The sequence below is a fragment of the Ursus americanus genome, chromosome 26, assembly GCF_024610735.1.
Source record: "Ursus americanus isolate L20-20 chromosome 26, mUrsAme1.1.p, whole genome shotgun sequence".
Lineage (NCBI taxonomy): Eukaryota > Metazoa > Chordata > Mammalia > Carnivora > Ursidae > Ursus > Ursus americanus.
In genome coordinates, this window is record NC_142152.1 from 20,810,156 (window position 1) to 21,098,513 (window position 288,358).

Sequence of the window (288,358 nt, forward strand, 5' to 3'; positions counted from 1 at the left end):
CTTCTCCCTCTCTCTCTCCCTCTCCCTCGCTCCCTCTCGCTCCTCTCCCTCTCTCACACACACATGCACACACACTGCTTTCTCTATTTCTCTCTGCTGAAATTTTATACCTCCCTCCCATGACGTCTCTGGCCCGGGTGGGGGAGGGAGGGACCAGCGCACGCAGCCTCTTTTGCTGCACGATTTTAATGTTTTAAACAGGCACAGGAAAAGCCGAGCCCATTTGAAAAATACTTTGCGAGTCCTCTCGTTCGACGTGGTAACTGAACTTTTTTTCCCCTCTTGGAGTCACTCCTGCTACACGTTGACTGTTTTTCTGGAAAGTTACTCCGACGAATCCCTTCCCTCCTTCTCCCCCAGCTCCTTCGCCCTCTCGCCAGCTGTCAGTCCGTCCTCTCTCCTCGGCCGGTCTCTCGTTCCTGCCTCGTCCCCCTCATCCCCCCACCCCACCCCCGGCCCGGGCCGCCCTCCAGCCCGGCGGCACACCGGGCAGGGGCGCGGGGCAGGGGGCAGGGGCGCGCGCTGGGCCGGCGCCGGGGCGGCCGTGCCCACCCTCGGGGTGCGGGGGCGACGCCCGGCCGGGGAGCGGGGTCGGAGGTGGGCACCGCTCCGCGGCAATCCTGGCCCCGATTCTTCACTGACAAGCCTGGAGCCGGGCGGCGGGCTGAAACTTGGAGATGCTCCAGGGCCATTGAAAATGGTGGCGTTTTCCGGCAGATCGAGGGTGCCCTCTGGCGAGGCGAGGGCGCCAGTGATGGAGCGCGGCGGGCCGGGGCCGGGACGCCGGGGAGGGCTGGGGGTGGGGCTGGGGGCCGGAGCAGAGGGGCCGCGGGAGAGGGCGAGCGAAGCGACTCCGGAGCCCGGGGGCACGGCCTCCCTCTCGGCCCGACGTGCGCACAAGTGCACCTCTCTCTTCCCGGGGCCCCGCTCGGCAGCCGCTCTCGCAGAAATGTCCTCCAGATGTTCGCAGCCTCCCTCCCCGCCGAGGGTTCCGCAGGGAGCTGCGCCAGCGAGCGCAAAGTCAGCAGTTGGCCCCAGCCCATTTCCCAGATGGGTGAGGGGAAGTTTTCTCTCCGCTCTTTCTCGTTACTCTACTCCGCCTAAGCTTCTAGGTCTTTTCCCACGAGAAGCTCAGAGAGGGCAAGGCACATTGCTTCCCGGCAACACAGGACTTGCCTCTGAATTCATCACTTCCCTGGGAATCCGTGCTGCTCCCCGCCACCCCACCCCACCTCACCCGGTCTTCCTGGACCCTTCCTGTGAGGTCGGCTTCCTGCTCCTGGCTCCTAGGCCGCTGGGATGTTCACTGAATCCCCAGAACAGTGGTTGATCAGTTTACAGTTGAGGAAACTGAGGCACAGCGCGATTTTATTTTATTTTATTTTATTTTATTTTATTTTATTTTATTTTTTTAAGGCCATCCTGCTTATGGGTGGTGAAGGCGATATTTAACGCAGGCTCTCTAGTTTGGGTAGGCATTGCTGTCATTTGAATAACATGAGGAAATCTAGGTGTAGAAAGCTTAAAAGTAACTTACCTAGATTATATAGCCAGTAGGTCGCAACACAGATTTGGACCCAGGAACTCTCTGCCAGAGTCTACACATTTTCCTATGCAATACTGCCTCTGAAATTCAGCCATCATTTGAGAAATAGTTTGACGTTCACTGTATGCCAGGCACTGTTCTGGGCTCTGTGGATGCAACCCTGAGCAGAACAAACTAATAAACAAAACCCTTGCCCTTAAGGGAGCTTACATTGGGGGTGAGGTTTGGGGAGGGGCATGGAAACAGCAATTAACCAAATAATTAGGGATTATGATAAAAGATAAGCACCATGGTGGAAAATAAAGCAGGAAAGTAGATTAGGGAGTGCCTAGGTTGGGACTGTTGGAACTTAAAATAGGGTGACAGAGAAGATCTTACTGAGGTCTTTAAGCAAACTCTTGCGAGATGGGAGGAAAATTACTCAAGTTATATCCTTCTGGACTCCACCTCTGCCAAATCAGTCCAGGGATGCGGCCCTGGCACATGTATTTTTAACAAACCCCACGGGTGAGTCAGGTGCTCAGCAAGGTCTGGAAGCCACTGCTCTAGGGCTTCTTTCTGCTCAGACTGAGCACTGTGCACCTTTTGCTTTCAGGAAATCAGGGGAGAAGTGCGAATTAAGGTTTGAAACCTGGCAGTAAGGTGGTGGTGGTGTAGCTATGAGCTCACACAAAATGGAAAAATCCAAAGATGAATTTCTTCTTCCTCATTTGGTGCCAAGGAAGAAGAAAACAAAGGATTCATGGGAGGCTATATTTCATCTGTCTTGGATTTTAGCAACGAATGCTTCTTCAGATGAAAATCTAACCAGGTATTCTCAGTGAGAATCAGATCTTAGGGGTAATCTCTAAGAGCAAATACATGGGAGGAGACTGAGGTCCAGAGAGGGCTCTGCCTGGTCACACAGGTAGTTGTCAGCAGAGCTAGGATGAGACCTCAACTCTTCTGATATCCAAGCAGTGCTGTTGCTGTCACAGACATGCTAACCCATGGCCCCACCCAGTAAACGTGTGGATGACCGGTTGAACTGAGTAATTTATTGGGTATTTAAGAAATGCTTGCAATCCAGTTTTAGGGGGGTGCTACTCCCACTTTCAAGTCCTTGCTTTTTAGCAGTGGTCATCTAGGCCTTACCCCCAGCATGATATTGGGGATATTGCTTATTTTTCAGGACCACGAAGCCATCTTCAGGGGGCCCTAGCTGACCAGTACCAGGGACCTGGCCAGTGGTGTTGACTTGGGGATCTTACATGGAGAGTCAGTGAAGACTCAACTCGCTTGACCCAATTGGCTGGGAATTTGAGGGACATCTTCCTCTGCTGGCCTAGGAGTATGGCTGGCACCCAGTAATATGTGCAGGAGAAAAATACTCTTATAAGATCTAGTATCAAAAAGGCTTCAGACCCGGCTGCTCGGCACTCAGATGATTTCCCTCAAGCCACCTCTTTGCACCTTAGGGTCCTCAATTTTTGAATAGAGATATCACTGATGCTCACTTTGTGGGGGTTGTTGGAGGGATTACTTGACTTTTGAATGTTGTCACTACTTAGGTATTTAACGTCTTAGTTCAGCTTCTCTTTAAACTTCTTGAAGACAGAGATTATGTATATTGCATGTTCCATTAGAAACTATTTATTTGCACCTGACTGCACTCTCCCCTCCTAGGAGCCTGTTTTCTTATCTGTCCGATGGAGATAATAGACTTACCTTGTTTTTCACTTAAGGTTATTATACCCTTCCCATGAGCTGGTAACTGTGAAAGTCCTTTGTTCATTTTAAAGCGCATAGGAGGGATCAATTTAATCACTACCATTAGTAGTAGTGCTTTGTACTTAATAACATCTATTTAAACAGAGCTACACACGTAGACAGTTCTTAAAGACTAATATTTTTTTTCACTGTCCCATAGGAGCGGCCTTAGAGGGATTCAATAGCTGGGGGTTTCTTCCAGAAGTCAGGCAAGGCAGTTTAGGAAAGTTTTGGTTTAAATTCAAAGGTGGCTCATAGAATCCAGGAATAATACCGCGGATCCTTTAAATATTGAGATGAAAGGGCGGAGCCGTCGTCAGGGACGCGACTGGGCCGCTTGGTTTCCAGGAAATGACATCAGAGGGCTGCGGAGATGGAGGACGTGCTGGATTTAGGCGAGGATCGGCGCCGCGGCTCGGCCACCTCCGTGAGGACCGACCTGGGGGCTTGGGGTTAGGATTTGGCGGGTGGAGAGGAGAGACCTAGCCAGCCCGGCTTCCCGGAGGCGCCTTGGCCTGGTCCGTCCCAAGTGGCCCGAGCGGGCGGGCGCGGAGCCGCGCGGGGGTGAGGCCGGGGAAGAGGCGGCCTCCGCCGCCCCGCCCCGCCCCGCCCCCGGGGCCGCGGTGGGCTCCGCCGCCACCGGCCTGAGGTTTGCTTTCTTTAAAATTCTTTGAAAGCAGAAAAAACCGATCCTGCCCCTGCCAGCCTCCGGGACCGGTGGGAAATTTCCCAGCCAGGCTCCGCTTTCTGGAGCTCCGAGTGCTAACTCCCCTAGAGCGGGCATATCTGAGAGTGACTGGAGAAGCCCTGGGCTGGGGTCGCACTTGCACCCATCTCAGGGCTTTCTCCTTGAGACTTCTCATGCCAGAAGTTCATGTAAAAACGTCAGTGTTTTATGCATGGAAGGCAGGCTGGCAGGCCTTCTTTTGCCCGGAGTTCCCACGGGGAGGTGGGCGTTACCTCAGTTTTATGATTTAGGGTTTATAATGTGGAGGAGTGGCTAGGTGCTGGGGGCCCGGAGGTCGAATGGAGTATGAAGGTGCTCACTGGGTTAAAAAAAAAAAAGAAAAGAAAAGTTAGCATTGTGTGTCAGCTATAGTCAAATCTAAAAAATGAAAATCCCTCCCCAACCTCGGTTTCCTTATCTCTAGAATGGAGATGTTGGTATCTACTTCAGAGGCTACATTGAAGATGAAATGGAGTAATGTCTGGGAAGCACTGAACACAGTGCCTGTCATATGCTAAGTTACTAGAAGAAGTTAGCTGCTGTGGCTTCTGAGGCTGTGATTTACCCAGTTATGTCTATAGTCAGTAAATCACCGATCTAGATTCAAGACCCAAGTTCAGTGTTGTTTATTAACTCCATCACAGTCCCATCAAGCCTTTTTACCTTTAAAATTAGTCAAGATCACAGTTACTAGACGATTGGGGCACACAGCAGGTCTTTAGTTTCTGCTATGGAATCTCTGTTTTTGAAAGGCCCTGATAGCATTAGATGTCCTCCAAGGTGGCAGAGAGGAGCACCTCTCAGGGGACAAGAACAATTGTTCTACCCTGAAGCAGGTTCCTTGACTGACCAAAGAGAATATTAGGTCACTGGGTCTTTCTGATATGTGAACTTGTTTAGTCCCTGGGAATGTAAATGTAGTTATGCATTCATTCTTTCAACAAATATTTATTGAGCCCCCACTGTGTATCAGGCAGTGTTAGGTGCTGGAGATACAGCAGTGAAAAACAGCAACACCAGCAACACAGGGGCGCCTGGCTGGCTCAGTTGGTGAAGCATGGAACTCTTGGTCTCAGGCCCCACGTTGGGTGTAGAGATTACTTTAAAAAATAAAATCTTAAAAAACAACAGCCACAACAAGCAAAGTCCTTGTCCTCATTGGGCTTACAGTCCAGCGGGGGAAGATGGACAATAAACAGGCTGTATGTTAAAAATATGTACATTTAAATATAGTAATTTTTCTACCAGTCATTCCTGTGGATTTATACAGAGTCTTCAAAAAGCTTAAAACCTAAAAATACTTAACAGTTATTAGAGAAACCACCCGGAAACCGCATTTAGAGGCAAGATTATTGAATTTTTGTTTTAGCACGACCACTGCACATAGTACGCCATGTTCAGATACCAAATGGGAAAGGGCAGTGATAGGCAGAGGGGCGGAATTATCTGCCTTGGGAAGAAAATGAGCAGCTGATCAGAAATATTGTTTCCATCATCCCTGAAACCTATATTATTGATTAGAATTTGAAATATAAACAGCTCATAGAGGTTTTTATGCAACTCCCATGTAACCCCTCTCAATTTATTGGTGCAGGCAGTTGTTAGAACATCTGAAAACTGAAACTCCAGCATGGGATAGTGGAAAGAGCTGAGGATCTGTAGACAGAAGCTTTTGCTCTTTGATTTACGTCTGCCACTTACTGGCCTTCCTGGGCCTCACTTTCCACACTTGTGAAATGACATCAGTCCTAGTCCCTGTAACTGTGAGAATTCGGTGAAGCCACATCAAATGAGATCTGAAAGTGCTTATATTAATGCTGGTTTTAGAAAAGCCAGCAAATGAAAATATAAATATTTCAACATCCGCTAGTCTGCCTGAATAAAGTTTTGTTTCTGTGCTGGGAAGCATTTAAGACACAGAGCCTCCACCCCAGGAAGGCTTTGGGAAACTCCTGCAGATGCTTCATTGGATGACTCAGAATTTAAAGTGTTCTGATTTCCGAAGCTGATGCCTCAAAATTCTTGTAAGAGATTTCCTTCGCTATCTGGAAGCACAAATCCAATTAGTATATATGTCAAAGTAAATGCTGTCTGTGTTTCTCTGGTGCTAGTTGCCATGGAATTTAGGAATTCTTTCCCCCAAAAGCCTTTTTGATAACAATTTCATGCCAAGCTGCAGCTCTGAAATGAGGTCTTTCTAGAATCCTGCATAGGAACATGAGAGCCTTTACCACCTTCTTCCCTGAACTTCGGCGTGAGGTCTCTGTTCATTCTAGAGGAATCTCTGCGTGCATTTCTTCGGGTAGGAAAGATCTATGGCAGTTAAAGGAAAAACCTGTAGAGATGATTTTTCAGGAGTTTGTTATTTTCCCATCAAATAGAAATGGTATCAGGTGCTTTGTTTTAAGGGGGGGGTGGAGCGTTTTTGAAAAATATATTCAAGTTACTCAAATCCCATCCTCCACAATGTCATCACAAATCCTGTCCTTGCTTACCTTCCCAGAATTCTCGTCCTCATAGTGGCTCAAAGATGTTTGGGTCAGCAGCGCTCCTCATGTCTCCTTACAGGGGCCCAAGATGGGTCGCCGAGCTCAACAGGAGTCTGCTCAAGTCGAGAATCCTCTCAGTAGCAAGAACTCCTCTTCAATTCTGACTGGAGAGGTGGGTGTTAAAAAAAAATGCTTTCTAAGAGTTGTAATTACTTAATGAGCAAGGATTTGGTATTTCGTATTTTTTCTCTATAATGCCAGCCCTTCCTCCTCTTGATTTGGGAATTCCCTTCTTGGCATTTGTCCTCTTAGCAAGAAATGAAAGAGGAACATTTTTTTCTTTGATGCCAGAGTAGTTTCTGTGCATTGCTTTATATTCTCAGTGAAGAACATTCTCGAGTTCGCTGAAGCAGGGGACCAGGAAGTTTCAAAATCCAGTGGAAATCCAGGTTTTTATTTCTGCCGAATCAGTGCCAGTGAGGCATGCTGGTGACGTAAGGTTGGATTACACAACTGGACGTCGTTTGCTCCCAATGGTGACCTGTGCTTGCTACAGTTTTCAGGCAGGAAGGGGATTAGTGCTCGCCTTACTTTCCTGGAAACTTTTCTGAGTGGCCTGGAATTGTGGGACTCGATCCAGCTGCTCCATGGAGGGTGGGTAATCCTGATGAACAACACTTTTAATGCCAGGGCTCTATTTTTGGCAGTTTACTCAGAGCCCCTTTGCATCTTCCTCTGTGCATTTGAATAAACTTTGCTCTTTTCAAGAATCAGTTGCAGGATAATCGCTCTGTCAGCTCTTCCTAACTTTCCCAGGCCAGCTTAGGGCTCCTTCTTCTCCGTGCCCGTAGTACCCATTATAGGACAGCTGTATGTTCTTGCATTGTATGCTAATTTTTTTTTAATGTATCTGTCTGCCCCACTAGACAGTGAGTTCGCACACAGCAGGAAAGCTGGCTTCTCAGTTATCTAGTTCATTGGCCGTAGCAGGTTTAAAATCGATGAGGGGATCTATACTGAGAAGCCCGATGAGCTAGGCAGGTGCATGAGCAAAGCATGCTGGGAAAAGACCCAGGTACACTTACTTACATCATCACGTATGTAGGAGTAGTCTTCACTTTCATAGGAAGGAAGTTCTCCGGCATTTCTGTAAGCAGTCCACATGGCCCTTTCTATGTATCTTTTACTTTCGTACTTATTCTAGAAATGTGGGTACAGAGCATCAGTACTCTGAGGTAACAGTCATGCCAGTACAGAGGAGCTGGTGGCTGGCCCTTGGCCTCATTGCCTGGAGACAGTAGGGACAGGGTGGGAGACGGGTTGTGGGAAGCAGAGGCCACATGCCCCCTGTAAAGAGGTAACCACTGCCTAGCTAAAGCTGACTGACTCTGTGGGGAATACGGGCCCAGTATTGCCAGATCCTCTGATTCTCTGAGAGATGCTGGCAGTCTAAAATTTTGTGAGAAAGCAACACATTTTTGTAGGTTAGCAACAAATTATTATAATAATTAAATCATGATATGGGCTGGATGAGGCCTGAGGGTGGTCAGTTTGTGACTTTGGCCACAGCACCTACATTATAGTGCTTATTGCATTGGATTCTAATTGTTTCCATGACTGGCCCCCTCATAAGATGTGAGCTTCTGGAAGGCCGTCTGTCACTCATAGTGCCCAGCACAGGCATGAGGTTGACAGTGCAGGGTCGGGGCGTGAGGTACACCATGGGCGATGAGGGCCGTCACAGGCTGAGGGAGAGTGTTGCCGGGTGGGGGATGGGTACATAGTGGTGCACTGGAGGCCCGGGTAAGGGGGATGGTGGTATAACGTAGGAAGATGGTGAAAGAACACGTATCGTAGCCAACCCTGGGTCTGAGGGAGCTTGAACTGCGGCAGTGTTTGTCGGCCAAGAGAAAACAGGCAAGCTGGGCTAATGGAGTCTCTTCTTGACCTCTGGCCACTTTAGACTGTGGGTCTAAGAAGATCTATCCCAATAGCAAATCATTTATTCATTTCTTCAGCAAATAGTTACTGAAGTTTGCCATGTGCTGGGTACCGTTGCAGAGGGTTGGCATATTTCGGTGAACAAAAGAGACAAACTCTCCTGCCACCATGGAACTTACACTCCTTATACTCCTGGAACTAAACTCCAGGAACTTATACTCCTGTGATCGCTGGCAGCCAGAAAGACTAATCACACGTCTACTTAATTGTGAAGGAGGTTCTAGCCACCTGTAGTGGTTAGGTGATGGGCCTGTGGTGGGCCAGGATATCCTGGAATGACCTGACGGCCTTGAGGCTCCGTGTAACCCCCAGACCAAATCAGCTTCTAGGCTGGGGTCAGTAGGCATCATTCACCTACCCATCGCCTTCCCCTTGGCTCCCAGCTGAGAGTCAGGACTGTGAGCGGCTAACTTCAAAGGCACAGACTGTGATGAACTTTTCAGGGTTTCGGCCTTTCTGGAAGACTTACTTATTTCCCCAGGGACATTTACCTCTGGGCCTTAGCATTTTTCTGGGAGAACATGATGAAAAGTCATTCTGTTCTTCGCCCACCTGGTGCTCCTGACAGTGACATGCCGGTCAGAATTCCAGGATTCTTTTTCTCTCTGGGTTAACTGAGGTTTAAAGCAGTGTGGGCAGCCTCCCCCGGGGCCAGATGCTCCCTATGTTGTGTGGGATTTTTTGGCTGTTTCTTTCTAAAATTAGATCCCAAGACTTTTGTGTGTGCCCATTTACGTTCCAGTTCTGAGTGTATGACCTGATGTATTTATTTTTGTCCCTTCGCTGACTAGATTCTAGGATGAAGCTATCCCTGAAAACGTAAACATGGCACCTGGGGGCTGTCAGACATCCTGGAGCGACTGTAGAGTAGGAATGTTTGTTCTGAGGCGAGGTGGCGGAGTTGGGCGCTCCGGTGGAGGAAGCAGGGAGGCAGTCTGCTCGAGTAGAGAGAACACGGGACCTGGCAGCACAAAACCAGGGCTGGAGACCCAGCTCTGCTAATTGCTCGGATCTTGAACAAGTCCGCTAATCTCTCTAATCCTCCATTTCACTGTCTGTCAAGTAGTGGTAACAACGCCACCAGGTTGCTGTGGGGATTAAGAGAGAGGTGCATTTGACAGCACCACATACACGTGCGTTCCTTCAGTAAACTCGCGAGTAGGTGAGGATTGGACAGTGCTGTGCTGTTTTTATTAAAGGGCAGCCACGTAGGAGGACGTGAGAGCCTGGGTCTCCTGTCAAACAGACTTGGCAGTCTCTTCGAGAGCTCTGACTCATTTATCCGCAGGTAGACTAGTAGTGATTCAAAACAGTGTTTGGGCTTCCGGGGTGCAGGGGACATTCTTTGGAAGAGTGGATAAGAGCACAAGCCTTGGGGGGCGCCTGGGTGGCACAGCGGTTAAGCGTCTGCCTTCGGCTCAGGGCGTGATCCCGGCGATCTGGGATCGAGCCCCACATCAGGCTCTTCTGCTATGAGCCTGCTTCTTCCTCTCCCACTCCCCCTGCTTGTGTTCCCTCTCTCGCTGCCTGTCTCTATCTCTGTCAAATAAATAAATAAAATCTTTAAAAAAAAAAAAAAAAAGAGCACAAGCCTTGGATCCTACAGGCCTGGGTTGAAATCCTGGCTCTGCCACACATGAACCCTAGGACTCCGCAAGTTATTTAACCTCTTTCATCCCCCGTCTTATTATTATTTTTTTAAAAGATTTTATTTATTTGAGAGACAGAGCTTATGTGAGTGAGCGGGAGCAGGGCGGGGGCAGAGGGAGAGAGAGACTGTCAAGCAGACTCCCTGCTGAGTGTGGAGCCCAATTTGGTCGATCTTATGACCCTGAGATCACGACCTGAGCCCAAACCAAGAGTTCTGGTCAGCTGAACTGACTATGCCACCAGGTGCCCCAGGTTTCAGCCTCAGTTTCCTCATGGGGAAGGCAGGGATAATAATATCGCATACTCCATAAAGTGGCTAAAGAGAAAAAGTGAGATGATCGCTGTAAAGCCCTGCACGCAGCCTAGCGCACAGCGCCCGATATGTTGCCGATGGTTATTATTTCGGTAGAACTCAGATGTTCTTTTTGTTTTGCCTTAACGCTCTCTACTGACGTTGCGAACCAGAGGCCTTCAGCTTGAGTGTTGCCTATAGTGCTGTCTTGTTTGATCTGTACAATTAAAACTTTGTCAGTTCGGTCGTTATTTATATATTAGGAAACTTGACGTGACAATCCCAATTTTGGGCTTCTCTTTATTTTTATTTTATTTTTTTAAAGTTTTTTTTAAATTTTTATTTATTTGGCAGCTAGCCAGTGAGAGAGGGAACACAAGCAGGGGGAGTGGGAGAGGAAGAAGCAGGCTCCCAGTGGAGAAGGGAGCCCGATGCGGGGCTCGATCCCAGGACTCCGGGATCACGCCCTGAGCCAAAGGCAGACACTTAACGACTAAGCCACCCAGGCGCCCCATGGGCTTCTCTTTAAAATCAGAAGTTCTGGCACAGTGGGAATGCTGGGCTGGCACCCCCCTCCCCAGGTGGCAGTGGGCCGAGCTGGCTGGAGCTGATAATGGTGCTTGTCGACATGTGGCCTGCCTGGTGCAGTTTGCCACTCCTTCCTTTCATACCCCTGTCAGATTTACTCACATTTGATCTGCCTTCTCCTAAGTTTAGAACTCCTGGTCTTTGAGGATGGATTGATTTTTCAGGTATCCTCGTGTATCTGTTAGTATCGAATTTGGCCACGTGCATCAGAAACTTGATCCCAGGTTGTGAATCAAGCAGGCATGATTTTTTAAAAAAGATTTATTTATTTATTTTGAAGAGAGTGAGCGAGCGAGCAGGGGGGAGGGACAGAGAAGGGAGAGAGGGGAGAGAGAGAATCCCAAGCAGACCGTGCTGAGTGTGGAGCCCGATGCCAGGCTTGATCCCAGGACTCTGAGATCATGACCTGAGCCGAAGGCAGATGCTTAACCGACTGAGCCCCCCAGGCCCCCCAGGCATGATTTTCCTGACAGCAAGAAGTCCAGGGGAGGGCAGAGCGGGCAGGGCAGGTGCAGTCACGGGGCAATACTGTGCATTCCCCTGGCCCCTTCTAGCTTCCTCCTGTGCCATCTGGAGCTTGTGACTTGCTCCCATAGTTGGAAGATGGCTGGTTTCCCCCCAGGGATCAGGTCTGCATGCTAGGAAGGGAGAGGGGCAATAGTTGAAGAGTTCAAGGTTTGTTTTTTATGAGGAAAACAGTAGCCAGAGACCTCACCAAGGAGACTTCTAGTTCTATTGCATTGATCAGAACTGGCTCTTAAAACAGCCTTAAGTTTCAAGGGACTTCTCAGTGAGGCGTGTTGCCGCAGCCGTAACACTGGGGTTTTGGGCGATGGAGACGGCCGTTGAGCAGGCTGTTTGCAACCGACGCGTCATCATTTTTTTTAAGAAATAGAATTCATCAGAGGTTTTTTTTTTTTTCATAGATTTGTATATGACAGGAAAGAATTATTTTTAGTCATAACAACAACAGCACCAATCCACATTCCTCTCCACAGTTCTAATTTAAAGTTGTGTAGATATCAGTGAAAAATTATATGCCCTGAAATTCCAGGCTACCTGATTGAGTTGCCTTTGTCAACTCTTCTGAATCTTTTCCTTCTGCCCATTTTCTCTGTAGCCTCTTGGGGCTTTTCTGCCTCTACCTGTGGCTCAGTCCAGGTGGTTAAACGCTTCCTCCCTCTCTGAGAGGCGAGGGAATGTCTCTTTTATTTGCCTGGTCATTCTGTAAATCTCAAATAATTTGGAAGCACTCCAGCTGTCTGATTGTACTGAGTAACCTGAAAGACGAGCTCTTCATATAGTTTCACTTGCTCAGAGTTGATTTGCTTGTACGTGTTTCTTTACGGCTGTCGTAAAGAAATGAGGTCATACAGATGAAGTGCTTAGCACAGTCTCCCGCTTACAGGAATCTCTCAAATAATGGCAAGCATCAAGAAAGTTTATGGCTGCACTCTTGTGTTTTGGGGCTTAGGGGCCACCTGTCGCCAATCAGGCTTGGATTACGAGATGCTAGTTCGGCTGCCAGTTTAGGTTGGTATTGTGGTTCCTGAGATGGTTCCATGACATGTGTCTGCATGTCTGCAGTATGTAACTTTCTCTGGTCAGGGCAGCTCTGAGAATTAAACTGGATTTCTCTGCTTGAGCGTTCACCTTCTGATGATTCAAATGATCCTGCTCTCACGCAGCTCCCCCAAGACCAGGACACTTTGTACCATAAAGTTATACTGCCATATAACGTCTAGGTCTGGCCTAGCTTTTGAATGAACACTTCTCACTTGGGTCTAGACAGGCTCGTTGGGGCTTAACTTTTAGTTTGTAGATTGGCCTTTTAATAATAATTTTGGCTTACATTGGAACGATTGCTCTGTCTCTTAACTGCACGTGGGGTCCCAGTTAAGCCTCATGGTGGCTCTTGAAGCGGGCGCTCCTCTTATCTCATGTTAGCTGTGAAGGCACTGAGACTTTGAGAGGTCGGATGACTGGTCCAGAGTCACTCGGTCCATCTCTGCCTCTAGTCTCTGTGATTCCTGCTGATAGGTAGATGTGCAGACCTCCCAGCAGAGAAGCTTTTGGGTTGCTCCCTTGCAATCCTTCTGGAGCAGGAGTAAGTTCTCACTTGATGACCCTTATCCGTCCACTTGTCTGGAGAAATGTTTGAGTCACAGCTGTTCCCTTTCTCTCCACCCCCCATCCCTTCCGTGTTCCTCCTAGGACGCAGAACTGAAAGTTAGCCAGATTCTCTCGCAGGAATCTGAGCAATGCTGTTGGGCTCATGTTCCCAAATTAGGCCAATTTCCTCATCCCTCAGCAGCTTCACTCAGCTGGAGCTCCCTCGGCGCTTTGCATGACGTCTCTCGCCCTCTGCCTGTTCCCTGACTGCTCTGCCAACCAGGCAGCTATTTTCAGCCCTATAGGGTTATCTGCTGACCCTTTTTGGTGACATTTTTCTTCTTTCTCACAAAAATAACTTTCCTGATTGGTCACATTTTTCAGCCTTTTTCGTAGGCGCTCTCCGATGGGCCGGGTTGAGTGATGCTCCTGATAACGTCGTCGAGGAGGGATGCGGGGAATTTGATGTAGGACTGTTCGTGAGGAATGCGTTTTCCACACTTCATATTTATGTCATGCTTCGCATGCTTCAGTTTTGAACTCTCTCTCTCAGGGTGGGCGATGCACATCGCTCGCCATCCCTGGGGCCGCCGCTGTGTGGGAGGGAATGTCTACTGAGGGTAGAGCTTTGCCCTTAGAAATAGCCTCTTTAGGTTCTCTCCCAGCCCCGGCTCGAGCTCTCTCCTCGTCCCAGCACGGCGCCCGCACGGGAACAACTGGTGACTCATTTCGCTCTCTGCAAAGGCTGGGAGAGTCCCTCTTGCTGCCTTCCTGCGGGTCCCAGGTTGAAAGGTGGTGCTTGAACAGCCCTTGAAGGTTCTCTTTGGCCCCCGTGGGAGGGCTGAGTGAGAAATCTGTGTGAAGAGTTTAGGCCAGGGCCCCACACTAGCTACACAACCTGAGGAGTAGACAGCGTTATTATTTTGTCTTGAATTCCCGCTCTGCCAGTTACTAGGTGTATATCCTGGGCGAGTTCTTTACCCGCCCAAAGCCCAGTTCCTCATCGCCACAGATCATGTGGAGATAACAGGAGTAGCTATCTATGAGCGTTGTTGGAAGATTAAATAAGAGAATGCAGAACGCTCTTCCGATAGTGCCTGGTATGTGCTAACTATTGCTGTCGTCTGGGTCACATGAGAATTAGAAAGTATTATCCAGTTAGCTATGATTGCTGTTCTGTTCAAGATATGGAGATATTCATATTTCTTCGAACTAACTGGCCCTTAGGACCAGAAACACTTGGATGAGGAGCCCTTTTGGGGAGAATTCTTGGTGCCACTTGAGAGCTATTTTGTTTCTCTCCTCTAGGCCTTTCTGCCTATGCAACAGACCAGTTATCTGCTAGTCTCTACCTATCTTCTTTTCAAAACCCAACCCTCTGTCGAGCGGTTGGCAGTCTTTCCAAAGAATAATCTGTAATTCCTGGCTTATATCATTCTGTCATTCTGGGGAAATATGGGTAGAAAATGAGGAGGGCAAGAGTGACCTTGTGACTTCAGTGACCTTGGGGTAGAAGGTAATATCTATTCATTTATTCATTCATTCTCTTGTGAAACTGGGTTGAGAATTTTCTATGTGCCAGGCATCGTGCTTGGAGCTGGCAATGTAGTGATAAACCAGACCTACTCCCTGTCCTCTCAGAACTTTGATCTGGGGGCTGCGGAGAAGTAAGTGCGGGTAGGGGTGAACACAGAAAAATATGGGGAAACCTGCATTGAGCCCCTTTTCTCCTGGGGGGCATCCAAAGAAGTTGTCTAGGAAAAAATCATGCTTGAGCTGAGACTTTAAGGATGAGTAGATGTGAGCGCAGGGAAGGGGCAGAGGAGAATATTCTCCACGTGGACAGATGAGCGTGTGCCAAGTCATGGAGGTAAGGGAGAGAGCATGGCATGCTGGGTTTGTCAGTGGAGCAATTGACCCTACCAGCGATGGAGTGGTGGTTGGAAGTTATTTTTGCAAGCAATGAGATCGTTTTCGAATATTCCAGAACCAGCCACCTTGTCTTTTTTGACAAATGAACCATATGAGGCCAGTGTTTCTTATATGATGCTGAAATAATTGGTGATATTATCATAATTAATGTATATATATATAGACCTTTCTCTGTTTCTTTAGCCTTTCATTGATGACTCTTTCGTGCAGCCATTACACTCCACTATATGTGTTTGTGTTTGCTGGTCAAGAAAATCCTAAGGTGTGCTCAACTACAGTATCGCTGACTTGTGACTTTCCTGGCTTATCCTTTATAAGGAGGTACTTAGTAGACCAGTAGTTTACAGTGTTCACACTTCATTTATGCCCTGAAAATTCTTAGCTTCCTCTGAGTATTCCTCTGAGCATAGATGGTTCTCGTATAAATGATAGATTCTAGTAACCCTGGAGAGAAATCTGCCCATTATGGAAGGAACGTTGAATTAGTCATGATCTGACAGGATTTAAAAATGTCCTCTAATTTCACAAAATAAGAGACTAAGTATTCCAAATCCTACTATTACCAGTATATGCTAGATGCTTAATAAAAGTATGTGTCCGTGAATCACTGATACAAGCCAAGTTGGTGCCTGTGACAGATTACTATTGCATTGCCTCAAGGAGAGTGAGAACCCTCAGGTCAGCATTCCTAATTGGTATTAAAAGAACGTACATATGATTTAACAACACAGGTCATACCCACTTATCACGACCCAGCTCAAAAGACTTCAGATTCTGTGGTAACATTAGAATTTGACGTGACTTCTGTTCGGAATAAGTAGAGTACTGGCCTGTGTTCAGAGATCTTTTTTTTTTTTTTTCTGGTATGTGAAGATTTTCATGATAATGATACTTTTGTTGTAATGAAAATTGACTTATATTCAGGCAAGGTTCCCAGAGCAAAGGTTTCTCGAAATCTATGGGTATAAATACCATCCTGTTAGGAAAAAAATTATCAAGAATGAGTGAAATGGTTTAAGCCCTCTTAACTTACCTGAACTGTGGCAGTTGCTTCTAACTGGACTCTTCTTTTGTGCTTCTGCCCTCCTGCCGCTCAGGAGGTCCGATAAAAATGTGTGTCATTCATTTCATACTCAAAACCCTTTAGTAGATACCCACTGCACTAGGATTAAAAAAAAAAAAAAATCCTAGGGGCGCCTGACTGGCTCAGTCAGTAAAGCATGCGACTCTCAATCTTGGGGATCATGAGTTCGAGCCCCACATTGGGTGGAGGAGATCACTCACCGAAAAAAAAAAATCCTAAATCTTTACCTCGGAGCTATGTGATTTGGTGCTTGCCTGCATCTCCAGCCTCATTTCACACCTGCCACCCTGCTGTAGTCACGTGGAGTCTTTACTTATGTGGCTCCCCATTTATTCTGGTTCCCTAGAATACTTGAATTCAATGGAATGCACTGGACTGGAGTGGATCCCTAGAATACTCATCCCTAGTCTTCGCTGGGCTGACTCCTACTTCTCTTCTCCACTGGGTTCAGCACGAATAGCACTCCTTTTTAAATAAGAATATTACCCTTTTCATTACCTCTCCTTATTATATTCTTTAGCTTTTTTTTTTTTTTACTTTTTCTATCATTTCATCTGCAGTTGGTAATTATGTTGGTGTAATTAGTGAGGTCCTTGTCCCTCACTAATTACAAGCTCCAGAAGTGTCTGTTCTGCTCTGCCTGAGCGTGTCACTTTGTAGATCCTCAGTAAGGTACTTGTCCAATGAATGAGGAACAGGTTGCGGGGGGGATGATGTGTTCAATTTAGGGACAGGGTAGCTTGAGATGCCTACGAGACCCCTACCTGGAGACGTCCGGGAAGCTGGAGCTAGAGATTTGGCAGTCATTAGTATTCAGGTGGTAAATGGAAGCCCAGCTGTGTAAGGGAGAGTTGGTAGTGAGGAACATCCATGTTTAAGGAACACACAGCCAAAGGATGTCTCACCAAAAGAGGTTGAGGAGGACTGGCCAGAATGGGGAAGGGAAATGCAGGCACCTATGGCATCCAGAAGCGAAGCCAAGAGTGTCAGGAAGGAGGGAGGGGTCAAGAGTGTTCGATGTCACTAAGAGGGCCCGAGCAGGGTCTGTTGGATTTAGCAATAGGGTGGTCTCTGAGGTTTCACATTAAAATGCATGGCTGGACTGGAGGGTATTATGCTGAGCAAAATAAGTCAATCAGAGAAAAACAATTATCATGTAGTTTCACTCACATGTGGGATTTAAGAAACAAAACAGGATCATAGGGAAAGGGAGGGAAAAATAAAGTCAGAGAGGGAGGCAAACCATAAGAGACTCTTAACTCTAGGAAACAAACTGAGGGTTGCTGGAGGGGAGGGGGGGATGGGGTAACTGGGTGATGGGCCTTAAGGAGGGCATGTGATGTCATGAGCACTGAGTGTTATATAAGACTGATGAATCACTAAACTCTACAGCTGAAACTAATAATAACTATATGTTAATTGAATTTAAATAAAATAAGAAAAAATTAAATGCATGGCTGTTTTTAAAAGGCATGTCCACGTACCACCTGTGGTTGTCTTGCTTACAGAGGCGTATGTACGTTACTTCAGGAAACAATGAACTCAAACCTGGCAAAGGGTGTGAAGAGAAGAGGTCAGTGCCCAGAGACGTTTTTAAAAGAAGATAGATAGGATGTGGTAGCAGGTTGGCTGTTGGAGGTAGGAGGAAGGACAGTCTGGAATTCACCCCACACGTAGCTAACATGACTGAATAGATACTGATATTTTCGAGACTGAGGATTTAAGAGTCTCAGCAGTGGGGGAGCAAGAAGGGATCATTATTTCAGTTCAGGGCATTTTGAATTTGAGTTGCCTTCAGGATTTTCAAAGAGGTCTGTTAAGTAAACAGTTGAAAATGTGGTCTGGAGTTTAAGAGAGAAAGTTGAAAACTAATGATAACAGATGTGGGAGTCATCAGGACTAGGGGATTTAAGAAGAAATAGGAAAAACTTCTCATTCCTTTGGGTAGCTCACAGACCTTTCATGATCTCCGGGTGCAAATGTGTGAGTTTTAAACAGAGAAGAGCTACGACCAAATTTGCTTTTTATTGTCGTTGTTATCATTAGAGAGAGAGAGCACGCACGCACACATGTGAGCAGGGGATGAGGGAGCAGAGGGAGAGACAGAAGCCCAAGCAGGCTCCGTGCCTAGTGTGGACAATGGGGCTCAGTGTCACAACCCTGAGATCAGAACCTGAGCCGAAATCAAGAGTTGGGACGCTTAGTCGACTGAGCTATCCAGGTGCCCATATTATTATTTTTTTAAATTTACATTTTAGAAGGAGCACTTTGGCAAGCATTGGTCATGGACAGATCCAGGTTTTGTGAGCCCTGAGACTTACATAGTTTGGAGGCCACCTTCAAGAAAAATAATTCAAAATTATGAGTTCAAAATGAACTATGAGGGGCGCCTGGGTGGCTCATTCGTTAAGCGCCTGCCTTCGGCTCAGGTCATGATCCCAGGGTCCTGGGATCGAGCCTCACATCGGGCTCCCTGCTCAGCGGGAAGCCTACTTCTCCCTCTCCCACTCCCCCTGCTTGTGTTCCTCTCTCACTGTGTCTCTCTCTGTCAAATAAATAAAATCTTAAAAAAAAAAAAACTGTGAAAGTAAATACTTATTTATAATGAGAAAAGAAATCATAACTAAGTTATGAGAGCCCTGGATATTCAGATGCCTTTCCTTGGAGAACTTCTTAGGCAGTGTACCAGAAATGGTTACGTAGAAAATGCTTCCTGATTGAGACCTAGCATCCCTTCCCTATCTAGAACTCTCTGTAACTCCCAGGGGCCCATGCAGGTATGGAGTATAGATTTGGGGAAAGTGAGGCCGAAGCTGGGAGACCAGTAGGATCCAGCTGAAAGAAGGCCTTAATTTGCGTGGTTGTGCAGGTTCCCAACCCCGCTCAGCAGGTGGGTCTTGACAGAGTGGAGGCATATGGGTGACTTGATCCCGATTTGGGTAGTTCTAGGGGAAATGTGGTAAAAAGGCAGAGGAGTGAAGCATAGTGCGATGGATCTTGGGAGTGAGCTGGGTTCATGGAGAAGGAAGGGAACCAAGAGAGAAGTTCTTGGATGAGGAGAGAAGGAGGGGACTAGATCCTTCAGGGATCGAGCAGTTCCGGGTTGTGACACGTAGGAAAAAGTAGCAAGGTCATTGGTGTTTGAAGAGTCAGGGAACTCTTGGGCTGAGCCCTGGATGGACTGTTGATGTGTGCATCGACTTTGCTTAGAGTGCTGGGGCGGGTTGTGGAGCAGTAGTACCCGAATTTTGGATCAGTCTGTGCTCCCTGCGGTTGTTGTGACGGACGTGAAGAAGGAAGGAGAGGCAAGGTAGCTGGACAAGATGAGTTTCAAGAGAAGTGTTCCAGAATAATTTGGAAGAATAATGGTCTCAGGGAACTATGAGGAGTGCGCCTCAGCTGGGGCCCGGGTTTGTGGGGGTTTAAAATGAACAGGCTCTACTTGGAAGAACTGCCAGAGAAGAGACATCCAGGGGGGAATGCCAGGATTTAGGAGCAGTGGGGAGATGGAAGGGGTGTGCTGTGAATAGAGAGTATCCAGTCAGTCAGGAACCAGAAGATGGTGATCAGAAAGCCTCATTGAAATCATTAGCCAGGCTAGATTTCTTCTCATTATGTAGCGTGTCAATAATTACTGAGAAGGAGCAGAATGATAGTAAAATATCCTTTTGATAATGATATTTTACAGGAAAAGGGTACTGACTGATGTTGAATGTCACTGGTGATAGACCGAAACATTTCTGGTCACATGCCTTTACCCAGTGTAATAGAGAATTATGTCAGCCTGTTTAGCCAATTGCTTTATATTCCATTTTCATCTCTCCATTGGCTTTTTAGGTATAGTTTTTTATCCTTTATTTTAGCGGTTGTGCCAGGGATTGGAATATACATCTTTAACTCATCCCTGGCTACGTGGAGTTCCTGTCATACCCCTTCAGGTAAAATGTGAGAGCCTTGCAGCCGTAGAAGTCCATTTGACCCGCCTTACCCTTTGTGCTGGTAATGTCACATATTTAAACCTACATACTTCAGAAACTCCACACTGCCATTTGTCGCTTCACTTTAATTTAGAGACATTAAGAGAAACAAATAGTTTTTTTTATATCCATCCACATGTTTACCATTTCTCTTGTTCTTCATTTCTTCCTGGTAGATCTAGGTTTCCACCTGGCAGCATTTTTCTTTAGCTTGAAGACTTCCCTTAGCATTTCTCGCAGGATGGATTTGCTAAGAAGCGCTTCCTATGTGCTTGCTCGGAAAATCTTTTTATTTCACTCTCATTTCTGAAGGATATTTTCTGTCCATATAGAGTTCTGAATTGAGATTTTTTTTTTTCCTTTCAGTGCTTTAAAGATCCTCATTCCTTTGTCCTCTGGTCTTCATTGTTTCTGAGGATTATTCTCCTTTATGTAAATCTTTTCTCTCTCTTGCTGTTTTAGAGATTTCCTTTTTGTCTTCTTTGGTTTTCAGCAGTGTGACTGTGATGTAGATTTCCTTGGGATTTGCTGAGGTTCTTAGATCAGTAAGTCAGTGTTTTTCACCAAATTTGGGAAATTTTAGGCCATTATTTCTTCAAATATATCTTTGCCCCATTTTCTCTCTCCTTGTTCCTGGGACTCCAACTGCATATGTGTTAAACTGCTTGGTATTGTCACTTTGGTTTGTCCTGTGTTTTTTTCTCCCTAAAGCATTGTTAATTTTTTCCCCACCTTTTATCTTTTTTTTCCCCTTCAAACTGGATATTTTCTGTTTTGTGTCTTCAGGTTCAGGAATTATTTCTTCTGCTGTCGTGAAACTAAAACTTCTTAATGCAGATACTGAACTTTTAAGTTCTAACTTTCCCTTTGTTTTTCTTTCTTTTTTTTTTTTTACTTAGCTTCTAGTAGGTTCCCCATTTGTGCATTCATTATGATCATCTTTTCTTTAAAGTCCTTGAACGTATTTATATAACAGCTGCTTTAATACCCTTATCTGTGGGCGCCTGGATGGCTCAGTCGTTAAGCGTCTGCCTTTGGCTCAGGGCGTGATCCTGGGGTCCTGGGATCGAGCCCCACATCAGGCTCCTCCACTGGGAGCCTGCTTCTTCCTCTCCCACTCCCCCTGCTTGTGTTCCCTCTCTCGCTGGCTGTCTCTCTCTCTGTCAAATAAATAAATAAAATCTTCAAAAAAAAAAAAAAACCCCTTATCTGTTAATTCCGATATCTGGGTCATCTTGGGATCAGTTTTTGGTGGTTTTTCTTTTGATCATAGGTCACATGTTCATGTTTCTTCACATGTCCATTCATTTTTGTTTGTACACAGGACGTTGTGGATAATACATTGTGGAAACTAGATTATGTTATCGTCCTCTGAGAAGTGTTGATTTTTGGTTTAGTAGGCAGTTTAATTATTTGCAGAGCACCTTGAACTTATGAAGACTTGGTTTTAGGCTTTGTTAGGTCAGGTCTATTTTGGTTTTGCCTTTACTCCCAGAATAAATCCCGTAGTCCTGGGACATGGTCTTTACCTAAGGCGTGATTCACTCGAGATTTTGGTGGAAAACCTGAGGTATGTACCAAGTACCTTGAACTTGGTGGAACTCAAACCCGTTTCTCTCCCCTGCAGGGAGCAGCAGCTGAGGTCTCATCTCCACTCAGCATCTTTGTGTGTGTGTGTGTGTGTGTGTGTGTGTGTGTGTGTGTGTGTGTGCTTTTTGTTTTTCTTTTTATCTCTTCAGCAGTTGCTTTTCATTGGGTTCCTTGGTGTAGTACAGGCATGGCCTAAAGGATTTTAGGGGAGTAAAAATGCAGATCTGGGGCTCCTTTCTTCCCAGGATTTCTCCCTTTCTATTTTTACTGACCCTGGCCGCCCCCAAATTTGCCCTCAAGCCAATAAAACTGCAGCTTTCTGCCTGAGTTCTAGCTGCTCGGTTGCTGTGCAGACTGGAGAGTGCATTCAAGGGGAAAATCCACTTAAACATGGATTTTTACCCAGTACAGTTTTTTCTTTCAAGGGTCAAGTCCCCTCCAGTTTCTGCCTGCTTTTGTTTGCCCTCCAGTGCCTTCGAATAGTTGTTTTATATATTTCGTCCAGAGTTTATAGTTGTTATCTGCGTGAACATTAGTCGAATACAAACTACTCTCCCATTACTGAGTCCAGAACCTGCCAATTGCTTTTGGTTTGTTTCAGCATCTACGGTGGTTTTTTCAAGTGGTACTGTTGGCAAGAAAAGAATGAGAGTGGTTGTTGCAGAAACAGATTGTGTCGGTTTCCTCTTAGGATAACTAACGGGAGCATTCAGTACGTTAGCTATTGAGACAGAAAGTGTTCTGACGTCAGTGGTGCACTTGGAAGTAATGGTCAAAAACATGGGTGTGAAAGAGGCCCAGAGACCTGTGATACAGTCACCAGGCTGGCAGTGCCCATTCGTGCACATGCTGTGCTGAGCGCTCTGAAAAGTTAATCTAGAAAGGCCTCTGGAGTTGGAGAGGTTGGCCGTGGACTATCTGAAGGATAGGAGGTCTTCCTTCACAACTTCAAACTGAGTAGCAAACTGTATAGATTAAGTGACTACCTAGGTCATGCCTGTTGTATTAGGACATCGTCACCTACGAGGAGTAGAGTGGCTGGCCTTCAGCCTTTCTTGTTCCCGAAAGGGTGGGATGAGAGCCTGAGAAATCCCCGTTGGGCTTGGACTGATGAGCTGAAAAAGGGATAGAAGCATGTTTTAACCCTGGCCTACGAGGAAGTTTTTACCAACATGAGAAAACCAAGAACAATGTAGTAAGTTTTTCATACACTAAATTTGATCAAATGAAAGGAACATTCTTTATCCTGGTTTGTGTCCTTCCTATTGGGGAGATTGAAAAGGTCCCTTCTTTAGTAAAATGATCATGAGAGGAAATGGTGGTTTTTTAAAAAAGATTCTTAACAAAACTAAAAACTGTTAACTCTGTACTTGCCAACCACCTCTTACTCCCCACAAACTTTGTTTCTTGAAATATCAATAGTCCATGAAATTAAGAAGTTTGGGAAACACAGTCCTAGAATTTTTTTTTTAATTTTGTGATTCCTGAATTACTTGAAGTGAGGGGTAGAATAAAGTGGGCGCTAACTTGCCAGCCATAACCTTGCTGTATGCTAGCACCTTCTCGTCTTGCTTCCACAAGCGAGGCAGGATAAAGAAGAGCGGCTGCATGAGGCTGTGGTGTCCGGTGTCTCACCATGGGGACGGGCGGGGAGTGGAGATGGGCATTGCTCTTTCTAGGTGTTAAGTGATGGGGGCTGCCAGCCCGTGGTTTAAGACTTCTTTCAAGCTCCCTCTGTTTCTTTTCCATCATCGTCCTTGAGGAGTCTTGTGAGAGATCAGGTTTCTTGAAACGTCAAGGTTACTGCGTGCTCTTCCGCTCTCAGCTTCCTCCGAGTTCTTCCATGCTGGATCTGGTTGAGGTAGCAAGTCTAGACTGTGCTTATACAAAGTCACAGGTGCCAGGAGGGGTGGCCTCTTGGAGTTCCGGGAATTTCCGCCCTCGACATGGTGCACATTTCTGGCTCCACACATGCCGGATGGATTTTAGCAAACTGAAAGGAGTTAAGAGAATGACAGAAACGTATTGGTTTTGATTTATGATGGAAGTTGAAAGGAATGTTTATTTTGGCTGAACTGCCAAAAGTATGGGGGAACCAGGGCATTGCTTTATAAGTGTCTGGAAGGTATAGGCCCAAGAAGGGAGAGCTGCTTTGGGATGACCCAGGGGGGTAGAATTGAGATGAAGAGGATGCCGTCCAAGGTAGAAAAGTCTAGGGTGAATTTTTAGAATGATTTGGGGGGCTGAAGTCTGTTCTCTTTGGATCAGCCGCTTTGGCAAACTGCTGGCAGCCCCATCCCATGAGTCATTTGAAGTGGGCAGTTTGGTGACTGCGGACTGAGATATGGGATACAGGTCTTTTATTATAGGGTACGTGGGAATATTTGGTGACGTGTGACACCAGCAGAGTAATTGCCAGACCTGGTGGTTGTCCTGAGCATTGCATTTATTTCTCAGTGAGCAGGAGAACTCTGGCTTCCTCTTCTTGGTTGAGGCAACTTTAAAGGATTTCTCTGTCTTCAGGGAAGCTGGAATAGATAAGAGTTGGATCCCCGGAATGAAATTTATGCAAGGCAGCCCCAGATGGAGGTCCCTGCCGTGTTTGCCTGTCAGAAACTTCCTCTTGTCTCAACTGCAGGCATTCGAGATTCTTGGCTCCCAAGTGTGCATTTTATTACTATTATGAATTCTGATAAACAGTATAGCAGCCACTATGACCACCATGTACTGTGTGCTCTGTGCCAGAGATGGTCTCCAGTGTTAACAATGGATCTGTAAGGGACTCAGGACCATTGTTGTGTTTCACACGAGGAAAAGGAGGCTTAGTGAAGCCATGACTAGCCCAAGGCTACCCAGCTAGAAAATGACGACTCTGGAATTTGAACCCAGGATTCTCCCTCCTTTCCCCTCAACCTGTCCCTCCACGCCTCTTTTAAAACTATGGCTTTTCTCCTTTCCTTCTTTTTGGCAAACTCCCTTCTCCCTGCAATTAGTCCCTCATTCTTCCAACTACTGCTCTGTTGGTATGCGAAGCCTATCCTGTGACAGGCAGTAAAGACGGCCACTTTCCAAGTACAAAGATTTATACTGAATTCATCTTAATACAGGTTGGCACAGTGCTCAGTGACAGCAGAGTTTATTTTCGGCATCACTGTTTAATCCTGACTTTACCCTTAACCCAGCTGCAGTGACCGCACCAAAGAGGTAAGGGTTGGGCCAGGCTGCTTTCTGGTCCTCCCATCCCGTTGCACACCCTTCTATCATGAGCAGCTACCACTTACTGTCTCCCCCAGAAAGTAAAGGAAGGAGATGGTCCTTTTGGGTTTGTCTTCCCAAGCTTTACCCTTGTCATTTTCGTCTCTTTTGTTATTGGCCACTTTGTTTCAACCCAGACAGAGTCTTTTCTGTAGTTCCTCTTGTCTTTTCAAGGCTGTTCTAGCTGGCTCGCATCTAATGTCTAGGAATTCACGTAGTACCTGGTTCCGTGCAGAGCTTTGGTGTCAGGGTCTTAGACTCGAGTCCTCGCTCTGTGACTAACCAACAGGATGATTTTAGGTGAGTTAACCTCTAAGTGTCTGTTTCTTCATGGGTAAACTTGGCATGTGGTCATCCACTGGGGCATGAGGATTCTGCAGAGCGATCCTGCTAACGCTTTGGCATCTTGCAAACCCTTAAGGGATATTGACTAATATTATCATGGATTAGTGAGTATAATCTTTGTCGTTGCCTAGATTGGTTATTCACCATTGATCGCATCCTTTTGCTTATTCTCATTTTTTCTCTGGGCCTTGTCTTCTCTTTCTCTCTTTGTCTCCATCTCCTTCCTTTCAGCTCAAACCGATGATAAATGTTCTGTCATCGTTTACATCTTTTAGCCTATATGCTCCCTCCCTGCATTGAAAATACTGTAATTCATGGACTCCTAGAATCACCAAAATTGTAGCACTTAGAGGAATCCCTTCTAGCTTGAGTGAAAATCAAGAGTCATAGAAGTAGTTAGTGGTAGAATCAGGACACCTGCATGACTTGCTGTCCAGTCTCATGTTCTTTCCACCACATTTTTTTTCTTACCCAAATTTCATATTTCCATATATACCCACAGCTAGACTATAATCCACGGTAAACTGAAGCAGGGGAGGGTGTACGGAGGCACTTCGTATAAAAAGCTCACTCTCCTGTCACTTGTAGTTCTGGCAGGAATCTCAAGACCAGAGATTTTGGGTGTAGAGTTGTTTTCTGGTCCTCAGGGTGTTGGTATTAAGAATTGGCAGCCATGAAGGGAAGAATGTCTGTCCCTATTCAGCCTGGTTCTTCCCTGAGCAGACAGATTCATGAACAACTCTCATATCGGTGCCCCTCTTCCTCATCAGCCCTGCCTTTTGTCTCCTTTGTTAACCTAAACTTTATGTATCTGGTTTCTTTCTTTTTTTGACTTTACATTGAAATCAGAAACATCCAGAAAAGTAGACACAATAAACACAATAGTACAATGAACAACACAGACCCACCGCGTGGCTTCAGCTGTTACTAACAATAACTATATTTGCTTGAATGGTAATCTGTAAACCATTTTAAGATATGTGTGTGTTTTATATATATATTTTTTGCTGCATTATTTCAGGGAAAACATCACAACATGTCACTTTAATGCTTCAGCATGCATCTCTAAAAAAAAATGGGGGTGTTTTCCTAGAAATCCACAATTCCACACCTCACAGTGTTCACAGTTCCCTAACATCATCTATTACCCGGCCCATATTCATTTTCCCCAGTTGTCATCAAATGTCTTTTATAGCTGTTTTTTAAATCAGGATCCAATCAAGAACCACTCCATTCCATGTCTCTTGAGTCTCTCTTAATTGAGAATAGTCTGGGATTGACTTTTGGACCAGTTGTCCTATAGAGATTCCCCCCATGCTGGATTTGTCTGATTCTTCCTGTTCTCGTTCTTCCTCTGGCAATAAGCCGGAAGTCACATTGGAGGGCTTGATGACCATTAGCAGCAGGAATTTTTCCCGGGTGGGGCTGTGAGCCTCTCGGGACAGCACCTCGTCTCCCCCTGGTAACGCTGTGAAGTTTGATCAGTGAGTGAGGGTCATGATAGGTATCTCTGTTGTGAAGGAACATTTTCTCCCTTGTGACTGCATGTGATATATGGGGCGATTCTTTGGCACCTCGAGAATGTCTGGTTCCCCATCAATCAATCTTTCACCTAATGGCTTTAACATGTACTGACACTCAAGTTTCTTTCTTATACTTAAAACAGATTTTGCGTTTTGTTACGTCCATTTCATCTTGAAAGAGCGATGCTTCCTCACAGGGGTTCAGTTTTAAGCTTGGATGGTCCATTACCTTCCATGACCTTAAATCCATGAGGGAGAAACTGAGGCCTGTGATAAATTAGTTGTCACAGCCAGAGGCTGGAGGAAGACGTTGGCAGAGATGGAAATGGGCACGGAGGACAGATCTGAGGAATGAGCACCAGCCCCTGCGTGGTACTCGTGTCTTAATCGGTGTTAGGCTTGTCCCTCATCCAGCATAGAAGAACACCTTTCTTGGATCTGCGGTCGGATTGCTAGAGGAAGGAAGGGAAGTTTGCTGTTAGCCCACAGGTAAGGGTTGAACATGGGAGCTGTGTTGCCCATAGCAGCTGGGAGATAGATGGCTGGGTGTGAAGTTTGCAACGGATCTTTGCCTAACTGAATGTCTCTGCTGTTGGGAATTCATGCGTGTGTTTGCACTGCATTTTTGAAGCAGGTTGCCGTTTGGATTTGGGACTGATTCATATCGTGGGGTTTCTCCAGGACTTTCGAGAGTGTGTGAGAAGTTTCTGAACCCAAAAGGCTCCTTTTTTGGCACTGCAGCATCTTTTCTATTTCGGCATCTTAAGAATCTGGGGGAACCATATAAAGATCAGAAGCAAGTCTGGCCCTCAAGGCTCCCTGTGACAGAGTAATTCCAGTTCGTTGAATCCTGGCCCATTCGGATGAGACCATATAAAGAGGCCGTTTCCTGAATCGCGCGCTCCCTGCCTCTCACAGGCTCCTTTTTGTAGAATGCTGGTATTTCAGGACCGCAGCCGCCAGTCACGTGCTTCCAACTCTTTACTCTCAGTCTCTCCTGCCCCCTGTTTATTTTTGGAGAGAGCACATTTTTGCTTCCCTTCAGGAGCTATGCGGGGTCCTGCCCCCTCCGTCCGTCAGGCGGCAGCCCCAGCAGGCGGTGCTTATTTCCCACACTCGGAGACGTGACTCCAGCTTTCAAGAGAGAACACGTGGGGTGCACTGCCTGTGGGCTTCCGTCCCCCGTTCCTGTTTCTGGCCCTCGTGGTGTTGCACGTTTTAAGGCCCCGTTCTTCTTAAAGCAAGTTTGGATACTGTTACCTGGCAGTAAACCTGCCCAAACTGGAAATGGTTTTCCCAGCAGATGTCTTGGGGCTATGCCGCTGAATTTCAGGAGAGCAACGTAAAGGAGAAAGCAGGACTTTTGAGTTCTAGAAACAGGTCTTCTTTCAGGCTTTTCAGATCGCTTGAGCTGTCCCTTCCTCACCCATGCAGGGTGGGGGGGGTTGTTTGTTTTGTTTTATTTGTTTTTCCCTCCTCCTAACACAAGGATTAACAAACAGACTTCTTCCGAAGTCATGACTCAAACGGATTGGTAATGTCTCCCCACATGCTTGGGTAAGGGGGCATTCCGGAGTCTTTGTGCTCCATGAAGGAGAAAAATGCCATGACTGACTGTCTTAGGCTGCCAAAAGAGTAAGTTTCTAGTTTAGAGGATGGAGCAAGAGTAAATTCCTTTTCCTTTAAATGTCCGGGTCATTACACAGAGAGCTCAGACACAAAATATATGAGAGCACATCAGTCATATGTTCATGTCCTCTTGTCCTGCCCAGACCTGATGGGCAGGAGAGGGAAGGACCCCTGACCCCAAACGAAGGGCCCGTAACTAAAGGGTTACAACCTTTCACCACCCCAGGCAGGGACCGGAGCTCTGACAGTGCAGTTGGGGGGCGCATGCAGGCCCCTGCAGTCCCCCCACATCCCATCTGTCGCCTTGGGAAAGGGGCAGCAGAGTTCTGGCAGCTGGTCCTAAAAGGGGCAACGGGAGTGGCGTGGCCTCTGAGTATGTCCTGTGTTTCAGATCACCTGGGAGAAAGCTGTGGCCCTCTTTTTGAAACAGGGCTTACTGGGTATTTAGATGTCATCATAGCTCTTCGGAAGGGCAGCCAGGCACTCACGGGCTGGACTGTCCCTGCAAAGGACCTGTCAGACCTTTTACATTCTATTGCTAAAAGCCAGTCATCTCCTTACCTTTCTGACAGATCATTTGTCATAATGTATAATGTATGATGTCATAATGACATCATAATGTCGAACCACTGCATTGTGCTCAAGCTGCATCAGCTTCTACTTGCGGCCTGAGTTGAAAGGAATAGGTGCCAAGCTGCTCAGACCACCCCCCACCCCGAGAGTTTTCCCAGGGACTCCTACCAACATGAGGATCAATTAATAGCATTTGCGGCTGCCTGCGTGTTCCTTCAGAAATCTGTTTCTATTTCACATCCATAAAGCTTCCTCGCCCTCACCTTGTCCTCGGCACTTCCGGGCCTGGCACAGTTCTGACTCATCTTCGGTGTGTCCTGAGTTCTGTCTTCATGAGGCAGGAGGAAGTGTTCCAGTAAAACCACCAGAGGTGGCAAGAAAACTGCAGAATTTCAGTGGAACTATCCCATGGTGGAGGGATTCCTCCTCAGCTTCACCTTCGTCCCTGGAGTGACCCCCACCTCCATCCCTGACCCTTGCTTCCCACCTCCCCTGCGGCCTCTTAAATTTCCCACTGAGCCTGACGTGCCGTCACATAGAGTTCGTCCTCACCCGATGTACACCGAATTTGGCCTCTTCTGTGCCTCGCTGAACAGGGGTAACATTTGAGGACAGAAGTGACATCTGCTTGTCCTCTCTCACCCGGTGCACATAGGACAGTGCCAGCTCCCCACATGGGGAGCGAGGTTGCGTTCTGGGGAAGAGCCGTGGTAACTTCATAGTGCTTAGTTAAGTCTGTTTCTTCTAGATAGCGTATCCGTGTGTAGCCGTAACAAGACTCGTAGTAGGGAGTATTAAAAAAAACCTATTTTGCCCTAGGACCCAGAGTACTAGACTGAGCATTCCCCATGAGGAAGGAGACAGCTCCGGCTTCATGCCCAAGCCCTAGCTCGCAGAGAGAATGTTCTGCCTGCCCCTCTGGTCTCCCATCTGCTTCTGTGCTCTCTCCTGAGGTTGGCCGAGACCCCCCAGTGGGGAGCGGAGAGAACAGTCGTAGCCTCGGCCCCACTTTGCACAGAGAATTTCTTGGCATCTCAGGGAAGAGTAGCTTACGTAGTTTTTACAGCATCATGTCAACTCTTGAAGTCTTTGGTCACTCGTGAAAAAACCCTGTGATTTTGGAACCAGTTTTTCAGTCCCATCGGATGTGAAGCTGGGGCTCTTATGTGGTGATCTTTTTGCTTTGAAGCTGCCGTCCTCGTGAAGCAGCTGGTACCATTTTGTAACGGGAGGAGCATGAGAGAAAGTGTGTCTTTGTGCTTCCTCTGGCCCGAAGGGATTTGTACTCATCCCCGCAATAGCCATGGCTTCCTGGGATTTGTGGTTAAAGGAGATCAAGCTGGTCATTTTGGGTTTTCGAGTCTTAGGGAGCTTTATTAACCACACAATGTCCCTTAGTAGTCAGAGTGACAGCTCCGGCCGGGCTCAAAGGAGTCTTTTTTTTTTCTTTTTCTTTTTTCCAAATGGTAGTATATTTTATGACCCACAGTCTAACCTTTCCTATATGGACATTAGTAATAATGATGACGACGGCGATGGTAACAGGGATGATGGAGTACTGACGTGCCCGGCACTGCTCTGAGCACTTACCGTGAAGCCACTGATTTAGTCCCCCAGTGTAGCGGGTACTCAAAGGCGTGCCTTTTGACAGAAGTGTCTGTTGCTTGTGCCCCTTCTCCATGCTGTGTCATCTCTCACAGCCCCTTCCCAGTTTAGTCTCTGCGCCTCCCGTCACCGTGGGCACCCACACCCCACAGTAGAAAACTGCCAGGATCAGGAGACAAGTAGCGGAGCCCCGCCAGTGCCACACAGGTCCCCGGCCTTCTTGCGGACTCTCAGCATCTCACAGCACTGGGAAGGCGCCAGGCCGACTCGGATACCCCGACCTTGTGGCACCTTGGGTTTGACTTGGTTCCTTCTGTGCTTCCCAACATCCAGAGCCAAGAGAAGAAAGCCCAACTCTGAGATGGTAGCTCAGGGATCACATGCCCAGGTGCCTGCGGGGTGGGCAGGGGCTGGGCAGGTAGCCCCAGGGAGTGATGTGGGGCCAGGGGTAAGACACAGATACTCCCTCAGTGTGTGCACTGAAGTCGTAAGGTAAGCTCACGCTTCCAACCAAGAAATATGCTCTTGCCCATTTTTCTCAACGCCTGACCTAGGTTCCCGAATCCCACTTCCGCTAGGCACAGGAACCCAGGATTCTGCCCTGGAAGAGAAACAGCAGCACAAGAGCAATAGTAATCGGTGGCAACTGGCATTGACTTTAGCAGGAAGGAGGCAGAGAGGGAGAGTGGGGACCGGGGCCACCTGGAGTGCACAGGTCCTGTCTACAGGCGCAGCTGCGACTCAGCCCCAATGTTATTGGCTCTTAGAGTTTTTCAAGAGAAGCCGGAGAATGACATTTTATGTGGGAATATTCCAATTTTTACGAGGGTAGCTTAAATTTAACAATAAAAACAGAGAAACTACTGTCTGGGCAGACACAATGTGTGGCAACAGGTCTGCAGCCTCCAAATTCAGGAGTATTTATTATCACAAGATGGTCCTATCCTTGGGTAAAGAAATATGGGATGTTACCTGTAGAAGCACAGGGAAGATAGCCTGTAGGCCAGATTGCTTGAAAACATCCTCAAGGGGGCCCCATGTGGTTCCGTTCAGTTCTCGTTAACCCCTCAAGTCTCCCCAGCACAGGGCCTTACACACACTAGGAGCTCAACAAGACAGGGTGGTCGGTTTCTGCTTCTATACAGCTTGGGTTTGTGGTACTTTGGGTTTATTCTGATTCCTGCTGGCCCTTAGAGTTCCAGTGCTCATGCTGTCCAAACAGCTTAACCTCTGAGCTTCAATTCTGGATTCCTGGGACAGAGATGACCAGTTGGTTCCAGCTGAGTGAGACTGGTGCACCCTGGTGCAGTCAAGGTCTAAGGGCAGTGGGGGTCTTGGACTAGAAGGCTTCCCCTTGTGGCCTGGGGATGGGTGAGTGTGGGTGGCACGTACACCAGATAAGGATGTGTGGACTGGGCAGCAGTGGTGAGCATCTCGTGGTCTGTCTTCTTTGGTTATCCTTCTGGTAGAGACAAACAATAGCTTGTTTTCCACTTCTGCACTTTTGTCATTTCTAACAGAGTCCCCCAGATAGCTCCATTACCTGCCTATAGCATAGAAAACTCTACGGTGCTACTCAGCATTTCCTGGGAGCTGAGTTGGATACAGGCATTCTGGGGCTTGGTTTCTTCTCAGTTGGCCATCTCCAGCAGGTTCTGGCTCTCCCTGAGGAAAGGCCCGTTATCTAGATAGAACACGTCCTTGGCAGGCTGGGGTGCTACTAGAGAAGCCAGGAAGGAAATGCATCTTGGTGCAAAATAAAATATCGAAAGTATAAAGGTATTCTGGCATGTTGGGAGGATGTTTTCTTAAAAAGTTACAAACTGGGCTTTAAGTAATGAATTTAAAGGATGTTGCAATGACACATTTTAGTCCAAGGTTCTGCAAACCACATCCTTCCTGCTAAATTGGCCCCCTGCTTGTTTTTATAAAGTTTTATTGGAACACAGAGACACCTGTTTGTTTACTTATGGTCCGTAGCTGTTTATTGCCTTACAGTATCAGAATTGATTGGGAACAGAGATTGAAAAATACTGGCTGCCTAGCCCTTCATAGAAAAAGTTGGCCAGGGGCGCTTGGGTGGCGCAGTCGTTAGGCGTCTGCCTTCGGCTCAGGGAGTGATCCCGGCGTTCCGGGATCGAGTCCCACATCGGGCTCCTCTGCTGGGAGCCTGCTTCTTCCTCTCCCACTCCCCTGCTGTGTTCCCTCTCTCGCTGGCTGTCTCTCTGTCGAATAAATAAATAAAATCTTAAAAAAAAAAAAAAGAAAGAAAAAGTTGGCCAACCCATGTTTTAGTCCATCAAAGTATCTCCTTAGACTGAGAATGACAGTAATAATTATGTGCCATTGTTAGAAAAAGAAAGTTGATATTTCAAAAAACAGTCTTAGGGGAATGCTGGGGAGTGGAAAATAGGAAGTGTTCTTTGCTCTTTTCTCCAACTTGACTGACTCGGTGGATTGCTTGACGTTCCCTTGGTATTTCCAGTTGAGATATGCTGGACCAGAATGCCAGCACTTGGGCTCCTGAAGGCGTCTTTGGCAGGTGAATCCTTCTTCCCCAAATAATCTGAGTAGATTTTTAACCCACTCATTTAGTTTATGTCTGTTAAGCAAACCTTTCTCTTACATCTGTTTTTTATTACCTTTCAGTTTATAAAAGTAATGTGATTGTAAAAAAAAAAAATTAGACCATGCACAACAACACAAAGAAGGGAATTAAAAATTGACCACAGTTCTGTCATTGGAGTCCCCTCTCATTCATGTAATTAACACTAGATATTATGTATTAAAAATCTTTTTACCAAATTGGAGGCATATACCTACTGTTTTACAACATGTTTTTTTTTAAAGTTACTATATACCGAACATTCTCATTTCATTAAGTATTCTTTTTTACCATTGTCCTTTGTTATTACCTACTATTTTCACGTATGTATTCCATGAATTTACTTAATTTCTTATTGCTGTCTATTGTGGTTTTGAATTTTTTACCATTCAAAAATGGCCCTTATGTTTCTCTCTGATTCTTTTTAGGGATAAATCCTTGGATTAGAATTGCTGACTTAAAAAGTCAGAAGCGTTTCTGAGGCTTTCAGCAGACTTTGCCCTACAGATCTTGCCCTACAGATCTCGCTTTTATACACCCACCAGAAGGGCTCGAAAGCACCCAGATTTTGAAAGTAAATTAGAAAGGCTCCTGTATTTTTACTGGAAAGATTTTGATGGAATCTTGGTTGGGGTGGCCTCAGCCTCATCCCCTGCATGCATGAATGCCAATGATGAGTGACTGTGATTTTGGCTTCTCGTCCCCTTTTAGGCTCCCCCTCCCAAACCGCCCCGCAGACAAGGAGGCTGGGCAGATGAGTCCATGAAGGCTTCAAAGTAAGTGCCTAGCAGCTCGAGAGGGTGGAGGGGGGCACTTGGCTCTTGGGTTGTTTTTCCTTAATTTTTTTGGAACAACTTTCTTGAGGTAGAATTCTTATTCCTTGAAATTCACCCATTTGAAATGTACAGTTTGGTCGTTCTTGGCGCCTTAACAGAGTTGTGCTACCAACACGACAGTCGGTTTTAGAACATTTTTATCACCCTCCCCTCAAAGAAACCCGATACCCGTTCACAGTTATTGCCCACGTCCCATGGTCTCCCCAACCCTAGACAGCCACTGTTCTGCTTTCTGTCTCTATGGCTGGGCTGTTCGGGACTTTTCACACACATGGAATCCTACTTTATGTGGTCCTCTGTGACTGACTGACTGCTTTCACTTGGCCTGATGTTTTCAAAGTTCATCCATATTGTAGCATTCGGTGTTCTTTTTTAAAAAATTGAGGCACAATTGACATATGACATTACATTGGTTTCAGGTATACAACATAATGATTCCGTATCTGTATATTTTGCCAGTGACCACCGCAATGTGCAGTTAACATTTGTCACCATACATAGTTCTAAAAACATTTTTCCTTGTGCTGAGAACCTTTAAGATCTACCCTCTTAGCAACTTTCAAATACGCAACAGTATTATTAACTGTAGTCACCATGCTGGACATGACATCGCCATGACTGACTTACTGGATAACTGGAAGTTTGCACCTTTTGACCGTCATTCTGTGTTCTTAAACTAACTTTCTAAACAGAGTGGAATTGCCTGTTAGTCATTGTAGGATTACAAACCACTTGGGTCTTTAATCCCTCACACGAAGTCTTAGATGAAAAGTAAACCAGAAAAAAATATTTACTACACCAGCAGAGGATGGCCAACTACCAAGCTGAACTATTTAAGGGAGACTTGGGAAGGGAATTTCTTTTTCTTGAAACATAGACATTACTCTTGTCTGGAATTTCCTTCAGCACTTGTTGCCCTCAAAATACATATATTTTTCTAATTCTTTCCTCCCTTCCTTTCCGCCTCTGTCTCACACACACATATTTTTCCCCCGACTTGAATCATTTGAAAACAAGTTGCAAAAGTCATGATATTTCACCTCTAAATACTTCAGCATGCATCTCTCAAGATTAAGGACATTCTCCAGATGATCACAGTATGATTATCACATCCAAGTAATTTCATAATGATGTAATATTTAATAGTAGTTTATATTTAAATTTACCCAGTTGTCCCAAAGTGTGTTTTGTAGCCCCAGGATCCAGTCAGAGTTCACACATTGTGTTGGGTAGTTCTGCCTCTTTAACTAAAATCATTTTTATTTAAACTTATCTAGATAAATTTATTTAGATAAAGGTAAATTTATCTTATCTAAAATATCTCTCTTGATCTAAAATAATTCCAGTTCTTCCCCTGCTCTTCCACACATTGACTTTTTTGAGGAGTGCAGACCAGTTGTCTTACAGAATGCCGTAAATTCTGGTTTTCTCTGACTGATTCCTCATGATCAGGTTCAAGTTGTAGGTTTGGGGCAAGAACAGGTGATTTTGTGTACTTCTTATCATATCAAAATAGTATAGAAACACACACTCAGAGATGTCTCGCTCCCATCCTTATTCCCTCTACCTCATTCCCATCCATCCCCTATGGGTAACCTCTCTGTTAGTTTCTGGTCTACCCTACCTACACTTTTTTTTTTTTTTTTGCAGAATTAAACATGAACATGTACAATTTTAATTTACTCCTTTGTTTCTGTATATCAGGATTCAGCAAACTTTGACCCACAAGCTAGCTGTCAGGGTTTATGATCATGTTTTATTGTAACACGATCATACTCTTTCATTTTAAAAATTTAGATCTCTGATCCATTCGGAATTAATTCTATTGTATGATATAAGGTATGGATCAATTTTATCTGTTTCCGAATGGCTGTGGTCCCACCACCATCTATTTAAAAATCCAACTTTCTCTGCTACATTTTCCTGTATCATAATTCTACATCTTTGTATGCACCTGAGTCTACTTTTAGATCTGTTATTCTGTTCCAGCGGTCTTTCCATCTGTTCATAGGCCAGCAAATACACACTCTTTCCTTTATAGAACGTAACACTACTTTTTAGTGCTAACAAAGAGCAAGAAGGTAACTTTGAAAGGTAGGTCTCGTATACCAGAGAGAGTCTTCCAGAGTGGCCCCATTTTCCTAAGGTATTAGGGGATTTTAGTGCTTATCATATCTGTAATTTACTTTGAAATATAGATGAGACAAACCCTGTATCTGCTGCTTAGAGAACAAAAGGAAATCTCAAAAATGAATATATTAAATGAATATATCAATGAATATATTAAAGATTTTCCCAGATCAAATCAGTTTGCTCTTAGAAAAAGGTGCTTTTCCACTTCGTATGTTACTTTTCAAGGTATTGTCTTCTGTGGCTCCTCAGTCTGTGGCCTAGTCTCGACCTCTCTCCAAGTTGGGGGACCCAGGGCCCATCCTCGAACCTCCTCTCTCCATCGTCAACACACACGCTTGCACAGTCTCAACCCAGTCTTGGGAGTTTGACTATCCCCTTCACAGCGACGACTCCAAAATATATATCCCTCCAGTCCCTTCCCCGAACATCCTGTTGTCCACATGATGTTTCCACTTGGATACACAACTCAGTCATAGCATATCTGAATCAGTCCTCTTCCTTGTCACCCCTCCTGTCCCGTCCCCTAACCCGCACCTCCCAAAGTCTCCCTCAGGTCTCCGTAAATGGTGACTCTGTCTTCCCCGTTACTTCAGACCGTAAGCTTTGAAATCCTCCTGGATCCCTCTCTCTATCTCAGCCCATGTTCAGTCTGTCAGCAGAGCAGGTGAAGTCTACAGATGAAATACGTCTGTGGTCTGCACTGCCGATGCTCGGCTGCAGCCACTGTCATTTCTGGTATTGACTCGACTGAGAACGTCCTGACTCGTCTCCCCCTGCATCCTTTCTGCCTCTGTCTTATCTCCACAGAGCCAGAGTGACCTTTTTAAAACATAAGTGAGATCATTTCCCTTGTCTCCTCAGAGCCCTCCTGTGGCATTCCCCATAGTCCAGGTAAATCCCAGAGTTCTTACCATGGCTTACAAGGCTTTGCCCGATGACCTCACTTTATAAGTAGCACCCCTCATCACTCTGTGTTTCCAGCTCTTACTTTATGTATCAGCACATGACATATATGTATACATACATGCGCGTGTTTGTGGTGTGCATGTACGTATAGTCTTTTTCTCTGTCCTATAACGTAAGCTCCTTGAGAGGAGACACACTCTTATTTACATATGCCCAGTACCTCGAATAGTGCCAGTCTGTAACAAGTGCTCAGTGACTGTTGATTGAACAAATGAAGGATCTCATCGGTGTTTTTGTTATCAGATCAGGTTACTTTGCTATCAGTGTAGGAAGTGGGGATCTGGAAGGTTGGAAGCACTGTTGGGAAGGTAATACTCTGTTTGAAGGATGATAAGAGGTTGACGAGGGTAGTGGTGTGAGCGTGGACAGGAGAGGAGCTTTGGGGACATTTTGGAGCTGGAGTTCACAGAAGTGCCATTGGTTGGACACAGGGCAAAGGAGGAGGGAGTGGAAGGTCCTGCAAGGTGCCTCGCTTCGATGACTGGTTGGGGGGCGGTGCCATCGGGTAGGGAACGTAGAAAGAGAGACCTAATTTGTAGGCTGGTGGTGGTCCACGGAAGTAATTTTCCTCCGTTTGGGAGTCTGGAAGAGAGGCCAAAAGAGAGGTACAACTTGGGTCATCTACACAAATAGAAGTCAAGGACGGAGCCTTGTATTTGGCTGTTTGGAGATTACTAGGGGCCTTTGATCAAGTGGTTACGGTGAATTGCACGGGGGCAGAAGCCAGATTAGGGGCTGAAAAGGAACTGAGATGAGGAAATGGTGATCTAGGCCCCTTCCCTGAGAAAGAAAGGAAAGAATGGGACAGTATTTGGAAGGAGAGGTTTGTGTGGAGAACCACGTGTGTCATACGTGGGGACAGTGATTGCAGGTGAAAAAGGAGGGATGGGAGGAGCACTATCCTTGGAAGGATAAAACTGTCCAAAAGAGATGAATTAACCTTGGACGGAAGGAGGCAGGGACATATTTCCTCCAAGATAGGAGGGAGCTTGGAAAGGCTGGGTAAGCTACCAAGAAAAATTGAGGGAATAGGGAATTGGGGGAATTTCGTTTTGGATTGGCCCCTTGGTTTTCTTCTTTTTTCAAAGTAGAAAGGCAAACTGTTGAGCTTGTTGGAGCCAAGGAGAGCTGGCCTCTGGAGGCAAAGTAGAACAGATGTGAGACAGAAAGAGGAGGGGGCAGCTGGCTAGGGGTAGGAGAGGCCATGGTTGGGCCACCTTGAGGACCCACCCATTCGGGCTGGAAAGCATGAGGTCCCGCTCCTCGCAGGGCACCCCAGAGGGTACAGTGTCGATGTGCCTCCTGGCCTGCAAAAGCTTGGATTTGAATTGGGAAGATCAGGCATTTTTGTTCACAAAAATCAGGAACAGCGGAAGGAGCACATTGCAAGTGAGAACCAAATGGACTGGCTCACGCTGGTGAGGGGACATCAGAAGAGTGAGGGATCACAGTGACCAGGGGTCCCTTGCAGAGGACATGGGGGTCAGGCTGGGTGGACTGTCATGTACAGAGGATCGTGAGGAGAGCATTGGTGTACATGGAAGTGTAGGGGGATAGTAACCTTATTGTCACTCTGCTTAGAGCAGAGAATTCACGCTGGAAAATCATGCGCTCGACTTGAATTCTTTTGAAGTGATAATAATGGCACTGGCTTAGTTCAGGCCGCTAGAACAGAATGCCATTGACTGGGTGGCTGAGACAACAAACATTTATTTGTCACGTTGATTGCTAGTTCTGGAAGCCAGAAGTCCAAGATCACGGTGCCAGCATGGTCTGATTCTTGTTGAGGGCCCTCTTCCTGGTTATGCCCTCACATGGCCTTCCTCGGTGTATGCCTGCAGAGAGAGGGAGATCTTGTTTCTCTTCCTCATTTTATAAGGGCACCAATCCCATCGTGGGGGCTCTACCCTCAGGACCTCCTCTAACTCTGATTAGCTCCCAAAGGCCCCACCTCCGAGTGCTATCACGTTAGGGATTAGGGTTTCAGCTTATGAATTTGGGGGGGGGCACATAAACATTCAGTCCACAGCTACACCTTAGAGGTGCATTATACCAACTCTGTTGGGTAGGTTCCGTTCTCTAAAGTAGGTTCCCCTCTACAGGGGAGGTAGGAGGAAAGGGAGGCTTACAGAGGTCTACAGCTATGTTGTTGCCAGTGGGAGGTAGAAGGGATAATTCCAGATATGAACCAGGAGCTCATAGCCAAGGGATATAATTTCTGGGATTTATTTTATTTGCACGACACTGCCCAAGATGGAGAGCAGAGCGTGTATCAACCACCACACTAGCTAGAGACTCTGGGTGCCAGGATTCACGTACTCACCCCTGAGCCACAGGAAAGGGCTGTATTCAGGAATATCCTGGGGCCTGGGATCACTACCTTTCCCTTCTCCGGGCACCAAAGTCATAGCTCTGCCGAAGATTCCATCTGGGGCCCTCATAGCCTGTGGGTCGCTGACTTGGCCATGGAGAACAGAGCTGAACAAGAGGCAAGCAGACCCGGTAAAGAGAGGGAGGAAAGGTAGTCTGATTAAGTTTTGTCTCAAAGTGTCTGTTTTTGGGTTTGTCCCTGCATTGATCTGCAAGGGAATGAGGCAAGTAATGGCCCCTCAGGGACTTTCAGGACTTTGCTCTCAATGTCAGCCGTCATTTTCAATCACCCTCTCCCTCCCAGCCATTAATTTTGGCCCAGGATCATGGGGACTTGTCCATCTATCACTCCTAATTGACACTAAATGATCTGTCAGTTTATTGATGAACGGCAGGAGTGGAATTGTCACAATATATTTTACTTTCTAACAACTCCTCCTGACAATTTTACCTTGTCCATCTCACTCTCCTCACATAAATCTCCATTGGCCGCTCATTCCTTCTCCTGGGTTGTTCCGGCGCCAGCCCTTCCACACCATCTGCACGCGTCAAGGACATCAAGATGGCGGGAGAGCAGCCGAGTGCCAGGCCCGAGGTTGCCCCCTTCCCTCCTCCTTCTCTCTCTCTCTCTCTTTTTAATGGCATAGATGTTCCAAGAATACTAAAGGGCTTCTGTCCTCTCTCTCTCTGTGTCATTGCCATACCAGAGTCTCTTTACCTTCTTGTTAGCCGTGAGTAGTTCATTCTTAGTAGGCTACAAAAGTGTGAAAGGCAAAAACAGAGCCGCCGGGCTCCTCAGTCTATAAACACTGTTGCAAACACGTGTTGTCCTCTTGCACCAGCATTGTGACAGGCTTTCCCTCCCCACAGAAGTTAGTTTCTTAGCACGGAGGGGAGCTTAGCTGGGATTTCACCACTCATGTGCCCTGTGCTGCACCGTGGGGACAGGTGTGCTGAGATGTGTGTGCTCGGCCGCTGGGCCAGGCCCAGAGTTACCAAGACCCCTAGGCTGTAACCAGAGGCAGTCTTGTCTGTCACCCTAGTTTTCCATTAAAATGATAGTTTTAGGGGCGCCTGGGTGGCCCAGCGGTTGAGCGTCTGCCTTCAGCTCAGGGCGTGATCCCCGCGTTCTGGGATCGAGCCCTCTTCTGCTATGAGCCTGCTTCTTCCTCTCCCACTCCCCCTGCTTGTGTTCCCTCTCTCGCTGGCTGTCTCTATCTCTGTTGAATAAATAAATAAAATCTTTAAAAAAAAATGATAGTTTTAAGCGTTTTGTGTTTTGAAAAAGATGAAGGAAGGACTGGATATATCTATAGAGATCTATCTATCTATCTATCTATCTATCTATCTATCTATCTATCTATATGAAAGCTAAGTTAAGAAAGTATAATATAGCTGTGAGAAATCCTTTATCCTTTATGAATCCAAGGATGAATGGAGAAGTTTGACAGTATAGAAAGAATGTCAGTCATGGTTCCCCTCCCTCCTTCCTCTCCTGCTGAAGATAATTTTTATTAACTGATAAGGACTGTTTTTTTTATTAACTGATAAGGACTGTTTTGTTTATTAACCATCATTCCATTATCCTATCAAAATTAAAAATGATTCCTTAATGTCATCTGATATCTAGCCATATTCACCGTTGTCTCAAAGATGTCTTTACAGTTGGGTTGTAAAAAGGGCAAATCAAGGTCTACACCTTATATTTAGTTGTTAGATGTCTTTAGTCTCCCTTTTGTTCGCAACCCCCCTGCTTCCCTTTTTCTCCATGCCGTTGATTTTTTTTTCTTTTCATTCTCTCTCTCTCTCTCTTTTTTTTTTTTTATGAGAAACTAGTCTTACAGAGTGTCCCATATTCTGGATTTGGCTCGTGCTTCCTGATCGTGGTGTTTACCTTGTTCCTCTGTCCTTCGTGTTCCTTGTGAAGCTGGTAGTTAGATCTAGATTAATCTAGCAAGTTAGATTCCGGCTCACTGTTTTGGCAGGACTACTTTTTTTTTTTTTTTAAAGATTTTTGTTTATTTATTCGACAGAGATAGAGACAGCCAGCGAGAGAGGGAACACAAGCAGGGGGAGTGGGAGAGGAAGAAGCAGGCTCATAGCAGAGGAGCCTGATGTGGGGCTCGATCCCATAACGCAGGGTTCACGCCCTGAGCCGATGGCAGACGCTTAACCGCTGTGCCACCCAGGCGCCCCTTGGCAGGACTACTTTGAGGGTGGTGCTGTGCCCATCCTGCTGCGTCACATCCGAAGGCACAGGCAGGTGTGAGGGGCACAGGTGTGCGGGGGATCCACGTGACGCGAGGCGGTAATCGATGAGTGGGGCCAGGAATGTGCCGTCCATTCTGTTCTCCACCAGGCTCCCACCTAGAGGTCATAGTGTCCATGGAGAATTGTTGCCTAGAGCGTGATTTCAACTGAAGGGTGTCAGATGGTGATTTTCCAATTTTCCCTTAACAAAAATTCTTTTGTCAACTATTTGGTTGCCTGAAATACAGTTCATATCTATAATCCTGCCTTTGGCTCCCCCCTCCAGTTTTCATTTCAAAAAGTTTCAAACCTGTAGGAGAGTGGAAAGTCTGGTACAACAAACACCCTTCCAGGTAATGTTTTACCACCTGTGGCTCTTTCTTGTTCTCTATTTGTTTTTATTTTTTCTTTCCTACTGAACTGAGAGCTGCGGCTCCCTCTGTATTGGCATGACTCGTAACTAGTCAGCAGTGACTTTACAAGAGATCTTGGTCTATATTTTTTGCTTCTGAGTCTGCAGTGCCTGGCACATTGAGGGGCTCAGTTTATACTTGATCAGGGCGTGAGTTTGGTCATTTCTTACAGAGCTCCAGTAATTAAAAAGGGACCAAGTATCCCCGGGTCCGTACTTCAAAGCATAAAATCTTAATCCTTGACTTTCAGATTTTCATCAATAAACATAATTTTGTTTATTTAGTTTTCAAAAAAAACCAAAACAAATTAGAAATATTGAGAATTTATTTTCCACATGCCGCCCACCGTCACAAGGAACCCAGGATCGGCATGGTGGGACGGGGCGTCCCGGGCACCGTGAGTGAACAGTTACTTGGTTCTCAGTGAGGTCGGCCATGAGAGATGAGTGTCCAAGATCAGGGGAAATCAGGGAAGCGGTTGCATATGAGGAGGTGAGAGGGGAAAGTCCTTGGTAGCTAGTTTTGCCCCCATTTCCAGTCGCTGTGCTCAGAGCTTGGGCGCCGTGTCCCTGTTTCTGTGGCTTTTGGAGATGCCCACAAGAGCCCCCTGCGTAGACCTCTGTCTCAACTTTCTATCATGTGCTTTCTTATGCATCTATGCATTTCCTCCATGTGGCCTCCAAGACACGGCAGATTCAGAAAAGGTAACCTCGGGGCTCAGCAACAACAGATCTCTTAAATGTACACCTTACATTTGTTCTGCGTGGGCTCCCCAAGGAGTGACTTCTGGTTTTGCTTTCCACTTATGTTCAGAGCCTGGACAGAAAGTTGGTAAAGGAAGGTCTAGATCACTTTCTATTTAATTGAACTTGGAGAATACACAGTTTGTTTTTTTAAATTAGAATGTTTGTATGTATTTATTTACTTATTAAAGATTTTATTTATTTGACAGAGAGAGACACAGCGAGAGAGGGAACACAAGCAGGGGGAGTGGGAGAGGGAGAAGCAGGCTTCCCGCTGAGCAGGGAGCCTGACGCGGGGCTCGATCCCAGGACCCTGGGATCATGACCTGAGCCGAAGGCAGACGCTTAACAACTGAGCCACCCAGGCGCCCCTTAAATTAGAATTTAATTGCATTGTTTATTGCTGGAAATTATATGTGTTCAGTAGGATCTGAAGATGAAATAAATAATGCCTAGACTATATACACTGAAATAACTCATGAAAAAAGAAGTCTTCTTACTGAAGTAGTGGGAGGTGTGAAGTGTGCCCAGCTCCTTCTATCCTTAGGCCTTTCCTGTCTCAACACACTTGTACCATTTTGGTAGATTTCATCGGCTTTGGTAGCTGGTTTGTGGGAAGGAGTGAGAATAATGGACAGATAACGACAGGACTTAGCAGGGCTGTCCTTTCCCACTCGGCCCCACAGTGCACAGCAATGAGGCCTTTAGTCAAAGTCACACTTCAAACAAACTCCTGCGTCTGAGTCACTGTATAACTTCATGTCATCTTTTGAGACATTAGAACTATTAGTGAATCTGAATTTTATTTATTTATTTTTATATACATTAGGAATATACATAGCAGAAAATTCAAAGGGTAAGGAAGGATGATATAAAGCTAAAGCCCTCCTTCCCTGCTCCCCAAGGCACTCAGTTTTCCTTCCCAGAGGCAACCACTGTTCACCAATATCCTTCCAAAGAGACTCCATGCATTTACAAAAAATACAGGTTAATATATTCTTTTATCCCCTCGCATAAATGGTAACATACCTATTCTCTATTTTTCTTTTATCTTTTAGCAGTATTTCTTTTTTTTTCTTTTTTTAAAAGATTTTATTTATTTATTTATTTGAGAGAGAGAGAGAGCACAAGCAGGGGGAGCAGCAGAGGGAGAGGGAGAAGCAGACTCGCTGCCGAGCAGGGAGCCTGATGTGGGGCTCAGTCCCACGACCCTGAGATCATGACCTGAGCTGAAGGCAGATGCTTAACTGACTGAGCCACCCAGGCGCCCCCATAGAACAGTATTTCTTGGTGGTCTTTCTGAATCACAGAGTAGAACTGTCTCATTTTTAAGGGCTACATTGTACTCCAAAATTTCCTATCTCAGTAAAAGTAATCATAAGCCCATAATAGAGGTGGTATTTTCCCAGATTGAGAAAGCAGACTTCCCGTGTTTATTCACATACTAACCATAACATGACCCTTTGGAAAGTATCATAAAGTTTTCAGATAAGGTACATATAGACCCCTTAGGCTAAGGAAAAGATATGAAGCATGCATCAGCCTTTTTTCTCTTTGAGGCTCCAGTGAAGGGCATTTTCACACACTTCCACGTACATTGATACAGTGATGTTCAGAGCAAGCAGAGATGGTCTATGTTATAGACATTGCAGGTTAGAGCCCTGGATGGCTTGTCTAGTGTCACAAAACCAATTTACTTATGCAAATGACTAAATACGAAATAATTGGAATCTTGCACTTCTGTCAAGTGCCTCCCGATTGAAGGTGATAGCAGTCTGTTCCCGGAAGCCCCATGTGGAGTAGCATTTGGATACTTCACTTCCCGCTCTGAAGAGTGGAGCAGTCTCCCTGACAAGTGGCCCTAGTCAGTCCCCTCCCTGGAGCAGAGGGGAGTACCTGATGCCCAAGGAGGAGGGGAGGAGCTCGTGCGGTGTTGAGGTGAACTTGTTGTCTACGCCTGTGTACCAGGAAGGGACAGCTGAGGCCCCGAGGCCACATGGCATCCAATGGCTGTGTTTCTAAGGGCCTGCTTCCCAGTTGCCCGTGGGGAGGCCTGTGTGGTGGCCTGTGGGGAGGCCTGCTGAAAGACTAAGGGGTCCAGACCCTGACGCCCACCTCCCCCTGAGCCTGCTCTCAACTTCCTTTCAGGCCTTCAGCTTTTCTTCACAAGTTAAGCTACTCTTGCATTTCATTTTTTTTTAGGTTGATTAACTTATTAGAGAGAGAGAGAGTAGGGGGAGGAGCAGAGGGGGAGGGAGGGAAAGAATCTCAAGCAGACTCCCCACTGTGCGTAGAGCTCAATCCCACAACCCTGAGATCGTGACCTGAGCCAAAACCAAGAGTCAGGTGCTTAACCGACTGAGGCGCCCCTTGAATTTCATGTTTGTAGTTGAAAGCCAGGCGTGGTTCTAGAGTGAGTGCTCAGTGTGTCCTGTGAAGGCTTTGACTTGTGGCCCTTTGCAGTTTCTCATTTTGCAGAAGTGCACATTCTCCTGCGACTAGAGCTGCTCGTTTCGTGGAGCCAGGGGTAGGACTGTAAAGTAAGAGGGTCTCTGAGGGTCAGGAAAGAAAGGATAGGCCCGCGGAAGTAGCCCTTACATAACAGCCGCAAAGCCCAGTGTCCTGTGGAGTATTCCTTTCTCTCTCTGCATTATCACACAGTGTGGAGGTTTTGAAACCAGAAGGTTAGAACCAGTTTCGTCCAATCTCCTGTCAAATTCTAGTGTCTCTAGCAGTGCTGATCTCAGGTCTGCTCGAATCCCTCCATTGCTGGGGAACTCGGTGGGAGTATACTTTTTTATGAAGACTTTTTTAGTTGTGCAAGGAAGCCAAGAGCACTTTAATGATGGAAAAACTCGAACAAGACAGATAAAGCTGAATTTGCTGAAACCACCCTCTGGTCCAAGCCTAGCCATCTCTAGAAGTAACTACTGGTAACAGTTCTTTGGTTATCTTTTATCGACCATAGATATTCAATATGTGATTTTACACAATAGGTATACTTACTGAGATCTATATTTTTTTTACATGAATAGGATCATATTAAGGGTGTTCTTAATTTTTTTCATTTTTCTTTTAGCGGCACATCTGGAGATCTTTTAGTGCAGAAAGATTTACTTCATGTTTCTGACCGCTGCATCCTGTTGCCGTGGTATAGATGCGCCGTTCACTCTCTTCATGGGCACTGAGGTTGTTTCTAATTTTTTAAAAGATTTTATTTATTAGAGAGAGAGAGCATGAGCAGGGCGGGAGAGGGAGAAGCAGGCTCCTTGCTGAGCAGGGAGCCTGATGGGCTCCATCCCAGGACCCCGAGATCATGACCTGAGCTGAAGGCAGACACTTATCCGACTGAGCCACCCGGGCACCCCAGTTATTTCTAATTTTTATGCCATTATCAACCCCCTGATTTCTTGTAAGTGTGTCTTTAGGAACTTGCAGCTTCACCCTCTGATGAAGAGTCTTTCTTCTGGGCTCCACTGCAGAACCCGAGTGTGGACAGCCCACATATCTTGCCCGCCCCCTTGGTGCATGGGTGAGAACACACACACACACACACACACACACACACACACGTACGTCACTTATTGTGGCTTTTGTGCTGGGCACAGCTAAGCACAGTTGTCTCACTTTATCCTTAAAACAACACCGAGAGATAGGTACTGTTAGTGTCCTAGCTTACAGATGAGGAAGTAGAAGTTCCGGAAGGTTAAGTAACTTGCTCAAAGTCCCACAGCCAGTCAGGATTTGAACCTGGGTGCGTCGGGCTGCAGGTCATGCTCTTGTTCTCCATGTCTGGCTCCCTTCCGTTTTTGTGCCCTTGGCTCCTGATGGAGTACCTTTGTCCTGGGTAGGCCCTCGGCAGATGTTCCCCGAGGGCTGCTTGGACGTGGCTGCAGCACGTTCAGCCTGTGGGCAGAATAACAGGGAGTGAGCGCTTGACCTTCACCTCCTCTGGGCCACCTGTCTGCAGAGCTGTGCGTCAGCCAGCCGCCGGGCCCCGGGAAGGTGAGTGCAGAGGATACAGCCTGCACTTAGGGGCCCGAGCCAAGGCCATGCCAGTGCTGCCATTAAAAGGCCTAATTAGGCTAGTCATTAAGTTCAATTAGGCATTGGAAATGATCGTTCCTTCTAACCCTGCGGTGCCCTCCAAGAACTGGATCCATTCCCGGGCAGCCAGCTCAAGAGCCGGGTCTAGTTACTGGTGTCTCCGCAGCCCCACTTCCGGTTTCGGGTCTCTGACTCCTTTTCAAGGCTGAGGGCAGAGTAATCCAGGATCAGCCGAGAGCGGGCTGCTCCGAGTACAGGTGCAATACAGGCAGGTGTATTCCATTTCCTGAGCTCGTTTCTGGCCACCCTCCTTTCTTAGGGCCACTCACCCTTTCCCCAGGCACCTGTTAGGAGTTGGACTTCTGCCTGTGTTCTAGTCCCCTTCTGCCACTCACACACCGTGTCACTTCAGGGCAAGTCGTGTGGACTCGTGGGGTGGAGGCTCCCTCAGGGGTCCAGACTAGATGATCTCAGAGTTCCCTTTGCAGCACTAAATTTGATCCTGGGAAATCCCAAATACATAAGCTTTGGACTATATGGGATTTCTTCTCAGTGGGTACTGAGTGGGGGGAGAGAGGAGGAGAGGTCCAGTGTCAGCCCGTGCCACCAGCTCAGCACCCTCGCGCTCTGTCTCTTCAGCGTGAAAACAAAGTGGTCTCACAGGTCCTCCAGAACTCAGAAGGGACGTTTGAACTTCTGAAATATGCTTTCTAGATGGTTACTTGAAACATTTCAGTTTAGGAATCATTGCCTTGAAATGAAACAGCTGACAGACACTGAGGCCAGGCAGGCCTTCCAGGCACAGAGGCTGGTGTATGCGGCCTGAATGTGCCACAGGGAGTTTGGAATGAACAGAGCTCGGTGACTAAAGGCCAGGGTTTGCCTAGACAAGGGGATGGAAATAGGTAAGGTAGAAATGGGCTTGAGTGTAGGACCTTGAACTCCAGACACATGGTTTATTATTTAGAGAATGGGGAGCCACTGAAGTGCGGACAGGTTTGTGACCAGTGGTGTGAGGGACACATTATCACACCTCTTCTGAATGCCTTTTTTTTTTAAGATTTTATTTATTTATTTATTTATTTGAGAGAGAGGGAGAGGGGGAGAGCACAAAGGGAGAGTGAGAGGGAGACCAGACTCCCCGCCAAGCAGAGAGCCCAATGTGGGACTCGATCCCAGGAGCCTGAGATCATGACCTGAGCCAAAAGCAGACACTTAACTGGCTGAGGCGCCTCTGAAAGCCTTTTAGATGTGGCATGGTTGGGGTATTTGCAGGAGTAAAAAGACCCATTTCTCCTCATGTGGGATCATCTTAAAGGTGGTCTCATCTCCATTCTTGATAGCAGAGCATTCTCTTTTTAGACCAGACAAAGCTGCGGAGAGAGTCTGCTCACCTTTTCTCCCTAAGTTGGATACCGTTTTTTTCCCAGCAGATGTCAGTGGTGTTGCTCATTCCTATCCTGAGACTGCGCTGTTCCCGTATCTGATTCAAATGCTTGCTTTCTCTTAAGAGACCATGTGCTTAACTAGATATGACCGTGTGAAGTTCATTTTTCCATGGGATCCGTGTTCCTTCTCAATTAGGATGACCTCTCACTTGCCACTGGATGTGCTGTATTAGTTGAGGTTGCATTTATATCTGCAAGCAACAGGGAACCCCACTAGCAGAGGCTTAAACAGAAAGAGATTTGTCTCAGAAAACAAGAGGTCCAGGCTCCACAGTCTAAGGCAGCTTCGTGGTGATGACAGGGATGGAACTCTTTCCATCCTTCTTCAAACCATCCTTCACATGTGGACCTTCGTCATCATGTTCATGCCTCATAGTTATGATGGCTGCTGTACCTCCAGGCCTCACCTCTGTTTTCCAGTTTCAAAGAAGGGAGAATGACATGGAGGTTAAGGCGTAGGTCTGTTTCTTAGCAGGAATTTGTCTTTTGGAGGAGACAGAATGGGGGGCTATAATTTCCAAGGACTGCCACATCTTCCTCATTGGTCAGAAATGTGGTGTATGCCCACCCCTCAATGTGAAAGAGATGGGGAATTGATTATTTTCGGTTGGGCTTGTTGCCACCCCAAACAAAATTAGGGTTTGAATCCAGAGGAAGGGCAAAGGACTTTGGGGTAGGCACCAAGTTGTTTTCTGTGGTCAACCCCATCAGGCAGATCTGTAGAAGTCACTGCTTGAGACTGTCCTATCATAAAGACTGTGTTGTGTGATACAGAGGGTCAGGTGTGCTGAGGAGCATAGAAACAATTTCACCGAATTCTAGAAGCTTCTCAGCAGTAGGGATTCTTGCAAAAGGATTTGAAAGCCAGAACAAGTTGCCTTTTAGACAGGGATAAACAGAAGTGGCTGAAATGAAGGAAGGGAGCCAAGAGGCAGAGAAAGTAAAGCAGGAGATGGGAAACAGGAGCAGGGTGCCTGTTGAGAAACCTGGAGGTTAACGCTGGAGGTGAAGTTAATGCTGTTGTCGGAAGCAGGCTCCAGCTGGTGGAGAGGCCCTGGGACCCAGGCAAAGTGTTTCTTGTGTGAGGATGGGAAGCACCAGGCCAGGCGGTGAGGGTGGGCTGCTGGGCATGTCTACTGAGGGCTCCAGGCAAGTTCAGCAAGGGGCAGCAGGAATGTGGGAAGCAGGGAAGGGGGGCACGAAGGGTCTAGAAGCAAAAAGTATGAAGCAACTCAGCTGGGCAGACCTAGCCAGCACCCACCTCGGGGCTGGGGTTCAGTTGCAGGACTGAGGAGGAGAAAGCACGTCTAGCCTGGGCAATGATTAGCAGCATAGGAAAGTAGAGACTGGGGTGAGAATAATAATATAGTAATAATAAGACTGTCGGCAGCAGCCAGTGTTCACTGAGCACTTCCTGTGTGCCATGTGCTACGCTAAATGCTTTGCATGAATTCACTCATTTGACCCTGGGAAGCAGAATGTGGTGGCAACGCCGATTTTGCAGTGTTTAGTGGCTTCCCTGAGAGCACACAGCTAGTGAATGGTGAAACTCCACTTTGAACCCTCTGACTCCAGAACCCCACTCGGGCACTGGTTTTACGCCAGTTGTTCAAATTAGGGCCCAAGATCAGAGCTCAGCACCCACACATAGGCTGGCCGGATCCCAAGTAGTTGAGCCCAGGGCTCTGAGTCCTCTGGGACCCAGAGAACAAAGGGTTGCTTTCTGGGGACCCCGATTTGGAGGTTTGGAGGGTTCTGCATGACCAGGCAGACACCCTCTTTCCAGCTACTCAGAGGGAAAGGAAGTAGAGAGGAGTCCTATAAGCAGGAAGGAAACACCAGGAATGTTAAGATTGGGTTAACTGTTCAGGAGAGGAGGGTAAAGGAAAAATAAATTTACCTGTGCAGTTGGGAAAGTAGTGGCTGGTTTTGACAACCTCTAAGGAAAGTGGCTGGTTTTGACAACCGAGATGGAAAATGTGCTAAATTTCTGATGTAGGAAGGGAGATTGTGTTTATTGTCTCTAAAAATGATTGAACAGGGGTGCCTGGGTGGCTTAATCCATTAAGTGGCCAATTCTTGGTTTCGGCCCAGGTCATGATCTCAGGGTGTGAGATTGAGGCCCACGACCGGCCCCACGCTCAGTGCTGAGTCTGCTTCAGATTCTCTCTCTCTCCCTCTGCCCTCCCCCTACTCATTCTCTCTCTCTCTCTCTCTCAAATAAATATTTTTTAAAAAGACTGAATAAAGGAAAGAGGGATTCCTTCCTCCCTTTCTCCCTTCTTCCCTTCCTTTTTTATTTTTTGTTGCCTTGTTGACTTTGGGCTCTCCAGCACATCCCAGTAATTGAAATTTTGGGGCTGGATAAGCCAGTTCCAAGGAAGGGGCTGCTGGGGGGAAGGTGGTCAGACTAGGGAATAGTGTAAATGGGGAACAGCTGGGGCAGGGGCAGTGTCATTCGCAGAGCTGGGGAGAGACTTGGGAGTCATGGAGTGCGGGGCCCCTTCAGTTTAGAGAGGGAGAAAGTGAGGCGTTGGGCGCTTAAGGGACTCAGGTATAAAATCTTAGAGTTAGAAAAGCCCTTGAATGTCACCTTGGCCTGCTGCCCAAGGTCACACAGCTAATTAGTATAACAGAAAATGCCTCTCATTCTACAGCCATGCCCATCTGCAAACCTCACATGCACGCATTTATCAAGTTCACGGAAAGGCCATGCACTATGCTGTTTGTGCAATAGCGAGTCTGTTAGCATGAAATTGTCTTTACTGCAGTCCTCCGAGACCCTTCCAGAAATGCAGTGTTGATCATATGAAACAATCTTATTGAACAGAAAAACTTTGAGAGGAAGAAGTGATGTGTCCTGAGCCCACTGGCCTGTTGAAGGGACACGCTCTGTGGCCTGAGCAGCTCCATGCCAAGAGGGGCTTACTAGGGATTCCCCTGACAGAAATGATGTCCTCGTCCTCCCTTTGATGGACTCAGCCTCTCAAAAATCAAGTGCATGTGCAAGAGTAGTTTAATGCAGAAGCAGCCGCCCGGGCATCTGTCGGCACGCTATACACATGGAGTACAGCCCCTCGCGTAATCTGGGTTTTCTCTGATCTGTGGCTCTGCCAGGGGTTTTACTTTTTGACCCGTGCTTCTCTCACCACAGCTGGTCACGGGTGGCTAGACGGGGCCCTCCTGGTTTCACAGTGGTCATCGTATGAGAAGCCAGGTTTAGAAGTGCCAGCGTGTCCTTGGCCTTGTTCAGACTCATCTATAGGAGGGAGTCACCAGGGTGGGTCCTGAGCCCTCGAGGAGGCTGCCCCGCACTGGGGCCTTCTGCCCACCGACAGCTAGCGGGCAGAGGGTCTCCTGTAATGGCGTGTGTCACCTTCTCTTTGAGTACCTCATCACTTGGCTGGGTCTGAATGTGTTCATGGGCCTTTGGGGGACCACAGGATGTAGAAGAGGGGTAGAGAAAACTGAGTAAGGGATTGGAAGGAAATCTTTACAGGTCTCTCCATTACACAGCAGAAACTTCTCTCTAGGAGAAGCAAACGACCCAACCCATTCAGTGATTAAAACTGGACTGAAATTCAGGTTTCCAGAAACAGTAATAAATGTTTGCCTCTGACTTGCAGACCCATGATTTCCTCGTTTCACACTCTGTCCTCATGGCCACACTTCCCAGAGACAGGCGCTGAGCCTCACAGTTCCTGTCTTTTCCACTGGCCTTCCATCCCTCAGCTCACGTCAGCGGGAACGTCTCTGTTGGCACACTTCTAAACGTGCTCTTAACAAGGAAGGAGCTGTAGGTCAGACTTCGGGCAAACAGCAATACCTAGCTATGATAAAGTAAGTTCTGTGATTTTTAAAAATGATCGTTTTTCACGGTTAACCTTCTATATGACTGGTAATGCTAGCTTTCCATTGAGGAGCTGAAGTTTTCCTTTAAATAAATCTATTGAAGTGAAAGTAAAACATGAAGGAGGTGTGGAAAGTGCACAGCCGTAGCAAAATTCTTGAGGGTGGCATTTGAAAATGACAGCCAGTTGGGAAAGAGTGCCCTGGAGCGCTGCTTCCCGCCTGCTTTTCCTCCCCAGCCTCTCCCCCAGCGGGAGGGCTGACAGAACCTCTGTCATTCAGCCCCTTCCTGCTGCTTTGATACCCAGCGAGGGGCACAGTGTTCACTGCCACCTCTGTTACACTTGTGGACTTAAGTCACTTGAAGGGCAAAAAGGGAACCCAGGGAAAATTCATTTTGAGTCGCATGGTTCCTTCCGTCCTGATCCCTGACTATTGTCAGTGTATGTATTTATAGCGTTTTGATACCAACGTGTGACAGCACCTCTTCTGCATTTCAGCCACACTGGGTCCCCTGCTGGCTTCTGAACACCCCTGGCCCTTTCTGCCTCCTACCTCTACTCAGGTTGTTTCCTCCAGCAGGAAGAGCCTTTCTAGAGCTTTTCTGCCTCTCCAAGCCTGCTCGTCTTTCAGTCTTCTAGAAAGTCCCCTCCGACGGTGGGAACGGGCATGGCTTGTCCCCTCTTTTGCACTACCATGCCATTTTGCTTCCATCTCCCTCACTTGTCCTGGGAAGTTGGGACCAGCAGTCGATGAGGAGCGGGAACCTTGGTTTCTAGCTCCAGCTCTGTGTCCATCTAGCCTCGGGGCTGTAATTAAGTCGCTTTCTGGTCTCTGTTTCTCAGGTAGAAGATGCACAGGGAGGGCGGCAGTAGTATTCTTTCAGGCACTGCCGTATGTGTCTTCTGGAGGAATTACTGGTATTTCTAGAATGTTCTCTTCTCCAGCCAGACTGTAAAATCCTGGGCAAAAGATCCTTAAATCTCAACACCTAGTCGTGCCAAATAGATAATTAGTTACCCAGTGAAGTGTCTGAATAAAATTATGTTCATTTGAGACACCAAAGATCTAGAGTTCTCAACTCTTCCACTTTTTTACTTATTGATAGCAGGCATATACATACATTTTTGTGTGTGCCCATAATTGTTTTTAGGTATTAAAACTTTCAACCTTTTTTCCCCTCCTGGTAGATAACTTTATGCTCCTTTAGAATTTGAATCAGAACAGAGATGTTATTTTGAATCTGACCAGCAGGGGGCTACCTTCACCCAGGAATTTTCTTATAATTCACTATACCTTCAACTTGATAGGGCTTGGTAGTCTTTGTGGCCATCGGTTTTCATCTTTCTACTGGGCACCTTGTTGATGATACCGGCAGAAACTAAATATGATCTAAAATGACCTAAAACCCCAAAATGCCAATGTTTGAGTGCTTTGGAGTTCTTGCTTTTCTTTAAAAGAAGGGAGAAATACACATACCTACAAATACATGCTGGACTTCGAACCCATGAGTGGCAAGAGCTAAGAGCCAAGGGGAGAACAGTGGGAGCTGCAACTTGCAGGAGAGATTTCAGTGAAGGAAAATCTCTTGGCCAAATGAAACTTCATGACAAATATCTGACTTTTAATCGGTATTATAGGTGTGAGGACGTCTTAGAGCGGATTACTCAGTCTGTGGCCTGCTGCTGAATAGACATGGTAGCCAAGATTACAGTAGCAACGTCTCCTTTGCTCAGATTCAGATTTTCACTGTGAAGGCTCTTTTCGTGGGGCGCGCAATTTATAAAATAGAGCCTTGGTTTTTGATGTGCTAGTGAGGCGTTACATGATCTGGGACACATTACCTGCTTTCTCTCGTGCCACGGTAACATTTTCCTCACTGAGGTTTGGAGACACCTGTGAGATTTTTGTTGGGCATTTAAAAATTATGAGGGCAGAAAACCTCATAAGAAAATGGTATTTTGACTTCTTTTCCTCCAGAGGAGTGATATACTTTGAAAATGTAAGGTAGCTTTGGCTCCTTTCAGCTGGTGCCTCATTCTTGCTCTTCCGCTTGCCAAGTGCTTCTGACTGTGGCCCCCTGGCTGCGGTTTCCTCTTTTTGTCACAGGAGCCCTGGGAGCTACACACTGTGGCTCTAGCTTTTTTCTCCCAGGCAACAAGTTGCACTAGTAACCCTTCATCCAGGGCCTTCACATCTGGACCAGAGGCCGTGGCCCATGGGGGCTGGGCGAGCAGAGGGCCTTCTCCTGGGGCAGTCGGGCCTCTAGAAGCCTGGCACTTCGGTCTATTTTAAGCCTGTTCTGTCTTGCAGCAAGAAGGTGAGTCTAGGGTCCAATATGTGCTGTGGATATTAAGAGACTTCAAGGACACTTCTCCCCATTTATCCCAGTTATGTCCCCTGCTAAAATAGGTTAACGGTGTCTAATTAACCACTGAACATTGTCATGCTGCATAAAGATAGCATCCGGGCTGTTCTCTGAGCCGTGGTACTTTATCTCCATTTAGATCTCTGCAGTATTCCATTAAACTCGAGAGAAACATTTTAACTGAGATGATGTCTACATTAGAGCTGCCTTTCACCCTTCAGCACGTAACCCGTGTAAGCAGCAGCTGAGGCCTTGTATCTGATACAGCCGGGAGGACAGAGGAGACAGGCTCCTCGGGTGGGAGGGTCTGTACATCACAGCCTTTCTTCCCCCACCGAGCGCCAGAACGACCCCGAGGATCCGGGATTCGGTAGTGGTCCCGTGTGGCTGCGATCACAGGGCATACCAGTGCCACCACGCTGGTCCTCAGCTGACCAAGTCATGCCCATCGAATGGCAGGGTGGCCTCTGAATGCCAAGAGAAAGGAATTGTATTTGAACAAAAGAACTTAGAAAAGGAGAGTGTGTGGAGGGAAAGGTGACTTCACTACATGGGATCTCCTTTGTTGCCACATGCGAGCTGTCATGTTGTAAATAAAACGTATGTAATAAATCCCACAGAACAATTAAACCACCATTAACTGACGAATTTTCAGGCCTGACAAAGTACCGTACTACTGTGGTGGAAAGTGCATCCCCGTCACGGAAAATATTAACTGGATCTGAAGCAGAGTCTATGGAATGAGCATCTCCCATCGTAAACTACCTACGTGCTTCTGTGGTCTGGGGATTCAGAGCTGGGCTTTGGTGTCAGGCAGCCCAGAGCTTGTATTCGGGCCCTACGGCTTCCTAGCTGGGTGACCTTAGGCAACCTACCCTACTTCTCTGAGCCTGTCTCCTTGTTTGCAAAATGGAGCAAATCAAGAAAGATAACGTGATAATGAAGTAAAATAAAGTACAACGCTATATATCAATAAAATATATATCGTATCATATAACAGTAACCTACGTAAAGAAGATAATATAGGAACAGTGCTAGCCACCCAACAAGCTCCGTAAATGTTCACTGCTGATGCCATCAGTCATCAGCCTTCCTGTGACAGGCTTGTGGGGCGGGGCCCGGGAATGGGCCTCCCTCTGAGGAGCGAAGGGGGCTGTGGGAAGCCAAGCGGAAGAAACCCAGCATGGGTCAGAGAGAAGCGGGGGTGAAAACCGGGAGGGACTGGTTGAGGGTTGGGCTGAATGAGGCTTTCCATGGAGGTAGGGATAGTGAGACAACGCCCGTGCCAAGTCACCGACGTGGTCTGTGTGTCACTCGCTGGAAAGCAGGAAGCCCATGTGTCCTTACTCCTGTTAGCCCCCCAAGGTGGGAGGTGAAGGAGAACATTCCTGTCACTGTCCAGAGCTAAAGCTTCATTCTGCAAAATGGCCAAAGCAGTCAGCAAGTGATGGAGTAGCTCTTAAAAAGAAACCTGGCATTTAATTAACTTTTCCAAGTGCTGGTTCAGCAACCTCTATGTTTTACATTTTGAATATTGGACAAGCATGTCTAATCCGATCGGAACCGCTTCTGGGCCTGCCAGCCGGAAGAGCACCTGCTGCGGTTACGAACACCATGGAGTCTTGTCTGAATTTCGGGGAAGCCAACTCCGAATTACTCAGGAATGGAAGCTACAGTCTGTGAAGCCTTTTCTTCCCTCCCCTCAAGTCAGAGTTCATTAACGCTTTGGTTAGAAGAAAGTGGGCAACTCGGCAGGATGGGGCGGCAAGGTTTCCGTTTTGCCGCCTGGTACCCGTGGCTCAGCTTACTCTCTGCAGTGGGGTGGAGGGCATTGATTCTCACGTGTGACTGGGTCCCATTTCTAGAGATTACTACCTCGGAGGGCCTGGGGTGAGGCTCAGCACATAGACACTGAAAAAAACAAAACACCTCAGTGACGCTGTTGTGCACCACTGGTTAAGAACTTGTGGTTTAAAGGATTCTCTCCAGCTTTCAGTTCGCTGTACGTTCTATTGCCTTCCGTAAGTGTGGGGAGTCAGGAGTGGGCTGTCTGCGCGGTAAATCCAAACAGCTGTCTGGGTGCCCTGGGGACATCTGAAAATCAGCGGGTAGCTGCTTTTGAAAAGGCTTGGGGCCATGTGTTTGGAATCCGGAGTGGAAGTCGGGAGATGGGGCTTGCTGCAGCCTCGTTACTCACTAGCTCCGTGATTCGGATGGAGCACACCTCGCAGTGCCCCATGTCCCTGTCAGTCACATAGTGTCTCTGAAACCTGTTTTGCTTCTTTTGCAAAGCTGCACTGAGCTCGTGGCAGTGTTGGCAGACAGGAAGGGGAAGAAACAGGAAGTGTGCTCCACCTGCATAAGGAGGTGTCCCCCATGTTGTTGGGATTGTCAGGTTCGCAGCCCCCCCCCACCCCCCGTAGCCACTTCCAAGGAAGAAGGCACGTGGGCGGGGGGTGTAGTAAGAGACCAGAAGCCCGGGGCCCAGCTGACTGCAGCCATGTGGACAGCCTGCCCTGGGCCTGGACCAGGTCACACCGTGTCCTCAGAAGTATGTCTGTACGGAGGCGATGAGCCAGAACCCACAATCCTCTACCTCACAGTCTGTGGGAGGCAGGACCTCAGCCCAAACCCTTCTTCAGTTACCCACCCTGTTGAGCTATCATAGACCACTGTATTTTGTTTTTGTTTTGTTTTTAACCTGTCACCAACAATTTAAAAATATACTTTATGTCGTGACTGTATATAAAATGGGGGGAAAGTTTATGTGATATGTATCCTTACTATTTGCAGGACACTCTCTTTTCTATTCTATTCTATGCTACTAAAAAAGAAAAATTGAGGGGCGCCTGGCTGGCTCAGTCAGTTAAGCATCTGACTCTTGATTTCGGCTCTGGTCATTATCTCAGGGTTGTGAGATTGGGCCCCGCGTTGGGCTCCACGCTCGGCGGGGTATCTGCTTGAGATTCTCTCTCTTTCTCTCTCCCCCCACTCTGCTCTCTCACTCTCTCTCTTTGAAGATAAATAAAGAGAAAGGAAAAGACTAGAAAGGCTGGTGGTGATCCACTAAATTGATTCCATGACTCACCGTGGGTCATGACCTATAGTTTGAAAATCATTGTGCCGGGTTCTGTGTCCTTGTGCTGGGCTCTGGCATTGTGTGACTTGAGGTACCTTTGGGGACCAGGCAGGTACAGTACCTCTGTGAAGTGGGGCTTTATTTCAGAATAACACCTTCAGTTATGCTACAGAGATGCACATACAGATGAGATAGTTGCGTTTTCACGTTTCTCTAAAGACACGTACTCTGCCAATTCTCCTCAGACATGCTTCCCACTTAGCCTTCCTTTTGCTTCTCTTGCTTTTGGTAGCTACAAAGCTACGGGAAATCTGCACTCGCCTCTTAATTTCCACTGTAAGAGAGCCAGCAGTGCAGAGTGAAGGATGAAGGGCTTCTGCAGGCCCCCCAGTGTCGGGGAGGGCTGGGAGCCCAGGCTCATCACAGCCATACTCCACTTCTCCAGGCTTTTCTGTGTGGGAATGCAGGTCCAGTTTACAGGCTTTATGTTTGAAGAATCCAAAAGTCTGGATTTTTGTATAGAATCTCCCAGTTGTGGTAACAAATTCATATTAAAACCAAAACATAAATAAACAGCAGTGTGGTCCCGACAAACGGACATGCTCGCTAGATAAGACTGGAAAACAATCAGCTTCACCCAAGGCAGGGCGTTCCATGGCCAGTTCTCTGGGGCCTTGCCCAAGTTCTCACTGAACTTTCCATCTCCTGAGCAGAAGGCTTGCCCGGAATCTGCTATTTCTGGCAGAGAGAGTGAGAAAAAGGGAGAGAATTAGAGAGCATGCCAACTGACGGCATCCCCACCCTCTGACCTTGAGGGCTCCATTTTGATCTTGCTTCTTCTCATGGGGTGAAATGAAATTTGGGAGGGTCCTTGGGCTCCCCCTGGAGCAAGAGAGAGTAGAATGTGAGCTCAGCAGCAATTATGTTGAATGTGAAACTCATCCCCGTTTTGGATGTCGAGTGGATAAACGGCAGTTAATCAGCCTTCCCCGAAAGATTAGCGTTACCATTGTTTCCTTCAGACAAAAGCACCGCTACTTTGGCCATGGCCCATTGCTTAGGAAGGAGCGATGCAGTCACAACTCCTAAGGGCGATCAGAGATGCTATGTCTCTTATGTACCAAATGCAGGTACCTTAATCACCTTGTTCTTCTCAGACCCTGTATTCATCCGAGACCTCCTGCCATTGGTGACATATTACCGAGGCATTTGGGTGGTGGGTTTGTAGAGTTCAACTTCGCTGGGACAGTTAGAGGCAATGGTCCTGGGGGACAGACGTGAGCTGGGAGCAGAGTCTTCTGTCCTACCACACAGACAGAGGTGGCTTTGGTGGCTGTTAGGATTTTCTTGACTTAGAACAGTATTGGAAACCAGTATCATCCCGCAACACCCCAATGGTGATGCCTCAGGCCCCCATTGAAGGTTACCTGTGGTGCCTCCTCCTGCCCTCTCTGTCCCACTCGCCCTCCCCCCCCCGACTTGCTTCATCTCTTTACGGTCCTATGAAGAGTCAAAACTGCAGCCTGGGAGATCCCCCTTAGAGTTTTTCCATCCTGTTCTTCCAGCTTTAGCTACCCATTCTCCCTCCCAATGGAAGCCAAAATTCTTCCCCCCCCCCACCCTTCCTTAACAGTGCAGGTGGTGTGGTCTGAATTTAAGTCTATTTAAACTTGGGCTTAATTTCAAATTATACTCAGAGAGGGGGAGGGGTTGTTTGCATTTTGCAGGAATTGTTGGTTGGTTCTGATGTCACTCTGCTGGCGAGGCTAGCGGGCCCTGCACTGTCAAAGGCCTTCTCACGCATCCTGACTCCTGGCCGTTATGACACTGCCACCACCCTTGGCCCATGTTCGTCGTGGTGATTAACTTCTGACTTGAAACAATTCATCACAAAACCAACCAACAAACAAAACCTATTATTGTGGAATTTTCAGACGTACAGAAAAGTAATCAACACGTACCCAAAACCCAACTTTAATAATTGTCAACGGTCAGTCTCATTTAGAAGACTTTAGATCTGTGTTTCTCAGAAAGTCAGTAGTGACCACATTACGTTAGGATTACCTAGGGATTTGTTTAAAATGCCTATTCCCGGACTCCCTTTCCCCCAGACCAGCTGATCCAGAAAGCTCTCTCTCAGGTCCAGCGATCTGCATGTCTGCCAAGCTTCCCATATGGTTCTTACGCACATTGAAGATTGAGAACCACGGCCTTAGATAAGTGTCTGTATATAATTAGGCTTCCCGTTCTCATGGAACGCCTGAAGGGTACTCCCTGCCCAACATCGCTCGTGGGGTCTTCTGGTCCTTCCAGGGGAGGCTGCAGGAAGGCTCAGCTCATCTCTTTTTACTACTGGGAAGCCGCACATGCTAACAACAAAAGCTCCAAGAAAGACCCAAGGCCTCAATCCTGAGAAAGTGCTCTATGAATTGGTCCGTTAATTGTTGAAAGGAGGGCACTGTATCATCTATATCCATTTGAGTTCTGAACTTCCCAATCTGTGCTCAAACTCAACGATTTAAGTTGGAGTTATAGTGAAATAAGGCTATAAGAAGGCTTATGATATCTGTAATTCTCTCATGCTGGCATTACGGGGCCTTGGTCTAGAAAGAGAATTCCAGATCAGTAAAGCACTTGGAATATGCTAATTTGCCCTCACTTTTGAAACCCCCTCTCCAACGTACCCCGCCAAAGCACGAGACTAGTAGGTTCTCATGAGCCTTGTTTTTCTTTTTTTTTTCAGGTCAGGAAGGAGGGCTTCTGAAGAAGTAGAAGAGTATGTTTCCAGCATTCTTATGGCATCCTTTGGTGACCTTTGCTAGCAGTGCAGTCTTGGTGGTCGTTTTCTGTTCAGCCTTTGTTGGACTCAGCATTAGAAAATAGAATGAATCTGGCTTTCATCTGGGCCTGGATGCACACTGAATCCAGGGTTCAGTTAATGCTGTTTCCTTAGCCGACGGTCTGGCCCCTGGTGTTAATGTCCACGTCCTTCTCCCACCCTGTGGTTTTTAGAACTGTATGTCCAGGTATCAGAGTGCTGACCCATGGGTTCTTTATTGATTCAGTTGGGCAGAAACAACACCAGCTTCTAAACCTAGCCTTCTTCTAAGACTTAGAAAGGAAAAAAGTTTCTAGGTAAAGATAGAATGTAAAGGCAGGGCCACTGAATTTCACCCCTCCAGGGGTGAGAGGAGCATCCGTATCATAATCTGTGGAATGGTGCACCGCATGGATTGTGCAACCGTATGTGGCAGACCCAGGTGCCTAATTAGGTTTGACCAAGTTGATGGAGGAAAGTGGGTCCAGAGACCTCATCTGGGAGAAGGAAAGATAGAAGAATAATCTGGATGGTTTCTTTCTTCGTGTGAGATTTATTTCCTTTCCTTTCCTTCTTTTTGGGGGCAGTCACCGCCTCAGACAGCAGAGCTTGGATGGATCGGATGACGGAGGAGGTAAGATGTGTTTGGAGGAAATCAAAAAGCCTTCTGGAGAGGCTCCCTGGCCCCCAGAGCCTTTCCTGGGCGGCAGCTAAGGCACTGTTTGGGGCAGCCTTCCTGGAAGGCAGTGGCCCCATCCCATCTCATCTCCGTGCCTTGCTGAGGGCTGCCTCTGCCTGGAGGACCTCACCCCCGTGGCTGTCCCCCAGCCCTGCTTGTCCTTCACGACTCTGCTGAAGCACGTCCTCCTCTGAAATGTCTTCCCTTCCCACCCCACTCCCTCTCCGACTCAGATGTTTCTTCCCTGTGCTCCCAAGGCTTCCTGGGCAAAACTCCATATAACAACAGCAACACTAGCTAATATCTATTAGGTGTTTATTATATACCAGACACTTTATGTACTGTCCTACCAGTTTGTATATATTAAAGCATTTAATCACCACAACAACCCCATGAGATGGTACTGTGGTCCCCCTTCTACAGTTGAGGAAACTAAAGCACAGAGAGGTTAAGTGAGGTTTTTCCAGTTCACTGTAAACTCTGCTCCAGTGTGGATAGTTTCTGCCGTATAAATGCTCTTTTCTTCTACAAAGTCTCATCTGCCACTAAGACCGCTCAGTGAATTTGTTCTTTCAGAGACTGGATTTTTCCACTCTAGAAGCTCCATTCAGTTCTGCGTCTTCCATTCGTCTCCTTATTTCGATCATGTTTTGCTTCATTCGTGATGGTGTAACCTTTATAGTTGCTGCTATAAAGGCCTTTTCTGCTAATTCTGTCATCTCTCTGTTTCCTGTGTCTCTACCGACTGGTTTTTCTTCTGGTTACAAGTTCTATTTTTTCTGCTTCTTCACAGGATTAGTAGGTTTTGATTGGATGCTGGTCATCGTGAACGTTCCTATGCCGAGTGTCTGGATCTTGTTGTCTTTCTTTAAAGACTGGTGCATCTGCTGTAGTCGGCAGTTACTGTATTTGTTGGTCAACCTGCTCATTTTGAGAATTGTTTTTAAGCCTTATTAGGGCAAATCCAGAGTTAACCGCACACATTAAGATACTCAGGTGTCCCTGCCTGGTGGTTCAACAAGGCCTCTCGGCTCTGCCCGAGGGGAGCTGAGCCTCTTCCAGTTTATAAACTGTGGGGTTGGTTCACCTCACGCCTTCTTGGTAGTAATTCTTTGCCCAGCCATGTGGACTTTGGCCCTATATACACACAGCTTAGAATGCAGTCAATCTAGGGGTGCCTGGGTCACTCAGCTGGTTAAGCGCCCAACTCGTGATTTCGGCTCAGGTCATGATCTCAGGATCGTGAGATCGAGCCCTGCATTGGGCTCTGCACTGGGCATGGAGCCTGCTTGAAATTCTCTCTGTCCCTCTGCACGTGCTTTAAAAAAAAAATGCAGTTTATGTCAGTTTCTGCACCCTTCTGCCACCTAGTGCCTCTCTCATCCTCTTGCTTCTCAAATTCCAGCCACCTTAGCCCACCTACACCTTGACCTCTGCCTCTTCAACCCAGTGCGATCTCCGTGCTCCACTAGGGGTTCCCCCTCCTTGGCCAGAGTCCAGGAAGTATACATGTAAGCAGAAAGCCAGGGCAGACGGTAAGGCTCACTTCATTTCCCTTCTCTCAGGGATCCCCGTCCTGCGCTGCCTATTGTCCACTGTCTGCACATAGCTGTTTCTTCTGTTATTTCCAGTACCCTAATTGTGCCCAGCAGGTGTCCAGTGCCAGTTGTTGCGTCATGACTGGAGGTGGCACCCCAGAGCTTTCAGTAGCTAACCTTTGCATGTGACCACAAAGCAAAGGGGAGCGTTAAATCTGGAAAGCTTAGCTCACGACCTGTACGTTAGCTGCCCCACAGGACTGGGGGCGTGCGCAACATGCGAGATGTGCTGGGATGGTGGTGGAAACGTAGACCCCCAGCCACCCGCAATCCGAAGCTGGAGTTGGGGCCCAGAGATCTGTATTAATTTACTTACACTCCCTGGATGAATATTCCGCACAGCAGAGCTTGTCAAGCCTGCTGTCGTGCCTCCAAAGTCAGGATTGAGCGCGGGAGAGGACAGGAATGGTGAAAAGCTACTTCTGCCTCATCTCATTCCAGCGGGGTTTTCAGGTAGAAAGGTAGGCACGGGAGGTCAGGAGCTGGGCCTCCACTCTGAGATTTAGTAAGAGCTCGTGAGCACAGCTTCATCATTTTCCAGCACTCGTCTTTGCTTCTCTGTTCCCTCTTATTGACAAGCTCATTCCTCTTTACCAGATCTTCCTCCTTAGCTCTACTCACTAAACTCCTTGTAGCCGCTGAACCCGTCGACCCACTAATAATTCCCAGTGACCCTGTGAAATAAGGTCTCCTGCGCTCCTGTTCCCCAAGTCTCTTTCCCCGCACACGTCCCTGGGATGCTGGTGCCGGGGCTGAACTGTGGTGGCTCAGTGATTGCTGGCTGCTGGCTACACTTTTGATCGGCCCGTCCTCCCAGACTGTTGCTCCAGCCATGGGTTGCCTGGGACGGCAGGGTGACCATTCAGGAGGATGTGGCAAAGGACTCAAGGAGGCAGGGGCCCCGCTGGACATCGACAAAGCTGTTAGGTGCAGGGAAATGGTGATGCTGCCCGCTCTGAGTGCTCATTAAATTGGTGTGCTCAGCTGGTATCTTCTCCAGGCCTCCCCACCTTACCTTGAACCCCTTTCTAACTCCCTTCAACAGACTTCTGAAATCCTTTTTCCATTTTTTTTTCAATGTGTGAAAATGCTACGTTTCAAGGAGTAACTGTTAAATGTTCCAGCAAAGTCTAAATGCGTGTTAGCAGAAGGTTCTGCTGGCTGTTCTGGTGGCGACTCTGCCGGCCATCTTATGCAAGCCCATCATTGGCCATGTTACAAGCATCAAAGCTTCGAGATCATTATACAAAATAGCAGGACTCAGGAACTCTGATCTTCTGACTCGTAAGAGACCACTCTGCCTCATCCTACACACCCACCAACATCACTGCCATCACCACTCATCACCAAACTCGCTTAGTTCTCAAAACAAACCTATGGAAAAGTTTTTAAAAATCAACTTTATTGAGTCTAATTTATATATGATAAACTGAATTCATTTAAAGTACAGCATTTGAGTTTTGACAGATGTATATGCCCGGTGAAACCACCGTCACAGTCAATATACAGAACATTTCCATCACCCCCTCCAAAATTTCTCCTGCCCCTTTCCAGTCCGTCCTTCCCTGCCGGTGAAACCGTCACAGTCAATATACAGAACATTTCCATCACCCCCTCCAAAATTTCTCCTGCCCCTTTCCAGTCCGTCCTTCCCTGCCCCTGTCTCCAGGCAACTACGGATTCGTTTTATAGTCTCTGTGTGGTGCTTTGCATTTTCTGGAGCTTTATGTAAGTTGAATTGTATGTGCATGTGCTTTTGTGTCTGGCTTTTTTCCCTCGTTGTAATGATTTTGAGTTTATCCAGGTTGTTGTATATGTCGTTGGCCTGTTCCGTTTATTGATGAGTAACAGTCCAGTGTATGGACATACCACATTTTGGTTATGTATTCACCTGGTATTGGACATTTGGATTATTCCTTATCCCCATTTGAAAGATGAGCAGACAAAGGCAAAGAAAAATAACCTTGCCGAAGGTCACACGATAAGTGACAACAGTTGGAAGGCACCTCTGCTCACCACCGATGCCACAGCCCAGCACCAAGATTTGAATACAGATCTTGCCCCCGGAGTCCTTGCGCTTAGCCCCTGGGCTGTAACAGATGGTACGGCCCTCAGCTATGTTGGCATCCCCTTCCACAGGTGGGTTGTGTTAATGTCAGCTCTCACGTTTATAATATAGAGTGCCTAGCATGATTGATAGGATGCTTAATACAATTCCATTAAGGAAGGAGAGAAGAAAGATATCTATTTTCAGAGAATACCTCTAGTATTTTTTTCCCCTTCATAAACTTGAAGTGTGAAATTAGTGATTTGGCCTTTATTTTGGCTCTGGAGGTTTGATGCGTAAAACCCTTTCTTGTCAGAGTGCACTTGATTTTACCTTCTAGGACGGATGCCTCTTCCCCGGCATAAATCTGTTTTCCATGCAGTTATGCCTGAGTCCTTTAATGGAAAATCAGTTCATATGTTACACTTCACGCTCGACTTCGTCCATTTCACTATACATGAATGTTTAGAATCCATTATGTGGTAGGAATCATATGTTACATATAACTAGTTTCTAGAACTATCTTTGCTCAGAGAATTACTTGGTTGGCTAGTGAAGGCTGCTCCTTTGAACTTAGAATAACCAGTGGGTGGGGACGCTTTGTGAATGATTGCCTTGAATCATCCACGGAGGCTCATTCAGCGATGACATTAAGCAGATCTTTGGGGGCCTGTGAGGGAACCTACTGGTGCCCTTAATAAAATCACACCCAGGTTCTTTGAGGTTGTCAATGCGAGGAGCACTGTCCCCTGGGAAGGGGCCATTAGTTTCCCTATACTTGGTAGGGGTGGTGATCAGCAAGCAATCCTATAGGAGAATGTATCTTGGGGAATAGAAATGAGAATCCAAGGACTAGGGCCCCCTCCAGGCAGGTGGTCTCTTTCTAGTCTTAGAGGTTAGATTTTATTGAAGAAAGCCAGCAGGTGTTCTGACAGTGCCCACTGTGGCCACGACTGCTCCAGATGCAGGAGATAGTGGCAAGTAAGACAGCCCTGGTCCTCCGAGAGATGCTGATGTCGTGAGAAATGCCCCTCCTTTCCCTCCCTATCTTGTATAGGAAATTTCAGGAGCCATGTCTCTCAGATCTGTTTCTCAGCATTCAGCCTCCCAAGCTTCACTCTTGGCATTTATTCTCCTTCTTCCCTGGGGAAGATGCCCAGAGAGAGAAAAGAAGCACTTCCTCCCCTCCATCAATGTCTCAGGCTTCCAAGGGAAGAGAACAGAAAAACAGAAGAAGGAAAATGCTTTTAGAATAAGGGGTGTTTTTAGAAGGAGACATGGGAGTGACTGACGTTTGGAGGTGGTTTTGGAGTCTGTTGGTTAACTAGAGTGTACTCCGTGGGACTGTTTGCAAGGCCATGGCAGGCCACAAGCTCACACAACTTGAGGGGCTGGGTAAATACCACATGCACTTGAAACCACAGAAGCGTGAGACAGTAAAGAACGGTGGGGCCTGCGGTAAACCTAGAGAGGAGATGGTGCCGCCTAAAAGTTTTCACAGTCATATTTCAAAAAATGAATTTGTAAAATCCGTTCATAAGCAGTACAAAATAGCTACAAGTTGGATGAGGCCTTTGGGAAGCGATCTGCGAATGCTCCATAAGGCTTTATAGGGCTGTGCTCTGAAGGAACACGACGTTGCTGGGGAGACAGAGCATAGAGATGAGAAGCATTAAGGAGTCAAGGAGCTAAGACAGCAGTATAACGGATGACAAAGGCAACCAGTGGCGGTTGCTGTGTTCGTGATTTACATTAGTAAGGGCCACAGTTCAGGCGTCAAAGAGATCCCTGTGGGCTGAGGGCACTTCAGGAGGAAGGAAGAATGAGCGGTGGGTCCTGACGGTCAGGCAGCATTTTGTCAGGTGAAGAAGAATGTGAACGGCCTTCCGGGTGAAGCCTGGCAGGAGGAGAGACTCCACGTGGAGAATGAACAGGGAATTTATGGTAACTGTAGGAGAAGCTGGTTCCACGGAGTGAAGCCTTGGTTCTGGTCCATTCTCAGCTACAGATAGTAAGCGTCCCACATAAACTGCCTTTCATGGAGTTTAGAGATCACCAGTCATCTGATTTGCTAATTCTAGGTGGAATCGCTGACGGCCTGAGTTGACACGATGCTTCGGGGACGTTGGGAGTCATGATTAGAATAGCCGAGAATGATGGACAGCCAGAGCCCCCAAATGTACTGCAGGGTTCCAAAATTGTTGGATGGCCACACTCATCTTTCCTCCTTAGACGACCATCCTTTATTGGCACAATTACCCATCCCTGTTCTTGAAATCAAGTTTCTGGTTGACACTAAGGCCTTCAGACTTCTTCTGTCATGGAAGGTTGTATAGTGTTAGAAGAGAGAGCATCAGATCTGGAATAGGATTGAACGCAGCCTCTACGAGTGACTTTGGGCAAACCAATGAACGGATGCATCCATTCATTCATTCATTTCACCACCATTTGTTAAATACCTACTATGTGATGCTTAGGGCTGGGTGCTGAGGATATGATGTTGAAGAAAATGTTCGTAGTCTTTGCCCTCATACTGCTTACAGCCTGGTGGGGGACATGGGGACTAAACAAATGGTCACGCCACTAAAGAAGGAAGGACAAGGAGTGATTGAGCCCACTGGAGGCAGGGCGCAGGCGCTCTGAGAGAGAATAGTGTGGAGACCGGACTTGGATCAGGTGATGAGGGAAGGCCACTCTAGCGGTGGTTTTTACACCTCAACCTGAGGGGGAGTGAAGTTGCCAGGAGAGGGGGAGGTGACCCTGGTAGAGGAGACAGCAGGTGCAAGCAGGTGCAAAGTCTTGTCACCTCTCCAACTCCAGGAGTGTTTCCAGTCCTGTGTGGTCTCTTCCAGCTCTAAAATCCAGCTCTCAGAAAGTGAACCCTGGATAGAATGCGAAGCTTCGAGACGAGCTTTGAGAAGCACACAAATGGGAGACGAGCGCTTCCTTGTCTTTAAAAAAGGTGAATAATATTCAGGTTGAGAAGCTTCTAAAAATATAGTGAGATACGGACTCACCCATCAAATAGTTTGTCTCAGAGTGAAGCTCAAGTTAGGAAAGAACCTGTGAGCCCCAAAGATGTCTTTCAAAAGTGGAAAGTTTCTGAAAACAGGAGAAAAAAAAAAGGGAAAGAAGTCATTAGATCTTTCTTGCATTTAACCATTGGCATTTAACTGTTGTGTTTTGGCGTGCCGCAGAACCGTCGGTGCAATGCTCGCTGTCTCTTCCTGGCACCTCCTGGGCATCTCCTGGGCATCTCTTCCCCCCTGGAGAGGACTGTATACTTTGCAGCTCAGGCCCAGTTTTGACAGAATCGAATACCTCAAAACCTTAGGAATAATAAATCCTTATGGCCAGCCAAAAAGTGTTTAATTCCTAAAGGACTGGCTGAGTTGAGCCACTTCTAGCCAGGGGCAGTTGGGGACTTAATTCTGTAAGTGTAGCAATCTGGATGATCTGAGAGCTCTGAGTTTAAGGGTAATTGTTCAATTTTCTATCCATGTCAACAGGGAAAATAGGTAAAAGTGGCTGAACACAGCCAAGCAATGAGGCTGGATGAGATGCGAGATGCCGGACTGTCAGTGGAATTAGAGAAATGTCATCAGTAGAGGGCTGTCGCTCCCCCACCCCTGTCTTCCCCTCTCCCTGGTCATCACTGGCTCTGCGCTTTGTAACTCTCTTTAGGGCTCTTTTTCACTCTGTGCTTAATCTTGCCACTATGCCCTCCCTCCCCTTTCCTGCAAACAGCAGACTCGCTCTGAGCCTAAACAGCTTTAACAGGGAGAAAGAGAAAGTGTAAAGAATTCTTTAAGTACAGATAAATTGGAACCCTGACATCTCAGTTCCTTTCTCTTGCTTCGTAAGAACGTTCCATTATGTCGGCATTCAGCATACGGGACTTCTTAGATAATCCCCAAACCTAGTTCCTTTGCCTCCCTAATCTTTTTAAACTATTCTAACCAGCACTGATTTTTTTGATTAAATAATGTTCCTTAAAATCAATTTGTTTTGGGGTATCTGGGTGGCTCAATTGGTTCAGCGTCTGACTTGACCTCGGTTCAGGTCTTGATCTCAGGGTCGTGAGCTCAAGCCCCGTGTCGGGCTCTACACTGCGGATGGAGCCTACTTTAAAAAAAGAAAGAAAGAAAGAGAGAGAGAGAGAGAGGGAGGGAGGGAGGGAGGAAGAAAGAAAAAGAAAGAAAGAAAGAAAGAAAGAAAGAAAGAAAGAAAGAAAAGAAAGAAAGAAAGAAAGAAAGAAAGAAAGAAAGAAAGAAAGAAAAATTTGTTTTTTTCTAAGTTCAGAGTCACTAGGAGTGGATGCTGAGGTATTTCTAAACCCATGCCTCCCCACCCTTCCCCGACAGATAAACGAGCAGGAGCTCCTTTAGCTGTCCATATCCAGCACAGGAGTGGGGTGGGGTGGGGTGAGACTCACTGGTACAGGGGTTAACTGTCCTGTCTCTTGTGTCTGTGCTTTGTTCTGCTTACAAGATACTGGGTAACAAACTTGAGAAAGAAGTCATTCTTGTAGGAAACGGTATTGACAATGAATGATCGTGTTCATTGTGAGCCAGGCCCCTGCGCTGCTTTACCTGCAGTAACCCTCCCAGCAGTTCCCGGAGGAGACCCTGTGATTATCACCCCTGTACAAAGGAGGAAATTGAAGCCTTGTGAAGTGAAGTCACTCACAAAAGTCACATGGCTAAGAAGCGTGATATGCTGGTGAATCTTTAACAACCGGCTCTCCAGGGGAAACGAGTCCTCGTTGGTCGTGTTTGCCAATGTCTGTGGTGTAAATAACCTCACCAGCAGCTGATTTGGGGCTCCCAACCAGGACATCACTGACCACAGCGCCAGGAAGAGCTGGCCGGAGCACACACCAGTATATCAGATTTCTGCCTTACAGGCACATGCGAGGTAAAGAGTTGCAAGAGCATGGATCAAGTGAAATGTAAAAATTAGCAAGTGCTGAGTTTCAACTATTTAATGCCTTTATTTTTAATAGAATTTATCTAGCTATAAGGTATTTAACTTAGCCATTAATGATGCTTATGTTTAACAGCCTGCATGCAATGTTCCTAAAAATTGAGCTGTTGGTTCTTACAAGGCAGCGCAGGCTGCCCTAGCACATGACCGCTAGTTGGTGGTGCAGCTGGTAGACGTCCTTGTGACTCCCCAGCACTCTGCTGTCACGGCCCTCCTCGTTGTCGTTAAAGCATCGGGGGGGGGGGGGGCTTCAACCCCGCTGATGGAGGAAGCTAGTCTCCCCTCATTTCTCTAGCCCCACCCTGTGGCAGATCCTCTCCCACCCCCGTTCTCAAGCCGGCCTGCCGGCCCCTGTACTCGGCTCTGCCAGTGCTCTCACTGTCAGGTCTCACCTGCAGGCGTCCCCCGGCTGCCAGGCAGAAGCCAAAGAGACCAGGCCCGGAAAGCTCTGTGACATGAGTCCGAATCTTCAGGTTTGACCATTCCTCTGTTTCTTGTTCCGCTTCGCCTTCTAGCAAATCCATCAAGATGGCTGCTAGAATGATTTCTGGGGCCTCTGCTGAGTCTTCCAGAGAGGAGGGCCTAGTTTAGGGCTCGAGGAAGGAGTTCCACTGAGCTGGTGTGGGGAGCTGCGTGAGGACCGGCAGTTTGGGAAGTTTGTGGGAACCAAGGCCCCACAGGCATTCCCCTGGGCCTGAAGGGCTATGCTTCAGCTCTCCCATCAGCCTGCCCCTTCGAGGCATAGCAGAGGAGACGGACGGACACCTAGAGATGTGCACACGAGAGCCCCAGCCGGAGCCACAGGTGGGATCCGTGCAGGTTAATGCCACTGTAGGAAATGAATTCTTATTACAATCATTCTAAACTAAAGATCTGGTGTGGCCTTTCTGTAGGCCGTAACTGGCTGGAATATCTGGAAAGACACTGCTGTGAGCAAATGTGACAGAAAGGGTGGTTTTTAAATGTTTTTTTAATACATTATGAGATACATTCTAATGGACACCCCAGAATAAGATTGTCACAGAGATAGAATAGACCTTATTTGATGATAAGGAGGCTTGGGATCAGGGTTGACAAGTAATTGCCGAAGTTCTCTTGAGGCGGCCGGGCTGACTTTTCTATTCTCTAATATGGGTGTGGCCAGTGCTGGTCCCTAGAGTTAGGGAGACACCAGGGAGGTGACCTACTTGCCAGAAATTTCTCCAATGCAGCCAGAGCAGTTGTTTTTACTTATTTTCTTTTTGTAGGAGGTGATTCAAAGTCCCGTGACCCTACCCTAAGCAAAATACACACCATGAGAGTAGGTGTCTAGGAGTTGATGGGAAGGAGAGATGTTTAGAATTACTTGACTCAGCAAATGTGGGAGAGACCGGCTTGGCTGCATTCTTCTGGCCTCCCCAAAAGGCCGAACGCCAGGAGGGGGGTTGAGAACTGAGTTGAGCTTTGAGCAGATTTTACTTTTGCTTTGTCAACTCAGTCATGTTCTACCTTAGCCACCGTCCAGCTGCAAGGCATAGCCCAGCGTCTTGACCAGACATCTTGCTCTGTTGGCAGAGCCGGGACCCAGTGTTTTATGCCCCTAGCGGTGCCTTGAAATCTCTAGTCGTGCCAGGCATTCCAAATGTATCATCACGAATGTCTTTCCCTGAAACATGGTTGACAATGACCTTTCTGGGTTCCATTTCCTTTGTTCACGTGTGCAGCTTACTTGCCCATCCCCATCTGAAGAGACAGAAAGGGGAATGCAAAGGAAAGCCTGGTGCCGTGTGTGCACATGTGTTTAAATGAGGCAGGTTGTAGTCCCCTTCCTCCAGGAACACACACACACACACACACACACACAGCTCCGTCAGCATTCTGTCATGCTATCATCAGTTTGGAGGAATGTGGTTAATAATAAATCATTCAACATTAAGCACTGACAAAGTAAAAGCTAAATCTCCTGAAATCATTATAGAGATCAGGGTATTTATTCTGTAACTCCCTGGGTTCCATCCGGTTGAATACAGAAGACAGGCTCAGGATAGGGCAGAACTAATCCCATTTAGTTTCGTGAGACCATCTGAGGAGCATTCCAGCATTCGGGGAGAGGCGCGGGTACTTCCCCCAGTTGTGAAGGGAGTGGATGAATTAAGGAATCGGGCCCTGCACACAGCAGACAGGCCCGGCTTGGTGAGAACCACTCCCTGGGGGAGCTGGTAGATGACTTAGAGTTTTATTGGACTAGAAAGAAATAGAAGCTCAGTTTTCTAGGATGCCTGTTTCAAAAGAGGGGACTGTATACACAGGCACCATGTTCTCTGTGTGTAAGAAGACAGTCGTGGAGTTGTTCCAAATAGTCTTTGGAACCAAAAACACAGCAAGTTGTGCTCTGGGATAGTGGGAGACTGTTCTCCCAGACGGATGGCCAGGGTGCATTACTAAGCTTGAGTCTGATAGCCAGGTTCGCTTAGGTGAGATGGGAAGGGTCAGTCTATGCTCAGAGGTTGCACTCAGCACACCTCTTAGCCGTCAGTTGGAGAAGTCTTTTCCTTCTGAGACATATCACACATGGAAATTCATTTCTAAAGAAGGATTAGGTAAAGTGAAAATCAAGGGGCAAGGTAACAGGGGACTCTCTTACCTAGCAAAAGAAGAACTTGATGTGGCCACGCGGTAGATCTTCCTCTCTAGCTTTAGGTTCTACCAGCTTTCTAAAAGTTCACAGATGTTGAGTGTGTGTGTGTGTGTGTGTGCGCGCGCGCGCGCATCCGCACGCGCGAGTTCGTCTATATATACACACACAGGAGGACACATACTGGGAATGTGATTCCTGAGTCCATAAGTGTGGTTGACGGACTAGGTTTACCTAAAAGACCCTTTAAGAGAAAGCTCTTGAAAGATGATTACAGAATTGAGACACCATCATTTAAAAGTGCCCGAGGCAAACGCCTTTGAAAATTGCAGCAGCGGAGGGACAGAGAAAGAACCACGCAGCCCTTGATTGTTGCGCTGTTCCCTCAGGACCCGTTCTCCCCCTCCCCCTCTGTTTCTCATCTGATAAGAGAGAGAGCAGCACTAAGACTCCTCATCTATCTTATGAAAATCCGATTCGGAATGGCTGTGATCAAAACCAGCTGGCTGTCACCAGCAGTGGCCTCGCGCGGAGGGAACCGCTCAGAAGCGTTCCATATGTGGGAGTGTCACGGGTGGCACCGATCAAAGTAGCATTTTTTTAATAAATATATATAAGGAAAAATACAAAACCTAAGGATTTAGAATAAAAGCAGTGTAGTTTGTCTTGTTTTTTTCAGTGTAACACGAAGAGGATGAAATAGAATCAGATATGCCTGGTTTCTAACATCTGTGCTTCCACGGGTGGCTCGGAGAAGGCGCTCCGTGTCACGTTAATGCTGTCTCGCTCATCTTGGGCCTTATTGAAGAAAGTGGAAAGTTCCTCAGTCTCCATTCCTCCCGGCCACTTTTTCCTCGTCACTTTTAAAGTCCTTTCCCCCTCCTTGTCCTTAACACATCTGTGTAGATCAAAGCTGGAACCACCAGCAAGCTCCCAGAGCTATTAGAGTGGGAGAGAGCATTCCTATTCATTGTTCTTCGTTTCCTTCAACTGCCAGTGACTGGTGCGGTGATGTTCCCTAGAGGTCACCTCGGCAGGTGGCATTGGGGTCCTCCCAGTGTCGGGTTCCTGGGCTGAATGGGATCTTTCTCTATGGAGAACCCTTGTTGGGCCATGTTGGTCTCTCGCGAGCGCTAGCTTTGAATTGCTCCAAAGGCTTGATCCTGGTTGAGGACCGTTTGCATGGCTGGTAATGATTCTTGTAAGCACTCGGTGCACTTGGGTGGGGAGATGCGGAAAATCTCATTCCAGGGTGTTGCGTTCATGGCTTCTTTGGAGATTTGCTGACATCCCTCTCGGGGTCATATGAGGAGGTCAGGCTGTCTGTCACACACCATAACATACCACGAGCTGGATTGCCACTCTGAGCAAAGCCCCTTCTCTGCCCGTGGTCCAGCCAGAACCACAGCATGCGGAGGCCTGGCTGAGCCCAGAAACTAACGTCAGTCCCAACCTTCGTCGTCAAACCATCGTCAGCCAGGAAAGTCACCACGGCTTGGGGGGCCGTGAGCAACAGTCAGCTGTTTTGATCTTCTTCGGGTCTGTGATCTCCTTCCCCAGCAACATTAAGAGAGATGCAGTTTGGCAGGAGCATGGAGGCATTTCAACCTGCAGGACACAGATAACACCCGCCCGCCCGTCACCACCACCAAGCCGCACCTCAGGACAGGGCATCTTTTCTTTCGGCTCTGCCACACGCTTCCTCGGGGACTGCTCCTGCACAGCCCCAGAGTAGACAGACAGTGGCTCTGCCGTGTCTGTCTCTCAGCATTTGTTGTGCGGGTCTAGTAGCCAGCATCTGGTTTCCAGACTCCTGTCCCCCGTGTCCGCTGCCTCTCTCCTCCCCTGCCAGTAGCAAGTCCGGGCAGGACCCGGCTTCGATCAGGTGAAGTCACAAGGGAAAAGTCTTCACAGAGCAGACCTGCCAGGGACCTGCAGACGTGTTTTTGCCCCTCGAACCCTGACTTGGGGAGTGCATGGGACCGACAGTTGCAGGGCCCAGGCGCACTCAGGAGCTCCTCTGAGACTGTCTCTTTCTCTTGTTCCTTCGGGTGTTTGAAGCCTGTTGCCTACTGCTTTCCCCTTTTCTTCTCCCTTTTCAAAAATTCTCCATTTTTTCACTTAGAAAAAAATTATTTATACGATTGAGATCCACTAATTAAAGCCATTTTCTGGTATTTGGTTACTGGACCGTTTGATGTCTCTCTGACAAGACCATGAAATGCACGGAGTGTCCACAGGGACAGAATTTGCTGAACACGGCTCTTTGTAAATGAGGGGACACAGTGTCGCAGCAGCTCATGAATATGGAACGCCCATGATGCCACCTCAGTGGACTTGGGAACACAGATGAATCCTGTCATGTGCTAAATGAGACCAATTTCTTTCACTTAACTTCATCTTCAATCAGACCTTCTTCCATTTGCCTGTTTAAAATTCCCCATACGTGATGCAGAAGGTAACAGCATTCAGTAAAACAAAGTTTTGCAGCTGCAGAGAAAAATTATAATGATCTCTGGTTTAAAGTTGCCATCTCCCCAAAACGTGGACATTGTTTCGCTTTCAAGCTCTGCTGAGGTCTTTTGACTTGGGCACAGAATTAGGGGTTGTGTGGACCACTTTTATTGGGGTGTCCTTAAGCAGTGTGTCCAGATTCCTTTCATGTGGATTGGTTATTGAACTTGGCCACGGATGGTGGATGCGGGCCGTTAAGAGCCCGTGGGTGCTCTGCAGTGGGAAAGGGCACTGCGTGGGAAAGCAGCTCTGGGAAGAGAGTGCATGTAACCGTGCAGGGCCTTTGCCATGGGGAGCTCAGTTAACAGAGGAAGTGAGAGGGACAGATGTCATCAGAAGGCACCCGCAGGAACCTGGCAAGTAGGCCAACTGCATGTATCATTTACTAGGGTGTCAAGGTGAGAAAGTGCTAGAGTATAGAAGAGACTTTCTGTAGCTCTCAGGAAACCCCTGTGGATACAACCAGGAAATCCCATTCAGAAATCCCCAACCAAGAAATCAGCAAAGAGTGTCCCTCAAGGGACACAGAGAGGCAGGGCTCCCTGTGGGACCCAGGGTCCAGATTAGGGGGCCTCCTTTGTTTTCTCCTTCCTGCAGAACTTAGATACATGCTCCAGGTAAAGAGCCGAAGTCCTGCTCAGGGTACACTCTGCATGCTAAGTCCGGTCTCAAAAAACCACTTTCTCTTCCAGTCGTACCAAAACAGGCCAGCAACACCTGGGTTTGAATGCAGGCTATCTCACAATGCATCGCAGGGATCTGGAGCCTGCCTTATTGGAAGAGGCAGGCTGGCTTCTTATTGTCAGGACACGGGCCGAAATGGAGCCCTCGGGACTTTCCTGGGTAGTTAGCTTTTTAGTGTGCGTGTATGATGATATTATCCATAACAAATGTATTTCAGGGCACATGGCAGCTTCTCACATCTTTGAAACCAGTTGTAATCAGTCCTACTGGTGTTCTCACATGTTTCTATTGTTTATATGAGCACCCTTCATTCTGTGGTTTCATCTGGTAGTCGGTTTGTGGGGCAGATCTGTTGGCAGACTAGCGTTCTGGTATCATAGTGAGTTTCCCATTTGGCAGTCTGTCTTTGAAGTAAGTTCCTCCTGTTGTTGTGTATTAAGAAAACTTTACTGGGGCCTTTCAGAAAGTGGAGTGATATGGTGGGAGGGGGGGACACTCCCAAAATCCCAAGAAGAAAGAAACACGGGGAGGTTGGTGAAGAGCAGTGTGACCCAGCCTCAGGATGGAAGCCCAGTGGTCCATACAAACCAAATTTGAATGACTCCTCCCTCGCAACTTTGTGCCTACTCCTCCATTGTTTCTTGTATATGCCCAGGCCCTTCCCAGCTAGGCCTTGCAGCTGTCAAGTGAGGCAAAACCTTTGCTATGATATCAAATTCAGGAAGTTTCCAAGGATTGTGCTTAGTTGTTTATAAAATGAATCCTACTCAGGCAACTTCAGGGCTCAGTAGCACTTAGACCATAACTGGAACGATACAGAGAAGACGGATGTGGCTCTTCGCCACGTGGGACTTTCAGATTTGAGGGGAATCTGTTGGTTCAGTTCTGTTCAGCTGTCCTTTGGTTTGCTGGTCCTTGGGAATACAGTGACTAGGATGTGCTCTCTGCCTTCAGTTAGTTTATCGTCTAAGGGGCAGACATAGGGCAGATTTCACCTCCTCTACCCCCCACATGGAGGTGAGGTCGACCCTGTGGCCCTAACTAAAGTATAATGGAAAGCCAAAGTAGAAAGCTCTGAATTCTACCTGTTGGACTCACATTTTCCTGATTCTGCTTTTATTATTACTATTTCTTTATGTATAGTCCCTCCCTTTGCAGTGTTGCCATGTTTCATCAAAATTGGTTTTCCCCTGATGTGCCCCGGAAGGGGTCTTGTATAGTTTACTGGCTGGTTGATGCTGGGCCTTCCTCACCTGCCACCAGGCGCCCTCTCTCCTGCGTCACCCCATGCCACTCTCCCTTGGGCCCGTGTGCCCACCCCACTGGCCTTCCTCCAGTTTCTTCAGTGTTGCGAGTTCCTTCTCACCTCATAGCGCCTTTGCAAAGGCCATCCCTGCCTGGTTTAATCCTGTCCTTCGGCTTTGAGCTGCATCGTCCCTAATTCAGAGACCTTTCCCAACTCCCCACCCCACCTTCCAAAGTTCTAAACGAGGTCTTCTGTGAACCAGATTAAGTACATTATGGGGCACCCATTCAGTAGAATACTGGATGGTCATTTAAAAGAATAAGATCTATCAGTATATTGATAAGGAAAGAGAAAGCAAGTCGCAGAAGAGTACATGTGTAACGTGATCCCATTTGCAGACATCCTTTAAAGGACATATGTGTGCGGTATGCGTGCATTCTTTTCAGTAAATATATACGAGAAACTGTTAATAGCACCTCTAGGGAGACAGACGGGGCTCATAGAAGAAGAGGAGATTTTTCACTTTAAACTTTTCTGTTGCATTTGGATTATTACCATCTATGATTTTTTACCTTAAAAAAATAAGACGAACTGTTTCGGCCCTCTTATTTTCCACTGCTCCGTGAAGACGAGGACTGTATCTTATTTGCCGTTGTTACTGGCACCGCGGGCATTGCACCTGCAGGTAGCAGACGCCCCATCAGCGCTCCTGACTGGATGGATGGGTGAATGAACGAACAAGCAGACAAATGCAGTTCCCCCCCGTGTGGCTCACCGGCTGACACACAGGCAGGCAAGCAGCTTGAGCAAGCAGGAGGGACGGCTAGCAGAAGAGGCAGGGAGCAAGTGCAAAGAGCAAAGAACGTGTTTAGTTGAAGGGGTCGGAGCTGGGAAGGAGAGACGCACATGATGGAGAGCTGTGGGGGGGGGGGCGGTCTGGTTGAGGAGGCGCTGCGTGCCTGCGGAGCCGAGATGGAGGAGGGGGGCACCCACTCCCATGGCTCTGGAGGCATTATAGCCCTCCTGCCTTGCTCCCCTTTCCTGAGACTGTTCGGGGTGCTCAGTCACCTCCAGGGGCCCAGTTTAGTAAGACAAGGGCGGTGGGGATGAGGCCCCAGGGCTGTGGCATTGGTACACTCTTTCCCTTCTGTTCTGTGTGGCCTTGTTGTAGGGAAGTAGCGAGGGGGGGCATAGGGTGAGGGAGAGACTTAGCTTCTTTGTGGTGACTGGAATCAAGAGAAGTACCCAGGGGCGCCTGGGTGGCTCAGTCGTTAAGCCTCTGCCTTCTGCTCAGGGCATGATCCCGGCGTTATGGGATCGATCCCCACATCGGGCTCCTCCGCTGGGAGCCTGCTTCTTCCTCTCCTACTCCCCCTGCTTGTGTTCCCTCTCTCTCTGGCTGTCTCTCTCTGTCAAATAAATAAATAAAATCTTTTTAAAAAAAGAGAGAAGTACCCAGAACTGAGGACGACGAGTCTCAGGCGGAGTAACAGCTGTCCAGGCTCACTGCCCCCCCCCCCCAAGAAAGCCCAAGTGGGTGCGGATGAGCTCACGGCTTACGGTCGGACGGAGCTGGAAGCTTTCACTGTCCGTTGTGGATGATCTCAGCTCAGGAAGCTGCTTCATCTAGCTGAGCCTTGCTGTTCTCGCCCGCAGCATGGGCGAGCTAAATGAGAAAATGAAGGTGGGGCCGTGAGCTTCTCTCCAAGCTCAACACTTCATCTGTTAATTATGTTCTGAGCACAGTGATGAGTGTTTTATAAAGATGGTTGCATTTAATACTTCTAATGACCGTATGAGGTGGGTGTAATTATGATCCCCGTTGTACAGATGAAGCAGCTGAGGCACAGAGAGGATGAAGTCACAGAGCTGGTACATGGGGAAGCCAGGATCGAAAGCCAGCCCCCCGCCTCCCGGGCCTGTGCCCTTAACCGTGGCATGGGCATCCTACCCGTATAATTAACCCACGTAGGGTTTCTGTTCCTGTTCTTCTTCCTTTTAGCAGCACGGAACAAAATGAGAATAAGGTTCATGGAACTATTAAATTTTTTTAAACAGTGGTGGCTTTTCAGCAGCGCTAGAGCAGACCCTGTCTGTTAAAATCACGTGCTTTCTATTTTATTTTATTTAAGTTGTTTTTAATGTAAGCATAGATGACAAGCACTGTTGCATTAGTGACATTCTGAGAGTTCAGTTTGACATTCTGAATCAGACTGGGTCCCCGCTCCAGACTTGCAGGCCAAGCAGCTGTAACTGAGAAATCCGTGTAGGTAGTCTTGGGAAGAAGCAGATTTCTCAAGTCCATTTTCTTTTTCTAGGTTTGTTTATGGGTGTGTGTGTGTGTGTGTGTGTGTGTGTGTGTGTGTGTGAGATGGGGGGAGGGTGGGAAGGAGAGACAAATATTTCCAAGAACAAATTACGTATACGTAAGCCCTTGTCTCGGGTAGGAAATCAGGAACTGTAAAATTGTGAAGTTCTTTGAAGTTTGCCCAAAACCTGCTCCATAGCCACCTGTTCCACGGGGGCCGGGAGTTGGACAGCCCCACTCCGTTGCGATGGCTCAAGCTGTCACTGCACCGGAATGTTCCAGCTCGCCTTGGCCTGGCTGTCATCGCTGGCTCTGTCCCACTCAGGCGGTTCACCGGGTTCTGTTGGGCACCAGGCTTCCAATTAGAGAGAAATCCCACTGTGTGGCCAGCCTCACCAGTGCCAGTCTGAGAGGCCCCTTTGCCAAGGCCCGGGCTGACCTCTGATCTGTCACAGATGGGCCAGCCCCACACTCCTTTGTGTGCATTTGGAGGGGGGGGGTGGGGCTGAAGAGGGAAGCCCGCGGGGAGTCCAAGTGGACATTGGGCAGAAGTGCAGTTCCTCCGAGCTGGGAGAAGCTGGGCAGAGTTGACAGAACCCAAATGCTAGCGCTGTGGAGGAAAGGGGGACTTTGGGAAGACCCCCGTCCTGAGCCCTAAACCCAGCATGGGGCCTCCTCTTACCACCTTCTGAATATTCATCTCAGGCTGGACTCCACACCCGAGGAGAGCCAGGAGCCGCTGACTGGCTCCCTCCAAAACTGTCACAGTGCTGATGGCGCATGGCACAGCCAGCTTCCTCCCTGTCCGGCCCCAAGATCTGCGCCGTCTCTGCAGCCTGGGAGCCCCGCTCGGCCCGGGCTCAGGCACGGTGGTGTCGGCAGCTCTCATCGCCATGGACAGTATTAATCACACAGAGCCAGAGTGGACAAGAAAGCTAAATTCCTATTAGCATAAGAGATAGAATCTTAGAGAACTCCCTCTCTAATTCTCCAGCAGGAGAGAGAGAGAGCCTCTGAGCTCTGCACAGCTGCTTTCTGGACAGAGGACTGACTGAATGGGGTTCACTATTTTGGGGGTGGCATGCAAGTGTGCTGTATTTCCCCTATCAGCCATTTCTTTTCTAAACCCCTTTTTATTCTTTTAATCACCCTCTTTCTCTCTCCGTCTTGTTTTCTGTGTCTCTGTCTCTCCCTCGCACACTTCCTCTCTTTCCAGGTTCGGCATCTGTAACCCTGTAGTCAGAAGCAGTGATAAAGGCACCAGGCTCGGTGTTGACATTGCTATGCTCGGGCTTAGGTGAACTAGAGCCATGGCAAAGCCTAGAGAATGAATAGCCTGGAAACGGCAAGGGTCTTCCCAGTTGGTCTTGGAACAATGCTGCGTCTCTTTAAAAAAAAAAAAGTGAATTCAATCCATGGAAGCAAAAATGAAGGGTTTCTTCACTATTCTGTCCTCTCTGGGATGTTTTCCCCCTTTATTGTTTGCAGCTAGGTTGGGAATTCTAGGATTGTATCTCTCCACTTGGCCTTTTTTTCCGGCCCCATCTCTTTTTTTACTCGGACCGGTTAAGACAAACAAAACCCCTCCTCTAGTCAGTGATGCTCGTTTGGAAAAGGAAATGCTTTAGGGTGTTAGGTTGTCCCCATGACAAGATGGGCTGTTTCCAGCAAGTCACCACCATTACATTGCTATCTCTCGGCTTCTCCGTTTGCATGATTGTGTTCGACTGATGAGAGAAGGGGCCTCCTGTGTCCTCCTGTGTCTGGATGTCTGTCTCATATGGAGGGTTTGGAGAAGGGACATCTCTGTGACACCACAAGAGAAGTGTCATCTCTAGAATCGGCATTGTTTATTCTATCAGACTTGGCAAGTAGAGACAGCCCGGGGACACCCCTGGAAAGCCGGGTCACATCCTTAGGTGTAAAGTGTCCTTCAGAGTCAGGCTCAGGGCCATGACGGCTGTGACGATTGCAGGGATTCCGATGAGCTAATGCACGTGTGGGCCTTGGTCAGGGGACACTGCGTTCATAGTGACACCCACCTCAGGGCGCTACGCTTTCTCAGTTCCTCTGTCTCTGGCCGGGCCAGGCTCATTCGCCGGCTCCTCCAACAGACTTCCCAAGCCCGGTCTGGGACTCTCTTCTCATTTCTTTACCTCTCTCCTTGGGAGATCCACTCCAAGGGCTCCTGACCTGGAGCATACATCAGGATCACCAAAGAAATCTTGGGAAGAAATACAGAATCCTGAGCCCCACCCAGGAGGTTCTCATCCAGCAGGTGCTGGGGTAGGGCCTGGGATTCAGAGATTGTGAAGTCTGCCTTTGAATTCATGCTTCAGGACCACACAGCCCAAGACTGGGAACCCCTAGAGGCTGAAGATCATGTCCAAGTGCCCACTCTGCCCCCGGCCCGCAGCCCCACAGCCGGCATATTGAAGGCATAAGGAATGCACGCAGAAGTGGGCAAGACCCCTCCCTGTGTGTGCCGCTGACAGTTTGGTCTCCTTCTCTCCTTGCAGACATTCCTGTTATTCCAGATCTGGAAGAAGTACAGGAAGAAGACTTTGCTTTGCAGGTGGCCGCCCCTCCCAGGTACCTTAAGTAGGAAGTTAGCGGGAGGCAGAGAACATGTGAATTAATACATTCCAAATCCCATGTACAAGGGTGCTGCCCCCTGAGTGGAGATCGGGTATTTCTGGTGATGGGTTCCGTGCCATTTTCCTAGGCATATTCTTCCCATTTTGGTCCTTCCCAGCTGCCTAGAAGACTCCGGGGACGGTGGCCCCATAGTTCTCCTGGAACTGGTCCTGCCTAGGGTCCCCCTCACCTTCTCTCTTTGCTACAGCATCCAGGTAAACCGGGTGATGACCTACCGTGACCTGGACAACGACCTCATGAAGTATGCAGCCTTCCAGACCTTGGTGAGTGGAACAGCTTCTGCCCAGAGGGGCCAGCTCCAGGCAGCATCTCCTCCCCGGGGCTCTGAGGCTGCAGAGCCATCATCCCCGGGTACTGCAGCATCCCTAGACCCAGCCTAACCCAGTGTCTCCCGGGGCCAGGCTCTCACCGCCTCCATGGCTGCCCACTGGCATCGGTAGACATTGTGGCCCTGTAGACCTGTCACTGTCACGCCCTGCCCTCTCGGTGTCGACCTTCCTGCAAAGAATGTCCAACCTGTAGGATGTGCCTGTGGTCCCTCCTCCCTCAGTGGCTGTGCGGTCCACTCACATTTTTAGCAGGTCTGGGTTGGGAAGTCCTACCACACTCATGCTGACCCACTTTGCAAAGAGATAGTTATCCGGAGGTCCCCCGGGGTGCATAAGCTGGTTTGTGTGCTTGTTTGCATTCACAGGATGGAGAGATTGACCTGAAGCTCCTCACCAAAGTCCTTGCACCAGAGCATGAAGTCCGAGAGGTGAGTAGCCACAGGAGCGCCTTCTCTGGGCTGCGTCATTCCTGTGGCCGCCGGCTCCCCAGCGTGAGCTCGGCCTTCCTGGGGCCCATGTGGCGGGGGGGGAGGTTGGCTATGACAATGTGGGGGGGAGGGGGCAGGGGAGGTTGGCTGTGACGGAGGGGCAAGGCCTTCCTTCCTCTGACCCAGTGATACCTCTCCTGGCAGGATGATGTCAGCTGGGACTGGGACCATCTGTACACTGAGGTGTCCTCCGAACTCCTCACCGAGTGGGACCTGCAGCAGGCAGAGAAGGAGGAGCCCCTGGGACAGCCCGCACATCCCTGAGCCCTGCGGGGTCAACAGACAGCTCTCCCCGCACAGAGTAATTTCTGCTTTGGACTTGAAAAAAATGCCATAAGCCTAAACCTGAAGCTTGCGAGCAGCTTAGAATTTTTATATGGAATATTTTGTCATAAAAATACTTATTTTCAGTAGACCACATTGGATCATTCCGTTGTAATAAATTACTTTATTCTGTGGCCATCTCTTCCATTTCTTTCCAGCAGCCTCTTGAAAAGCTTCGTCAAGAGTGAAGGAGGGCAGCTTTTAAGCAGTCTGACAGGGATGCCCCCCGCTGTTGAAGAGCGTGAGGGAAAGCTAGACTCGGGGGGAGAGGAACGGCGCTCCTCCCGGACGTTGTTCGGCTCATGGAGGCCACAGCATTTCCCCGGAGCATCCATCTACTTGTAAGCACCTGGAGGCAGGGGTACGGGAGGCTGCGAGCTGCTAGCTGCCGGGGTCCGGGGAGGGCCGGGCGGGGTGCCTCTCTCACTGCGCACGTTCAGTTCAGTTACGTCAGTGGCGTAGCACTGTCTCTTTCATGCTGGCAGACGGCTTAGCTGAGGAGACAGCAAGAAGTGGGTGTGCTAAGGGGACCGGTTCCTCACGGCGGGGTTTGGGGGCCCCCTTTCTCCTTTCTTCTTGAAGCCCATGCCTGGGGCTCCCAAGGCGTGCCCTTCCCTTCCCTTCCGCCCCAGCTTCCCAGAGCCTGGCTGCTGGTTCTCATTAGCAGGGGCCAGCTTGGCAGCCCGGAGCATTCCACAGAAGCACTCTCTCAGAGAGCCTGGGACTCCCTCTGACCTTTCAGAGACATAGCTGCTTGTCTCCGTTGCTCCCCCAAGCATCATCGCTGCCTGTTTCCACACTGTGCCAGTATCTGGAGCAGAGCCCAACCTTCTTTCTAAACAGAGACATCTTTTGTTTTTGTTTTTCTCACTCTCTCCCCCAAGACCTCTCATCTGAGGACAGGGACATCTCCCTGCCTGCCTCTCCTAGGTGCCACTTTGGATCCGGCCCATGCAGGCTGGCAGCGCTGACTAAGCCCCACTCCGAGGCCATGGGGAGTGCTGAGTGCTGCTCTTATCCTGCCTGGAAAGCCCTTCATTAAAATTCAGTAAAACAAAGAGGCTCAACACTTCAAAAACCCGCTGGGGGGTTATTTTTGTATGACTACTAGTGCCCTTCCCCAGTGAGCCAGGAGGGCTCCAGAGCCAGCAAAGAGACTGCTCAGCTGTTAATTAGAAACTCAGGGATTTAGTGGCTCTGGGGCCCCTTTTCCTTCTTTTCCAGAGTCACGCTCTTAGCCCCCCTTTGGAATAATTCCCATGGTCACTGAGAAGTTTCCGCCCACTCTGGTTTTTCTTGAGCACCATTCTGAAACCCAAAGGGGAAAAGTATTTTAGTACCTTAACTACCAGCCAATTCCGCTGCCTCAGGTCTCTGATACACTTGGGCGGTCTGCGGCCAGCCCGAGCAGGTGGCTAGGGGTTGACCTCCTCCCTTTATTTTATGATAGCCACAGCAGCAAGGTCTCCCATGTACTGAGCCTTCACCACAAGCCAGGCACTGGGCTCAGCACGTACGCGTGATCCTGTTTAATCCTTACAACTGCCCAGCGAAACACAGGTGTTGTTGTCCCATTTTACAGATAAGGAAACTGAGGCTCAGAGAAGGAAAGAGATTGTCCAAGATTATCCAGCTACTTAGTGGCGGAGCTGGAACTCAAAACGGAGATATCTGACACCACTATACTTCTCACGTTTGTGTTAAAAGGAATCTGCTGCTGCCTTCAGCTGGGGAAGGTCATCTAGTGTATAGCAGGCAGAATTAGCAGTGTACTGGGAGAAGCTACCTGCCACCACCCTCCACCCCCCGGCCCAGGCATCCCTTTTTGCATGGAGTGACCACAGAGCAGAAGGCTTCTGTCAGGCCTAGGTGTGAAGCCTCTCAACATGGCTGAGCTCCCGAGTCCGGGCCCCAGGGGGGGAAGGATGAAGCCTGCAGACCTGGGTGAGGAGCAGCTCGAAGTCATAGCTAAGCGTGGCCAAGAGTCAGATTCAGGCCGTGGATGGCCAAGTCTCCCCTCACCTGTCTGGGCTTCGTCCTTTCCACAGCCTTCAAGTGCCACATCTCAAGAGCTCCTGGGCATTGACAGGGTGTCCCAGAACCTCTGTCCACCTAGTTCTTACCCGATCCCTGAGCTGCCTTCCTTATGTTCCGTCCAACGGTGTTGCCCAGCCCAGACTTCAGAGGGCACCCAGAAGAGAGCTCAGGAGGTAGGACAGAACGGACAAGCAGCTACAGGTACCCACACTGTGGTTTTCTATAGGCGTGTTGGGGAGGCACGGGATGGGTGTCAGGGCTGCTGCCTCCTTCATGTGGCACGTTGACCGGCCTCTCACCTGTTTCTCTTAGGCTGGCTCATGTCACTTCTGAGCGGGCTTGAGATGCGCCAGCTGGTCTCTGACAAAATCTCCCGTGGTGTCTTTGGCATTGGGGGTAGCTGCAGAGATGCCGTTCATAGGCTGGGCCATGGTCGGGGAGTTTGTTCCTTCGTGAGATACGGATTGCTGCTCAGGACGAGCCGGGCTCTGTTCTAGGCACTGCAGAGAGAGCACTAGAAAGCCGAACTCCCTTCCCACATAGCACTTACATGGCAGGTGGGGGGAGGGGGGAGGCGGCCGCATAAGTCAAACACACAGCATGCTGGGTGGTAACGGGTGCCCTGGGGAAAAACAGCTGGAGCAGGGAAGGGTGTGCTGGGATCCGGGGTTGCAATTTTTAAATGGCATGGTAAGTGGAGGCCTCACTGAGAAGATGACATTTGAGCACAGATCTGGAGAAGGTGGAGAAGTGGGGGGCAAGACTGGTAACTAGGGAATAGTGTTCCAGGGAGAGAGGACAGTACTTGCAAAGCCAGCAGGAGGACAGGCACCTGGCTTGTCTGAGTAGCAGAGGAGGTCAGCGTGCCTGGGGTGGAAGGGGCATGGGGAGAGGAGGTCCTCTGTCTTGCTGTGCCCGTGGCCTCAGATGTGTGGGGCCCACGCTCTCCAGTGACACGAGCACTCCCAGGCTGCCTCAGCCTTGCCAGACAGCCTTTGGAACACTCAGACTGCTGCCCGGCCTCTTCCGGCCTCAGCCTAGAAGCAGCAGAACAGCTGATGCTACACGGAGGGAGAGGAGAACGATGAGCTCTGTCTGCCACAGACCAGAGGTCAAGAGGCTGCTGCCAGGTCCCCGCCAGGCCGGGTGTGCCAGTGTGCGGGGCAGACGCGGCGGTGTTTTCGGGCCGCTGTGTGGAATCCTCTCTGGAAACTCACAGCTCTGATGAAAAGCTCAAGCAAGAAATTCATCTGGGCAGGCCTTGTAGCTGAACCTGAGGTCATCTCCGTCCCTGGTTGTTGGCTCGTCTTTGCCGAACCCCAGGACACCCCAGACAGGCTTTAGGAACTATGTGCTTCAGACAGAAACCGATGCTAGCACCTGCTCGGTGTTGCTTGGCCAAAATGTGCGGCTTACGTAATTCAGGGCTTCTCTTACTTCGTGTCAGGGTGGCTCCTGGGAGCCCTGGTGCTGGAGATGTGAATGAAAGGTAGTGTTTGCTGCAGTGAGATAAGGAAGCTTAGCATCCTTGCTCAGCTTTGCCCAAGCAGTGCTACGCTTTTCTCCCAGGGGCCAAAGAGTCATTGGGGAATGGATAGCTGGGAGCGGGGAGGGGGTTTCAGGGAGGATGGGGATAGGGCACAGGGGAAAGAACACAGATTCCAGAATCAGGCAGGCCTGTGTTCTAGTCCCAGCTCTCCCACTCGGTAGCTGTGGGTCTTTGAGTGAGCTGCTTTCCCTTTCTGATCCTGTTTTCTCATCTGTAAACTGGGGATGATATTAGTACTGTCCTCTTAAGATAGTGACGCCCAATAAAAGCTGACTACTGCTAAATTTTAGAACTGAATGGGCTCCAAAAGGGAACATAGGGAAAATCCCCCTGGATATGTTACTGCACCGACACCTGCGCTCTGCTAGGGGTTATCGCCCTCCTTTCCTCTCATGAATTCTTAGCCACGGATGGAATGGTTTGGCACCAGGGTTTTTTGTTTTTATAGCAACTTTATTAAGGTACACTATGCGTGCCTTTGAAGTCACCACCGAAAATACACAACTCGGTGATTTTGGTAAATTCACCAAGTTGTGCAACCATCCCCATAATCCTGTTTCAGAACATTGTCACCACCCTCCAACGTTCCCTTGTGTCTGTTTCCAGTTAATCCCTGCTCCCACTCCTAGCCCCAGGCAACCCCTGATCTACTTCCTGACCCTACCAATGTGTTGTTTCTGGAAACTGCATAGACAGGGACTCACATAGTATGTGGTCTTTCGAGGGTGGCTGCTTTCAGGTCCCATGTTTTCATGGTCCATCCATGCCGTAGCATGTGTCAGTAGTCTGGTCTTTTGATTGTTGGACGGTATCCCGCTGGACGGACCCGCACCTCGCTGTTTCACCGTGCAGCCGTTGACGGACACTGGAGTTGTTTCCAGTTTGGGGCTCTTATGAATAACACCCCTGTGGACGTTCCTGTACATGTCTTTGTGTGGACATACGTTTTCATTTCTCTTGGGTAGATTCCTAGGAGTGAAATCACTGGGTCATTTTTTATATTTTTGTTTATGTTTATATTTAACTTTTTTAAAAATTTATTTAAAGAAAAACACGATATAAAACTTCAAAAAAGGTTAAAGAGCAGGCAGAAGAGTTGGAGAATTATTTGTGTTTAACTTTTAAGAAACTGCCCAACTGTTTTCAGGGTATCAGTTTTGTTTGTCAGGACTTTAGGGTATCCGGATTAATTAAGTAGTTGATTTTTTGTTCATTCATTTGTTTCCTTTCCTTAAGTTTTTCAAAGGTGGCAGTGAAGTTTACAGTTGGCCCAATCTCCTGATTCCTCCCTCCCTCCCTCCTTCCTGTCACTGAACTTACCTCTGTTTTGAGAATGCAGAGCTTTTCTGTCTGTCCCCTCCTCCCCCACCCCAGCCTGGAAGCTTCTTCAGGGTAAGAAGGGGGGTTGTTAGAGTTTCCGTAAAGCCCCTTGCGCCTGCTAGGAGTTCACCGTCAAACAAGACATGGTCCTGACCCCAAGGGGCTCACAAATGAGTGGAGAAGTAGACAGGTCTCATCTATGTTTTCAAAGCACTGGTTTTGAAAACGACAGAGGCTTTCCAGATGGGTGGAAGAACCCCAAACCATCCATTGCAAAGTGGAGGTGAAAGTGGGGAGAGAGGGAACTTGGAATGTCCACCAGGAAGTACACAGGTGGGGTCTGCAAACTGCAGCCCACGGGCCAAATCCAGCCTGCCACCCATTCTTATAAAAGTTTAACTGGAACAGAGCTGTGCTCTTTTGTTTACGTACCGTCTGTGGCCGCCTTTGTGCTGTGATGGCAGAACTTAGTTGTGACAGAGACCATGTGGCCTGCAAAGCCTAAAATATTTACGATCAGGCTGTTCACATGATTTTGCCAACCTCTCCTTAGAGGAAAGAATAAAGATAAAGAACAACACCCATGTGTCCCCACAGTTCATCCGCGTGGTGCTATCCTGAAAATCAGCTGCAGTAACAGTGATTTGAGTTAGGTGTAAGGAAAGACTGGACGGGTGCCTCAAAGAAAGAGACGAACTTCCCTTCAGAAAAGGAAAAACAAAACCAAAACAAAACACCAGCACTTCTCAGTTCCAGCACGGTTGGGACATAAGCTGTCTGGAGACACAAAGCTGGGAGGAGTGACTCTGGGCTTCTTCCAGACCCTTTGATCCTCTCCAAGATGTGGGGAAGGAGGGGGTTCTTTGGGAGTCAGATACCTTTGGCAGTGGGCTCCGGATCATGAAGAGAAAGCCTGGTGGAGGGGGGCTGGGAGCAAGGGAGGAAGGAAAAGGCCAATTTTTCTGTTGGCGAGGTAGAACTCAGAAAGCGAGGGTGGCAGAAGCCGACGGAGGAAGCAGCGGGCCCTCTTGTGGCTGTGACGGAGCGCATTAATTCCCGGCATATGTTCCCAGCATCTGTCGTGGTGGCCTGGACCGGAGGGGTCAGCAAGAGAGGGGACCATGCCAGGGCTGAGCATTAGCCCAGAATTCCCGGGCTGCTGGGGCTCTTGGCTCCCACGGAACGACGGCTGGCCAGCGCGCCCAGGAACATCTGCGGCAGCTGCGGCAGGCAGCGCGGCCTTGGGGAGGAGGGGGGTCCCCTCCGCATGCTCGCTGCAAGAAAACACCTGCCTCTGAAGGGGCTGAGAGAAGACCCGTGAGAGTCCTGCAGAACGGTCTCTTTCCCGTCTCTGCTGCAGTAGATCCGACCCACCAGCAGCCCAGAGTTGTGACGTAAGCGACTGCACTGGGAGGGGCAAGGGTCAGGGAGCCGCAGCCCTGGGTGGCAAGAATGCAGAGATCTTGGGGTGCCCTCCCAAGTACCAGTCCCAGAATCCCCCTGGGTGCCGTTTGGGCTGCTTATGGCAAAGCGTCCCTCGGGAGTCCGTGATCTACGGAGAGGCAGCAAGGCAGGAGGGTGCCGTGGCTAGGAATACAGACGACGCCGGGTTTGCACTTCTGCTCCTCCACGCTGTACCTGCACAACTTTGCACAGGTGTCTGTGCGGTGGTTTCCGCGTCTATAGAGTGAGGTAGAAAATCATTACTGCCTCCCAGGCTCTGGGGTGATCAAATGCCTGCTTCACATCAGGTGTCTGGCACCCAGCGAGGGGTAGTTCTGATCACACCAGGACCGTCAGTGATCGCTGGTTATTCCCTGCAGGAAGTCATGGGTGTTAGGCCTGGAGAGGACCTCTGTGGGCGTCCACCCCAAGGTCATGAACTGGGGGCCTACAGGCTGACTTTGACCCATAGGACATGTTTGATTGGCCTACACACTTTTTAAAATCATTTAGTTAATTATCAGCATTAAAAATGGAAAGGTTTCACATTAAACCCAGATTTCTGGCTTCTCTGAGGAAATTGGGGGATTCGTCCACTCTGGGGCCATGGCTCCTATGGTGGTGATTGGCTTGAGCAAAGAAGTGACGGCTCCTTTAAGTAGGGGTGGTTCAGCATGCCCCCTGCTCCTGCCCCACTTATGTGTTAGCTGGGCCACTCCAGGCCTTGACTGTGAGACCCCTGCCCAGCCTCCTCCTTGCCGATGAGGATTCTGCCCCCCAAGAGCCTTTACACAAGGTCATGTTCGAGACTGGAACTTGGCGTGTCCTTTGTCAGTAACCAGGACCCTCCGGCCAATGTGCAACCTAAAATCACGCAAGTTCTGGAGAGGATCCAGTTTGCCTGCCATGAGCTTCTCCTCCTCTGATCGGGAAGCCTGACCCTGTGTCCAGCATGGATCTGACAAGACTTTGAGCGGAGTCCTGGGATAAGTCCTGGGCCAGTGACTGGTTAGCCATTTGCGGTCTACTGAACTGGTCAAACTCTGCCCTGGAGCTAATGGTGTCTGCTCAGGAATACCGTCCAACTCAGCAGTCAAGAAAGGTAGAAGGTTTGCTGCCTTCTTTCTACAGCAGCCACCGGCGCCTCGAGCACACCACTGGGGCGTTAGGAAGTTGGGGGGAGCCAAGCCTGCAGAGAGCGTGTCTGGCTTGCGGGCTTCAGGGGCAGAAGAGCACCTGTATCCATCAGGCAGGAGGGGCTCCATGCTGTGCTCAGGAGGAGGGACAGCCCCGAGGGTGCACCCCTCAGCTCACCCTTCCAGAGAGAGGACATAGTTAACAGACAGCCTCCAGCGATGGAGCCTTCGGGGTCTGCCCCAGAGTGCAGGCAGCACCCAGCCGGTTACTAAACCTAGTGGTGGCAAAGGCTCGCCATTCCTGGTCGGCACAACTCCTCCATGGCAGTCTTCCCTCCAGAGGTCTCTCTGGGGCCGGCTAGGACTTTCTCAAGAGCTGCCCCGTGGTCTGAGACTCTCACCGCTGGGTCTTCCCGCCTTCCCCCTCTCTCTTCACTGGTGACAGACCTTCATCACCACCTGAAGGCTTTCCCTGCCACTCCTGCTTCCTCCCCTCTCCATCTTTCACAGGCCTTCATGACTTGGTGTCTGCTTCCTCAGGGATCCAAACAGTGGGCCTGGGGTGGTCCAAGGAGATGGGGCGGGCCCATCCCTGGGCAGGGCCAAGGAGCGGTATGGCCTCTTCTCCAAAGCCACATGCCTCATGAGCCCCAGTGGCAGCTGGGGTGTGGGATTCCTGGAGAGGGATAGAAGGAGTTTGGCTAGAGGTGGATTCCTCTGTCACTCATGCCAACTTGGAAACGAATCCAACTGAGTAGGCCTGGCAGGCATTTGGCAAAAAGGAATTTGGTTTCCTTGCAGCAGGGAGAGGAAACAGCTCCCCCCCACACACACACCCCTTTTTGTTTTGCTGAGATTGGGCGTGAAGAACCTCTTTGTGTGGCTTGACGGGCAGAGAACAGGGCTGTCCTGGCACAGCAGGCTGCTTGGAGACAAGGATGTGCCCTCCAGAGAACTACCTGTTGCCCATCAGGATCGGGGGGCATCGCCACAGAGGGTGGGAGTTCGGGCAGCTGTACCCCAGACTTCGGCGGGGCGGGGCCAGGCACCGCACAACGGTACAGATGGCGTGCTGTCTGTGGGCAGAGGGGAGTCTGCGGGGGGCTTGTGAAGGGCCAGGTGCTCTTATGCAAGCCCAGTGGACAGTGCTACATTTCCCCCAAGGCACGGTGACAACCGCGGTGTTCTTACAGTTTTAAGGACAAAGATAATGAAGCAGCAAAGACCAAATAAGAAAGATGCCTGACAAGGCATAGGAGGACAGAGATGGTACTTAGTAGGGGAAGCTAAGCAAAGAGAAAAAAAAAATAGTTGAGCTCTTTGAATAGAGAACAGAATAAAACAAAATCAAAACCAAAACCTGGGTGGGGCAGGCAGGGCAGGTGGGGATTGGTTGCAAAGGGCAGGAGGGAACTTTTTGGGGTGATGGATATGTTCCATAGCTTGACTGTGGTGGTGGTGGTGGTTACATGTGTGTTTATATTTGTAAAACTCATCAACTATCCACTTTAGGGTGATTTTTATTATGGATAAGTTCTACCTCAGTAAACATGACTTTTACAAAGATTCTCCCCGTCACCGCTCACCATCTGATCACAAGGTGGGGGCGTTTGTGTTTGTCCCACAGTGTCCCCCAGGCCACGGCGCCGGGCAGCCTGGCTGTCCCTGAGAAGCAGGCCGGGAAGCAGAGAGGCGCTGCCAGGCCACCTCGGCCCCAGAGCCCCCGCCCAGGGGGCTGCTCAGACTCCAGGGCGAGCTTTTACCTCTTATCTGCTGTTTAATTTTCCGTGATTGTCCATGAAAGGGAAATCCAGTAAATTTGACGATTGGGGACAGCAGATGGTCCAATTTGAAGTAAAACATGGGCATCTGAAAATCATTTTTGACATTCTAATGGAAGCATGGGTCTGCAGAGCCCAGAGTAAGGAAGGACGCAGAGAACCTTGAAGACCCAAGACTGTTTAAAGAAGATGTGACCCCAGAGAGAGCAGGCTGGGCCAGTGTGTGCGTTGCAGTCGTTCTTCTGAGCTAGGGCATGAGCAGGGTTATAAAAACTTTCAATGCCAGCCCTTTTTAAAAAAAAAGGTATTTTTTTCTTTAAAAGCCTACAAATGCTTATTATCTTTACTTATATAATGAATATACATTCACTAAGTTAAAAATTATGTTTCTAAATGTAATGAATATTCCTTTTCACTCTGCCCTGCCCCATCCATCCTGGAGGCCCCCCCAGAAGTGACCGTGGTGTTTTTCCAGATATTTCAGTGTGTTTACCTAGACATGGACATACAGATAGAGATCTAGAATTTGGCTTTATTTATGTTACTGGGATCATTCTGCAAGTATGGCCCATGTTTGACTTTGTCCACTTAGGGACACATCTTGAACTTCCCTCTCTCTTCCTCATTCTTTTTAACGATGGACACAAGTCCATGGATTTGCCGCCCCACCATTCCATCCCCTCACTAGCCATTCCCCACGGGTGGTCACTCAGACTGAGCCCAGTCCCTCCCAACTGGGGGCTCTCTGAGGGACCCTGTTCCACCCTGGCGCTGCCTCACCTCCGAATTCCTTCTGCTGGACCGTCATCAAGCCCCAGATAAGACAGGCGGCTCTCCTGCCCATCCCAGTGCACCCACTGGGTAAGGAATGGCAGAGAGAACGCTCGTCCCCTGGGACAGCTGCTCCAGGGCAGTGGGACGCTGAGGGGAGCGAGATGGTGAGATCACAGGGAGAACACTTGGGTGGCGCATGGTGGGGCAGAGGAGGCCTGGCTTGAAGAGGCCAGTCTGTGTGTGGGAGGCTGGGGGCGGGGTGTCATATTTAGTTTTAGAGGGGAAATCAGAGTTGGAATCCCCTGCGTGCCTTTTGTTCCTCTGTTTTTAATACACTGGTGAGTGCTCTGTGCCAGGCATGGTGTCCGGTGCTTGTCACCGAGACAGCTTTGTACCTGGTTACAACCAAGAGCTAAGTCTCTGCATTGTCCTTGTTAGCTTTGTGTCCTTGTTCCTGTCGTTCTGCCTCTAGTAATAGTCATAGCTACTGTTTGTGAAGCCCTTACCAGATATCAGACAATGGACAAAACGCTTGCTTGCTTGCTTTTTTTTTTTTTAAAGATTTTATTTATTTATTTTAGAGAAAGCATGAGAGAGCGGGGAGGAGGGGCAGAGGCAGAGAATCTCGTGCAGACTCTCCACCGAGCAGGGGCTCCCACATGGGGCTCGATCTCAAGACCCTGAGATCATGACCTGAGCCGAAAGCAAGGGTCAGTTGCTTAACCGACTGAGCCACCCCAGCACCCCAACAAAATGCTTTCTGTGCCTCACCTCCCTCTAAATTCTCAACTCCCAGGACGTGGGAACTGAGTCATACCTACTTTAGAGGCAAGGGCAAATGAGGCTTAAACCCAGGCCTTTCTTGTTTCGTGCTCATGAAGCACCCGGCGAGGTGAGTAGTGTCCCTTCCTGTTTTGTGTATCATCAGCGTCCTGTCGCTTCCTTCTGCTGACAGTTCCCCCAGTCAGGGTCTCCCTCAGTAAGCCCTGATAGAGGGCTCTGCCCCTTGAAGCTCTGCCCATTGATTCCGCACAATGGGAGAACTGGGTATAGGGTGTTCTGCCTCAGAGACAAGGACATCGGGTCTTCTTCCCAGCCTCCTTTAAGAAGTCTGTTCAAAGTGTTTTCCTGGAGTCTGGAAGCAAAAGGAGAGCATCTGCAAGGCGGGGTTTCTCAGAGGTGGTCACGTGGCATGGACGACCTGCGTCAGAAGCATCCCCAGAGCTTATCAAATATACAGGCTCCTGTCCCCAAGCCACCGGATTAGTCTGAGCAGAGAACACCTGAGAGTGTGCATTTTAAACAAGCACCTTCCCAAACCCCAGCCCTCTTCAAGAACCTGGCAAGCTCTGGCGCACAGGCTGTACTCTGCCCTCATAGTACCGGCTAAAACACTGCCCCTGCCCTTTCTGGATGAGTGGTCAATCTTGAAAGATCCAGAGTGTCCTAGGAAAACCAAACAGACCTCTGCTTTTTTGGAAAGATCCAGCAGTGCTGAGAGCACTGTCCCTCAAAGCACTGACTGGAGGAGTGGGGCAGGGCTTGGGCCACGCCGTCCGCCCTGGTCCCTGCCTCCTCCTTCTGGCTACCGTGGACATTTTGTTTGCGAGCACCGGTCAAAGGAGACGGCAATGTTTGTGTCTGTCGGCGCCAGTGCCGTTCGGCCAGGGCCCAACAAGTGCGGCCGATTCCGGTGTGCACCCCACCCTGCACGCAGGCCCACGGCTTTGTGGCGCTTGTGCAAAAGGCCTCCGTTCACCTCCCTTCCCCCTCCACTCTCCGTCCTTTGGCAGCTGCTGTCAGATGTGTTTTTGGAATGATCCAAAAGTGAAACGTGCCCCCTCCTCCAGGTTGGCATAAGATTGGTGTCTCTCAAAGCACAGTGCACAGACCACCCGCACCGGACCCTCCTAGGGAGGCTTACAAAACACAGATGCCTGCCTGCCAGCTGGACCTGGGCAATCCAAACCCCCAGACATGGGGAATCAGAATTGCGGCGGTTGGGCCTGGGAATCTGCATTTTAAGCACAGGGGGCTTTTGATGCACATTAGGACATTAAGGCCTATACTCACCTGGAGGAAAGAGGGTGAATGTAAGTTTAATTGGGCCTCGGGTCAGATCAGCCTCCTGGGTCTTTGGCCTCCCTGAAAGAAGCGAAGCCTTCCCCCCACTCCCACCCCGGCCCTGAGCCCCCATGGCAAACTCGGCTCCTGTGGCCTCACCCCACTGCTAGGGCAGCAGGCACCCAGGGCTCAGCCTTCTATCAGATTCAATCTCCTGTCACTTTCAGGACCAGTTCATTATTCCTTTATTATTTCCATTCTCCTGCTTATCGTTATTAATAATCACTCTAGACTGGCCAGGGTGATGACAGCTCCCCCTTGTCCATTCTTTCTGTCTGTTTTAATCCTGCCTGCTTATCTGGCATTAACCTGATCTTTTCCCCCATTTAATTAAGCAGTGCTGGTCAGCCCACTTGTGCCCACATGGAGATGGGAATGATCGGGTCTCCTGATAGGCAGAGGAGTGATAGGCTCTGTGGCCAGAACATTCTACTTCCCAGAGGGGCCCGAGGGCAGGGGCATGAGTCCCAGGAAGGGCCACATTGGGTCTGAGGGCTGGGGAGGCAGGGAGGGTTGATGACCAGGACCCACTGAGAAACAATGCTTCTCAAACGGTAGAGAGTCTCAGCATCCCCAGGTCTGTTAAAATAGAGATTACTGGGCCCCACCCCAGGGAGTCTGATTGAGTAGGTGGCCATGAATCTGAATTCCTAATAAGCTCCAGGCGGTGCTGATGCTGGTGAGGTCACTCACACTTGAGGAGCCCTGCATTAGCGGGCCAGCCTCAGCTTTAGTGCTGGATGCTGGCCAGGCCCAAGCATGCCTTCCTGGGAATGGACTGAAGAGGATGAGATTCAGGCAGGGAGGAAATTATTACAGATGTGAGGTGGTGAGGGACTGAGCCAAGGGGGTACTTGGACTGTAAGGGGAGGGATGGATCTGGATTCAGCATCTGATCTGGAGAGGCAAGGGGTCTGCATGCTGGGGGAGGCAGTGAAAGAGAAAAAAAGCAAAGACACCTGGTTTTGAGCAACTGGCGGTGTGCTTGACAGGAATAAGTACAGAGGGAACACATAGGGGTAGGGCCGGGATGTGCTGAGGGCAAGACAAGCTACTTAACTTTCAGGGGTTAGAGGAAAAAGTGAAAATTCTGGGCCCTTCCTCAAAAATTATTAAGAATTTCAATTCTTGGGGCGCCTGGGTGGCACAGCGGTTAAGCGTCTGCCTTCGGCTCAGGGCGTGATCCCGGCGTTGTGGGATCGAGCCCCACGTCAGGCTCCTCCGCTATGAGCCTGCTTCTTCCTCTCCCACTCCCCCTGCTTGTGTTCCCTCTCTCGCTGGCTGTCTCTATCTCTGTCGAATAAATAAATAAAAAATCTTTAAAAAAAAAAGAATTTCAATTCTTGCAGGAGAAGAGAGCGTTAGAGCAAGCATGGGGTCTTTCTAAAATGCAGGGCTCTGTCCTACACATGACACAGGCCACCTGCCATGAAGGCAGCCCTGGCTGAGATTCCGCTTGATTCTTCTGCCCCTGATAGCCAGACAGAACAGGCCATCACCTTGGCGGCCCGTCAGTTGCTCTGCAGGCCCTTGTGTGATTGGCATGTCCGCTTCTAGATGCCACGAGAGACAAAATGGGAAGTCACAGGGCCCAAGATTCACAATTCAGAGTCCTAGGAGGGAAGAGCCCCAAGTAAGAAAACATGATGGCTTAAATCCTAAAAGAAGTTGCTCGTCAGACAACTCGTAAGTGAAGGGTACCGTGGCCAGGAGAACCTGACATTGTCTGTGGATGGACCTTTAGCGTTGTAAGCTACCATTTATTGTGTGTGTGCTCAGTTCCCCACAACACGCTTTAATATCTTACTTGGCTTCGTCCTGGCAACAACCATGTGAAGTGTGTGTTATTGTCCCCCTTTTACAGATGAGGAAGCTGAGGTGGGGCGAGGCACAGGAAGCTGCCTAGTGAGGGAGCCAGCTCATTAGGCCTGCACACGCGTCTGGGGTGGGAGACGCTCTGCGCAAATGACTGGGGAGTCGGGGGGCTGATGTGGACGGGGGCACTGGGGGTGTTGCAGGGAAATGCACAGATACCCAAGTGCCAGCCGAAGATGGAAGGATTTAGAGCAATTAAAATGTTTTGCCTGGGAGCTGTTTGGAGCCTTTTTTTTTTTTTTTTTTTTGAAGCGAGTTTCCTGACTTCAAGGTGTTAACTGGCTCTCTAAATGGTTTTGTTTTTTAATTGCAGCAAATGACTGTGGAGCCATTAGATTTTGCCTCTGTGGTTGTTTCTGAGCCCTTCCAGGCCTCCTCCTTCTATTTATTCTGTTTAATTCAGTCAGGTAGCTCCGGGGCAATGGAGATCAATACTTCTCTTTGATAGAAAAGAGTCAGGTTTGAAACCCAGAGATAAAACTGACACATTTTGTATAAATTTAATTAAAAATGCACCTTTAGTGGCTTGTTGCAGGCACAAAGCTGAATGTCTATCTCTCTATCTCCCTGTCTCTCCCCCTCTCCTCCTCTCTCTCCCTCTGCCTCTCTCTCTCTCTCCTTTCTTGTTCGTAACCGGGAGATCTCTACATCTGCCTCGCCTTAGTCTTGGTTCATGATTTTGGACTTGAAACTTCCATGCTGAGGGACGCCGAGAGAAGGGTCTGAAATTCTAAGCAGATGAGCCTGGCCTCCTTTTGTCCAGAGCAGGCTGGGGAGAGGGCTTCTCAGGGGAGAGGACTAGGAAGCAGAAGCCCCAGGATGGGTTTGCTTTTGCTTTTTCAAACCCTCCTCTTTGGGCCCCGCGGCCTGCACGCTCAGTGGCTGCCCTGGTCGGCCATTTTTGACCTGCCTGCCTGTGGACCTCTCGCACTTCCTGGGGCCCTTGTGGGGTCCCCGACAGAGGTGGGAGTGGGGGCACGGGGCCTGGAGCCCCTCTCTGGTGACCCCAGGGCTGCTGCACACATCTGTCTTGTGTTTTACAGTCCCCCCTTCACCTCCTTCCCCACCTGCTCTCCCCCTTTCACGAGCCTCAATCCCATTTGGCTTTCCTCATTTTTCACTTGAGTGGGTTTCCTATCCCCAACTCTGCTCTGGCCTCACTCTGCTCAACACCAATAAAACACACTCAACACAGGTAGAACAAGGTGCCCGGGCCCGGTGTGACAAATGACTCACCAGCCCTTGCAAAGCGCGGCTGTAAATCGCCCCTCCCGTTGTGAGCCTGGGCCTGTTCGGCAGGCGGCCCCTCAGTGGGGACGACGAGGTGGCAGCGGCGGGCCTCAGACCCAGAGTTCGGTCAGCCCCCAAGGCCCTTCCCGGGATCCTGGGCAGCCGGGAGACGGCAGGGCGGCAGAGGAGGGCCTACTGAAATGTTTACACCTGCAGCTTCGGCTGGGACAGCTCAGACTTGTGACTTTATTGGCCATTAACTCCAGCAGCTGGCAGTTACTACACACTTGCCGCGTGCCAAGCACCATCGCTCGGGCTTGCGTTACATTTTCTTTGACCCTCACAACGATGCGGTGTGTCGTAGTTACCGTGGCTGTCCCTGTTTCACAGATAAGACCCTGACGGAGGCCTAGCAAGGTCACAGAACTCGTCCGAGGTCATCTGGCTAGTAAGCACCAAGGCGGCATTAGGGCAGACCTCCAGACGCTGAAATCTGGGCTTTTCACTGCCATGCCCTGTGTGTGGCAGCAGGCTGGGCACGCCAGGAAGCACGGTGCCGTCTCCATTCTCCAGTGTGTATGATTTCATGCTGCGGGGGCCAGGGCTTACTGGAGAAAGGTCGCAGCCCAGTTTACAACTGATTTCCTTCTCTACTTCATGAGGCTCCTCTCTCTGGGGGCCCCTGCAACCTGTGTACACGGGGGGGGGAGTGCTCCTTCTCCCCAGGAAGAGTGATCGGAAGCCCAGAAGCCCGTGCTCCTGCTCTTGCCCAACCTAGAACAGCAGGGGGAAGCAGGGGGGCGAGCGGTAGCACTGGGGGAGGACGAGGAGGGCTTCTCCAGCACATTCTGTTGTCTGGGAGCATTCGGAGCTTGGATGTCAGGCGTGTAGGACGCAGGGCTTGTGAATCTGTGCTGCGGTCCCGTAGGTGGGCACCGGGTAACGTGGTGGGCCAGCATGTTCGAGCCCGTCTCCTCTTTCACGTGGAGTACCTTTAATCGCTGCACATCAGCGTTCAGACTGGAGAGGCACAAGTCCTGGGTTTGAGCCACTGGACCTTCCTGTCTGCCTCCCTCCTCTCTGGCAATTACAAACACCAGCCGCTTTGTGTCTAAAATGGCTGAGATAATTGAAACGGAATTTGGAATCAGGGCCCTGCAGGCAGCACTTGTTGAAAGAAGAAATAAAGATCGTTTGGGTCACGTCTTTTGTAATTTGCGTTTAATAATCGTACCAGGAGGTGCAGACAAAGGGAGAGGCGGCATGTGAGCCAGCTCCCAGCCTGCCAGCCACCCTCGCTGGGTCTGCTGGGGGGGGGGGGGGGCAGGCAGCGGAAGGAAGGTGCTGGCAGGAGGCTCCCGAGTTGGAAAAAGTTCTCTCCATGGGGCAGTGGCAGGAGATGGAGCACAGCTTGGGCCTGAGTAGCTGAGAGGGCATGCTGGGGGCCCTCACCTCTGTCCTAGGCACAGCTTCCAGGCACCCCGTGCCATTCCCCCACGTGAGGGGAGGGTGACAGAGTGGGGTGAGATAGCAGGAGCCCCCAAGACCCATGCAGTGATTTCAAACAGGCTGCAGTGGGACTCTCGTTGGATCAAACACTCAGTACCCTGCCCCTGCTCAGTCTTGCCAGCCACACGTGGACTTGGGGCGGATACAAGATCCAGGCTATGAGTCTGGATTTTCAAAGGTGTCCTCCAGGAGCCCTGCAACCTGCTATTCCCTAGAATCACAGCTCCTCGCGTTTGGGTCCTCAGGGAGTATGCGAGGGCTACGCTGATACAACGCCCTCTCCCACCAATGCCATGCGCGACTCGTACATAGAGGCACCCACTCCCCACAACTTCCAAAAACATTTCCCCCTTCCCCTGTGATGCTGCCGTTTCCTGTCTGCAAGAACCTGTGGACTCAGGATCCCAAGGGCTCCCCCTGCCCCCACCCTCTATCTACCATCTTGGTGGGATGGGGGAGGCTATGAGGAGCTTAGGCTTCAGATGGAGAGATAGCGCTATGAGCTGAACTGTGTCCCCCCAAAATTCATACATTGGAGTCTTAACCCCCAGTATCTCAGAATGAGACTGTATTTGGAGACAGGGTCTTTGAAGAGGTGATTAAGGTAAAATGAGGTGGAATGTGTGGACCCTAATCCAATAGGACTGGGGTCCTTAGAAGAAGAAGAAGGGACACCAGGGATGCTCATCACAGAGGAGAGACCACGTGAGGACACACTAAGCAGGCGGCCATCTACAAGCCAAGGGGAGAAGAAACCATCCCTGCCGACACCTTGATCTTGGACTTCCAGCCTCTAGAACTGTGTGTCAGAAAGTACATTTCTGCTGTTTAGGCCACCCCGTCTGTGATACTTTGGGATGGCAGCCCTGGTCAGCTACCACAGATAGTGAGTTGTGGGGGGACACTTGCTGGCGATGCTCCTTGCCCTGCGTCCTCTCCTTCTCTTGGCTGGACATGCATAATGTATGTTCGGAAGTACCCAAGAGAGGAGCTCCACCTGTTCCCCTCTCCCAGCGGGGCCAGAGTCCAGATGACACGTGGCTCAAGGAAGGGAATTTGCATGCCGGTCTTTGCCCTTGGTTCTTTCTTGGAGGCTCTGTGCTGCCCACCACCAGGCCCTGGGGTTGGGATGCTCACAGCTCTGTGATGCCCAACTCCAGTGTCTTCCTTCCATTCTTAAAACCCTTACCCTTTTGCCGTTGGTCATGTTGGTGACACAAGGGGACTCTCAATCCTTGCAGAAGCCAGACTCCTGGTATATCCTAGAGATCTGTCATCTGGAACCACCCAGGCAATAACAGCCCTGAACAGATTGCTGTATAAAAGGAGGGATGAACAGAGAGCTTTTCAGCTTCTGGATGTCTGGTGTGAGCACTGTGAATTCCTTCCCTGCCCAAGAGTTCTGGCATCTCTCTCAGGGCAAAGCCATAGGGTCCCAGGACGGCTGGTGTCACACACACTGATCCTGGGCCCTTTGTGGTGCGTGTCTTGGGCCATCAGAGGAGCAGGCTCTGGGTAACAGAGTTAACCCAGGGCTGGAGGCAGACGAAGGAGGCAGGGACAAAGAATGGAAAGGGCCAACAGTGACCTGGACTTTTTAGCTTGGGAGGGCCTTGTGGGATAGAATCCCAGATCTGCTATCATTCCTAAGGACCACTTCTGCTTCCAAGAGCTGGTTATATGCTCTTGACTGTCTCCCTGCATACTGGCAATAGATGGGGGTATCTCCATTGTACCAAAGAGGAAATGGGGTTCAGAGAGGTTATGTACTTGTTCATGATCGCACAACTCAAAAAGGGAAGAGCTATAATTCTGTAATTCAAACCCAGGACTTTGGCCTCTCAATCCAGCCCTTTCCTTCCAGAGCAGGGTTTGGCAAACTACAGCCCACAGGCCAAGTCCAGCCCACCACCCATGTTCATTAAGCTGAGAGCTAAGAAAGGGTTTTTTTTTTTAATTTTTAAATGGTTGGAAAATCAGAAGAAAAATAGTATTTCGTGACAAGTGAAAATGATATGAAATTCAAATTTCAGCGTCTACAAATACAGTTTTATTGGCACACAGCCACACCCATCTGTTTATGTGTTGTCCGTGGCTGCACGCTACACAGGCAGAGCTGACGAGTCATGACAGAGACGGTATGGTCCCCCGAGCCTCAAATATTTACTTTCTAGGCCTTTACAGAAAACGTTTGCCAACTTCTGCTTTAGAGCCACACAAACTTGGGAGACGGAAGAGATCTTAGAAACCATCTAGTTCGGAAACCTTGATGTCCGCTTACTCTATCCATCCGTTTTCCAAATTACCAGAACAAGGCCCAGGCGCGTGAAGAGCCACAGTCCGGAGCCGCCCCTGGATCCCGGTGCCCCTGCTCTCAGGAAGCTGGGCTCACGGCCGCCTACACCGGGGCTTGAAAGCAGGACCCTCGGCCCCACGTCGTCTGCTCCTTTGTCTGCGTCGGAGGTTTTTACGGGGCTCCTTTACACCAAGTCAGCAGTGTTCTCAGGCTTAGGAAGCTCCGAACCCTGGGGCCCAGACGTGACCATCACCTGACCAACAGGGTGGGGCACACATGGTGAGACTTGGGGTGCACAGGGGGCCCAGTTGCGGTTTGAGCAGGTTCCAGGGCTGGCTCTGTAACTGGTGACCTTGGGCGAGTTTCCTTCAACCTTCTGTGCCTTAAATTCCTCCCTTGGGAAGTGGCGGAAGTAATAGCGTTTACCCCACGGATTGTGTGAGGATTAAATGCGTAGGAAGGGCTTGGAATGGCACCTCAGCAGTGTGTCCTGTGTGAGTGATGGCGATGATGAGCCCTGCTCTAGCCTGCTCCTTGTCCTGGCCGGACTAGGCAGAAGCAGAGATTTCTCCTGCCCCCCTGCCCCAGGGACTTCCTGCCCCGGGGCCTTCACGGACGTCTACTGCAAAGAGAGACCTCGGGGCGTAGCTTGAGCTTTTCTGCCAGTTTCCCTTGGTGTCTGAGACTGAGTGTGCTGTCAGGGGACCAGGGTGCTATTGAAAAATATGGGCGAGAGCGCAGTGAAGGTGAGTGAATTGACAACGTGCTTGAATCCCATAAATAGAACCTGGCGCCAAAAGAGCAGTTTGTGAAAGAAGATGAACCGTGTGCTGACCGTTTATATAGAAATGTAAAACGTACCGAACAGCGGTACCTTTGGTTTAGGGATGCGTTCACACCCAGTCAACGTCTAAAGGAATTTGCAGGGATGACAAGCCCTGAATTCAGGGTAGCAGTTCCCTGGAGCAGAGAGTAGCGCCCATGGAGAGGGGTGCCCAAGGGCCTTCACTTGAATTTGGAAAAAAATGTGTGATTTCTTAAGCCAAAAGGGTATCCTTGATAACTTTTTGAAGGCCTTAAGTATTTTATGGTAGATATTTTTTAATTTAGGCAGGGCTAATTTTGCAAAACCCAATAGACTTGTGAGGCCTCAAATTGTTGCCAAGAAGCCCCATAGATGGGTTGGTAGGGATGAACGCGTCCCGGTGGGCTGTGCGCTCTTGTGGTATGCAGCCACACACGGACACTCTGCTCCCTTCATCCCAGCTCACGGGTCCCCTCTCCCACACACGTCCCCGGCCCCTCTCCTGCCCTCTTTGTCCACGCCCAGCCCTTCCCCATCTGCTGGCTGTGTCGTTCCTCGCCCAGCCATGTGTCCTCTCTAGGCTGTGGAGCGGCAGAGGCTCTGGCCCCCCCCTCCCCGGTGAGGCGGAGGGGCTTTGGAACATGTGTTTCTGGGAGGCAGACACCAGCTGGCTGGGGAGACATTTGCATATTCAACTGAGCCCCCCAGAGCCAAGCCAGGACTGTGAGGAGGAGGCTGTGGCAGGACAGAGGGAGAGGGAAGGCTCTGGTCAGCTAGGGGTCAGGTGGAACAGATTTCAGACTGCAGAGACAGATGGTTAAAGGAGAGAAAGAGGGAGGGGAGCAAATCCCCACTCCGGCATGAGGGAAGCCATTCGAGAGCCCGAAATAGCTTCTCTCTTAACAGGGCTGTGTGGTTTTCGAAACTATTTTTGTATCTTTTATTGGATACCTCATTGTAGTCCTGCAAAGTAGGTATTAACATCAGCCCCATTTTACAGATGAGGAAACTGAGGCTCAGAAAAGTTAGACCCCTTGTCCACAATCACAGGGCTAGTTGCAGGGAGTGGAGGGGCTTTGGACTCCTAGTCTCCTCAGAGCCGACCAGATTCGCTGCCTCCGCTTGCCCATCTAACCTCTTCCTCCCATCCCACTCCAGTGGGGTTTCCGAGCCCTCCATTCCATGGAGACTGCTCCTCTCCAGGCCACTAGTAAGCCCCACCCCACCCCGATACCAAGCCGTGGTCGCTTCTCTGTGTTCACGGTACTTGGCCTCTCTGCAGCGTTCGACACCGGTGACCACTGCCCTCTTCCTTCTTCCTCAGACGCCTCCTCCCGGTTGCCACGACAGTGTAAGCTCCGGCTTCCCTCCACCCCCTTGGCTGTGCCTTTTCTTTTGCAGGCTGTGCTCCACCCCTGAATGTGGGCGTGCTTGGGGCTCCGCGCCCAGCCCTCTTCTCTCTTCTCTCTCCAGTCCGGGCACTTCCAATATCATCTGTGCTCGACACCCCCAAGTCTGTTTCCACAGCATTGCCCTTTGCACAGCACACACTCTGGAGTCAATTGGGCCAGATCTGGATCTCAACTTTGCTGTTTATTAGTTAGATGATCTTGGGCAAGCTTTCTATGTCTCCTTGCCATCTGTGAAATGGGGATGATGATGCCCTTACTCCAGAAGGTGGCTGTGAGAGATAAATGAAATATAAAGGGCTTAGAACATTGCCTGGCACGTGAGCACTGAATAAACTCAAGATACTGTTACTTGGTAATCATTCCTTCAATATGTCAAGCATCTTTTCACCCCAGGGCCTTTGCACTAACCCATCCCTCTATCCAGAATGTTCATCCCTTGATCTTCCTAAGGCTGACTTTTATTTTTTTTTTTAAGTAGGCTCCATGCCCAGCATGGGGCTTGAACTCACCACCCTGAGATCAAGAGTCAGATACTTAACTGACTGAGCCACCTAGGCATCCCCTAAGGCTGACTTTTAAAAATCCGTATTTCCTGGTGCACCCAGAAGGCTTGGTCGGTTAAGGACATCACGATCTCGGGTTGTGAGATGGAGCCCATGTCAGGCTCTGCCCTGAGCTGAGTGTGGAGTCTGCTTAACATTCTCTCCTCTCCCTCTGCGCCTTCCCCTGTTCGCACTCACTCTCTTAAAAAAAAAAAAAAAAAAAAAGAAATCAGATTCCCCGACTAGCCAGCCGAGTCCCTAGTGAGTCACTGACACTTCAGCCCATTTAAATATTCTGCATAACACCTATTATTAGATGTTTTCTTGTTGATTTTTTATTTATTGTTTGACTCCCTCCGTAGAGCACAGTTGTCCTAAGAACAGGGATTTTGTCTGTTTTGTTCACTGTATCTCCCCGGCTCCTAGGAAGGGCGCATCATAGGTGCTAGCTACAAGTTTATTGCATGAATGAAGTGAGTGGGGACTTCAGCTTCAGCTTGGGAACGGCCAGACCTGTACCTCATGCACAGACATGCTTGTGATTGGCAGCTGGGGACAAAGGTGCCTCCAACTGAGAAATTGCAAGAAGGCATTATCGTGTGTCCAAGCCCCAGAAATGGTGGGAGGGCTCATAAGTTGTCTCCCATCTGTTCCCAAAACATGATTCCAGCAAGCACACTCTCCCGGTCTTGACCCAGCAAGCACACTCTCCCGGTCTTGACCCAGCCTGAGCAAATCCCCTCTGTCGCTCCGCTGGGGTGGGGCAGCTGATTCTAGCCTGTGGAAGTCAGGCAGGAGTATGGAGGGCAGTGCCTGGGTCACTTCCAGAGTCAGAATGCCCCCCTCAGGCTACCACACCCCAGGAACGGGGATGGAGGGATCACCCATGAGGTCCTTCCTCCAGGTCCCACTGCACTTCGCCTCAGATTTTAGCCCTATCTTTGCTCTCACCTTCCTTTCTTGCCTCCAGGGCTAAGAACAATAAAATGACACTAGGAGGCCTGCATTTGGGCCGGTGCAGATGGCCCTTTAAGATGCAGGGGGAGTCTCTTCACCTAGGACCCACTACCAAGCTCAGGCTTTTTGTGTTCAATCAGGACCCAGCTCCCTTTGTAAAAAAAAAAAAAAAAAAAGGCATTTCAGACCTTTGCAGAAAGCGTGCGTTGCAAATCCCCGATCGCAGTGCCTGAGCCATTGGAACACACAGGCTGGGGAGATGTGGGTACAGCTTTTGATCTGGAGGCTGTGGTCATGGGCCATAAAGGGGTCTGGTCTTCCGGCCCACCGTGGGAGGGGAATGGCTTCAGGCAACTGTCAGCACAGGTGGCAAGTATACCAGGACTAGGAGCCCAGAGATCCAGGTGGGCGGCAGTGAGGGAAGGCAGGCTGGGTCAGGGAACAGAGACCAGTCCCTAGAACCACCTACGCTAGAACACAGGAGCCATCCCGCGGATGGCTGCGAATGGGCTACAGCCCCCTTCGCTCCAGCGGCGCCAGGTGGCTCCAGTGGCTCCCGCCCTGGGTCCTCAAATCCACCAGGAAGAGCTTCTTTTCAGATTCCCAAAAATAGACTCATTGTGCACCTCTGCCTCTCACTCAAGACCTGATCGCTGGGTCCAGGATGGGAAACGGGGACTGCCTGGGAACTAGGTTACCTGCGCTCAGCGGGTGTTGGGGCCCTCCGAGCACAGGGCCTCAGAGTAAGGGAGGGTGGTTCCCCAGAAGGGAATTGGGGTGCAGATACCAAAATAGGAAGGAATTAAAATTCCCTTAAAAAAAAATTGTCCGCTAAATGATTGGGCTTCTTTTCCACTCTGAAAATCTGGTCACCTCACATCAGGGCAGTTCAAGAATTTATTCCCCAAAGGGAGGTGATCCGAGGCTCCGAGGCCGCCAAATTCTCCATAAATATATACCGAATTGAACGTATGCTTTAGTGACCAGTTGGTCGATGGCTGGGGGATGGGGTGGGGAACACAAGGCCACAGGGTTCTCTGTCTCTCCTTCTCTTTTTACGAAGCAACCATATGTTAACTAGATAAAATAGTAGACCGTTCTGTTGTTGAAAGCTTGGGAGGGCTGAATCAACAGAAAGAAGAAACCATACTATTTCAGCTCTTTCTAAAGTGCTTGATTCCAGTGCTTTCCCCTATCTTGTAGGAGCATGTAGCACACGTGGGACAACTGTCTTATGTTCACGGGCTTTCTCCCCCCAAGTTTGTTCATTGTAACGAGTCCACTTCGCGTAGAGTTTTCCAAAGTGTTCAGCAAGCAAGCTGGATCAGAGAGACAAGTTGGCTGGAGGGGGTCAGGACGAGGGAGTATGCAGACAAGGTGCTGCATGAGGGGGTGTTCAAAGGAACTGGGGCTCTTTGTCCCACAGAAGAGTCTTCCATAGATGTTTTCAAAGGTATGATAAGAAAGGCTCCATGGATTCATCATGTGTGACTTCCAGAAGGAAGTTAGAATCGATGGTTCAACGTTTGGTGGACGCAGATGGGCTTAGTATAAAGGGGAATTTTGCGGGAAGACAGATGCCCCTGATTGGAATGGAATGTGGTGAGGGTGGCCGTGAGTCTCCACCACTGGAGGCCTCCCACCTGAAGCTGGATGTTGTAGAGAAGATTCCAGCATCAGGGATTGGTGCGCAGGACCTTAGAGGGGTTTTTAAAGGTCAAGTTCTTCAGCTCTGCAGACAGAAATGCGAATGAACGTGAGGCCCAAATCTAGAGGAGCAGAGAAGTCCTTCTACCCCTTCCCTCCCATCCTAAGGGGTGCGTGCAAGCTCCCGTGCAGAACAAAAGGAAGAGGCCTGGCGGGGCTGGGAGCGCCCTTGTGTGAGGCCAAGCCAACTCCTGCACATGCACAGATCTGGCTCACGCATGGACCCTGCACGCACATGGACTCAGCACACACGCACCTTGCTCACACATAGATCCTGCACACGTATGTGGACCCTGCACATGTACAGTCCCTGCTCACACACATATCCTGCACGTGTGTGGACCCTGCACACACGGGCCTCCTGCTCACTCGTGCTGAGCTCGCCCTGGCTCCTGGAGCATGCAGCCACCAGCAGGGCCCCTGAACCTCCAGCCATGCCCTGGGAGCTCCCCGGTTTGCTGAGAGGTGCTGGTCCCCTGGTGAGGTGCAGGCAGAGGAAGCGTGAGGCACAGTGGAAAGGGGTGGACTTTGGATCTGGCCCACCTTAACTTGAATCTCAGCTCCGACCCTGTATAGCCCTGTCAGGTGAAATGTGTTTATTTCTAAAATGGAGAGACCAAGACCTACTGTGAGCCTTGATGGAAGACACCAGGAGATGTTGGAAAGCCTAGAAGGGGAAGCTGAGCCTGGGGGAGTTTCAGCCACCTGGGCTACCCAGCCAACCAGAGGCAGAGCCTGGATTCCCATCAGTGCTCCCGAAGCCGGCCGAGTGCCCTTGCCAGGGCTCCAGGCTGTTTCCCACACTGTGGAGAACAGCTTGGGCTCCGGTCCACAGGTCGCTTGTGGCTCCTCAGGTCCAATGCAGCCTTGCCCCACCTTGCCTCCGCAGTCCCCACTCTGGGTTCCTGAAGCAGGGGCCCAGGGGCAGCCAGCTGGGTGCCGAGCTCTCTTCAGGGCATCCAGGCTCTCTGCAGGGCAGCCATCACTAGAGGTCACTCTTCCTCTGCGTGTGTAGTCTGGAGGGCAGAAGTGAGGCTGCTGAGTGCGTAGGGGTCCCCAGGTGTCTCCTCCCATGAGGGTGCATTCAGGCCTACTTTGCCAGAAGTGAGAGCACCAGCCCTTCCCAACGTCTCTGGGTCGGAGGGGGCATCAGCTCTTACCCCCAATAAGCCAGATCAACCAAGTGCCTGAGATTGTCTGGATGCCAGTGGGAGGGCTCATGTGGTCCCAGAGCGGCCTGGCCAGCCCAGGCTTCTGTTTAATACTTTCTGGTTCCCCCTGAGCCAGTTGCAGTGGGGAGCAAGTCTGAGGGGATGAATTGCAAGGCAAGAGGCCTGAATTTCACCTACTAGTTTCTAAGCTTATTCACAGTGTTGGAGCTCACTTTTCTCCCAGGGGTGGCCTCAGTCAGCACTGTCTCTTCTGCACACTGGCCACCCCCTGTGCCTGCCAAGCCCTTTCCTGCCACGGGACCTTTGCACTTTCCTCAGCCTGAATGTACTGCCCCAGATCTTCACCTGCACTTTAGTCTGAGCTCAAGTGTCACCTCCTCAGAGAGGTGTTCTCTGACTTCCTAGTCTAAATTAGCCGCCTCTTAGTTTTAACTGGTACCCTTTATCTTATCATCCTGATTATCTCCTTCATGGCACTTACCAGAACTGTAATCCTTGCCTATTGCCTACTCCCCGTGTCCCCCCATTGACTAAAGCCCTGTGAGCACAGGGACTCCATTTTGTTCTATCCTGTGCCACCAGCTCCTAGGACAGTGCCTGGCACACAGTAGGTGCTCAATAAATATTTGTCAGATGAATGAACTAAAAAGTGTTAGAGAGTAGACTGTTATTATTGTCTTATTTTGTAGATAAGGAAGTTAGTGAGAATAAGAGATTTTCCAAGCTCACATAGGTAGGAAATCACTGAGTGAAGGACTCCATCCTAGGTCTTTGGACTTGAAATCTGTCTCCCGGTCACCTCCTGACCCCCATCAGTCTCTGTGCAGTTTCACAACCTGAGGCCAGACACAATGGGAGTTCCCTGGGGGAAGGTCAGCAGGCTCAACCTCACCCCTCTCCACCCCAATCTTTACTATCTGGGGTAGGAGTGGACTGCACAGTAAAGACAGAAAAGGGAAAATGAGGCCTTGGGGTGAAGAGTATGGAGTGGCTGGGTAGATCTGGGGACCCTGAGTCCCAATGTTGCATTTTTTTTCCCCCAGGGGAAAATTAAAAGCATATGTGAAGGGTGCAAACTTCTTTTAAGGTGAAAAATAATACAAGTGACCCCATTTCAATGTTCGTGTTTAGAATAGTTGCTTTCCCTGCACTGGCTGAGTGGTGAGTACCCCAGTGCATATGCCTAAGGCAGCCCCCCTCCCCCAACCCAGAGCATGAGGCTGGGCGTTGGGTCCTCTCTGTCCTCTGTGGATGTGCACAATTTCTTGGGGACTCTGAGAACACTCGAGGCTTTACACTATGTGGATTGTGTCACCAGGTTGTCCTGTTTTCACTTGCCCCCTCTAGCCTGGGTTATATAGTGAAGCAGTAAAAATTAGAGTCAAACCTCGGCCATTTTTTACCCCCTTAGTTTTTCAAAGGTTGGACAAGTCTCCCCACCCCCAGCCCCAGCTTCCGCCCAACGCACCTGTCCTAACATCCCACAGCAACCCTACTTAGTTTCCCAGACACACCACCCATTGCATCACCTGTGTTCCCCACTGCCCTTGACATTGAATACTGGTGTGTGTTTTGTCTGCCAGGCTTACGGGGGTGGGCTGAAGTGCAGATGGAGAGGTGGCTGGTAGTTTGGGGCTGATGGAGTCTCTCTTCTCCCGGTAGATGGAAGAGAAAGAAAGGCAGTTATCTCTGGGGCTGCCGGTAGCATAGAGGTTGGACCTATGCAGACCAAACGTAAGACTTCCACAGAACACAGGGATCCAGCTCCCTGGGGGAGGCCAAACCCAAACCAAGAAGCTCAAAGTTCATAGAACCAACCTGTCCCAGCCCTGACTCGGCCTCAGCCTGATGGAAGGTCCCTGGACTAGCAGCCAGAACACCTGGGCGCTGAACTCAGTCCTTCCCTATAACTAACTGTGAGGCTTTGGGCTACTCACTTGGCTGCTCTGACAGCTAAGTGAATATAGTAATGATATGATATGAGTAAAAGGTGGTTATAATATAAATAATTTACATGGGTAAATAATTCTGCTGCAGCAAGCCTCAATAGTGTGGTACTGCTTGGGAATAAACTTAGAAGCTTATAAGGTGCTGTGCAAGGACAGGGTGGGCCCACGCCTTTGCCTGTGTTTGCCATCTTCTCCTGCCATGCCTGTAGCAGCAGTGGGTCAAGGGTTCACCAGGCAAGGAGTCGGCTTTGGGCCTCAGGGCTTGTGGCAGGCATTCCAGCTGTTCGCCCATGTCCTGTGCCCCTCTCTTTCCTCGCATGTGGGAGGCTTCTCTCTCTCCACCCCCCTTGAAGTTCAGCAGCCCTCTGGTTAGTTCTGGCCAATGGGTTGTGGGCAGACGTGCTGTGTGTTGTTTTGAGGCGGGAGCATTTCCTTGCTGATGGGAGACCCTCCAGCTCTGCTCCTCACTGGCGTCGTGATCACAGGACTGGTAGAGATGGGATTCTGTCAGCCCGGGTGTCTGAGTAACGTCTGCGAACACGGCCTCCCTGCCAAGTTGCAGTGGGCGTGCAGCTCGAGCCAGAAATGAATCAATTTTGTTTTAAGCCACTGAGGTTTGGGAGCTCTTTGTTACGACAGTGCGACCTAGCCTAACCTAACTGATACATCAGTGCTCCGTCAGGGAAGTGTCAAAATGTGGGGGTTCAGGGACCAACTGCCTCTGAATCACATGGAACAGCCCTGTTAAAATGCAGATTCTCAGGCCCCGCCCCAGATGCCCTGAGTCAGAATGCCCAGGGGCGGGGCCCCAGGATCTGCAGTTCTAGCCACAGTGAGTGCATCTTCAGCAAACACAGGCCTGGGGAGTGGTAGAGGAGACCTCTGCCCCTTCTGCCCCTTCTGCCCCCGCTGCCCCCGCTGCCCCTACTGCCCCCTCATCCACTTCCTGTGCGTCCAAAGCATGTCGGCTCATGGTATAGGCCGGGCTCTCCAGGTGTTGCTGGGCTCTGGGCCCGAGAGGTCGCTGCCCTCCGCTTACGGTCCCGGTGCTCCATCCTGCTCTCCTCCTCTTCTGCCTCCTGGCAGCTCAGCAAATCCCCTAGGCCGGGCCCAGGGAAGGGCGCGGAGAGTAGTCTGGGAACAAGAGCTAGAAACCCTACGTGATGGATTGAAGGAGACGAGACCATTCCCGGCTGCTGGCTGATGTGCAGCGCTGGTGACAGGCGGCGATGTTTGTGCTCTGAACCCGCAATCTCAGCTAATGGGAAAGATTGAGGGATTCGGAATGAGATGCGTCATGGGCTGCAGCCCCCCCCACCCAGGGCTGAGATGCTGCTGGCGGAGAGTAGCATAGCTCCGTGGCTTCCTAAGGCGGGGACTAGAAGACAGGGTCTGGGAGACGCAGTTCTGCCCTGGCCCCCGGGGGGCAGGTGGGAGAATGTCTCTGACTCACTGGGAGCTGGGCTGCCCCTCTGGCTGCCTGTGATGTCAGGAGGGACAAGGGGAGCCGCTGTGGGAGCGGGCAGGCGGGAGGGCCTTCCTGTTGCCCCATGAGCCTGACCGGTGCCCTCCCAGCACCTGCCACAGTGGGAGCTGCCCAGCACAGCCACACACTGCCACAGTGGCCGAGGATGGTGATGCCCCAGCTCCAGCTGGGGTGAGGGAGGGCGAGGCTGATGACCCAGGTAGCCCTGGAATAACTTCCTCCTTGCCTCCACCAGCGCAGTCTGGGGAAAAATTTAGAATCAAAAGCTCCGAATTTGGAGACTTAGCTCAGAAACCTCCCATCACTTCTTTCTTGGTTTTGAAGCCATCCTGCCCTGGGCCTACCTCTGATCTTGGACAACGAACTCCAACTCTCTGGGCCTCAGTTTCCTCAGCTGTAAAATCCCAAAGGAGAAAAATCCCACTTCCTGGGGATGTGGTGCTAAGGACTGTAAAGCAGGGCCGAATCCCCAGGGGATCTTGTTAAAATGCAGACTCCCGCTCCGCAGATCTGGGTGGTCCCGAGAGCCCTCATTTCTAATAAGCTCCCAGGTGATGCCAAGGGATCCCAATGTTAGTAACAAGGTATAGAAAGAAGCCCAGAGCAGGTGCCTGGCTCAAACAATGACAACTTTGGTTGTTATCACTGTCAATGCAAAATAGGTGAGACTGTCCTTTTCCCCATGTCAGCCCACATCTTCCTTCTCAACTTCCTGTTCCATCCAAGGTGTCCGCTGAAGACACCTGGATACGATATTGGAGAGCTCAAAGTGGGGTTCACTGCAAGCCTCACCTCTAGAACTTTCCCTGGGCCTTGGGCCCATCATGGCTAGCCCACTGGCCAACTGTTCATTAGGCGTATTTAGAGGCACTGTAGTCTCCCTGACCCAGAGTTGAGGGGCCCAGTCATGGGGGCCCTCAGGTGGGCAACCTGGGACGGCAGGGTGGGTTGCTCAGCCAGTTCTCCACATCAGCCACCACAGTTGCCCTAGGGAATGACAGAGGTCATTACCTATATCCTAAAAGAAGACACTTACTCTCCTCTTTCCTCATGGGAGGAAAACCGAGGGGGTCGGAGGCCAGCTCCTCCAGCAGCAGTGGAAGCCGCATGGCTCAGTGGTTGACAGCTTGGGACAGTGGGCATCTCATGTAATCACCCAGAGCTTTGATTTGCTCACCTGTAAAATGGGGCTAATGCTTCCACCATAACTTTGTTGTGAGTGTGAAATGAAATAATGGATGTAAAACCCTTTCACATGGTGTGCACCAAATGCTTGTCATTTTGTAATCATTACTGTCCCCATAATTCTGGGCCCTGCCTCCTCATGACTGATCCCCCAAAACTAGCCTGGAACCACCTGAGCTGGGATGGGAACTGTGATTTTGAACTGGCCCTGCTTTAGCTTGGAGGGGAAGTGTTTCCAATGGTTTGGAGCCAAGTTAAATGTAGTTAGAAACACGGAGCCAGGGATGCCTAGGTGACTCAGTCGGTTAAGCATCTGTCTTTGGCTCAGGTCATGATCTCAGGGTCCTGGGATCAAATCCCATATGGAGCTCCTTGCTCAGCAGGGAGCCTGCTTCTGCCTGCCATTCCCCCTGCTTGTGTGCTCTCTCTCTGACAAGTAAATAAATAAAACCTAAAAAAAACAAAACAAAACAAAACAAAAAAACCCCACAGAGCTAGAGGAACCAGAGGAGGACACCAGCTGTTTACAACTGTGGCTTGGGTGAAGCGGACAAGCCACGACTGAGAAACTGTGGGGACAGGAGAAAGAGGTGGGGGAAGAGGAAGGGTAGAAGGGGGAGTGGGTAATTTGGGAGATGCAAATGCAATGCCACCCTCAACTGATAGCTGGCCTGTCCATTCCCTGGGGAGGGGGAGTCTGGGAAGGTTGGGGTGAGGCTGTAGGGTGTGTGGTGGCTGCAAGAGGGCTGAGGTCTCCACACCTACAACCATCTCTGGGGACACTTCCTGCAGGCCTAACTGTTCCAGACCCTTTGTTCCATTTGCACTTATGCTAAAATACACATCTTGAACATTTTAATCCTTTTTTCTTTCTTTTTTTTACTGAGGTATAATTGACTTACAACATTATAGGTGTACAACATAAGGATTCAATACTTGTTAACTTAACAAAGCCCAGGGGCGCCTGGGTGGCACAGCGGTTAAGCGTCTGCCTTCGGCTCAGGGCATGATCCCCGTGTTATGGGATCGAGCCCCACATCAGGCTCCTCCCTGTGAGCCTGCTTCTTCCTCTCCCACTCCCCCTGCTTGTGTTCCCTCTCTCACTGGCTGTCTCTATCTCTGTCGAATAAATAAATAAAATCTTAAAAAAAAAAAAACTTAACAAAGCCCAGTTAACATCCATCATCATACGTAGTTAAAGAATTTTTTTGTGATAAGAACTTCCAAGATTTATTCTCTTAGCAACTTTCATATACGCAGTACAGTATTATTAACCATAGTCACCATGCTGGATATTACATCCCCATGACTTATTTATTTTATAACTGGAAGTTGATCCTTTTGACTCCCTTCACCCATTTTGCCTACCTCCTCCTCTGGCCCCTTGCCTCTGGCAACCACCGGTCTGTTCTCTGCGTCTATGAGCTTCTTTTTTATTGTTAGAGATTTCACATATAAGTGAGATCTGTGCTATTTGTCTTTCTCTGTCTAACTTATTTGACTCAGCATAATGTCCTTGAAGTCCATTCATGTTGTCACAAATGACAAGATTTTATTCTTTTTTATGGCAATGTAATATTTTATGTATCTATATCTATCACATTTCCTCTATCCATTCATCCATTGATGGACACTTGGGTTATTTCTAGGTATTTTATTCTTTTTGATGCAGATGTAAATGGGATTCTCTTAATTTCTTTCTGATAGTTCATTATTAGTGTATAGAAACACACAGATTTTGATATATTGATTTTATATCCTGCAACTTCAGTGAATTTTACTGTATTCATTCTAACAATTTTTTTTGGTGGAGTCTTTAATGTTTTCCATATATAATATCATGTCATCTGCAGACAGTGACAGTTTTACTTTACAATTTGGATGCCTTTTATTTCTTTTTCTTACCTAATTGCTCTGGCTAGGACTTCTAGTACTGTGTTGAATAAAACTGGTGAAAGTGGGCATCCTTGTCTTGTTCTTGATCTTAGAGGACAAGCTGTCAGGTTTTCCCCATCGAGTATGATTTTAGCTGTGGGCTTGTCACATATGGCCTTTATTATGTTCAGGTACATTTCCTCTATACCCACTTAGTTGAGAGTGTTTATCCTAAATAGATGTTGAATTTTGTCAAATGCTTTTTCTACATCTACTGGGATGATCATATGATTTTTATTCTTCATGTTGTTAATGTGGTTATCACATCGACTGGTTTGAGGAGTTTGAACCATCCTTGCAACCCTGGGATAAATCCCACTTGACCATAGTGTATAAGTCTTTTAATGTATTGTTGAATTTGATTTGCTAATATTTTGTTGACAATTTTTATATTTATGTTCACTGAGGATTTGGGTCTGTATTTTCTTTTCTTTCTTTTCTTTTCAGGGTAATCTGCCCTCATAATATGTGTTTGAAAGTGTTCTCTCTTCTTCTGAGTTTTGGAAGAATTTGAGAAGGATTGGTATTAATTCTTCTTTAAATGTTTGGTAGAGTTTGCCAGTGAAGCTGTCTGGTCCTGGACTTTTGTTTGTTGGGAGGTTTTTGATTACTGAGTCAGTCTCCTTATTATTAATCAGTCTGTTCACATTTTCTATTTGTTTGTGATTCATTCATGAACAATGATAGGTTATGTGTTTCTAAGAATTTATCCATTTCTTCTAGGTTGTCCCAAATGTTGGCATATGATTGTTCATAGTAGTCTCTTCTAATCCTTTGTGTTTCTGTGGCTTCAGTTGTAGTGTCTCCTCTTTCATTTCTGATTTTATTCATTTGACTTTTCTCTGTTTTTCTTGGTGAATCTAGCTGAACTTTTGTCGGTTTTGTTTATCTTTCAAAGAACCAGCTCTTGGTTTTATTGATCTTTTCTATTATCTTTTTAGTCTCTATTTTATTTATTTCTGCTCTCATCTTTGTTATTTTCTTCCTTCTACTAACTTTGGACTTTGTTCCTCTTTTTCTAGTTCATTGAAGTGTAAAGTTAGGTTGTTTATTTGAAATTTTTTGTGTTTCTTGATGTCAGCATTTACTGCTGTGCACTTCCCTCTTAGAACTATTTTGCTGCATCTCATAAGTTTTTATATGTTGTGTTTACATTTTTATTTTGTCTGAAGGTATTTTTTATTTCTCTTTCATTGACCCATTGGTGGTTCAGTAGCATGTTGCTTAATCTCCACATATTTGTGAATTTTCCAATTTTCTTCTCGTAATTGATTTCTAGTTTTATGCCATTGTGGTTGGAAAGGATGCCTGATATGATGTCAATCTTCTTAAATTTGTTAAGACTTGTTTTGTAGCCTAACATAGCATCTCTCCTGGAGAATGTTCCATGTGCATTTAAGAAGACTGTATATTCTGTTGCTTTTGTATGGAATGTTCTGTATATACCTGTCAAGTCCATCTGGTCTAATGTGTCATTTAAGGCTGATGTTTTCTAATTGATTTTTTTGTCTGGATGATCTATCCATTGATGTAAGTGGGGTTAATAAAGTCCCCCACTATTATTGTATTGCTGTTTATTTCTCCCTTTAGATTTGTTGATATTTGCTTTATATATTTAGGTGCTCCTAATTATTATCGTTTCACTGATATTATGTTATAAATATTATATTAGGTGCTCCTAATATATAAATATGGAACCAATTTAACCATTTTTGAGTGTACAATTTAGTAGTGTTGAGTACATTTGCACTGTTGTACAACCAGGCTCCAGGACTCCTTATCTCCCCAAACTGAAGCTCTGTAAATCTGACTACTATTGGTACATCATATGAGTAGAATCATGCAGTATCTGTGACTGGCTTATTTCACCTAGCATAATGTTCTCAAGATTCATCCACGTTATGTATTTTCTGTTTTTAAATCCAGCTTTACTAGTTGTTCTTGGAGGCCTGGTTGGCCAAGTAGAAGCTAGTCATCCAAAGTTAGAAGCAGAAGTGCAGCCCAATGGCGGTGTGAGGCATGGGGCCAGTGCCCCCACTGCAGCCATCCATCACTTCTAGGAGGCTAGGGTGAAAACAGCCTCCCCACTCAGCACCTCATTTGTAAGAAACAGCTTCCAAGAACAGGCTGGTGAACTCGGCTGGTTGCAGTGTGGGCTCATGAAGTCGAGTTCATGCATTTGCTTCCTCTGAGGGCAGTGTTGTGCACTGATAGGGAACTTGGGCTCTGGGGTCAGGTGACCTGTCTGTGAATCCTTGTACTGTTACTTACTCTCTATGTGTTCCATTAGAAATTGGAGAAGATGACACGGTCAATGTGGAGACTTGATGCAATGGCCTCTCTGAAGTGCCTCACCTCTCCCGGCACAGAGGAGGTGCTTGGCAAAGCCTTGACGTGACTGGTTCTGTTAGCATTTCATTTGTTGAAACCTCATCCATATGACTTCTGATGCTGCCCGGCTTGCACTGAGATGAGCAGGACGTGGTTGTTCTTAGGCTAGTCCATTGGCTTTTAATTTTTGTGTGTTTGTAAACTGTACAACCCTTGGGGGCAAGTTCTTTTATGTAACCTCAGTACTGGGACAGAAAAGGAGAGTTGCTCCAGCTGGGAGAGTAGTAAGTCCAGCCCTCTCTGCACCAAAGGCACATGCATACCCAGCTACACACGTGTGTACACACACACACACACACACACACACACACACTTTCTCAGCCTCCCCACATCTCTCAAATGGAACTTCTATAAAGCCCTGGGCACAATGGAGTTGAAAACCGTTGCTTTGCAGGAGGATCCCTAGGACCAGTCTCGGGGTCCCTGTGAGCAAGGAAATACTGGGCTCTGGGGAGGCGGGGAAGGGCCTCTGCCTGGTGGGGCCTCAACATAGTCATAAGCGGGCTGGGCTGCCAGGGGCTTGAATCAGGGCCGCAAGGAAGGAATGCTATGGGCCCCGGGTCCTTTTGTCTCACCTCTCTTGTGTCTTCACAACACACTTTTCCTTCCCTTCTCAAGAGAAAAGATAACTTAAAAAGCAAAGTCTGGGGGGTGGATCTCAGGGTACCACCATGAGCTCACAGTGTGTTTATTTCTTTTTCTTTTCTTTTCTTTTTTTTTTTTTTTTACGATTTTATTTCTGAGAGAGAGAGAGAGAGAACATGAGCAGGGGGCAGGGGTAGAGGGAGAGGGAGAAGCAGACTCCCCACGGAGCAGGGAGCCCTGTGCAGGACTCCATCCCATCATGACCTGAGCTGAAGGCAGACACTTAACCCACTGAGCCACCTAGGCACCCCCGGTGTGCTTATTTCTAACACTGTGACTGAGCCAGCCAGAGAAAGGGGTGTGTCAGATGTGAGTGTATGCGTGTGTGCATGTGTGAACATTTGTGTGTGTCCCTCTACATGCGTACGTGTTTGTGTATGTGCATATATCTGTGCCCGAGTATCTGTGTTCATGTGTGTGTTTCTGCTTGTGGGCATGAATTCTCAGAAAGGCCTTCATACTTCATCATGTTCCCCTGCAAAACTTCTGGTTAAGTCACTCATTCACTCATTCCTGGGGCGCCTGGGTGGCTCAATCAGGTAAGCACCTGCTTTGGCTCAGGTCATGATCCTGAGGTCCTGGGATTGAGCCCTGAGTCGGGCTTTCTGCCCAATGGGGAGTCTGCCTTTCCCTCTGCCACTCCCCCTGCTTGTGGTCTCATTCTCTCTGTCAAATAAATAAATCCTAATTCACTCATTCCTTCGATAAACTAAATAACAAATCTTTAAAAGGATGAATTATGATTTTGCTAAATGCCACGATGCCACAAGAGCCTTTGCCTATGATTCTACGATCTCATAAGGTCTTTATAGGGACCTGTGTCTCCCTGATCTTAAATACTGCCAGGAAGGTAGGCCCCCAGTTCCTGGTACCCCTTGCAGCTGTGTGTGCTCTCTGAGCCTTATTTATGCGTATAACCCCATTTCTCCCCCAGAGCTGTGGCACTGGGCCATCAGCGAGAACAGTTCCTCGTGCTGCTTTTTGCCACATCAGGCAGACATGGGTCCCATCGGAGGGCTCCCATGTGAGGTCCAGAGGTGCATGTGTGTGTGCACCCTGGAGAGGGGTGCATATCCTCCCTTGAATGTGGGAAGGTATATTTTGGGGATGAGTTCTGGGGGGATATTGAGATCCTTCTACACGGACATGTCCAAGTGTGTGAATGGATCTCTGAGCTTGGTCCAGGCCTGGACCCATTCCAGCCTGCCCCCAGAAGCCCCCACCGCGTTGTCCTGCCAGTAATTACAGCAGATAAACTGCTCCAGTTGAGGGCCGCTGTCCCCGGCTGGCTGCCAGCCGTGCGGCCCCAGGCTGCGCCATGGGAGTCCATTCATTTTAATAAGAGGTACACCCTGTGTTATTAAGAAGAGTGTTTATTACTGTCGCTGCGCACTGACAGCAGCTTCCATCATGGTTAAACGGCAGATGGGGGGAGGGGCAGGGGGCCGTGCACTGCAGCTCTTCAGAGGCCCTGGCCCAGCTGGTGAGGCTAGAGGGGGAGGGTCTCCCTCTCTCTCTCTCTCACCCTAGAACTGTGTGGCAACCCCTTTCCAAGCAAGAATGGAGCCATTCAGCGGAGCCTGACTGTGCTCGAGGTGGGGGTCGGAGCTGGTGACGGGATAATGGAGGGAACTCTGCTCAGCATCCAGGTGCTGCCCCAGAGAGAGAAGGGGACCCCAGTTTTGGGCTTGTCCTTAGGGCTAGGCAGGGTGACCCGCTGGTTCCACGGGCCGGACTCCTGATTTCACCTGGAATGTTCTATCCAGGGTGTTTCTTGACTACCCCTTGGATTCCTACAGTTTCAGCTTAGCCTACAGCACCGGTCCCCACCCTCCTTGCCACTGGTCAGTCTCATCCCACCGCCCTCTAAGGTCCTCTTCTGTCTCCATCCCACTGAAGAAAGCTCCATGGAAAAGGGCCTCTTCAGTCTGTTCACAGCTCTGTCCCAGCACAGAGAACAGGGCCTTGCATTGAACAGAGATGTATTCAGTCATTGAATCGACGAAGACTCACCCAGCCCCTTACCCTTCCTGTTGTCTTTCAGGAAGCTCGGGTGTGGACAAGCATCGGGTGCAACAGTGAGAAGGGTAGCGGGGTAGAAGAAAGAACAGAAGTGCCCAGACTTTTTCCATTCCTGGTACTCTTAGCATCTCCGTCATTTTTTTCACAAAAGAAACACCTAAAATTTCTCTTTATTAAGTGGGTAGATCTAACAACTTAAGCAGTCGTGTCTTCACAGCTAATTAGCCGTTTGAAAACTCAATACGTGTAAGTTGAAATGAAAAAGACTTTATTTTGTTGTCACAGACCAGTTACATGCCAATGGGACGTGTGTGCCTGTTGGGCACTGCACATCTTCTCAGACTCTGCTGTCCTACTGGACACCGCCATCATGTTCTGGTTCCATGTTGACTTCTTTTTTTTTTTTTTTTAAAGATTTCACTTATTTATTTGACAGAGATAGAGACAGCCAGCGAGAGAGGGAACACAAGCATGGGGAGCGGGAGAGGAAGAAGCAGGCTCATAGTGGAGGAGCCTGATGTGGGACTCCATCCCACAACGCCGGGATCACGCCCCGAGCTGAAGGCAGACGCCCAACCACTGTGCCACCCAGGCACCCCTCCCTGTTGACTTCTATCACAACTGCGGAAAAACCAGCTTCTCGAAGATAGGATACCATTGCCTTTGCAATGTAGTGTGATGTAATGTGCAAGCTTTGAACTACCTCAAGCTAGTGTCTGTCTGACCGTGATTGCCTGGAGAGTTTCATGTGTGCTATGGGGCCCCTATGCACGTGCTTCAGTGCTCAGGAGTGTCCTGACTCACAGTTTGGAAACTGTGATGGGAGAGGACCTGGTTCAAGTCCCAATTTGCTTGTCTGCTTATTTCCATATTTACCGATAACAAACACTCTCCAGTAATACTGATTGTGCCAGCCCCTGCTCCAAAGACTTACAAGTATTAACCCATTTCATCATCCTAACAACCTTATCAGATAGGTGCTGTTGTGTGATGGTTCACTTTGTGTGTCAGCTCGGTGAGCTGTGCTGCCCAGTGGTCAAGCACCAGCCTAGATGTTGTTGCGAAGGTGGTTTTTAGATGTGATGAACATTTAAATCAGTAGACTTCGGGTAAAGCAGCTCACGCTCGCTAACATGGGCCCTCATCCAATGCAATGAAGGCCTTAAGACTGACATTTGCCAAAGAAGAAATTCTCAAAACCACAACATAAAAATCCTGCCTGAGGGGCGCCTGGGTGGTGCAGTTGGTTAAGCGTCTGACTCTTGGTTTGGCTCAGGTTCTGGTCTCAGGGTCATGAGATCAAGCCCTGCGTCAGGCTCCACACTCAGTGTGGCGTCTGCTTGAGATTCACTCTCCCTTTCCCTCTGCCCTCCCACTCGTGCTCATGTATGCACTCTCTCTCTCTCTCAAGTAAATAAATAAATCTGGAAAGGAAAGGAAAGGGAAGGGAAGGGAAGGGAAGGGAAGGGAAGGGAAGGGAAGGGAAGGGAAGGGAAGGGAAGGAAAGGAAAGAAGGAAGGAAGAAATCCTGCCTGAGTTTCTAGCCTACTACCCTGAAGAACTGGGACTCAAGTCTGCAACATCCACTCTTATCTGAATTTCCAGGCGGCTGGCCTGTCTATAGATTTTGGACTTGCCAGACCCCATGACTGCATAAGCCAATTCCTTAAAATCAGGTTTTTTTAATGTTTTTTGTTATTATATTATGTTAGTCACCATACATTTAAAATCAGTTTCTTAATCTCTCAATAGATAGATAGATAGATGATTGATAGATAGATAGATAGATAGATAGATAGATAGAGGTATCTATACCTATATCAATATCTGTCTCCACACCTATCTATATATCGGTATCACTTCTTTGGAGAACACTAGTGTTGACTAATATGTATGTTATCCTCATTTATGGATGAAGACAGTGTTCAGCTACTAACTAGCTATGTGGCCTTGGGCAAGTCTTCTTCTCTTCGGGCATCTGTTTTATCATAACCAAATGGGGGAGCTGGACAAGGTGAATTCAAGGTTACTACTGTAAGTGCTAGCATCTGGGCTGTGAGATAGGACTACAGTCTTGCCACAGATTTGTTTGTTGGCCACCTAGCAACCATTCCTAACACACTTACCCCTTGCTACCACTCACTATACAGGATAGATAATCTTGTTCCTAGCCTTGTTTGTAGCTAGGGGTAGGCATGTGACCTTTCTCTAGCTAAGGATGTACAAAGAGGAAGTGCACTAGGGACTTCTAGAAAATCTATTTTGCTTCCCCATAGGAAAAAGTTAGAGGAAATAATTCATTGGTGCTGATCTTTCCCCTTTCTTTGTGCCTCGAAGAAGGGCATGTCTGGAACTGTAGTAGCAATCTTGTGACCACGAGGCCTAGTCTTGTGACCAATAGCCAAAGACAGCAGAACAGAAACAGAAAGAAAAAGAGTCTGGGTCCTTGATACATGATTAAACTGTTAAACTAGCCCTCACCGTGCTTCTTGACATGCGGGCTATACACATCCTTACAACCAGGCACAGTGGCTGAGTGTTCTGTGACTCGTACATCACAGCACTTTTCACTGATTCTGAAGTTTTCCTTTATTGCTAGAGGCCATGGCTTAGCTTGGTAAGTGATCAAGAGAAGGGTTCTGACTTTGGTTGGGATTGTTGTTTTGGGCCTCAAAAAAACTGATTTTACTCTTTTTTTTTTTTTGAGATCTTATTCATTTATTTTAGAGAGAGAGCATGAGTGGGGGAAAGGGCGGAGAGAGGGCGAGAGAGAATTCCAAGCAGATTCCTCACTGAGCGTGGAGCCGGAGGCGGGGCTTGATCCCACAGCCCTGAGATCACAACCTGAGCCAAAATCAGGAGTCAGACACTCAACTGACTGAATTTACTCTTCTTGATTGAGTATAACTTTGACGCTAAGGAGAGAGACACTAATAACATGTTTCAAATTTCCAATCGGTGGTGCCACACATTCTTTCTTAGTAAGATTGATACTCCCCAGACAGTTTTAGAACAGTGTGCTTATCAAATAGATAGATTTGGAGCTCCTAGAAAGGTGTGTGGGTCACAAGGGGCCAGCGTTGCTCATACCAGACAAACCTCACTTTCCCTGTTTTATAAGATTGATGAGACAAAAACCAGAGATATTACATTTGAAAAAACCTATCACAAGAGACTTGGGGCCTTGATACAGAAATGTGGGTTGAAGAATAGCGCAGCTTTCGTCCACATTTTTGATCGATCAAGTCCCAGCTGTTTGTTTGTTTAGCAAACACTTTCCTATCTATTATTTACCATGTGCCAGGCCCCGTTCTAAGAGCCTTACAAATATCAACTCATTTAATCATCACGACAATCTTAAGAGATCGGGGCTGTTGCTGTTCTGTCATTGGATTGATGTCAGCCTAGATGGAGTGTCTGGTGGCAGGCCACAGTGCTCGGCTCTTAATCCTGTCTTATTAAATTTTTTAAAATCAAAGACTTGAATAGGAAACACACAGCCCTACACATGGTTTAGGACGCCGAAGCGATCCCATGTTAGGTGATTCCAACAGGCTGCGATCATGGGGCTGAAACTATCAAGCTAAGATTGAATAGGATGACATATGAAACCATGCACCTTTGTTTTAAAAACCTCTGTGGTATAACGCACAGGGGGAGATTGGAAGCTAAATGGCAGTACCTGTGACAGGTGGTCTGCAGGGCCGGGGAGCCAGACCTGCAGGTGGTCACATAATAGCAAATGGGACCCTTCGAGTGTGAAGAAAGGAGGGTGTGTCCAGGGGTGGGGCATACCTGTGACCCACTTTTCACAGTTGATACCACATGTGGGAGATTGGTTCTCCTCTCTGAACTGCACCCCACAGAAAGATAACAACACAGTAGGAAGCACACAGAGAGGGTGATTGGGAGGGGATGGGCCTTCAAACCATGACGACTATGGCGGGCAGTGGTTGTTTTGACCCAACCTCCATTCTCCTTTGTTCTAGAAAGGGCTCATGATTTCCCTTGGGGTAACCACCCCACCTCACTGTGCATGTCAGGTAGGTAGAACCAATGGCCATTGGTGGGTGTGTGACTCAGGCCTGACCATTCCAAGATTTGCATCTTTTTGGACACAGGGACTCGGTCAGGGGTGGACATGTGATCCAAGTCCAGTCAAAGAGAGCCTATTCTGTGGCCTTTTCTGGAACTGTGGGGAAAGAAGAGCTGTTTTTCTGCCACATTTGCTGAGCTGGTGGGACTTCGGCTGAGTCTGCCAAGGCCTGCCACGTGCGTAGTGCCTGCCTAAGAACAGTGTCAATAAGGAGGAAGGCAGAGGCAAGACAGGCGGATAGGTGCCTGAAAATGGTGTTTGAACCGTTGGGATCCATACTGCCTAACACTGGATTTTGCCAGTTTCATGAACCAATAAATTCCCTTTGGGGTTAGGATTCTGTCCCCTGTGATTCTGACTGACATAGCAACTGAGTCTGTTTGGCCTGACAGAGGGTTTTCAAATTCTTAAAGTCAATGAGACTTTTCCATGTGGATCCTGAGAGGAGCAGAAGAGCCAATGGCGGTAGTAAGAGGACCACATGGATTTGGGTTCCAAGAAGATAAGGATTGTCTAAGGACAGGTGCTGCCCAAGGATGGAACAAGCCATGCCTCTGAGGTAGTGAGCTCTTTGGCCCCAGAAGGTGCCAGCAGGGGCTGTAGGAGGGGGTTATCATGAAGGCTTTTTGTTCATAGGGTAGAGAATTAGACCAAATAGCCCTTGAACTCTGAAATATGATGATTTAACTATATATGTAGAGTTGAGTGTGTTGGAGGCAACAGTTCAGTAGAATTATGGTCTGGTGGAAAGAGACATCTGGCATCAGAATCTTTGCGTCCTCATCTCTTTTTCACTGGCCAGCCGTATGGCCCAAAGCAAGCCAGTTAGCCCCTCTGATTCATGTTCTCCATCTGCCCACGTGGGGATGACACTCTCTGCTCTCTCAGGGAGGTATTGGGAGGCTCAGGTACAGTAAAAGCTACAAAGGGTTTGAGGAAAGAAATGCAACACCCAGATAGATGTAAGAGGTTGGCAGTGGGTGGGAAAGTGGGGAAGGGCTGCAAGCAGGATGGAGGGTCTGAGCAGGACCACCCAGGAGCCATGCCTGGGCAGCAGGGGCATCCTCAGGGGTCAGGCTCCCTATGGGGAAGAGGCAGGTGATGTAAATGATGGAACTGGGACAGAGTGAGACGGCAGGTGTCTGTGAGTGTGTCCTGGAGGGAACCTGCCCTGTCTGAAGACATGCAAGTTCTAACTTGACAAAAACAACTGGAGAACACATAAAAGACATCTGTGGGGCTATATCTGGCTTATGGGGCCAGTTTGCAGCCCCACGGCTAAATGAATAGGTAAAGAAGGACTTGGAAGCTGGCTGGTGTCTTATGAACGAGTGTGTTGTGGAAGTATCAACTCATACCAACTCGAGGATCCATCTATGGAAGGAGGACATGCCTGCCCAGCTCAGGGTTTTAGGCTGTCAGATTACCGTTCATTCTCAGATGCCTTAGTGGGGACAGGTCCCCTCATGCTAATCAATGAAGCTCAGAAAGGTCCTGATAAGTCCTGCACACAACTCATGAAGTCTTCCCCTCAATGCCTATTGTCCAGGTGACTGGAGGCACCACTCCAGGCTCTCTCTAGAAATTGGGGAGATCTGCAGGCTGGGTGATGCTGCTGCCCTGTCTACTGCCTGGAATGAAGCTCCTGATGGAGCTGCTCAGGGAACCCCATCCAGGAGGGGCCAGGCCAGGGGTTGCTTGGTTTGAGCCAGGTTCTTCCCCCTTCCTCCCCCCACTCCCTTGTGATGCAATAAGTCAGCCTAGGAGCCAACATCCGTAGTCCTGCTGCCCTCGCCCGTCCCGTTCTCCCCAGGGACACCAGGGTGGATGTGACATTGGGACTTGTGTAGAGACTGCTGGCTTTGGCAAGGTTGATTGGTACCCACTCGTCCGCCTGGGCTACTTCCTCATCACGGTAACTCTGCGCCAAATAACAAGACCACGGGAATCTGCTAGCACAGCCCTGGGGAGCGCACTCCATTACTCTCTTTTATTCACTAGGGAGATTTATGTGGCCTATCTCCCTTCCCTTTGTCCACCTGCGAGGCCCTATAAGTCATGTCCCCAGGCTGACAGGTCACAGGGCCTATGCTGCTGCTCTGTCAGAGTGAGTGATGCCGGGGGGTGATTGAAGGAAAGAAAGGGTGAGAGGTCAGCAGCAGACGGCATGATGGGAGTTGGGGATGTAATTATCACTCCCATGACATACTGCTGGCTGGCTCTCCCCCTTCTTATAATAGATATACACACTTGGGTGCAGCTCAGAGCGGGGGAGGGTGGCAGTGCTAAGAGGGGCTGGAGGGACCTGCCGGAACCAGCTGTGTGCCGTGGCCTCACCGGTGAGCTTCCCACATAAGGGCAGGAGTACATCTGAGGGCCCCCTGGATGGCAGCCCCTCTCTGCAGTGAGACAGTTCCCCAAGCTGCGGGCACCACGCCTTGGACAGAGGAAGACCTACTTGCCTGCGTAATTGGTACTCACTCTGCCAGAAAGTACGAAGGAAAGCTACAGGCAGAGCCCGCTGAGGAGGTAACTGAAAAGAAAACTCCCCAAAATGTCTGGGGCTGAGCGTTCACTAATTTCCTGGACAGCTGGCATATTGTCAGTCGGGGGCACCAAGCCACGTGGGTGACTCAGGAGATGTCAAGTCCCCACCTGCTCCAAAGCCTCTCCCTCCCCCACTTGCTGTAATGCCTGGAAGTTTCACTAAGAGAGCCGTCCCGGAAGACCCCTCTGGCTGTCTGTGAGGTGGGAGGGCCAGGCCCTGGACTGGCTGGGACTCAGCACGCTGAATGACAGCGAGCGCAGCTCAGTATGGTCGGTCAGTCCTGACGGTGAGTTCTAATGCGAGTTAGAAAAGGTCAGAAAAGGTTATTCTGGAAGGTGGGCTCCAAAGGGCCCTGGGGAGGCCAGGCCTTGCCCAAAGTCTATGTGCTGGGGTGAAGCTGTGGAAGGCTTCAGAGAGAATCCTCAGCTGCACAGCCGGGTCACCTAGGGTCAGTGACTCCCTAAATGCAGGAGAGTCCCAGCTGCAAGATGGCGCCTGGCTGAGTCATCAGGCATCAGGTCCCTCTGAATTCACACACTCATGGGTTCCCTCCCATATTGAATCTGGACTGGCCTGTGACTTGTAGCAAAAGTGAGGCTGTGCAAGTTCTAGGCCTGGGGCTGAAGATGCCTTCTGACTTCCACTTTTGCTCTCTTGGGGCTTCTGAGCCACCTTGTAAAGAAGTCCGGGTCATCCTCTTAGAAAAGTAATGTGCAGAAAAAGAGAAGGAAAGGAAAGGAAGGGAAGGGAAGGGAAGGGAAGGGAAGGGAAGGGAAGGGAAGGGAAGGGAAGGGAAGGGAAGGGAAGGGAAGGGAAGGGAAGGAAAAGCTACATGCAGAGAAAGGCCTAGAGGATGAAAGACCAGGAGAGAGAAGTCCAGGCATCCCAGCTGAGGGGCTGGGCATGAGAGGGAGGTCCCTTTGGATCCTCTAGCCCAAATTGCAACCATAGGCCAAGTCCAGCCAAACCACATAGAGCAGAGCTGTGCTCTCCTGGCTGAGTGCTGCCCAGCCAAGCCCCAACATCATAAGCCATGAAGTGTTTTAAGCCATGTTACTCTGAGGATGGTTTGTTATGCAGCAATAGATGACTCTCTTCTGTGGTCCCTAGAACCACCCTCCCTCTGCTCCCTGCTTCCTGCTAGCCCCCCTCCCCAAAGCCCAAAGAAAGACTCCTTAGTGGAGCAGATACACTTATACCAACTAGAATTCCTCCCCAGATGTGTACCAAGGGTAGGGTGGGGAAATGGCCCATCCCGAATGCAGTCATTTAGAACTTAGACCCATAGAAGTTTTTCAGGGAAGAGTGTTTAATCACTGGAGTGGTTTAGAATTGCTAGGGCATGTTAGTGTTAAAAAGGAGACTGACTTTCAATTGTTCTCATGATCGTTCTTAAATTCTTTAAGACAATGCGCCCCTTATTGCTTGTGCCTAGAGCAGACTATGCTTAATTCCCCACCTTGGAATGCTGCTGGTCTTAGGTCCTCCTGGTGACCATGCAAGCTTCAAGAAGGGGGAATTGGGAGGAGGTTGAATTTGGGCCTCAAAGGCCCAAAGAAGGAAGCACAGTAAGGTTTTCTTGGGCCTCCTTTATATGTAGGGCTTTTGCTGGTGTTATTGCTTTAATCCTCGGGGGGGTGGGGTGGGGACCCTGCCTGCATTTTGACAGAGGAGACAGGAAGCTCTCCAGGATGGGAGATTTGCCTGAGTTCACAGAGCAAGGATGTGGTGGGGCTGCATGTGTACCCAAGTCTTTTTGACTTTGGACTCCAGAAGTAATGAGGGTAGAAGGAAAAGTAAGCCCCGCCCTGAAGACTGGGACACCCTGGACAAGGCCAGGGTGCTCTCTGACAGAGACTATGGCAGCCTTCTCCTAAATACCTTTCCGAGAGTTGTATCCCCCTTTTCACAGCCACCCCAAGGAGTGAAATCCCGCTCCTCCCTCTCCCTTTTACAACACTGACCTATGGTGCAGTGGAACCCGGGTTCCAATCCTAGTTCTGCCCTTAACAGCAGAGCTATTTGACCTTGGACAATTTCTCAACCTCTCTTTGCCCTCCCCCCTTTTTTTCTTTTTCCCTAAAATGGGATTAACAAGAGGGTTTATTTCATTAAAACTGATGTGAGACTTAAATGAGTTGATATATATAAAAACTGTGGACTCTGGCATATAATATTTTTAATTAAGAATCACTAATAAAACATGACAGGCAGGTACTTTAAGAACAAATACTAACTCATTCAATTCTTCCAACAACCTATACAATAGGTACTGTTATTATCCCCATTTAATAGGTGGGAGACTCAGGGCTCAGAAGAGCTAAGTGACTCACTGGGGGATCACCCAGCTAGCGAGTGGCAGGGCCAGGATTCAAACCCAGATCCGTCTGCCTCCAGACATGGACTTCACATCAACACAGGGCTGTGCTCAGTAAATGTTACCTAGGTCATTTTACCCAGTTGCCCCTGAATAAACTCTAGCGTCTCCTCTACCTCTCTCTCCGCTTCTCTTCCATAGACGTTATACCAGGCTCCCTTTTCATCACATGGAAACAAAAAGCAGAACAGCTAAAGCCAGTACCATTTCCACCCATCAAGTAGGTAGACATTACAAAGTGATGATCAAGGATCATCAAGAGTGGGAGGAAGTGGGTAGTTTCTCACACTGCTGCTGGAAGTGTTTGCGGTAAATCTTTGAAAGAATTGTTCGGAAGAGATCATTAAAATAAAACCATGCATTCCTTATGACCCAACAATGCCACTTCTTGGTGTCTACTCTAGAGAGACACGTGCACATATGCACAAGGTGACATGGGCACAGGGTCCACTTCTCCATTGTTGACAGGGACAAACCAGGGACAAACCAAGTGTCCATCCACAGGGGATGGCTACACGAAGTAGAGTAGCTGTGGTGAAAACAATGTGGTAGATCTGCGGGCCCTCACTTGAAAGGCTCACCAAGCTAGTGTCTGTTCATTCATTCATCCAGCTAACAAACATTTCCTGAGCACTTGCCGTGTGCCGGGCGCTCCTCTAGGTCCTGGGGACACAGCTGTGAACAGGACAGAAGTCCCTGACTTTGTGGAGCTGAGTGGAAGAAGCTAAGCTGCAGAGCAACACACGGAAAACCATTTATGTAAAAATAAACCCACACCGCGGACCATGATGACGCATTTTCTAAGGGTGTTCACATATGTGTCTAAGTACATAGAAAAACTGAAAGGTACACACCAAATTACTAACAGTGATCATCTCTGCGAGATCAAGAGGAGAGACCAAGACTGAAGGTTGGTTAAACATTAGCATTTTGTATGATAAGAATTTGTTTTTGTAATACTTTTATGATGAAATTTTAATATTAAAATGGGAAAAATTGATCAAGGAGTGGGCTTTCTATGGCATAGCCCTTGAAATTAGACAAACCCGATGCCTTAATCTTCTCAGGCTAGCATAACACAATATCAGAGACTAGGTGGTTTAAACAGCACACCTTAATTTCTCATAGTTTTAGAGACTGGGAAGTCCAAAATCAAGGTGCTGGCCAGTTGGATTCCTGGTGAAAGCCCTTTTCCTGGCTTGTAGAGAGTCACCTTCTCACTGTGTCCTCACAGAGAAAGGGAAAGAGAGCTCTGGTTTCTCTTTATCTTCTTGTCAGAACACTGATCCTATCATAGGGAACCACCCTCATGACCTCATCGAAACCCAATCTCCACCCAAAGGCCCCATTTCCAAATACCATCACATTGAGGGTTAGGACTTCAACATATGAATCTGGGGGGAGGGGACACACACATTCAGCCCCTAACACCTGAGTTCAGATCCCAGCCATTTACCTTGTGGCTTTGGCAAATTATTATTCTCTCTCAAACTCTGTTTACTCAGCTGTGAAAATGGGGCATACACCCCTCACTTCCCCAGATTGTGATGAGTTTCGAAAGACCCATATAAGAAATGCCTGACCTATAAATGTGAGTTCCATTTTCCTGAATCCTGCCTCCCTACTGGACCTGCACCATACCTCCTCGTCTCCCTGCCAACATCTCTCACCTCATGCACATGACTTCCTGTCCTTGAGCCTCTGCATTACGGTTTGTGAATGGGGGAAACACAACGTGTGTGCCGATGTCCTCCAGTCAAAGTGATCAGGAATGTGCTTGTGGTTGCACAAATTTGGGCTTATTGATTTGTTGCAAAGAGGCAGATATAAGTCATGGGGAACTGTGGGTTGTCAGAGAGTGTTAGAAATGAATTATTATAGGATTTGGACTCATGGTAGGTGATTTGGGGGAAGGTTCAAGGAAGTGGGGCTTTGCTCTGGGCAGGATGCTGTCAGGAAGTGGGAGCAATTCTACGGTTGGGTATCTTAATGATGCTTATCTAGAAGAAAACAGGAATAGCTCTAGGTTAAAGCTATAATTGGTAGAGAAGCAGCCATCATCCAGTTAGCCCGGATAGGGGAGTAGTTGGTCATTTTATGCTTTGGATAATGTTCTTGTTTTTGTCTATGTTCAGACATGATCTTGAGGCAGTCTTGTTTTCACCTTGATTCATCACGGTCACAGAGTGGCTTTGTCTGATGTTGGTGTTCTGTGAAATTTACAGTCATCAGGAAAGCACCACAGTCTACCTGTGAGTGCCAGGCCAGCTCTCTGATATCAGAGCAGCTCTTCTCATTCTCATGTGTGAACAACTTTGAGGTCAATCAAAGTATTTTTAGGGTCCTTGGCTTGGGTTGGAGGAAGAAGATGACATTAGCCCTGTTCTTCCACCTTTGCCCTGGAGAACTCCAAAGGCTTCCCTGCCCCCAAGCAGTACCCAAGGCAATAGTGGACCCAAAGGTCAGGAATCTGCATTCTCAACAGCTGCAAAGGCAGATAGGCATGAAGTCAGAATAGGTGGGGGGGGAGGGGGAAATGGGGATGTTTCCCATTGAGAAGGTAGGAACAGTGTTCCCAGCCCAGTGCAGAGCTCAGGCAAGGTGGAGGAAGTGAAGAAGGTCCAGTGGTCAGAGAATCAGGGCATGTTAGTGCTATAAAGAACACTTAGAGCATCAAGGGGAGCACAGACTATACTTGCAGAACTTTTTCCTCAAATGAAACCCTGTACAGAAATCCAGTACATGACACAGACATCAGCAGAACCACTGAAGCTAATCAGAGGAGCGGGGTGTCCAGAGGCCTGGCCATACCCCCTCCTAGAGCCCCCTTATCAGTAGTCCCTGAATCATCACTGGGGATCCCTTAGAACTCTGAGGGCTGCAGGGTTAAAATCCCTCATCTCGCTCCACATTGCACTTTCTGGAAGCCTAGAAAGGAGTGGTTACTTATCCAAGGAACTACCCCCTTACTGACCTTCTAGGTTCTTCTGGGTCCTCCATGGCCTGAGGGACTTTTTTCAAATCTCATCCAGGTCTTCTTCCAACAAGATTTTTACTCTCAAGAACTTCTCTTTGGGAGATGTTGGTCAAAGTGTACAAAGTTGCAGTTACGTGGGATGAGTAAGTCTAGCGATCTAATGTACAGGTGTGATAACTGTACCTAATAATACAGTGTTGAGGGGCGCCTGGGTGGCACAGCGGTTAAGTGTCTGCCTTCAGCTCAGGGCGTGATCCCAGCGTTATGGGATCGAGCCCCACATCAGGCTCCTCTGCTATGAGCCTGCTTATTCCTCTCCCACTCCCCCTGCTTGTGTTCCCTCTCTCACTGGCTGTCTCTATCTCTGTCAAATAAATAAATAAAATCTTAAAAAAAAATACAGTGTTGAACACTGGAAATTTGCTAAGAGAGGAGATATCAGGTATACTCATCACACACAAAATGGTAACTGTGTGAGGAGGTGATGTGTTAATTAGCTTGATTGCAGTAATCACTTCACTGTGTATGTGAATACCGGATCATGTCAAACACCATAAATAGATACACTTTTTACTTAAAACATTTTTTAAAAATCTCCCCTTGATGGTGAGGGGGCATGATAGATTCTTCTAGAGTACTAGAACTCTTCCATGTCTTGATTTGAACACATGAGTGAATATACAGTATACAGAGGGTCTCTGGAGCCAACTCCAAAGTGGCTCCCACCTGCTCGTAAGAGCCAATTGTGTGAATCTCTTCCCAGCTCTGCGTTCGGTGATACCACATTAGTGACTTGAAATTGGCCATGATGGGATTTACACCATGGTAATGGGCAAAGTTACAATCAGGGCTTTGTGTCTCCTGAAGAGCCGGGTAAACATTTACCAGCATACTGCTGGATGTGCACATATATAGACATTCATTGAGCTGTACGCCAAAATCTGTGCATTGTACTGCATGTGCATTATACCTCAGTAAAAAGCTCTGAGTCTCCAGTCCCCTGGTTCCATGACTGCAACTTAAAATTATCATCCTGATTACCTGTCTTCTTCCTGTAAGTTCTGTGAGGGCAAGGACCTCATCTGCTTTGTTCATCATCCAGTAATTTAGTGGTTGCATGAAAAAAAGAATATCCGTGATGCCAGTGCAGGTTGGGCCAGCCCAAGGGTGTGCCTCTGTGCGACCTGCCTAGGTTTATGCCAAGTAGCCTTTGAGAGCTCCACTTATGCTCCGCAGCGTAAACCTGGGCAGGTCGCAGAGAGGCACACCCTTGGGATGGGTGCCCAGGCAATTAAGAACTGCAAGATTGGCATGGTTTCTTGCCCCCAGTACTCTGCCACATTTGAAATATTTGCCATATTTGCCTTTTCCAGTACTCTTCCTTCCTCTATAGATAGAATTAACTACTACTTCCTCTTGGGTTCTTCGCCGGTCTCCAAACAGAGCACTTACTTTGTTTGCTCTGTTGACTTGGGGGTCATGTCCATTCCTCCTGCAAGGCTAGAGGTTGTTTAAGAAGGACCTCATCTTCCTGGTCTCTGCATGGATAAGCCTGTGGGGCTTACATGCACCAGACCCTTACTAGAGGCCTGTTGAATGAATGAAATGGGCTTCAGGAGAAGAAAGAGAGATTAGGTCTGGAGGAAGAAGAAACGACCCCACTGACAAGGTCACTTAATTGCCAAAACAAGGGTGACTCTTTGGAAACTGGAAAGGCCAGCGTGGTTTGGGATGTAGTCCTGCTTGGTAGTGGGGTCTGACCAAGTAGCCTTTGAGACCCCCACTTCTGCAGCCTCACTATTCAAAGCACAGGATATGGCTGTGACTATGAGCACCAAGTCAGAGGTCACTCTGCCATGCTGGCTGCCCCAGGCTGTGTGCTTCCTGGATCTGGCACAGAGACACTCCCTCTGCACACATAACCTTCTAGACTCTTCTGGATCCTCCAGGCCCAGGGGATTTTGCTCACATCTAATCCAGGCCTTCTTTTAACAAGGTTTTTTTATTCTTAAATGTCTCCCTGCCCAGAGGATGGACACATGATGGAGGTAGTTGGCATGCTAGAAATGCTCTACAGATTGAGCTGGGTGACAACCACAGGAGTGCTTATGTCTGTAAAAGGTAACTGCACCCTACACCTAATTGTGCATTTTGTGTGAGTTATACCTCAATAAAAAAGTAAAAGAAAGAAAACTAAAATCATTCTCCTGTTGAGGATGGGGCTAGCCCAATGAGCATACCTCCATCACCTGCAGGGGATCCTGAGCCAAAGGCCAGCAGGGACCAAGGGCCCCCAGAGGCTGAGCTCACCAGGAGAGAGAGAAAGAAGATGGAGAGGCAGTGAAAATGAAACCTCTCAGTCTTCCCTGGAAAGACAAAGGCGCTAGGGCCATTTGAGGTCAGGCCAGAGGAAACCCTTGGAATGCGGAGGGCAGAAAGGAGCCAGGAAGGAAAGCCCTGGGCTGTGCTTGCTGGGCGGTGGCCGGAGCCAGTGTGCTGACCGCGGTGTCTGTCTGGAGGAGGGCCGAGGCGGGCTGAGGATGAGGGGAGGCGGAAGACAGCGTGACTGTGTCTGATCTACAGTGACGAGTACCAATGTTAACTGTCACCTCTCATCTTCAAACTAAATCACACCTGGAATTGGAGGCGCCGAGGAGCTGATAGAGTCAGCCTCGCAGAGGCTACAAGTCAATCAGTGCGGAGATGCGCACGGAGACGCCGGCTCCATGAGGCCGGGCGCCTTCATTCATTCTGGGATTTACACTTGTCAGGCTGCCGCCTGGGGGTGGACAGGAGGAGGGGTGGGCAGGCTGGTTTCACTCCAGCTCCACTTAAAACTGGATGACTGGCGGCTTCTCTCCGGGGGTGCTGCAGGCTAGATCCGCTTGCTTTTGCTGTCCCTCCACTCCTTTATCCTGTGGGTCATTCCCCAGGGTCAGGGGACGTTCAGGTCAGTGGGCTTCAGGTTCAAGTAGTGGGAAGAAGCCCAGCAGTAGGCAGATTGGGAAGGATGGGTTGTCTCAGGGTCGGGGGTACTGGCTGCCCAGGCAACCCTTGCCACACTGGGAGCATATGAAGGGAAAAGGGATCCTGTCCTGGGCACCAGCCGGGGCGTGTGCTTGGAAGGGAGCAGTGGGGCCCTGTGGGGAAGAGGGATAGATTTAAATCGACTACTTTGGAGCGATTCTATCTGTGGTGAAATGAAATGTGGTCAAATGAATTTGTTTTGCTTTTTATTCATTCCTTCACTCATTCGGTCAGTGGTATTTAGCAAGGTTCTATGCGAAGGGCTGAGTCCAACAGTACTGAGCCCCCATGTCTTGCGAGAAAGGAGGACTTAAAGTGTTATGAAATTCTCAGGCTGACGTTTCTGTCATAGAATTAGTGTATGAATCTATAGCCCCCATCCCTCCATAATCCTCAGCACGTTTATAGAGTGCTTTTTCACGTATAAACCTAACTGTGCTAAGTGCTGTGCCAAGGAAAATGCCTGGAGATATAAATTCCAGATGGAGAGAAAAACATTGAGTTTCCATTGCTATTTAAACATCTATTTTATTTTTGTTACTATGAAAGTAATATAACTTTATTACAGAAAATTTGGAGCTATAATAGGGAGGGGAAAAATCACCTGAAGACAAAGCTAGCATTTTGATATGCTTCCGTCTTGTCTTTTTTCTTATAGCTGTTTAACTTTTTCCTTTCTTTCTCAAAAGCCCATAGTCCAGGGCATGTCCTATGTCACTGAATATGGAGTTAGGGTGGAAGCTTCATGTTCTCTTTCGACCACCAATCAGAGTTGGCCCCTGAGGACAAGGCTTCATTCTGCCTGGTGCCCGGGCACAGAAATGGTGATACAGGCATTCGGCAGGCTGATCTCTTAATCCAGATTGGTGTAGTCATTTGAAACTGAAAGCAGCTCCTTTTTATGTCGCCTGCTTCTCAGCATTAACTTCTCTTTGATGTAATTTTTGCTTCCGATGCTCTCTCCCTTCATGGGTTAGATTAGTGTGAAATTGGCCTGGCTCCCCCAGAGACTGCAGTGTTAAGCTTCAAATACTTGGTCCTTATTGGAAATCCTTAACCCACATCAGGGGAGAAAAGTGGCAGCATTACTTGGGAGTGGGGGGGGAGGGGGATGAGGAGGAGGGCTGGGTGTAGGGCAACAGGGAGAGAAGTGCTTATTGGCAAGAGGAGGATGGGGAAGTTGAGATTCCTCTGCACTTATTGACTGCTGAAGATCTCCTCACCTTGATGTTGGGGAGAGGGGGTAAGAATGGATCTCAGGGAACTTGAAAACGTTAATAATAGGGGAAGAAATCTTATTTAGTTGGCTGGAGCTCTGGCTGGAGCTGTCCAAGGTCTTGGTTCTGAAAGGAAGGTGACAGTGTTTGGGAAAGTAACGGAGCGATGTTACTTTTCCTAACCCTGTCTAGATCCCTGGGGTGATACCTGCTCCTAAGAGTGTTCTGTCTGGTTCAGGTGTGACCTTGAAATACACACAAGACATAGTTACCAACATTCGTGAAAACTGGCAGAAGTAGGTCCCTTCACCTGTTCTGTCCTGCTCCCTTACCTACTCCCATCTGGAAGAGAAGAATGACAATTTGTAATTGAGCCAGATTCCTGGAGGCAGTACTCAACTGCAAGGGAGACTCAACTGAGCATCTGACCTAGGAGAGGCTTTCCCCCTAGTTTTAAGGTGGCTGGATGTGGGGTTGTGCTCTTGCAGTGATTTGGAGAGAAAAGATGCTCCAGGCTTGGGATAGCGCCTCCACTTACTCCCCAGTGACAACCTGAGACCTTCTGCCCTTAAACTCAGATTGCTGCCTGAGGATATCACTGGAGGACAGAAGCTGCCAGAGGTGATTCTGATGGCCAAACTGGCCCATGCTGTCCATAGAGGAAGTAATCACCAAACTGTCTGACTGTCAGAGCATCCTGGGGGGAACTTCAAACTCTCCATTCCAAGACAGTTTAGTTCCAGATATTTTGAGTTGGTTACCAGCCAACATATACTTTCCCCCTGTAATTCCCATCCACCATTCTCTGCCAGACAAGACTTGACCTTTAACTGTACCCCGCTTCTGTCTCACTTTCTTTTCTTCCCTGCAATGCTTCATTCCCCAGCCTTGGCCCAATACCTCTGTGACCTTTCTTTCCTTGGCCCATTCTCTGTTCCTTCCCCTCACTCCTAGTGAGTCCTTCCACCCACCTTCCCACTCACCTGGGTCCTCAGTTTTGCGCCATTCTCCCCCTAGCTTGGCCCGCCTGTCCCCACTCGGTGCCCCAGCCCCTGCCAGGTCTCTGCAAAGTGGAAGGGCCCAGGCCCACTCTGGTTTATTTAGCCTTGTGCCTCCTTGTGCATGGGCCCTCCTCTCCCCTTCTTGAGTCCGCAAATCACTCCTTCCAGTGTCAGCCGGCAAATTGGTTTATCCTCCCCCCAACCCGGCTTTCATTACCTTGCCGAAATGAAGCGATATCTCCTCGGCGGAGGCTTCCCGTCCGTGCCGCCGCTGGCATAATAAATGAAGACAAAGTGCCGGCGGCATAGACCATCTCTCCCACCGCACCACCAGCCGCTGCCAGCTTCATTATTCGCTTAAGTTGCCGGAGAGAATTACTTAACCCTGACCCGTGTATTAGGGGCCTGTATTAATGCCGCGACAGGCGCCTCTTACGGCAGAGAACAATTTATTAGTGCCGAAACAGGCTGCTTTTCTCTGTCATTTTTCCAATCTGAGCTTTGAACACACATCATTAAACTTGTCTGACTCTCTCCCCTTCTCCATCATTCCTTTTTCATTTTTTTTTAAACAGAAAGCACCGTACAGAATGGAGATTGTTCTGAAAATCTCCAAGTGCCTCTCTCTCTCTTTTCTCTCTCTTTTCTCCTTTTTCTTTTCTTTTTTTCGTCTTTCCAGTTCTTTCCTTGGCCTCTGTTTGGTTTTGGTCTCTTTGCTGGTGGCTCTTCCACTTTTAGGGGCAGAATAAAGATGGGAGGGAACATTTGGCTCCTGGAGGAGAATCCCTTTGGGTGTGGGGGTTGGGGAATAGAGCAAGCAGAGCTCCCTGGGAGTCCCCGGGGCCCTGAGTCAGTTGTCCCTCCCCCAGATTCCTTTTCCAGAGGCCGCCTGGCCCCTCTTTGTGCCTCCAGCTGGGAGCATCTAATGTGAAACCAGGCACTGGGATCAATTCTGGGAGCTAAAGGACCTGGGTGTAAGGAGGGACTGGGCAGGGTTCCTGTTTGTCATGGGGACTTTATCATGTTCACATTTGGGAAAGAAAGTTGGGAGGCGTTTGGAAGCACCCTGAAATGGCTACGCAGTGTCTGAAACACCCCGAGCCCTGGTGTGGTGGCTGGCCACAGCCTGGGAAGTAAGCCATTGCGCTGTGTGCTGCCATAGGGCGACGCACCTGGCCGTCCCTGACCAAGGCACACAGTGTCAATTTCAGGTGTTGTCATCTCCGGCTCCCCCTGTGGCTTTGTCCCAGCACCTGAGCTCCACCTATAGCTTGCTTGTCCTCCCTGGCTCCTGGTCCTAGCTCTTCTGGCTCTGCACACACCCTCGTCTCTAACAGCACTGCTGCTCAGAGCCACAGGGAGCCATTCCCTCTGATGCGGCACTTGCTACTTCTCCCGAGTGACTATCTCCTGCCCTCTGTATTGGGGACGCATGTGACCACTGTCTTAGTTCGTGTTCCCCGGAAAGAAGAGCTTGAGCAGATTTGAGCACAGATAGTGTGAGAGCTGACCCCAGGAAACAGGGGTGAGGGGTGGAGAAAGTGGGGCTGATAAGAAGGGAAAACCAATTAAAGAGTGTGTTATCCGGAAGGCTGTTATAGGAGTGGGGCTTGACTCCCCCAGGCCTTCTGAGCTGGGTACAGAACACTTCCAGAATCACCCTTCAGGAAAGCCTGGGGCGTCTGTCCAGAGGCTCTTGCCCCCCATTGACTACGGGTTCCCGCCGGGGGTAGAAACTCTCCCACGCGTCTCCACTGCACTTGCGCATCGAGGGAGGGGCACCGCTGAGTACCTTCTTCTTGGGGAAGTCTCTGGAGCAGAAAACTGGAGAGAAACATAGTGCTTCTCGAGGCAGGTTTGCTCGGGATGGGTTCACATGGACCTGACTGGCACACTACAGCTGAAACCAGAGGTGGGCCAAAAAGATGTGAGCTGGCATCAATGGCAGCTACTCCTGCCACCACTCCACACGCCTGCCTCCTTGCCCCATCCCTCCCTCTCAATCCCGGACCCCCCAGGGCCACCAGCAGCTCTCAGCTCTGTCCAGGGGCTGCCGGCACAAACGGCAGCACAGACCAGGCGGGGACATAAACAAGTGAGGCAGGATGGGGCCAATAAATAGAAACTGCGGGAACTGGCAAATCAGAGAGTAGAGACGATCTTGTAAAGATAATGACATAATTTCAAAAACATGCGCTGCTAGACCTGTTTGGGGGCTAGGAAATTTGACTGCAGGCTACTGGTTTAGCATCAGGGCGATGGAGTCTTTAGAGAAGATGGGACTTTTGTGAAGTTTTTACGCACTTTTTTTGCATTCTTGGCAACTGGAGCAGATGGGTTGGGGACTCCTTTGGAAATGAGTACTGGGGAAAGGGGCTGAGGGGGACCAAAGAGGAGGAAAGCCCATCAAATTGAAAAGGCCAGTGGCTTTCCCCCAGCCCAGTCCTCCCCAAATTCCCCTGGCCTCCAGATCCCCACAACCCTCCCTCCCTCTTTAGCTCAATAGCTCTTGAAAGTTCTCTAATCACCTCTCTGCTTCCTGCATTAATGAGCCTCTCATCTCACTGATGGCAATCAGAATATTTGCTTATGAAAGGGACACGGTTAATAACACGATTGCTCCCCTCCGCCTTCTTCCTTCCTCTCCTCCCCCCTCCCCTTCCCTCGCCCTCCACACAATTCTCTCAATTAACGATAGGCAGAAATTAATTTTTCCCTTCGATCGAAACAATTGCAGGGAAGCGGATTGCCAGCGTCGCTCCAGATAGGGACTGCTCCCAGCAGAGTGGAGAGAAAGGAGGGGAGATGGAGGAGATACGCACGGCCCTATCTGCAGGCACAGGACAGAGTAATACAAATGTTATCCTTAGAAATGTACTTAAAGAGGATATGTTTATAATTCGGAGGGGATTTTCGGGGGCTCTCCTGCCCTCCCTCCCTCTCCAGGGCACTCCACTCTACTTACTTCTGTACAGCAGAACCCAGAGTTTGTTGGGAATTTTGCTCTTGCTGCCTCAATGAGTGGAGTGGGCCTGGGGTGAGAAGGGAGAACAGGTGTGTGGGGGGGGGGTTCATGGCCACTGTCTTGAGGCCACTACTGATAGTGCTTGCTTTGTGGCCAAAAGCCAAACATTAGGTGTCAGATCTGGCTGTTGTGTGGGCCTGGCTTATTTACCTTCACCCTACCTTCTGTGCCTGCCTAGACTTTTGTGTTGGGCCTCCTTCCCAGCCCATTCCTCCATCCAGGTAGGGAGGCAGGGGCCTTTGTGGAAGTCAAGATCATATCCTAGCAAAGTGGGTATGAGAACACAGACTCTGGAGCCAGACAGCCTGGGCTCAAATGCAGCTCTGCTGCTTATCAGCTCTGTGACCACAGCCAAGTGACCTCACTTCTCTGTGCCTTGGTTTCCTCATCTGTAAAATGGTGATCACACCTACCTCAAAGAGTTGTTAGAAGAATGAGATGAATGAATATTAGTAAGTATTTAGACTAGTACTTGGTAGGTAGCAAGTGTTATTCATATGTTCCCTAAAGAAGTAAATGAAAAAAAAGAAGAAAAAAAAAGGTTATAGGCCCCTGTGGCAGTCAAAAATGTGTTGATCCATTCATTCCACAACAGTTGCTGTCCTATGGAGGACATACACATTTTAAAGATTTGGTGGTCTCTACACTCCAGTTGTAATATGGGTAACGGTAATATGGGCGGAATTCACCAGAAGAGTGGTGTGTGAGGTGCTATGGGATTTCAGAAGGAGGAAGGAGGGAAATTCAAGCAGGACAGGACCATTGGCTTTACAGAAGGGGTGGCTTCTGAGCTGAACTTTGAAGAATAAGTTGAATTCTTTCTGTAGGTTGGGAAACATCTGGGCAGAAGGGGCGGAAAAATGAGAGCCTCTATCTGTACCACCAACAGGTCAGGCGGGCAAGTTGGGGAACTGGGGAAGGGGAGGAGGAGGGGGGATTGAGTCGCCCCCTTGCCCCCAGTCATGACCGTATCCCTCCGAGTTCCCCCAACCCCCACTCGGTCCCAACTCTCCCCTTTCTCTCAACATCCAAGAAAGATTAACTTCTCTCGCTGCAAGAGAGAAAGTTATCATTAGCAGAGAATTAAAAGAGTGATTAATGGTGCCCCCCTTCCGCAGCCCCCCCCCCATAGGCCTTATCTAGTGGCGGTGAGCTGGACAATGAGGCGGGCGGGGAGAAGGAGAGACGGAGAGGGAGAAATGGAAAACAATAAATATTAAGTGCAAGAAAAAAAGGAGCGCCAGCGCCGTTCCCACTTGTTAGATTGAAGGCGCCTCTCCAGAGGGGGGAAGGCTCCAAATTGCTAATTAGCGCCTCTGAAAAGGCTTGGCTCTGATATGCGCGCCGCTGAAAGGCCGCCGTTAATGAAGCCGCGGCGAGCCCGCTTCCCTTTGACTGGCCTTCATCCCTCCTGCGAGCCCCGGGCCGCCCGAACAATGCGGCGGGGAGCGCCGGCTCCCCCAGGCCTCGGCGGGACGGCCCGGGCAGCGTGCGCGGGGAGCGGCGCCGCGCCGGCGAAATGTGGAGGGGGAGATAAGGCCGAGCGCAGGGAAGAGGCTCACTCCCAGGGGCCCAGGGAAAATTTGCAGTTATTATGAAGGAGATGAGACAGATTAAAAGCCCTTGTGTTCGCCGCTTTGCCCCTTTATTTAGTGGCTTCATCTAGGAGATGAAAGAAGTTGGAAATGACTTTCTCTGCTCTGCGCTGCGAGAAGCTTCATGGCACACTTCTTGACTTTATTACTTCTTTTGTTTCTCCCTTCCTTGCCTTTAACCCCTGACAGACTTCACTGTGGCCACAGCGATGGAGGCCAGGAAGTGGGGACTGGCAGGGTCCTCCCCCATTGAGCCCTGGCAGCCAGACCTTGGAGGTCTGGGGCTTTTGGCTGATGATCGCTGGGGGTAATGGCTGAGCTAGGGAGGAATGAGCTTGCCGTCCCTGGAAGACCCCAGGAGGAGGTTGGATGACCCGTTATCCAGATGGGTTAGAGGTTCCGCTGATGCCCTGACCTGTTCCCAGAGGGCAGCACAGCACTGTGCATAGGGGCTCCACAGCCAGATCACCTGTGTTCAAACCCAGAGTCCATCACACGTTAGCTGAGACCTTGGGCAAATTACTTAACTTCTCTATGTCTTAGTTTCCTATCTGTAAAATGGGGACAATGACCATATGCTAACACCTCCTTCGTAGGGTAGGATAGCCTGCATAACTTTCCCTGGTTTTTCATGCCTCCCTGTTCTACACCCACTGTTAGTACCTTTCCACACTGACTCCAGGCCCAGCCACATCACTAGCTTTGGCCAGCTTTGTTTAAGCAAGGGCATGAAAAAGCACTGTGCGTTTCTATCTCAGAATGTGTACCTCTGTGTGTACCTTTCTTGGGACATTACCACAGTCATATGAACACACCATGACTTGCCCCTGGTCATGCAAGCATGACTGTGACAGCCTGCTGGAGGCATGTGGGAGACACGATGAGGAGTGCCGAGTTGTCCCAGACAAGGATATACTAAAACAGTCAGCCCCCAGTTGACTGAAAATACATGAGCAAACCTAGCCAATCTGCCAATCCTAGCCCAGATGGGCAAGGCTTTCTAGAAAGCTTATGGACATGTGAGAAATAATAAGTAGGTGTTGTTTTAAGCAACTAACCAAAGTGGATAACCAATACACAAATTTGTGCATAGAGGTTTGATGCTGCAAACCCCAAATCAAAACAAACCCTAACCCTAAGATACATAGCAATGGCTTTGGCATTGGAAAGCAAATGGAGTCCAGAAAAGATGATAAAGAAACTACTAGAGCAGGTTTGACAAAAGGTGACCTGTATTATGTATGGTGAGTCAATCAATGAAACTGTTGTCTGAGGTCATTTGGAAGATAGAAAAAGTACTTAATGAACCTATGGATTAAAGTCATGAGATTTCTAGATGGAATGTTGAAAGGATCAGCTGGCTCTTACTAAGTGAATATGGTAAGGGACTATGAGAAAGAGATGGACTAAAAAAAGGAAACAACTGTTTGTCCACAGAATGTATAGGGAATATAAAGAAAGTTTCCAGAACTTGCTGAATTGAAAGATAAAAGTGTTTCTCATCTCCGGTCTCAAGATTCTCAATGTATCATATGGAACCACAAAAGACCATGAATATTCAAAGTACTCTTGAGCAAAAAGAACAAAGTTTGAGGCATCACACTATCTGTTTTCAAAATATACTATAAGGCTATCGTAATCAAACAGCATGATACTAGCATAAAAAGAGACACATAGATCAAAGGAAGAGAATAGAGTGCTCAGAAATAAATCCACACACTCATGGTCAACTGATCTTCAACAAGGGTGCCAAGAATACACAATGGCAAAAGGAGAGTCTTCAACAAATGGTGCTGGGGAAACTGGTTTTTCACATGCAGAAGGATGAAACTCAACCATTATCTCATTCCACCTACAAAATTAAACTCAGGGCGCCTGGCTGGCCCATTTGGTAGAGCATGGGACTCTTGATCTTGAACCCCATGTTGGGTGTGGAGGTTACTTAAAAATAAAATCTTAAAAAAAAAACCACAAGATTATACTCAAAATGGGTTAAAGACTTCAATGTAAGACCTGAAACCATAAAACTATTAGGAAAAAAACAAAACAAAACAGAACAGGGACAGAGCTTCTTGACATTAGTCTGGGCAATAATATTTTGGATATCACCCCAAACACCACAGTCAACAAGAGCAAAAATAGACCAATGGGTTTGCATCAAACCAAAAAGCTTCTGCAAAATAAGGACACAATCAACATAGTAAGGAGACAATCTATAAAATGGGAGGAAATATTTGCAAACCATACATTTGGTAAGTTAATATAGAAAATATGTAAGGAACTCAACTCGTTAGCAAAAAAAACCCAAACAACCTGATTAAAAAATGAGCAAAGAACCTGCATAGACAGTTCTCAAAAGAAAACATACAAAGGTCAAACAGATATGTTTTGTGCTCACACCACAAATCATCAAGGAAATGCAAATCAAAAGCACAATGAGATATCATTCACATCTGTTAGAATGTCTGCTATCAAAAAGACAAGTGATAACACATGGCAGTGAGGATGTGGTGAAAAGAGAACGCTTGTACACTATTGGTGAGAATGTAAATCGGCACAGCCATTGAAGGAAACAGTAGGGAGTTTCCTGAAAGAGTGAAAATAGAATTTCCCTATGATCCTGCAATCCCACTTTTGGGTAAATGTCCAAAAGAAATGAAATCAGGATCTTATATCTTATTTGCATATTCATGTTCATTCTAGTATTATTCACGGTAGCCAAGACAGGAAACAACCCAAGTGCCTGTTGACAGATGAAATGAGTAAGAAGATCTCATATATACATAAAAATGGAATATTTTTAGCTGTTAGAAAGAAGGAAATCCTGCCACTTGTGGCAATATGGATGAACATGGAGGCCATTATGCTAAGTGAAATAAGCCAGATAGAGAAAGACAAATAATGTATGATCTCACTTATAAGTGGAATAAAAAAAAATTTTGACCTCATAGAATCAGAGACTAAAATGGTGGTTACTAGGGACTTTTGTGAGGTGGCAAGGACTGGGGAAATGCTGGTGGTCAAAGGGTACAAAGTTGTAATTATATAGGATGAATAAATCTACAGATCTAATATAGAAGCACGATGACTATACTTAATAATACTGTATTGAACACTGGAAATGTGCCAGAGAGATTTTAGGTGTACTTATGCAAAAAATTGGTAACTATGAGAGGAGATGATATGTTAATTAGCTTGACTGTAGTAATCATTTCACTATGAATATGTACATCAAATCACATTGTACATCTTGAATATATACAATTTTGATTTAAAAACAGGTAAATAAAAAACATTCTGGTGCAAAAGAAAAAAAAAGAAGATTCTCAATGTAATACAAGGCCTAGGACTTCTGCTTCTTGCATTAATGGAATAGTAGAGACTGTATTTACTCTCCCATCCTAAATAAATTTTAGGAATACAAAAATTTCTAGTATCCAACAAGGTAAAATTGGTCATGTCTGGAAAACAATAAAAAATTACCAGGCACAAAGAAGCAGGAAAACATAACCATGAGGTAAAAAAAAGCAATCAATAAAAATAAACCCAGAATTACTACATACTATATTTCTTGTGTTTAACAAAGTAGAGAGAAACATGAACATATTAAAGAGAGACATGGAAGTTTTTTTTTTAAAGCCTAATTTCTATAAAAAATACAGCATCTGAGATTTAAACAATATATTGGGTATAATTAATAGCATGTTAGATACTGCATAACCATGAGGTAAAAAAAAGCAATCAATAAAAATAAACCCAGAATTACTACATACTATATTTCTTGTGTTTAACAAAGTAGAGAGAAACATGAACATATTAAAGAGAGACATGGAAGTTTTTTTTTTAAAGCCTAATTTCTATAAAAAATACAGCATCTGAGATTTAAACAATATATTGGGTATAATTAATAGCATGTTAGATACTGCATTATGACTTTGAAGACATAGGAATATAAACCATTCAAAATAAAACAGAAAAAAAAAAAACCAGAAGAAGGAAACAAAGAAAAAAAAAAAAAGAAGGAGAGAACAAAAGAACAACTTAAAGCAACCTCAAATACATGTAATTGGAGTCCCAGAAGTAGAAAGGAAGTAAGAGGAGAAAAATATTTGAAGACATAATGGCCCCAAAGTTTCTAAATTCAATGAAAATTATAAACCCATAGATCCAAGAAGATCCATGAATCCCAGGGACAACAAACATGATGACACTAAGACCCATAGTAATCAAATCACTTAACGCTAGTGATAGAAAATCTCAACAGCAGCAACAGAATAAAGACATAGCATACATAGAGGTGAAAATGATAAGAACAACAATAGACTTTATCTCAGAAATAATGTGAGCCAGAAGACAATGGAGCAACAGCATTAAGGTAATGAAAGAAAAATGCCATTAAGCTAGTATTCTATACTCAGCAAACATGTTCCCCCAAAATGAAGACAATATAAAGACTTTCTCATGCAAACCTGAAGAATCACCACTAACATACCAGAGCTACAAGAAATGTTAACGAAATACTTCAGGCAGGAGGAAAATGATACCACACAGAAATCTGGATCTCTGCAGAGGAATGGCATTTGGCACCAAAAATGGTATTTGTAAAATTATCACGTTTCTTATTTTAAAAATCTCTTTAAATGATAACTGACTGTTTAAGGCAAACAAATTACAACATATTGTGGGATTTCTGCCATATGTAGCAGTAAAATATATGATAATAGCGCAAAGGCTGGGAGAGAGGAAATGGAAGGATACTGTTGTAAGCTTTTTGTACTGGGCATAAAGTATTACGTATTACTTGAAGACATACCTAGATGAGTTAAAGACATATTAGAAACCCTAAAGCAACCACTAAAAATATAAAACAGAAGTATAACTAATAAGCTAACAATGGTGATAAATTGAAATAATAAAATACACTCAATCCAAAAGAAGGAAGAAAAGGAAGGAAAAAGGAACAAAAGAACAGATGCAACAAATAGAAAATAAAAAGCAAGGTGGTAGGTTTAAACCTAACTCTTACTGGCTGAGTTGTATCCCCTGCAAATTCATGTATGGATATACTTCAGAATGTGACTATATTTGGTGAAAAGGTCTTTAAGAGGTAATTAAGTTAAAATTAGGTTGTTAGTATGGGCCCCTATCCACTTTGGTGTCCTTATGAAAAGAATTTGGAATTTGATACATAAATAGAGAAGGAAGACAATGTGAAGGTACAGGTTGAAGACAGTCATCTACAAACCAAGGATAGAGGGTTCAGAAGAAACCAAACCCACCAATATCTTGATCTTAGATTTCAAGTCTCCGGAACTGGGAGAAAATAACTTTCTGTTGTTTAAGCCACCAAGACTGTGGCACTTTGTTATGATAGCCCTAGCAAACTAATATATTAACCATACAAATAATCATATTAAATGTAAATATTCTAAACCTTGGTTCCCACCACATGAACCCAGCTAGACCAGAACCAACTTCAACTGCCTTGGCCCTGTCCTCTGAGCACCACAGCTTCTTGCTTTTCTTTCCTTCCAATGCCTTCCATGTAGGAACAAGCTCCGCCATGCATAGGGGGTGAGTAATCTGTGTTTGGTTGCTTCAGTCCCTTGTTACCTGCACAGATGGGTCTTGGCTCTATCATTTTCTAGCTGTGTGGGCTTAGGTAAACTCATTAGCCTCGAAACACTTCAGTTTCCTCATCTCGAAAATGGGGATAATATACTGGATAAATATGTGAACTGTGCAGTTATGATTAAAGACCTTGATATGGGATGACTGTCCTGGATTATCCATGTGGGTGCATTATTTTAAGCTTGTGGCAATTCGTTATAGCAGCAATAGGAAACTAATGCAAACATGTATAGTAAGCTTTCAGTAAATGTTACCCCAATAGAATCTCAAAATTCTGTAGTTGAGAAGGGTATGTGAGAGTATGAAAGGCATGGCATAGGAGGAATTTGGCAAACCTCTGCCGGCTGCCACCTAATGCCCCATGGCTCCCAGCTCTGGATACAGAACAGTCTCTCCCACTGTCCCCTCACCTGATAAGCTCTATAGGAGTTCTGTTTCTGTTGCCACTGCTGCCATGGAGTGGTGGACACCTGCCTCCACACTCCCATCCCAGCATCCAAGGAGGTTTCTTATAATGCAAAGCAGAAAGAGTACTGGGGCCAGAGAGGGAAGGCCAGTTGCTGGGAGTCATTCATTTTTCAAGTAAATGCTGATACTTCCTGCTATCCTTGGTGGACACTGCTTGTATTGGTAACATCTCTGCAGTGGCTATTGGAAAACAATTCTGGAAAGATTCTGGAATGTCTTGGGGACGATTAGAGCAAGGAAAGGGGGACATGAAAAAACACTGTGGAGATGAGAGGCTGAGGGATTCCTGCCTTCATCAAACTGTGCCCAGGGAATAGAAAGGCAAAAAGAAAGACAATGTCCCCTTTCTTATGATATTTATATTCTGGTGGGAAGTGACACAATATAAGCAAGTACACAACAAATAAACAAGGTAATGTTGGATTATGATACAGGCCACAAGGGAATAACGAGGATGATGAGATAGAAAATGGCTAGGGGAAGAAAGGGATAAAGAAAGGGGGGTAATCAGAAGGGGGAATGAAGCATGAGAGACTATGGACTCTGAGAAACAAACTGAAAGCTTCAGAGGGGAGGGGGTGGGGGAATGGGATAGGCCGGTGATGGGTAGTAAGGAGGGCACGTATTGCATGGTGCACTGGGTGTTATATGCAACTAATGAATCATGGAACTTTACATCAAAAACCAGGGATGTACTGTATGGTGACTAACATAATATAATAAAAAATACTATTAAAAAAAAAGAAAAAAGAAAATGGCTAGGGGAGTAGAATTCCTTCGGATGTTGTTAGGAAAGCTCTCTATGAGAAGGTGACATTTTAGCTAAGTCTTCAAAAATGAGGGGATCCCCGGACCCATGCCTGCAAAGCCCCATAGACAGGTATTCTTGGTTGCAGGACAGCATTTGCCAAGGCCCTGGGGGTGCAGGGAGAGAGTGCTTGGTGGGCTGGTACGGTGAGCATGGGGCAGGGGTCAAGATGAAGCTGAGACATAGGCAGGGGCCAGATCATAGGCTGTTGAGGCCATGGTGAGGACTCCTTTTATTATAATTGCACTGAAACTAAATCAACCAGCAGCAGAGGTGCTTTTTCCATGGTGTGTGTGTGTGTGTGTGTGTGTGTGTGTGTGTGTGTGTCTTATGGGAAGGACGGATACAGGGACACAGGAGAGAGAAACCTATTATTTTTCCTACATGTAGATCCTTTTCAGCTGGTGTTTTTTCTCATTCAACAAACAATTTTGCTTTAATGGTCAATTGAGGGAAACTTGTTGACTAGACTCTCTTCCTCTTCTCAGTAATTACTAATTTTTTTGGAGCACTTAATTTGTGTTGGGTTCTGTGCTAAATGGTTTGTGTTCATTATGTCATTTAATCTCCACTGGAGAGATGTGTACATTCTATTATTGTCTCCATTTCACAGATGGGGAAGCAGACGCTCACAGAAGTTAAGCAGTTAGCTCTGGACACAGCTAGTTACTTCTGGAGCTTGACCCTTGGCTTCCTTCCTGCCTCTACTGTCATCTGCTTGCAGTCGGCCCCAAACTCCATGTCATCAGTGACTTTAGTCACCAAGTGTGATGGCCTTTCCTTAGAACTATTCCTCACCAATTTTCGTTTTGGTTCTTTTTTTCTTAAATTTCTCCCTTTTCTGGCTTATATACACTGGTTCTCTTCAGATGGTCTCTGTTCTTTTTGAGCTGTCTCCTTCAACCCCACAGGCTTCTCTTGCCATACTCTCTGAGTGGTCCTGCCTCTGACTACCATCATCACTTGAAGGTGGGAGCTTTTATTTAAATTTTCTCTCGAGATGGAGACAATCGCTTCTAATTTCGTGTTCCAGTATTTAGTAAGCAAATACCTGTGTGTGTGTGTGTGTGTGTGTGTTTTAATAGACAGTAGTTACTGGGCACCTACCACGTGCAAAGTGTTGTTCTAGGCATTAATGAGAATACAATGGCTAGGACAGGATCTCTGGGGCAATGGGATTGGCTTCATTTTTGTTCACACAGCTCTATTGCCAGAGCTTGTCATAGGTGCTCAGCATGTATTTGTTGAATGAGTAGTTTAGTTGGGGAGGCAAAGTTGCACATAATTGGCTCTGATTCAAGGTTGAATGGAGAAAATGCTCTAGTAAATATGCCAGGAGGTGCTGAGAGAGTCCAGCAGAGTAGGCAAGCAAGGGGAAGGCTTCATGGAGGTGACATAGGCATTCAGCTTTTAAATCACCCTAAATCTTAGTGGTGTTCAAGAAATAGCAAGTGAGGGGCACCTGGTTGGCTCAGTTGGTTAAGCATCTGACTCTTGATTTCAGCTCAGGTCATGATCTCAGGGTTGTGAGATTGAGTCCCACATGAGGCTCTGTGCTCAGCATGGGGTCTTCTTGGGACTGTCTCCCTGTCTCTCTGCCCCTGCCCCACTCGTGCTCTCTCTCTCTCTCAAATAAAACAATAAATAAAACCTTAAAAGTAAAAAAGAAATCGCAAGTGATCTGGTGTGCTGAATTATGATGCAAGAGGAAGTGAAAGATGGATGAGGTGAAATTGTGTTTTGGAAATCTCACTCTATTGCCAGTGTAGAGAATGACTTGCTTGGGGACAGACCAACCAGAAGAGTGGTTGCCTACCCAGGCCAATGTCACGGAGAAAGCAAAACAGGGAGAGTGGATGCAAGGGTAGTATAAAAGTAAAATCTATGAGACTTGGCATTTAAGTAGATAAAGGGGTATTAAGAAAGAAGCAAGAACTAAAAATGACTTTGAGCTGTCTCACCTGGGTGACTGCATGATGGTGGCAACATTTCCCAAACAGGGAACAGTGGAAAAGGGGGAGATTTGATAGGGACTATGGAAGAAACTAAGCTTTGTTTCGACGTCTTAAATTGGAGATGCTGGTGGAGCAAACCAGGCGAAATAGCTAGCAGAAAGCTGAAAATAAAAGCTGGATTTCAAGAAATACAGAAGCTTTCAGAGCTGATTGGGGCAACTGACATCATGGGAGATGCTATGACTTGTGGGAGAGAATTTTTTTTCAGAGTTTTATTAAAATTTTTTTATATGAATATAATCGACACACAATCTTTTATTAGTTTCAGGTGCACGACATAGTGATTCAACTTCTCTATATGTTATGTTATGCTCACCCCACTGCAGCTACCATCTGTCACCATACAATGCTATTACAATATTATTGACTATATTCCCTTCGCTGTGCCTTTTATTCCCATGACTCATTCATTCCATAACTGGAGATCCACTCCCCTTAACCCATTTTCCCCTCCCCCTAGGCAACCATCAGTTTGTTCTCTGTATTTATAGGTCTGATTCTGCTTTTTGTTTGTTTATTCATTTTTGTTTTTTAAATTCCACATATGAGTGAAATTATACAGTATTTATTTTTCTCAGGTTGACTTACTTCACTTAGCCTAATATCCTCTAGGTTCATCCATGTTGTTGCAAATGGCACCATCTCATTCTTTTTAAAGGCAGCCTGATATTCCAGTGTGTGTGTGTGTGTGTGTGTGTGTGTGTGTGTGTGTGTACACACCATATCTTTTTTTAAAAATCTGTTTATCAGTGTACACTTAGGTCACTTGTGGGAGAGAACTTCACTTAGGCAGAAAAGAGGGCTGATGGCTGTGGACGACTTTTGAACATTTCTTTCTCTCCTGTGAGAGTTACAAATTCAGTGTGTCCAAAATGGAATTAATTTCTCACCAAATCTGTTTCTCTTCTTGACTTCTCTAGCTGTGCAAATGGTACTGACCACTCTCTTAGTCATGCTGGCTCCAAACCTCAGTCCTCCTTGTCTCTTTCCTTAATTCTTTACATAGTAAGTTTCATCTATAGAAAATTCTGAAAATCCATAAAAATAACAGTTAGAAGATATAGTCATTTATAATGGAACTACTTTGAATGATGGGTAGTGTATCATTCTAGTTATATTCTTAGGCAAGTACAGATTTAATTTCCTATATACATGAATACAGCCATACTCTACATTTTTAGAATAACCTTTTTATTGGAGTAAAACAGTCATGCAGAAATGTACACAATCAGAAACTGATGACTGTTCTTTCATTAAATATTCTTCCACATCAATTTTAAAAGGCTTCAGAGGTATTCCGTCCTATAGATGTACCATAATTTACATAACTAATCCCTGTTGTAGGATATTTTTTTTCTTGTCTTCTCATCCCTCTCTCCCCAATTTAAAAATTTTGTACCTATTTCCAATTTTTCTTCAGAATAAAATTCCTCAGAGGCAGAATTTCTGGGTCAAAAGGCATATGCATTTTAAAAAATAACCTTTTTCTTTTAGACTAGTGTTAGGTATGCAGAAAAATTACAAAGGTACTACAGATAGTTCCTGTATACCCCATACTCAGTTTCCCCTATTATTAACTTCTTACTGTAATATAGGACATTTGTCACAATTAATGAACCAACATTGAGACATTATTATTCACTAAAGTCCATAGTTTATTCATGTTTCTTTAGTTTTTACCTCATGTTCTTTTTCTGTTCCAGTCTCCCATCTAGGATACCACACCACATTTAGTTGTCACATTTCTTTAGGCTCCTCTTGGCTGTGACAATTTCTCAGACTTTCTTTGACTTTGTTTACCCTTAACAATTTTGAGGAATACTGGTCAAGCATTCTGTAGAATGTCCCTCAATTGGGGTTTGTCTGATTTTTTTCTCTTGATTAGACTGGGTTTATGGGGTTTGGAAGGAAAGTATCATAGAGATAAAATGCCACTTTCATCGTATCATACCTAGCCTACATATGATCAACATGATTTAACATTGTTCATGTTAATCTTGACTAGCATCTCCACTATACTCATTTTCCCTCTTTCCATACTGTACTCTTTAGAAGGGAGTCACTACACACAGCCCACATTCAACGAGTTGGGAGTTATACTTCAGGATGAATTTTATCTACATAAATTCATCGGAATTTTTCTGCACCAGAGATTTAGCTCTTCTTCCCTGTTTATTACTTTATTCATGTCAGTATTCATATCATTAGTTTACTTATGTCAGTATAGACTCATGGGTATCAATTTTATACTTAAGAGTTATAATCCAATAGTACTTTACTTGTTTTGTTGCTCAAGGCGTTTGTATTTGTAAGACTCTGAGTAATTCACTACAAAGGTACCCGGCTAATAATTGTGCCAACTCTCACAGTCAAGAACGAGGACACATTTCCCCTCAATTTTACACACCCTTTATAAAAGTAGGTCAGCAAACAAGGGCGAGGCCGAAATCTCTTCCTAGTGCCCAATTTCTTGACGTCCCCAAGGCAGATGAGGCCAGCCTGGGGAGGGGGTGTCCTTTCCCAGATGTGGACCTCATCCCTTACCCCGCCCGCCCTTAACCACCGCCTCTTGGGGTCCGCAGCCCCTGCTCCCGTCTTCTCCAAGGCCGCGCCCTCCGTATGACGGAAGTGGGCGCGGCCACGGACCGGAAGCGCTGGGCAGGGGCGGGCCTTCTCAAGCAGCGAGCCCCTCCCACTCCATCAGTGCCCCACCCCTCCGGCCCAGACCGGAAATGAGGTCAGAAAGGGAAACCCTGGCGGGGAGACTCGGCCCCAAAAGCGGCGGCCATTGGAGGTGGCTGCGGCAGCTGGTGAGGGGGAGGAGTGGGTTGAGAGGGTTGGGGTCCAGGGGGACGGCGCCAGTGGGGATCGGGGCTCCGGCCCGAGGCCGAGGGGCTATGGCCGCCACAGAGCTGCGGAGGTTGGCGGGAGGGGCGAGGGTGGCTGGGCCTTGTTTTTCAGGGCCCATCGCCCCCATCCCGGGAAACGGGATTCGGGCATCTCCGGGGCGACAGTCACCTCTTCTCCTTTATTCTTTCTGGCTTTTTTGGGGAGGCGACAGCGTGAGGGCTCGGTGTCTCGAACCGTGTTGGCCCTAGTCTTCGGGGGCGGGCCGGGGCGTGGGGGAGAGCCCTTCCAAACAAGCTCTTTCTCACATTTGTGGCCATGTTGCGACCCCTGATCACGGAGGGAGCTTAGTCACCAGGACTTGGTTTTTGGCAGTTTCTGCCCCCTGCCCCGGTGAGCCCATGTGAGAAGTTGCTTCTTGCCGCCTGCCTCCTCCCCAGCTCCTCGCAACCCGGTCTTTCTCTCCGACCGTGTGCCTGCCTTTTTTTTACTTCTATCGGTTTCTCGTTCTTTTCTCTGCGTGACTTACCTTTTCCTCTCCTCGAGTGCTTGCTGGACAGGGGGCTTCTCTCGGTGTGTGCACCCGAGACTGAAGGTGTGGGAAGGTCGGGGTTCTGTCACCAGCTGTTCAATTGCAGTCCTTTAGATAGGAGAGGATTCTGCACAAACAGCTGCAAGTTTTTCTGTAACTTTGTTCCACGTTAAAGTGTACAGTTCTGCCTGAGTTTTTAAAGCAGTGGTTCTTTATTAAGAAAGTAGGTTTAGACGTGCTGTCCCTACATCGTTTTGGTCTTGGGGCAGTTGTCTCCCACACCCCAGTCAGGGCGTTTTAAACTACTTCGTATTGCTTAAAGGGACGTGGTCATTTTATGTTGTGTGGCTTTTGACACTGAGACGTTTTGTTTGGGTGGTAGTTTTGGAACTAGGTGTCCCCATTGCTTCCACCCATGTGGCAGATAAGCCAGCCTACTGTTTCTTGCCTTTGACTTCGTTGGCATAGGGACAGCATGAAAATAGGTTTTAAAAAGTCCTTTGCAGAATGTAAACTGCATGAATGGAAATACGGTCTGAGAGTGGCGCCACACAGTTTTAAATTCTAATTATGGACTTGAAATACTTTGGGCTTAACAAGGGCTAGGGGAAAGATGCTAAATTAATATGTATTTAATATGGTGTTGTACAAATTACATTAGACATTTCCCTTTTAAAGGGTGTTTTGAAGATTGCTCCTACTGCTCTTATCCCTTGGAAGGTTTGCCTCTGAAGGGACCCTTGGAGTATGAGGGTTTGACAAGAATGAGTAGAAAAATAGAAAAATTTAGAAAGCGGTTAGCTAGAAATCTTAAGAGACTCCATCAGTCTCTGTCATTTCAGCCTCAGTTATATCCTGCTTTTTGTGATTGGTACTAAAGCACATAATTATGATCGCTTAATTTTCTGAAGGGTGGGAGAAGAGCTTAGAAGTTGCTAATTGTTAAAAAATATATGACATACCCGATAAATTTCCTTTCCTGCTAGCTTCCAGGTGGTAGTTGGGACCAGAATGGGTGCAGACCTAGTCTCTTTTTTCCATTTGGGGTATACATCTGGGTCACCACAATTTCTTGGATCACTGAAACTGCAAGCAGTGGTCCTTAAAGTGTGTCACTAAGTTGCTTTCTGCCCCCTTCCACAAGCATTCTTATCAGTGATCCCAGACCATGGAACAGTTCTTTATCCATGGTTTTCAAGTTGTGTGTTTTTCTGCTCCTGTCTAATGAGATTTCTCTAATCTTTTTGGATTTTATCATCAGATAATTTAGTGACAAGCTTAATTGGGGAAAAGAGGGGGGGATTTATTTCCCTGGGTTTGCTAAGTTTTGCTCATATTCTGGTTGTGATCTGGTGAGTGATTTTTTTGTGCTTTAAGGACATGTTGACTTGAGGTACCTAACAAGGACCAAACACCTATTTTTAGTGGCTTAAGCGTGCATGGATGGTAGAAACAGAGCCCTAAGTGTAAGGATGAGAGGTGATTTTATTTTCTGTACATAGGGTGGATTCTGCTGTGCCATGATCTATTTTGTAAAATTATGCTAAACAACAGAATCCTATTCAGGCTTTCTTTTTCTTTTCTCTTTTTCTGAACTTTTCTTTTGGCAGATGTGGCCTCATGGATGAGCTGGTACATGACTTAGCCTCAGCCTTGGAGCAGACATCTGAGCAGAATAAGCTTGGTGAGCTGTGGGAGGAGATGGCCCTGAGCCCTCGGCATCAGAGGCGGCAGCTTCGCAAAAGGAGAGGCCGGAAGCGCCGTTCAGACTTCACTCACCTGGCAGAGCATACCTGCTGCTACAGTGAGGCCTCTGAGTCAAGTCTCGATGAGGCCATTAAGGACTGTCGAGAAATGGCTCCTGTTGCCAATTTTAGTGACTCTGATGACACAATGGTAGCCAAACGGCACCCAGCTCTCAATGCCATTGTTAAGAGTAAGCAGCACTCTTGGCATGAATCTGACTCCTTTACCGAAAATGCACCATGTCGACCCCTCCGGCGCCGGCGGAAGGTGAAGCGAGTGACATCAGAGGTGGCTGCCAGCCTTCAGCAGAAGCTCAAGGTGTCAGATTGGAGCTATGAGAGAGGCTGCAGGTTCAAGTCTGCTAAGAAGCAGCGTCTGTCCCGTTGGAAGGAGAATACTCCCTGGACCTCCTCAGGTCATGGGTTGTGTGAATCAGCGGAAAATAGGACTTTCCTAAGCAAAACAGGAAGGAAAGAAAGGATGGAGTGTGAAGCAGATGAACAAAAACAGGGCTCTGATGAGAACATGTCAGAATGGTGAGATCTCCCTTACTCAGATTTTCCTGGTTATTTTTACCCCAAGTACAATTCCACACTCTTGATGAGTTCACCTGTCTTTCCAGACCAGCCACTGTAACATTGAGTTTGTAGCCCTCCTTTAAGCCATCAGCTAGGGTATATCTCTAGCTTTTTACGGTACATTCATGACTCAATTTCCCTATTTCAAGAAGGCTATATATAATGAAACACATTTGTTTCTAAAAATGGTTTAAAATGTGTACTTCACATGCATAACCATGAATTTTATTTTAAAAACAATTTACTGCTGTTTATGCCACGTAGATCAAAATGTAGATGTTAGAACGAGGGTCTCAGCAGAGGCTGGGGTGTGTGTTTGTGTACGTGAGAAAATGCTGCTGCCAGGCACATGGAGTTTGAGTATGTTCCTGGTAAGCTGCCTTTCCCCATCAGGAGTCCAGGCTTTAGATACTGGGCTATCATTCTGTTGTCTGCTACTTCCAGTTTGACTGTATGGGGTTTATTTTTTATGGCTGACATTCAGGTTGTCTGAACACATGGTGGACTTTGAAAATAACAGTACTGAATCCCATTAGTCTTACACCAAATGTCATCGAACCAGAAACATTTGGGTCTATTGGGTGCATGTTTAAAATGGCAGTGTAGTTTTTGGTGACTTTGTTTTTTACATCTCAGATAGTCCTAGGAACATGGATAATCCCCACCTTGATACTTTAATATTACTCTTAATCTCAGTGTGTGACAGCTGTTTCTCAAGGAAGATGCTCTTGGTGTTTTGGTTGGGGCGATTCTTTGTGCTGAGGGACTGTCCCATGCTTTACAGGAGATTTGGCATCCCTACATTGTTCCCATCCCCTTCGTATTATCAAACCACATGCCTTTATGGATGCTGCCTGGTGGGTTGGTAGTCCCAGTTGAAGGGTTCAGAACTCCACTGTATGGTAGGCACCGCTAATCGTGTTTTATAGGAGAGGAGATGGAGGTTAATAGCATTTAGATAATTTGCCCAAGGTCACCCAGTGGCAACACTGGGAATTAAACCTGATTCCAAAGTTCATACTTAACCACCATGTTTTGCTGCCCTTTAAGTTTGCCTTTTTCGTGGCTCTTTTGCCATCTCATCTTAGCTTTTACAACTGAAGAATGTGTGGCCTTTCTCAGGACTTTCCTTTTGAAGTTTGTCTGAAAAACAAAGACATAAATCTTAGAAACTATGAGGTGAAGCTATGTCAGTAATAGGAAAAGGTGCTTAGGTCTTTATCCCTGTACCTTTCATGGGTGATTTTTAATCCAGCTTTAACAGTTTTTCTGACTAACTTTATATTTGCCAGTCTCCACAACCAAGTAGGCTTATAATTTGGCTTCCCTGATTCTCCTCTAATATACATCCTAAGACCTATTTACCCAATTTATATGTATGATTTTGGGTTATAAAGGGTTTTTTTTTATCATGTTATTTTTAACCAAATAAATGTTTAGCTGGCGTATAGCCTTTCACAATATCATAATCCTCAATTGAGGCATTTAAGTTTGTTTCGATATCAAACCTATATACCACATAATTTACTGTTGAGAATAGTGATTTTTAAAAATTGTTTTTTGCGATGATACCTTGTGTTTATTTTTCCCCAGAATTTTTCTTTCTTTTTTTTTTAAGATTTATTTTATTTTTTATTTATTTGACAGAGAGAGAGAGAGCACAAGCAGGTGGAGTGGGAGAGGGAGAATCAGACTCCCCAGTGAGCAGGGAGCCTGATGGCGGGGCTCGATCCCAGGACCCTGGGATCATGACCTGAGCCAAAGGCAGACGCTTAACCAACTGAGCTGCCCAGGCGCCCCTCCCCAGAATTTCTTGTTAAATTATGACATAATTGTAGGTTAAAGACTGTTAACTCTGTCTACTCTTTAAGATAACAGTCCAGGAATGGTTCCAGATATAGAGTCTGTAATCTAGCAGTGAGACACTCAGTCTTTCCAGTTCCTTCTTACCCCAGACACATCTATTGCACGTTATAGTCAGGTTGTAATAGTGAACATTCTAGTTATATGAAAGCCTAGATACGTTGAAGTAGGCAGCATTTCTTATGAAATTCTTACTCTTTTCAAATTGAGAAAACCTTATTCCCCCACCCCCCTTTGTGCTATTTGCCTGGTCCATGACTTCAGAGTTCTTTTAATAACATGGATGCCCAAGTCCTTGTAGCTATGAGGGAATAATAGCTTGAGTAGTAGCAGATCTAAAATGAGTATAATTCTTCTTTAGAATCTATTTAGGAGTCTTAAATATGCCTTGACTTATGTTGATTCATCTGTAGTTATGAGCAGAAGTGCTTTGTGTTTTTTCCCCCTAAATCTGCTCTGTGGAGAAAGAGAGGTGACTGTAAATTATATTCAGTCTCTCAAATAAGATGGAAGTAAAATCTTCTTCCCTCAATTATTATTTGAAGATTTTATTTATTTATTTGAGAGAGAGAGAACATGAGATGGGTGAGGGACAGAGGGAGAAGCAGACTCTCCACTGAGCAGGGAGCCCAATGCGGGGCTCGATCCCAGGACCCCGGGATCATGACCTGAGCCGGAGGCAGATGCTCAACTGACTGAGCCACCCAGGCGCCCCTAGAACTTTACTTTTTATCAATGGTGTTGAAGATTGTCAGCCTGTATGGTTCAGCTTGTAAAATTATTAGGGTGAAGGTGATCAATAAGCTTAACTTAGCCTTGTCAGTGGATAGAGTTCTTTTAAAAAAATGTGTGAGGTGTTTTAGGTTTGAAAATGTATGTCTCAACCAGAGAGCTTTATTTCTAGTTTACTTAAACTCATTTTACTAATAACCATGGAATAGTTTAAGCTTGACCAATAGTTCTTTTTTTTTTTTTTTTTAAGATTTTATTTATTTGATAGAGACACAGCGAGAGAGGGAACACAAGCAGGGGGAGTGGGAGAGGGAGAAGCAGGCTTCCTGCTGAGCAGGGAGCCCGATGTGGGGCTCGATCCAGGACCCTGGGATCATGACCTGAGCCGAAGGCAGACGCTTAATGACTGAGCCACCCAGGCGCCCCTAAGCTTGACCAATAATTCTTTCTGCTTCTCTTTTTCTGTTCTTCCTTCAATTCTGCACCAACCAATCCCTCAAGAGTTCTGAGGAACTGAGAGTGGTTATGATGTAATAGTATTTTATGCCTACAAAAAGATCAGTTGTTATTTTAATGTTTTCCTCTGTATGTGTGTTCTATTCTAAAATGGAGCAGTTTTTTGTAAAATTACTTTCTACTGTCCTTATTCATATTGTCTATATAGCAGCTGTTAAGTGATTCATAGCCTAATTTTGCTCTATTCTTCACTAACACATTTGTTTGTTCCCTTGAATATAGTTTAGCTTCTGTTCTTTTATAAGTGAATTGGTTTGGTGTTGGCCTGAAGTCTCAGTCAGGAGCCTTCCTAAGGTGATGTATTAGAGGCCGATCTCACAGGAAAGAAAATATTCCCTTCTCTTGGAAGGCAGGTGACAGAGATAGAGTGCTAAACCTCCCCCCTCCTTCTCCAGCCCAGGCTGACCTTCTGCGGCCCCTTGGTGCCTCTTGTTTTCTTATTTTTATAGAAAATCAATATCCCTTCTGACACAAACAATAGCTCAGAAGCAAGAATAAATGGGAGAAAGCTGAGATCTCTGTCCATCACCTTTCACTTTAACTCCCCCAAACTCTTTAATTATGAGCATGCTTTGCTCCAGGTGTTTGTGGCAGTGAAATTGCTAAATGAGGACCATTTTAACCAAAGATTGGGTGATCAGTAACACTCTATAGCAGTAGTTTGTTGGATCAATAGCATTCATTATTTCATGGTTAAGGTAAGTAGCCTCCTTTGCAAGTGGAGGTCATTAGTCAGGGGCTACTGGAACTGTGGGAAAGAATATATGTGGTAGATTGAGGTGGTTCTGTTTTCTATTCCAAAACTGGGAATGCTGACCAAGAGTGCATTACCGTCGTTGCCATGGTGCTGTTGCATTTGAGAGTATTGGATAGCCAGCATGGCGTGCCTCCGTAGATCTACCCAAAGTTCTGCTCGTGTATCCTTAGGAGCAGCTACGAAAGCTTGGGAGGTGGATTTGATACTACTGTATTTGAAGGTCTGTCTCTTGAAAGAAATGTGTTCGGATTATTTTGCACGACTCTGGAGGATGGTGGTAGGACTCCTAGAAGTACAGAGAGTTAAATGTTGCCTCATAACATTCCAAAAATTTGAACTCCAAAAATGAAATGAATTGTTTCATGAGGTAGTGAGTTCTAGGTCCCCGAAGGGGTTCAAGGCTGTGCCGTGGTGACCGTGTACTGAGTTTGTGTAGAGTTGGAGAGGTCGCACTGCATGATTTTTCAGGTCCCTGCGACACTGAGATTCTCTCATTCTGAAAAGTCACAGCCCCATTCCAGTGCATTATTGCAACTTCATATTTTAAAAAGCATCTGATAACCAGCATCAGCTGCCCACTGAAATACTTACAGAGACATAAAACACTGTAAACTCACATCACCAGAACCTAGGACCTAGAGGTGGCCTCTTGCCAAGATCTCCTCAAACCACAAGGCTGACAGATGTGCGGTTGAAAGCCCACATCAGCGCTGTCGAGCCAACGCTGAATGTAGATAGCAAGAGCCTTCCTCCTTTCTCTATAGTCAGGCCTTTGTTCAGAAACGCAGGGTCCATTTCAGTCAGGAAATCAGGCAGCTGCAGTTTGAGCTAGTCCCCTCTTAGCCACAGTTTCTTTCTGTGGTTTTAGTTACTCGCAGTCAGGTGCGGTCTGGAAGCGTATGATCCTTCTCCTGCCATATCATCAGAAGTAGTCGCAGTAGCCTGACACCGCCTCACAGTGCCTGCGTCATTCACCGCACTTCATCTCATTATGTAGGCATTTTATCCTCTCACATGATCCTAAGAAGAAGGGTGAGAATAATAAGATATTTTGAAAGAAAGAGACCGCATTCATACAACTTTTGTTATACTATATTTATATTGTGCTATTTTATTATTAGTTATTGCTTATCTTTTACTGTGCTTAATTTATAAATAAAACTTAATCAAATCACAGATATATATGTATAGGAAAAAACATGGTATATATAGGGTTAAATACTATACAGGTTCAGGCGTCCCCTGGGAGTCTTAGAAAGTATCTGCCGTGGATAAGGGGGAACTACTGTACTTCCCAGTTGGCATCTTTCAGTCTTTATTTGGAGGCTCTACCTCCCAGAATACACTTGGATAGGGAATTAGTGTTTTCTCTGTGTGTATTTGTGTTTGGGGTAGGAGGCAGTCATGGCAAATTGAATCCTGGGAAATGTATTCTCCAAGAATAAAGTTTCCTGTTGGCATGGGCAGAGAAGAACAAATCACTCTTAGTGGTGCATTCTAGAAATTGTAATGTTTTATATAGCTTTATATATTTCAGACTCTTGGAATGGGGTCAGAATAAAGCAGTGAGAGTTAGAAGAAGATCCTATCTTAGTCCAACATAGTTATCTGAGAGAGGGGCGCCTGGGTGCCTCAGTCGTTAAGCGTCTCGGCTCAGGGCATGATCCTGGAGTTCTAGGATCGAGCCCCACGTCAGGCTTTTCCCCTGGGAGCCTGCTTCTTTCTCTCCCACTCCTCCTCCTTGTGTTCCCTCTCTCACTGGCTGTCTCTCTCTCTGTCAAATGAATAAATAAAATCTTTAAAAAAAAACAAAAAACAAAAAAACACATAGCTATCTGAGAGAAAAGCCTACCAGTGACACTGGACATTAGGCCAGCGGCTCTGCACATCGTCTTGGCCAGTTGTAGATGTGAGAAGAGCATGTTTCCCATGTCCAAGGGAATAGAGAATGGGACCAGGGGTAATTTACACACCCTTTCTATTGACAAATAACTGATTCTAAGTAGACCAGTTCTCAACAAGAGGCCTTTGAGCAAGTTCTGCAGAAGAAGGGAAAAGGAACATCATCTTGAAAGTTCAGAGGAAAAGCACATCTTCAAAAATAATTTGCCAGTGGAAACCAGAAGAACATTTTAGAAAATCTTTAAGATGCAAGAAGACATAGCCACTTTGTTTTTATTGGGTTGGTTTTTGTTGGTTTGTTTGTTTTAAAGTTTTTATTTAAATTCTAGTTTAACATATTAACATATTAATATCTAATTTAACATAAAGCATAATATTGGTTTCAGGAAGTGACTCATCACTTACATATTAACACCTAGTGTTCATCACAAGTGTCCTCCTTAATACCAGCACCATTTAGCCCACTTCCTACACACGTCTCCAGCAACCCTCAGTGTGTTCTTTATAGTTAAGAGTCTCGTATGGTTTGCCTCCCTCTCTTTTTTTCTCCCTTCCACTATGTTCATCTGTTTGGTTTCTTGAATTCCATGTATGAGTGAAATCATATGATATTTATCTTTCTCTGACTTATTTCATTTTGAAACAGGAGCAGTAAGTCATAAGGGTAAGGTGGCTATTTGAAAACCCCATAGTATGGGAGGAGAATTGCTGGGAAATTTGAAATGTAATTGCAGTGTTAAAACAGGACAATTCGTTTTGCTGAAAATTGAGTTCATGTGGGAAACTTTGGAAGCCCTCCCAAAATGCAGAGAGAGAGGAGGTAAAAATGAGAGACAGAGGATAGAGGCCCAGTCTGTGAGTAAATATTCCAAAGGAAGAAACTGAAGCGTTGGAATAGAATAGTGATCTTTAAAAATACAGCTAAAGAGGGCGCCTGGGTGGCTCAGTTGGTTGAGCATCTGCCTTCGGCTCAGGTCATGATCCTGGGGTCCTGGAATCAAGTCCCACATTGGACTCCTGGCTCAGTGGGGAGCCTACTTCTCCCTCTCCTCTTCCCCCCTGCTTGTGATCTCTCTCACTCTCTCACTCAAATAAATGGGTAAAATCTTAAAATATATATATACAACTAAAGAGAAAAAGTGTTCCTGGGTTGAAAAAATTAAGCAAAAAGATTAAAAGGGAAAAACAAATGAAAAGACACATCTACCTAGACATATCCTGGCAAAACTTTGCATCCTGAGTTGGTGGTGGGGGCAGAACAGGTATAAAGAACAATCTTTCCTTGCTCGGTGGGGAGCCTGCTTCTCCCTCTGCCTGCAGCTCCCCCTTCTTGTGTTCTCCCCCTCTCTGACAAATAAGTAAAATCTTAAAAAAAAAAAAGATCTTAAAAGGGATGAAGACAAGGCCAGCATTTATCCCTACAGTACTAAATGTGAGGGGCTACAGTTGCCTTTAGAATTTTGAGTGGGGGAAAGGCTCTCCCATTCCTCCCTGAATTTTATATATAGCTTAGATTTCATGTGGAAAGGCAGCAGAAAGACATTCTCAGACATTCAGGTCTCAGAATATATGCTTTTTAAAAATTTACACTGATAAGACATTTCTTCTAACTGAACGTAAATCTCTCTTAGCTCTAAGAAAAGGTAAGTCTTAAGAGGATGGGTGGGTTTCTCTAAGGCACAGCCCCCCAGCGCAGTGGCAGAGTCCTGAGGAAAATCATTTCCTTTACAAAGTAGATCTGATTGCAGGGGCCACATTAATGAGCCTGTGAAACCAGTGAGGTGGCTTTCTTTCATGGTATCTCCTAATTGAAACCAAAAAATAAACTCCTTCATTATACATTCTTATAACTTACTGTGAGAATAATTTTGCAGTTGATGAGAGATATTTCTCTGAAAAACCTCTCCCTCAGTCGTATTCACTTTTGGACTCTGAAGTCTGATTATATATGGTTGTAAATGTACCACCTTGACCCAGGAAAAAAATTGAGCAAAGATGATTTTGGGCTACTTAAAAAAAAAAAAAAAAAAAAATCAATGGGTGAGGAACTCAGGGTTAACTTACCGATACCAACTTTTTGATGATAGGTGATAAACTAATTCTGTACCTCTTTATTTTAATTGAGACAGGTATAAACCAGTCTCATTCAGTTCTAAATTTACAGTTCTCTGTGATTAGGAATATGAAAGAAGCAGCAAGCTGTCAGGTCAGAGGACAAACTGTGTTTTTTCCTCCCAATTACGAGAGTCAGAGAAATTTGTCTTACTGAAACTAGGAGCTTCTTGTTAGGGCTAGAAAGTAGGGAATTATTTTCAAAAAAGAATTCATAAAAATGCTGTATCATTTATTGCTGCAGAAAAAACTACTCTAAAATTTAGTAGCTTTAAGCAACAAACATTTCCAGTTCCTGAAGTCAGAACCTGCGAGCAGCATAGCTGGGTGGTTCAGACTCTTTCATATTGTTGCAAGTTGTTGGCCCTGGCTACAGTTGTTTCAGGGCACACCGGGCTGAAGGACCCACTTCAAAGCTCACAGGGCTGTTGGCAGATTTCAATTCCTTATAAGCTGTTGGACTGAGAGTCTCAGTTCCTTTCCATGTGGGCCCTTCCACAGAGCTGTTAGTGTCCTCAAAACATGGTAGTTGGCTTTTCCCTAGAGGGTATGATTTGAGAGAGCAGAAGTGAGAGTGAGGAGAGCATGCCAGCCCTCACTGAGTGCCCAACATGGAAGCCACAGTCTTTCATAACCTAATCTCAGAAGTGACCTACCATTACTTCTGCCTATGCCGTTGGTTGTACAGGCCAACCAGGGTATTTCCTGGGATCATTGGGAGTCATTTGACAGTCTTGTTACCACAGATGTCTCCCCATCTTCTGAAAATTTTTCCTGACTTAGTATCAAGCTAGTTTAAGGAATGGTATTCTCAGAGTAATATTTCTCCAGAATTTGGGAGAATGTTTTTACTTTGATTTCAAAGGAAGAGCATTCAGGAACTCAAAGGGCAAGCAAGGGTATAGATCACTGAGTATATTTTGTTGTATTTTAAGTATGCATACTGAAGATGAATGTTTATTTTTAAAATTCAAGGTATGGCATTAAGGAGAGCTTTTTCTTTCTTTTTTTTAAAGATTATTTTAGAGAGGGGGAGAGAGTGCAGGGGGGAGGGGCAGAAGGAGAGGGAGAGAGAAACCCAAGCATATGCCATGCTGAGCACGGAGCCTGGAGCCCCACGTGGGGCTTAGTCTCAGGATCTGGAGATCATAACTGAAGTTGAAACCAAGAGTGGGATGCTTAACCGATTGTGCCATCCAGGCGCCTCAAGAGGGAGAGCTTTTTCAAAGTGAGTTCCTAATTAGTTTTCTTGGTGTTCGGCATGTTTGATGCATTTTTAGCTGATACACAGTATAGTCAAAGCACAGCTAGAGCTTTGGCTGTGTCTGAATGTTTTAAGTAGCAAAAAGCAAAGAAACACTCTTTCCCAAGTTCAGTTAATCTGTTAGCATTTTCAGGAGAATGAAAATGAGAAATGCTAAATGGAAAAGTATCTCATGAAGAGGGAAATGTGGAGTTACTTGGTAAATGAATCTCTCTACACTATCCGTATTTTGATGGCCATTCAGTGAGCACATGGGCTTTGGAGATACACCACACTGGCTCTGATGCTTATTTGCTGTGCAGTGTTGGGCAACTTGCTTGACCTCTCTAAGCCTTACTCCTTCATTTGTAATATGAGGTTGACATAGTTACCTCGTAGAGTTTTGGGGTAGAAGAAATGTAATAACGAAATAAAGCACTTAGTACTTTGCTGGGCCTGTAGTAGAACTCAATAAATGGTATTATTGGTATCAGTAATTAACAGTAACCTTCTATATTAATAATTTTCTTAAACTCAATTCAAGTACCAATCCCCTTCTTGAGACACTTGTGGTTTGGGTAACTGCTCAGAGCTGTGTTTGCCTCACCTGGATGAAACCCACGGAAAATACTGGATTTCATAGGCCACATTTATTTTTCCATTCAAAATGAAAATAGATTCGAGTCCCATAGAATTTGTTTTTCTTTACGGAAGTATAATTGAGAGCCCTGTAGAATTGAGATGACTATTTTAATAAAAAGACTGTCAGGAAGTTACTACTATTAACCTCTAAAATACTAATATGGGGCACATACAAGAATTAGCACCCTAAGTGTAGCTTTTGAATCTTGCGTCCTTTGCCTCTGTATAATGCTCTAGATTTCACAAAGTGGGTTCACATGCCTCATGTCATCACATCCACAAAACAACCTGTCCATGTTTTACATGAAGGAAATAGGATTAGAGATTGAAGTAACATGCCACGAAAGCCGTAGAAGGGGAAGCAACAGAGTTGATCTGAAGGAGTTCATTCCATTTATGTAACATTTGCCGAATGCCTGTTTTATGCCAGGTGCTCTGCTAGGTATTGGGGACGTTGAAATGAGCAAGATCTTTCCCTCTTACCCAGCCTGGATCTCTCTCTCTCCTCTCTATAGGCTTTTCTTTCTGCCTGGGCTAGTCAGGGAGGGGTGATCTGTACTACTTGAATAGTTTCAGTTTACCAGTTGGCCTGAAGGTCCAGCTTCCTTCTCATGATTCCTGGGATTCAGAGAACTCAGACTCTTTGAGGCCCTGGGAAGAGAATGACATTGTTGCTACTCTGGGATGTTGACCTCTGTCCCCGAAGGCTGGTTTTATCCAGCGGAAGTGTACAGCCTCCTCTCCTCCTCTGAAGTGGTGTTTCCTTTGACATGATGTCCCGCCCACTCCATCCTGTAGTTTGTTCATCACTGTACATGAGGGTTGTCAACTTTGACACTACTGACATTTTGAGCCAGGTAGTTCTCTGTCGTGAGGGCTGGCCTGTGCTTCGTAGGGTGTTTAGCAGCACCGCTGGCCTTTACCCGACAGATGCCAGTAGAATACCAACTCCCCCTCTCCACTCCCAAGTCCTGACAAGATGTTTCTCCAGACACTACCAGATGACCCTGTGGGTGCAGGTTGGGGGTGAGGGTGGGTCGGGGGGAAGATGGGGGTAAAATTGCTTTGAGTTGAGAGCTACTGCTGATATTTCTAAGTGCTGAGATGGAGTTTTCACTTCATTGACTTTGCTTTTACCAACAAGCGTGAGTTTCAGATTTAGAGAACTTAGTAAGACCAAAACATTGATCCCTTCTGTAGAATAAAAATACTGTAGTTTTTAAAAGTTCTTAACGGAGAGTTTTTGCTAACTTGAAAAAATACCCTTTAATTGCTCCTCAAAAGGGCAAACAGTTCATTTTCAGAACTTGGAAAGAAGAGCAGTTCAGATGATAGCATTCTAAAGTTCATACCAAGGTATACAATGTTTAGCTAAGAGTGTTTGCCCTGGAATTAATTATTCAAGTTGATGAGGGGTATCAGTAGTGTTTTATTAAGCTTGATTCCTGTGATAATCTACTTCTCTGAGAGTGGATGCCATGCCCAGTCATCTGGTCTACCAAGAGTGCCTTGAATTACAAAGATGGCCAGGTGGGAAGGTTAGATGTATAGATGTGTGATAAAACAGAAAAAGCAAGATGTTAACTGCAGTGTGTGATGTGCAGTAGATGTGATGGAGTGTGAGTGGTAACTGGAACTTCGTTCAACTTTTTCATATGTTCAGAATTTTTCATTATAAAATGTTGGCAGAGGAAAGCCTCTGGAGCTGCAGGTTAGGGTAACTCTCCTTACACGTCTGTTATTTCAGTTGGATGTGGTTCAGTTGCTTTTCTGACAATATTATAATAATTAGGTAACACAAGCGGTGGTCTTAAACCCAGGCTTTAATTTCGTGTCTTATTTAAAATGGTGGCTATGCTGCTGAATTAAGTGTGGGAACATGTTTTAGTGAAAACTATTATAGAGAATTGTGATATATTATTACTATTTTTTCTCACAAAGGAGTGCTTTTAAGGTGTTTTCTGGCTTCTGAAAGTGGGGTGGTTTCTTCAGTGTTGTAAGGTTAAATTGTGGGCTTGCCCACCCCCTTATTTGCAGAGTATTAGTCATTGGAAAACATTCTTCTTTCTCTGTTTTCACAGCCTTCTCCCGTAGTCTGGACTAGGTTTTTAATAAAATGTACACCTTGATGTTGTTATTGACATGTTTCTCTGTTAGTTTGAGTACTGGGTAGAGTGGTTTCTGGTGGTATGGTAAATAATAAATGCTTATAAGTGAATGAGTGAAAGCTTAGGAGAAATGGGGGTGGGGATTATTCCTCCTTTTTCTCTGAGAAACTTCTTATTGCCCCAATTTGGGATTGAATTTTTTAAATGATGTATAAATTATTTGTAGGGTTAATACATTTTTAGAAATTTTAGAGATATTCTAGGAAGATTTTTTTGTATGCAAGCTATTTATAGTTAGAATCCTGTGAGAACAGGGAGTACAGAACAGCTCCCAAGGCAAAGACAGGAGGCATTGATGCCTCTATGAGTTGCTGCCATTTTAGGAAAAGACAAGATCTCACACCTGCTGTCTTTGTGGGTTTTGTCTAGTTACTTTTTCTGAAGATTAATAAAGGCTGAGTTTCTGTCTTCCTGACTAAGCTTCAGAGCACCACAAGTAGAGCGGACATCAAAGGTAGGATCATACTTTTTTCTTATAAAAATGAGGAGCAGAGCTTTTTCTCTTTGCCTAGTAAAAATGCTCATGGCAAAAAAGTTACAAACAAATTTGAAGGTTTTGGAATAAGAAAAACACGAAGGATCCTGACATCTTTTAACTTTTTGACCTTGTGAACTACAAAGGTGCTAAAAGAAACTTGTGTTCATTGAAAGATAGGAGCTTGATTTTAATAAAATATTAAACATTCTGTTTAATTGGCTAACTTAACATTTTACAGTTGACAAATCATTGTTAAAGTCCCACCAATATGATTTTTTTCAAAGAAGCATGCTGTCTGAGCCAGAAGTGAATGAAGTCTGTGGGACTGGACAGCTTTGGCCTGTAACTTGGGAGGGGAAATGTTTGCTTCTACTCTCTAGCTAGCACTGCATTTTTGCTGCTGTATGGTAGTGTTCATGTGCAGACATGCCACGAAGTTCCCACTTTTGTTTTCATTAAATTATGCTAATAATTTCTTACATATGATTAGATTTCCACAATGCAAGTCCTTCTGAGAGAATAAATAGAATTAGCAGATGCTATCTAATGAAATAGTCATCTCCAGATACTAGTAGACAGGTGATACTTTTGTGTAATAAGCATTCTGTAAGACAAATTATTTTCTTTATGAAGAAAATACCTGTCTCCCTTGATTGTAGTCTTAAAATCCTGGTGACATTTTTGTGACATCATTGCCATTCCTCAAATTAACTATACATGGAAAGCTTAGACAAGTTTAATCCAAGCTTTTTCAAAAACAGTAAGTCTTCTTAAATACTGTTGACAAAAATAGGAAATGTGCAGTTGACAGGAAGGCTTTAGGTTACCAACAGCTTTCTTGATCCAGCAGATTTCTTTGAGCTTGCCCCCTTAGTTTAGAATATGAGGAGAGAATGGAATCCATGCAAAAAAGGATCAAGGAAGCACTGTATCTTGTAGTATTTATAGGTGGCTGGAAATGAATGGGGAAAAGAATTGACAGATTTTGTAATAAACCAAACAGTTTTAATTTTTTAATTCTAAATACTCAAGAGTAGAACTTGTAATACATGTAGAGCAGGGATCAGCAAATTTACTCTGTAAAGAGCCAGATAGTAAATATTTTAGGGATTTGTGTGTGATATGTTCTGTGTTGGAGCTACTCAACTTTGCAGTTGTAGTGTGAAAACAGCCGTCGATGATATGTAAATGAATAACTGGCTGTGTTCCAATAAAACTTTATTTATGGACACTGCCATTTGGATTTCCTATCATTCCGACATGTCACAAAATCATTTTGATTTTGTTTTTACCCCCAATCATTTAAACTGTAAAAAATCATTCTTAGCTCACAGGTCATGCAGAAATAGGTGGCAGGCTGTTGTTTGCTGATCCCTAAATCTCAGTTCGGGATACTGCTAACTAATAAATATATGACATGATGGTGGGCTAGAGTGTCTGTTCCATGGCCTAGTGTGCTTTTTAAGCCCTCCTTACTATCAAGTGGAGTTAAAAAATGTCAAATTTGCTTCATCTCTGAGGGCAGATGAGGATAATAAAGTAGTAATATGAGAAAATGTGTAGTAAGACTCAAGGGAGTTAGACGATATTCTTAGGAATTTGCTAAAAGTGCAGAAATAACAGTTACGTTCAGCAGGCACAATTCCTTGAACTCAGAAGTAGGAAGAGTGCAGAACTCAGTGAGGATATCTTCTGGATTGAACTACAGAGCTCTCTGAAGATTCTAAATCCATCAGAATCCAGTCGGATAGTTTTGTGAGACATTTCTTGGAATGACACCTGAGAAAGTTCCCACTTATAAAGACAGAAGAAAATAAAATGAAAGAACCTTTAAAGAAATCGAGTATGTTTTATTGGCTCTTGCCACAGCAAATTTCTTGGATCTATTCAGAGATAAAACTTAAGTGAGGAAAGGATTGCTACTTAATTTAATCAGCATTTTAAGGATTTGGTGTTGGCAAGATATTTGGAAGTGTTGCAAAATACAAAATATTTTCATATTTTTGATCCAGAAATGTAGACTGGGATTTTGCCAAGCCTATTCCTTATGCAGTATGATGAGAATGTTTCTTCTTTGCTTTGGTTTCTTCCATCTTGTAGAGTAGGTGAATAAAATTGGCTAGCTTGGAAGGAAACACTGCCACTCAAGAAAATAGTTCATATTGTAAAGAATAGAGAAAATTTCCTTGAACCAGATCAATTGAATTTAATGAAGATTAGGCAAAAGAAATGCAGCATCAGAAGAATCACAATCAGTTGTTAGTGATAGCTCGGGAAATTAAGCCAATTGAACAGAATTCAATAGGGCAAAAGTTTTCAGTGGATTCAAATGGAGTTTGTTTTTATGTTTTTATTTTTAACCTTCTGTTTTGAAAATTAGTTTTGTTGTACCCACTTCATATCAGGAAGACATTAAATTTAGAAAACATAACTTTGGTCATACTGACTTTTTTCCTGTTGATGGATTTTTGTTAGCTGCTGTGTAAATGGGGAGAAAACTTGATAGGTGTTAGATCTCTTAAAGTTGGATAGCTTCATTTGAAACTGATAGTTGACAGTATTAAAAATAAAATGGGTTGATAAATTTGTAAATTTGTGTTGTTTTATATATCCAGCCGGGTTGAGATTACTTCTGTGAGGCTTAATGAGTAACTTCCTAATGCTAACCTAACAAAGTGACTTCAGATGTTTATAAAGTACTTTGAAATATAAGCAAAAGTTTTAGAGTTTTCCTTTTATTTGTTCTACAGGAAAATAAGCTCTCCTCTGTGGCTTAATTATGAAATTTACATTTGTGATTGGCTAATGAGCTGGAGTGAAATCAGGGAAACTTGGGATGTTAGATTTGAAAACCAGAATGGGCACTGCTTTGTTTTTCACAGGAGCTGATGTGTTCTCTTATGTTTGACTCTTTTTTCCAGTGAAACCAGCAGTGTGTGTAGCAGCAGTGACACAGGGCTCTTTACCAACGATGAAGGACGGCAAGGTAATCTTGATCCCAGCTTTGGGATGTTGGTTCAGTATTTCTGGGGAGATTCTAATGATTAGAGGAGTGACTCAACTGAGAATATGGTGGTTGTCTATGGCAGTGGTTCTCAAACTTCAGAGCATTTAAAGGCCACCTGTTAAAACTCCTGAGCTCCTAGAAATCAAATAGGTCTAGAGTTGTCCCCTGGAATCTGAATTTTTCGTAAGTACCTGCAGTGATTTTTATGCAGGTAGTTAGTTCAGACTTTGAGAATCAGTGATTAGGGGAATATAGTGTTAAGGATGGGACTTTGGGAAGTTGCTAATTTTACTAGAACCAAAAAATATCCTTCTGTATTATACTCTTTTTATTGGATATTAAGACATTCTTATTTTTACATAAGAATTTATTTTTATAACCTCATTTATAAATGAGCATAGTGTTCCAGATGAATATATCCCAGAAAACATCTTTCAATATTAAAACTCCTAAAGTTTAGCTTAGACCATTGTGAATGAGGCTGGTATATGTCAATTACCAGTTCTTTATCTTTACAGCCTAAACAGTAATTTGAAACTTTGTTTTACCTTGCTTAGGACCACACTAATTGTGTACCAGTAATAATTTCATATAGCTTCTTTGGACTGTAGTTCTGTTAATCTAAATAAGGCATTGGTAGATGTCTGAAGTCCCTTTTAGCTCTGAGATCCAATGAATTTTTCTTTAAGGGTTAAGTGATTGAAGGACAGAAGCTCAATGGCTACGTGTCTAAGTTGATCCAGATAGGCTCCCTAGTAACTGAAGGAATCCTGGGACTGTGACACTCAGCATCCAAGTTCTGAGTTTGGAGAGAGATCTTGGGGGATTGTATCTCACCCATGCCGCAGAGTCGTGGGCGTGAATGGAGTTGCTGAGCTTCCTACTATAATGGAGGTTGTTGTGTGTACATTTCTATCCCTTTCTGATTCCGAGGGAGCCACGTGTCATTAGAGGCTGTGTGTGTATACTCCCAGGTAGGGTGCAGCTAAGATCTTGATTCTTTTGTCTCATACCAGGGAAGTCTGGTGGTCTTTCCATGAATGAACTAGTGTGTACCATTTAAAATTACAAATTTTCTTTGCTTTTATACTGTTCTATGAAGTATCATAATGTGTCTCTCTTTTTTAAGATTTTATTTATTTGAGAGAGAGACAGAGATAGCGACGGAGATAGTGAGAGAGAGCAGGGGAGGAGAGGGAGAAGCAGGCTCCCTGCTGAGCAGGGAGCCTGATGCAGGGCTTCATCCCAGGACCCAGGGGTCATAACCTGAGCCAAAGGTAGATGCTTAACCGACTGAGACACCCAGGCGCTCTTCACAATGTGTCTCTTAAAACTTGTGATGTATAATTATCCAGAGGTTTAAGAGAGTGTGGACCTATTATGACAGATTAAGTGTGGGCCTTTGAAAAACCTTTCTACTGGTAAGGAATCCTTGGTTTATGATGGAAGATTTTAGAATATGCTATTGCCCCAGCTTTCCTCTCTGTCTCAACTTCATGCATTCTGATGATATTTAGATGCTTGGAGTTCTCAGCACAAAGCTATGTTATTTCCTGCTTCCATGTCTTTGTTTATGCTGGTGTCTTTGCCAGAAGTCTCATCCTTACGTTTTCTGGAGTGGTTGGTCGTCCACCAAGACACAGTTTTCCTTTTGTCCCTCCAGGGCATATTTGTGGACTGCATCAGTGGGGTTTTTTGCTCTCAATTTCTTATTGGGTTTGGCCGATAGGAAGCATTAGCAGAGGAATGAGGGAGGGAGGTGAATGATACTGAGTGTTATTAGGCAAGTTTTTATCATGATAACACTGTTTAACAGCCCCAGAATTTCAGTGGTTTACCACATTCATTTCTTGCTGTGGTCCTGGGGGTTGGCTGTGGTTCAGCTGGTCTCCAGGGTTTAGATTAGGTTTGTATCTACTCAGCGAATCTTATCCTGGGACCTCTGCTAGAGGAGCGTGTGGAGCACGTGGCGCATGTGGCCTGGCTTCTCGTGCTGGAAAACGTGAATGCTAAGTGACCAAACCAGAGCATACCTACATATTTAAAGCTTGTGCTTGAATCACATCTGCTAATGTTCTACTACCTAAAGCAAGTTATATGACAAGTCAGTTATCAGTGGGATGAGGAAGTATGCTCAGCCTCAAGGGGAAGGCTCTGGAATTCCATGATGAAAGGCAAAAGGCATGGATGTATTATCATAGGGAGGTAGTGAAGAGTTGGAAGCAATAATGCAGTCTGCCACATTGGATTGTAGCTTTCCCTGGCTCCCTTTCTGGTTGGCAGCCTTCTATAACCTCAGTTTTCTCTCTAGTCTCTGATAACCATTCTTTCTCCTTGCTGCTTCAGGTTTAGGAAGGGTAAAGATTCCCCACTGTGCTGGCTCCAGGTGCTTCACCAGCCCTTATTGCTTCCTCTTAATACTGTCTACACTTTTGTAAATAGTCACTTCATTAAAGTCTCAATTATCCCATTTAAATGTATGTGCATTTCATGAGGATTCCGACTGATACACACTCAGTGCTGGCCTCATCTCCTAGAATCCTTACTCTTTCCCTGTACTTACTGCTTTCTTATCACTTACCATATGATGTTATTGTTTATAGATGTGTGCCTTTTCCATTGAAGCCTTCCAAGGCAGGAATTTTTTTTATTTGTAACTACAGTGGGTAACACATTGCCTGGTGTATAGTAAGCTCTAAATAATTAGTTACCGGAAAAGCCAGATAAGGGGAAAACTCTCCTTTTTCTCCCTCAAACAGAATTAGACACAGAACCACAGATTATAAAACAGCTAAACCTATTTTGGTTAAAGTGGGAGGAGCAGGAAAGTCTGGAGCCTGATCCATCAGCCTCTTCCTTATTCTCTGGCAGTAGTCTTTTTTAGGGGGGAGCATCATGCATCCTAGTGAACCCAGAGCTGGGGACTACTGGTCTAGATGACTTCACAAGGTTTCCTTCAGTTCAGTGAGTCCCTTTTTATATCTCAAAAATCTTGAGTGAATGCTTAAGAACAACAACAACAACAAAAAATGCCTTAATGGGATGCCATTTGTCTTCAGGAAATATGATCTAGCTAACTATACTGTTTTAATAAATGGCCTAAGGAATGCTTATGAATAAGAAAGGAATTAATATATTGACTTGCAGAAAACTAATCACTGTTAATTCTAAAGCCTGTCTTTAGTTCATCTTGTGTACCTGGTTTGGTGGGATGCTTTCAAGGTAATGATTCTCAAGATGTGGTCGTGAAGTCAGCTTAGTATCCCTAGGGAACTTGCTAGAAATGCAAATTTTTGATCCTTTCTGCACCAGAATCAGAAACTTTGGGGGTAGGGCACAGCAGTCTGTGTTCTGACAACCCTTTCTCCTCCTTTTGATGCCTATTGAAGTTTGAGAACCACTGGTCTAGAGAAACAGCTGTTGGTGGTGTGTTTTTATAAGGGAACACTTTGAGTAACTTTTTTATGGGCATTTTCATTTACCTTTTAGAGGTCTCCAGGGTGGGTTAAGAGTTACCATTATCCTGGCTTATGTTAGTGGGTCATGAATCTGATACTTCATGTACTTACCATGGCCTGAGCAGTTTTCCCTGGGATCCGGCATACATTAGGGAATGAATGCACCGTGAACTCTTCAGATGTTCTTGTAGTAATTCCCTTCATCCTTGCTATTTTGAAAGGAGTACAGAATGGTAGACCTAAAGTTATCTGTTTTACTACTTTTTGGCGGCGGGAACAAGTTCTGTTGCAAACTGAGATGCTATCATCCTAGCCAGTAGAAAGAGGTTTGAACCAAGAGTCTGGCTCTATGGGTCTAGTCTTGACTTTGTCATTGATGAGGAGTCTGGCCTTGGGTCAATGGTATGACTTCATAACAAATCTTGGGGATTATATTGCTTGTCCCTGTGGTTATTTTTTTCCTGGTTGCTTGGATTGCTAGTGTCAAGATGATTTTTCCCATTAATGGGGTACTAAGGGGTACTAAGGAAGAATTGAGGTATGGGTAACATTTTTTATTCACCTATTATGAGAAATGTAAATATAACATCCCTCAGGAATAGGTAGGTTTGAATGGAGAAACATTTGGGCTTTGAACCCTCAAGTCCGTTTATACCACAGAATGGTACATAAGAGGCTACTTAACTTTTGTGTTAAAGGCTTTGGACTTAGTCAGGCTTTGGGTTCAGATCTTGGCTTCATCATTTATTAACTTTATCTTGCCTTCTCTGGGCTTTAGTTGCCTCATTTATAAGTTGTAATTAGTGTAGGGTTTAGAAGAGAACATACTTACAGATTTTTAGCATGGACTCTTACAGGTGGTAAGGGTTTAGTAAGTGGTAGCTTTATTATTTTTTACTCACAAAAGTCCAGTGTAACACAGTATGACATTATGTGAAACTGGTTTATACTATAATTTTCATCATAATATATAACATATAATAGAAGGAGGATCAAAACAAATTTTTTGTACTTTGACTTTATTTAAAAAGTATAATCAAATCTGTAGGTCTGAGAAATCATCGTCCCATTTGGTTTTCATGCAGCATGTTAAAATTCCAACTTAGGATATGATCTTTTTACTTTAGGGGATGATGAGCAGAGCGATTGGTTCTATGAGGGAGAATGTGTCCCAGGATTCACTGTCCCTAATCTTCTGCCAAAGTGGGCTCCTGATCATTGCCCTGAAGTAGAAAGAATGGATTCTGGACTGGATAAACTTTCCGATTCCACATTCCTTTTACCTTCTCGACCAGCTCAAAGAGGTAAGTTTTGAGGAGACCAAAATATACTTCACACTTCCATGGTTCTCTTTGGGGAGAATCATCCCATGGCAAGCATACTCATTCCTCTAAGAATGCATTAACTATCTGAATTTTGGAGCTAGTCCAGGGATTTTTCTAGAAGATTCAAGGGTGAGTCTCAAAGCTTGAGGTTCTCCATTCGTACCTAAATCAACCCATGGAGACTCTTGGGATATCTATTAGCAGGGCATTCCTTCAGCTTGCTATTGCCATTTGTGCCAGATTTAGGAAGCCTAGCAGCGTGTCACTGCTGCTTACCTGCTGTGAAACCGATGGGCTATGGAGTCCTCAGTGGGAGCCTGAAGTATTGGATCTTGGAAGAGAACAGATTTCAGTAAGAACATTCACATACAAGGTATAATGACATTTTTTAAATTGGATGATTTTAAAATATTTCCTTTAAATAATTTTATTTTATTCTATTACTGTGGACTTAAACACAAGTACATCCTTTCCCTTTGCTTTTCCTTTACTTACGATGTAGCAAGGTAGAGTGGAAGAGCCTAGGACAGGGGGAAGGAACTGGGGTGATAAAACTCTCAGGTGCTGTCTTCTAGCCCCGTGACTGTGACAGAGTCACTTCATTTCCTTGGGACATGGGGGTCATCACTTAAAATAATTGCAGCTTTGAGCACACTGTTTCAGAGGTGTCTTTTTGTTCTATAAAGTGATGATTCTGGGGTGCCCAGTAATCAGTCAGTTATTAAGTATTTGTTGGGCATCTGTTGGTGATCAGAAATACGCCCAGAGCTGTAAACTCCTATAGCATTTTGTTATGATGAATTTAGATGATTGAAAGTCCTTCTCAAAACAGGTAGCTCTTGGTAAAGGTTATTGCCTGGCTGACGCACATGTTTGCTACCTTAATAACTTGGATCTAACATTTCAGTGACCATTTCTGAAAATTCTTTATGGACCACTTAAAATGCACACAAGTAAGAACAGGAAGAACAACTTAAAATGACCTATAATTCCATACCCAGAGACAGTGTCATTAACAACGCTTGGGTATGGATTCTTCCAGTTGTGTTTTTTATGTGTAGAACACATATATTAGAAAAATGGGATTATACTATACAAGCTATTTTTTTAAATGTTTTTTTATTATATTATGTTAGTCACCATACAGTACACCTCTGGTTTTTGATGTAAAGTTCGATGATTCATTAGTTGCGTATAACACCCAGTGCACCATGCAATACGTGCCCTCCTTACTACCCATCACCAGTCTGTCCCATTCCCCCACTTCCCTCCCCTCTGAAGCCCTCAGTTTGTTTCTCAGAGTCCATAGTCTCTCATGCTTCATTCCCCCTTCTGATTACCCCCCTTTCTTTATCCCTTTCTTCTCCTACCGATCTTCCTACTTCTTATGTTCTGTAGATGAGAGAAACCATATGATAATTGTCTTTCTCTGCTTGACTTATTTCACTTAGCATTATCTCCTCCAGTGCCGTCCATGTTGCAGCAAATGTTGAGAACTCATTCTTTCTGATAGCTGAGTAATGTTCCACTGTATATATGGACCACAACTTCTTAATCCAGTCATCTGTTGAAGGGCATCTTGGTCTATTTTAACTATTATTTTATGACTGAAATGTTTTTGAGATAATAACTAGCATTTAACTTATAATTAGAAATTATTGATACTACTCTTTATTTGTATAGTGTTTTCAATTTATAAAGTACCTTCCCTTTGCTATTTCATTGAGTCTTCACATCAGCCCTGTATGATAGGACTGTGCGAGTGATTATCCCTCCTTTATACGTGAGGATGCCTAGGTCAGAGGTAAAGACACACTTGAGATCATATTGCAAAGGCATGAGAATGATAAATCCTTGGCAAATAGACTAGTGATACTAGTTTAAGGCTCAGGCTCGTAAGATCCTGGGGAGGAAGGCCTTTGGTGTACTAGAAGCATATCATTGCTAATGAATCTTCTGCATTCCTTTCTGAGGGCTTTCTTCTTTTTTTTTTTTTTCTTAGGGTACCATGCCCGCTTGAATCGTCTGCCTGGAGCGGCAGCTCGATGCCTCAGAAAGGGCCGAAGAAGGCTTGTTGGGAAGGTGACCGCCTTCACTGTCTACTGGGCTTACTGGGAGACTGGGAGGACAGTATTCCCTGTGGGGTTTGTGTACCCTCTTGATAATCAAAGGTGCTGCAGAACTCCCTGGAGTAAATTAAGCCAACTGAAATATTTTGCAAGTTCACAAGAGTGAACCTTAATGTAGGATATAAATGGATACACACCTAAAAGATGAAGCTTAACTCGTACAGAAGTTTTGACAAAGCAAATACTGTTATGACAGTTTGTCTGTCAATCTACAGGCCTGCTCTTGTCTCTTCTATTCTTTCGATTAATCTTACATTATTATTGTAGAAGCTGAAATACTCTTGGCTTCTTTATAACTCCTCCTGAATTCATGAATGCTTCTTCTGTCCTAACTTTGGTCTTTTATTCTAGAATTCATTAAAAAAAAAAAAAAAACTGGAAAGAAAACCAGTTATCAGATTTCAAAAGCTTTTCTTTGGTCACGTGGGAGGACTGTCTACCACTTACTCAGTTCTGCCTTTGCCAGGGACCGTACTTGGCACTCAGTTCATTTAATCCTCCCAACAACCTTACAGAACAGGTGATGTTCCCACTTAGCAGATGAGGAAAACTTGGGTTCAAAGAAGCTAGGTAATGTCTGATATTACCCAGATAGAAGTGGCAGAAGAGAGAATTGAATCCAGCTATACTTCTCTTTTATCTTTTCTAATTTAAAATTTAAAAATTATCATTATTTTTAAAGATTACTATTTATTAATTTGAGAGAGAGAAAGAGCACAAGTGGGGGGGAGGGGTAAAGGAAAAGGGATAAGCAGACTCCCACAGAGCAGGGAACCACTGCATCCCAGGACTCTGGGATCATGACCTGAGCCAAAGGCAGACACTTAACTGACCCATCTAGGTGCCCCTAAAAATTACTTTAATTTTTTACTCTAGCTTTGAGATTGAAGGTAGGTTAAGACTGGGGTTCATACCTAGTTAGGATGGTGGTGGGCAAAGGGCAAGAGAGTGAGAGGCATTTCAGAGCATTAATGTGTTCACTGCAGAAACATTTAGAATGCCTACTATGTGTCAGGCTCTGTGCCCGGCCAGGTACATAGTGATCACAGCCACAGCCTGGCTACCCTCAGGGGGCTACTGTTTTGTAGTTGAAATAGGGAACTGTTTTCTGGAATTTTAGCTGTGTAAAAGAAATGAAGCTATTCATTTCCAGGTGAACTCAGATATTTTTAATCTTTTTCAATTTCAAATCTCTTAATTAGAAAGACATTTGATTATGGAAGAATGATACCTTCTTCTTTTGGCTCATTGATTTCAGAGACATTAAAATGCTGCTTTCGCTGTTCTGGGAGCTTATTCTTAGTTAACAGGATAGCTAATAGGGTAGGAGTATGTGAGGTGGAGGGAGGCAGGAGGTTGGGAGTAGGGAACAGAGAGGTGGTTTTACTTTTTATCAGTTGGGCATGAAAGATAATGTTCTACCTTACTTAGTTTCAGCTCCTATAAAATAAGAGCCTTCCACTTCCATTGAAGTAGATCAGTTCATCTCGAAGGCTCCCTTTAGCTTGCCTGGAAGGAAACTAGGGCCTGTTGGATGTGCCTCTAAGAATTTCAAATGAATAGGATAATATTTACTTGTTTAATTCATCTTCATCACCTTAAAGGGATATTTGTCATTTCTAGCAGAGGTCAGTGTTCTGCCCCCCTTCTTCCCCCTCCCCCACCTCTCTTCTCTTTTTCTAAATTGTAATCATAAATAATGAGTTTCATTCACAGCTCCCTGCCAGCGAGCTGCTAATTACGCAAAGTACTGCTTGTAATTTACACAGTAATAAACTGTAAATTTAAACATTACGGCACTTTAAGTTAATAATTTTTCTGCAGTAACAAATAGCTCATTTTTCACCCATCCTTTCCCTTGGCCCCTCTACTATGGCTGTGTCTGTGACCGGGAGGCATGTGCGTAAGGGATGAAGAATGTGAAGAATACAGTATGTGAAACCTTTTCATTTAGCTCCACTCCCGCCCAGAATCTGACCTCAAATTAATTTTTCTATAGTCATTTCTGCTAAATGTGTGCCCTAATATTTTAGGCTAATCCACACACATGAATAAATACAGATCATAATATTTGCCTAGTAACAAATGTGTTTGAGTAACAGACTTCACGTTCTGGACATTCATGCCCATGACTTATGCGCTCTCATCTTAACACTCGTATGTGCGTAACTCTTAACTCATGTAGCGTTGGTGCGCTTCCCCAGGTACTGTGATAGACCTTCATTGTAAATGTACTCAAGTTAAATGAAGGGTGAGTGCCTTGTGCCATTTTTCAGTTTTTTGGAGATGAGTAGTTAGTTTCTGAATTGCTTGTGGTGTTATGAGTAAGATTTCATATTACAGTCTTAGAACCCTAAATTTAAGAACTAATTTGTACAAACTTCTGTTTTACTTTAAAAAATGATGCTAAACAGACAAGAGAGGGTAACAATTTTTGTAGGTTACAAAATTCCTTTAATAGGTGTACATTTAGTCAGCAGATTTTAGGTGTTACCAGTGAGGACTGGCTAAATTTCCCATTATGAAAATCCTATAATCTGGGGAGCTTGGTATGTAGCTTGTTAAAAATCGGCTGCTGTTGGATTTTCAAAAAATTTTTTCTATTTCTATATACTTTAATAACTCACTATTAAAATGCTATCTATAGTAAACAAGGTTTATAATGACTTTTTTGGAACACTAGAGAAAAATAAGTCTAGAATAACGTAAAACTTTAAGATAGATTCCCATAAAAAGAAATAAATTTGCTGTTGAATTTTAAGATTGACATTTCACATGTGCCTTTGAGGTTGCTGGCGTAGTTATGGGAAAGTGTGAACTTGATGACAGATCATACTTTGTTTCTGTGGTTAGTTGACACTCTTGTCTTCCTTGCCTTTGCAGGAGACCAGCATAAGTACTGAGAGAATAGGCCACATCATTAGTGACCCTCGGCAGAAGGAGTAAGTGCTTATATATTTACTCATTATCCTAGCCCGTTCTCGGAGTAGGACGCAGAGGGAAGTTTTACAAAGGAACCTAGAAATCTGACTCTAGAGCTGGATGAGAAGATCTTAAAGATTTGTACTTTACAGCAGTTAATGTGGCTAAGGCCCTAAACTCATGAGAGTGATTTTTTTTCCTTTCTAGACTAGTTTTTATTTCTTTGCTGTTTATATGTATAGATGCTGCCTTATAAAAGTAGCCTCCAGTTAAGATGTTACTATTTATTTATTTATATTGATTGATTGATGTATAACATTACGTGAGTTTCAGGTGTACAACATTGTAATTCAGTATTTATATCCACTACAAAGTGATCATCACCATACATCAGCATGAAATGGAGCCCTTTCACCCACCTCTCAACCCTCTTCTCCTCCGGGAACCACCAATCCATTCCCTGTATCTAAGAGTTTGTTTTGTTTTATTCTTTCATTTGTTTTGTTTTTAGATTCCACGTATAAATGATGTCATACAGTATTTGTCTTCTCTCTCTGACTTAATCATCTAACCTAATAATCCCTCAGTGTTCATCCATGTTATCACAAATGGCAAGATTTCCTTCTCTTTTATGACTGAGTGGTATTCCATTGTGTGTATGTGTATTTATGTATACACCACATGTTCTTTATCCGTTGATGGACGCTTAGGTTGTTTCCATATCTTGGCCATTGTAAATAATGCTTCGGAGAACATAGAGGTGTTTATATCTTTTTAGGTTGGTGTTTTCATATTCCTTGGATAAATATGCAGAAGTAGAATAGCTGGATCATATGATAGATCTGTTTTTAATTTTTTGAGGAATCTCCATACTGTTTTCCAGAGTGGCTGCACCAGTTTACATTCCCACCAACAGTGTGCTGAGATTCTCTTTTCTTCACATCCTCACCAACACTTGTTATTTCTTATTTTGTTGATAATAGCCGTTCTAACAGGTCTGAGGTAATATCTCATTGTGGTTTTGATTTTCATTTCTCTGATAATTAGTGATATTGAGCATCTTTTCATGTGCCTGTGGGCCTGTATGTCTTTGGGGAAATGTCCTTCATGCCCTCTGCCCATTTTTTGATTGGATTGTTTGGGTTTTTTTGTTGTTGAGTTGTATGAGTTCTTTATATATTTTGGATATTATTCCTTTATCTGATAAATGTTTTGCAATATCTTCTCCAATTCAGTAGGTTGACTTTTTGTTTTATCAATAATTTCCTTTGCTACACAGCTTTTTAGGCTGATGTCCCATTTATTTTTGTTTTTGTTTCCCTTGCCTTTGGAGTCAGATCCCCATCCCCACCCCCCACCAAAAAAAAAAAAAAGAGAGAGACCCATGGCAAGGAGCTTATCACCTATATGTTCTTCTAGGAATTTTATGCTTTCAAGTTCTACATTCAAGTCCTTAATCCATTTATTTTGAATTAATTTTTGTGTATGGTATAAGATAGTGATCTAGTTTTCTTCTTTTGTGTGTGACTGTGCAGTTTTCCCAACGTCACTTCTTGAAGAGACTGTCTTTTCGCCATTGTATATTCTTGCCTCCTTTGTTATAAATTAATTGACCGTTATATGCATGGGTTTATTTCTAGGCTCTCTATTCTGTTCCATTAATCTATGTGTCTGTTTTTATGCCCATACCATAGTATTTTGGTTACTATAGCTTTGTAGTTTAATTGGAAGCCAGGGAGCATGATACCTCCAGCTTTGTTCTTTCTTAAGATTGCTGTGGGTATTTGGGGTCTTTTGTGGTTCCATACAAATTTTTAGAATTATTTGTTCTAGTTCTGTGAAGTATGCCATTGGGATTTGCATCTGTAGGTTGCTTTGGGTAGTAGGGACAGTTGTTAGCAATGTTAATTCTTCCAGTCCATGAGCATGGAATATCTTTCTGTTTATTTGTGTCTTCAGTTTCTTTCATCAATGTCTTATAGTTTTCAGTGTCCAGGTCTTTCACCTCCTCGGTTAAATTTATTCCTGGGTATCTTCTTCTTTTTAATGTAATTGTAAATGGGGCTGTTTTCTCATTTCTCTTTCTGATAGTTCATTATTACTGTAGAGAAACAACAGATTTCTGTACGTTGATTTTGTATCCTGCAGCTTTACTGAATTCATTTATCAGTTCTAAGTTTTTTAATGGAGTCCTTAGGGTTTTCTGTGTAGGGTATCATGTCATCTGCAGACTGATAGTTTTACTTCTTCCTTTATAGAATATATTTTAAGCTCATTTTTCTGCCTCAAAATTTTTTTGTTCAGAATCCCTCTATATTTTCCTATAGGCTTCTCCCATTTTTACTCCTCTATCTAGAGAAATATCTTTTTGTCTTCACTACTATGCAACTGGAAAGCCTATGTACAGATATAAGAAAATTATTCCCCCCCTTTCTTGTGACAGCCTTGTCCCCTAACACGATTGGCTGTTTGATGTCTCCTGTACACTTCATGGTTAGTATCTGGTCGTGATCCTATACTCATTAGCCTGGTCAGATTTGTCATTTACAAAATAGGCAAGATGTGAGTATGTTTTGTGTTCTTTTTGAATTTGGGGATCCTGTTGTCATCACACGGCTGAGAGTATGTTGGTGTCACACTGTAATCTTGGGTTTGTTTGTAGAGAGTCTAGTGTTTTACAATTCATTACAAGGCTTTTTCCTTTGAAGAGTTATTTTTCACAAAAAAAGTTTGTATGCATTTACCATCCCTCCTTTTCCCCTCCAGTTCCTTCTTTTCCCTAGTTCTTTCTTTGTCTTCACTTGGTTATCCCAGCATCTTTTTTTCTGCTCCTCCTCTATAATTTCCAACTGCTGCTTTTATTGTTTTCTTTCCTGTTGTTTTCTCCCTCTCTTTAGTTTCTGGTTACCGTCAGCTGGGAAAAGAGAACGAAATCAGGTAAGATCCCTTTTCTTCGTCATCTTTATTTTATCATTTGATTTCCTTTTCTTTAGAAAGAATAAAGCATTGGCTTCTGATTTTCCTCACATTTCTGCTTGTGCACATGAGGTAAGGTCCCTGTTCCCTGTGTTATTCTGATTTTTTTTTTAGAGGACTGTTGTCTCAGATTATCTGATATTCACTGATAAGAACTGTAGCTAATTCCCTTTTTTAGGTTCAGCTGTGTTTTTCTGTTTATTACTTGTAATGCATATTTCATAGGGATCCCATTTTTTTTTTTTTTTTAAAGATTTTATTTATTTATGTGACAGAGAGACAGCCAGCGAGAGAGGGAACACAGCAGGGGGAGTGGGAGAGGAAGAAGCAGGCTCACAGCAGAGGAGCCCGATGTGGGACTCGATCCCGGCGTGCCGGGATCACGCCCTGAGCCGAAGGCAGACGCTTTAACGACTGCGCTACCCAGGCGCCCCAGGGATCCCATTTTTAATTTAGTTTTGAACTTTGCAGTAAGAAATCATAAGGAAGCTTGTTTGTTTGTGGTTTAGTTCAGCACCAGCATCCTATGCTGAGAAGTACAGTGGTGAGACCTGAACATAAGAAACCAAAGGAGGGAGGGCTGCTGGGAGTGAAGGGGGGTCAAGGCCTTAGAGCCTTGCCCTCTTAGTCTCTTAGTCTCCTTCCTGGCTACCCCGAGGGAGGGCCCTTGGCAAAGCTAGGCCTGTGTAGGGGTCATAATTTAAAGATTACTGACGGTGGCTATCAACATGTTCTTTTAACGTTTGAAGCTTTTGATTTTTGTGGGGATAGAAGTTGCTTTATTTCGATTAGTTATAAAATAGGTGAAGACTGATAGAAATCTCAGGCCTCCTGTTGCTCAGCAGCTTTTGTTTTGTGTTTTGACTCCTTAGGACTTATTAAATTGATGTACAGTTTAGACTTGGAACCTTCCTCTTGAAGTTACTATTTCAGAATGAACTAGAGTAGTGGTATACCTAACTGGTGTGTACTTACGAGATGATTTTAGATGGTATGTGGACACACGATTATTACTTTAAGTTATAATTTGTATTAGAAAAAAATATAATCATTCTATCAATCTTATTGTTCCATAGAAGTAGTAAGGACAAGGCTGAGTAAAAATAATTGGTATGAAGAAAAATACCGAGTAAATATAATCCAGGTGGTGGGCAGATACAGACAAAGTCATTAAGGTGGAATGGGAGAGACAGGAAGCCAGGGTACTGATCGTGTTTGCCTCAGAGGATCAAAAGGCAGAAGAGCGCCTGTGGTGATCACCTAGTCCAGATCTGTTACTTACAAATAAGAGTTAAACGATTTGCTGAAAGTCAGACTTCTTTGTAAGTTCTTTTGAGATTACCATTCAGAGTTCTGGGCTTAAGATATATTTAGTTCTGAAATTTGGGGGGAGGATTATTTATTCTGGGAGAAGTCCAAAGAAAGCTAGAAAACACAAAGTAAGATATTTTTCTGTGTTGTGTCCAAGTTTGATCCTCACAACCACCTTCTGAGATAAATTGAAGTTTTAGAGAAGAGAAATTGGTATTTAACTTAGCCCCCACGGCAATCCTGTAAAATAGGTAAGATAAGCAGTGCATCCATTGTACAGATGAGGCTAGTAAAGCTCAAAGAGAGTATGCAGTTTTTAATAATGGCAATTCAGGGATAGACTGGAATTAAATGTTAGGTATTCTTAGTCTAGTTCTGTTTCCACTAACAACGGCTGCTGGTATGTGTTAACCAGTTATGTACTGGAAACATTGACCAGGATAAGGAAGTAAAAAGGTAATTCCATGCTAGTTTTCTTAGGAACAAGGGCTAATAATCAATAGCATGAGTTCCTATTATGTCAAATAGAAAGTACTATCTTCTGCCATTAAAGTAATTGTCATGTATTAGAAGTTTTTGAAAAATTGTTACTTACCAAGGAATAGCCTTTTCTGGAGGTGCGTGGGATCAGTATGCTGTATTCATGGTTGCAACTTCACTGAATGGTGTCTGCAGTATGGGAAAAGAGTCAGACGGTCAAAGGGGCAAAGTAATCAAACAGCAGGCCACTCTTAGGGATCAGGTCTTTATCATATAAGCTTTTCTAAAATAATCTCATTTATTCCTGCAGTTCAATCCCCTGTCTCCCCTTTACTCCTTGGATGTTCTCACTGATGCTTCTCACCGAAGATGTTCACCAGCGCACTGCTCTGCCAGGTAATTGTCTTCTGGTGAAGGTTTTCTTCCAGACAATACTATTTTCTTTTTTATAACGCTCTTCAGATTATTAAGTATATTTGTGTATAATATCCAGTTTGATCTTTACTACAACGTTTAGAGGCCAATAGATGTTTTACAGATACAGAAACTGAGGCAGAGTGTTGAAGTATCTTTCCTATGATCGTAAGGCTAATACGTGATTTAAGTGTCAGCTGTGATCTAAGTCTTCTGACTTATATTAGACCACGGATTCTTGTTTTGTTTTGTTTTTTAACACCGCAGGGCTTGAACTCACAGCTCTGAGATCAAGACCTGAGCTGAAATCAAGAGTCAGACGCTTCACCAGCTGAGCCACCCAATTGCCCCTAAGTCTTCTGACTTGTATTTCTTATTTCTTCAGCTAAAAGCCCCATCTTCAGAGAACATTATTCATGGTCCTTGCCTTGACCTGCACAACTCTGTGTAATTTGCCTTCTGTCTGCATGTCCAGCTCCTTTCATGTACTTCTTTCTCCTTGCTAGGGGAAAGGTCTGGCTGTGCCAGGGAGCTCAGCTCCATTTTGTTGATCAAAAATAGCAACGCTTTTCTGCCTCTGAACCTTCACACTTGTTGCCTTTGTCTGGAGTCCTGTGTTAAGCCTTTCCTCACGGTTGGCTACTTCTCATCTCAACTCAGGGAGGACCTCTCAGACCATCCTATCTAAAGGGACCACCTCCACCTCTCTCTGCTCAACGATTTCTTTCCGCTAAAGATTTATCACAGTCTGTAATGAGTTTGCTTGTTGGGTTCCCCCCTCACAACTTTCTTCTCCTGTCTCTCTCACTAGGATATAAGCTTCATAGTGTAGGGACTTTGTTTTGTCTTGTTCCCTGATAATATCCCCAGCACCTAACATAGTGTCTGACACTTACTAGACATTCGGTATATATTTGTCAGAATGAATCCTTTGCCAGTGTGGCAGAATGAATCCTACGTTTTTCCATAGAAAGTCTCTGGAGGTAGAGGACATGGGAAGTAAACATGGTGTTAATGGTAGCATCCCCTAGCAGGGTTATTGTGCACAAAAGAGGAGCTAATAGGCTGAACCATAGAACTTTTCTTATTTCTAGTGGCACAAAGGATTTTTTTCCAAGATTCTGATGTGGTGGTTTTGTTTTTTTCTTCCTTTTCTTAATTCATTCTTTTTTTTTTTTTTTTAAAGATTTTATTTATTTCTTTATTCGACAGAGATAGAGACAGTCAGCGAGAGAGGGAACACAAGCAGGGGGAGTGGGAGAGGAAGAAGCAGGCTTCCAGCGGAGGAGCCTGATGTGGGGCTCAATCCCAGAATGCTGGGATCACGCCCTGAGCCGAAGGCAGACGCCTAACAACTGAGCCACCCAGGCGCCCCTCTTAATTCATTCTTAAATGCATATGTTCACAGATTGGTGTGCAGGCACAAGAAATTATCCTTTCACAGATCCAGTGAGAACTTCCACTCTGGGCTGTAATAATAAATTCTGCCCCATAACCTACTGCCAACTGCCAAACCTTCTAAAGAGAGACTCTCACAAATGGTGTTACTGAGAACATGGAAAACTGTGGGATGATAATAAATTACTGCGCTAAGCCCTTCTCTTCAGTAGCGCGCTGTTGGTTATCTTTCACTCCCTCAGCACTCACTGACTCTGCGCTGTGCTGCAGGCTCTTGCTCAGCGCCTACCCTCAGGAGCTTCCGTTTCTCTTGAGAAAGCCAGGCGTGAAAATCAGCAGTTACAGGGTGGAGTGACAAGTGTGTCAAAATGTGCACGCAAATGATACAAAGACCAGAAGAGAGGCTTCTAAGTCAGAGGCTCAGAGAGGTTTTCCCAGAGGTGGTGATCTTCAAGCTGTCTTGAAAGACCCAAGATTTCAGTGCGTAGGAAAGCAGTCCTCCAGCTTTTTGTCTTAATCCCACATGAAATAATAGCTGTGTACTCTTTGGGAGGGTTATATGAATAGCACCATAGCCTGTCAGATGCAGAAAGTGGATTTTTTGCCCTTCTCCCTCTACCTCTGTTACCTAGATCTGTGCCGTGCTGTGCTGAGATCAGTATCTGTGCTTTTATCAGGTTTCCTGGTGCTTCTAAAGCCTCATCCTGGCTGGAGTGGGTGTCAGCTTTTTTTTCTTTAGGTACCTTATTATCCATATCATTGTCTTCATTCTCCTGCTGGCCGTGCTTGTGACCAGCCTTGGAAATGTAAGGAAGTCTAGGCTGTGCTTCCGGTGCAGTCAGCTCTAGGGAAATATTGCTTATTCCTTTAGACCATTGCTACAAACAAGGTGAGAGAATGTGGATAATTCTAGCTCATCTTTGTCCTTATAGATGTTATTACCAGGGCAGTGGTTACAAAGTGGGTTGTATTCTTTGGGGGTGGGGGAAGACATTTTTTAAATATAAATTTATTATCTGATCTTTAAAAAAATGTTTTTTCGTTTTAAATTATACATAGAGACATCTAGTAGCACTTATTTTTGTTTTATGTGTATGTATTACATACATAAAGGGTGCTTGTGCAAATGTTTTACTCATGAGGAAGCACAGTCAATAAAGTTTGGTAACCATGGCTCTGTGGGAAATGGTCAGCACAACTGACCTCTAAGCAATTTTTAGAAAATATGGGTGATGAAACCCTGAGCCCTCAGGGCATCCTCTCCCTCCTTTGAAGTTGGGGTGGGGGGGTTGGTCCCTGCCCAGCAAGTGGTCAGTTGAGAAGGAGCCATCTAGTTCCAGTGTGGCTGAAGGATAAGATGGACTTCAGAGCTGGATGGTTGGCTTTGCACAGAGTGGACATCATTTAACAAAGCCTGGTGTCTAGCAAGGAATGTTAAAGAGCCATGGTGGCAGGGAAGAGGCAGGTGAATGACTGTATTAAAAACAGTTTCGAATGGAAATTTTATCTTTTTCTTGTTCCATTTTATTTGTAGTAGGAAAAGATTTCTTTCAAAGCGTCTGGGCAGCCTTGGGAATTTCACACCTATCATTAGAACGATGCGTGTGTGTGTGTGTGGTGACTATGTTATCATTAGTGGTATAATTTTATTTTGCGAAGAGAGAAGTGTTTCCTGTTTTATCACAGCTTTCCCCGAGGAGGGCTGGTGTATTAATTTGCTGTATTGCCTCCTGGCTGTTCCCAGGCTGTTTTTCCTCTTCATCATGGAATTTTTAATGGCCCTGGTGCCTCTTGGGAAGCATGTGAGGAAGAGTTCCTCAGGGAGTGCTTCCCTTTTTTCACATGCCTATAATTACTCTCCTTTAAGAGCACAAAGAGTTGATAATCATTCCTGAACTGTGAAGGTTTCCTCTTGTCGGGTTACTGAGCTGAGGCTGCTTCCTACCTGGACATTGCCTGTTCCGCTCACCCAAACACTCAACTGCAGGAGACTGAGTGAGGACCCCTCAACCACCCTCTCACTGCTGGAGCCATTCAGCTCTGGTTCTCAGAGTGAGGCCTGGGGGTCACTGGGGGTGCATGAGTGACCCCTGGTACTCTCTTGTTGAGTATTTCATTGCAATAAACAAGGAAATGATGGGACCGTGATTTTAAGAGATCACTATATTGATGTATCATTTTAATACAGCCCAGATGGCAGGTGCAATGGGTGGGTGAGGGGGTCTTTGTGGTCTTTGTACCTCCTAATAGATTTGTGGGTTATGAGGTTTTCAGAACTACCACTCTAGAAATACTTAAATTTGGTGTTTTTCAACTCTGACTGCACTTTTGAATCACCTGAGAAGCTTTAAAAAATATAGCCATGCTGAGCCCCACTCCAAAGATTCTGATTTAACTGATCTGGGATGAGGCCCAGGCATTGGCATTATTTTTAAGTTCCCAGGTGACTCTTAATTACCCAGCCAGGGTTACGAACTGTTGCCCTAAATGCATATGATTTTATGACTGGTGCTTTGTAATTTTCTTAATAGGAAATCCCATTTCATGATCAGCATGAGCTCTGTGGTTTGGTACAGTGTGTGTGATTCCTTATGGGAGGTGGAATGCTGGACTTCACTTTGGAGGACTTCTGAAGTGAAGAAGAGAACGTCAGGGTCTAGCACGGTGCCCAGCACATAGTGATTCACTGATGGGACGACTTGCTGGGTAGGTGTTTGGATAGTTAGTTGGCAGGGTGCATGGATGAACTTCATAAACCAGCTGTTTTGGTTTGGTTGTTTTGGTTGCTAGTATTGGGATGTTATATTAAAGTAGTGATACTTGTTATCGGTGTTAGGAATTGCTGCTGCTCAAACAGCAGATGGTGTGATTGGTGTTCGGGTAGAGGCAGTGGTATTGCTGTCAAGGACACAGTTCTAGAATGGTAATAAGGAGCTAGTGCTGGAGGCAGCTTTTCCCAAAATGAGAGATTTATTGATTGTGAAGGATAGCTTTTCTTACCATGATTGCTGTAGAAAACCGTAACTAGAACTTATCAAATGTTACATCTCTCTGTATGATGCACAAGTCACCAGTTGGTGGTTTTTGAGTGTCTCGTGGCAGTTTTGTGTTTTCTCCAACTTTCCTGACCTTTCGTCTCTATCGTGGGTGGTGATTTGGTAATGTATCACCACTTCCATTTATTCCTTCTTTAAATTTTTAATCTCATGCTAGTGGGTATTAGTGTGAGGCAGTCCCGAGTAAGAATCTTGGCTTTATCTGGACAAATGACTTAACCTCCGTATACCTCAATTTTCTTATCTTTACAATGGAAATATTCATTTTTATTGGGCTAGTAGGGATCAAAATGAAATCATGTATTTGACTATTTAGCATACTGGTAGCTGATATGATTATTTTTGTTAAATTGCCACTACCCTACCCTGTCCTTAGGATAATTGCAGTTTTATAAACTTCAAGTTGGCTTCCAGAGTCATTTGCTAATGAGATGTCGTACAGATTCTTGAGGTGCTTAAATCGCCTCAAATGGACTGTAAGAGGAGGCATTTGGACAGTGTTTGGTAAAAAAGAGAGACCTTCCTGCCCATCAGAGAGTTGAAATAGGCTAGGCTGTGCTCATTGTAATTCATTTTATCTGTTCACAAGCGTTACGATCTGCATATCAGAGTTGTGTGCCCAGCTGGCTGTGCCACTAGACAAGGAGTTTCAAAGAGCGAGAAGAAGAATCAATTCACGCTATTAATTTTGACCTTTGGAGCCATAGTAAACAGCCTCGGGTTTTACCTCCGGGCTTAGGGAAAAGAACCTTTTATTAGTCCCGTATGTGCTGGGGCTGCTGTGATGCGAAGCCGCCCTGCCCACCTCTGTAGCGCCTCCGTTTTGGCCACGTGTGAGGAAGTGTTTCTGCTGGGACATTGTCCAGAAAGCTGCCCGGTGCTACTGGAACTTCCCGTCACAGAGGCGCAGCTCTCGAATCTTTTGTCCTTCACTGGATGGTCTTGTTGACAGCAGCTCTCAGCTGGCTGGCATCTTACTGCCTAAGTGGAGTGAGGAAAGCATGTTCCCTCTCCGGCCACTGTAACAGACCCGGCTTTCCAATCGATGGGCGCTTTCCTGCTCCTGCGGGTGGCACGAGGCCACTCCCCGATCTGCCAGCCGCGGCCCGGCCAAGGGAAGGAGAGTGCAGAGAATTGTCAGGTGCTGGCGAGCTGTTTGTCACCGACTGCTGAGGGTTAGGTTTGAGTGAAAACACTGTTGGAATTGCTGGGACCTCTTCCTGTTAGATAAGCCTCCTTGTGTCCTCTCATCGTGAAGTGGTTTTCTGTCACCAGCTGCTGCTAGTGGACCCTTTCCTCTGTGCCAGTCTGAGAAAATAGTTCCCCTACTGGGTGTTTCATAAATGTCCGTTAACCCCAAAGATGAAATCACGTGTGAGGAAGGGCCCTCTGTACTTCTCTAGATTTGATCCTCTTTGCCTTCATTTTACCCTGGCACTTTGTTCTTGATTGCCACTCAGTGTCTTGTATCTGTTCGTTCTTTCCACATCGGCCCTCCTCACCATGTTGTGCACGGGCCCTCAGCGCGGCCATCTTGTGTGCACCCTCTCCACACGCAGCAGCGAGCTTTACAGAGGGCAGGCCTCCATAAATTTGTGTTAACAATAATCGAGGGGAATAGATTAGTAATTAAGGAGAATAATTGGAATATATGATATATGTGACCTTTGGTCCTTTGAAATATCAGTAGTTTTTTTCCTGATATTACTTGTTTGTATGTGCTTAAGAAAAAAATACAACAAATAAGGACCGTTTCACAATAAATTTTATTTTTATTTCCCATATTAAAAAAGTTGAACTTTTCAGTGGGTTTTTAAAATGAGTGAATTTTTGAAGGTGAACTGCGCCTTAAATTGGCTTGCCTTTGGCAGGTAAAGACTGTTTTCACTCCTTAGGAGCGACTCTAAACATCTTTGTTCTAAATCTAAAGCAGCCACTTCAGTTATTTTTTTTTTGCCAACATTGGTTCTATTAAACATGCATGTATTTCTCAAAGTAATTTTTTTTCCCCCTAAAAGTACATTCCTGCCCCAGGGACATAGTGATCTGCCCAGTTTCCTAAGTAACACTGCAGTTTTAACAACTCACCTGATCTTTCAGTTACCTGCACTAAAAAGTGGAATAGGAATGTTGTGTTTATGTGTGTACATACAGAATACTCTTTCAATTAATGGCTAATCTTCAGCATTCACCTTCACATTTATGAAATGAATTTAGTTACTTTTCCTGAAGTAAGAATTTTTAAAGAGTGGTTTTTTTTTTTGCTTTTAATGCTCATTCCCCACCCCCCACCCCCACCCCTCATCAGTTCCTTTCGGCCAATGCTGCTGAATGTCGTGTTTAGGGGAAGTACTAATGCTGTGAAAGGAGGAGTGCTTCAAGAACTCCGAGGCCCAGATCAGATGAAACAGAACCAGGGTAGCCTGTCTTTTCTCTAGGGTAATTGCCTGTATACTAGGGAACAGCATTTTTATTTAAATTAATTTTCATTTAATCATTCTGTTATTCTTTAGGTTAAATTTTTAGATCTTTTTTATTAACTAGGTTGGCTTTGGGAATTTGGCATATATAATATATATTTAACTCAGTAATTTTTACAGCAGGTAGAAGCTTACCAGAATTACCTGAGGAGAAATTTCAGAGTAGGCATATTGTTGGTTCTTCTCTCACGTCAGCATGGTGGGGCATGCATATTTCGTAAAAATCTCCTTACATGATTCTGATAACCATTGCCACTCTAATTGAGAAGGAAGTTTTAGCTTGGTAGAAATTTCAGCTTAACTGATACTTGGCCTTTTTGCCCCCCTCTGCGTAATTGAAAGATCCCCTCCCTCCACACACAGTACAGGATTTGGAGTGGAAGAACGACTATATACTGCTCTTGACAGAGAATTTTTAAAAATCTAGTTAAATCTTCTACCCTTTCTACCTACTGTGTGTTGGTGAGAAGGGGAAGCTCTGGCTTTCCCTGCCCTTTGTGAGAGCTGCTTGTGTTGACCCTTTTCAGTTTCTATCTTGTGAGAGTAGACAGAGATACCGTCTGAGTAAAATAACACAAATTAAGGAAACAACACATTGGGAAGAAAGGGAGCCAAATACTCCTAAGTGAAAATGAGGGTGGGGGGGGTCAATTTTTATTTTTTTCCTCTTTCTTTCATTCTTTGTGTCTGTAGTTATTGATACGGAATTATTTGGGGACACGCACAGATTGGAACTGCCTCTTGAGTAGGAAGCTGTGGCTGCAGCAGGTGTGTACTCCTTGCTCAGGTTCCCAAAAATAACACAAGGGGCCCTTCCAGCGCCACACGGATTATTCTCCACTCCCGAACAGGGTGTCCTCGTGTTCGGAATGTGCTGTAGAGCGTGGCAGGTTCCATTTCCTGTCTTTTTAAAATCCTCTTGCTCTGAGCACTTAGCTTCCTTTGTGCTTTCCCCAGGCTCCGGGTCTCTAGGCTTCTGGGTGTTTTTCCCTCTCTGTCCTCCAAGGTTCTTCCCAGGCAGACAGAGCCCCCAAAGGGAAAAATCGATTTTCCCAAGCTGTGAACTCTACCATTACTAGTGTCCACTTAAAACCAAAAAGAAGGAAAATGCCTTACTGTCCTTTATAATATTTTGATTGTTTCTCTTCTTCTTTACTCATATCTTTGCTAGGAAGGGATGTAGGGAGAGACAGATATTCTTTCTGTACTCAGACCTAAGGTGTGATGTTATTTAACTTCTTATGAAATAGCTCTCCAACCTGGAAAAGGTCCTAAAAGAAATGTGTTAAGAGGGAAGGAGCATTAAACTGAGTTTTAGGACTGAACGTGGCTTCTCTTTATCCCTACCTCAGTTTCTCTGTTATCCAAAGTCTATAACCAGAAAAACTGTGTGGCTGGAAATAGGACTAGGCTACAAGGTCCTTTGGGGAAGAGACCGTCTGTTTTGTTCAACACTTCAGTAAAAGCAGTGAACAATGAAAGAAGCAAAAAAACTCCTGAGTAGAAAGGAAATAGTCCACATAAAAATACGTACTTTGACGATAAAATAACGTGGTTGACTTTCATAAGCTTTATTACCTGGGTTCCTTGGAAAGCCTTCAGTTCTTTCCTAAATTATCACCAGAGGAATTTACAAAATTCGAAGGATTTAGAATGTTCAGGCTAACAATTGAGAGTGGGAATGGGGTGGTGGAAGTAGATCATTTACTGCAGAAACAAGTAACAGGCTGGAGGCTTAGCAGTCAGGGGTCATTTAATGTAGGGACAATTAACCCTGAAGCCCTTACCATCACTGAGCAGGGCAGAGTGGGGGCTGAGAACCTTGGCCCAGAGGGGCGGGGCATGGGAAGGACCACCTGAGCCTTGGCGTCCACAGTAGCCCCGTAAGGACGCTGCAGCATGTAGTAAGTGCAGTGTGATAATCTATATGCGTCATGGTAGATAAGTAATACTCACTTTCATTTTACTAAAATAAATAAGCATTTTTAAAAAGCACCATATTTCCATTTAAAATGATGAGAAATTTAAATATTTTCGTACATAAGTGATTTCATCATTTTATTCCCAAATGTGTCGTTTCTTGAAAATGTGAGATTAATGTCACTGACTAGGTCAGTAAAGGAGGGATAATATGGGCCCTTAACCGTCTTACTGACATATATCAAACATGCAGAGCTGTGAAAATGATGGATGGTGTGTAAATAAAAGGCAGTATTTATTTTGTTCAGCCCAAGTGGATACTCCGAGAATTAATATCTTAAGTCTTCTGAGTACTTTTCTTATACTTTCCATTTTGCATCTGTCTCATAAAATTCAACATTTTGCATTTGATCTTGAAGAAGCAATGTTTTTGTTTTGCATTTTTTTAAACTTTTTAAATTTTAATTTAATTTTTTATTTTTTTATATAATAATTTTTTATTAGATTATGTTAGTCACCATACAGTATATCCCTAGTTTTTGATGTAAAGTTCCATGATTCATTACTTGCATATAACACCCAGTGCACCATGCAATATGTGCCCTCCTTAATACCGATAGGCCGGTGATGGGTATTAGTTAAACTTTTTTTAAAAAAGATTTTATTTATTTATTTGAGAGAGAGCATGAGCAGGGGGAGGGGCAGAGGGAGAGGGAGAATCAGACTCCCCAGTGAGCAGGGAGTCTGATGCGGGGCTCCATCCCAGGACCCCAGGATCATGACCTGAGCCAAAGGTAGACGCTTAACCAACTGAGCCACCCAGGCACCCGTTAATTAAACTTTTTAATGAAGGATAATGAAGTCACATTCAAGTAACCCACATCCAGATCCAGAAACAGAACATTATCAGAAAGAACCCCAGAAGCTCCTGGTGCTTTGTTTAGTCACTATCCTTCCTCCCCTCTACCCCACAGCTCAAGGGTAACCACTATGCTGACATCTAATAACATAGTTTAGTTCGAAGAAAGGGTGTTACCATTTAATCTAAAAAGTTTTGGAGAGTCATTTATAAGCTTAAGGTAAAGAAGAAAGAAGCATGAATATATGCTGTTACCCTTTATTTGACTTGTTTCTCTTTCTGAAGTACTTCAGGAGAAGCATGGTTGGATTAGAGCAAAGTGGCCAGTTTTTGAGTTTGGATCTGTGTGTACTCAAGTACCTTGTTTGTGGAAAAGATGGAAGCCCTATTCTGTACATTACTTTGTTTCGATAGAAACCAAAGTTTTGTAGGGTCACTCCCTTTTCTGTATGTCTTTGGCTTCAAAGGGAATTATGTTTTCTCCATTTAGACGGAAGGCCTGTCTCCCTTTGATATTCTGTCATCTGTGTTTCTTATTATTAAGTCAACATGCTGATTTATTGCCAGGACTTTGGTAAGATATGAAAAATGAATTGTTTTCCCCTATTTTACACATTATACTATACACATTTGGGCGTTCAGAATTAACTATTCATGGAATACTCAAAAGTTTAACTCTTTTTCCATATAGAAGAGAGGGATAGCAATACAAGGTGACTTGGATGGAATTTTCCAAAACACAGGCTTTTCTCATTTATAAAGTAAATTGATTCTTAAGCTTTTGCTTGTAGAGAAAAGAATATATATACATGTATGCTTTTAAACTGTGGAAGTTGCCAGATTGGGGACCCTCTGAATAGGAAAATTTGTCCATTTAACAGTTGTCTTGGGGGGCGCCTGGGTGGCTCAGTCGCTAAGCGTCTGCCTTCAGCTCAGGGCGTGATCCCAGTGTTCTGGGATCGAGCCCCGCATCGGGCTCCTCCCCTGGGAGCCTGCTTCTTTCTCTCCCAGTCCCCCTGCTGGTGTTATCTCTCTCGCTGGCTGTCTCTCTGTCAAATGAATAAATAAAATCTTAAAAAAAAAAAAAATAGAATCCCCCAACACTTTTAAAAGAAAAAGAAAAAAAAAAACAGTTGTCTTGGTGCTTTGTTAACTAGGTGCTCTTAGTTTTTTGTTCTTCGTTTTTTTTATTTTTTATTTTTTAGATTTTATTTATTTATTTGACAGAGAGAGAGAGAGGGAACACAAGCAGGAGAAGTGGCAGAGGGAGAAGCAGGCTTCCTGCTGAGCAGGGAGCCCGATGTGGGGCTCTATTCTAGGAACCTGGGATCATGACCTGAGCTGAAGGCAGATGCTTAACGACTGAGCCACCCAGGCACCCCAGGTGCTCTTAGATTTGACTGAGGTTCTAGTTTTAAGATCATTAAGCCATGAGACTTAATCCCCAGCTAGAACTACCAATTAAGAGTTCATCTGGTATAATTTTACTAGATTCCTTTTTGTATGTTATGTACTCTGGCTATTTTTAAAAAACTATAAAATATACATGACACAGAATTTGCCATTTTAACCACTTTTAAGTGTACAGTTGACTATTTGGTTTTTAGAACTTTCATTCATTCATATCAGTTCTTGTCAACAGATATTTAATGGCTGTCAGCTAAGTGCCTTGTGCTGAGGTTGGTGGATCATTGGAAAGTTATGAAAGAAGTATAAACATGGTCCCTGTTCTCAAGGAGATTAAGCCTCATTAGAGAAACAAGATATATGTATGCCAGTTAAGTAATGATTCATGGTCAGTAAGTCCTTGAATGTTGAAGGAATGCTTTGTGTAAAGGTGAGAACAAACTTGGTCCTTAATCAGGGTTAGGATCTGTCTGGTTTGAAGAAGGAGGAAATGGCAACTAAAATAACATACCAGCTATTTTCAGTGTGAAGTCCATCGTCTTTCAGAAAATCTTTTGCTTTTTTCCAGCTTTGGAACACCCACTGTTTTGTTTTTAAAATAAGTTGAATATTCAGATGAGGGAATATATTAATTAGCAAGTAGTTAATATTTTTAAAAATCACAGAAGTCAAACTTATTTAACTTGTGATACAGACACTATTAAAAACCCAGATTTATAGTGATGGAAGGGTTAAAATTCCTATTAAAATTCTATGCAAATATCTGTGTTCATGCAGCATTAAACTTTTCAATATATTACCACTTGGGAGTAGGTATTTCATTAGTGAGTTTAGAACAATTGCAGTTATAGTTTTTATGAAAAATAATTGTACAAAAATCAGCAGGTAATGAAACACATTTATTGAAATTAATCTTGAGTGTCTGCTATTCTGAAATTAGGTAAAAAGTTTAGAATGGGTATATATTGTGCATAAAGAATGAGTTATGATTAATCCTGAATAATCTTGTACTTGACACTTGATGACAAAGAACGGTGCCTGTCTTGTTAGTGTATGTTTGTAATGGGTCAAGGATTTTATCTGGGCCGAACATAATGTCTTACAATAAGAATTACAAAGTGAAAACAATGTTTTTTCTTTCTCATATCTGCAGACAGGCAAACATACACTTGGGACCCCCATGTTCACGTGACATCAAGAGGAAACGGAAACCTATAGCCACAGCATCTCTGTCCAGCCCAAATGCAGGTAACTGTATGTAGTTATCATTTGTTGAGCACCTGCTGCGTGTCAGGTACTAAACTATGTTTTATATACCTTTTCATCTAACCTTTATGATAAGATAGGTCATTTTATTCCCATTTTACTTGGGAAAATGATATTGTGAGAAGTAATTTGCCCAAGGTCACACACATTTTAAGAATCCAAACCTAGTTCTCTCTACCCCTGAAGTCTGTTTTTTCACTGTGTCATGTGGCTTTTTGGAGTTTGAATCCCGGTATTCTACAACCAGCAATCTTCAGTCATCTGTGCTTTTGTTCTAGCACAGATAGGAAATTAGGTCTTTGTTAATGAAAATCCAGTTAGGGTGGCGGTTTAGTCAGTAGCCAAATAGCCACATGGATTTATTTTCTTTTTACTTGATACACAGTACAATACATTCTCACTGCTTTTATGTGTAGTTGAGTGCTAATACTTTACTAATCATGAAATTTCTGATTAAAAACTGTTTTTCAAGTTAAAACCTTTTAGTTTTCTGGCCAAAACCAGTTGATTGGAAACTGAAGTAGTGGTTATCTTTGGTGAGGGGTAGTGACCAGGAGAGGACATAATCAGAAGTCTTCTGGGAAATGCTCTATGTCATCAAGTGGGCAGGAATTACATGGGTATATGCATATGTAAAAATTCTGTGTTATTTCAGTACAGTTAAGGGTGAGTTGCTCTGGATAAAAAGCTCATATATGTTTGTAGGACCTATCAGAAATACCTACAGTTATTTTCTTGATGATAGTGAATTCACTCTGAGGAAATTGAGTATATCATACATTATTTTATTCTCTTCAGAAAATACTATGTATTATATAGATCAAAGCAGTTGATTGAAGAGTGAAGAGTAGACCTCAGAGAGATAGGGAACTCTGTATCTCTCCCTTAACTTAGTAAGTTTCAGCATACATTAAAATTGACCTCTTTCAGCTTCTGTTTGGGGTGGCTGCTTGATAATGGTTCTTGCTGGACAATCTTAATCACAGGTGTGATAATTATAGTAAATTTTTTCCAGTGATTTCTACATGGCCATGGCCTGAGCTGATTACTTTGCATGCATTATTTCACTTAATCTTTGCAACAACTTAAAAGGTGGAAGCTGTTTTTATTCCCAGTTTACACATGAGAAAATTGAGGCTTACCGAGTTTAAATCACTTCTCCAAGGTCACATGGATGAAAAAATTCAGAGCCAAGTTCAAATTGGCTTCCCTATGACTTCAAGAGCTGCCCTCTTACACACTTCAGGTGTTCTGTGTTGCATAAAATAGCATTGGTTCCAAAGTGTGCCTGCATCAAAATCCAGTCTATGGTATTGGAAGCATTACAGCAGTCTCCCCTCTTATATCTTTTGTTCTTTTTCCCCCCTCAATATCTAGCTTCTATTTTTAGCTGTTAATTGTTCATAGGACGAGAATGGTTGAGAAGAGTTTAAAAACCTTGTTCTTTACTCAAATCAGGAAATGTTACTGGGAGGGATTAAACAAGGTTTGGGCATTAAACATTGCTCCTCTGGAGCCCAACTCCTCCTCTCACTTGTTGACTAAGGTCTGCTTCACTGAACATTTTCTTTTTTTTCTATCCACAACCTGAGTGCCCCATGGAGGTGAAGGACATAGCCCGAGCCCGCGCCATCAGTCAGTAGAACAAATGGGCTTGCTCTGCCTAACATCGGGCCATCTCGGATTCCACCTCTTTTATAGAAATGAGTGATGAAGAGAGGTGCGTTCCGCTTTGCCGCTGTATTAATACACATCAGGGGCCAGCTCCTGGCACTAAATCACGCTACTGCATACATCTGTTATCGGACTCTTCACCAGTGTGATGAACAAGACTGCAGATAGAGGCTTCCTTGTGTCATTCTTTATAGGATTTTCCTAAAAGAATAAATAGCTCAGATCTCTGCCAACACTCTCCCCTGTCACTGTGATGAATTCAGCTTCTTTCTTAAACATGCAGCCACAAATCTTTTCCCTTTTCCCCTCCCCCACTGGTGGAAAGTTTTGAGTTGAGATTGACTGAATTTAAAGGTATTAATAAGGCTAGAGAGGTGAAGAGCAGAAAGGAGTAGCTTGTTTTCCTTGTCTTTTATATTAACACTCAGGAAAGGCCAGGGAAAAAGACCTTTTCATTAGGGTCGTTAAGGAGATCCTTCTTGAAAGTGTAGCACCTTTATTTTCTTCTTTTTATCTCCACTCCCCTTCCCTTTATGACTTTATAACCTACACAGTTGTCTGGTACACAGAGCCACCTTGGATTTTAGTGAGTAACTGTGTAAGCCTGCTTCTGTTTCGATAACAGCGATTGCCCAGAACAGGGAAAGTCTGTACCTCATGCTGAAGTGAATTGGCTCTATACGCTCTTCAAGAATATAGTTGGAGAAGAAAGAATGGGTTATTTTCTCTACAATTTGAGATTAAGTGGCTGTAAGAAGCATAAGGAACTCAGATGAAAACCAGATTTCATTTCCAGGAGATGATTTGTCTTCATCAGAATGACAAGAACAGAGCCTTTGGTGTACAAATCCCATTCCTTCAAAAATTAAACACTCCTTTAGGTAAAGGAGAATTGGGGGATGATAAGACATTGTATTCAGAGCCCTGACTATTTTGGCCATTCCCCAAGCCTATTCTGACCTTCCTGTCTCTGGGATAGGATATGTGTCCTTAGAGCATCTGTTGGAAGGGTACTCAGCAGTTAATCTGTTAACTAGTTACATCAGTTTCCAAATACCAGGCCGGTGGTGCTAGAGATGCATTTGCAAGAGTAGGAATTTTTATCTGTTTTGCTCATTTCTGTACCCGAAGCATCTAAAATAATAGTACAGAGAATGATCTCACTAGATATTTCTTGTATGAGTAAGTGAATAAGACTCTTAAAGTTGAAACGGTTAATTATAAAAATTATTTCAACCCTGTGATTGAATTCAGTAGTTCATTGTAGGTTGGCCCTCGTCTCCGGTGTCATACGGCAGATTCTTATTGCCCCTTTACTGCCCCTTTTTAAAGTTCAAATGGTTCTTAAAGTTAAAAATCTTTTTTAGTAAATATTGAATGGCTATAAAAGAACATTTATAGAAGATATAAAAGGTGTCAAGAAAAACAGTATAGCAAATACCCATGTACCTACTTTAAGATCATGAACATCACCTTTAAAATTTTCTCACTGTCCTCATAGGAACCATTGTCCTCAGACGATTTTTTTGTTATGTGAATATGTTTTTTTGTTAATCATTTATCATTCTTTGGGGATTTTTCAGGTAGCTTTAATAGACATATAGCTCTCTAAGCAGTTCATTGTCTACTTAGCATTTTTTGGAGGCTTGTGTAAATGGAATGTCTTATTTTATAAGCTAAAGGTTTCACCCAGTTATGTTTTGAGGTTCATTCATGCTTTGTCCTGCCAAAATCCTTTTTTTTTTTTTTTTTACTGCCATATACATACGGTATTCCATTGTATGACTGTACTGAGTATACTATAATTAAACATTCCTGAGGGACGTTTGGATCGTATCCCATTTTATGCTACTGTGAAAAATACTGCATTGTTCTCTGGGAGAACATGTGCAAAAGTGTTCCTGGGCCACTTCATACTCCGTAGGATGGCTGTATCAACGACCAGAAAACAACACATGTTAGGAAAGATGGAGAGAAATCGGAACCTGTGGGCACTGCCGGTGGGAATGTGAAATAGTGCGGCTACTGTGGGACACAGGGCGGTGGCTCCTCACAGTGGTGGACATAGAACTACCGTAAGATCCAGCGATCCCGCTTCTGAGTATATACCCAAAAGAATTGAAAGCATGGATTCAAGCATATTTGTACAGCCATGTTCATAGCAGCATGATTCACAAGAGCTAAAAAAGTGGAAGCGACCCAAGTGTCCACTGCTGGATAAATCGATAAACAAAATGTGGTTTATACATACAGGGGAGTATTATTTGGCCTTGAAAAGGAAGGAAACTCTGACATGCTCCAGCATGGATGAAGACCTAATACTAAGTGAAATAAGTGACACAGAAGGATAAATTCTGTCTGATTCCAGTTATATGAGGTACCTCAAGTGGTCAAATATGTGGAGACAGAAAGTAGAATAATGGTTGCCAGGGACTGGGGAAGGAGGAGAGTAGCAGGTACTATTTAACAGGGACGATATTTCCATTTGGGACAGCGGAGAAGTTCTGGATGGTGGTGATGCTTGTACAGCACGTGAATGGACTTAATGCCACGGAACTGTACACATAAAAATTACTAAATTGGTAAATTTTGTGTTACGTGTATTTTACCATAGTAAAAAATATAGAGCAAAAAACTCAGTTTTCCTAGGATAAGGGGTTTTTCCCGCTGTGGTTGAATACCATGTAGTAATGGTAGATACAGTTTTGTGAAATCTATTTTCAGCTAAATATGAGTGAGTGAGTGCGTGTGCACATGTGCGCGTGCCTGTGTGTGTGTGTCTGTGAGAGAGAGAGAGAGAGGGAGAGACAGAGATTTGGGTTGTGGTGTCAAATGTATTTCTTGCTGCTGTGGTTGAGGTTCCAGAATGTTTGAAAACTGTTGCCCTCAAGCAGCTCTTGTATATGTGCCATAGAGTAATAGCCTGCAGATTTTGTGTTTTTTTTGCAGTAACTCAAAGTAAGAAATTCATGTTTGAATATGTGTGTGAGTGTACATGTAAATCTGAAATAAATTCTTGGGTTCACTCTGATATAGCCTGTTCCTTTCCATTAAGAAAAAAAGTACTGGTCGTGGCCTACTAAATTGATTTTGTAACCCACAACTTGAAAATTACTATTCTAGGTACATGCCTAAGAGTGGAATTAATTGACAAGGTAAAAACAAAAATTTTCTAGATTTTGCTGTATTTTAGTGTATATTCATTCACTCTCAACAGAGTAGGCGTCATGGTGGTTTGTACCACTCTGCTCAGGGGGCATTTGGAAATGTAAGGACAGTGTTTGGTCATCACAATAACTGAGGGGTGCTTTTGGCATTCAATGGATGGGGTCCAGAATGGTAAGTGTCCTAAAATACACAGGACAGCCCTGCACAAGCAATGATTATCCTGTCCAGAATGTCTTCGGTGTCCTTGTTGAAAGACATTGGGCCTGATTGTGTGATTTTTCTTACGATATGCTATTTATTGGAAATACCGTGTTACTGGAGTCATGGGGTGTAACAGAAAGAGCCTAGGGCTTGAAGTCCAGTATCTGAGTTTAAATCTTGCTACTTAACCAGCTCTGTTGTGTCCCTGAACAATGTATCAGCTGTCTCTCTGCCTCAGTTTTTTGATCCAGAAAATGGAGATGACAGTTCCTACTTGCAAGGGTTTGCATTTGGGAATCCGATTCCGGTTGTACAGTATTTACGTAGCACGATGCCTCACTCATAAATGCTTATAAGTGATCATGACTACATTATGAATTTGTACAACTGAATTTATTCATTTGTTCAGTTAAACCCATTTTCTCAGGTAGAGAAATACTTACTCTCACTGAAATCTTGCCTTTATTTCTTTTGGAAAGGAAAAAAAACCTTATGTGGCCACTTGGGTTAATAGGTTATAAAATAAAAGCATTCAGAGAATTGTGCATTGAAGTGTCTCTGATTCTAACTTGTCTCCCATTGATCTTTTCTTCCTTCCTTTTATTCTAACCACTTTACCAGTTCACGTGGATGTAGTGGAACCAACCACACCAGCATCGCAGGTCCAGAAATCTCCAAACCCTGAGTGGTTGGTCAGGACCTCTGCCGCAGAGAAAGCCACTGACTCAGCTGCAGCCACGTTTTTTAAAATGCCACCAGAAAAGAGCCCTGGATACAGCTAGAGAGCAGGATTCCACCCACCAGGAGCCACTGGGTGTTGTGAAACGCATCCTAGACTTTGGTATCGCAGAGTCTTGCATATCGTAATTGACATTCCCAGCCCTTTCACCACCAGGATGACCCTTCTTTCAAAAAAAGCAGTGGACTCTTTCTCTTAGAAAATCATGTTGTGGAAGTCTGTTTTTTTAAAAAAAGAAAAAGTAAAGTATTGCAGCAGCAATTTTTTTTTTTTTTAAAAAAAAGGTCATCCTATGCTATGTTTGTTACATTGCTGTCGCTGTCCCAGCAGCTACCTACAGCTCCGTTTACAGAGCTGTTGCTTTTTGCAGGTATGTCTCTTTTCTTGAAAAACTAGTAACTGCTTTTGCATACTTTTTGTGTAGAGCTTTTAATGTCATTTGAGGAAGTCCCAAATTTGTAGCCAGTTCTAGACAGATGTAAACACCGAGTTGAGACCTGTGTGTGGAATTGTGTTTACAGGAGATAGAGTTTTGCCTTTGAGCCTGGTCTTGATTCACTGAGAGTGCCAATAAGTCAAATTCATCAGGCTCTCATTTGGGAGCCTCAGAGGAGACACCAGCAGCACAGACAGTGGGAACTTCTTCCATTTTTCTAGACGGCCTAATGGGATCTCCTGCAGCTGGACTGTACTTTGCCTTGTCTCCAGAGTTGGTGTTCTCCCGCAGGAGGATATGTACATTCATCATGTAATGAAGAAATGGCTTAGTTGTTCAGCAAACTTAAAATAGTCGACGGATTGTGTCTTAATACTTCATGTCACAGTGTAAGCTTTTATGTACGAAATGGGACTTTTATCGTTAGCTTATAGGTCAATAACCTGCAGCAGAAATTCACACTCTATTATAATAATGGCTTCTTGGGGCCATACTTTGGGGAGAAAAATGTCTTTTTGACACGGCTGTATACTTGGCGTGTTTATGACGGCTCAGCTGCGTGTGGAGTTATATATACAGCATGCCTGAAGTTGGATGCTACTTTGTCAAAATGAGGACTAAGTGACTGCCTGGAGCTGCTGGAGAAAAGCCACCGTTTCTAGAAAAGTATTATGAAGAGTGTCTGTCATTTGGGGGCCTGTTTGACAGAAGGGTTCTTTTTTGTACGAATTGAGTACATTTGCTCTGAAATACAGAGAAACTGTTCTCTAAGTGCCCACTTCTCTGGTAACATTCCAGAGGAACTCCCCGCCCTGCCCCTGGATATTTTCTGTGCTTGAATAGGTGCGGAGTGGGACAGAGCCTCCTTTCCCTGAAGCGCAGCTGTCCCTTTTCCTCACACAGAATATGAGTGTGGGCTGCTCTCTCCTGTTCCCTTTAAAAATGCTAGTCCTTATCAGTGCTAACTCCAGGATTTCCGTATGGATGGGTGGGTGTGAATCTAGTTGGAAGGGGGGACTTGAAGCTAATTTAAATGGCGCTTTCTGTAAGAGGGAGAATGTCAATTGTCCATAACAAGGAGTCTGGTGGAGGGAGGGACAGATGGAGATCATGAGGTGAGGAGTAGCATTAAAGCCAGCCTAGCTCCCCCCGGGAGCCACCCCTGGTTCTCCTGTCGTCCCTTGGGGCTGCATCCAGAGCAGTGTAGAAAATGAAGTGCCTGTTGAATATGAAAAGGCACTACCAAATTATTTTAATGATAAGGGGGGGTTACTGTCACATGTGCATTCTTACCTAGTTCCCATCGTGTCCTGAGACACATTTTTAATACAGTTTTTTGTATTTAAGGGAAAAATCCATGGACATAATTTTATTTTCTTTGTACTAAGCTCTGGCTCTTGCAGAGATGGGTCCTGTGATCATGGCCTATTCAGATCTGCAAAGTTCAGATGGGATCTCTGAATCAGAGATTCAGTTCTGGCAGTTCTCCTTTCTACCTGTGATTACTAATAATTTATATATATGACTTTATTTACATTTTAAACATCTCTAGGATGTACTGCCATTTTACAGAGACAAGAATGGTCCCAGATCACATGATCAAGCCAAGACTAAAAATCCCAGACTTTCGGACTTCCTCTGACCTGGGTTATAACCTTGTTTTTCCTTGGTAGACCTGAGTCACTCTGAGACCCATAATTTTGAAACAGTGTGTCATGAATGTTTAGCATCTTTCTTGGGCATGCTCTTCTACATATTTTGAATACATTCAGTGGGGATTATCCAAAAATGCCATATCTGCCTGTAATAAGTGGGGAAGAAAATTAATTGCCTAAGAAATAGCTATTAATACTTTGCAACACAGGGTTGTAAATTGTGCTCCTCATTTTAAGCTGCTGCATGAGCATGCTGACAGAATTATTAACCAACTTTGCTTGTTTTCTATATGAGTCAATTCCAGAGGAATAACCTTGGAATTGAGTGTTTTTTGAATCGTAAATTTTAAATTTCTTTTTTTATATAGCAAAGTGTATGATGTCATACACTGAGTAAAGTCTGTTACCTTTCAACAAAAGATACAATTTCAAAGTCAGGTTTTGTAGTCTCTTGAAAAAACTGATCGCATGGCTTCCTTTGAGGATAATCATCGAGCTCACATGTATTTGAGCTGCCTAAAGTAGTAACTGAAGCTGCGTTCCACAGTTCTTACTTACCTTCCACCGGCTTCTGATTTACCCTGGCTGGCCGCACAGTCTGCCTATCTGAGTCCTAATCTTCTGTGTTTTCCACAAGGAGCAAAAGTCAAGACATTATCCACTTGCATGAGCATCATTCACAGAAATTAGTTCTGCTTATGAGTTTAAGGGAATTTGAGATTATGTTTCAGATGCAGCATTTTAAAGGGAACAAGTTCATTTGCATCAAAACTCTTGTGTTGTTTTTTGGTAAGAACTGTGCAGAAGAGGGAATTAGCTGTTACGTGGTGCCAAATTTAGGAGAGGCGGAGTGTGATCTTTATTGAGTGGTGTGTGCTTGATAAATAAGGCACATTTAACCTTGAATTCTTTTGAAATCAGATGCAATTGAAAATTTTGTTTTGCTGGGCTATGAAACAGGCTGCAAACAAGGCCGTTTTGACAGCAAAATGACCAAAAGCTGAAATAAAATTTCTTATTCCGTGATGCTTATGGCATCCTTTGCTAAGGAGTAAAGCTCCACCCTGACAATAGGTAATTAAACTACTTACGAATCTCACATAGAAGACTGTGATCTATCTTTTTTATTTTGGCATCAGAAACACAGTCTAGAGCACAGCCTTGGAAGTTCTGGAGCCGCAGAGGAGCAGAGCCATCACGGAGGTCGCTTGGAGTTGAACAAGTTAGAGTCGAGAGAAAGGAGCTAGGCCGGCAGTGTCATTGCTGCTCTGATGGCCCCTCCACTTTGGCTCCAGGTGAGGGCTCCTGGTGATATTGGATTCATTTTCAGGTCCTTTCTTTAGTTTGGCTTCATTACCGTGGTGTGGGCCGTACACTTTTTGTTTCCCCGGGGTGAAGGCTCTGTAGAAGTCTCAGCATTAGGAGCCGCAGTCAGTGTTCTTCTGTAAGTCCGGTGAACCTTCTGTGAGCTGGCGTGAGAACAGAGTGGCTTACCCTACTGGCTGTGGCTGAGGTCTGGTCGGGGGCACAGTTTACAGCATGCATCATGATTCACGGTGTGGGGGGAGGAATGGTAAAAGCAGTTTGCTCTTGGTGTCACCTGCTTCCTTTGTTAATGCTGGAGCTGTCTTACTTCTCAGTATTTCCTTATCTCCCACTCTGGTCATCCAGTTAGTGGAGTTCCTAATGGTGGCAGCAATCAGGGTGGGGTCCTACCCCATCAGAAAATGGCACAGAGGGAGAAGGTGAGGGAATCGGGGGGTTCTGTTATGGCACTAAGTGCAAGGTGGCCCAGAGATGCTTCCACCTACATTAAGATCCCCAAACAGATGAATGTCAAATGCCTGGAAACAGCAACATCGAAAAGCAAGGAAAATGAATGATCCTGCTGAAGAATGTGGATTGTAAGGTTCTTAACAAGCCCGGCAAAGCAAACTTACAGCCAAAAGGAGAAATTTTCCTGCCACTGCAAATAGACATGATAAGCACTTACTAAAAATTGCTGAGTTTTTGGAATAAAAACTTTTCAAGTACAGTATTGAAGAATGAGGCAGATTCCGAAGATGTTGACCAAGGAAAGCAATCTTGGCAAAGTCCAGAAGTGAGAAGGCATGAGGAAGAGAAGGGGAGATGCTTAGAGCAGGGGTGCTGGGACCCCTCGACCACCAGCAGCAGCACATACTTGCCCCCACCAGACCCACTGAATCGGAAACTGAGGGTGGGCCCTGAAATCTCACAAGCCCCCCCCCCCCGGGGACTTGGTGCACACGGACATTTGAGAACCACAGGATTTGCTGTACCTAATGTTTTAATATATTGGCATCCCCCTAAGCCCTGAGGTGCACTTACGTTTCCCTCCATAAGTATAGACATGTTTTGTATACGATTCTTTGCAGAAACTGTTAATGTCTTTATTTCCCATACTTTGTCCCTACGGTCCCTAAAAGATCTCCTGGAAATATTGAGAAAGAATAATGTGGAGAAAATTGCCATCAAGGCCATATTTAGATGGATGGAAACAACCTTTAAAGTGGATTAAAATATAACAATGAATTTTTAGTCTGTGAGTGATAGTCATATTTCACAATAGACAGTAAAACGCTTGTATAAGATACTGCTATCCGTGATTTCGTGATATTTGTTCATTACATCTTAGTTTCCTGGGAAAATGTGTATTTTCCAACATAACGATGAAGTCTTTAAGGTATGGCTCACAAAAATGAAAATAATTGGAAGAAAAAAACTACCCTGAGTACATAGTGTTGTATAATAAATACTTGTTGAGTTATTGGTGATCTTTTGCTAGGACTTAATCTCGGTACTTCAGAGCGTGTAAAAATCAATTATCAGTGATGCACTTAATCACACCCTATTGTCTTTGTTTTACATTTCAGTGATTCTGCAGGGCCTGGTGGCCAATAGCAACAGCATGTTCTGTTTTTTTGTCTGACTCATGGATTCAGCGTTTCAGGATATGGTACTCTATTCCTAAAGCTTTGAAATGAAATCACAGCCATTTTTTCTTTAGGTTTTATTTGTATGAATTGGGCTAGTCTCTAAATTTATGACTAAAGCCCACAAACCCAAGTTTTCTCTGGGAATTTGTGTGGCCAAAGAGTTCTCTGGTATCATTTCTCGGGTGTTCCTGTTGTTTTGTGCCCGGGGCTTGATTTATAAAGGTGATTAAGCAAGGGCACAGAGAGGTCTGTGCCACTGAAAGAAAAGTTTGAAGTTACAGTTCCCCTGGAAATGAGGCACAGCTTGCCACGCAGGACCACAGGACGAACACGAGGTTTGGGTCAGGAGGCAGAAGACCAGAGCAAGCAGTAGGTTTAGGCCAGAGCCTTTATTGGGGTTTCCTCTAAGAAGGCAAGGCAGGGCAGCGTGAACAGTCTAGAAATGGCTAGTTCGACTAATTCTGGGGCCTTTGGGCTGTAGTCTAGTCTGTGGTTGCCTGGTACTAGGCCCTGGGATGATTGCTTCTTGGAGTTTGCTAGGTCAGATGGAGGAGGTATGGCTCCATCGTACCTGGTTAGTTTGCACATCGAAAGCATGCTGCTAGCTGAGTCCTTTGCTATCTTTCTAAGAATCAGCTAGCCCTGGGAGAGGTAGTTTTTCCCCAGCCAGAAAGGTTTTTTAATCTGTTAAAAATCGTAATTATTACAGAGAGCAAAAAATATGATTAACACACATTTGTAAGCTGTTGAACTCTCCTTTCGATTTTGCAGTCTTAAAACACCACGTAATTTTTCTTTTCCATCTTGAAAACCAGTTAAAAATACCTCTAGCCAAAAATGTTGTTACTAGATGCTTTCAAGGTAATATAAAAAGGTAATATAAAAAGATTTTTAAGATGTAAATTATGAAAATTAATGTTTTCTTTCTCTAGAAGTGAGTTCTGACCCTTGCAAATCCCTCATTCAAATGTTTTTCATTGAAAAAGACAAAAATATCAGAGAACTTACACATGGCCTTGGTGGCTTTGACTTAAATCAACCCATTTCACTATGTGTAGATTCTGCCTCTTGCTCCTCCCAGTGGGCCGTGTATTTCTTCATGAATAATTGTCATGATTATGCAAACTTCTGCCACCCCAAAATCATGGCAACACTTTATACTGCTCTCAGTGTTTATCTCAGTCCTGTTGTCAGGAGCTATTGTAGACTGTGGCCATTTCAAACTTTTTACCTTCCACCTTCTCTCCACCCCAGCAGCTAATCTCCCCCACCCCCTAACAGGTAATAAAGCATTAGACAGGAGTCCCCCATTGCATACCCTTACATACACCCTTCCTCACCTCTTACTTGTGTTTGTCCTGCCCAAGACAAATCCCTTCTATGCCCTCTGTCCCTCTCCTTTGATCAGATGCCTTGCTCAGCCTAGCTACAGCTTCTCACTCCTGGCACGTACAGCTTTGCATTTGAACATGTTTAAAGATTCCCTCTTGAAACGAAAATACCCCTTGACTACCACTAAAATACTGCCCTCACTTACACTTCCTGTTCATTAATTCTCAGTCCACTAAAGCAGTGGTTTTTAACCCTGGCTGCACATTAGGACCACCTGGGGAGATTGTAAAAAATCCTAATTCCCCCAACTGAACTACAGACCAATTCTATCAGAATGGAGAGGTGGGACAGGCTTCCTTCTTTTTAAAACAATGGTTCGTTCAGCTGGGGCTGAGAACCACTATGCCAAAACCTGGTTGCTATACTCACCACCATTCAAGTTTTTTTTTCTGGTGGGTTCACCAGTGATTTCCAGTTGTCAAAATTCAGCCCTTTGGTTGATGCTTATGACTTCATACTATATAACCACTTCCTTTTTGGAATTCTGCCTGTTCTGACCCTGCTGTCTCCTGATTTTTCCCTCTGCTTCTTAGCTTTTTCAGTCTCCACAGGTGGGCAGATTGGTTGGTAGGTCAGTCCAACACAGACAGAATGTCCCTGTCCTCACCGCCAGTACTGCACTTAATACCTATGTCCTGATGAGCTCCTTTGCCATACCACCTAATGCGCTGACTTAAAGCATGGACTCAGAGTGGAGCATTTACATTCCTTACTCATTGTTGTAGACATATAGGAAGTCATGCTCAAGGTCTCTGCTGCTTCTTGTTTCTCTTTGTCCCTCCTCCAGGCCCACTGAGGTAGGAAGGTTACTAACCACATTAGTCAGATTCTAAGACGGATCACCCCTGTGTGCTCTTGGAGTTGCCATTCATAAAAAGTCAGGCTTGAACTGTGGTCCCTCTTCTATTTTTTCCTATCCAGGATCTTGGACTGGTAAGGAGGCCTGGGCCCACTTCCACATACAAGGAGGCTACCCCCATCTAGTGCTCGCTTCAGTTTTTTACTTTCTGCTGCTGGTAAGAGTTTAGTTTGGGTTTAGGGGGTGAGACAGACTGATTAGAGAATATTTATTGCGGTTTCAGACCCTAGCTCTACTTATAATAAAGTGGAGCTTGATTTTCTACTTTATTACCATCATTACATGCTGCCTCTGGAACTGTATGTAGGGGTTCCACCCTCACCAGAAGAGATCCTGTGTGTTCCTGGCTGCTTTGAATCACTAATTTCTGTTTCAAAATCTGGGATGAATGGATCTGATTAGTACTCATGTGCTTATGTCCTAGCTGCAGGACGTGAGAATGAGGTTATCTGGACTGTGTAGTTTCTGTTGGGGTTGGATGAATTCCTCTAACATAGAATAGTTCAGGTGCTGGACAGCTGATAAGAATAACAAGGGTCCATGAGGGCCATTGTCCTATTTACTGATTCAACAAACATGTATTGAGAACTCACTAAGCCAGTCTTGCTCAGGGACCTTTTGGGGAAGGTGGCTGCTGCCTAAGGTCCTTGATACACTCTGCATGAAACCAGTCTGACCCTTTCCAGAGTCTCTAATGACAATAATAATAATAATAATAATAATAATAATAATAACTATTTACCGAGTGATTATTATATGCCATTTGTCAACAGCATCTCAATCTTCAACAGCTCTAAGGTAAGTAAATTCACGTCTGTTTTAAAGCAATGAAATATGCTTATAGTTAGATATTAACTTGCTCAAAGTTACATAGCTAATCAGTGTAAGCCAGCATTCAAACTCCAAGTCTGTTTGGGGCTAGATTTTCTGTTCCCAGTAACACCCTGTGCTCCCCTTTTCACAATATAAATGAACTATTGGTGGCCATGTATATCTGAAATAAACTGTATGCCACTGGGCCTGGAACTGGGTGTTTTGTGACCCCTTTTACTCCATTTACCTGTTGCTCCTGGTGGGCTGTTTCTCTATCAAAGCAACTGTGAAGGGGCTCATCTCTTCTCTGTACCTACATCATTGAAAGAAGATAGGCAGTTTCTATGGCATCTTCTTACAATGACCTATTCTTGGTTTTGGAAGTGACCAGAGCAAAAGTCAATACAATCTTCCAAATCTATGGCAATAAACATGTCCTATGTAGGCCAAAACAGAACGGATCCCTATGCCAGGAAGACATGTACTTTGAATTGTTAATGTTAGTGATGAACTGTTCTGAACATCTTGCTAAACATCTCACAAAGCTGCTAGCAAGATAGCTGTCTTAATGGTTTTGGCCTTTATAAATGTCCCTTCACTCAGTAGATGTGAATAGAACACATTTCATGTCAAGCACCCTGCTAGCTGCTGAATATACAAAGAGGAAGGGCATTCCTGTTGTCACGATATTCGTGGTCTTCTGAGAAGGAGACAAAGCAAATATTACAATGCAGGATGATAAATTCTGAGAAAGAGTACCAGGTGTCTTAGTAGCAAGGAGTAAGGCACTCCACCTCCAACTGGGTAGAGGGAGGATTTAAAAAATACTGGACCAAGTCCTGGAGGATGAACAGAAGTTAAGTGAAGAAGAGAGGATGAGGCCATCCAGCATAAAGAGCATGGCTTGTACAGGGCACTGCAAGTATTTTGGTATGGCTCACAGCATATAGAAGCAGGGAGAGGAAGACAGGAGACAAAGTGAAGGACCCTGTGGTAAACTGGCTTGTTGATTTGGAGAACTGTCACAGTATTCCTTTGCCATGTAGTCATGGAAAGCCTACTGCAGCTGGCCCGTTGTGCAGACAAAGCTGGAACTGAGATGTGAACAGGTTTCCAGCTCCTCGATCACCTCCCTGGGAAAACAATCAGATCCATCTATTTGTAGGAGCTACTGACATGCTTAGGAGTAGATTAAGCAGAATTGGAAATAATCCATTTGCACCATGGCTGACTGAACTCTTCATGTGTTCTATCATGATGCCAGTCTGAGGTTCCTCTTAAACCACCTGATCTTGGTAGAATTTAATGCACCGTGTGGTAGTCTTAATCATCTCTAGTACTGTTCTTCAGTAGCAGAGTTGCCACTCTAAAATACGTATTTGGGTGTTTTTTTTTTTTCCTCAGTGGTCACAGTAAATTCGTGTTGATCAATGTACACTCGTTAGATTGGGGAGCTTTGCAATGTTGGCAATCTCAGTGCTGCAGAAAGTGTCCATAGGATAAAACCAATGCAGCTGGCCCATCCTAAGCATTGATCCTATGATTTTGATTGCTTTAATACCATGCTATAAGTAAAGTTAGCCCAACTCTGTAAAGTGGAACCAATGTGGTGGTTTTGGCCAACAGTGGTAACAAATGGCTCTTTTTCTAGTGTGACTCAGAGCCTCTTCACCACATTCTTTGGAGCTCTTGATTTAAAATCTTTTTAAAAAAAATCTTTTAGTTTGCAACTAATGAATCATCGAACTTTACATCAAAAACCAGGGATGTACTGTATGGTGACTAACGTAATATAATAAAAAATAAAATAAAAATAAAAAAATAAAAGAAATAAAAAATCTTTTAGTTTGAAATAAGTTTAGACTTACAGGAAAGTTGCAAAAATAGTATAGAAAGTTGCCATATGTCCTCCTCCCAGCTTCTCATGTTAACAACTTCCATAACCGTTTTAAAATTATCAAAACCAGGTACAATGATCAAAACCAGGAAATTAACATCGACCCAATCCTATTAACTAAACTACCTACTTAGTTCAGTGTCACCAGTTTTCCCTGTAACGTCCTTTTTCTGGTTAAGTATTCAATCCAGGATCCATATGTACTTGGGTCTGTTTCTGAGCCTTCAATTCTATTCATTGGTCTATTTGCTTGTGCATAGTAGCACACTGTTTTCAATAACAGAAACTTTATAGTATGTTTTAATGTCTGATAGAGCTAGTCCTCTGTATAATTGTTCTTTTCCAGTGTTTTCCTTGCTATTCTTACATGTTTATTTTTCCATATAAACTTTAGTATCAGCATGTCTAACTGAGATTGCATTACATTTATTAGCTCACTGAGGGAGAACTGACATCTCTACAATGTTGAGTTATCCAAGAACAGGGGATATATTTCCATTTGTTCTATTTCCATTTGTCTATTTTTGTGCCTTTTCAGGACTGTTTAAAATTTTTCCTTGGATAGGTATTATGCATTTCTTGTTAAGTTTATTCCCTAGTATTCCATCTTCTTTGTTGCTATAAATGGGGTTTTCTCTGCCATTATGCCTTCTACTTGGTTATTGTTCTTATACAGGAAGGCTTTTGATTTTTTGTATATTAATTTTATATTCTGCTGCCTTACTGAATGCTTTTACTTTTTGGGTGAGTTTTATCGCTGATCCTCAAGGGTCAAAAAAAAAAAATCATTCTAAATGCACTGAACAGTAACAAGGAATGAAAGAACCGATAGCAGTCAAAAGTGCTATGAAAGCTCAATTTTGGGTGACAAGTGAGATGAAAGCCATTATTCACTCTGAAAGTATCTGCAGAGACCTGGTCCCCTTGAGCCTCTGTCATGTGACTGTGATGGGTGTAGGAAGTAAAGCAGGGCCTGCTCAAAGCAGGGAGGTTAGCCTGAGATCTCCCACAAAGTGGGGACCCTCCAAGTGCTACACTCACAGTGTAAGCATCAATACTAAGTAAACCCACCATGCAGAAATAACAGCAAGGCCTTTCTTGACCTTGGCCGTGGGTGGAGGAAAAGTTTGTTTTAATCTAAAAGTGTTTAACAAGTTGTCCCTTATAGAGGTTTATGGCCTAAGTTTATTCTACTGGTGTGGTCCAAAATACTGCAAATGGGAATTTAATTTACAGTGGACCCAGGTCAGTAGTAACCTTCGATGACTAGCAGAAGCAAACACAGATTCTCTCAGGAGGAAAGAAACTTCAGTGCGGTGTGAAAGAACTACCACAGATACAAAGAATATGGGTAGCTCACAGGTAAAAACCACAAACCAAAGAAGGAGACAAGAAACTGTGAGTGAGAGTCATCAGAAACAACATGCAGGAGAATCAGACTCAAACACATTAGATATTGTATTTAGTGGCACACAGTATAAACTAAATGTTTTAAATATATTTCAAGAAAGAAAAAGGCTTCAAAACACCAGGCCACAAAAACACATAATTTTGAAAAGGGGTGATGAGAGTTAGTGTCCTATTGCCTTTCAGTTATTCAGGAGGAGTTAAAGAATCTTATTAATTTGGGGCCTTAGGTAAGTACACTTGTTAAAATATTTGGGGTAACCACTAAAAGAATAAATATAGAGAATACAGCATTTAAGCTAATATGGGGGGAAAGAAATGATAAAAAGACAATAAACTGGAAAGGTGAGAAAAAGCATAAAATAAGATGGTAAAAGAATTCAAATTTATCAGTTATAAGTGTTAATGAACTAGACTCTCCAGTTGAAAGATAAAGCCAAAATACTGGATTTTAAATATCCACTTATATGCTATTTATAAGAGATACATCCAAAACTTAGTCACAGGAAGATTGAAAGTAAAAGAATGGAAAAAATATAAGAGGAAGAAAATCAGAGAAAGTAGAGATAATCTCTACAAAATAACAAACGTTGGCTCCATCACTGATAAGTAGTTCAATTTGCCAGAGAGACATTCTAATTCTCAACTAAGCTTGATAATAGATCCTCAATACACATAAACAAAACTGGGCAAAACTAAGTTTAAAATATCTTCTTTTAGTGATTGATACAAGTAGACAGAAATTGTTATGAATACGGAATATTTAAATAGTCTAATACACTTATGGTCTAGTGGACATGAAAAGAATATCACACCCAATAGTTTGAAGAATTACACATTATTTTCAAGCACAGATTGAACATTACAAAAATTGACTCTAAAGCCATAAAGCAAACCTCAGTGAATTTCAAAGGGTAGAGTCGCATAGACCACACTCTGTAATCACAATGAAATGAAATTTCAAAGTCAGTAACAAAAAATGAATTTGCTAACACATTTGGAAATTTCATAGCATATCTAAACTAATGAACTAATGAAAAAGTCTTAACAGATATTGGAAAATACTTAGAACTGAATTATATGAAAATTCTATCATTAATCCTCTTGAAATGCAGCTAAAGGGGTAGTTTGAGGAAAACATATGGTGTGAAATGTTTTAAGTCAGAGGAGAAGAAGGGACTGAAAATTGATGAACTAAGCATTCTACTTACTATTCTGCTGGTAAAAGAACAACAGAATAAACCCAGAGAAGGCAAAAGTAATAAAATAATAGTGATAAGCTCTAAATTTAATGAAATGAAATAAACATCTAATTGAAAAATCAACAAAAATTATGACAAAATAAGCAAATCTTTAACATCATTAAGAAAAGATAGGGCACTATCAATGTTAGGAAGGAAAGAGGACACATAATTATAGTACAGAAGAGATTTAGAAGATAGTAAAGTAATACCATGAAAAACTTTAGCCAGTAAATTTGAAAGCTTAAACAAAATGGACACATTTCCAGAAAGATAATTTGCCAAAACTCAATCAGAAGAAATGGAAATTTTGATTAGTCCGTAGTTTAAAATCTTAGATTCTTAGATTAAGTTAGATAGGTTAAAATCTATATTCTTCATAGAAAGATTCTGTGTGACCCACCAAAATGGTGGAAACGTCTCTGGTTTATAAAGTTTATTTGGAAGACCAAATGAGCAAGAGTAGCCTAAGAAAACTGTGAAAAAGAGTGCTTGGAAGGGAAAGGATATTAAAGCATATAGCTTCTAAGTGTGCTACAGGTGCATGAACAGACAAACTGACCAATGGAACACAATAGAAAACTCAGAAATAGACCCAACTGCATATAGAAGTTCAGGATACAATAAAGGTAGTGTCTGAAGTCAGTGGGGGAAAAGATGGCCTATAAAAATGAATCATGTTGCGGGGCACCTGGCTGGCTCAGTCAGTAGAGCATGCAACTCTTCATCACAGGGCTGGGAGTTTGAGCCCCATGGTGGAGGTAGAGTTTACTTCAAAAATTTTTTTTAAAAATTTTGTAAATGAATGGTGTTGGGATAACTGGATAGCCACATGAAAAAGCAAATTGGATCTGTTCCTCACACTATATACCAGGGTAATTTTCAAATTGATTAGAGGTTTAATTGTATGATATTAAACCACACAATTACTAGAAAAAGCAAGATGAATTCCTCAGCAAACTGACCTGCAGGCTAAATCTGGCCAACGGCCCATGTTGGGGCTGGTGGGAGCTAAATAGGAATTTTTTTTAACAAGAATTTTTAAAAAAAACTTTTAAGGGGTTCAATGAAAAAGGGGGAGGAGGGAAGGACATAAATTTATCTGGTTTCAAACCCTCAAGTGTTTACTGTCTGAACCTTTATGAAAAGAAATTTGTCAACCCCTGCTCTATAACCTGGGAGTGAGGAAACTTCCCTAATGGTATTGGTTAGTCACTGCATAGTTCTTCACTTGAGCTCAGCTAGGGCAGCTCTGTTCCACATGTCTTTCATTCTCCTTGGACCAGGAAAATAATCTTCACACATGTGGAAGAGATTGTAAATTCACATGACAAAGGGTGGGGATACTGAGAAGGGTGCAGAATTGAGGCCAATAATGTAATCTTCCAGATTACATGTGACTTAAAAATTCAGATACAGTAAGAGATGTATTTGACTATGCTAAAAAACAAAAACCTTTGCATGCAAAATGTACCAAAATAAAATACAAGTGATAGCTTAGATAACATGTTTGCAATTTATTTCACACTTTAAGGGCTAATAATCCTAATTTATGAAGACCTTTTAAAAATAGAGGAGGTCCTATAGAAAAATAAGGAAGAGATTTGAACAGTTTTCAGGAAAAAAATGTAAATACCCCTTAAGCATGTGGAAATATGTTCAATTTTTCTTACTTGATTTTTACAACAACTTAATGCGACTTAATGCGATAGGTATTATCATCCCCATTTTTCAGAGAAGGAAACTGAGTCAAAAAGAGATAACTATTCTGCCTGATCTCAAATACTAATCAGTTATGGTTCTAGGATTTGAACCCAGTCAGGCTGGCTCCAGATAAGAGTAATTCACCATGACTAAGTGAGGCTTGTTTCAGGAACGCAAGGATCATTTATATTAAGACTAGCTGGGTGTTTCCTTAATATGATAAAATATATTTATCTCAATCCAAAGCCAGCACCATGCTTAATTGAGAATTAGAGAAACAATTTCATTAAAGTCGGAAACAAGGATGTCCACTAACCATCACCATTATTTAAAATTGTTCTTCAGGACATAGACAAAACAATTAGACGAAAGAAATTAAAGGTATAGAAATTGGGAAGAGAGGTTAAAATTATAATTTGCTCAGATGATTGGATTGTCAACCTAGAAACTAAAAAGGACTAACCTAAAACTTGGATACAAAACAAGAATTTAATAAATCAGATAGCTACAAAATTAATTTTCAGAATCAACAGCCTTTGTATACACAATGTCTGACTACAACTATAAGGAAAGAAAAGACCCACTCTAAAATAGCAGCAGAAAACATAAGATATAAAATACTTAGGAATAAACTGAAGAAATATTATTTGTAGGAAATTCTAAAATACTAATGAGGGACACAAAACAAGACCTGAACAATTGAAAAGACATACCATGTTCATACATAAGAACCATCACCATCATAAAGATGTCGCCTCTCCCTAGTTGATCTATAAATTTAATGTGATACCCAATAAAAATGCTAATTTTTTAAAAAAGATTTATACAAACTGATTCTGAAGTTCATGTGGAAAAACCAAGCAAGAATATATAAGAAAGAAAGGGATGGTGATAGAGGGAAATTACCTCTATAGATGTTTAAAATTTATAAATCTACAGCAATTAAAATGGTGGGGTAATAATTTGTGAATAGTTAGATCAGTATAACAGAACAGTTCAGAAACAGATCTAAATACATATAGGAATTGAGTGTATGATAAAGGTGGTTTTTCAGTCATTGGAAAAATGATTATTCAGGAAGTGGAGATCACTCGGTAGTGTTCTGGAAAAAAGTTGGATCCACACTTCAGTCCTTATATCAGGATCACTTGCAGACAGTTCTAAGACTTAAACATAAGAAAACTCTAACTGTACTAGGAAAAAAAAAAGGAAAATTTTCTTATGACTAAGAGTGGGGAAGGCCCTTCTGAGTCTTCCACAGAACCCAAAAACCTTAAAAGAAATGATTGTTAGATGAGACATTGTAGAGGTAAAGAATTTCTTCATGACAATAGCACCATAAGCAAATGCAAATGAGAACCTGGGTGAGATATGTGTAACTCCATCAAGATAAGAGCTAATTTATCTTAAGTAAAAAGTGCCCTTCAAATCAAAAAGAAATAGATCAAAAATCAATATAAAAATGGGCAATAGAAATTAACAGACATTTCATAGAAGAGAAAATACAAATGACTCTTAAGCATGTGAAAATATGCTAAACCTCACTTGTAATAAGATAAATTTTTCACCTATCAAAAATAATAAAGCTTGAAAACACACTGTAATGGCAAGCATGTGGTTAAATAGGCACTTTCACACATTGCATAAATTAGTACAAGCTGTGGAGGCTGGCAATATCTATCAAAATTACAAAGGTATATTACATCTTTTAACTCAACAATCCCAGGAATTTTTCTACAGATGAACTTGTATTATGTGCAAAATGACTTATGAGCATGGCTGATGATTAGAATTCACTAGAGGTGAGTTAGTTTCAGTGCACGCTCGGGAAGAGATTATACAAGGGCTTGAATACGAAAGGTGGAGATCATTTGGGATCATCTTAAAGAGGCTACTTACACATGGAAAAATACTTTAAAAGACCTAAGTATATATTGCTTTCAGGAGGCACACTTTTTAAGTGTAAAGACAAAAATTGAAGTAAAAGAATGGAAAAATGTACACCAACCAAGGGCTAATCAAAAGGAGACTGATGTAGCTGTACAATATCAGTCAAAGTAAATGTAAGTCAAGAAGCATTACCAAAGATTCAGAAGGACAGTTCATAAAAATAAAAAATTAAATCTACCAGGAAAGTATAATAATTTTGTATTTTGAGGCACCTAATACTATAGTTTCAAAATATAGAAAGCAAAATTACAGAACTATAAGTAACTGATAATACAGTGAAAAAAATCATTAAGAATATGAAAGATTTCAACATAGGTAATACCTTTAACCTAACTGATGCACTTACTGTACTGCAACCAGCATAGTCAGGAAAGGTGTTCTTTCCAAGTACCTGTGGAACATTTACGAAAATTTGCCATATGCTGGTCCTTAAAGCAAGTCTCAACAAATTCCAGAGTGAAATCATCCAAAATATGTTCTCTGACCAAAGTGGGATTAAGGTAGACATCAATAACAAAAAAATAGCCAGAAACTCCTCAAATATTTGGAAATTAAGCAATATACTTCTAAATAACCAGTAATTCAAAAGAAATTACAATGACACAATATTTTGAACTAAATTTTAATAAAAATAATGATATATCAAAACTTGAAGAACAAAGCTAAAGCTGTACTTAAGGGAAAATTTGTTTCTTTAAATCTGCATATAATGAAAGAAAAGAAAAGCTAAAAATCAATCTAAGTTTCCATCTCAAAAAGTAGAGAAAGAAGGATGCCTGGGTGGCTCAGTTGGTTAAGCAGCTTGCCTTCAGCTCAGGTCATGATCCCAGGGTGTTGGGATCAAGTCCTGTGTCAGGCTCTGTGCTCATCAGGGAGCCTGCTTCTCCTGCCTGCCACTCCTGCTTGTGCTCTCTCTGACAAATAAAATCTTTAAAAATATATAAAAATAAAAGTGGAGAAAGAATAGGAAATTAAATCTGAAAACAGAAGAGTAAAGAAGATAATAAAGGCAAGGGCAGAAATTAATGAAACAAAAAAGTATATAAGAAAAAACAAATCTAGAGCTATTTTTTAAAAAGACTAATAAAATTGACAAACTAGTAGGAAAAAAACTACAGATCAAGAAAATAAGAAAAAAAAGATACAAATTACCAATGTAATAAGTAGATATAAAGAACTTGACACCAATAAATCTGAAAATCTACATGAAATGGAATTGCTGTGAAAACACAATCATGGAATTCCAAAAATGGAATTGCTATGAATTGCAACTTCCAAAAATGGAATTGCTATGAAATCACAATATATGATTTACCAGCTGAAGAGGAAATTGAAAATCTGAATGTTTTATAGCTAAGAAATTGAATCTGTAACTAAAGCTTTCCCATAAAGAAATCTTCAGGTCTAGATTTCTTTAATAAGCAAGTTCTTCTAAGCATTTAATGGAATTAAACTAATCTTATCCAAGCTCTTTCAAATCATAGAAAAAGAACAAACAATTCCCAACTTATTTTGAGGCCACTGTAATTTTAATGTGGAAGGGTGACCAGTACATTATAAGAAATGAAACTTATAGACCAATATCTCTCATGAACATACTTAACAAATACCCTAAACAGAGTATTAGTAAGTAGAGTCCAATGATGTAATTTATTTCAGGCATACAATGTTGGCTTAATATTACAAAATCAAGCAGTGTTTTCAACAGGTGGTTCTGAGACAACTGGATATCCACATGCAAGAAAATAAAGTTGGATCTCTTCATACTCCGTATGCAAAAATTAACTTAAAATGGATTTAAAAAAACCTAAATGTAAGAGCTAAAATATAAAACTGTTAGGAGAAAATACAAGTATAAATCTTCATAATCTTTCATTAGGGAATGATTTCTTACATATGACACCAAAAGCACAAGCAACCAAAATAAAAATAGGTAAACTGGATTTCATCAAATATTTAAACTTCTGTGCTTCAAAAGACACTAACAAGAAAAAGAAAAGACAGCCCATAGAGTAGGAGAAAATATTTGCATCTCATATACTTGATAAGAGTCTAGTATCCAGAATATATGAATAATTCTTACAACTAAACAACAAAAAGATAAACAACCCAACTAAAAAATAGGCAAAGTGGGGTGCCTGGGTGGCTCAGCCAGTTAAGTGTCCAACTTTTAATTTTGGCTCACGTCATGATCTCGGGATCTTGGGAGAGAGCCTGGCATCAGGCTCTGCCCTCAGTGGGGCATCTGCTTGAGGATTCTCTCTCCCCTTCTTTCTCTGCCCCTCCCCCTGATCACATGCACATTCTCTCTCTCTCTCTTTCAAATAAATAAATCTTTTTTAAAAGGTAGGCAAAGGATTTGAATAAACATTTCTACAAAGAAGATTACAAAATACAGATAGCCAATAAGCACATGAAAAGATATTCAACATCATTACTCATAAGGGAAATGCAAATCAAAATCACAGTGAAATAGTGCATTGCACCCACAAGGAAGACAACAATAGAACCATAAGAGACTCTTAACTTTAGGAAACAAACTGAGGGCTGCTGGAGGGGAGGTGGTTGTGGGGATGGGGTAACTGGGTGATGGGCATTAAGGAGGACACTTGATGTAATGAGCACTGGGTATTACATGCAACTGATGAATCACTAAATTCTACCCTTAAACTAATACTTAGGGTTGTAAGTTTGAGCCCACATTAGGTGTAAAGATTACTTTAAAAAAAAATCCTTAAGTAAATACAGACAATAACAAGTGTTGACAAAGATGTGAAGAAATTGGAGCTTTCATAAGTTGCTGTTGGGAATGCAAAATGGTGTAGCCACTTTGGAAAGTTTGATAGTTCCTCAAAGTTAAATGCAGGTTACCATTTGGCCCAGAAATTTTATTCCTAGGTATGTACCCAAGAATTAAAAATCTATGTCCCTATGTTCATAGCAACATTATATTATAATAGCCAAAAAGTGGAAACAACTCAAATGTCCAACTAATGAATTGATAAACAAAATGAGGTATATCCATATGATGGACTATTATTCAGCCATGAAAAGAAATGAAGTGCTAATTCATGCTACATGGATAAAGTGTAAGAACATTATGCTAAGTGAAGGAAGTCTGACACAAAAGCCGCATAATATTTGATTCCACTTATAAATGAAGTGTCCAGAATGGGCAAATCTATGTAGACAGAAAGTATTTAGTGGCTACCAGAGACTGGGGGAAGAGGGTAATGGGGAATGACTGCCATTGGGATTAGAGTGAGTTTCTGGGAATGATTAAAATGTTCTGGAATTAGATACTGGTGACAGTTACACAGTTTTATGAATATACTGAAAACCACTGAATTACTTCAAAAGGATAAACATTATGGTATATGAATTACATCTCAATTTAAAAGTTAGTGTAGGGGCGCCTGGGTGGCACAGCGGTTAAGTGTCTGCCTTTGGCTCAGGGTGTGATCCTGGCGTTCTGGGATCGAGCCCCACGTCAGGCTCTTCCACTGGGAGCCTGCTGCTTCCTCTCCCACTCCCCCTGCTTGTGTTCCCTCTCTCGCTGGCTGTCTCTGTCTCTGTCGAATAAATAAATAAAATCTTTAAAAAAAAAAAAGTTAGTGTTTTAACCAAATTAGCATTATAAAGGAGAAAAATAATGGAATCATCTCAATAGAATGATGTAGAAAAAGCATTTCATAAAATTAGATACTTATTCATGATACTCAACACACTAGGAATGGAAGGAAATGCTCTTAAACTGATAAAGATCATCTATAAAAATCTTACAGAAAACATCATAGTTATAGCAAATATTGAAAGCTTTCTCCCTGAGATTGGGAATACCTCCTAATCATACTTACATTCAATATTGTTCTAGAGATTGTAACTTATAATAAGGCAAGAAAAAAGGTTATAAAGACTAAAAAGGAAGAGATAAACTGTATTTACAAATATGATAGTTTATGTAGAAAATCCTAAAGAATCTACAGTTTATTAGGATTATTAGAAATACATAAATATAGCAAAGTCCCCAGATTAAAGGTATGTATGTATGTGTGTGTGTGTATATGTATATACACACACACACATACATACATACACACTGCATATTACTATATTCTGTGAATACTATGGAATAAACAACCGAAAACGAAATTTTAAAATACCATTTACAATAGCATTTAAGATATAAGATACATAAGAATATATCTAATGAAAGATGTACAGGTCTTTACAGAGAAAACATTATTGAGAGAAGATTAAAAAGACCTAAATAAATGGAGAGATTTGCTGTGTTCATAAATTGAAAAGCTTTAATGTCAATTCTTTCCAAACTAGTCTATAGAAGGAATGAAATCCCAGTCAAAATCACAGCAGTTTGGGTTTCTTTTGTGGGGGGTGGAGGGTAGAATTAACAAGCTAGTTGTAACATTTATGTAAAAACGTTAAAGACCAGGGCACCTGGCTGGCTTAGTTAGTAGAGCATGGGACTCTTGATCTTGGGATGGTGAGTTCAAGTCCCACACTGGGCATAGAGATTATTAAAAAGAAGAGAAGAGAAGAGAGAAGAGAAAAGAACAGAAAAGAAAAAGGAAAAGAAAAAAGGAAAAGAGGGGCCCCTGGGTGGCTCAGTCGTTAAGCATCTGCCTTCAGCTCCGGGTGTGATCCTGGAGTTCTGGGATCGAGCCCCACGTCAGGCTCTTCCGCTGGGAGCCTGCTTCTTTCTCTCCCACTCCTCCTGCTTGTGTTCCCTCTCTCACTGGCTGTCTCTCTCTGTGTCAAATGAATAAATAAAATCTTAAAAAAAAAAAAAAGGAAAAGAAAAAAGAAGGAAAATGTTAAAGACCAAGAATAGAGCAGATATTCTTGAAGGAACAAAGCTGGAAGACTTACACCACTAGGTATCAAGACTTCTTATAAAGCTATAGTACCGTGTCATATTATTGGTGCACACACAGGCAGATATACCAATGGCACAAAATGGAAAGATCAGAAGCAGATTCATACACATACACATACAGTCACTCGGCTAAGGACAAAGGTGACTCAATTGTGCAGTAAGGAGTAGATGACCTTTTCAGTAAACGGTGCTTACTTACTGGGATATTAATTTGCAATATAAATCTTAATCTCTGTTTTCACTACTTAAAACCAATTCCATAAAGATTGCATCATAAAGGGGCAATCAGGGTTGTGCAGTCAGTTAAGCGACCAACTCTTGGTTTTGGCTCAGGTTGTGATCTCAGGGTTGTGGGATCGAGCCCTGCATCAGGCTCCATGCTCAGCACGGAGTCTGCTTAAGACTCTCTCTCCCTCGCCCTTTCCCTCTTCCCCTCCACCCCACTTTCTTTCTCTCTGTCTAATAAATAAATAAATCTTTAAAAAAAAATAAAGGTGAAAGGGTAAAACAATAAAGCTTCCAGAGAAAAAAGGAAAAATCTCCAATACCTTGACGTAGGGTAAGATTTCTTTAAATGTGAAAAGTATTACCCAGAAAGATAAAGATTGATGCATTGGATTACATTAAAGTCAAAAGATCCCTCTGGAATAAAAAAAGCCAGCCACAGGGTAGGTGATTATACCTGTAATGCGAAGATCTGACAAGGGACTTGCATCCAGAATCTGTTTTTAAAACTGCTACAAATCAACTAAAACAAACAGATAATCCAACAGAATAATGGGCAAATGACTTGGACAAAACATCACAGAAGAGGATCTCCAAATGGCCAATAAATGTATGACAAAGTGCAAAACGTCATTAGTCATTCATGAACGCGGATTGAAACCACCATGACATACCATGACACACTCAACAGAATGGCTGAAATTAAAAAGACAACACCAAGTACTGGTAAGGAGGTGGAGAAACAGGCACTCCCCTAAACCTGGCAAGACGTACATTGGTACAGCCGCCTCGGAAAGTTATTTGGCAATACCCATTAAAGCTGAACAGGTGCAAACCCAACCACGTAGCAGTTTCACTCTTAGGTGAGTAGAAATGTAGACCTCTGTGCACCAAAATACGTGCACAGAGCAGCTCTAGACACAGCGGCCCAAACTGGAAATATACAAATGTCCGTCCACAGAATGAATTCACAAGTTGTGGCATATTCATACTATGGAATGCCATACAGAAAGGAGGGTTAGCAAACCACACGCAACAACATAGATGAATCCCAGAAACCTAAGGGTGAGCCAAGCAGCCGGATACATGAGAAAATATTGTGTGATTCCATTTATATGAGGTGAAGAACAAGCAAAATGAAATTTGCTGTTAGAAATAAGGAGCATGCTTGCCTGTGGGTGTGAGTGATTAACTGAGGGAGACAGAGGGCCTCTGGAAGTTTTGGTAATCATCTTGCCTTTGTTCAGTGGGTATGTTCTCTTTATGAAGATTCATTGAGCTGTACATTTATGACTGTGCATTTCTCTGGAAGTATGTTGTATTCAATAAAAACAACACAAAACAAGCCAACAAAAATGTATGTGAGCATAGGTGTTTTTTGACCATCTGAGGGGTATGTCTGAGACCCCAAAGTAGGGCATGTGTCTCCCCATCAAGCTCAGGACCTGGGCATGAAGTACTGGACAAGGCCCTGGCTCCTGGGCTGTCTGAAGCGTCTTCCCTCCCCGCAGTCTGGGGATCCCTGAGGGCTCCTGGCATTTCCTTTCAGAACAGGCCGTGGGGCCAATATGTAATCTGCCACATTGTTTGAAAAGGAACTTCCACAGCAAAGGCCGCGCTGGGATCCTGCCCCTGAGTCTTCTGGCCGGCATCTGTTCTGATTAGGATATGTCTCTCCCTGCAGGATATCCTTGGTGTGGGACTAATTGACTGCCCAGAGATGACTTCAGCACCCCTCCCTCCAAACTCAGAGGTCCTGGGCACTTGTCTGGTCAAGGTGGAGTAGAGGAAAGAGCCTTGGTGGCTGGGAAGTGAGGCTGATGGACTCCCAGAGGAGCTGGGGAGAAGGACTCAGGTGCAAATGACTGTGACCAGCTGAGGGGGGTAGAGCCCAAGGCATGAAGCAGATCCCCTGTGGGGAGAAGAATGGGTAGAGACACTGCCTCAGGGCTCTTCTAGGATGTTCATGTCCCACAGTGTCACTGGTAGCATTGTTTACAAGTCATTTGTGAAACGAGTAACAGAATTAATCCATTCCTGCTAGGACACAAGCATTTCCTCTAAGTTATGAAAAAGTAGCTCGTGTTTTTTGTTTTGTTTTGTTTTATGTATTTGTTTATTTTTCTTTTTTTAGCTCATGTTTTTAATGCATACAATCCTATGTGTGTGTGTGTGTGTGTGTGTGTGTGTGTGTGTGTGTGTGTATATAACATGCTACTATAACTCTAGTGGAATTGGTTATCCACATCATGTAGGTAATGTGAAACACGAGCTGCTCCATTCTCCCTACGAGCAGAAAACAGACCCTCCGGCCCGCCACTCTGGTCTGCACTACAGGAACCCAACACGGAGTATGAGAGTTGGAAAGCCCACTGGAGGTCCCCTGGTCTAGCCTCTCCCTGGCGGAGGGCTCAGCCCATGATTCTCGGCCCCAGGGAGTAAGGTAAGTGGAGAAAAGTCGATTCACTTCTCCTGGGGTAGCTCCTATGTGAAGGGAAAAAAATAGCAAAAGATAACCCTAGAGCTTTCCAGAGGCAACACGACTTTATGGGTCTATGGGGCTGCAATACTGAGAAGTTAAATGCTAATAAAATGTTCTGTCTGGAACCAAAAGGGGAGTATAGCTCTAGGTATCAGGATATTACTGGTTTGCATCCCCACTTCTAAGACAATAAAGTAGTATTGCTTTAACTTCACCCTGAGACCCCAGAGGGAACAAAAATTCCCCTTTCTGTTAGATCCAAGATCCTCAAGCGTTTTGTTTCAAATGTTGGGTTCCTTTTGGAGAGGGAGGAACATAAACACTTTTGGTGTTTGATTGTGTGTGTGTGTGTGTGTGTGTGTGTGTACACAAAGAAAGGTTGCTTCCTGCCTCTCACCTCCCTGCAATACAAGTCTTTGCCTCTTTCTCTGAACTTGTAACTTTCAGCATTGTGCCAGGGGGCATGCAGTTTCTAGGTTGTCGGTTTTCCAAGGTCATCCTTTGAGATGAGCTGTCTGCTGGGTGCATCTGTAATAAGTCAGACAGGGTTTCTTCCGCTGACTTAGTAGGCTCTTCCCCTCTGATCTGAACCAGCTGAGGAAGTCTCTGTGCATCCTGTAGCCTGTTAGTGACTGTAAATTCCTGACAGAGCATGAAAGCAGGGTTTAATAATTCCAAGTGCCTGGCCCTCCTCTCCTCTCCTTGCCCTCCCCGTCCTTTGGTGAGTGTGAGAGGATGTGACAATGTCTGGAGGAGTTGGTGGGGAGAGAAACAGTGGCCTGTGGGTTGGCACTCAGAGAAAGAGGTTATCCTAGGATGAAATACAAACCATATCACATTGATTTTCCCTTTGGGGGGCCCGGATATCACATCCTTCCATTTCCCTCTAGTCCCTGCCCGCCATCGACAGGAAAGCATTAACAGGGAATAATCAATGGTGTTCTGTCCTGAAAATAAAAGGCTTGTCATGTCTCTCCATTTGGTGGAATGGATGTGGGACCAGAGGTCATGTGGCCAGCTTCCATCTGTCTCCTGACATAGGCACTGACTCAGACATGCTTTCCAGCCAGAGGGCTGCAGCCCACAGCCAGGTGATTGCAAACTCTCCATGGGCACCAAGAAAAACAAGACTTCGGTGTCTTTGAACTCTTGTGTGAGGAGCTTGGCTAACTATCAACATGGCAGCTTAGGAGCAGTTTTACTGAACTTGAATTTCTGGGTTACATAATGGATTATGGATGCTGTGCTTGTAGTCAAAAGAAGGCTGTGTATTTACTGTTTCGCAATGGAGTCGCGGAAATTCAGAATTAACAGGGACTTAAATCTGTGGTCCAGTCTTATTCCCCATCTGATGTGTGAATTGGTTAATTTTCCCGGTAAACTCAATGGCTGTCTGACTGCTGCTGCCTCTCAATATTGTTCATCCATTTGTCAGAAAGCTCAACTCTTAGAAGGCATTTCCTTTCATCGACCAAAATCTTTTATGGTGCTCATGGCCATTATCCTAGCATCCTCTTCATATGCTCCCACTTCTTTCACTTAGACCCAGTTTCCAGTTGGTTCCCATCTCCTGATTCTTTGCCATTCACAATCCTGGTAAGTCCCTTGAGATTTAACCCTTATATTTGGTCATTCGTCAAAGGCTCTGGCTTAGAAGCATGCCAGTGGCCCTTCCCCTTTCAAACTCCTTGAGTAGCCTCCCTGTCCCTGCCTAATCCCCCACCCTTCACCTCAGAAGTAAGTGGGAAGCATCCACATCCATTTCTGTACTTGTGTCCACTTAGCCAAAGACTCACTTCCCTGGCTTCGGAAGACAACCCTTGGTTTTATTTGTTTTAAAATAACGCTAAGCAGCGGGATTCACTGTCCCAGACTTCCAATCTTGAATAGAGTAATGTTAGGACAGCCTCCAATAGCAAGAGACAACATGAAATGCACACTTCCCGGGTTAGCGCCCTGACAAGATGGTTCTTCTAGCCAGCTAAGTCCTGCCCACCCTTGCCCTGCCATTCCTCCTTCCTGTCAGTTCTGTGAGTTCACTGATAATTTCCCGGGAAAGTCCACTGTTTCCCATCAATGGATGAAGAGTCTATGGCTTATAGCAATATAACTGTAAGAAAAATAAGATACAAATTTTAAGAGTTACTAGGCTCTGACCCAGCCTACCCTGACTCAGCTTCTAGCCCCATTAACACAATTTTCCAGGTTTCCCGATTGGCACCCCTTCTGACATGCTTCTTCCGTCAGCCCAACATTGTGCCTGATAGAAGGGGATTTGGAAATCCTTTGTTGAATTACAGATATACCATATCCAAGAGTCTGATAATCGTGGCAAAGGTAAAAATGATGTCAATCTGATGTTATGTGTGTGTGTTTTGTAAATGAATCCATATGACATCCTCGCGTTTGCCATTTTGTTTTCTGAGTGCTTTTGGAGGTTATTTAGAATTTAAAATTCTTGCATGGGTGTCAGTAATAAGCCCCTGTATTTGCAAAATGAACCAGCAATGGGACCTTGGGCAAGCCTATTTGAATCTTAGCGTCTTCATCTGTAAAATGGATGGAATAATTGTATCTATCCTACTTAAAATTCCAAACCTCTGTTTGGGGCTTTACCATTTAGCATTTATTCTCTCGTTTGAGCCAACCATACTGTTTATTGCAAAGAACAAAAGAATTTGTGTGAAAATGCTTAGTGAAATGTAATGCATTATATCTAAGCTGCAGTTTGTTATAAAAGCCCCAACCTCCATCTTCTAGAATCTTCTGTTCTTCTAGTTGCCTCTAATATCCCTGACAATAATTTAGCAATCCCATTTGCAAGGGTTATCAGCATCCTGGAAAGTAATTCATCGAGGTAAGCGACTTTAATTCATTAGAGTAGCTAGGGAACAGGTGCACTTTTTATAATCTCTTCACTTGGGGCTTTAATTCTCTCTTATCAACATTTGTGTTACCCATTTCATGGTAGAAGATGTTATTTGACAGCAAAGATGGAAGCAAATTAGGGGTGTAGAAGTTCTGCCTTCTTTCTGATAAAAATCACCAGCATTCCTAAACATTGGCTCCTGTCATCTTTGTTTTCCAACTGGCCCTAAACTTAACTTTAAAAAGCAGAAGGCATTTTTGATGCTTTTGGCTCTTTTTTTTTTTCTTCCAATTTCAACTCATTGCTGGCTTCAGCCTTTTGACACTCTTTAAACCAAAACCCATCTTGTTTATTAGTTTTTGTTCACATTCCACTCTGCCAAGATTTTGAAGAACAGAATCCCATGAGAATAGGTGCATTATTTGGGAAGTGTTTTGAGAACTCTATCAGTTTAAGACCCCTTTGCCTCGCTCAAGGACTGAAGCCTTAGTTAGTTAGTACTAACCTAGAAGTGATCCCAAGGGTTTGCCAGGCCATATGAACTGTTAGAGACTCACATAAACTGCTTTCATGAACTTCTCTGCCCTAGCACCGCCTGTCACTGTTCTCCGTACTTCATGCTCCCTGCTCTGTAGGTCCTTGGTTCTGCATCTCTTCTTTCCACCCTCTATATTTGTGTTTGTCAGAACACCTGCAGCTGCTTAGATCTCCTTGCATTGCATCTCCCTTTCCTTTTGGTGACATCTTTAGTTACATAGGTTTGCGCTTTTGAGAGTTGCCCAGTCACAAACTACCTTTCTTATGCTATGGAACCATTGCTGATATGGCTAACATTTAGAAACTAAACACACACGCGCACACACACACACACGCACATTTCTGATTATCAAAGTAAGTTATATATATTGGCATACTATAGACCATTTGAAAAGTTTAGAGATGTAAAAATTTTTTTAATCTTAGCACCCCAAAACAGCTACTCATTGGCATTTTGGTATAATTCATCTACACATTGTTCTACATGTATTTCAATATTTACATGCATATAGTAGTAATACTATGCATCAAATATTTTGCATTGGACATGTTACATAGCCTCCCTCTATTAATATATAAATCCTTTATAAGTGCTGTAGTTAACACCTGCATAATATCACACATGTGAAACACATAGTGCTGCTATTATTGAACTGTTATTCCGTTGTTCACAGGGATTTTTTTATTTTGTAAATAACCTATCCAAACTTACAGGGGGCACAATCCACAAGACTGCCCCCATTTCTTTTTAAGCTTTTTTTTTTTTTTTTTTTTTGAGAGAGAGAGAGAGAGAGTGGGGCAAGGGGGAAGGGCAGAGGGAGAGGGCCAAGGGAGATGGAGAGAGAGAATCTCAAACAGGCTCCACACCCAGTGCGCAGCCCGATGTGGGGCTGGATTTCACAACCCTGAGATCATGACCTGAGCCAAAATCAAAAGTCAGACGCTTAACCGACTGAGCCACCCAGGTGCCCCCGCCCTCATTCCGGACAACAGCTGCAAAGTTAGGAACAGTTCACAAGACTACCTTCACTTGTGACACCACTTGTAAGTTTGGGAGTTACTGTCCTGAATTTTGATAATTCTCTAGAGGGACTCATAGAACTCACCGGTAGCTATCATATTCATGGGTATGGTTTATTACAGTTAAAAGATACAGATGAAAACAGCCATGAGAAGAGATTTCAGAAAAGTTCCAGACATGGAGTTGTTCTTTTCCTGTGGAGTCATAGACTTTTCCAGCAATAACATGTGATGACATGTGTGGAGTAAGTATGGCCAGCCATGGAAGCTCACCTAAGACTTGACGTCCAAAGTTTTTATTGGCGCTCCATGGTTGACTGCCTGTGTGGCTGATCTTTAGCCTCCAGCCCCTCCAGATATAGATTGAGTCCCACATGGCCCAACACCCCCGTCATAAATCACAATGTTAGACTCCCTAGTAACCAAGGCCCCCAAGTAAACAAAGACGCTCTTATCAGGCAGGACATTCCAAGGACCTAGGGATCACCTCCCAAAGCTGAGGGCAAAGACCAGACTGTTCTTTGGGTAAGGTGAATTCTCTCTTATACATTCTGTAACAAATATCTTTGTGCATAAACTCTTCACTTCAAAAGATATTCCTTTAGAGTAAATTTCCAGAAATGGAATTATTGAATCAGAGGATGTGAACATTTTTAAGACCCTTGATACATATTATCAAAATGCTTTCTGAAGAGTATACCAATTTATATCCCACCCCTTTCCAACAGTGCATCAGAATATCTGTTGTATCACATTCTCAGTTGCAATGGGTATTGCCACTTAAAAAAAAAATATTCTGGCATTTCGATAGACACAAAGTGGTGTCACATGGTTTTCATTTGCATTTCTATGATTACCGTTAAGGGTATATACCAATACAGTTTTTCTAAGCTTTTGTTATGCAGGATTTTAAGCGCCCACAACAGTTGACAGAATAGCTTAATGAGCTCCCATATGCCCATCATCCCAGCCTCACCACATCCAACTCCTAGGAATTCTACTTCATTGATATCTCCACCTTCTCTCACTCCCATAGGTTTTGGTTTGGTTTGCTTTGGTTTGGGTTTTTTGGTTTTTTTGGTTTTGGTTTTGGTTTTGGTTTTGGTTTGTTTGTTTGTTTAGAGAGAAAGAGAGAGCACGGCTTGAGGGGAGGTGGCAGGAAGGGGCAGAGACAGAAGGAGAGAGAGAACCTTAAGCAAGCTTCATGCCCAGTGCAGAGCCCAATGCAGGGCTCAGTCTCACAACCCTGAGATTATGACCTAAGCCGAAATCAAAAGTCAGACACTTAACTGACTGAGCAACTCAAGTACCCCACATTTCCGTAGTTTTTTAAAGAAAATCTCCTAAACATATCATTTTCTTTTTATTATTTCAGTAAGAAATTCTAAAAACTAAGGACTCCTTATTAAAAGACCACAAATGTAATTATCATACAGTTAAAATTAGTAACTTTTTAATGTCATCAAATATCCAGTTGATATTCAGTTGTTGATTCAGGTGATTTCCAATTGTTTCATAATTATCAGAGTTTTTTTACATTTAAAAAATCAGAATCCAAATGAGGTCCAGTTATTGAGATTTGTAGATACATCTTTTAATCTAACATGTGACCTTTAATTTACAGATAGATTCCCCCTCTCCCTGCCTCCCTTCCTTTTCTGCCCTTCACCACTTCCCCCTTAAGATATGGCTTGTTGTTTACTGCTGTACCCCTGGTGTCTAAAACAGAGTCTGGCTCCTAGTAGATGTGGTAGACAGGCTCTGAGATGTTTCCAAGACCCCTGCCTCCTGGTGTCTTCATCTTTGTGTAATCCCCACCTCTTGACTGTGACTTCCTTCTAACCAATAGAATATGGCAAAGGCGATGCGATGTCACATCCATGATTGTATTATATAAAACTCCAGCTTGCTAGCAGCCTCTCTTTCTCTCCCCCTCTCTTTCTCCCTCTCCCTTTTGCTGACTTTGAAGAACCAGGCTGCCATGAGGTAAATGAACCAGTTGGAGAAGCTCTTGTGGCAAGGAACTATGAGCGAGCACTCTCTAGAAGCTGAGGGTAGATTCCAGCAAGAAACTGAAACACAGGGCACCTGGGTGGCTCAGTGGGTTAAGCGTCTGCCTTCGGCTCAGATCATGATCCGGGATCTTGGGATGGAGCCCCACATCGGGCTCCCTGCTCAGTGGGGAGTCTCCTTCTCCCTCTCTCTCTGCCTGCCACTCCCCCTTCTTGTGCTGCCTCTCTCTCTCTCTCTGTCAAATAAATAAAATCTTAGAAAATCTGTGGGAACTTGAAAGCAGATCTTTTCTCAGTGAAGCCTCTGATGAGACCGCAGCCCCAGCCAACACCTGGATTGTGAGACCCTTAAGCAAAGAACTCAGCCAAACTGTGTGCAGCCTTCTAACCTATAGAAACTACAGATTATGAATGTGTGTTGTTTAGGGTTGCTGAGTTTGTGGTAATTAATTAAGTGGCATAGAGAGTGAATGCAGCAGCTGTGCACTAAACCAATATTGAATTTATTGAGTGAATACATAAGAAGGCTAGTTAAGCCCTGGTCAGATATTCTTTTAGCTGAGTAGGTTTTCCAGCCGTTGACCAAATGGCTAAACTCCACCACCACCCCACTGCCTCTTGAGATGGTTTGTGCCCACATCTGCATTGCATGTGTTGTCAGGCCCTCCGTCTAGCCAGGCCAACTGTGGTATACTCTAGCATGGCCTCAAGCCATTCCCGAACCTTCCCCCATCATCCCCTCTCAACCTGCTCACACTGACCTCGGGGTGAGTTTCTGGAGGGTAAGCCCCCCCCCCCAAGAGCCCTCCTAAAGGCCTGAATCTTCTCAGTATACCTAGTAGTTCCTTCTGTAATGTGGACAACACTGAGCAGATGGCTTTTGGGTGTCTGTCTTCACTTTGTTTGCCCCATGACTGTTTCTGCGTTTGATAAAATTTACCTTCTCCTCTAGACACATCATCCCCAGTATGATACTGGATGGTTGTAAATTGCTCCAAACAAAAAGCTTTTGAGTGGAACATAAGCATGAAGCCTTTTGCTGACCCTGTGTGGTCACCAGGCAGAGAGGCCACCCTGGGAAACTTCCTTGTCCTTCCACCCAGTAGGGGCCAGCCATTCTCCTCTGTCTCCACAGCCCAGGGCTCCACTAACCCTCTGTTCTCATGTTCTCTCTACCACCTCTTTTATTCCAGCCTCGGTGTTTAAAAGCAATCATTGTCAGAATATGCCATTTAATCTGTTTTCATTTTTTATTGTAAAAAGAGGAAGCAAGGGCTAGCGGTAAGATTGCAGATGAATAATGAAAGAATTCCTCACAGCTGTTCAGGGATATATATTTTTCCTGCAATGAAGCGAGACGGATTCCCATCGCAGCTCAGAGACTTGTTCCATGAAGCCCCTCATCTGTCATGTTCTGAGGGGAAGGGGAAGGTGGAGAAGTGTCATTATGGATGTAACTGGGCTCAGAAGTGACTGGTCAAGGTTGACACTGCAGTCCTGACGGAGCTGTTTATGGAAATTTTCCTGGGAGGCACTGTTGGCTGGTGGCATGGGCAGCTCCAAACAGCCCCTGCTCTGTGGCTGATTCCCAATTTCTTTCTAATCAGCCTGCCTTGAAGCTGAAAGAAGTCCCTCCAAGTTAGCTACCCGAGAAGAATACCCTTGATCTGTTCCAAACTAGATAGATAGGAAATCAAAACAGGCAGTATTCTCTGACTTTTGCCATGAGCCTTCACCACATGCCCCTAATTGTCTATATAATTTCCTGCCCCCACATTGCTGGCCCGTCTCCCTGGGAACTCTGAGCAGGGTGGAATCAGGGTGGTCTATATCTGCAGCTTGTGCATTATTACACTTAAAGGGAGAGATGCCTGGGATCTGGGTGGCCTGCCTCAGGTTTGCCAATCCTATGTGGATGCTGATTTCATCTTAAAATGAGAAGACTGAGGAGGAAAGAAGTAGGTCCATCTCATAAGACAGAGAAGCCAGACCTCGATGTCCTCTCCCCACCCCCTTTTCTAGGAAAACAACTTGTGCAAAGAACTTTCCTGCCACAAACAGCTGCCCTTCCCCTCTCCGCTCCTGCTTTTTCAGGAGCTGACCCTGACTGCAATGCCTGCCCCACCACGGCTGCGGTACAGCTTTTCAGTTTGCTAGAGGTAAGAAACTACATCCCGCCACACATACACTTTAAATTTATTTTCTTATTGCCAGCCTCATTCCTAAAAGGATTTGAAATATCTGACAAAAATATGAATGGTACAGCAAGGTAGATAGTAAGGAGAAATGCCAGGCAGAAGAAATAAAAGCAGGAAAAATAAGACAGCCTCGTGAGGCTCTTATGCTAAAGGCTGATTGATGTTCACTTGCTAATTTGGCTCTGAGTTTTCTGGAAGAAGGAAGCATAGTCAACAATTCCCTTCACGGTGTGTACAAGTTACAAAGCCAACCACAGATATCCTTCAACTTACGATGGGGTTACAACCCAATAAACCCTTCATAAGTTCCAAATACTGTAAGTTGAAAATGCATTTAATCCACCCAACCTATCAAATATCATAGCTCTGCCTAGCCTACCTTAAATGTGCTCAGAACAGTTACATTAGCCTAGAGTTAGGCAAAATCATGTATCACAAAGCCTATTTTATAATAAGGTGTTGAATAGCTCATGTAATTTTTTGAAAAGATTTATTTATTTATTTATTTATTTATTTATTTATTTATTTATTTATTTGAGAGAGAGAGTGGGGCTGGTGGTGGGGAGGGGCAGAAGGACACGGACAGAGGCAGACTCTCCACTGAACCTGGAGCCCATCGTGGGACTTGATCTCACAACCCGGAGATCATGACCTGAGCTGAAATCAAGTCAGATGCTCAACTGACTGAGCCACCCAAGGTGCCCCAAATATTTTTTACTGAACACTGTACTGAAAGTGAAACAGAATGGTGGTGTGGTTATAGAATGCTGTAAATATATTGCTTGTAACCCTGATGATCCTGTGGCTGACCGGGAGCTATGGCCCCTGCCACTCACTGCCCAGCATCACTGCTAGCCTGGGAAAAGATCAAAATTCAAAATTTGAAGTACAGTTTCTACTGAATACATATCACTTTCTCACCATTGTTGTCAAAAAATTGTAAGTCAAGCCATCATAAGTCGGGTACCATCTGTAGTTCAGGGGAAAGTTCTGAAGTATGAGACATATCCCTGGTGGGATGTTTATTCTTTTAAAGATGTGAACAATGCCATCAATAATGTTGAGTTTTATGGTGCATAAAATTATTTAGAATGTTTAACTTTTATAAGGCTGCTGTGAAGATCACTGGTGTTTGCATTCTGTAATTGTAGAAGGAATTGATGTCTTATGGACCCATGTTTAAAAATACACAATTTTGGGGGCACCTAGATGGCTCAGACGGTTAAGCATCTGCCTTTAGCTCAGGTCATGATCTCGGGGTTCTGGGATGGAGCCCCGCATCAGGCTCCCTGCTCAGTGGGCAGTCTGCTTCTCCCATCTCCCTCTGCCTGCCGCTCCCCCTGCTGTGCTTTCTCTGTCAGCTAAGTAAATAAGATCTTTAGATAGATAAATAAACAAACAAACAAACAAACAAACAAATAAAAATACACAATTTCTTTCTCCTCATCCCCCCCACTCCTCTTCCTTCTCCCTCACCCTTCTTATTCTTCCTTTGAAAAAACTCTAGACATCTTCCCCTTTTCGGAGTCAGGGAGCCTGGGCTCTGCAGCTGACTCAGCGGCTCTTTGCCTCATTGTGCTGTGTGTGTTCTGATCTCTCTGTGTGTGTTTCTGCGATTGTGTGTTTGTGGATGAACAAGAATAAATGAAAGTGTCCAGCCAACTACTTTACCAACGTCAACCTTAAATAAACGGTCATGTAATCAAACAAAGATGAGTTTATTTGGGAATAGCAAGGGAAATGCAATTCAGGACACATCCAAAGAGACAAGAGAGGCTAGCTTTTCTGAGGTTCTGGAAGGAGACTGGGGAGGGTTGTTTTGAAAACAAGTTCGCTGGAGGACAATGAGTTTGGAGCTATGGTGGTTTCTCTCAGCTGCAAGTGGGGGGCAGTTTGCGGTTATTGAGGCATGTGGAAATCTTCCTTCTTCCTGCTGGTCATGGTAGTTGCAACGAACGATATGTGGATGAGAGCAATCCCTTCATGCTTTTTTTTTTTTTTTGAGAGAGAGAGAGAGACTGAGAAAGCGTGCTCACTGGGGCTGCAGGGGGAGGAAGAGAGAGAGGGAGAAGGAGAGAGTATCTTAGCAGGCTCCACGCCCAGTGTGGAGCCTGATGTAGGGCTCGATCCCAAACCCTGAGGTCATGACCTGAGCCAAAATCAAGAGTCAGACAATTGACAGAGCCACCCAGGCACCCATTTTAAATCAGGTTTCCTTTATTCATTTTCACACCAAGTTATTATTAATTTAAATGCAGTGAGTTGGGTGTAGGATTTTTCTAAGGAGTGATTTTCAAATTTGAGCATGCATAAAAATCGCCTAAAAGCCTTGTGAAAACAGCTGGGCCCCACCTCCGGAGTTTCTGACTGAGCAGGTCCAGGATGGCTCTGAGAATCTGTGTTTCTTACAGGTTTCCAGGTGGTGCTGGTGCTGTTTGTCTAGGGAGCACACTTTGAGAACCACTGTTTTAAAGAAACTTCCTTTCATTTCCTTTCCCCTAAACCATCCTAGGTTGAGGAACTAGTTGTGGTCCATCTGGGAGTTCCCATCTGATTTTTCATCCCAAGGCAAGCAAAAATAGCCTTTGTCTTTTGGCTAATAATCTGAATAATCTGAACCCAAACTAGAAATCTGGCTGGGTGGGGTGCAGAGGGGCTCACACTGGAGTTACAAGGAAGCAAGAGTTTAGACTGTGAACACGCACCTACTATTCTGTACCATACCACACCATACAATACCATACCCCACCACTCCATACTAAGCTATACTACTCTGTACTATTCCCTACACTATACTACACCATACTATTCTGTACCAACTACTGTTGGGTTTTTCCACAGTTTTCATTTGGACAAAGTAACGTCTGGTGCCACTCAAATGCTTGAGAATGTCCTGAAAATTAAAGAGATAACATTATCCACATGTGTGTTAAAAATAAGTATATCAAGGCAGGTGGCACACTAAGAAACCTATTTTGTGGGGTAAAGATTCGGGCTCCTTTCCCGGCACTGTCATCTGAAACTAGAATCACTTGCTAGTCAGAGTCCATTTTGGCCAGAGTCTGGCCACTGTCAGCAACCAAATAGGGTTTCAGGAGGACAAAGAGAAAGCAGGGATGAAATTTCTTAGCCCCACAACACCTCGCAGTCTTTCGACTACTTGGCCATCTTTGCTGAAATGCCATCTGTGGTTCTGCTACTGGTGCCAGTCAAGCCAAGAGAAGGGAATCAGTACCTACCTGTGGTGGTTTGAAAATATGTCCACTAAGTTCTCCGATACTCCTCCCTTCAGAGAGTGAAGCTTAATTTGCCATTCTTTGGGTGTAGGCTCTATGTAGTGACTCTCTTATAATGAGCAGAACATGGCAAAGTAATATTTTACCTGAAACTTGATAACTTTTGAAGGTGAGTCATAAAAACTTTGCAGCTTCCTTCCTCCTTCCCCACCTCCTAGGATCATTCAGTCTGGGGGAAGCCAGCTGCCATGTTGTGAGGACCCTCAAGCAGCCCCGTGGAGAGGCCCATGTGACAAGGAACTCAAGCCTCCTGCCAATCACCTGTGAGTGAGCCACCACAGAAGTGGGCCCTCCAGCCCCAGTCAAACCTGCAAATGATTACAATTCCAGAAAACGTTTGACTGCAACCTCATGAGAGACCGTGGGATACAACTGCCCAGGTAAGCTCTTTCCACATTCTTGACCCACAGAAACTGTGAGATAAGAAGTTTGTTTGTGAATAGCTTCTCCCCTTTCATAGGTTGCCTTTTCATTTTGTTGATGGTTTCCTTCACTGTGCAAAAGCCTTTTATTTTGGGGTAGTCCCATAGTTTATGTTTGCTTCTGTTTCCCTTGCCCAAGGAGACATATCTAGAAAAATGTCACTAAGGCCAATTACTGCCTATGTTTTCTTCTAGGAGTTTTATGGCTTCAGGTCTCACATTTAGGCCTTCAATCCATTTGAGTTTATTTTTGTGTGTGGTATAAGAAAGTGGTCCAGTTTCATTCTTTTTCATGTAGCTGTCCAGTTTTCCAATACCATTTGTTGAGGAGACTGTCTTTTCCTCATTGTGTATTCATTCCTCCTGTGTTATAGATTAATTGACCACATAAGTGTAGGTTTATTTCTGGGCTCTGTATTCGGTTCCATTGTTCTTTGTGTCTGTTTTTTTGCACTGGTACCATACTGTTTTGATTACTATAACTTTGTAGTATATCTTGAAATCTGGGAGTGTGATACCTCCAGTTTTGTCCTTTTTTCTCAAGATTGCTTTGGCTATTTGGAGTCTTGTGTTTCCATACAAATTTTAGGATTATTTGTTCTAATTCTGTGAAAAATACTATTGGTATTTTGATAGGAATCACATTGAATCTATAGATTGCTCTGGGTAGTAGTCAAAAGTTTGTTATTTTAAGGCACTACAATTTGAGGTACTTTGTACACAATAGCGTAAAACTAATACATTACAATAAGATAGACCTTTATAACACCACTGCTGAGATTCTGATCCTGTCACAGTCCTTCAAAGAAACTTTCAGTGACTCTTCATTACCTCATATTAAGTCCCACTGCTCAGTTAGGTGACCAAGACCCTTCTACATTATCTCCCACAACTTTCCTAAACAGACCCAACCTAACTGTTTGCTGTGCCTCAAACACCCCTTAGACTTTCATACCTTTGCCAACTAGTCTGAAATTATTCCTCAGCTTTTATCTCCACTTTTAAACATCCTTGTATCCTCCAGGTCCTATCCCTAAAGCCACCTTCTTCATGAAACTATTTCAGTCTCTCAACCAGATGTTTCTCTCCTCATTCAAACCTCCATTGTGCTTTGTGCCTCTGTTTGCTGCCTACCCCATAGCCTTTCCTCTTTGCTCATGCTGGCAGAGCCCTCGTTTAGTTTCAGTTATCATTCCTCATTCTGACTCAGGCAAACCCTGATTAGTTGAAGCCATCCATAGTGGTCCCAATGCCCTTTGCAGTGATTGTGCAGGAGTGGTCATGTGATATAATTCTGGCCAATGAATAGTGAGGCAATGTCTGCATTCTGGGAAAGGCTTTTTAAAATAAATATTAAAATAAATTTTTAAAAATAAAAAGATATTATGGAAGGAACAGTTCTGCCAGACATTATCTGTGTGGGTATGATTTCTAGAATCATGGCAACTATCTTATAAACATAAAGGGAGCTAGCCCAAGGATGGATGAACACAAGATGAGAAGAACCTGGGTCCTTTATGATTTTCTCAGACCATGAATTAGCCAGTCTTGTTACTGCCCTACTTCTGGACTTCATGGGGTGTGAAGTCCTTTTTTAGATATTCTAGATTAAATCAGTTAGATTGGTTTTGTTGTCACTTGCAGCTGAAAATGCCCAGTTGGCACAAAAACCTGGTGATGATACTTTTTAAGACCTATATTAAAATTATCACTGTACTCATTTTTCCTTGTATCCTGTTATAATCTGGAGTGAAGGGATTATATTTTTATTGGTGTAAGACATACATACAGAAAAAGATAAGCCCCTTGGTAACTACAGAGAAAGTACCTATAGAAGTTACACAAAAGAAAAAAAGGAATTGAAACCTATCAATAATAATAATAAAAATAAAATATTTTGTTTTAAAAGGAAGGCAGCATGAGAGAAAGAGGGACAAAAGAACTATAAGACAAACAGAAAATTGTTTTAAAAATAGCAAGAGTAAATCCTTCCTTATCAATAATTACTTTAAATGGAAATGGACTAAACACCTCAATAAAAGGATATAGAATGTTTGACTAGATAAAAAAACCGATACCCAACTGTATACTGTTTATAAGAAACTCACTTTAGATCTAAAGACACACATAGGGGCGCCTGCGTGGCACAGAGGTTAAGCGCCTGCCTTCGGCTCAGGGCGTGATCCCGGCGTTCCGGGATCGAGCCCCACATCAGGCTCCTCCGCTAGGAGCCTGCTTCTTCCTCTCCCACTCCCCCTGCTTGTGTTCCCTCTCTCGCTGGCTGTCTCTATCTCTGTCAAATAAATAAATAAATAATCTTAAAAAAAAAAAAGACACACATAAACTGAAAGTGAAGGAATAGAAAGGATATTCCATGCAGCGGTAACCAAAAGAAACCAGGAATGGTTATACTTACATCAGACAAAGTATACGTTAAGTCAAAAATTGTCTCTAGAGAAAAAGAAGGCTATTGACAGATCTGAAGAGAGAAATTGACAGCAGTACAATAATAATAAGAGACTTCAATACCCCACTTTCAATAATGCATAGAATATCAAGACAGAAAATCAAGAATGAAACAACAGACTCAAACAACACTATAGACCAAATGGACCTAACAGACATTACAGAACTTTTCTTCCAGCAGCAGAATACACATTCCCGCTCCCAACAAAGAAAAACCCAGGGCTAGATGGCTTCATGGCTGAATTCTACCAAACATTCAAAGAAGAATTAATCCTAATCCTTCTTAAACTCTTCTAAAGAGTAAAAGTAGAATAAAAGAATACTTCCAAACTCATTTTATGGGGCCAGCATTACTCTGATACCAAAGCCAGACAAAGACACCACAAGAAAAGAGCACTGTAGACCACTATCTCTGATGAATAGAGATGCAAAATCCTCAATAAAATACTAGCAAACCAAATTTAACAACGCATCAAAAAGATTATACACATGACCAAGTGAGATTTATCCCTGGGATGCAAGATTTGTTTAACATATGCAAATCAAACAATGTGATATATCACATAACAGAATGAAAAATAAAAACCACATGGTCATCTCAGTAGGTAAAGAAAAAGCATTTGACAAAATTCAGCATCCAATTATGATAAAAACTCTCAACAAAATAGATATAGAAGGAAATTTTCCTCAACATAATAAAGGCCATTTATGAAAAGCCCACAGCTAACATCATAAGCAATGGGGGAAATTGAAAGCTTTTCCTCTAAGTTCCAGTATAAGGCAAGGATGACCACTCTTGCCATTTTTATTCAACACAATACTGGAACTACTAGCAAGAGCAATCAAACAAGAAAAAGAAACGAAAGGAAAGGAAAGGAAAGGAAAACTTGCAACTTAAAACTTAAAACTGTTTTTATTTGCAGATGACATGATCCTATATATAGAAAACCCTGATTACCCCATTAAAAAAAAACTTCTAGAACTAATAAATAAATTCAGTAAAAGTATAGAATACAAAATCAACATATAAAAATCAGTTGCATTTCTTTACACCAACAATGATCTAGAAAGGAAATCAAGAAGACAATCCCATTTATGATAGCATCAAGAGTAAAATACTTAGATGGGTATTAAGGAGGGCACATGTTGTGGTGAGCACTAGGTTTTATACACAACTAATGAATCATTGAACACTACATCAAAAACTAATGATGTACTATATGTTGGCTAACTGAACATAATAAAAAAGGGGGGGAGAGTAAAATACTCAGGAACAAATTTAACCAAGGCAGTAAAAGATCTGTACACTGAAAACTATAAAATGATGAAAGAAATTGAAGTCATAGGTAAGTGGAAAGATATCCCAGGTTCATGGATTGGAAGAATTAATATTGTTAAAATGCCTGTACCACCCAAAGTGATACAAACATTCAGTGCAATCCCTATCAAAATTCCAGTGACATTTTTTCACAGAAATAGAAAAACAATTCTTAAATTTGTATGGAATCACAAAAGGCCCTGAATAGCTGAAACAATCTTAAGAAAGAAGAACTAAGTTGGAGGCAACATAACTTCCTGATTTCAAATTATACTACAAAACTATAGTAATCCAGACAATATAGTACTGGCATAAGACCAGACACATAGACCATTGGAACAGACTAGAGAGCCCAGAAATAAACCCAAGTTTTGTGGTCAACTAATTTTTGACAAGGCCACACGGGGAAGGTATGGTTTCTTCAACAAATGATGTTGGGAAAACCTGGATATCCACATGCAAAGAATGAAATCGGGCCTTCATCTTACACCACACACAAAAATAAACTCAAAATAGGTGAAAGACTTAAATATAAGACCTGAAACCATAAAACTTCTAAAAGAAAATATAGGGGAAAATTTCCTTGACATTGGCCTTGGTAATGATTTCTTGGACATGATACCTAAAGCTCAGGCAACATAGGCAACAATAAACAAGTGGGACTACGTCAAACTAACAAGTGCCCGCCCAGGAAGGGAAACAGTCAACAAAATGAAAAGGCAACCTATAGATTGAAAAAATATTTACAAATCATATATCTGTTTTTTTTAAGTAGGCTCCATGCCCAACATGGGGCTGGAATTCATGACCCTGACATTGAGAGTCACATGCTCTATCGACTAAACCAGCCAGGCACCCCACAAATCATATATCTAATAAGGGATTAATATCTCAAATTTATAAAGAACTCATACAACTCAGTAGCAAAAAAACCCCAACGTAAAAAATGGGCAAGGGATCTCAATAGACATTTTCCAATGAAGACATGCAAATGGCCAACAGATATATGAAAAATCCTTAACATCACTAATCATCCAGGAAATGTGAATAAAACCACAATGAAATATCACCTCACATCTGTTAGGCGGGCTGTTATGAAAAAAAAGATAGGGGTGCCTGAGCGGCACAGTCGTTAAGCGTCTGCCTTCGGCTCAGGGCGTGATCCCGGCGTTCTGGGATCGAGCCCCGCATCAGGCTCCTCCACTGGGAGCCTGCTTCTTCCTCTCCCACTCCCCCTGCTTGTGTTCCCTCTCTTGCTGGCTGTCTCTCTCTCTGTCAAATAAATAAATAAAATCTTAAAAAAAAAAAAGTAAGTACTGGTGCAGGCGTGGAGAAAAGGGAACGCTTGTACACTGTTGGTGGGAATGTGAATTAGTACAGCCATTATGGAGAATAGTATGGAGATTCCTCAAAATTAAAATAGAACTACAATATGATCAGCAGTCCCTCTTCAGGGCATGTACCAAAAGCAAATTAAATCAGTACCTTGAAAAGATATCTGCACGCTCATGTTTATTGCAGCATTATTCACAATAGCCAAGATGTGGAAACAACCCACGTGTCCAACAGAGGAGTAAATAAAGAGATTATGGCATATGTATACACACATACACACACACATACATACAATGAAATATGATGCAGCCTTAAAAAGAAGATTTTTCTTTTGCAACATTTGCAAGAACATGTAAGAAACTGGAAGACATTGTGCTAAGTGAAATAAGCCAGACACGGAAAGACAAATGCCTCATGATCTCACTTATAAGCGGAATCTTTTAGTTCAAATGTATTGAGGTAGAGAGTAGAACCGGGGTTATCAGGAGTGGGAAGATGGGGTAAACAGAGAGATGTTGATCAAAGGCTACAAAGTTTCAGTGATAAAAGATGAATAAGTTTAGAGATCTAATGTACACCATGATGACTATACTTAACAATAATGTATTGTATATTGGAAATTTGTTAAGACAATAGATTTCAGGTGCTTTCACCACACATTAAAAAATGGTAACTATGTGAGGAGATGAATATATTAATTAGCTTGGCTAGTAATCATTTCACTGTGTGTGTGTGTGTGTGTATCAAACATCATGTTGTACATCTTAGGTATATACTATTTTTATTTTAAGAAGTGAAAAAATGAAAATTTTAAAAGAAAAAAATACATGAAGTCCAAGTTCTAGCTTGATGAAAGTAACAAAGTAACACCTCTGGATAACCAGCATCCAGATCAAGGAACACTACACTCTGAGCACCCCGGAAGCCATTCTTGTACCTGCCCCAATTTAATCCCTCGTCCGTCCTCCCAAGGTAACCACTATCCTTATTTCTGACAACATGGAGTAGTTTTGCCTGTTTTTAAGCTTTGTACAAGTGGAAACATGTAGCACATACTCCTTCAGTTTGGCTTCTTTTGCTTATTATTATGTCTATGAGATTCATGCAATTTGTCGTATGTATCAGTTGTTCATTCTCACTGAGACATATATTCTATTGTATAAATATCCCACGATCTATGTGTTCATTATACTGTTGATGGACATCTACTTTGTGTCCAGTTTGTGGCTATTACAAATAGTGTCGCTATTTGAACATTCTCGTACATTCTTTTAGTGAATATATGTACACATACCTCGCGGTTGGATTGATGGGTCGTAGCGTGGGTGTGTGCTCAGTTTTGATATATATATTGCCAAGTGGTTTTTCAGCTGTTGTCTTTTTAAGTTTTATTTATTTATTTTTAAGTTATCTCTACGCCCAGTATGGGGCTTGAATTCACAACCTGGAGATCAGGAGTTGCAGGCTCCTCTGACTGGGCCAGCCAGGCACCCCCACAGCTGTTGTCTTTTAATTCATCTTTGTATCCCCACTCTTATGCTCATATTCTCTTGTATACTCTCTCATTCCTGTCCTCTCCTACTTTGCACATAATGGGTACTTAACAAATAATCATTATCTAATTATATGTGTACACATACACATATACACATATGTCTGTGTACTTATGTACTGTCCATACTGTATGTAATGGAATTAAATACAGCAAGCCTACCTTAGCAAGCCAACTGTCAAACATGCTATGCTGGGGTCACAAAGGGTATGAGGGCAGCTGGGAGTGGCTGGGGATCCCCATTTCCACTTGGAATTTGGGTCAGCAATGGGTTCATCCGTAGGTGTGGTTCAGTTGCCCTTGTTCTGAAGTCTAGAAGTTCTAGGATTCTGGAATTCTTTCTCATAGTAGTTGACAAAATGGAAGCAGGCCTTTGTAAGGAAGAAAAGGGAGGAAGAGCCAGGTTAGAATGACTGGGGAAGAAAAACAAGATTTTTGTGTGAGCACAGTCCAGTAAAAGCTGCCAGGCCAAGGCTCTTAGATGCAGTATTGATTTTCTTAGAATCATTTCTGTTTTCAACAAACTACCTTTTCCTGAATGCTTTCCCTCATTCAAACTTTAGAAAGAAATTGGTTTGCAAAGTGATACTAATGCTGCTCTTCTCTGAACCATCTTCCCAAACTAGGAGCAAATTTCAGAATTTCTATAAAGGGAAACAGTGTTGGGGAGTTTATTTTTGTTTGGTTGGTTTTTCGTTTTTAAATTAATTAGTTAATTAATGAATTAATTTGTAGGCTCCACACCCAGCATGGGGCCTGAACTCACAACCCTAAGATCAAGAGTCGCATGCTCCACTGACTGAGCCAGCCAGGCACTCCAGGGGAATTTTTTTTTTTTTTAAATCACAGGAGTACACACTAAAATGTGTGGAGCCTTAGGACCGAACAAGATTGAAACAAATATTGGTCCTAAGAAGGTTATTAAGAATTACTGAAATTTCATATTCATAAGCTTCCGTTAGCACATTCCCAGGGTCCACTGGGGACTTCCAGTCCAGGGTCTGCTAAGCCATCTGGTATCCGCACCGTCCTTGGCCACATTGCAGGGTAACTCCTGAACACACATGCACAGAGTCAAGATTCTCCCAGCTTTTGGAAAGGACAATTTATTATCAGTGTGCCATCAGTCATCAGTGTTATCTTGAGTTGGTCACTGTTTTCAATACTTGTCATATGAAAAAAATTCTTTGTAGTTGCTCATCATTTGCCCTGAAGAACCAAAAAAGGACTCATGCTAGTTCTTGGCCCAACAGGGGATTCCACACAGCCCAACAGTGGAACTATAGTTGCTAAGAAGCAGAGTCCTGCACTACTAGAGTAAATAGGAACAGAAGTCCTAATCCTCTTTGTGGGGATGTTTAAATCTTCCTGCGGGACTTGTGTTGTATGGTAAGAGTTAAAGATGTATCCTGAAGGAGCAACCACAGAGTGTAGTACTGGTCATGGCTATGCAGAACTGGGAGTATTAGCAGTTGAATGAGTTTGGTTGAGACTATCAAGTACCAAGAATGCTAAGGTGGGGGGGCGCCTGGGTGGCGCAGTCGTTAAGCGTCTGCCTTCGGCTCGGCGTGATCCTGGCGTTCTGGGATCGAGCCCCACATCAGGCTCCTCTGCTGGGAGCCTGCTTCTTCCTCTCCCACTCCCCCTGCTTGTGTTCCCTCTCTCACTGGCTGTCTCTCTGTCAAATAAATAAATAAAATCTTAAAAAAAAAAAAGAATGTTCAGGTGGGGGCTAGGTGTGGGTGTTAGAGGTGCCTGAGGTTGGAAAAGCCAGGTCAACACATTGTTTTATTGTGTCTAGTCTTCTCTTTTACTACAGAAAGATTTTCAGTCACCTCCTACAGCTTGTATATATCCTTGTCAGATAATTTCCTTAAAAAGTAATCAGTAAGCCAGGAATTGATTTATAGCTGAAGTCAGTTTCTATGTATGTTGCTTGCTTCCAAATATATATTTCAAAGCCCTGTGTGAAATATAGAACCATACAGAGATCAGAAAACATACAAAGATCAGATCTTGTCATTTGTGAATTTGGTGATTGATGCCATTTGAATCATCACTTGGGTTGTCCTACAAATCTTATGTACTTCTCAAAATAAAGGTGGTCCTCAGATAGCCAGGTGTCCAATTGCCTCTTCTTTTTAGCTACCTAATATACTTTGTATTAATCTCCACCTTGCCTTTCTTAATCCTCAATAGCTAAGCATTACTCTAACCAGAGTCCCAGTTGATTATTTTTTAAACAAGTGTGCTTGTGAAGGTTGCTTATAAAGGTAGTTGCACATCCTGAGCTCCTACGGGGCATCAAAAGACAGAATTAGACATGAGCCTCCCCTTCTGTGCTCACCATGAAAATATTAAATAGGGTAGAGGCATGAGGAAGACACAAGAACACATACCTTTGTAGTTGGGTTTTTCCATTGGAACCTGCAGATCAGTCTTCATTCTGTGGAATATTTTTACAAATGTGTTTACTGACTGAGTTTTAGAGAGGTAGGTATACCTGTGGTTTATCCTGTGTTAGCTACCAGTAGGTTTAGGGTTTCCTGCCCAATGTGTTAACTAGGTGTCATGAACCTGTCATACCCAGTAAACAATAAAAGGCCACCAGAACCTGAGGAAATACCTAGTGCATGGATCATAATTGACATATCTAGTTTGGTCTTGGATCAAAAGTAGACAAATTTAGAAAGTCTGCTTTATTTCTGTGGTTGGTATGTCTTTATTCTTTAAACTGCTAAAGAATGTTCTACCAAACACCAATTTTTAGCATTCCAACCTGTGGTAGTGGCATTAGAAGTTGCCAAATACCATGCAAGTATTCTTTCTGCCTCTATGAATGGAACTTTTAAACAGAGCCACTTTCTGTACTGGCAGGGGGAAATGTGAACTTGGATATGATTACTGCTCTAATATCTTCTTCCCTCCTAAATGTTTGGGGTCACCATCTTTCAAGCTGGATTGAAAGATACACTTGGTGAATATGAGAGTCTACTGGGAATGACAGGTGGAACTGAGAGTGTTTGGAGTTGGAGAAGGAAGACAGAGAATTGAGTAGAGGATATAGCTGTCTCAGAGGTGGATTCAAATCCTCAGAAAACTGGAGAAGGACGAGGTCAGAGAACAAGCACCAGTGTACTGACACTTTAAGCAGGAAGAACTCTGGGACTAAGAGCCCCTGGTAAAAGCCTTCACCTTACTGTGTGTAATGTCACATACCCAAAGGCCGGGGTGCCTTTGCAATCTAGGGAAAGGAGAGATCATCTGTTAAGCAATCAGAGCCACTGTCTCCTCTTCCAAAGGGGACTTTTATACCTGAAGGAAGATGGCCTTCTTCATGGGTTCTTGGAGCTCACTGCTTAGAGTTGATTACGGTTGGAGAAAGGGAAAGAGGGGGAGGGAGTGTCACGGTTTCTATATTCACTCCAAATGTTCTAATACCATCTGCGTTCCCGTCATCTGAGTGACTCCTTTTGTTTTTATAAAGTGTGTTTGTTTCACGGAAGGTCTTTATCTTCATACTCCTTGCAGATAGAGCTTTCTACTTGTTTCTAACCACACTTTAGTGGCAAAGAATCCAAGAAAGATGATGAATTAATTAGTGTTATTGACTTCCTAAAAGGGTGAGCAGTTCATCTTAGAGTCCAGTAATTTTCTAAAGTGAGAGGAAAGGGTTTGTGCACACAGAGATGTGCATATATAATGAACTTTCAGATGTATAGAATGTAACAAACACTAGAACCATTCTTAAAAAATTAAACAGATCCTCATTTAGTTTTGTCACATATCCAACCAAGCCTGGGAAATGGCTGATATGACTGGTCAGTTAAGCAAGCACTAGTCCTGGTGCCTGGTACCTGGTGTTACGGTGGCCTTTTAATGTATGTGAGATAGACACACAAACAGTTCAACACACACATCATTTTAGCTAACAGATTGAACCTCTCCTTTTCCCACCAACCTCCCTACCCTAGGCAATATCTCCCAACTCTCCAATTAAAGGCACTACAATAACATTAACACATTTTGGCCTCATTTCCTCTCTTTTTTCTATTATTTTAAATGGATATTCTGGGGAGTAAGGAAGCCTGAAAAACAAAATATCATGGGTGATTTTCAGAGAAAAAAAGATCTAAACAGAGTAGGAGTGCCTTTTATATTGGGATTAGTTATGTGTACTCAGGAAGTATGGGGCCAATCCCTCACCTCCCTCCTTCTCCTTTCTCCCCTAAATCCAATTCCCTTCTCCCAGCCCTATCCCCAGACTTATTCACTGTTGGTCATCTTAAAGTAGAAATTGTGAGTGGGGAGGAGAGAGCCCACCTGCACACATAACTAGTCTTGACCTTGTTTGCTTATGGCGTATGTGTTAGTGGGTGCACCTGCACGTGCGTATTTCTTTATTCTCTTTGCATGTACCTCTAATTGATCTTGAAAAGAAGGGACAGTTAAAGAAGACGTTAAGGTGAAATGAAGCCATAACTGCAGCTGGAGACTTTTATTAAGTGTGGCAAAGTTCCCTGGGCTGCGCTGAAATTGTTTATTGATTTTGGTATGGCTGGGTGCTCGGGAGTAATCGCCCAGAATGCCGCTAGAGAGAGCGTCTTGTTAGCTCACGCTCGGCATCTCCTCAGCACAGTGTTCACTCTGGAGCTTGCCTCTTTAACCTGTAAATAAATACCCCTGGTTAACTCCTGAAATGCCTCTGCCTGAGACCAGAGCTGCTTCTGACCTGAACGTGCACACCCCCAGCAGCATTTAAAGACCAAGAGGGTTTAATTTCTTCTATTGGAAAGGGTTGTCTTGCCAAGGAGGGAAAACAGGATTCGGTTTGATATTAGAGATGCATATCATTTTCCACTTTTATTGTGTATTTAGTTTGTTTCTTCTCATTGGACTTTTAGTATTAAGGTGGGGAGTTTGAAGAAACAAAGTAAATTGAGATTTTTCAGCGGTGGTTTCACTGTCCCATCCCTGTGTCTTTCCTTTGTGTTTGTCAGTTTCATGGGCATTTCCCATGCCTGGGTCTTCCTGTTCTCCCATCACCATAACTAAACTTTCCCCAGGGTCTCAATAGGGCAGAGGTGCCAGGGCTGCTCTCCAAGCAAGCAATCCTACGTAGGGCTGTTGTGTGGGAAGAGCAGGGTGTACACTGTGTCCCATGGTCCATGTGCTCAAGCTAGCAAGGGGAGAGGAAGAGAAGCCTGGTTCCAGGATCATCCAAGGGAGGGATCGAATTGTGGGAGGAGGACGAGGATGTCTGGGAGAGTTGAGAGAGGCTGGCTTACCCTGAGGACATCCTGACTCCCAAGATAGGTAAGGTTAGTGTCTCTTGGGGTCGCCAGGTTGGCTTTGAACAGAGTCACATTAAAGGTATTTTGCTTCAGAATTAGTGTTGGCAGAATTAGTGATGGCGAGTTGCAATGATGGAAATTATTCCACACCATCCCAGGAAATACCCCCATGGTTGTTCTCTCCTGGCCTTTGCAACCCTTTTGCAATTCCCAGGCACTATTTTTTGCAAGCTCCATGACCATACTACTTGCAGCATTGAACATATGACCCCAAAATAACGGACCTACAGAGCACCTGGGACCAGGGACTTACAAAAGAATATTCTTTGGAACTAGTAGCTATTCAAAAATTACATTCTGTGGATTGCTCCTTGCCTAGTTATCCTTAAGCAATCTCTCTCAAGATGCTGTTGTAATGTCATCTCCTTTGTGAATCACTCTGTATTTCTCTCCGTCCCCCACTTAGCAATTATTTCTTCCTGAAATCAAATAATGTATTTCTTCATTCCGTTCTGACCGCAGTGAGGTTGCCCCCACCCTGAGTTATCAGTTACCTGTTCCTTTTAGTTATCTTGTCTATTCCTATCAGTTAGCTGAGAGAAACAGAGATTCTCTGTTTCTCTCGAAAGCACCACATTCTGAATATTTCTAGTTTGCCACCTCCCTCATCCTGAGTGGTGCTAAGTGTCTGAGGGGACAACTGTGCCTCCAAGGAAGGGAATGACATGAAACACAGAGCATAGAACACGTGGGTTCTGCCCCTCAGCCGCTACTGGTTATGTTTGTCGCTGCTTTTTCATGCCTCTATGGAGCGCCCTGTAAGAAAGGGTTCATGTTTGTTCCCCATCCAACTTGTCAGTGTTGGTCAAGACGAAAGAGCTAGTTGGAGCTGTGAGGATGATATGGACCAAAAGTTAATTCAATCACAAGGGCCATCACCCTGAAATCTCAGTATAATCCAAAGGTTTCTAAACCAAGATGATATCTTCCTTAACCTCAACAGCTACTCAACTAATGACATTCTAGTGAAACAGTGGGGTTTGAACAATCCTTGGGCCAAATTTAACTTGTATAAACATATGATTTAATTAGATATTTGACTTATACAGATGGCATTATTCAGAGTGAACATATTATGTTCTCCTTCTCCTCACACACGTCAAGGGGAAGATTTTGTGCATCAAGCAGACTTGTATTCAAATCCCAGCACCATTTTTTTAAAGATTTTATTTATTTGTCAGAGAGAGAGAGGGAGAGAGAACACAAGCAGGGGAAGTGTCAGGCAGAAGGAGAAGCAGGCTTCTCGCTAAGCAGGGAGCCTGATGTGGAGCTCGATCCCAAGACCCTGGGATCATGACCTGAGCTGAAGGCAGACACGTGACCGACTGAGCCACACAGGTGTCCAATCAACACTATTTTTAAATCTAATCCTGAGCAAGTTATTCAACCCTTAAGAATTAAAGTTTACTTATATAAAAGGAAGATGTGAGAATTAACTAAGATCCTAGAAACTTTTTCTTCAACAGGCCAGATAGCAAGTACAGCTTTGCAGGCCACACGGTCTGTGAGGCCCCTACTCAACTCTACCACCGTAGCAAAACAGTCATAGACAATACAGAAATGAGTGGGCATGTCTATGTTCCAGTAAAACTTTATTTACAAAAACAGCCAGTGGTTGGATTTGGTCACAGTTTGCTGACCCCTGCAATAGATGAAGTATTTGGTAGATGATCTGGTCTTCATAAATATGAAATGCCTTCCCTTTCACTAATCATGGAATAGTTGGCTAACGCTTGGACTGTATTCAGCAAACTGGTCTGGCCAGTATGAAAAACTAATTTTTAAAAATCTTCTATAAGCTTGTACAGGTGTCAATCCTGGGTTGCAATCCATTTTATCTTCCTAGTTAATTTTTTCTTGTCTCCCTAAGCTTGTATGACACAGACCTCATCCTGACCCTCCCTCCCCAAAGTCTCCAATTTGGCATTGGGCTACCTCGGTCTTCTATGACTTCCCCAGCCCACACCTTTCAGAGAATTTAGAATTCCTGTTAGAATTCCTCAGTCTGTTGCCTCCATTGGAAAGAGTTATTTTTGACCTACCCTGACCCTGTCTTGAACAACAATAAAATGGGGATTGGGAGAAACGTGACACAAATCAATAGGTTATCCCAACAGACGTGATCTTTGAAGCTGTTTTTTCTCGGACACTTGCAGCAGTAACAAAGATAAATAGCGACTCCCTCACATTGCCAGCTGAGCAGTAGGTGGCTTGGCAGATCACAACGTGACCTCTAGTCTGGGTGAGCAGCAGGTTTGAGCAGGGTGAGGGACAGGGCAGAACAAAGATTCTGGCCACAGGGAGAGAAAGGGGGGACAGCCAAAGGACAACTGGTACCTCAGTTTCTCATCAGAGTTGTTGGTGCCCATGAGTTTCCCACCTGCTTTTCAGTTTGTTCTGCTCCCCTGCTTTTTCATTTATCCTCATCCCCTTCTTTTACAGCCATTCAATAAACATTTATTGAGCACCTATTGTGTACAGGGCACTGACACGATAACTCGGGCATCGTAGTAGCTGCAGTGTTTCTTTGCCTGATTCTTAGCAAAGTAAGGTTGAACATTGATTGCTGTGGCTGATTCCAGGACACTGTGGGGAGGGGAGGGGAGAAGAGAGTAACCCAATGCCTTCCTCTTCTACCTTTCTGGCTGCCTTAGCTGGCTGGAGAGTGGTCATGAGCGGGCAGAGCAGATGCAGGAAACTACTGCTCTAGTATGGGCTGTGTGCCCCACTGGAGCTCCTGTGGTACTAGTAGGTGTGGAGCTCGCAGAGGTGCTACAAGCAGGGATGGTTATAAGTGACAAAAATAGTGATCAATGACTTTATAGCAGTTATAGTCTAATTACCTCTATTTACTCATCTCATTCATGCAACAACGCCATGAGGCAAGTATGGTTATCATTCCCATTTTATACAAGAGGAAGAGGCTGACAGAGTTGAAGGCACCTGTCATCACATGGCTAGGCAGTGGCAGAGCTGGGAGGGAAAGCCAGGCAGCCTGACTCGCCATCACATTTATCTCATTGTGTCATAAGCACCTGTTTTTTTCTGCTTCCCCAATTTGACTGTGAGTTTGTTGATGGTATGAGCATTAACCTTTCTTGGGGAAAAAAAATTTATATTGTAAAGTAAAGCACATATATGGAAAATTGCATAAAACACAAAGTATAAAGCTCAATAAATTGCTGTGAAACAAACATCACTGTATTCACTGCCTCTAAGTTACCAGCACCCCAGAAAATCCCCCCAGGCCCCCCCTAACTGTTACACCTCCACTTTCTCCCCAGGTAACAGCTCCCCTGCTCTCTGGCATCACAGTTAGTCTTGTCTGTTTCTGAGCTAGAGCTACATGGGGCCATAATGCAAATTCTCTTTTGCATCTGGCCTCTTCTGCTCAACTTGATGTTGTCACATGGAGCTGTAATTCATTTGTTTTCATTTTGGTATAGTGCTCCATTGTAGGAACATATCACATTTGATTTATTGGGTCTATTGCTGAGGGACATTGGGGTGGTTTCTAGCTTTAGGATGTTATGAAACACCATGTCTTTTGGTGTTCCTGTACACATATTTCTCTTGGATGTAGATCTAAGAGTGGACTTTCTGAGTCAAAGTGTATCTATATGTTCACTGTTGCTTTGTAGATTTCCCTTCCTCAGCAGTATATGAGAGTCCCTGTTGCTTCATGCCTCCTTAGCGCTAAGGATGTCAGGTTTTTAAAGTACATAGCAATAACTCATTCTGACCTTAATTTGCATCTTCCTGATTTGTAATGAGATGGACATTTTCGTATGTTTATTGGCTCTTTCAAATCTTCTTTCTGAATTGCCTGTTCAAGCCTCTTACCCATTTTTCTTTTTCATGTTTGCCTTTAAAAAAAAACTGATTTGGGGGAGTTATATATTCTGAATACCAGTCTTTTTTTTTTTTTTTTAAAGATTTTATTTATTTATTCGACAGAGATAGAAACAGCCAGCGAGAGAGGGAACACAAGCAGGGGGAGTGGGAGAGGAAGAAGCAGGCTCATAGCGGAAGAGCCTGATGTGGGGCTCGATCCCATAACGCCAGGATCACGCCCTGAGCCGAAGGCAGGCGCTTAACCGCTGTGCCACCCAGGCGCCCCCTGAATACCAGTCTTATGCTGGTTATATGTTTGACACATAATCTTCTCTTAATCCATTGCTTGGTTTTCGCTCTCTTGATGGTGTCTTTTGATGGACCGAGGTTCTTAATTTTAGTAAAGTTAAATATATTGATCTCTTCCTTTGTGGGTAGTGCTTTTTGTCTTATTATCCTCTAGAAGCTTTATTTTTCTGTTTTCTTTATAGAGCTATAGTCTACTTGGAATTGATTTTTGTGTATGGTATGAGATAGGGGTTGTCTTTCTTTCTTTTTCTTTTCTTTATTGATACTGAATTGACTCAGCACCATTTATTCAAACAATCCTCCTTTCCCCACTGCTTTTTGGTGTCACTTTTGTTGTCAATCAAGTGACCCTATGTGTGTTCTGTTTATGGACTCTATTTTGTTCCAAAGGTCCATTTTCCTATCCTTGTACCAATACCATACTGTCTTAATTACTGTAGCTTCATACTAAGTCTTATATTCAGCAGAGGAACTCCCACCTAAATCTTATCTGACTTCTATCTTTGTGTCCCCAGGGCCAACCACAGTGCTTGGCACATTATAGATGCTCATAAATACTCATTGAATAAAAGGGCCTCTGGTGCTGGTTTCTGTGAAGTTACCATTGCAGAAGGTGGTGGGAGGAGGATGACTTCACTCTTCTCCCAGGATGGAGGTTGGATTTAGAGGATGCTTTGGACATGTGGGTGGTTTTTTGGGGTAGCAAGACCTCAGTGTCTACATTAGGCATATTCAAAGAGGCCATGGGATTTAATGGAGCTGGGAAGCTCTGACAGAAATTGGCATTAGGGGTGGGGCAGAAATGGTGGGGTGGGTTAGCTGGATGGTCTTTGTGGTGACAATGGCATCCAGCTGTGTCCCTGGCAGGATGCAGAGGCTTATGTGGGAAATGCAGGGAGCATTAGCAAACTGAAGCTTCCACCAAATCTAACCCCAAAGCCTTCCATCAACCTCCCTGCCACCCACAGAGACTGCTCCTTTGCCTGGAACTACACTTTGTCTCAAGCAAATTGGTGGGTTGCCTCCTCCTCTCTTTGTCTCCCTGTGGGATTCTGGCAGGGATCCATATTTCAGGGATGGCTTCCCTGACTCTGGTCTCTCCCTGTTGCCACAGGCAGCTACGTTTCCTCAAACACCACCTTCAAGCTGTCACCTCTCTACCCCAAGACCAACAATGAACTCTGTCATTGACAACATATATTCCAAACTCCTCAGTTTGGACTTTAAGACCCTCCATACTCTAACCCCTAAATACCCAGTCTTCCTTTTCTCTCCCAACCACTTCCTGGTTAGTTTACTTAATTATTTTATCTCCCATACATACATGCTCACTCCCAGCTGAGTTGTGCTTTCTGCTTAAATGCCTTTATCTTTTCTTCTTTTTAGTCTAGTCGTTCTTTATCTTTTTCCTCCTCAAGTCCTTTCTGACTACTCTAGCACCCTACTCTCTCCCATCTCTGAAACTCCTGGCATATTCATATCCAGTATCAAAAGGTTGCTATTTATGGTTCTCTTCATAGATTGCAAGAAAAGAAAGCTGCATTAGTCAAGATTCTTCGGGTAACTATATTATTTTGCTAGAGATACTGTATTAACCAGGGTTCTCCAGAGAAATAGAACGAATAGAATAGAATAGATAGATAGATAAAGAGATTTATTACAGAAATTGGTTCCCGTTGTTATGGAGACTGAGAAGTCCCACAATCTGCCATATGCAAGCTGGAGAACCAGGAAAACTTGTGGTATAACTCAGTCCAAGTCCACAGGCCTGAGAAGCAGGAGAGCTGATAGTGTAATTCCCAGTACTAAGTCAAAGTCCTGGCAACTGAAGCCCTGAAAACCAGCAGCTCTGATATCTGAGGGCAGAAAATGATGGGCATCCCAGCTCAAGAGGACAGAGAGAATTCACCTCCCTTTGCCTTTTTGTTTCATTCAGGCATCCCAACATATTGGAATGTGCTGCCCACACTGGTGAGGGCAGATCTCCACTCAGTCCACTGAATCGAATGCTAATCTCTTCCAGAAACACCTTCAAGGACACACCCAGAAATTATGTTTTACCAACTATCTGGGCATCCCATAGGCCAGTCAAGTTGACACATAAAATTAACTATCACAGCTGCCGTAATAAAATGCCACAGACTGGTGGCTTAAACAACAGAAATTTATTTTCTTATGGTTCTGAAGGCTGGAAGTCTTAGGTCAAGGTGTCAGGTTTGGTTCTTCTGAGGCCTTCTCCTTGACTTGCAGATAGTCATCTTCACTCTGTGTTCTCACATGGCCTTTCCTTTGTGTGTGCCTTTGGTGTCTCTCTGTATGTCCAATTTTCTCTTATGAGGAAAATTAATTAATTAATTATATTACCTCTTTAAAAGTCCTTATCTTTAAATCCAGTCATATTCTCAGGTACTGGGGGTTAGGGCTTCAGCATATGAATTTGGCAGAGACACATTTCGGTCTGTAACAGTAGCCAACTCACAGTGGATAAAGCCAAAGAAAGAATTTATCATCTTCAGTATCTGAAAAGTTGAGGTTGATCAAATTGTTAGAACTGGATCCTATCCTATGTTGCCTAGAAACTTGTGATCTCCCTTACTCATCTCCATTTTTTTCTGTGTTGAAATCATTCTCAAGCAGGCTTCCCTTCACTTGTGGCAAGATGGCTGCCATAGCTCTTGGCTTGTTACACCAACTCATCAACTCTAGGAAAAAGAAAGCTTCTATCCCAGTGGTACTGGGAAAAGTCCTGGGGCCAATTCTCATTGGCCCAGACTCAGTCATGTGTGTATCACTGAACCAATCACTGAAATTCTAATTAGTTGGACTTTGGCCTATAACACTGCCCCCCTCGCTGCCCTCTCTAGACAAAAGGTACAATCAGCTCAATCAAATCATATAGACTAAGGATGGGGACAGTGGTTGCCTATAGAAAAACCAAGGCATTATTATAGAAGAAGGGGGACAGCATGCAGAGCAAGGAAAATACATATCCATTCTAGCTGCTTTCCTGTTCATATTATTTTGATCCACACATTAAGCCTGAAAGGTAGGTTTTGTTATTCTCATTTCATAATAAAGAAATGGAGGCTCAGAGAGGATAAGTCAATCAAATATCTGGTAAATAGAGAGCTAGATTTAAGTACTGATCTACGTGACTCCAAAACCCACATCCTTTCCCCTACTATACCATCTCCTTCAACTTCTAGGCAGGGATTTAGCTTCTAGCTTCGTCAACAACTGGCCCAGCTGTAAGAAATCATAGGAGCTCAATAGATGATAGAGGCCAGAGGTTGATTATAGTTGGTTGCATAATAGACATGCTGCAAAGTGTGTTAAGCCTCAGGGTCTGAGGTGGGGGCAGGTAAGGCTCCCGGCTGAATAGAGGGTGTGTGAACAAGGAATTCTGGAGTGAGACAGTGAGGGGAATGGGGAGGAGAAGACTGGGAAGGACGTACAAATAGCAAGTTGGTGGATGGAACAGGTACAATTTTCTTCCCATGGCTTTGCCTGGACACATGTGGCTCTTCTGGGAAACTCCCCTGCTGTGTCCCATTTCTCCCCTCTAAGACTTGAATTCTACTCTATGAGTAAGTAAGTGTGGGTCTCTCTGGCTCCCTCAGATCTTTTCCTTTGTTCTTCTTTGCAGACAACTTTTCAGATTTCCAAACTCAAGAACATGAAATTCAGAGATTTCTCAGTTCATTGCAGTGGAGTGGAGTGAGAGACCAACGTGGAGGTGGTCTGCCTGGCTCTCTGCCACTTAGCTGTTGTGAGACCTTGGGCAAGTTATCTAGCTCTCTGGGCTTCAGTTTCTGTATGTGTAAGAAAGGGATAGGAAGAGGTTGGCATTTTAGAGCAGAGACAATCTTCCAAAATTTCTCAGGACAGTGTCCCACTCACTCTATACACTCAGAAAATAAAAATACCAGGCATTACTGACTCAAGGCTGAGAAGCCTGGGTGGACAGGGGGCTGCTTAGCCCAGAGCAAAGACCCTGAGCAGAGGTGAGCTGGCTCCTTGTTCAGAATGTTCCCACAAACTCAACACAGAGTTTCAGTGTCCTTTGGGAGAGAGCTCGTGGGCAGGCAGGCCGGGTTACATCTGAGTTTGCTTTCCTTGAAGAAGGCTTAGAATAGGCTTCTCAGAAGAAGTGAGTCATAGGGAATGACTTTAAGAAAGGGGAGGTGCAGATGATTGGAGTGGCATGAAACTTCAAAAGCCGACCTCCAGACAAGTTTAGCCAGTAAAAACGGAGCAATTTTACACCCTCCTCCCATATCAATTGAAGAGCTCCTTTGCCATGGAAATCTATATCCACTGATAATCCCAAATGCACCTTTGATTTCAGAATACATTTATATATAAATTTGGCAGTAGATCTACTTCCTAATCATGTTTATAGTTTAAATTAGTATGGAAATTAACCCTGAAACCCCGGACCATTTCAAAGCACTGGATTTTACAGACCTTGAGCTACTTTAAGATAAATGTTGAAAATGTGCAGTGCATAAAAAATAAAAGCTGATAGTATCAATTTAATTTCATCTCCATTAAAGATATCACAAATGATTTATTGAGCTTTTAAAAGTAAAAACGCATATGCTCTGTTATGGGCACATGCCACTTAGAGATGCAGGTTGTTTGAATGAAAAATAATGCTTTTGCCAGATGCTAGTTTATGGCTGGATCCCAGTTGGAAATAAAGTTCTGTAGGTTTCACTGTAATGATAAAGTCTATGAACACATCTTGGCACAGAAACATCTCCTATCTTTAGCAATATATAGCTACATACCATGTTTCATCACATTCCTGGTTCTGGGGAGAATAAGTTTCAAACCATCTTTCTTGTGATTATGAATTTGTTCATTCACAAATAGGTATTGAACAGTCACTATGTGCCCTGGACTGTGTGTTATGTGTTTACTGAAAACAGTGGATAAAGAGAGCAGATGTGGTCTCTGCCTTCATGGAACTAGCAGCCTGGTTACCAGGGAGCCATGAGATAAATGAGCCCAGATGAAAGGATAACAATAGTTTGGGATAAGTGTGCTTGAGATCAAATATGGGAGGGGCATTTAATTCAGTTTGTGAGGTCTGGGAAGGCCTGGCATTTAGCCTGGGATGCAAAGGTGAGAACGTTGCTGTTCATATGCACATAGGTCCCCTCTACACACGTGTTAAACTGGGTATCTGTGGAAACACAGCAGAAGGTCTGCAAGGACCCTAAGCGTACCACGTGTTAGCTCAGGGTAAGGGTGGGTAGGGACTTCATAGGTAGGAGTCTGAGCAGGCATCATTCCCAGCTCAGAGAGGCTGTCACCTGCTTCCAGCCACACTCCTGGTAAGTGGCACAGCTGGCATCTAAGCCTGCGTCTCTGCCTCAAAGCGTGTGTTCTTTCTCTCACAGGACAAGGCCTCTCAGGAGAAAGGAGCCCCCCACCCCCTTAAATTCCAAATACTTCATCGAGTGCTTCCTTGAGGGCGGCTGGAATTTCAGCTGCCGTCTTCAGTTTAGGCCGAGACAAATGGGTCTTTTTCCCAGAGGGCCGCCCTGGACCCGAAGACCCGAGCTGTGGCTTCACCCTCCAAGGCTGCGTCTGTCGGCGCTGTCCGGATGCGTGGGCAGCCTACGCGGAACAATTGTAACCAAAGCCGAGGAGCTCCTTTGGATGTTGAGAGGTTTCTGTAGTCCCCCCCCCCCCCCCCGCCTCCAGAAGCCTGCAGAGATAATCAGATCATTCAGGGTGATAAGGCTGGAGGGTCAGGATAACTGGACTTGTCTGAGGGTGGAGAGCAGGTCTGGGGAGCGCCAGGTGTTGCCTGTAGGTTGGCCACACCTGTGGGGGAAGGGAGACACATGGCACAGAGAAGAGCGGCTTCTGGACTTTTTTCTTCTTTTTTCTTAAACTGACACAAAAATAACAATTCAGTTATAATGCATACATGATAAAATGCACAGAGAAGTTCAGTTCCACCAATTATGACAAGGGGTACACCTATGAAATTGCCACCCCCAACAAGGTATGGAATATTTCCATCACCCCAGAAAGTTCTCTTGTCCCCCTTTCCAGTCAGTCCCCTGTCCCCACCCCACCATAGACAACTAGTGTTCTGACTTCCTTCACCGTAAGTTGGTCTGGTCTGGTCTTGGATTTCACTTACACTCTATGTAGTCCTTAGTGTCTGTCTGCTGTCACTCACCTCAAGTTTATGGGGTTCGTCAAACTTGTTGCCCATATCAGGAGCTTGTTCCTTTTAATTGCCAAATAAAATTCCATGGTATGGATATACTGTAATTTGTTTATCCAGTTTTAGTTGGTGGATACCTGGGTTGTTTTTGGTTTGGGATTATTATGAATAACACTGCTATGAACATTTGTGTTGAAATCTTTTTATAGACGTATGTTTTTATTTCTCTTGGGTAATCTAGGAGTGGAATTGCTGGGTTATAGGGAAGTCGTATTTTATGTCCCTTTACTCTATCTTATATTGGAAAGGGAAGCAGCGGGGAGATGGAGTCTCATGTGCTCATGGCTTTGCTGTCTTATCCGATGAACTTCAGTAGGTAGTGTATTCATGACCAACCCCCACTCCGATGCTGATCAGACAGCCTTGAACAGATGCCTGTGGACGATGGTTAGCAGGTGCCACTGACTGGAAGGCCTGGCTCTCACCCTAAAATCATCTTTCCTTGGCTTCATTCTCTGTCCATTCTTGGTTCTTTAACCCCAGTAGCTAGGCCCATCTCCATGTGTCTGCTCTTCTTGCTGTATGATGGCAGTGCTGTGTCATTGGAAAGTTCTGGAGTCAGGCAGATTTGGTCTGTCTCCTGGCTTTGCGATTTGCTAGCTGAGCGCAATGAGTAAGTTACTTAATGTCTCTGGACCCTGGTTTCTTAGAAACTGTGGAAAACACCTGTTTTGAAGGGCAGACATAGGAATTGCATCAAGGCTCCCAGGTACGCCTGCGGAGGTTGCTCTTGCCCAAAGGACCCACCACAGGCTCTGCTGCTGTGCCCTCTGCCTCCACGTGCAGCTGTGTCAGCAAAGAGGAAGGGGCATCTTTAACAATTTATCTGCCAGAGGGGGAAACTTTTTCAAATTTTTCCACCCAGATGGGACGTCTCGTTGTCATTCATACAAAGGCAGTTGTAGTCATACCAAGAGGTACAATGTTCCACATTCAGAAAGTACTAAATAGATGGTAGCTATTATAATGTAAATTGTATCAGGTAGGATTCTTGGTTGCAAGCAATAGAAATTGTCTCTGGCTCTCTTACAGATAAAAGGGAATTTTCTAAAGGGACACTGAGGGCTCACAAATTTATTAGGAGAGGGGAGAGCCAGGCTTGGGAATGTCAGGAACCCGGGGCAGGAGGCTGTTTTGAGGATTGAACAGCAGAAACTTCAACCAGAGCCACCCAAGCAGGAACTGGCTGGTCTGTCCCCTGCTAGTGTTTGCTGAGATAAATATGGCCTCCAGCTGTCCTACACCTTTGTCTTACTTGCTCTGGGGAGAGAGTCTAATTGGCCAATTCGGACTCACATTCTTGCCCACTTGTTGGGGATGGATAGGAAGAGTCAGAATTGAACTCCAGCTTTCTTAATAATGGACAGGCCCTCACTACCCTGAAGATCTCACCCCATGGGAAATCCCCATAGGTGCTCCCTACCCCCAAGATGTCACCCTATGGGGGATTCTCCATTGTGATGGGCAGGAGCTATCTTTCCCAAGAAGGTACCCCATGGGGGATTCCCTGTAAGTGATGGGCAGATGCTCCCAAGAAGGCGCCCAATGGGGACTTTCCACACTGGATGGTAACAGACAGGGGGATTATAGGCTGGACAGCCAACAAAATGATGAATCCACTACTTAGGTATATTTTGAAGAATGGAAGATGTTCTGATTTATTGCCAGGAGTTGTCATCACTTGGTAAACCAAGCCTTAAAAATGCAGGATCCCATTAAGCCAAGTGTTCTCTTAAGTTGATGGAGGGATAATGACCCTCAGAGCAGGGCACAATGCCTCAGCCTTTCCACTTTCATTTTTGGAAAACATATTCATTGTTATTTTTAAAGAAAGGGGGGGTAGAATCACCTGAAAAGATACCATTTGAATTCTTGGAGAGCTGCCTGCTGACTTCCAGAAGATTTATTCCTCACATTAATGACTGTTAGCATAGCAGAGTGAAATGTGCCTGAGAAGCTATGAAGCTACTAATGGTCATGGTGGTGATCAAGGCTGATGGGAGGATGCTCTTGGGGAGAGCTGAGGCTTTGTTTTACAGCTTTAGCATCGAGAAGTCACAGGCATCACCATTGCAAGCCACACTGGCACCTGATACTAACCATGGGATGGGGTTGTCTTGCATCTAAGTTTTTGGAGGAGCACAGATGCCAGGGGGAATGTATTATACATTCTATGGTGGGGTTACAATGTGGTGGGGTAGGAGGATAAGGGTAAGGTGAGCTTCATGGTCTCAGTTCCTAGGGAAAGAAAGCCAGCCTTGTGGAGCAGGGGAGAAGATGCTTATAATAGTTGGCTGTTGTGCCTGGCACTTCACCCATGTCAGCTTGTTTACCCCTTGCCACAACTGGGAATAATAGGTATCATTATTATTCCCATTACACATATGAAGAAACTGAGGCTCAGAGATGCCATGCAAATTGCAGTATGGTCTGATTTATGTGGAGCGATATGTGACTAGAAGTTCTAAAGGAAGTCTTAGAACACTGCCACATGGTTTAGATCTAGAATCAGTGGGAGGAAAGGATATTCTAAACTGCCACATCAGCCAGAAGAGAAGACACCTTCATCAACTCTGCATTTTGATGACTTTTCATGGTCATTAACATACCCTAGTGGCTCTCAACACAAAGGTTCTCAGGGCAGATCTCCCCTGATCATGGAGCCCTCCCCACCACTGATGGCTGCTCCTGCACAGAAGGTCCAGCTGCTGCTTATCAAGGAGAGGTGGAAGATGGAAGAGGGAGGACAGGTGAGAGGTGATAGGTGCTCAAGCCACCAAGGTTCTTTTCTTTAAGCAAATAGCCCCAACAGAGCCACAGAGAGGCCTGGATTTTGATGATGCCGCAGGATGCACTCCTACTTGCATCATAGAGGCTGTAAACAGAAGTGGCTGGTCATTCCAACCCACGCTTCCCACGTCTAGTGTGTTCTAAAGAGATACACCGTCCCAGGGCTGGGACACCCCCAACAAGCTGGAGAGTGGGCCAGGAACTTGCTTCTATGGAAGCTATCCCTATAATCATTCATTCCCTCACCCATTCCTTCATCCCACAAATACTTACTGAGTGCCCACTTTATGCCACTTACCATGGGTGTGGCAAGCAGTCTGTGCTCCTAAGAAACTTACATTCTGGTGGGGAAGACAAAGGACAAAGCATTCTCTTCTATAGCTTCCCCCACCCAACATCCATGCTGTTCTCTCCCACATACCCCCATGCTTACGGCCCCTGGGTCATCCCGGTAGGCCAGACACCATGATGACAAACGCTGGGCTGCTCATCAAAGATTCCATTGAGAACTGGTCACCACATGCAGAAAGCAGCAGTGTTAGTCCTGAACCTGACCCAGGTGGGGGGGGGAGCACAGCTATTATCAGTAGTGTTGACAGCCCTTGACAGCAGGTGTCTGTCAATCCTCTATTCCTACCTCCACCCCCACCCCACTTCCCAGGCTCGAAGTGTCCCTGTCATTTGGAAGGCATGGAAGAAGCGAGGTGGAGAGAGGACCTGGTCATCACTCTGCCTGCTTACCAGGGACGGAGATCAGGTGTGGCCTGAGGACAAAGCCAGCTGTGCTAAAACATCCCAGGGGTGTGATACAGCCCTCTGCCCTTGAGGATGAAGGCAGCTGGGGTCAGAGCTGGGGTCGACCACAGCACTTCTCTCTGCCCGTGCTTTTGAAGAGGGGGCTTTCTTCCATGCAGCTCTCATCAGAGCACGCCTTCTCAGTGTCTCGCCCAGTGGAAACCAGATTTCCCTGCGTAGGAGAAGGTTGATAAGTGGAAGGGAATGTCCTGGTTAAAGGTTTGGTTGCCAGAGACTGATTTTAAGGGAAGAGGAACAAAATGAGCATAAGGTAGTAAGTTAAAACTTTGGGGTAAGACAGACCTAGACTCAAGTCCAAAATAAGATCCAGCAATTCCACTCCTAGGTATCGATCTGCCCCAGAGAAATTAAAACCTATGTCCACACAAGGACATGTATGCAAGTATCCTTAGAAGTGTTATTCATAATAGCCCAAGAGCAGTCATAATCCGAATGTCCATCAGCTCATGAATGGGTACATATACTCTGATAGATCCATAAAGTAGGCTACGATTCAACCATAAACAGGAATGAGGTGCCAGCACACGCTACAACATGGACAAGCCTTTCTGCTAAACAAAAGAAACCAGAACGCAAAAGTTCACATGCTGTATGATTCTGTTTATATCAAAGGTCCAGAAAACGCAAATCTCTAGATACAGAAAGCACATGAGTGGTTGCCTGGAGTTGGGGCTGGGGTAGGAGATGGACAGGGAGTGACTGCAAATGGGCACAAAGGTGGTCTTTTTAGGGGGGGTGGAATTGTTTTAAAACTAGGTGGGGAGGGTTGCACAACTTGGTGAACTTACTAGAAATTACTGGATTGTACACTTAAAATGGGTAAATCTTATGGTATGTAAATTATACTTCAAAAACAGCTTTTAAAATCCTAATTATGCCACTCACTAGCTGACAGACCTGAGGCAAGTTACTTAACTACTGAGTATCCCCATCTGTAAAATGGATATATTGCTATCTACTTCACAGGGCCATTGTGAAAGTTAAGGACCTGATTCATAGTGAGTGCTCAATAAATGAGAGCAGCTATGGCTACAACTTCTGTTTTTGTTTTTTTTTAAAGAAGTGATTCAACTTACAAAAAGAGAGAGACAGATACCAAGACCCATGGGTAGCAGTGAAATTATATTATGGGGTTTAAGGGTTTGTGAGATGTGACACCCTCTTCCTGTACCACGTAGATTTTTTTTTTATAATGGTCCGCCTCCATATACATTTCCGAATGTTTCTGTGAATGCCAAGGAGTCTGGCTAAAAACAAAAACAAAAACAAAAACAAAAACAAACTCACCCCAGCCAGAAGCGTAATGGGAGATGCAGATCTTCTATTAATGTTAACAGCAAGGGGAGTGAATTATGCTGAAGGGATAGTGAGGGCAATCTTTGGGGTTCAAGTGGTGTTTTGTCCTCCTTCCTATTCCAGCTCTTCATTTTTATTTATGAATCCAGCAATGTCTTTGGAGTTTACTAGGAGCCACAGGTGGGCTGAAAGATCTTCCTGGGTCAAGACCCTTCTCACTGCAAGTGCAGAAACACAACCCAGAGTGGCCAAGGCAAAAAGAAAAAAAAAAGAAAAGAAAGGAAAGGAAAGGAAAGAAGGAAGGAAGGCAAGACAGAGAGAGAGAGAGAGGACAAAATGTGGCCCCCAGATCTAGAGATAGAAAGGGCTTTAAGTTTGTCTGAATCTAGGGTCTCAAGTACAGTGGATTCTGGCCCCTCCATCTCTTGGCCCTGCTTTCCTCTGGGTTCATTTCATTCCCAGAAAACTTCTCCCCTAGTGATGACAGTAGGGTTTTCAGCAACCCCAGGCTTATGTTTACTCACCTTAACAACCCCAGGGAAACAACAGTTCATTCCCCAGTAGTTTCAGCAAAATCCCCAGGGTTTACTCTCCTCAAGTGTACCAAGATCTCATGCTCATCCTGAACCAACCACTGGCCTAGAGAACCCGCCATGCTGATTGGTCAGACATGTCCGTGGGTAGACAGGTCAGCCTCCACATAACCCGCACTGGTAGAAAGAAGGGAGGAGGTCCTCAGAAGAAGCTTAAGCCATTCTTGACAGAGGAAAGGGGAATAACTGATGGACAGATAAAACACAGCTGTCTAGTGTGACCATCCATGCTGGGGCTCCACCTCCCTGTGCAGGTCTTGGAGGAATGCTGAAACTGTCATTTGAAGAACACTTTAGCTCTGTTTGACGGGTTCCCTTAGTCTGCTGTTTTCCAAAAGCCCCAAAGCTGCCCTTCTGTTCAAGCATGAGTACTGGTTTAGCAACTTCACTTTCTTAAGAGGATGTTAATCCCACCTCCTGTCTGGCTCATTGTCAAAGCGTATATTTCAACACTTAACTAGAAACACAATATCTGCATTACAAATTCTTGATAAGGAACATAACCTCAAAGATTTAACTGGCCAACTCTTACAAAAATTTGATTTCAAAATGTAAATCTTATAGAGAACTGTCTGGAGCATTTACAGTCTGATAGTTTCTCCAGATATTCCAAACTGCACCCCTGGGTCAAGCCACAACTATCCAACAGCTGTGTATTTTGACTGGATGGTTTCACACCACCCCCCATATAACCATCTCTTGGGAATATGCCCGTGACTTTCTCAGCCCTGTGCTATAAAAACCGGTTTATTAGTCAGGATATTCCAGGCCATGATGCAACAACAAATAAACCCTAAATTCTTAGGAGCTTAACAGGGTAAAGCTTGACTTTGCATTTCCCTCACAGTCTGATGTGGGTTAGGTTGTTCCCCTCCAAAACAGACTCAGGGATCCAGGCTGCTTCTGCCTGGCTCCCCAGATATCTCTGACTTCTTTCATTCTTGAGGATGAAGGGGCTGGGGGGAAGGGAACAAGTGAGCAGAATTCACTGACCTTACATTCGCATTTCTGAGAACTCAGTTACTTGATCCCAAACGATGAAGGGGACCGGGAAGTCTAGTCTCCTTGAGTGCTTAAGAAGAGAAGACAGGTTGGTGAAGGCACAGCTCTGTCTGTCACATTGGCTTTAGGAAAAACACAAGCATGTTTACTATAAGAAGGCTGTTGAGACCCAGGATTAAGTATAGCAAACAAAAACATACATTTATTACCACTCCTTCCCCAAACCCAGCTAAATGGGTAGTAAATGGATTTTCAAGAGGTGTAGATTCATAAGAATAAAGAGAATGGAGAAGAACATGCTAGCAATTAAATATTGGAAGTGGAAAAACAAGTGAACAGTGGTTACTGACCACTTCAGGGAACCCTGAAGCCTAAGTCCAGAGTGGTGGTCAAGGTTAGGGGTTCAAGAGGGGAGCCCAAGGGCAGGTCAAGCAGAGCCCCAAAGAGTTTAAGTATTAGAGGTACCAGGTACTTTGAAAATGAGAAGATAGATGGTACTAAAAACAGAGGACTGGCTTAAATGTGGAACAGTGAGCTTTAGACCAACCCTCTGGATGGGTTAGACAAGGGATTTCTCTACCCCACCCCAGAGAAAGAAGAGAGATTTATTTTCTAGGGAAAGGCTCTGAACTCACACATCTGGAGCAGGGACCCTATGTGTGGACAACAGGATTACGTGCAGGTGTGCACACTGAAAGTTAATCCCCTCTGCCCCTTCCCCATTGGGCTCCCAGGACTCCAGCAGTCAGATCTCATACAACCCAAGCTGGAGAGTGGAAGAGTGCCTCTGAGGGAACCCGTGAAACCAACAGAAACAACCCACACGAGCTTGATGGTTCCTTTACTGCTCGGTGCCCTCTTGGTGGGCCTCAGGAGAAATTTCTCTCAAACCTTTGTTGTGCCTCTATTGAACAGCTGAGGAACACTATCTCAGGAACACTGTGAATTTTGTAATGAAGGGACTTTCCTTCTTTGCTTTGCCTCTGGGAAACTTAACTCCAAATTTTCCACCCAACTCAAACAGTTATGTGTGATATTCTGGTGTATATTTCTGGGCCTCTTTATCTTAATTTCACCCTGATTTCCATCCGCTGATCCCTTGACTCAGTAATTCAACAAACATGGGTGGACTGAATGCATTTTGTGTGCCAGATAATAGGCTCAGTGTTGGGGCCTGTGGGCTTGCTCCCAAGGAACTTATACACTAGCATTGTATGCATTTTGGTAAGTGTTCTCAAATCCATCTTGGAAGTATGTGTGGGTGTATAATTGTTATAAATAAGTACATATATGAAGAATAGAGCTGATCATTTCACCATGATGCTGGAGAATATGACTCATTGTGGGGGCAAAATTCCACTGGTGTCTTAATATATCTTCAGCCATGATGTTAAGGCATGGAGGGGGCATGACGTAGAGGGGAAGGTTCTGGGAATAGTGTGCCTTCTCATGGAGGGACCCCATACTTCGAGGAATCTAAATAAGAGAGAAACAAAAGAATGAGCTCTTACCTCTTGCGTGTATCTCCAAAGAGTCTTTATGCCTCTAGGTCTCTGAGTAACCCTGCAAGACCACACATTGCAGAGCATCCCTAGCCAGTTTCAGGAACACCACCTCAGGTCCAGTTACTACTTCTCTCTATGTTGATCTTTGCTATGAATGGGGGTCTCACTGCCCAGATCTCCCCCTGTCCCACCACCCCTTATTGGCTGGGTGCGGCCAGGGTGTGCAGAACTCAGGTGATCTGCCTCCAGGATGTACATACTCTGTCTGGTCCAGATGGGTCTGAAGATCGGTCTCACTATAGGGCAGTGTTAGCAGGACGACCCCCCATGCATGTGCACGCACGCCCATGCTCACATATATGCACACCCTATAGGGAGGTTAATAGAGATCTACAGCCCTTGTTACCATTTACTTTCACAAATAAATATATTAAATAGGTAAGCCAAATTTATTTCCGGCAACAGCTTGCTGGCTACACCTCCCCCTCTTATTCACAGTTCCCGCAGCGACTCCAGCCTCTTCCACCCCACCCCCAGGCGTGACTTTCTCTCTTAAAATTTTATTTTTAATTTGTTGTGATGAATGAGTGACACCTCTGACAGCCGATTCGCGGAGATTAATAGAAACGACACAATATTTACGTCGGCGCTACGAACAATTATCCCGCCATCTATCTCTGAGATTATCTTCCTGATTGAAAACTACTCATCCGTGTAATCGGAATTATTTGGAATTAGAAGGGAATTTATAGCCCCCCTGGAGCACACTCTCTCCCCTCCTGTCTATACCGAGGTCTCCATCATTCTCTTGTCCCTCCTCTGGGCCTTTGGCCTTCTCTTCCACCTTGGTGATGGGGCAAAGAAAATTCCCCTCTCCTCCAGGAGGGCCGCTTGTCAGGGCACCCAGCATCTCATTGGTGTGTTGTGGAGCTGCATGCTAAGGGGTCTAGACCTAGTGGTCGGTGGGAGGGAAGGTCTCAGTGATGTTCAAAGGATTAGGGGTCAGCAAGGCCAGCTCATGAGCTCAAGATAGATGAATATAATCTCAAGAAAGAGGTTTTGTGTGAGGGTGGAGAAGAAAGGTGACTTTGGAAAGCGTGTGGAGTCAGATTGCGCCCACCACAAGAAATCTAAAGGAGCAGAATAGGGTTTTCGTAGCCACATTGAGATTGCTGTTAAGGCAGGTGGTATGAGGGGCCAAGGGGGCTGAGGCAGGTTGTCTGGAGCTCCACTGTGGTAAGGGCTATGTTTGGGTTGCAGGGATGGAAGAGAGGGGGCTGGGTAAGGGCATGTACAGGTCCAGAGAGGCCAGAGAACCTGCTTGTCCCACTGAGGAAGCCAGGACATGGGATTCAAAGCATGAGAGAATGGAGATGCTGTGAGTGTGTTCTCTGTTCTCTGCTGGCCTCTGCCTGTTAGCTTTGAGTCAGACAGACCTCTATTTGACTTCTCACTATGCCACTTCAGAGCTGTGTGACCCCAGGCAAGTTTCTTAACCTCTCTGAGTTTTTCAGTGTTCAATCTCTAAATCCCTAATTTACAATCCTCCCCATGGGAGTATGCACCATCTGTAAATTGAGGGTAGTAACAGTACCTGCTTGACAGGGATGTCATGAAGATTAAATGAGATAATGCCTATGGGGCAATTTGCACAGTTCCTAGTACATAGGAAAGGCTCAAAATACATAGATGCCACCAGTGAGATAAACCTGAACACTGGGCCCATTTAGGAGGCAAAGATCTGGGCTCCAGGAATAGCCCAGCTTGGCAAGTTCCTCCCCCTCCCTTCTCCCCACCTTGCTGTCCCAACATCCTTATCCTTCTGACCCATCAACCTGCACCCACCCACCTCCCCCTCTGTGTTACTGGAAGGTCATCGGTGGCGGCGGCAGCAGAACAGGCAGGAACCTAGTTTGACAGGTGCACACTGGGATCTCAAAACCACTCTGTTATTTTTCCTGTCCTCTAATATTTGCAACTGCCAGCATGTATAGAGCACATACTCTTCCCAGACACTATTCTGAGTTCTTTACCTGCATTCATATACTTAATCCACACAATGTCTCCAGAGGCTAGCGGCTATTAATTATCAACATTTTACAGATGGAGAGACTGAAGCACTAAGAGGTTGGATAACCTGCCAAAGTCAAATGACAAGTTGGGTAGGCAGCCTCTAAGATGCTCTCACTGATCTCTACCTCTGGTATTCATACCCCTGTGCATCCTCGGGTGTGGGCTGGGTCTAGTGACTTGCTTCTGATGAACATAATATGACAAAAGTGATGGGATGCCACTTTAGAAATTCAGTCACAAGAGACTGTGCCCTTTGTCATGCTTACTCCCTCCATCCCCTCTCTTCCCAGCTCTTCTTGGGTCACTTGCTTTGATGAAGCAAGCTGCCACATGGTGAGTTGCCCAATGCAGAAGGCTCGGGGACTTAGGGTGGCCTCTAGCCAACAGCCCACAAGGAACTGAAACCTGCCAACAACCACGTGAGCGAGTTGGGAGGTGACCCATCCCCAGTGGAGACTTGACATGACTGCTACAGCTGGTTGGACACCTTGCCTGTAGCCTTTTGAGTGATGTTGAGCCAGAGGACCCAGCTAGGTGGGTCCCAGACCCAGACAGGTGTGAGATAATAAGTGTTGTTTGAAGCTGCTGAGTGTGGGGATTATTGGTTATACAGCAATAGATAACCCAGGCAACAAGTAATAGCTGAGCCAGGTTGACCTCTTTGCTATATGGCACCCGAGGGGTGAGCCACTCAGGTTCTTAGGTCATCACGTGAGCTCACATGACTTTCTCATGTCCCCTCAGACATAGATTGAGATGGAGATTAAAGTAACAACTTGGTGAAAAGAGATTTGCAAACACCCCCTTGAAAGGGTCTCTTCCCCCTTAGGAGTCCCTGTCCACGAGAACAATGGGAACTATATGTTCTTTAAGTCTAGAGGAGCTTTATTCTTTAGGTAGCTGGTAGCCAAGGAAAGCGGTGTCATCAGGGAAGTCGTGAGCCCTGAGTAGGTGAAAATAATCTCTGATGGTGTCCTCAGGAAATGCTTCCAAGTCAAGGAAGCCTCATATGGTATAGAACATGGCCCTGCCTCGAGGGTTAGCAGGACTTTGTCCACAGCAGGAAAGTGATCCAGATTTTACCTCACTAGCACTGGAAATAAGTGGAACCAATCTAGATTAATTAGTGTGCTCTTTAAATAGTGAAATTCTACTGTTTCTCTCCTGGAAGTAGGGATAACATAAACTTGTTATTACGAAATTATTCCTCCCTTGTAATGAATCCTTCTTTCAGCTCAGGAAGAATTGGCAAAGTCTGCCAGAGGGAGATTGTGGAACCTTTATAATTTAGTGGAGTCCAGAACTCATTCTTGAGAACAATGAAAACCAATGTCAAGGCCAGTGTAGTGCTTTGTTTGATAGGTGGGACCCAGATGCAGCAAGAAAGAAAACAAATACTTCGTTCAGATACTAGAAAGCACCATCTGAGGGAAGGGAAAGATGCCTTCATAACTGAGAAAACATTACTCTTTTCAGGTTGGGTTTAGACTCTTATCCCCCCAAATTACTCTTTTGGGGGACTGTGTATTTTCTACTTTAATGGGCCAGTAGATGAAGCGTCCACCTTTCCTGCAGTTTATGCTGATTTAGCTACTGAAGAGGGGTTTTACTCAGAAGAACCTGCATCCACCACAGGGCCCAGAGCCTTTGTCCTCCCAGTTTGGGTGGATTGCATTTGGGTGGAGTCAATTCCATCCTGACCATCTTGTCAGGGCTTGGTCTGCTACTCCAGAATGATAGGCTCAGACCGGGGCACATTGCACAGGGATAGGAAGGATGGAGCCAAGAGAGAGAGCCCCTCCTGTGTGGGCTGTATTTCCCAAGGGAGGTGGAGAAAGTTTGAGAAACAGTCCGAGAAGAAAGAGACTCAGGGACATGATAAGGGAAGAGGAATGTTAACCTCCAGCCTCCTGTTTCGTTATTTCCTTCTAAAATCACCCAACCTCTGAATAAAGAACATTCCCACCAACCTGCTTTTAGGAAATAAGAGGGGGAAGGGAGGTTTAGACTGTCCAGGTTATGTAGTCATCTCCATAATTGTCTGGCTGCAAACAATAGAAACTGACCAAACAAACCTAAGCAAAACTGGAGTGTACTGGAAGGATGGAGGAGCTCTGAGGAAGGGCCAAGCCTCAGAGAGGCCAAGAGCTAGCGGAGCTAAAGATCTGGGTGTACTTGGCTCTTTTCAGCCTTTGGGGCACCTGGTTCAATACTCAGCACCATGGAGAGATCATCCTGTTGGCCTAGCTTAAGTCTCATTACTGACAGTACCAAGACCACAAGAAATAGGTGTGGGACAGCTCTCCAAAGCAAAATTGGAGTGAAGTTACCAGAAAAAGGGTATGCTGAGCAAACAAAAATAATAGGTCATCTGCTACATTACAACACACACACACACACACACGAAATCTTCGTGTTTGTCTAATAAGGTGATATTGGGCAAAGACAGCTTTCTTTCCATTGATCCCAAGTCCATCCAACAGAAATGTATTCATCACTACCTCATTGCAGATGACTCTCCCTCCCTTCACAGACACCCATCAACACCAAGACTCCTTCTCACTGCCCTTGTCCAGTGTGCATTCTGGAGACATAAGCAGACAGGGCAGAAGCTACTAGGGAGAAAACACGTGTAAAATGATGTGTGTAGTTGCCCCTTTCTTAGGAACCTCTTCGGAGGCAAATAGACAATTCTACAGAGGACCAGGGCAGGGCCCAGGGACAGAAGCTGAACCTTATTTAAAACGACAGTGAGATGTCTGTATTTGTTTGGGAGTGTGGATTGCGGGGGCAGGGGGCACTGGAGTGAGGTGTGTGCTATTCTGATGGGGACTGGGAGCAGAACAGACAGAGCCACTGGTGTCTCATCCACCCCAAGCTGAGGGGCATGAACTCGCCTATCCTTGGGCAGTACCTGGTGCTGGAGGAAAATCAACCCAAAGCAAGTCCTCAGAGAGCAGCCTCTTCATGAAAGGGGCCACCAGGGGCATGCACGAAAGTCATCAGGGTAACCAGCCTTAATAAAGGTAGAAGATGAGATGTGAGAGGGGTGGGTTGGAGCAGGGGGAGTCAGGGGAAGGAAATGATTGCAGGGAAACAGATGCAATTGAACAAGACTCGTGGAGATGGATTTCCCTGCCTTGGTCCAAACTCAAATCCCTGTGCTCAGATTAATTAGCAAGGAAATATTTTCCTGTCTGCAGAAAAAGGCTGCTGGATTGCCAGTGGGACATGAGGGTGGGCAGTCTATCAAATAACTACTAATTAGGTTACTTCCCACTGCTGTTGACATGCTGGGGACACGTTCCTGGGCCAAAATAAAGCAGGGAGGAGGGGAGAGGAACAGAGATGGAGAGAGAGGTACAGGCCAGGATTCTTTCTGCTTGTTGTAGAAAATTGTAGGCTGGAATTTGGAAGGAGACCTGAGTCCAGAGTCCGAGGGGAGAGGACTCAAGAGGAGCAACGTGCTGATTAGCAGACAGCCTATGGCCGAGACCTGCGCTTAGTGCTTGTTTTCCATGGCTGTCTACCAATGCTCTGAAAACATGCACAGTGTGGCCAGTCACAGGTAAGCCCTGGGCGGGACTGGCGTCGGTGGGGTAGGACTTTGGGTGGTGGTAATAATGACAAGAGGCACTTTTGGAGTGTTTCCTACCTGTCAGTAACACCACACTCATTCATTCACTGCACAAGTGTGAGAAGGGGACGAGGAGATTAACATATATTTGTCTCATTGATTCTCATAACTTTGAGGAAGGTATTTCAGCCTTTTTTTATAGATGAGAAGATGGGGGCCCAGAGGGGTTTAATAACTTGCCCAGAGTTACACAGCAAGTAAAAAGTGGTAAAGCTGAGTTTTGAACCCAAGGTTAGCCTGACTCCAGCCCCGCCGGCCCTTGCCCACTGCTCAGTGGATAATGCACATTGGACAATATATATTGTCTTCTTTTGTGTTCCTTTGCCTAAGTTCCCTAATTCTGCCCTAAAGTCCTCAAGGCACATTCTTCGGTACGTCACATGCAGGAACTTTATTCTGCAGGAAGGATACCACCGTTTTCCCTGAGATCTGAAACTTTGAGGACATCACCTGGTTCCCTATCTTAGAGACCCCAGTGGATGGTTGGACAACCCATTCCAGTGGCAACACTGCCAGGCCATCTACATTGTGCCTCTGTGGGTTTGCCCACTTCCTTATGTCCGTCTTCGTTAGAGACGGCAGTGAATCAGCCACTGCGTGAAAGGGCCCACGGCCATGCCTTCTCCTGGGCAGGTCCACCCACCTCCCTCCACCCCTTGGTGGTAAGCAGAGTTGGACCGCAGGGTGCCCTACTGCTCTGGCTAAGCCTCCTGCCTGCTGAGGCCTGTTCTTCACTGTTGTTTCTTTCTCTCCTCAAAGCTCTGTTGTTGTTCCTCCTGCTGTTAAAGTAGTTCTCTGTAGCTTGTGTACTAGCTTGTGAATTTCTTGAGGCCAAGGACTCTGTCTTACTCCTGTCTCCCCTGCACTTAATAGCGTACTAGGGACCTAATGATGAATATTCCGTGAATATTTGCTGAATAAGGGAGTAAATGCCTGAACAACTCTATCTGGCTGGCATCCAGCCTGCCTCTAAATGTTTCTGTAATTTTTAGTAGCACACCAGACACCCCAGTATTCCCTGCTAAGTATGGCAGAGGGATGACAGGACCCCCCATGATACCATTTTACCCTGCATGTGTCCAGGTTCCCTTCTGACATTAAACAAGTGAAGACTACAGAAGGGGTTGCTCCTGCTACAAATGGAGATGGGAGGTGAGGTACTGCTGCTTTCCATCTCACACCTTCGAGAGCCAGGCTGAGACCTGAGGGCCTGGGCAGGGGATGCCATGGGATGGTATGGGAGACACACCAGAGTGGCTGGGCAGGAAAGAGTGTACAGGAAACCTGCTTCCTCCAAGCGAGTCCTGTGCAAGCAGAAGGAATCTATCCACAGAGGGGTGAGACAGCAGAGCAAGTGGGTTACCTAAAAATAGCAGTGCTGGTTTCCCACGTTTAGAGATGGGTCCTCTGCAATTCATCTTGGCTGGTTTGTGCAAGTTTGCTTATTTGTCGAGAGTCAGAGAAAAGGACCAAATCATACACCCTAAGATGGAAATCTGCAACCCCTTCTACCATGAGCAAGCAGACAGGTGAGCTGAGTGAGAAGCTCCTGAAATATCAGAGGCCTGGGGCTGGCTGTGGGGAAGGTAGATATGTCCAGCAGCTCCCTCTCAGCTGGTCTCTGCCTTCATGGCACAGTGGATGGTGGGCAGGACCTCACCTTGTCATGGGGGACTTCTGTGGAAAAGGTATATATTTCCATGCAAGTGAACGTAGAGATGTATGACTGTGTATCTCTTTGAGGGAGTAGATGAGATACTGTGCGTAAATCACCTAGCCCAGCACCAGGCACACATTGTAGGGAATCAGTAAATGAGAAGTAATAGGGAGTCAGTTAGGTGGGAATTGAAGTCAGGGCAGGAGGTGGCAGGGAATGAGGAATATAATGTAAAATAGCCTAAGTGTTTTTGAAGAAAAGGGATGGATTTCGGAGGCAAGAAGTTGTAGGTTCGTATCCTAACTCTACTAACATTGCTAACATTGTAACTTCAGGCCAGTTACTTTACCTCTCAGAATCTCAGTTCTCAACTACGAAGTTAAAAAATGAGAGTAATAATACCTGTCTTATAGGATTTCTGGGGTTATTAAGTGAAATTATATTGAGAGAGTATCTGTACAAGGCTGAGTTCAATAAATTATAGCTATTTTTCTTTTTTATCATTTGTTATAAATATCATCAACAGCAGGATCCTTAGATTAACAGTTAGGATGTTACTGTAAAGAAGAACTCAAAGATGCCAGTTTTCTGCCAGATCAATCTATAGATTTAATGAAATTCCAATCAAAATATCAGTAGTCGTACTTAAAATCAAAATTGATAGGGGTGCTTGGGTGGCACAGTCATTAAGCATCTGCCTTCAGCTCAGGGTGTGATCCCAGAATGCTGGGATCAAGCCCTACATCAGGCTCCTCTGCTAGGAGCCTGCTTCTTCCTCTCCCACTCCCCCTGCTTGTGTTCCCTCTCTTGCTGGCTGTCTCTCTCTGTCAAATAAGTAAATAAAATCTTTTAAAAAAATTGATAAATGTATTCTAAAATGTATATGAAAATGCAAAGGCCTCATAATAAACCAAAACAATTTTGAAAAAGAACAAAGTTGGAAGAGTTATACTACCATATTTCAAGACTTAAAAGCTACAGCATAAAATACTGGCATAAAGATAGGCATACTGATGAATGAAATAGAATGGAGAGTTCATATGTAGACCCATAGACATATATGGTCAGCTGATTTTTCTACCAAGGTGCCAAGTTTTTCAACAGGGAAAGGACAGTATTTTCAACAAATGGTGCTGGAATGGCTGGATATCCATTTGGAAAAACAAAACAAAACAAAACAAAAAAACAACCAAAACACTAAAAATTCAACTCTTCTTACCTCACATCATACACAGAAATTAACTCAAAATGGACCTGTGATGATTAATCTTATGTGTGAACTTGACTGGATCATGGGGTGCCCAGATATTTGGCCAACCATGATTCTGCACGTTTCTATGAGAGGGTTTCTGGATGAGATTAACCTTTAAATCAGATAGACTGCATAAAGCGGATTGCTTTCCCCAATATGGGTGGGCCTCATCAATCAATTGAAGGTCTGAATAGAACAAAAAGGCTGATGGTCCCTTGAGAAAGAAGGGATTCATCCGTTTGACTGCCTCTGAGCTGGGACATTGGCTTTTTCTTGCCTTCAGATTTGACTTGAAACCTCAGTTCATCCTGGGTTTCAAACATTTCCGCTTTCAGCCTGCAACTACACCCCTGGCTCTTCTGGATCTCTAGCTGGCCAACTCACCCTGCAGACCTCGGGACTTGTCATCTTTCATAATCACATGAGCCAATTCCTTATAAAAAAATCTCTTTCCATAAAGCTATAGATACATTTCCTATTGGTTCTGTCTCTCCAGAGAACCCTATTACAGACAAAAACTTTTGTTCATTGAAAGATACTGGGGTGGGTTGAATAATGACCTCCCCAAGATGTCCACAACCTCACCCTGGAACCTATGAAGACATTACCTTACATGTTGCCTACTGCAAGGTTATAAAGATATTCCCCTGTTTTCTGGGGAAAGCTTTATATTTTACCTTTCACATTTAGTTATTCAATCTGGAAATAGTCTCTGTAAATGGATATCCAATTGACCCAGTCCCATATATTGAAAAGGCAATTGTCTCCTATTTCATGACAGTTACACTGTCATCAGTCAAGTAACCCCCCACGTGTGTGGGTCTGTTTCTCTATATTGTTCCATTGATCTAGTATTCTATTTTTGTACCAATACCAATATTTTTCTTGTAATGTCTTTGTCTGATTTTGATATTAGAGTAATGTTGACCTCATAGAATGAGTTAGGGTGTATTCCCTCTGCTTTTTATCTTCTGAAAGAGAGTTTAGAGAATTGGTGTTATTTCTTCCTTAAATGTTTGGTAAAATTCACCAGTGAACTCATCTGGACCTGGTGTTTTCTGTTTTATAAAGCCATTACTTATTGATTAATTTTCCTTAATAGATATAGGCCTATTCAGACTGTCTATTATTATGTAAGTTTTGGCAGATTGTGTTTTTCTAGCAGTTGGTCCATTTCAACTAGGTTATCAAATTTGTGGGCATAGAGTTGTTCATAGTATTCCTTGATTTTTCTTTTAATGTCCATAAGACCTGTAGTAATGTATCCTTTTTCATGTATGATATTAGTAATTTGTGTACCCTCTCTCTCTTTTTTCTAAGTTAGCTTGGCTAGAGGCTTATTGATTTTACTGATCTTTTTAAAGAACCAGCTTTTGGTTTTATTGATTTTCTCCTGATTTCCTGTTTCCCATGTCATTGATTTCTGCTCTGATTTTTATTATTTCTTTTCTTCTGCTTACTTTGGAGTTGATTTTTGCTGCTTTTTCTAGCTTCCTAAAGTGAAAACTTAGCTTACTGATTTTAGATGGTTTTTTTTTTCTAATATGTACATTCAGTGCTACAAATTTCCTTCTGAGCACTGCTTTCACTCTATCCCACAAATTATGATAAATTGTGTCTTTGTTTTCATTTAACTCAAAGTATTTTAAAATTTCTTTGGAGGGACACCTGGGTGAGCCAATCAGTTAAGTGTCTGACTTCAGCTCAGGTCATGATCTCAGGGTGCTGGGATTGAGTCTCATGTTGGTCTCCACCCTCAGTAGGGAATCTACTTGTCCCTCTCCCTCTGCCCCTCCCTCCACTCATGCTTTTTCTCTCTCTCTCTCTCAAATAAATACATAAAATCTTAAAAATATTTCTTTTGAGATTTCTTCTTTGACTCATGTGTTATTTATGTGTGCATACTGTCTTAATTACTTGAAATTTATAAAAATTCTCGACACCTGCTTATAGCTCCTCAAGTTTGGTTTTTCTGCTTCAACACTCTGGCTTTTATTGAGCCTTTGCATTTCCATATAAATTTTAGAATCAGCTTGTCAATTTCTTTAAAAAGCTCCTGGGTATCTGATTGGAATTACATTGAAAATAGAGATCATTTCATGAACAATTGACCTCTTTACAATATGGATTCTTACGATTCATAAACATTGTATATCCATTTATTTGGATTTTATTTTCTCTCAATAACTTTTTGTAATTTTCTACGTAAAATTTTTTTCACATCTTTTGTTATATTTATTTTTAGGAATGTGATTTTTAAAGTGCTATTTTGTAAATGGTAAATGGTATCTTTTTTAAAAGTACATTTTCTAATCGTTAAGTTCTAATATAAAGAGGTGCAATTGGGTTATGTATTGACTTTATATCCAGAGATCTTACTAAATTCACTTATTAGCTCTAATAGTTTATATGTGTGTGTTTTGTATTTTCTACTTAGAGAATCATGTTGCCTGCCAAAAGTGACAATTTTATTTCATTTTTAATTCTTGCATTTTCTATTTCTTTTCCATGCCTTAGTACTCTGACCAGTACCGTAGTACAATATTCAACAGAAGTAATTTTAGTGGATACCTTTGTCTCATTTCCAATTTCCCTCTCCCTCTTCCTCTTTGTATTGAAGGAAGGTTTTCAATAATATATAATAAATATAAGGGTTTTTTGTAGGATTTTTTTGCAGATACTCATTTTTATTTTATATTTTAATATTTATTTACTTGAGAGACAGATTTTTTTGCAGATACTCATTTTTATTTTATATTTTAATATTTATTTACTTGAGAGACAGAGAGAGAGTACATGCATGTAAGTGGGGGGAGGGGCAGAGGGAGACAATCTTCAAACAGACTCCCCACCGAGCACAGAGTCCAATGCGGGGCTCCATCTCATGACCTATGAGATCATGACCTGAGCCAAAACCAAGAGTTGGACACTTAACTGACTGAGCCACCCAGGCACCCCTGCAGATACCCATTTTTTAAGTATTAGGAAGTTCCCATTTATTCCTAGTGTGCTAAGAGGTTTTTCGGGTTTTTTTTTAATCATGGAATAAATTTTATCAAATTATTTTTCAGCCTCTGTTAACATGACCATATGTTTCCTCTCTTTTGTTCTGCAAATATAATGAATTATATTGATTTTTGAATGTTAAAATAACCTTGCTTTCTGGTAATAATCCTAACAAGTTGTGTGATGTGTTTTCCTTTTTATATAGTTCTGGGTTCAATTGGCAAGTATTTTATTTAAGATTTTTTGCATCTATATTTTTGAGGGATATGAGCCTGTACTTTTCTTTTTTGTAATTTTCTTATTATATTTTGTATCTGATTATGCTGGCTAAATTATGTTTCCCCCCAGATAACAAGTTGGGCAGTGTTTCCTCTTTTTCTATTCCCTCAGTTTATGTAAAATTGGTGTTTTATTTCTTTAAGGTTTTTTTTTTTAAGGTTTTATTTATTTATTTGACAGAGAGAGAGACAGCACAAGCAGGGGGAGCAGCAGGGAGAGTGAGAAGCAAGCTCCGGTGGAGCAGAGAGCCTGACATGGGGCTTAATCCTATGACCCCGGGATCATGACCTGAGCCGAAAGCAGACAGTTTTGGTCAACCTAAGCCACCCAGGCGCCCCTGGTGTTTTATTTCTTCCTTAAACCTTTGATAGCATTCAACAATGAAGTCATTTGGGCCTGGAAATTACGGATTTAAATTCCTTAATACATAAGAAGAATTATTCAGATTTTCCATTTTTTGCTGAGTTTTAAGTTTTATTTTTAAAGGAATTTGCCCTTTCATTTAAATTTTCTACTATATCAGCACAAAGTTATTATAATCTTCTCTCGTCTTTTTAAAGTCTGTAAAATTTATAATGGTGTTCCTCATTTTATTCCTGAAATATATGTATATATTTGAGGGGGACAAGACAAATACATACACAGATATAGATATAGATATAGATATAGATATAGATATAGATATAGATATAGATATAGATATAGATATAGATATAGATATAGATATAGATATTTGCGGGGGACAGGACAAATCTTGCCAAGTGTTTATCAACTTATTAGTCTTTTTCTGAGAACCAATTTTTGGCTTTGTTAATTTTCTCTTATCCACATTTATTTCCTATTTAAAGAATTTCTACTCTAATCTCCATTATTTCATTCCTCTACTTTGTTAGGACTTAATTTACTCTTGATTTTTAAAATCTTGAGATGAATTCTTAGGTCATTCACTTTCAGTCTTTCTTGATATAATATATACAATTAGGGACACACATTTTCTTCTAAACAATTTTAAATTCACCTTATAATTTTTGATTTACCACATTTTTATTGTCACTTAATTATCAATATTTTCTAATTTCCATTGCAGTTTCTTCTTTCACTTATTGGTTGTTTAGTAGTGTTTTACTTAATTAATGTATTTGATTTCTAAACATGTGGGGGTTATCTATTTATATTTGTGTTATTGATTTCTGGCTTACACTGATTTATTTTAGTCTTTTAGAAATTGTTGTGAGTTGCTTTTATAACTTAGCATATAGTCAATTTTGTAGACATTTCATATGTACTTTAGAAAATGGTCTATTCTGAAGTTGTTGGATAAAATGTCCAATATATGTCAATTAGTTCAAGTTTATTAATCATGTTGGCAGACCTTCTGTATTCTCATTGATTTTTTGTTTGCTTGTTCTATCATAACTGTGGTTTTTTGTAGTCAGTTTTTAAAGATTTATCCACATATATACCCTTTCCATAATTCTTTCCTTCATTTCCATGTTTATATGTGGGAAATTCTGCCTTCTTTTTGAGCTGCCTGATGTATTTTACTGTGGGTCTGATTGCAATGAGATACTTATTTTCCTAAAAACGTCTTTATTTTGCCTTCACCTTGAAGCATATTTTCAACGAGTACCCTAGGTTGGTGGTTATATTCTCTAAGCACTTTAAAGATGGCATTCCTTTTCTTCTTACTTCTACCATTTATGCTAATAAGAAGTCAGCTGTCAGAGTTATTGTTGCTCTTTTAAGTGTAATGTCTCTTTTTACTCTGGCTGCTTTTAAGATGTTCTCTTTGTTTTTAATTTTCAGAAGTTTGAGTAGAATGTGCTTGGGTGTGATTTCATTTGTATTTTATCCTGCTTGGGGTTTGTAGTGCTTCTCGAATACTTGGTTTGATGTTCATCAATTTTGAAAATTCTGGTCTTTATTTCTTCAAATAATTTTCTTCTCAATTTCTGGGACTACCAGTCCTAGAACTTTTCACGATACTCATGACTCTGCCTTTTTTTTTTTTTCATTCTGTGTTTCAATCTGAGTTTTTTTTCTACTGACCTATCTTCCAGTAAAATAATCCTCTCCTCATTTTCACCCATTATGTTGTTAAATCCATGTATTGAGTTTTTATTTGACATTATTTTTTCAGTGGTAGAATCGTCAATGTTATTCAGGGTTATTAATACATTCCAATTCTCAGGTTAAATTCTCCATCTTGACAATTATTTTCTTGAACATTTTTATCACATTTACTTTAAAGTTCATGACTAATAATGCTAATATCTGGCTCATCTGTGGATGTGTTTCTATGGTCTTCGTCCTCTTCTTTTGTGTGTCAGGAAATTTTATTCAGTATCGGATTTGTGTAAGAACAATCATAGAGGCTCGGGACAAAGTTATCTTCCTGCAGAAAGGTTTTAGTCTATTCTCTGGAAGGCAGTAAGGGCAGGGCAGATCACCTCAATCCAATTAGGGACTGAGATTACTCAAAACTAGCCTAAGACCTTTTAAGTCTTGATCTACGCCTGATGTTCTTACTCTTAGAGTATAGCCCTCCAAAGGTTCTAACCTAGAGGTCAAGATGTTTTCAAGACATCTTCTCAATACCTGGCTATTTTGGAAGCTCTCTAGTGCCCTCAAACAGAATTTTGTATTTTGTCCAGATTTTCTTTTTGTTTTTTGGGTACATACATCTGATAGGAGCCACTTCACTGTAGAGAGAAGCAGAATGTTACAAGTATCTTTTTTATAATCTCTAGAACTGTCATTTAGGCTCTGATCTAGAACTATGTAAACATTTTCTGAACAGTATTTATTGAGGTTCCACTTATAATTTCAGGCACTGTCTTGACCCTGGAGATATAGAAGTAAGCAAAGAGCAAAAATCACTGTATGTGTGATGCTTGTATTTTATTGAGAAAGATAGAAAATTGGCAAAATGATTAAGTAAAACATATAGTGTATTTAATAACAAAAAGTGATAGGGAAAGGAGAAAAGAATAGAGTACTTTTAGGGGAGAGAGTTATAATTTTATATAAGATATCCAGCGAAAGTCTCAATGGGAAGGTGACATATTCATAAAGATATGAAGGAGGTGAGAGAGCAGGTCATGCAGATATCCAGAGGAAGAGCATTCTAGGTGGATGGGACAGTAAATGCAAAGTCATGAGGCAGGGGCACACCCAGCATGTTTAAGGAAGAGGAAGGGGGCCAGTGCAGCTGGAGCAGATAAGTGATGGGGGGATAGGAGAAGATGAAGTCAGAGAGGGAATTGGGAGCAACTTAACGAAGGACATTGGAGGTCATTGTAAGGACTTTGGCTTTTACTCTGAATAAGATGGGAAGCCATAGGAGGGTTTAAAATATAACAATGATATGACTGACTTATGATTTACCAAGTTCACTCTAGTAATATATGGTGAATAGATAGAAGACGGGCAGTGGAAGAAGCAAGGAAACTTGTTAGAAGACAATTATCTAGGTAGGAAAGTATCAGCATATAAAAGAGGAAGTGCTAAGATAAAACCCAGAGGATATGGGGTGAGAAAGAAAGTCAAGGATACTCAAAGGTTTTTGGCATGAGCAGTGGGAAGAATGAAAAAAACTTTTACTAAGATGTGTAGAGGCAGGAAGGGGGTTTTAGAAGCTCAACTTTCAACATGATAATTGGAAATGTTTAGTAGTTACTCAAGCAGAATCAGATGATTAGATATAAAAATATGAAATTCAAGGGAGAGGGCTGGGCTGGAAATGTAAATTTAGGAAGCATCAGCACGCAAGTATTTAAAGCTATGAGACCTGAGGATATCTTCAGGGGAGATATTGGTAGAAAAAAGGTGAGGACCAGGACTGATCCCCAGGCTTCCCCAACATTTAGAGGTCCAGGAAATGTGGGGAATCCAGCAAAGGAGACCAGGAAGAAGCATCCAAAGATGTAGCAGGAAAATGAGAAGTGAGTGCTGTCCAGGAGGGAGTGAACAACTATGTCAAGTGTGTTGCAGAGAGGCCCAATTACACAATGATGGGCAACTGACCGGTGGCGTTAGTGATGTGGAGGTCATCAGTGACTATGATAAGGACCTTTTGGTGTCGCGGTAGGAAGGGAAGTCTCTTATATATGGGTTGAAGAGAAATGGGCAAAAGAGAAATTACAGAGAGTAAGTATGCGCAACTCTTTCAAGGAACATTACAATAAAGCAGGACAAAGAGGGGCAGAAGATGTGTTGGGAAGAGAGATATGAGAGAGTATTTTCAAATTGGAAAAACAATAGCATGTTTGCTATGTTGGCGGAAGTAGTCCAGTAGAGGGCAAAAATTGATGATGTGGGAGAAA

At 44.7% G+C, this 288,358-nt stretch overlaps 3 protein-coding genes across 8 annotated transcripts in view; 2 read left to right on the forward strand and 1 right to left on the reverse strand.

Annotated features, from left to right (window-relative positions):
* The window catches only part of TGFB3 (transforming growth factor beta 3), a 25,362-nt gene extending 24,870 nt beyond the window's left edge, over positions 1–492 (reverse strand). Inside the window, exon 1 of the mRNA XM_045807781.2 lies at positions 1–492. This exon is cut by the window's left edge and continues 1,407 nt beyond it. The gene's annotated coding sequence lies outside the window, so the exon portion shown is untranslated.
* Positions 493–3,631: 3,139 nt separating this feature from the next.
* IFT43 (intraflagellar transport 43) lies at positions 3,632–83,201 on the forward strand. 4 transcript variants are annotated; one of them, XM_045807762.2, is made up of 9 exons: positions 3,632–3,722; positions 6,591–6,683; positions 33,984–34,048; positions 60,518–60,550; positions 61,180–61,226; positions 81,788–81,860; positions 82,114–82,189; positions 82,621–82,683; positions 82,888–83,201. In XM_045807762.2, exons 1-9 carry the CDS (start codon positions 3,669–3,671, stop codon positions 83,005–83,007), a joined length of 624 nt encoding a protein of 207 aa, XP_045663718.2. In that variant the 5' UTR covers positions 3,632–3,668; the 3' UTR covers positions 83,008–83,201. The 4 variants fall into 4 exon arrangements, with proteins under 4 accessions (XP_045663718.2, XP_045663719.2, XP_087712272.1 ...); XM_087856146.1 differs by having other exon boundaries at positions 3,664–3,722; positions 6,526–6,683; XM_087856145.1 differs by lacking the exon at positions 3,632–3,722 and adding an exon at positions 3,733–3,944.
* Positions 83,202–83,259: 58 nt separating this feature from the next.
* On the forward strand, positions 83,260–210,090 carry GPATCH2L (G-patch domain containing 2 like). 3 transcript variants are annotated; one of them, XM_087856143.1, is made up of 11 exons: positions 83,260–83,408; positions 85,116–85,305; positions 156,124–156,795; positions 172,172–172,236; positions 176,843–177,019; positions 179,043–179,122; positions 182,053–182,111; positions 184,989–185,028; positions 187,169–187,254; positions 199,546–199,640; positions 205,323–210,090. In XM_087856143.1, exons 2-11 carry the CDS (start codon positions 85,214–85,216, stop codon positions 205,481–205,483), a joined length of 1,527 nt encoding a protein of 508 aa, XP_087712269.1. In that variant the 5' UTR covers positions 83,260–83,408; positions 85,116–85,213; the 3' UTR covers positions 205,484–210,090. The 3 variants fall into 3 exon arrangements, with proteins under 3 accessions (XP_087712269.1, XP_045663715.2, XP_087712270.1); XM_045807759.2 differs by lacking the exon at positions 184,989–185,028 and adding an exon at positions 185,085–185,139; XM_087856144.1 differs by lacking the exons at positions 83,260–83,408; positions 85,116–85,305; positions 184,989–185,028 and adding exons at positions 153,860–153,944; positions 185,085–185,139.
* Positions 210,091–288,358: the final 78,268 nt, after the last annotated feature.

What these genes read in the sequence shown, in the direction of transcription:
- GPATCH2L (XM_045807759.2), top strand. Translation starts at nt 85,214, where the DNA reads ATGTTCCGTCCAACGGTGTTGCCCAGCCCAGACTTCAGAGGGCACCCA. An exon ending in TTTCTGCTTGTGCACATGAG is followed by an intron (nt 185,140 to 187,168) that starts GTAAGGTCCCTG and finishes TTATTCCTGCAG; the next exon opens with TTCAATCCCCTGTCTCCCCT. An exon ending in TCTGTCCAGCCCAAATGCAG is followed by an intron (nt 199,641 to 205,322) that starts GTAACTGTATGT and finishes CCACTTTACCAG; the next exon opens with TTCACGTGGATGTAGTGGAA.
- IFT43 (XM_045807762.2), top strand. Translation starts at nt 3,669, where the DNA reads ATGGAGGACGTGCTGGATTTAGGCGAGGATCGGCGCCGCGGCTCGGCC. An exon ending in CTTCAATTCTGACTGGAGAG is followed by an intron (nt 6,684 to 33,983) that starts GTGGGTGTTAAA and finishes GTCCCCTTTTAG; the next exon opens with GCTCCCCCTCCCAAACCGCC. An exon ending in GCTTCTGAAGAAGTAGAAGA is followed by an intron (nt 60,551 to 61,179) that starts GTATGTTTCCAG and finishes TTTTGGGGGCAG; the next exon opens with TCACCGCCTCAGACAGCAGA.